This window comes from Bufo bufo, chromosome 8 (assembly GCF_905171765.1).
Source record: "Bufo bufo chromosome 8, aBufBuf1.1, whole genome shotgun sequence".
In the NCBI taxonomy this organism is placed as follows: Eukaryota; Metazoa; Chordata; class Amphibia; order Anura; family Bufonidae; genus Bufo; species Bufo bufo.
In genome coordinates, this window is record NC_053396.1 from 158,442,356 (window position 1) to 158,728,360 (window position 286,005).

General features: G+C 44.7%; 3 protein-coding genes, 1 long non-coding RNA gene and 1 other non-coding gene across 5 annotated transcripts; 3 read left to right on the forward strand and 2 right to left on the reverse strand.

Annotated features, from left to right (window-relative positions):
- Window positions 1-32,835: 32,835 nt before the first annotated feature.
- LOC120977856 (transmembrane 9 superfamily member 2-like) lies at window positions 32,836-100,087 on the reverse strand. The gene is made up of 17 exons (XM_040406003.1): window positions 99,854-100,087; window positions 94,556-94,623; window positions 92,652-92,745; window positions 91,954-92,075; window positions 69,252-69,381; window positions 66,763-66,890; window positions 64,066-64,174; window positions 62,916-62,995; window positions 60,512-60,620; window positions 59,112-59,244; window positions 55,650-55,769; window positions 54,238-54,295; window positions 51,888-52,047; window positions 47,800-47,951; window positions 44,411-44,522; window positions 40,289-40,460; window positions 32,836-33,621 (listed from the first exon to the last, which is right to left on the reverse strand). Exons 1-17 carry the CDS (start codon window positions 99,995-99,997, stop codon window positions 33,554-33,556), a joined length of 1,959 nt encoding a protein of 652 aa, XP_040261937.1. The 5' UTR covers window positions 99,998-100,087; the 3' UTR covers window positions 32,836-33,553.
- An 11,553-nt stretch (window positions 100,088-111,640) lies between these two features.
- LOC120977858 lies at window positions 111,641-113,729 on the forward strand. The gene is made up of 2 exons (XR_005773981.1): window positions 111,641-112,474; window positions 112,538-113,729. It is a non-coding gene; the product is annotated as an uncharacterized LOC120977858 (long non-coding RNA).
- Window positions 113,730-113,869: 140 nt separating this feature from the next.
- LOC120977857 (transmembrane 9 superfamily member 2-like) lies at window positions 113,870-236,189 on the reverse strand. Its single transcript, XM_040406004.1, has 17 exons — window positions 235,965-236,189; window positions 192,225-192,292; window positions 190,803-190,896; window positions 190,223-190,344; window positions 186,957-187,086; window positions 162,062-162,189; window positions 155,719-155,827; window positions 154,026-154,105; window positions 151,593-151,701; window positions 150,268-150,400; window positions 146,146-146,265; window positions 144,610-144,667; window positions 143,263-143,422; window positions 141,533-141,684; window positions 138,152-138,263; window positions 136,166-136,337; window positions 113,870-114,644 (listed from the first exon to the last, which is right to left on the reverse strand). Exons 1-17 carry the CDS (start codon window positions 236,106-236,108, stop codon window positions 114,499-114,501), a joined length of 2,037 nt encoding a protein of 678 aa, XP_040261938.1. The 5' UTR covers window positions 236,109-236,189; the 3' UTR covers window positions 113,870-114,498.
- Window positions 236,190-255,370: 19,181 nt separating this feature from the next.
- RBMX (RNA binding motif protein X-linked) lies at window positions 255,371-266,096 on the forward strand. The gene is made up of 9 exons (XM_040442115.1): window positions 255,371-255,492; window positions 259,733-259,849; window positions 260,039-260,145; window positions 261,964-262,087; window positions 264,007-264,126; window positions 264,552-264,675; window positions 264,755-264,880; window positions 264,964-265,049; window positions 265,492-266,096. The coding sequence occupies exons 2-9, from the start codon at window positions 259,741-259,743 to the stop codon at window positions 265,797-265,799; spliced, it is 1,104 nt and encodes a 367-aa protein (XP_040298049.1). The 5' UTR covers window positions 255,371-255,492; window positions 259,733-259,740; the 3' UTR covers window positions 265,800-266,096.
- On the forward strand, window positions 259,892-259,965 carry LOC120978331. The gene has a single exon (XR_005774081.1). It is a non-coding gene; the product is annotated as a small nucleolar RNA SNORD61 (small nucleolar RNA).
- Window positions 266,097-286,005: the final 19,909 nt, after the last annotated feature.

A 286,005-nucleotide genomic window follows, 5' to 3' on the forward strand; every position in this document is an offset into this window, starting at 1 on the left:
CCTCTTGAAATCGTGGCAATCGACCACGTGAAACTGGAACACAGCAGATCCGGGTACATCTATGCTATGACAATCATAGACCACTATACCAAGTTCGTTGTGGCTGTACCTGTAAAGGACTTAACTGCAAAAACTACAGCTGCTGCCATGTGGAAGAGCTTCTTTCTGCCGTATGGGTGTCCTGACAAGATACTCACCGATCAGGGATCTGCATTCAAATCTCTGTTATTCTATGAACTTTGTGCCTTGTACAACTGCAAAAAACTGAGGACCACCGCATACCACCCTCAGGAGAATGGACTGTGCGAAAAAATTAACCAGACACTGATCAACATTCTCAAGGCTGTGCCGCCTCACAAGCGGGCCGAATGGCCGTTACTTCTCCCTGAACTAGTGTACCTGTACAACAATACAATTCATTGCTCCACTGGGTACACTCCATACTACCTCATGTTCGGGAGACATGGCCGTCTACCTGCAGATCTTGCCCTCAACGTCCCTGTGTTGGACTCTGAACCACTCCTTCCCCAATCTGAGTGGGTCAAAGAGCATCAGAAGCGCCTGGAGGACGCCAAAGAAATAGTGGACTTTAAGATAGAGAAGGCCCAACAAAAACAAAAACAGGACTTTGATACGCATGCACATACTGAGCCCTTACAGCCTGGAGACCAGGTCTGGCTAAAAAGCAATCACCCAGTAAGCAAGCTGGATAGTCGCTGGGAGCGTGAACCATATACAATAGTGGCCATTCCCTCATCAGAGGTCTACGAAATCCAGGGAGAGGATAAAGGTACTCAGCGAGTCCATCGTAACAGGCTCAAGAAATGCCTACAGGAACCTGTTCAAGAGCAGCCAAGAGCAGAGGAAGCATCACCCGAGCTGCCATTGTCTTCAGAAAGTAAGACTCCAACAGAGTTGCCTTCCATACTTGACCCCCTTCAGTGGTTACGCCAGCCTCAAATTCGAGTCCTAATGCCAGTTGCTGAGTTTACTCCAAGTCAGACAGCTGATCCTCCTTCACAAGTCCCAGACTCTACCTCCGCTCCCAGAGACTCTGAATTGTCCTTGCAGAGATCTCAACGGACCACTAAAAGGTCAGCCGCTTGCGCGTTATAGGAACTTTCAGCAGCAGCAGCGACCAAGACGAAGACTTCCAGCACTTCCTGTAAGAGACCACTTGCTGTGAGGAGAACCATCCATTAGACTATAGGAGCCAAGCCAAGGACACATTTTTACTGGTAAGGAACATTGCCACCGGTTTATTGTTTACATTTTTGGCCTTCTAACCTTTTTGTGCCTGGATTTAATGGACTCCATCTATCAGCCAAGCTATACCTCATGTTGGATTACAAATGATTTTAGATTTTTGTGTGTTTTTCCTACTTGTTATAAGTTATGCAACGTTACAAGCCTGCACCCAACGAAAGGGCTCAAACGTGTACCTGAGCTCTTTGTGACTTATACTGTTCTAATCTTGCACTAATTTTGCCTAATTGTTTACAGGTTGAGCAACGTTCAAGTACTTATGCCCATTGTATGGACTCTTTTACAGATGCCGCAATGTGACCTTTATGTACTTTTTGTGAGACTGCACTAACTTTTGCCTTTAGCTAGTTCAGTAGCGCCTTGCTTCTGTGTGCCTTGATTTACAGCTCTGTTCTCTTTATACAGACTTCCTCTGCGGACACTTTATACTAATGGCCTACATCTGGAGTCATATATCCCGGGTAAACAGGTAGGACAATGGTAAGTCCCAGGCAGGTCCAGAAACTACAAGGGTAACCCTGCTGCTCCGGGAATGGCTAGGGGAATAATATACTCCTCCTTCCTGTTTGTTATATGTGCCAGGATTGTTAATGGTACTACTACACCCCCATCCTGGTGTGTCTTCCAGGAGTTTCATGGGATTATCATACCCTCCTCCTGTGACTGCCAGAAGTGCATGGAGAAGCTGATACCTCCCCTTCTGTGCCTTTGCCTAAGGTGTAGGCCTCTCCCCCCTGTGGAGGTGTGGACTGTTCCCACATTCTTCAGCATGGGAGGAGAAGGAAGTTAGGTCAGTTAGGTCAGTGTACGGCATACATATTAGGACATCCTCAGACATCATCCACAACTCCCTCCTGGAGTTTAGGCTGAGGGATGACAACCGATGTCTGACCCCTGATGGATGAGAGCTGACACCTGATGGCTGATGGAGTTTGGGCTTAGAGCTGATGGAGGAGGTATTTTTTGACTGATGTCTGAGGGACGAGGGAGTTTTGGATGAGGGAGGAGGGAGTTTTGGCTGACGTTTGAGGTAGGAGGGAGTTTGGGCTGACGAAGGAGGGAGTTTAGTCTGACGGAGGAGGGAGTTTGGTCTGAGGGAGGAGGACTGATTGAGTTTTGCCCGACGGAGGATGAAGTTTTGCCTGACGGAGGAGGGAGTTGTGGATGATGTCTGAGGATGTCCTAATATGTATGCCGTATCAGTGTGCCAGCCACCCCTGTTGGGGAAGACTATGTGATAGCCTTCAGGAGTCCCCCTGTATAGGGAAGAAAGCCAGGACCAAGTCTGAGACTTGATCACATACCCAGACTGAGCCCTGCAGCCTCAGCTGGATGACAAGAAAGCAGACAATCCCCAGAGTTCCAGGATGAAAGCATTCCCTCAGAGCCTATCTGTGAGTAAAGTCCAGAGACCTAGGAGAAGCCATTCCTCCTCAGCTAGTCAGTCCCCACAAAGAAGAAGACAAAAGAGAAGTGCAGAATCTAAATTCCTGCCACAGCTACTAAGCAGACATCTTTTCTGCAAGCTCCAGATTTATAGTGCAGAAGATTTATTCCTGCCAACCATTGCTGAAAACCTGCTGGGACCAAAGACCAAAGCTGTATTCTGTTTGGATGAAAGGTATCTTCAGTAAAGAAAAGTTTGAACTTCATCTAAAGGTCTGGACATCAATTTCTGCTGCAAAATTCCTCTTTTACTCCTACTATCACTACACTCAATTTATTGCAAGTGAGCCAGGAGCCAGGAGTCCAGCTGTACCCAGGTAGGAGACACCGTTGACACAATTATCACCACCTATAGAGACATTATAGGCCAACACACCACTCAGGCATTCCTAACCTGAGACGTGCGTTATAACACCTTGGGATAGTACCCTGTGCACGCAGCAATTGGCGTCACAAACAAAATATAAACTATTATCCACCCATATCCTGACCCACTGCATAAGTGGCGTCAGTGTACCTGTTCCTGGTCACAGCACCAGGCTGGTGTCTTCTTCAACTTTGTAGATCTAAGCAGGTACACCAATCCAAATCTTGGAAATGTAGAATCTAGACACCAAAAGTTAAGGAGCAGAATGACTAAGACTGGTGTATATACATGTGTCAGTCTTAGAAAAAAGTTTGGTGGTAACCACTACTTAAAGGTGTTTTCCAGGCTCCTGATATTAATGACCTAACATTACGACGGGTCATTAATATCTGATCAATGAGGGTCCAACACCCCGCACCTCCACAGATCTGCTGTACCCTGCAGCACTTCAGTGGAAGCTTAACTGCAGTAACCCGGCACAGCCACTACACTCTTAACGGTGCTGTGCTTCCTGCTGCTTTTGAAGTGGTAGCTTCAGCGCCAGAGGCTGCCAGGAACAGCTGATCGGTGGGGGTGGGGGGTGTCGGACCCTCAATAATCGGATATTAATGACCTATCCTGAGGAGTCTGCAAGACCCCTTTAATCAATTTGTCCCATCATGGACTGTTTTTGCGCCACAAACCAAAATCTACAGCATCCATGTTACGGAGTAGATTTCAGTTACAATTTACTCCAGTTTTCTGGCATAAATTATGATGTGTGTCTGGCCAAGGAAGCCTCAACTCTTCTACTAATCCTGCATCCATTTCTTTTATAATAGTCGTGTGAGCAGCATAAAATCCCAAAAAGTTGCACATTTTTGCACAAAATGCTGTTTGCACAAACGTGTGCCTTTTTGCATGCCGTACAGTATGGAAAAAAATTCCCCCATTAATATAATAGTCATAGTAACACAACAGTACTATCATATATAAGGCTGGGGCTATATGGCGTCATTCGGATGAACACAAGTGTAAAGCCGAATGCACATGGCCGTGCTTCACAGCCGTGAGCGGTCCGTGGTAACCCGGCCTGGATTCCTGCTGAGAGCAGGAGCGCACGGCGTCATTGGTTGCTATGACGCCGTGCGCTTTATGCCGCCGCTGCACTACATCGTGTGATCTATACGAGTTTATTACTGTAGTGCAGCAGCCGCATGAAGCGCACAGCGTCATAGCAACCAATGACGCCGTATGCTCCTGCTCTCAGCAGGAATCCAGGCCGGGTTACCACGGACTGCTCACGGCTGTGAAACACGGCGTGTGCATTCGGCTTAAAGTGTCTGACTTTTTGCCATTTATGACAAGGTCATTCACATCTTTCTTTCCTATAGGCAAACACGGAGGTCATGATGCAGTGATCCCAACCTTGTTCAGTTGCTAACACAATTAGGCCCCATGCACACGACCATATTTTTGGTCCGCATCCATTCCACATTTTTTGCAGATGGATGCGGACCCATTCATTTCCATGGGACGGCAAAACATGTGGACACTGTGCCATATGTCCGTTCTGCACAAAAGATAGAACGTGTCCTATTTTGTCTGTTCTGAAGACAAGGGTAGGACATTTGTACAGGAGTTTGAAAAAAAAATGCACTCGGTAGAAATCTTTATTTTGCAGATCCACAATTTGCGGACCACAAAACACATATGGCCGTGTGCTTGAGGCCTTAACTACAGCCTTGCCTTAGGGCTCGTTCACACGACCGTATGTCTTTTTCAGTGTTTTGCGGGCCGTTTTTCACGGATCCGTTGTTCCGTTTTTTGTTTCCGTTGTGTTTCCGTTTCTGTTCTGTTTTTCCGTTCCGTTTTTCCATATGGTATATACAGTATACAGTAATTACATAGAAAAAATTGGGCTGGGCATAAAATTTTCAATAGATATTTCCGCAAAAACGGAATGGATGCGGAAGACATACGGATGCATTTCTGCATGTGTTCCGGTTTTTTTGCGGACCCATTGAATTGAATGGAGCCACGGAACATGATTTGCGGGCAATAATAGTACATGTTCTATCTTTCAACGGAACGGAAAAATGGAAATACGGAAACGGAATGCATACGTAGTACATTCCGTTTTTTTTGCGGAACCATTAAAATAACGTATACGGAACGCAAAAAACGGCCCATATAAGGAACGCAAGAACTTATTATTACGGAGGAATTATGCCATATGCCCAAAAATAATATTCTATGCTCTCATATGGTTTTCAGTCACACAGTCAAACCCTATCTAACTAAGGCCTCATGCACACGAACGTTTTTTTTTTCAATTTATGTTCCGTTTTTTGCATTCCGTATACGATCATTTCAATGGATCCGCAAAAAAAACAGAAGGTACTCTGTATGCCTTTCGTTTCTGTATTTCCGTTTTTCCATTCCGTCCAAAGATAGAACATGTCCTATTATTGTCCGCATAAGGCCTCTTGTACACGGCCGTATGGCTTTTTCAGTATTTGTGGTCCGCAAATTACGGAACGGAAACGGAAAAAAAAACGTTTGTGTACAAGAAGCCTAATGGCCAAGGATAGTATTGTTCTATCAGGGGCCAGCTGTTCCGTTCTGCAAAAAACGGAATGCACACAGACGTCATCCGGGTTTTTGGAGATACGTTTTTTGCGGACCGCAAAATTCTGAAAAAGCCATACAGTCATGTGCAAGAGGCCTAATGAAGATGACCGAAAGAGATGGAGGTTTTCAAGTCGCACAGAGCATAAATGCGCTTGTCCTTTTTTGGTCTTTGATTGGACCTTAAAGAAGACCTGCCACCTCTCCTGACATGTCTGTTTTACTAAACAGTTGTATTCTCCATAATATAAAAATTCTGCAGTATCCTTTCTAAAAGAGCTCTGTGTTGTTCTGTTCCTTTGTTATTCCTACTATAAGGCTACATGCACACGACCGTATGTGTTTTGCGGTCCGCAAATTGCAGATCTGCAAAAAAAAAAAGAGGATGGCATCCGTATGCCATCCGTTTTTTTTTTTTTGTGGATCCATTGTAACAATGCCTAAAACGGACAAGAATAGGAGATGTTCTATTTTTTTAGCGGGGCTACGGAACGGACATACTGATGCGGACAGCACATGGTGTGCTGTCCGCATTTTTAGTGGACCCATTGAAATGAATGGGTCCGCATCCTATTTGCAAAAAAAACAGACCGGACACGGAAACAAACAATGTTCGTGTGCATGTAGCCTAAGGCCTCAACACGGCCCTGATTCCTGTTAAGAGCAGGAGCGCACGGCGTCATTGGTTGCTATGACGCCGTGCGCTTCATGCCGCCGCCGTGCGCTCCTGCTCTCAACAGGATCCAGGCCATGTTACCACGGACCACTCTCCGCCGCGGAACACGGCCGTGTGCATGAGTCCTAACTTTATAAATTGCCACCTGGGAGCTACAATTTGAGGGGTATCACTGCACACTCTCATGTCCAATTAGTGCTGACAATCAAACTGTGTATGGGCCTTACACAGGCGAAATGTATTCACCCAGTTGGCAATTTATTTATACATTTCTAGGAGGAATAACAGGAATGGCACAAAATAGTGTCAAAGGAAAAGATGCTCTATTCTTTAAAAGGGTTTTCCAGCTGTTTAACCCCTTCCTGATAGCAATTGTTCATTTTTGCGTTTTCATTTTTTACTACCTGCCTGCTTGGAGCCATAACATTTTTATTTTTCCATTCTCATAATCGTATGAGGACTTGTTTTTTGCAAAGCAAGCTTTACTTTCTAATGACACCATTTAATATTGCATGCAATGTAAATTCCACCACAACTTTATGGGTTTTATTTTTACAGTGTTCACTATGCGGTAAAATTGACTAAAATTGCTCTTCATTCTCTGGGTCATTACAATTATTGCAATTAAAAAAACTTTGTAAAAAATATTTTTTTTCTTTTCCTCACCATATTCTGACCCCAATGACTTTTTTATAGTTAATTCTATGGGGCTGTCAAGGAGGCTCATTTTTTGAAGGGTAGTTTTTATTGATACCATTTATCGGGGTGTGTATGACTTTTATTTTAGCGTGATAAAAAAAAATCAAAAGCGTCCATTTAGATTTTTTCTCATTATGTCACTCACCGTCTGAGATACTTTTTAAAATATTTTTATAGTACAGGCGTTTTCGGATGCAGTGATACCTATTATGTTTATTTTTTTTTATTGTTATTTTGATTTGGCGGAAAGGGGGGTAATTTTAGGGGTTATTTTTACCTTTTTTTTTTATTTTATTTCCTTTTTTAGGCCCCCAAGTGGACCCCAACATGATTGCAATTTGTATAAAGTAATGGATTTAAGCCATTACTATATACAAAGATCGGTATATTACAAATAAGTGCTGCCACCTGCAGGCCTGAATTTTAATATACAAGTGATAGTCGTAGAAGCCTAGTACAGGCTCTGGCTCAATTAATCAGTTAATATTGATGACAGCTGCTTGTGAAGAGTTAATTTGTTAGAGGAGGAGGATACAGCTGCTTGTAAAGGGTTAATCTGTTAGAGGAGGAGGGCACAGCTTTATATAAAGGGTTAATCTGTTAGAGGAGGAGGGCACAGCTTTATATAAAGGGTTAAGTTGCTAGAGGAGAAGGACACCGTTTCTTGTAAAGGGTTAATCTATTAGAGCAGGTGAAAAAGCCGACACCCAGTTGCTATGGCATTTGCGCCACTCTGGAGCAGGTGCCATCTTTAAATACCTGACATCCACTATACTACTACAGTGTATGTCGGGAAGGAGTTGATGTTGATGACCTATCCTCAAGATACATCATCAATATCAGTGATGGGATGCATTGGTGGGATGCCGACACCGAGCAACCACTCCGATAAACTGCTTTAGGAGGACGGGGACCTCAGTGCCAAGTTTACCAAGCACAGCATCATCCATTGTATAGTGGCCATACTTGGTATTGCAGCTCAGACCTATTCATTTGAAAGAAAATGAGCTGCGCCTAGACCATGTGATCAATGAATGTGACCGGCCTAAGAAGTGGTTGCAGCAGTCACCATAGAGCCGTGGTCTCTTTATACAGCCAATCGGCGAGGCTGTGGGGAGTCAAACCCTCACCGATCTGATATTGATTACCTATGCTGAGGATAGACATAAAGGAGGAGGTCATATCTGTTTGTGAAGGGTTGATCTGTTCGAGGAAGAGGACAAAGCTGCTTGTAAAGGGTTAATCTGTTAGAGAAGGAGGATATGGCTGCTTGTGAAGGGTTAATCTGTTAGAGGAGAACACAGCTGCTTAAGAATATGTCTGTGAAGGTTCTCATTTATCCAGGTCATGGTATATCTGTAAAGAATAAATCAAGGCAATGCTTAAGAATAGTTAATCTTCTAGAGGAGGACACAGCTGATTGTGCAGGGTTAATATGTTAGATTAGTACAAAGCTGCTTGTAAAGGGTTAATCTTTTAGAGGAGGAGGAAACAATATCAAAATATCGGACAACACCTTTAAAGAGAACATATTGGTTCTGAGAACGCAAAATGCAACATTGGATTCAATTATAAGACATTTCTCAAATACATACCATTAGCAAATCAGATGATTGTAAAGGGTTAATCTGTTAGAGAAGGAGGACACAGCTGCTTGTAAAGGGTTAATCTGTTAGAGGAGGAGGAGAACACAGCTGCTTGTAAAGGGTTAATCTGTTAGAGGAGGAGGACACAGCTGCTTGTAAAGGGTTAATCTGTTAGAGGAGGAGGACATCTGCTTGTAAAGGGTTAATCTGCTAGAGGAAGAGGACACAGTTTATTGTAAAGGATTAATCTGTTAGGGAAGGGGGACACAGCTGCTTCTAAAGGGTTAATCTGTTAGAGGAGGACACAGTTTTTTTTAAAGTGTTAATCTGTTAGGGAAGGAGGACACAGCTGCTTCTAAAGGGTTAATCTGTTAAGGAAGGAGGACACAGCTTTTTGTAAAGGGTTAATCTGAGTCTCTGAATCCATATGTACAGTTTTGTGGCTACTGCTCTCAGCCTCCTCCTGCTGTTGCATAATACACAGGTATCCATCTTATATAGTGTCATGACAATGCGTATAAGCAATGTCCCCTCATGCCCATGTCGTTTGGCACGGTAGAGTTGCAGCTGGACATGGCACCGGCACAGTCCATTTCAGGACCTTTAACGCTGATCTCAACAATATTTACACAGCAGGCAGGGCCAACTGTTGGAATGCACAAGGCACAGTACTTAGAATATTACGAGCAGTCCACTTACAGCTTCCTTTTGGTGTGCCAAATTTGAGTATAGGTATATCAATTGTGCTTCCCTGCCACAGGGGTCCACTTTGCCTCTGTAAGACCTGTATATGATGTCACAGTCTACCTGCCGTTTCCCAATTCCACTTCCAGGAGGAGTGTCGATGACACCCAGCAGTTGAGTCCCATAGTGCCAGCTTCTTCCAATTGCTGCTGTGGCGCACAGATTCTCTGGCTTTTGAGACTGGGCACAAACATAATTAATAGTCCACACTTTGGAGGGAAGGCTGTCCCTTAGGCTAGGGCTATGCTACAACTTTCTGTAGCCTGACTGATTTTAAGTATTGAGTGACAGCTGCAGTTAAAGCGTTTTAATGCGTTTTGCACACGCGTGATAAAAAAGTTAATGTGGTACCCAGACCCGAACCCGGCCTTCTTCACTGAAGTTCGGGTTTGGGTTCGCTGTTCTGTAGATTTTATTATTTTCCATTATAACATGGTTATAATGGAAAATAAAAGCATTCTTTAATACAGAATGCTTAGTAAAATGTCCATTAAGGGTTAAAAAATAATAAAAAAAATTACCTCATCCACTCGATCGTGCAGCCATTATCGTCTTCTTTCTTCTTGCAGGACCTGCAAAGGGACCTGCGCTGATGTCATCGCGCTCACCACGTCACGCAGTGTGTCACGAATTGCTCCCGCGCGGAAAACTCGCCTGTGTGAAAGGGGCCTAAAGGAGATTTCCAGTTTACGTCAACATTCTTTAAAATAATCATTTATGAAGGCAACAGTAATTTTGTATTGTATTTTTTACCGCTTTTGCTCCTATCTCCAGTTCTGGGCTGTGGTCACATGATGTCACGGCAAGTGGGGATAAGAGGAATACTAAGTAAACAAACAGCAACAGGTAAATAGACTAGGCCCCAAAGCTAGGGAGGAAGGAATGGTAACCTCCTAACAATCCCTAAGCCTCTCCCTGACTGCTGACAGTATGAGCAAGTCCTGATGGTGAACGAACTCATACGCTGGAACCTAAGCCCTGCTGACACGGTAGAAAACTCTAACTTAGTGAGCGGGAAATGAGACAGCCGGTACCTTCCACCATGAAGGGACCAGCGTCTCCCTGAGACCTAGAAGCAACACACGCACAAAGGAGAAAACAGGAGGACTTAGCTTGAGATGAGTAGTAGGTAGAGGATCCACAAACAACCAGTATAGAACGCCAGAAGGAAAATATCAACCGCAAAGTTAGCAGTAAGAGGCGGACTTAAATAGAACCTCTAAAACAGCTAACGAGCAGAACCTGTGGAGAGGTAGGATCCTGCCCAAAACAACAAACAAAAAGGAAACACAGAAAGACCTGTCAGATAGACTCACGTGCTGCAAGTCTATCCGAACTTCTCAGATCTCTCACAGGGCAGGCAGTGACACATGACCATGTCCATGCAGCTCTTTACTTCCTGTGATGTTATGTCCATACAGGGGCAGTGATAGGGAAGTGTCTATGTAACTAGCTGGGTGGGAGGAACTATAAACTAGCTAGGTGTTGTTAGGGGAGGTACCATGGACATACACAGATTTCATAGGGCCCCCACCCAGTTTCCTATACGCATGTGACAATCACTTTCAGGCAACACAAAGTGCAATGCTTCTGATTTCTGACAAATTTCCTATTTAATTACGTGGAAGAAATTTTAATAAAAAGTGGAACAGGTACTTCATAAATATAGTGTTCATTTTGACCCCCTTATTTCTCAATGTATTCACATCAGACAACTGGCAAAAATACATTGATAAATCTGCTTAGCTTCTGTTTTACTGCAGCCACCACTAGAGGGCGCTCAGTGCATAGGAATTTATACAGTTACCATTCACTGGAAGCTGAAATAATCTCTTTGCATCGAGCTCCCCCTAGTGGCAGTTGCATGAAAATTGTGAAGAGAAAGAGGAAGTTCAGTGCCGGGCTCTCCCTCCTCCTGGGCCCCCATAGAAGTTGCATGGTCTGCCTCCATTGACTGGGCGGTTCTGGAGCTATGTCTCAGAACAGAGAAGTGCATTATGGGTTTATTCAGATACAGCAACAGGAAGTGCTACATACAGGATGTAACTACACTAGAGTAAATTGTTTAAATGGTGAAAATGGGTCAGGAAGTTCCAATTTGAGAAGAAAAAAAAACACAGGTAAGTTGTATATGAAGTAAGCAGCTACATAAGTATATCTGTCAAATGCCTTAGTAATCCCAGAAAACCCCTTTAAGAGTTCCCACAATAAGGTCTTCGTTCTCACAGTTTTTTTAGTTTTTTTTCCCCGATCACAGTGTAACTCCCTTCCAAATGTGTTGTCTTTTCAAACAGCTGATCAGTAGGATTGCCAGGTGTCAGACCCCCACTGATCAGATATTGATGTTCTATCCTCCTGAGCATAGCTCCTCAATATTAAACATCTGAATAACTCCTTTTAAGCAACAACTTAGAATGCACCCGCGATTTTCATCAAGTCAAGAAAGCCTTCATTTTTCCTTCTCCAGCATTGAATCTACAGGTATGTATTTTGAATTACATTATTGCTATATACACATTTCAATCAAGTGTTTAAGGGCCCTTTCACACTTGCGTTGTCCGGATCCGGCGTGTACTCCATTTGCCGGAATTACACGCCGGATCCGGAAAAACGCAAGTGAACTGAAAGCATTTGAAGAGGGATCCGTCTTAAAAATGCGTTCAGTGTTACTATGGCAGCCAGGACGCTATTAAAGTCCTGGTTGCCATAGTAGTAGTGGGGAGCGGGGGAGCAGTATACTTACAGTCCGTGCGGCTCCCGGGGTGCTCCAGAATGACGTCAGAGCGCCACATGCGCATGGATGACGTGATCCATGCGACACGTCATCCATGAGCGTGGGGCGCCCTGACGTCACTCTGGAGCGCCCGGGGAGCCGCACGGACGGTAAGTATACTGCTCCCCCGCTCCCCACTACACTTTACCATGGCTGCCAGGACTTTAGCGTCTTGGCAGCCATGGTAACCATTCAGAAAAAGCTAAACGTCGGATCCGGCAATGCGCCGAAACAACGTTTAGCTTAAGGCCAGATCCGGATTAATGCCTTTCAATGGGCATTAATTCCGGATCCGGCCTTGCGGCAAGTGTTCAGGATTTTTGGCCGGAGCAAAAAGCGCAGCATGCTGCGGTATTTTCTCCGGCCAAAAAATGTTCCGGTCCAAAACTGAAGACATCCTGATGCATCCTGAACGGATTTCTCTCCATTCAGAATGCATTAAGAAAAAACTGATCAGGATTCTTCCGGCATAGAGCCCCGACGACAGAACTCTATGCCGGAAGAAAAGAACGCAAGTGTGAGCCCTAAGCCCATCCGCTTTAATTAGAGCATAACATTTATTTATCCCACTTTTCCTTGTGTTCATTTGGAGGCCTGGGCCCCTGTAGAAGTGAATTTGTAGGATCCAATCTATAAGAGGTCGCCTTGACGGGGCAGTGTTAGAAGCAGCAGAGGACATCTGAATCTGGGTTTGGTTTTCGCTTAGCTTTGGCTGATTGATTAGGGTGGAGTTGCTGATGGTAGAGCCTTATTATATCCAGGCCATACTGGTTGTCAGGTATAGTGTTTGTCATCTCCATTTCCTCCAATATTCTATTATTCTGATTTTGCGTGTCTTTTGTGTGTCTTCTGAGATCTGTGGTTCCACAAAGTTCAGTATGTTGCTGTTTTTGGAATTAGTCTGTTGCTGTGCTGTTGTATTGTCCTGACTATTTGCTGGGTTGAATTCAGATAGGATCAGTTCAGTATTGCTCCATTTCTATTAACTCTCATTCATCCACTATCTACCTATCCCAAATATCTGCCATCCACTCCATTGCTGGATCATCTACTCCTTCCGTGACCCTCAGCATTCAGTTCCTGTCATCCAATGGTGAATTTCTTTAAGTTCTTGTCTTCTCCCAGCATTGATATGTGCTTAATTTTTGTGGTTTTTGTGACTGTCGGGATGCTGTGCAGTTCAGCTTTACTGTAAGTCCTGGGGGTATCTGAGTACCATGAGCTACAGTTAGGATATGGGAAAGGCGAATGCTATAGGTGAAGTAAAATTCTGCGGTCTTGTGCACAACCGCCTTTGTTACAGGCAGATAGGTTCATACACTTTGATCAAAATGTGAACTAAGAACCTCACATTTGTGTGTACAGTGAACATAGCAGTAATGCTATTCAAAATCCATAAACCCAGTGATTGCAGCAGGCTGTTTCATCTTGTGTTGGCTGCTATGTTGCAGCCATGGTGTATGTGCATCTGTGCATTTATTTCAGTTCATAGGAGGTGATGTGATGACTAACCGTCTTTTTTTGATCATCCCTGTGAATATACATACATTGCTCAAGTAGGCTAAGTGCAGATCTTAAAGGGGTTGTGTCCAACTCTAATGTCAGATATGCCCTATCCTATCTAGAGAGCGAGGCCCAGAAGTGAAGGAGCACCCACCATGCATACACGGCGTGATCTCCATTCATTTTTTGAGAGTTCCAAAAATAACTGACTGAGCACGCTTGGCTATTTTTGGAAGTCCCGTAGAAATGAATGCGGAGCGCACCACACAAGTGCTTCCACCACTTATTTCACCTCTTTGGAACTACCAGAAATACCTGAGCAGGCACTCAGCTATTTTCAGAACTCCCATAAAAATGAATGGAGGGTGGTCGTGCATGCACGGCTGCTCTCGGTTCACTTCGAGGGTCCTGTTCTGGAGATAGGAGCAGATCCTAGACGTGGGAACCAGTCCTACACCTATCTGACATTGGTAGCATATCCCATATTGTCGCAAGAGCAGTTTGTACACTGCCCTCGCCACTTTCGGAAAAGGGGACAAGGGGAAGGTGGGACCAGTGGGCCAGACACATTTATCTTCATTTCCCCCAAATTTTCTGGTGTAAATGAAGACCGAAATCTACAGCAGCTCTGAGCCAACGTTGTTTTCAGATTAGGCACATGGACTGCCAGAGGATGCACTTAACAAAAATCCAGGGACGGCAGAGGAAAATATATAAAAAGTGGCCCCGTCTTGTAGTTGGGTCCAAATTAATGGAAGGCAGGGCCAACACAAGTAGGCAGGGCCAGCAATACCATATTGCTGCACATAATACCACCCCAACAGTGCCAAATACCACAGTCCATCAGCACAAAATACATCCCCAAAAACTTCCACTGGCCAGCTGTGAGGAGGGCCCAGGCAGCCCCCTGGGCATCGGCCCACCGGGAAATTTCCCTGTAAGGTCTATGGCCACTCTGTCCCTGCATATGATGAGCCCCTGCGCCTCACCATAAATTTGGCGCATCCTCCGGCAGTGCAGGGGATATCCAGACCAGTCGGTCTATGATAAATTCCCTCCTATGTGTTTTTTTTTTAATTATGTAATAAATAAATGGGTGCAGTCCCTTTCAGCACTGTTGAACAGTATGTTTCTAACTGTATATAGAATGGTTTGATATGTCTTTCGCTGCCGTGTAACTGGCAACTTTTAATGATTTTATACTATTTTACATTTATTTAATCGCCTGATTGTGTTCCCATCTGTCCGGTGATGAGACCAGTGCAACACTGTGACACACTGACATTTACACGCGCTGTGTATTCAGCTTCCAACAAAATTATTCAGTCACTGGCCATCTTGCCAAAAGTGTAATGTTAATCTGTGTTCCTGGCAAATCAAACACAAATCAATCAATACTTTCCACATTACATCTGGAAAATATTTTTTGGCTTTCTTCCATTTTAATATCACGTGCCCTGTTTTCACATCTATGTCTCCACAAACACAATCTGATACAGATTTCCTCCACAGCCGGCAGAAGTAGAGGCGAAGAGATATCAGAAATGATTTTGTGGAGATTAAAATTAATATGTGTTCTAAACATGTAGCAAGACAAGCTGAAGATCAAGGAAGGTCATTGAAAAACCTCAAATTCTTCATGCGTGGTATAATAGACAAGCAGATAACAGGCAGCAAGCCTGATATACTCATATAGCTCCTCACCCATAAAAATTCCTGAAATTAAGGCCTCATGCACACGACCGTTGTTGTGTTCCGTGTCCGTTGTTCCGTTTTCCGTGATTTTCTGCGGACCCATTGACTTTTAATTGGTCCGTTGAAAACTCTGAAAATGCCCCGTTTGTCATCTACGTCCGTGATCCGTGTTTCCAGTCTGTCCAAAAAAATATGATCTGTCCTATTTTATTCACGGACAACGGTTCGCGAACCCATTCAAGTCAATGGGTCCGTGAAAAAACACGGAGGCACACAAGATTGTCATCCGCGTCCGTGTCCGTTTTTTTCCTATCATCTTCAAGGCAAACTTGACTTAGATTTTTTTTTCACTTTTCATGTCTGGTGATCCTCCAAAAATCAAGGAAGACACACGGAAACAAAAACTGAAACGGATCACAGAACAACGGAACCCCGTTTTGCGGACCGTGAAAAAATACTGTTGTGTGCATGAGGCCTAACATGTAGCACAGCTACAAACCCAACCTGAATGCCACACGTGGTGGATACATTTGTTTGTCCATTACTTACATAAGGGAGTCTTTGAAGGGTATTCCCGCCTGAAGCATTTGCCACTTATGCACTGGACAGGTAATAAATGCTAGATCGGTAGATGTTCTACCACTGGGGCTCCCAATGATTGCCAAAACAGGGACCTTGGCCCCCCATTCCCCCAGCTTCAAGGCCACAGCTAGAAGTAGTTGGAAATGAATGAAGCAACAGTCGAGGATGCGCCCTGGTGATCCATTCAAAGTTGTTGGCGCTAAGTGTTGCCTGGCTATCTAACTTGTTGCTCGTGTGTACGTTCAGATAGAACGTACACGACATGTTCGCGACATGTTCCCTACTCAGTGGCAGACACGCAGCGTCACGACACATGTTTGCATATACATACACCTTATATATGCAACACACATAAATACACTATAAACATGGTACACATACATACATACATACACCATATACACACATACCACCCAACTTTTAAAAAGCCTAAGTAGCTAAACTATGGAAAGGAAGTGCTCATCTCCAGCTGCCGCTGAAATTTTAACAACCGGATCTGGAGAACCAGAAGGAACTGGCTGAATACCATGTGTGCTTTAAATACTCCATCTGAGAATATTTTAAGAAAGAATTTTCCAACCACTGTCCTCCGTCTGGAATGTAAGAACCAGCCAGTAGCTCTGGAAACTGTATCAAAGTTCCAAATTGTTAGCATGATTGTGGACCTCTCGAGCAGTGGCTTATTATTGTCACGTGATGGAGGGCTTATTACTGGCAGGTGATGGGGGGCTTATTACTGGCACGTGATGGGGGGCTTATTACTGGCACGTGATGGGGGGCTTATTACTGGCACGTGATGGAGGGCTTATTACTGGCACGTGATGGGGGGCTTATTACTGGCACGTGATGGGGGGCTTATTACTGGCACGTGATGGGGGCTTATTACTGGCACGTGATGGGGGGCTTATTACTGGCACGTGATGGGGGGCTTATTACTGGCATGTGATGGGGGGCTTATTACTGGCACGTGATGGGGGGCTTATTACTGGCACGTGATGGGGGCTTATTACTGGCACATGATGGGGGGCTTATTACTGGCACATGATGGGAGGCTTATTACTGGCACATGATGGGGGGCTTTTTACTGGCACATGATGGGGGCTTATTACTGGCACATGATGGGGGCTCTTGTTACTGGAACATTGGGGGGGCTCTTATTACTGGCACGTGATGGGGGGCTGGGCTCTTATTACTGGCACATTGGGGGGCTCTTGTTACTGGCACGTAATGGGGGCTCTTGTTACTGGCACGTGATGGGGTGGCACTTATTACTGGCACGTTATTGGGGGCACTTATTACTGGCACGTTATTGGGGGCACTTATTACTGGCACATTATTGGTGGGCACTATAGGGGCATCTACTGAGGCCATAAAGAAGGGTAATTTTATATGGGGGGCTCTGTACAGTAGCATTTTATACTGGACACATTATGGTGGGTACTATGGGGAAGGGAGAGAGGAGTACTACGCATATCATATTTATAATTTATTTTGCCTTAAAAACACAAATAATATATAGTGTTGATCGAGCATGCTCGGCCGAACAACAGTTCGGCTCGAGCATCTAGATCAGTGATGGCGAACCTATGGCACGGGTGCCAGAAGCGGCAATCAGAGCCCTCTCTGTGGGCACCCGCACCCTGGAGAAAGTCTATGGTGTACCAATATGCCTTAGAATTTGCCTGCCATTCAATAGTGCAGGACATGCTATGAACAGCACAGGCAGCACATTGAATGTAGGCAGGTTATTATAGCTAAATGATAAAGTACATGGAAGATATATGATATTGGTGTTCAGTTTAAATTGCTGTGTTGGCACTTTGCGATAAATAAGTGGGTTTTGGGTTGCAGTTTGGGCACTCTGTCTCTAAGAGGTTCACCATCACTGATCTAGATGCTTGGTACATGGCGGTATTCGGCAGAATACCGCATGTGCTCCAACGCCATGCTCGAGTCTCCTCCCTGCACGTTTCTTAGCTGCTACACAGCCAATAAACTTGCAGGTAAGTACCACCCTCACTGTAATGCCATAGCCATGTTGGTTACTGGCATTACAGTGATTGGCTGGCCAGAACAAGTCATTGGGTGCTATATAGCACCCGATGACGCGTGTTCGGCTCAGTCTTAGTCAGGGAGAGCCGTGCTGAGGAAGGGACAGACAGTGTAGGGAGTGATTATAGGAATATTTTTATTAGAAAAACTTTTCAGAGACCCAAAAGTCCTTTTAAGGACTATTGTGTGTGGCAGCAGCAATATATATTTTTAGCGCAACCTACACTAAATAGCTAAAACTTTACAGACCCAAAAGTCCTTTTAAGGACTATTGTGTGTGGCAGCAATATCTATTTTTAGGGCATCCTAAATAGTGTGCAATAGTTAGGCCGCTGCAGACAGCGACATTAGCTGCGCCACATCTCCTGTGTAAAGTGTGTGCATTCAAAAAATATCTGACATCCAGTGTACTTTTTCCGTAGACGGTGTCCGCTGCGGACAATGACATTAGCTGCGCCACATCTACTGTGTAAAGTGTGCGCATCCAAAAAATATCTGTGACATCCAGTGTACTTTTTCCGTAGACGGTGTCTGCTGAGGACAGTGACATTACCAGTGCCACATCTCCAGTGTAACATGTGCGCATCCCAAAAATATCTGTGACATCCAGTGTGCTTTTTCTGTAGATGGTGTCTGCTGCGGACAGTAACATTACCAGCGCCACATCTGCAGTGTAACGTGTGCGCTGAAAATTTTTGGTCTGGGTCCAAAAAATGTAAAAGAAATGTAAAAATTAAAAAAAAAACATTTATCACTGATTAAAAATGAAAAAAATAAAATTCCCTAGACATGTTTGATATCACCGCGTCCGTAACGACCTGATCTATAAAATGGTCATGTTACTCTACCTGCACGGTGAACGGCATAAAAAAATAAAAAACTATGATGAAATTTTGCCCACCTTACTTCCCAAAAAAGGTAATAAAAGTGATCAAAAAAGTCGTATGTACGCCAAAATAGTACTAATCAAACAGTCACCTCATCCCGCAAAAAATGAGACCCTACCTAAGATAATCGCCTAAAAACTGAAAAAACTATGGCTCTCAGAATATGAAGACACTAAAACATGATTTTTTTTTTTTGTTTCAAATATGAAATAAAAAAAGGTGTAAAAAAATATATATATTTTTGTCACCTTACATCGCAAAAAGTGCAATAGCAAGCGATCAAAAAGTCATACGCACCCCAAAATAGTGCCAATCAAACAGTCATCTCATCCCGCAAAAATCATTCCCTACCCAAGATATTTGCCCAAAAACTGAAAAAACTATGGCTCTCAGACTATGGAGACACTAAAACATGATTTTTTTTTGTTTCAAAAATGAAATCATTGTGTAAAACTTACATAAATAAAAAAAATAGTATACATATTAGGTATCGCCGCATCCGTGACAACCTGCTCTATAAAAATATTACATGATCTAAGCTGTCAGATGAATGTTGAAAATAACAAAAAATAAAAACGGTGCCAAAACAGCTATTTCTTGTTACCTTGCCTCACAAAAAGTGTAATATAGAGCAACCAAAAATCATATGTACCCTAAACTACAGGGAGTGCAGAATTATTGGGCAAATGAGTATTTTGACCACATCATCCTCTTTATGCATGTTGTCTTACTCCAAGCTGTATAGGCTCGAAAGCCTACTACCAATTAAGCATATTAGGTGATGTGCATCTCTGTAATGAGAAGGGGTGTGGTCTAATGACATCAACACCCTATATTAGGTGTGCATAATTATTAGGCAACGTCCTTTCCTTTGGCAAAATGGGTCAAAAGAAGGACTTGACAGGCTCAGAAAAGTCAAAAATAGTGAGATATCTTGCAGAGGGATGCAGCACTCTTAAAATTGCAAAGCTTCTGAAGCGTGATCATCGAACAATCAAGCGTTTCATTCAAAATAGTCAACAGGGTCGCAAGAAGCGTGTGGAAAAACCAAGGCGCAAAATAACTGCCCATGAACTGAGAAAAGTCAAGCGTGCAGCTGCCAAGATGCCACTTGCCACCAGTTTGGCCATATTTCAGAGCTGCAACATCACTGGAGTGCCCAAAAGCACAAGGTGTGCAATACTCAGAGACATGGCCAAGGTAAGAAAGGCTGAAAGACGACTACCACTGAACAAGACACACAAGCTGAAACGTCAAGACTGGGCCAAGAAATATCTCAAGACTGATTTTTCTAAGGTTTTATGGACTGATGAAATGAGAGTGAGTCTTGATGGGCCAGATGGATGGGCCCGTGGCTGGATTAGTAAAGGGCAGAGAGCTCCAGTCCGACTCAGACGCCAGCAAGGTGGAGGTGGAGTACTGGTTTGGGCTGGTATCATCAAAGATGAGCTTGTGGGGCCTTTTTGGGTTGAGGATGGAGTCAAGCTCAACTCCCAGTCCTACTGCCAGTTTCTGGAAGACACTTTCTTCAAGCAGTGGTACAGGAAGAAGTCTGCATCCTTCAAGAAAAACATGATTTTCATGCAGGACAATGCTCCATCACACGCGTCCAAGTACTCCACAGCGTGGCTGGCAAGAAAGGGTATAAAAGAAGAAAATCTAATGACATGGCCTGCTTGTTCACCTGATCTGAACCCCATTGAGAACCTGTGGTCCATCATCAAATGTGAGATTTACAAGGAGGGAAAACAGTACACCGCTCTGAACAGTGTCTGGGAGGCTGTGGTTGCTGCTGCACGCAATGTTGATGGTGAACAGATCAAAACACTGACAGAATCCATGGATGGCAGGCTTTTGAGTGTCCTTGCAAAGAAAGGTGGCTATATTGGTCACTGATTTGTTTTTGTTTTGTTTTTGAATGTCAGAAATGTATATTTGTGAATGTTGAGATGTTATATTGGTTTCACTGGTAAAAATAAATAATTGAAATGGGTATATATTTGTTTTTTGTTAAGTTGCCTAATAATTATGCACAGTAATAGTCACCTGCACACACAGATATCCCCCTAAAATAGCTAAAACTAAAAACAAACTAATAACTACTTCCAAAATTATTCAGCTTTGATATTAATGAGTTTTTTGGGTTCATTGAGAGCATGGTTGTTGTTCAATAATAAAATTAATCCTCAAAAATACAACTTGCCTAATAATTCTGCACTCCCTGTAGTACCAACAATACTGCCACCCTATCCCGTAGTTTCTAAAATGGGGTCACTTTTTTGGAGTTTCTACTCTAGGGGTGCATCAGGGGGGCTTCAAATGGGACATGGTGTCAAAAAACCAGTCCAGCAAAATCTGTCTTCCAAAACCGTATGGCATTCCTTTCCTTCTGCACGCTGCCGTGGGCCCGTACAGCGGTTTACAACCACATATGGGGTGTTTCTGTAAACTACAGAATCAGCGCCATAAATATTGAGTTTTGTTTGGCTGTTAACCCTTGCTTCGTGACTGGAAAAAAATTATTAAAATGGAAAATCTGCCAAAAAAGTGAAATTTTGAAATTGTATCTCTATTTTCCATTAAATCTTGTGGAACACCTAAAGGGTTAACAAAGTTTGTAAAATCCGTTTTGAATACCTTGAGGGGTGTAGTTTCTTAGATAGGGTCACTTTTATGGAGTTTCTACTCTAGGGGTGCATCAGGGGGGCTTTAAATGGGACATGGTGTCAAAAAAAAACAGTCCAGCAAAATCTGCCTTCCAAAAACCATACGGCGCACCTTTCCCTCTACGCCCTACTGTGTGCTTGTACAGTAGTTTACGGCCACATATGGGGTGTTTCTGCAAACTACAGAATCAGGGCAATAAATATAGCATTTTGTTTGGCTGTTAACCCTTGCTTTGTTACTGGAAAAAATTGATTAAAATGGAAAATTTGCCCAAAAAATCTAAATTCTGAAATTCTATCATCATTTGCCATTAACTCTTGTGCAACACCTAAAGGGTTAACGACGTTTGTAAAATCTGTTTTGAATACTTGAGGGGTGTAGTTTCTAGAATAGGGTCATTTTTGGGTGATTTCTATTATGTAAGCCTCACAAAGTGACTTCAGACCTGAACTGGTCTCTAAAAAGTGGGTTTTTGAAAATTTCTGAAAACTTTCAAGCTTTGCTTCTAAACTTCTAAGCCTTGTAACATGCCCCAAAAATAAGATATCATTCCCAAATTGATCCAAACATGAAGTAGACATATGGGGAATGTAAAGTAATAACTATTTTTGTAGGTATTACTATGTATTATAGAAGTAGAGAAATTGAAACTTGGAAATTTGCAATTTTTTACAATATGTGATGAAAAAACAATCTCAGAACGGCCTGGATAAGTCAAAGTGTTTTAAAGTTATCACCACTTAAAGTGACACTGGTCAGATTTGCAAAAAATGGCCTGGTCCTTCAAGGTGAAATAAGGCTGTATCCCAAAGGGGTTGATCTTCCTGATGTAAACTGGAACACCAAAATAGCTAGTTTTGCCAGGAGTACTGATATTCTAAATTCCCTACTGGGATTATCTCTACAGCAAGTAGTTGAGGAGACAACCCGGAAGGAGGCCATTTTAGATTTTGTATTCACAAATGGGAATTTGGTATCTGATATTACTGTAGGGGAAAGCTTGGGATCTAGTGATCACCAGTCAGTGTGGTTTACTATAAGGGCGTGCCGCACATAGGACTGTAGCGGTGAACCGCTACACTCACTCAAAGTGTAACAAGAACAAAGTTAAGGTACGGACATGCGCCTTTTTTAGAAGAAACCAGGCAGTACACACCCAGCTGCACAAAAAACTAGGATGACACAGACTTGATAAAGGGGCCGTCGAGACCCCGAAATGCGTTGTCTCAAAATAAACTTTTATTGCATCCTGTACCGGGTCGTGGTAATGCGCCTTATGATCGTCTACCAGCTTGATAACTCCACAGTGACAAACTAAGATACGTTTTCCAATATATACCCGAGTGGCGACTTGGCCTTTGTCCCAAGGGGCTTCTTGACGCATCTGGCAGCACCGACCTGCACCTTTTATACTTCACAGCTCACCTGCAATGCGGTTGCACTTAACTTCGGTGCAACCATAACAGGTGAGTCTATCGCATCCACCAGCTCTTTGAAGGAAGCTGTTGTACCTCGATTTACTTACCCTACGAGCGCCTTTCTCACCCTTTGGCCGTTACCTTACTAGAAATCCATGGGGTCAGGGAACAGGGTATGCGACAGAGACTGGCCATAGTTTAGGTTTATGCAGCTTAATTAAATTGAACCCTAAAGAAATATTTAAATTGCGACAGTGTGAAAACTGTATATACGTAAACGGACGATTTAGGGTTAATGCTAAATTTCTCATTAATGCACAAAGGTAGATTGCTGCTTACCTTGTGTCTTGTAGTAAATCACATATATGCTGGTTTAATAAAATGTAACAATTCATTCCAACAGTGTAGAAACTGAATATACATAAACAGACGACTGAGGCTTGACGGTAAATTTCTAATTTCACCTTAACCTTTAGGATACCGGAGGTGTTTTTGTCTTTGCATTTTCATTTTTCTTCCCCATCATCCTTTAGCCATAACCTTTTTTTATATTTCTGTTCACATAGCTGTATGAGGACTTATTTTTTGTAGGACAAGTTGTATTTTCTAATGCCACCAGTAATTACGGCATACAATATAGTGGGCATAGGTAAAAAAAAACAACAAATGGGGTGGAATTTGAAGAAAAAAAAAAAAAAAAAAAAAAAAAAAAAAAAAGGGTTTTGTTCCCACGGCATTCAGTTTGTGTCAAAACTGACCACGCCTTTCCTTCTCTGGGTCAGTACGATTACAACAAACCCTAGATGTAGGTTTGTTTTATGTCTAAATAGTGCAAAAATATATATATATTTTTTTACATCACCATATTCTGACCCCCAAAACTTTTTATAGTTATATCTACTGAGCTGTGTGGGGCTCATTTTTTTGTGGGACAATCTGTAGTTTTTATTGATACCATTTTGGAGTGTGTGTGACTTTTTGGTCACTTTTTATTACAATTTTTTGGGTAAGAGAAGCAATAAAAAAAATGTCAAATTGGCCTTTTTGACCCTTTTTTCCGTTTCGCCGTTCACTAGATTGGAAAAACATTTTTATATTTTAATAGTACGGGCGTTTTTGGTCGAGGGGATACCCATGATGGTTATATTTTTTGTTTTTTAGGTATTTATTTTTTATTATACGGAAAGGGGGCGGGTTTAAACATATATTTTTTAATTTTTTATATATTTAAACATTTTTTTTTTGTAAGGATGTTAAAGCTCATATTTGAGCATAATTTTGAACAATCATGGATTTTTAAAATGCATTTATTACTGACTATTGCTCATTTCTTATGTTAGCCTGCCACCGAGGCTGAGCGCATTAAAACCAATTATCGGCATCATCGACCTCAGAGGATGCCAGTAAGAAACCCGGAAGCGCAAGCTTGACTGCATGAAAACTTTATGTACGTAAACTGATGATTGAGGCTTGATGCTCAATTTTTCGTTACTACACACAGGTAGATTGCCGCTATATCTCATGTCTTGTAGTAATCATACAGGGGGGAAACTAGATGTGAATAGAACACGAATTCCAGCTCTTCACAATATAAAAGCTTCTTTATTCAACTTCCTTAAGATCAGACATCAAAAAAGTAGGACAGTACGTTGTGACGCGTTTTGGGCTGTTACATCTTAGCCCTTCATCAAGACAAATAAACAAACCTAAGAAGAAACCTCACCCACTTGATTGGATAATTTCCATCACCTAGAGCAGATGCCAGGTGGCCATGGAATGATGGTCATTAAGGAAAATAATTCCAATCAGGTGGGGTGGAATCCTTCCCCAAAGAAAAATAAATCATTTATATTGTAAGGTTAAGTCATGTTTCCTATTCAATCGCTTGGGTATACATGTTCCAAGGGGGGAAACTAAGTATTTGATACACTGGCGATTTTGCAAGTTTTCCCACCTACAAAGAATGGAGAGGTCTGTAATTTTTAGCATAGGTACACTTTAACTGTGATAGACAGAATCTAAAAAAAAATTAAAAAAATCCAGAAAATCACATTCCATGATTTTTTAAATAATAAAATTTGCATTTTATTACATGAAATAAGCATTTGATCCCCTATCAACCAGCAAGCATTCTGGCTCTAACAGACCTTTTAGTTTAGGCTGGGATGGGCTACAGGACAATAGGCAACTGTTGGCGCAATTATTAGAAAATGGAAGAAACAGAAGATGACTGTCAATCTTCCTCAGGCTGATGCTTCATGCAAGATCTCACCTCATGGGGTAAGGATGATTCTGAGAAAGGTCAGGAATCAGCCCAGAACTACACGGGAGGACCTGAAGAGAGCTGGGACCACATTCTCAAAGATTACCGTTAGTAACACACTATGCAGTCATGGATTAAAATCCTGCAGGGCACGCAAGGTCCCCCTGTTCACACCAGCACATGTCCAGGCCCATTTGAAGTTCACCAATGATGATCTGGATGATCCGGAGGAGGCATGGGAGTAGGTCATGTGGTCGGATGAAACCAAAATAGAACTATTTGGTATAAACTCCATTCGCTGTGTTTGGAGGAAGAAGGATAAGCACAACCCCTAGAACACAGTCCCAACCGTGAAACATGGGGGTGGAAAGATTATACTTTGGGGGTGCTTTTCTGTAGGACAGGACAACTGCACCGTATTGAAGGGGGGATGGATGGGGCCCATGTATAGTGAGATTTTGGCCAATAACCTCCTTCCCACAGTAAGAGAAAGGAAGATGGGTCTTGGTTGGGTCTTCCAGCATGACAATGACCTGAAACACAGAGCCAGAGTAACTAAGGAGTGGCTCCGTAAGAAGCTTTTTAAGGTCCTGGAGTGGTCCTATCCAGTCTCCAGCCCTGAACCCAATCGAAAATCTTTGGAGGGAGCTGAAACTCAATCTAGCCCAGTGACTGACACAAAACCTGAAAGATCTGGAGAAGCTCTGTATGGAGGAGTGGGTCAAATCCCTGCTGCAGTGTGTGCAAACTTGGTCAAGAACTACAGGAAACGTCTGACCTCTGTAATTGCAAACAAAGGTTTCTGTACGAAATATTAAGTTCTGTTTTTCTATTGTATCAAATACTTATTTCATCCAATAAAAAGCAAATTAACCATTTAAAAATCATACAATGTAATTTTCTGGATTTTTTTTTATTTATTCTCTCTCTCACAGTTGAAATGTACCTACGATAAAAATAACAGACCTCTCCATTCTAGGTGGGAAAACTTGCAAAAGAAATAGTGTTCTGCCAGGGCACCTCTCTTCCTGCTGCAGCATTGATTAGAGTTCGTCTGCCGTCCGAAAAATAGCAAAGTTCGGACCAAACCCGGTTCATCTTTAAATTCCGCCACAGTGTTTTGTTTTTATGGCGTTCACTAAGTGCTAAAAATGACATGATGCCCTTATTGTGCAAGACAGTACAATTATGATATCAAATTTATAGTTTTTATTACATTTTACTACTTAAAGGGGTTATCAGAGTTATTTTTTTTGTTCTTTCTATGTTCCTAACTAAGCAAATGTAACAGCTTTCCAATTAACTCACTTTATCTCCAGTTGCTGGTTTCTCAGATTTCACTGAGGGTCACATGACCTGTGATGTCAGCTTCTCTCCCTGCTCTGATAAAGGTCGTTTACAAGCCTGTAAACGAGACGTCACTGTGCTGGCCACGCCCCCCCCCCCCCCTTCACTGTCGTCTGCTCTGTTCTAGTATTCTTAACCCCTTCAGCTGCACATACTGGCTAGCTGCAGCAATGACAATTCTGGGCACAGGATCTGACAGACTAGAGAGAGCATTGTACAAGAAGGTAGGGGGAAGATCCTGTTTGTATTAGAGGCGCTTTATAGAGGCGGCGCTCTACAGCCAGAGCCATCAGCTGCAACTGTGCGCCGCAAATTGGTAACGTTAAAACCATGAAACATAGAAAAGGACAATTGCATGTGAATCAGCACCAGTAATTCATTTCAGATTCTTTGATATAATACATATTGCTGTGCAGTGATACTACTTGCTCATCTAATGCACAGAAGTAATGATAATAATTGCGAGAACACACAAGATCAATTCTCCATAAGAAAAAGGAGTCTAAAGCTATCTAATCACAGCACGGAGGAACAACCTAAAGTGCAAACTCTAGTCTTAAAGGAACACGGACATGTCATTTCTATCGTTCAACCCCGCTGCTCCCATGGCTTTGGTAAGTAGAATCCACCTTGCTTCCCTTTGCAGGAGCAGACGGTGCCGATCCCCTCCCCTAGGGATGGGTCGGACTTGTTCCACTCCGCGGACAACGCGGACGACCACCATGGGCTGTTCTGATATGGTCAATCAGACAGGGACATCCTCTACCTGAACGGATAGAACTGACATGCTCACGTATTCGTTCAAAGAGAGGACGGATTGTTTTGCCTATATAAAAACTCTTGCATTTGCAAAAGACAACATAAACATCATAAGGTGTGCGACATGTGATGAAATCTCGCACTATGTGCTTAACTCCTCCTATCTGTAACCACTTGCTACATGCATTTAGTGCACAAAAAGAACAGTGCCCACACTTATGGTTCCCTTTTGGTTTCTTACTCGTAAGCCAGGTCTCCCCCTGAGATTTACGGAGGACACTGTTGACCAGCTTATCTTTGAGAGTGGGGCACTTTCTGAACGTGACTAAAGGCCGCTGACTAGAAACATTGTTCAAAGCTGGATCCCCTTTCAAGAAATCCCAGTTCTCATTAATGACCCGCCTAATAACGTCTGCAGCGGGGCTATATTTGAACGCAAAGGCGAAGTGCGATTATTGTCCCTCTCCACCAGCAAAACCCAAAGAAACCCACAAATCGACAAGACGGAGACGTCAAGTCTCTTGGCGGCAGTAGAAGAAGAAAAAAAAGAAGAAGTTCCGAACACGTGTGTCATGGACATAGTGGTGAATCTCACGGGACTAGAACTGCCCCCGGGCTGCATCCCACTCCTCAACCGAGGGCTGGGATTCAGCCTAGCTAAGCAGTTCTGCCCAGTCGATTTTGAAATCGATTTATTCCTATCAGTCCGCAAACTATTTTTGAAAAAAATGTTCTCCGAATCCCCTCCCAGTGATGTGCCACCGTTGCCGGGAGAGATCCCAGCGACAATCACGGGAACTGAGTTCCATCTGAAAGGTCGTTTTAATGAGGAGGAGATTGAATGTATACAGTTTCTGGCCAACAGAGGCAGAGGAGACATCCTGCAGCAGTTATCAGGTGGACAGATATGTAGGCGGTGTCAGGTACACCTTCCTTCCTCCCATGCCGGCCAGCTCAGCGATAGACCTGTTCCACAAACGGGTATTGAGGGAGATACGTGCGCTGATTTATCCAGCAGCACCTCCTAACATTACTGGAGAAGAGTATCAGGCCCTTTTGTGGTTGAAACAACAGGAAAATATTATCGTCAAGCCGGCCGACAAGGGAGGGAACTTGGTCCTGATGACCAGGGAATACTATATGGAGGAGGCAGGTAGGCAATTGGAGGATGTCAGTGTATCATAGGTTGAAAAGTGACCCTATTCCAGGGATCACCTAGAGACTTTGCGCACTTGTAGAGAAGTACATAGTGGCTGGCTTCCTGCCGAGGGGCATGGCCAGCAGGCTCATTCCTGCTTACCCAAAAATCCCTGTGTGGTACTTTGTGCCGAAAATCCACAAGTCACTGACCCGACCCCCAGGTCGCCCTATAGTCGCCGGGATCGGATCAGTGACAGAACCACTTTCTGGCTATGTGGACTGGCTCCTCAGGCCACTCCTTGTGGGTACTCCGACATATCTCAAGGACACGGGGGACTTTCTCCGGGCACTTAAGTTTTTTGAGTGGCGGAGGGAGTTCAGCCTCGTGTCCTGGGACGTCGAGAGTCTTTATACCAGGATTTCTCATGATTTAGGACTCCGGGCCATTAACCTTGTACTCAGCAGGAGTAACAAGGAAGCAATGTTTAACAACTTCATTCTTGAAGCACTGGATGCAGTCCTAACCAGCAATGTATTCCAATTTGATGGTCAGTGGTACCGCAATGGGTACGCCAGTGTCGTGCACATTTGCGAACCTGTACCTGGCCGTATTCGAAGAGACCTATGTATTTTCGGTGGGTAACCCTTTCTGCGGTTCATACGTTTATTTTTACGCTATGTCGATGACATTTTTCTGGTCTGGTCGGGCAGCGAGGAGTCATGCCATGATTTTGTGGATTATCTTAATTCGCGCAACAGAATGAACATGCGATTCACCGTTAATTTTGGGGGTGAGTCGCTGGACTTTCTGGATGTGCGCGTCACAGTAAGGGATGGTGTAGTACACACCACGGGCTTTTGCAAACCCACTGTGACTAACTCGCTGCTCCACCAGGCCAGTTTTGACCCACCGTCGGTGAAAGGTTCTGTCCCATACAGACAATTTGTCCGTCTGCGGAGGATCAATAACACAGACGCCGGATTTTACAGACAAGCGCATGAGCTCAGCAGCCGGTTATTAGATCGGGGTTACCCACCGAGAGCAGTCTCAGCAGCCCTTCGCAGGGCAGCCAAACTTGACCGTGAAGCAATGCTGGTGGAGAGGGACAATAATCGCGCTTTGCCTTCGCGTTCAAATATAGCCCCGCTGCAGACGTTATTAGGCGGGTCATTAATGAGAACTGGGATTTCTTGAAAGGGGATCCAGCTTTGAACAATGTTTCTAGTCAGCGGCCTTTAGTCACGTTCAGAAAGTGCCCCACTCTCAAAGATAAGCTGGTCAACAGTGTCCTCTGTAAATCTCAGACGGGGGACCTGGCTTACGAATAAGAAACCAAGAGGGAGCCATAAGTGTGGGTACTGTTCTTTTTGTGCACTAAATGCATGTAGCAAGTGGTTACAGATAGGAGTTAAGCACATAGTGCGAGATTTCATCACTTGTCGCACACCTTATGTTGTTTATGTTGTCTTTTGCCCATGCAAGAGTTTTTATATAGGCAAAACAATCAGTCCTCTCTTTGAACGAATACGTGAGCATGTCAGTTCTATCCGTTCAGGTAGAGGATGTCCCTGTCTGATTGACCATATCAGAACAGCCTATGGTGGTCGTCCGCGTTGTCTTTCCTTTGCAGGAGTGGAACAAGTCCGACCCATCCCTAGGGAAGGGGATCAGCACCATCTGCTTCTGCAAAGGGAAGCAAGGTGGATTCTACTTACCAAAGCCATGGGAGCAGGGGGGTTGAACGATAGAAATGACATGTCCGTGTTCCTTTAAGACTAGAGTTTGCACTTTAGGTTGTTCCTCCGTGCTGTGATTAGATAGCTTTAGACTCCTTTTTCTTATGGAGAATTGATCTTGTGTGTTCTCAAAATTATTATCATTACTTCTGTGCATTAGATGAGCAAGTAGTATCACTGCACAGCAATATGTATTATATCAAAGACTCTGAAATGAATTACTGGTGCTGATTCACATGCAATTGTCCTTTTCTATGTTTCATGGTTTTAACGTTACCAATTTGCGGGGCACAGTTGCAGCTGATGGCTCCGGCTGTAGAGCACCGCCTCTATAAAGCGCAATGTTGCGCGATGACAATTACAGCGGCCAGAAGAAGCGCGATAGTATGCGTGAAACGGCCGTAGCCGCTACCACCTGCAACAGTGTGTCCGCCCCAGAACCCTGCTTGTTACCATCCTCAAGAGGATTGAATAAAGAATAACTGCTTTTCTACTTCGGTGAGTGCCGCATATTTCTTTTTTACCTTCTCTATATTGCTGCATTTGAACCAACTCTCTCCCTCATTGCTGAGCACCATATACGAAGGTTTTTAATATCGCATTGTTGGCGCATGGCCAGAAGCAGTGGCTGGATTGTTTTGCTGATATTGTAGCAGTGCCGCTGCACTCTGTTCTTGTATTTTACAATGGTACTTAACTTGACACAATGATAAAAACTGAAGATGACTGCTGAACACGGATTCCTTTGGTGCAGATTACATTTTGAAACAGATGTTTATAGAGCTTTGCTGGTACGCCCTACCTCCTGTGGGCTTTCCGGATAATATCGTCCAGCCCATCTTTTCACCCCCCACCAGGAGAATTATAGGGCTTGGGCTAGTGCGCTATGCTTACTGTAGGCTCTTAAACCTGAAATTGTCAGCCAGGCATAGCTACAGAACTAGTTCACCATGCAAGAATAGCCACCAAGGTAGAATGCCACCAAGACCGGAGCAGTAACTAGCACCAAAACATAGAAGCAATCAGCTACAGAGGAGAAGAGGCACAAGAAATTAGTCACCCCAGCCAGGCTTCTTACAGGTAAAGGCCAAAAATCAGTTTGTTTGTTTTTTCAGGCTGTCCAGGGCGAAAGGCAGCCAGCCGGCCATGGCAGGCAGGGACGCAAAGGCATTCAGCCAAGCAGGCGCAGACGCAAAGGCATTCGGTCAAGCAGGCACAAAGGCAAGAGGTATTCAACCAAGCAGGCACAAAGGAAAGAGGTATTCAACCAAGCAGGCACAAAGGCAAGAGGTATTCAACCAAGCAGGCAACGGCATTCAGCCAGGAAGGTTTAAGGTCAATCATCCAGGCCCCAAAGCCATGAGGCAGACATCCAGGCCCTGAAACCTAAAAGAGTATCAAATATTTAAACCTATCAACCATGCTAAAGGCAGCAAACCCAAACGGATTAAGGCTAACACCAGATTCATACCAACCACATAACACAAATATTCACTGTATAACCCAAGTTCAATCCATCATAAGGTGTTCCTTGTTTCACAGCCCGGAGACTGTATGCTCCCGACTCCTCTGTCCGGAGGACAGGAATCAACACTGAAAGAGGAAGTGGGTGTTCCCTTTTTAACTGCTCTGGGGTTTCCTGTCCACCTGTGGGGGCAGATCCATCTCTCTATGGTGCTGTCATGGGTGAAAAGTGGGGATCTTCCATCTAATGGCAGTAGAATTAAGATGTAAACTTGCATCTATTCTTCCCAGAAAGTGAGAGAAGTAGCCTGGCATAAAACACTCATGAATATTTTTTGTCTCCCTAAAGATAAATAGCAGCGTGAGGAGTACTCTCCAAGACCAGGCAGCGAAGCATAATTTTCACTTCAGTTATTGATGCTTTCGCTCTCATTGAGAGAAGTGTAATCCTGGGTGGGATAATCTAGTTATGGATGGAGAAATGGATTCTACATCTCACTTTCAGTTAAATATTGTGTGTGTAGGAGGGGTTTCTCTCCTCTTCTAGACTCATCTTTATTTCCGAGGCTTTTTAGAAAAAATATGAGTAGTGTGTTTAGGGTGACAGTTTTTGTTGTTGCAGTTTTTGAGCTATAGCCAAAAGTGGATAAAGCAAGAAGTAGACAGCCTTTCTTCATTCACTTTCCTTCCAAGACACTTATGGCTTTGCAACAGAAAACTGCAGCAAAAACTGGCCCAAAAAGTTGTTACACCACCCTAACGGGGTTTTCCAGGCCTCCGATACTGATGATCTATCCTCAGGATAGGTCATCAATATCCGATCTGATGAGTACACATAGTGTAGTGACTGTGCCAGGTTACTGGAGCTCAGCTCCCACTAAAGTACTTTCACCAATTATGAAAGCACTGCAAAGGGTAAAATGAGCATCTGTTTTGGCAGGGAGACACCAGACAGTCCATGGGAAACTAATATGACATCATCATGCTTGACCATGTAACATTTCATGGTGGTTTTTGAGGTAAATGGAGGAAACCACTGAAGTAGTCTGTATTATCTGGTAGGTTGACCACCATCCAAAAAGGTGATTTACAACTTGGCATGTCAAATCACCAAGACAAGAGTCATGTTGTACTTTCATAACAATTTAGAAAGCTTTGTGGTCTTAGTAATTTTATTGCACAAGATAAGACATAGGCAACAGATTGGAAAATACATGCCACATGTTTTGGTTTGTCATTCCTAGAAAACTCGGGGTCCCAGTACCTTACTTTCCACCAGGGGTTCCTGGAAGTATCACCACTTCTAGTACATACAGGCGAGACACTTTCTGGCAAACATTGAAATGCTCAGCAGCTAGTGGCGACTTGATAGAATAGGTTAACAATAAAATAATAAAATGAACAGATCTTATTAAATTAAAAACATCCCCAAACTCACAGTATGAGGAGAACATAAAGATGCTTTGTACAAATAATCCTGACATATTATAATGTCTGGAAGGCACAGGAGCAAAAATTATAGACTGCCTTAAAAGCATTGTGGGATATCAAACAACGTCATGGTCAGCCATGATTTTTATTACTGGTCATGGCCAAAAGAAAAACACACACACCAATCATTGCTGAATGAATCCATCAACAACATTCTGCGGCTCACACTTGTGTATTTACAGCAAACGGCGATGAAAAGGAAAAAAATAAAAAATAAAATACAATGTTGATGAGGAAGAGCACATGACGGAACGCTGTAAACAGTCTCCCAAAGAGCTTGTCTAAGTAAGTCTCTACATTGTGCCATCCCACAATATGCTCCAAGTCTTTAAAAAGGTAGTATCTTCTTAGTTATAGAGTCATATTCACTGCAGGTCTTGATTAATCCACTTTTACCACACTGTATATTTTCCTGACAAACCAGTAGCATGCAAAAAAGCCAATGGTGCCTAGAAAGGGGAGAAATGAATACATTTAATTCCAATCAGTGCAACAAACAATGACCTTTGCAAGCTGTAAAGGCTACAATGTATCCATGGTTACAGACTACAAACAAACCCCATGTGTAGTCAGATCCTACAGTAATGTCTTACTTCTAGGTATTTGCCCCTCTTCTACTATCTGTATGTTAACAAGCAATATTATAGTTGGACCACTTGATAAAACAGACAATTTTACGTTTCGCATCAGCCCTGTTTCCTGACAGATAGTACGTTCTTGCAAGCGGGGCCCTCACTCCTAGTGTTTTATTTGTATATTCGCCTATAATGTCCATTTTGATTTGTTCATGCACTCACTGAATTGTAAAGCACAGCGGAATATGGTGGCGCTATATAAAGATTATTATTACAGGAACAGACTACCATATTTTTGGCTTGATAAGGCGCATTTCCCCCCCAAAAAATGTGGGAAAATAGCAGTGCATCTTAAAAAGCAAAAATTATAGAAGCGTTCACTAGTAGACAGTAAGACCAGGGAGCAATGAATACTGTGCCCCTTGTGCTGGCTTTACTCACCGCTCCCTGGTCCTCAGCCTGCACCGTGGTCTGTTGTATTCTGACTGCGTACAGCATCAGGACATAGTGACTTGATGCTGTGCAATGTCAGCTCTGCAAAAAGAGCATGCTGAATCTCCAGAGTGGCCGTGCCATCCGGAGCACGAGAGGCAAGTATTTTTACTTTTTGGTCTGATCTGAGGTCTGACCAAAACTGGGCCGTCTTGTCTGAGATCTGATGAAAAGTATTATTTTTTTCTTATTTTCCTCCTCTAAAACCTTGGTGCATCTCATGGTCCACTGTGGTAAAGTGAAAAATACAGTACATTACTGTACAGTACAGTAGATTTCTTAGTGTGTCTGTGCCAAAATCTGTCTAAAAAGTGTCGGTTTCCACACTTTTCCTCCACCTTGAGAAGAAGTGGGGCTTTGTGGGAAAGGGGTGTGGCCTAATATGCACCACAATTCTGGCATATAAATGCATCTCAAAGTAAGCCAAGCAAAAGAAAGTTACAAAGTCAGAGAACAGTGTCTGTCCCTGTGATAAATCTGGGGCAACCATATTTAGGATTAGTAAATCGGGCCACAATGCTCATCTGTCACCATGGAGAAACACAGGTAGGAGGGGGCGTGATCACAAAATAAGATATTAATCAGGATTTAAAAAAAAAAAAAAAAAAAAAAAAAAAAAAAAAAGCATTGAAGCAATAAAAGCTGTGAGTGACCGTGGTTGTGCTATATGCTGCTCTTCTGTTATTCATCATGTAACTGTATGCAGAAATTATTTCCAGTAGCTTATATAGTGGCAACATATTTATAAGCGCTGTACAGAGATGGTCACCACTCATGGGGCGCACAATCTAATTTCCCTATCTCACACATACATCCTCGGGCCAACTTCTAGAAAGCCAATAAACAGCAAGGGAGGAAACCAGTGTATGGCAAGGAAATCTATTCAAATAGAACATACAATTTCAATGCAGATGATGACCTTTGACACATTCGCGGGTGTGCTACAGTGGGTAGAGACACACCTTATTGAATGATAACACTCAGCTGTCAATTCACTCATTTCCAGGAGGAATAACAGGAGAATGGCAAAACACCAAGTTCTAAGAAAAAACTGGCTCTTTTCTCATTGCTTTCGAGTTATTTGCACTGCCTGTATTTTGTAATATCTTAAACATACTATTTTGGTTTAAAAATGGAATGAGAGGCATCTTAAAATGAAAAGTACAAAAAACACCAAATGACATTGATAATTTTACTGTTTTTGTATTTTTTGCAACGAAAACTGCAAAAATCTTTTTTTTTTCTTCTTCAATTTCAAGCTGAAAGTGCCATTCTTTCATTCTTGTCACAAGCACGGCAATATATACTCAGCCTTCAAAAGGAAAACGAAAATTCCTTTAAAGTGCAGCATTTCAGTAAAAACCTGCAAATGCAGTAATCTACCCACATTTGCGGTAATAAAAAAGGGAAATTCTGTAAATGTTTCCCACTCAGTTTGAGACGCTGGCAGAATGAGCAGTAAATTAGCAGAGCTTAAGGTTGGATCTGTCTAAACATACATTAGGCAAGTGAAAACACACACGTGCAGACAACTGCCTCGCTGCATTTTCGGAACAGATTGGAATTAATTAATTTACATTTTTTTGTGCTCCAGAAGAAGACGGGCGGCAATTGTTTTACAGACGGCTACAGAGGCAAAATTAGCTTTTTATGCAAATATTTACTGTGCTTCCGAATAAGAACCAGTAGTCACAGCAACTGAAGCTATTTCACCAGCAGGCTTGCTTTTAGCTAAACACCTTGCTGTATAAACAGAGTGGATGATGGTGGGTATGAAAAAAGGAAATCTTCCCACTGGTGTCAATGACAGGCGCCCAGCAAAACAGAAAAGGCAAAAGAATACATAAAAAAAAACTCCCTCTGCACGAATCATTTTATATTTAGATAACTGTGGCTGAAATATTCTTAAAAGTATACTTTCACAGTTTATAACACCCATAACAACCTTGTCGTTTAAATTGATTTGTCACCCATAGTTAGGAGAGACATTTTGGGTTTCCTTGCTTGGGTTGCATAAGTGGCAGTAAGCCTTGTACCCAGGAGAGCTGTGGAAGGAATGGGGAGATTCCCGGCATCTGGGAGAGCTGTGGAAGGAATGGGGAGATTCCCGGCATCTGGGAGAGCTGTGGAAGGAATGGGGAGATTCCCGGCATCTGGGAGAGCTGTGGAAGGAATGGGGAGATTCCCGGCATCTGGGAGAGCTGTGGAAGGAATGGGGAGATTCCCGGCATCTGGGAGAGCTGTGGAAGGAATGGGGAGATGCCCGGCATTCAGGGGAGCTGTGGAAGTAATGGGGAGATGCCCGGCATTCAGGGGAGCTGTGGAAGGAATGGGGAGATGCCCGGCATTCAGGGGAGCTGTGGAAGTAATGGGGAGATGCCTGGCATTCAGGGGAGCTGTGGAAGGAATGGGGAGATGCCCGGCATTCAGGAGAGCTGTGGAAGGAATGGGGAGATGCCTGGCATTCAGGGGAGCTGTGGAAGGGATGGAGATATGCCCGGCATCTGGGAGAGCTGTGGAAGGCATGGAGATATGCCCGGCATCTGGGGGAGCTGTTGAAGTAATGGGGAGATGCCCGGCATTCAGGGGAGCTGTGGAAGGAATGGGGAGATGCCCGGTATTCAGGAGAGCTGTGGAAGGGATGGGGAGATGCCCGGCATTCAGGGGAGCTGTGGAAGGAATGGGGAGATGCCCGGCATTCAGGAGAGTTGTAGAATGCGTGGCGCATAACAGGTAGTATTTAGTGTTAGGACCAGTCTTACAGAGATCGCCTTGATATCCGGCAGACGGGCTCAAATAAGCATAGTATTAGCACTATAATATTTTTTGTGACTATGGCATTATTGTACTTTATCTGGTCTGCAGGGTGCTATTGCATAGTCTCTTTTTTTTCTCTATGTTTTCAGCCATGGCAGCGTGCACCTGCGCATTGGGATGTGCTGACTGATCCCCTTTTCTGTGCAGATTTACAGCACTGGAGATGTGGCACTCCTGATCAGCCTGTCTGCCCCATAGGATGATTCTAATTAGTCTCAGTATAAAGCTGTGGCCTGCTCTCACTACATTTATTGGAAGCCGCCTGGCACAAGGAAAGGTATGGAGTGGGCTCGGCATGCATGTTGGTACCTGCATCCCTTGTAAGTAATGGAGGCCATTATGGCACCAAAAATGGTAAAAGGAAGAGTGCACCCAGCATGCATGTGGATCCAACACTACTTGAACTTTATCGCGGCCATTATGGCGCATAACAGGTATTATTTAGTGTTAGGACCCATCTCACAGAGATCGCCTTGACGTTCGGCAGACGGGCTCAGATGGTTTTGTACAAAATGCATTTGCCAAGCATCTCACTTTATAAATAAGCGTAGCATTAGCACTATTAATATTTTTGTGTCTATGGCATTATTGTACTTTATCTTGTATGCAGAGTGCTGTTGCATTGTCTTTTTTTCTTCAATGTTTTTAGCCATGGCAGCGTGCATCTGCGCATTGGGATGTGCTGACTAACCCCCTTTTCTTTGCAGGAGAGCTGTAGAATGCATGGTGAGGTGGCACCCAGGAGAGCTATAGGGGGGCATGAGGAGATGGTCGACATCCAGGAGATCTGTGGAAGGACTGGGGAGATGTCCGGCATTCAGGAGAGCTGTGGAATGCATGGTGAGGTGCCAGGCACCCAGAAGAGCTAAGGGGGGTATGGGGAGATGATCGACATTCAGTAGAGCTGTGGAAGGAATAGGGAGAAGTCCGGCATCCAGGAGAGTAGTGAAAGGGGTAAGAGAATGCTGGGCACCTGGAAATGTTGTGGAAGGGCTAGCACCCTTTTTAATTAAGGAATGTACCGCTTTAAAAACATGAGAAAACCACAAACGAACACTGATGTTATCATGTAATCGATCAGAAGCATGACATGCAGGCAGAGCATGTAATTCTACAGCCCGCAGATTAAGAATCAGGAATCATGTTATTTAAAGGGATATTTCCCTTGCACGGCTGTCTGTCTCTATAGAAGGGTACAGTAATCTTTGTATTCAATGTGGTGGCCAGCATCGCTACTAATGCCCTCCACAGAAAACTCAATGATCAGTGCAGGGTAGGGTTTAGCGGTAAACCGGTGTCAACGACATACAGCGGTATTAAGAAAAAGCGATACCGCGGTATTTGGTGACGTCATAGGAGCGGTCATTTGCGTGCTGACCGCTCCTAAATCTGTGTCAGCCCGCCCCTGCATCGTGCATATGCGTACCGTACATATTACTTCCTACAGCAGCCGCCCCCGGCTCCTCCTCTCTCCCATATTCAAGTCTCCGCCGAGCACAGGAGTGAGGCGCGCAAAGTCAGTCAGCAGTCCGTGTCCAAGCGAAGGTGGGGGAAGAGGAGTGAGAGACCTTAACGGCCCAGGTGTCAGAAATAAAGGTTGTACTGTCTATGTCTTCTGCGGCCCTGTCTGCAAGCTGCACTGTACATGGTGATGGCACTTGATAAACTATAATGTCTCCCTGTTGCCCCCATACAGGAGCCACAAGAAGACAATACTGTATGGGGGCCACAAGACATTATACTGATGGCGGAGGGGTTACAAATTCTTGTCCCATACACTAGAATGTCTCCTTGTGGCTGCCAGCCCATATAGTATATAACGTCTCCTTGTGGCTGCCAGCCCATATAGTATATAACGTCTCCTTGTGGCTGCCAGCCCATATAGTATATAACGTCTCCTTGTGGCTGCCAGCCCATATAGTATATAACGTCTCCTTGTGGCTGCCAGCCCATATAGTATATAACGTCTCCTTGTGGCTGCCAGCCCATATAGTATATAACGTCTCCTTGTGGCTGCCAGCCCATATAGTATATAACGTCTCCTTGTGGCTGCCAGCCCATATAGTATATAACGTCTCCTTGTGGCTGCCAGCCCATATAGTATATAACGTCTCCTTGTGGCTGCCAGCCCATATAGTATATAACGTCTCCTTGTGGCTGCCAGCCCATATAGTATATAACGTCTCCTTGTGGCTGCCAGCCCATATAGTATATAACGTCTCCTTGTGGCTGCCAGCCCATATAGTATATAACGTCTCCTTGTGGCTGCCAGCCCATATAGTATATAACGTCTCCTTGTGGCTGCCAGCCCATATAGTATATAACGTCTCCTTGTGGCTGCCAGCCCATATAGTATATAACGTCTCCTTGTGGCTGCCAGCCCATATAGTATATAACGTCTCCTTGTGGCTGCCAGCCCATATAGTATATAACGTCTCCTTGTGGCTGCCAGCCCATATAGTATATAACGTCTCCTTGTGGCTGCCAGCCCATATAGTATATAACGTCTCCTTGTGGCTGCCAGCCCATATAGTATATAACGTCTCCTTGTGGCTGCCAGCCCATATAGTATATAACGTCTCCTTGTGGCTGCCAGCCCATATAGTATATAACGTCTCCTTGTGGCTGCCAGCCCATATAGTATACAACGTCTCCTTGTGGCTGCCCCATATAGTATATAACGTCTCCTTGTGGCTGCCCCATATAGTATATAACGTCTCCTTGCGGCTGCCCCCATACAGTATAATGTCTCCTTGCGGCTGCCCCCATACAGTATAATGTCTCCTTGCGGCTGCCCCCATACAGTATAACGTCTCCTTGCGGCTGCCCCCATACAGTATAACGTCTCCTTGCGGCTGCCCCCATACAGTATAACGTCTCCTTGTGGCCCCAAGTGTTTTTTTTATTCTAAATGGGTATTTATCGCGATATATATCGTTATCGCGATTAATTTCTTAACATAGTTATCATGGGACGATTTTTGATATCGCCCAACCCCCGGGCGTAGACAAGTAGTTTGCACCCTCTCGAAACTGCTGCCTACCAATTACTAGATCCCTCTGTAAAATTAACTACCCAGTGACAGTCGTGTCTACCAGTACAAACCCCAGATAAACAGAGACATATAGAGCACCTGAGGATAACACTGAATGTCCTTTGCACATATTTTATGAACCGGAAAAGTGAAATTAGACAAATAATCCTGGGAATTTTCCATATAATTGCTACTTACCCGTAAACAGGAAAAAAATTAAAACCATGATCATTGTGTACCCAAAGTACAAAATGGTGCTGGCAGCTCCTGTGATTTGAAGCTTAGAGAAGAAATAATGAACGGCATAGATGAAGAGGTAAACAGCAGTGAATCCGCTCGTTAGGAAGGACCGCCACCACCAATGATAATCCTGCAAGAAATGGAAAAAAACAGGAGTTCCAGAGACAATTTTCTGTTGTGTCCTTTCACATGTTTGTTAAAAAAATAAAAATAATAATCTGCCTATTCCAGGTGTACTGTTTAATATTACAAATCAATAAGAAAGGTCAGGAACTGAAACCTCATACATTTACAAAAAAAAAAAAAAAAAAAAAAAAGAGAAAACATTCCAGTAATGAGAACAGTATATTCTTATCCTAGAAAAACATCACCACATAAGGCCTCATGCACATGACCATATTTTGGGCAGCATCCGATCTGCATTTTTTGTGGATCAGATGTGGACAGATTCATTTCAGTGTGGCTGCAGAAAATGCAGACAACACAAGGTGTTGTGGCCTCACAGATGGTGTCCGTGTAAGTGTTCAGTAAATTAAGAACATAAATCTGGACTTGTAACTAGATCACTCAGTCAGCCAGAAAACCCCAGGAGCTGTTTCTGTGATGCAAATAGCCATCCAAGGATAACAGAAATAAAAAAACATCCATCATATAAATAAAAACACATAAGAAACTAACCTACATTTACAACAAAAGCAATTGGCTAAACGGATTAATAATAAAGCTATATAAATATTATTGGATAACAGATCAAAATAACGTCACAGTGGTCTGTAATACGGTATATGGGCTCTCTACCTCCTCTTTACTATATTACCCACACTGCTATGGTGGGATGTTTAAGGGGTTACCCTGCAAGTCTGTTACAGCGCATCCCCCTTATGTGATCTCTACCACATGCATGTACAGTCTGTCTAGCTCAGGCACCTGTACAGTGACTGAATTAAGAATGCATTAGGATAAAACTGATCAGTTTTTTCCAGTATTGAGCCCCTAGGACGGAACTCAATACCGGAAAAGTTTAACGCAAGTGTGAAAGTAACCTTAAGTTATTTAACATGTGTCTTCTGTCAGTGCTTCTTGGTGCTAAAACTCAGCCCTTTACAGCACATCCACCGTATGTGCTCTACATAAAACAGTATGCTTAATAACTCCCTGCCTGCCGCCGTTCTCCAAAATAAAGACTTTTAAAATATGCTAATGAGCCTCTAGGTGCTATTAGGGTGTTGCTTCGGCACCTACAGGCTCGGTCTACGCACCCTTTGGCATGCCCAGATCCAGTTGATTGACTTTAGAGTTCCTCAGTGTCCCGTAAATCCCGTGCCTGCGCCGTTCCCCAGGCTCGGACTGGCCCACAGGGGTACAGGGGAATCCCCCGGTGGGCCCCTGAGCAAGGTGGGCCCCTAGTCTACCATCCCCTGCACAAGTGGCACATAACACAGCAGACTTACTGCACTATATACATATATTCAATGTACAGCACCTCAACCAGCCTATGTTCATATTAAAAAAAACTTGTTAAATTATTAATTATATTCGAATGTATCCGTACGGTGGGACCCCAAAAACATTTTTACTGGTGGGCCCTAGGTACCCCAGTCCGACACTGGCCGTCCCGTTTAGTATTCGGTGCAGGCGCAGTGAGTGAAGGACGCGCTCCTGCTGCCGGCTTCCTCACTGTGCCGAATACTAAAAGGGACGGCGCAAGCGCAGGATTTATGGGACACTGAGGAAAACTCAAAAGTCAATCAACTGGACCTGGGCGTGCCAAAGGGTGTGTAGACGGAGCCTCTAGGTGCTGAAGCATATTTTAAAAGTCTATTTTAAGAGAACGGCGGCAGGCAGGGAGTTACAAAGCATACTGTTATGTACTGCTGACATTAGCACATCGCTAATGTCAGTTACATAACGTTATTTCTCATGACAGAAACCCTTTAAAGGGGTTCTCCACTTTTCCGCTATTGATGAATAATCCTTATGATAGGTCATCAACATCAGATTAGCGGGGGCCCGAATGCCGGCACCCCAGACAATCATCTGTATGAAGAGAACTAAGCGCTTGTACAAGTGCTGTGTTCTCTTCACTGTTTACCTGTTCATCGTCGACATTGCAGGGGTGAGCAGTATACAGCTCCTCTATCCCATTCACTTCAATGGTATGGATGCGTCAAATTTACTTGCCGATCTGATATTGATGACTAATGTTGTAGTGTTGAGCAAAGCAAGCTTCGGATGCTTCATCCGAAGTCGCCTTGTTCAAAACTTTGGAATAATACTGTACGGAGATTGGTACTGTATGGAGACTAGTACCTCGGAACCGAAGCAGAGTTCGGTTTCAAGTTTTAAAGATGAATCTCCGTACAGTATTATTCCGAAGTTTTGAGTGAAGTGACTTTTGGATGAAGCATCCAAAGCTTGCTTTGCTCAACACTACTAATGACCTATCCTGAGGATAGCTTCTGTAGAAATCAGTCGGCACATTGGTATAGTGGCGTGGTGCTCGCGTCTACGGGAGGCGTCCCTTGTAACGGCTGCAGTAAAGACCGGCATTCACTGATGGATTTTCAGCATGTGTATTGCCACAATAAAAAATTCATGTGACGCATTTCGGCTCAAGCATGAGCCTTCCTCAAACAAACATGCTCTTTGAGGAAGGCTCATGCTTGAACTGAAACGCGTCACATGAATATTACAATGTCTCAAATACAGGTCAGGAGGAACTAACTCTCCTTAGGGAGAGAGCAGCCTAATCAGTGTGAGGAGACTTATAGGCCATACATGCTCCTCTGGAATTCTGGGAGGGAAGGGATGCAAATGAGCACCTAACAAGCTCTGCCTCTAATGCCAGAGGCAGAACTTGTTAAGAGCTCATTTGCCTCCTTTCCCTCCCAGAATTCCAGAGGAGCATGTATGGCCTATAAGTCTCCTCACACTGATTAGGCTGCTCTCTCCCTAAGGAGAGTTAGTTCCTCCCTGACCCAGACACAGGCCTCTCACCTAGTTAAGCCAGTACTCTCTGCTCTGCACTGATGAGGGGCAAACACCCCGAAACAGCTACGTGCAGATGAGGTGCTGGCTTATTTAATATCCAAGTCATGTCTCAAGGCTTATTTTAAGAGCTGAACATTGACTTATAGGATAGCTGCCTTACATCTGGTGGCAATAGAGGCAGAGCTTGTTAAGAGCTCATTTGCATCCCTTCCCTTCAATAAATACACACATGCTGAAGATCCATCAGTGAATGTCAGACTTTAATGCAGCCTAGCCAGAGGATAAGTCATCAATATAGGAAAAGCAGAGAACCCTTTTAAATGTATCTGTAGGCCCCTATTCACCTGATGGAGTCCAAAAGTGTGTTCTATGCCTATACTGCCGCATATGTTAGAGCCTTCCACTGAAAGTGTACACCTCTGCTGGATGCTTCGAGTACTATGTACACAGAGCCTTACAACATCCTTGGTGGAGTGTTAACTGCTAGTGCAGGCATTGGTGGCTTCTTTGCTATTCGAAAAAGCTAACGAGCTGGCAAAGTGATATCCAAATCTTCTTGACCAGTGAGGAAAACCACGGAAGACAGATGTGGCAAATAGGGATGAGCAAAAGCTCTAGGGGGCCATATAAGAAGGCGAATAACCCTGTAAGGCTACGTCATCTGCGTTAGGGCATTCTGGTACTCTGTTCTGGCAAAAGAGCAGTGGCGTTTTTTTCCAGCATAGAGCTGGAATTCATTCTGGAAATCTGACAGTTCCCATTATAGTAAATAGGGACCTGGCGGTGTACCTGAATGCCTAAACACAGATGTGGACAAAATCTAACAAAATATTTTTAAATAGGAAGTTAAAATTAAAAAAAGTCAACATTCTGTGGAAATATAAAATTCTGAAAAAGTTATAAGGAAAATATGAAACCCCAAAATAATGGCTTAGTTAAAACTCAGTATATTTAGATGTGTGCAACTAATGGAGTCCAGGTATGAAAGTGATGGACCCATCATCCCTGGGACATAACGCGTAAGGCTAAATTTGGCTTTGGTCCACATTACGAATAAAAAATTACCACAGTTGAAAGTGGCATCAGTACCTCTGCGCATAGATGGAAGTAACAAAGCAAGATGGTAGCCTCTGAACAAGTTATCAGGAGTATAATGAAAACCAGAAACAGGAAACCGAACATATAGTACATTTGATGAGACCTACAAAACAAAATACACACTGTGAAAAACACACATAAGTACATCTAACACAGAACAATGCACGAGGCGCACATTCCTAACATGATGGGAGGCACACAGATCTATATAATGGAGCTATGCTGAATATTGTACTATGAAATACAGCAAATGATACGTGACACTTTTACTTTAAGGCTAGTTTCACACTAGCGTTAAAATCTTCCAGCAGGCCCCTACGGCAGAGAAACAGACTGCCGGAGTTCATCGTTTCTGGCTGGAGCCCATTGACTATGAAGGGACCCAGCCTGTTTCTATCATTAGTGCTGGGGTTTAGCTGGACCAAAAAAAAAAAAAAAAAAAAAACAGCTGCAAGCACCGTTTTTTGGCCCTCCGAATCCTGGCACTAATGCTGCAAATAGGCTGGATTCCATTATAGTCAATGGGCTCCGTCGGGGAAAGGTAGTATCCATCGAGGCCAGATACTATGAACTCCAGCAGGTTGTTCCACAACTGGAACATTCTATCGGAAGATTTTAGTGGAGGTTTGAAAGAAGCCTAAGAAGCGCTGCCTTAGAGGATTACAGCTGCATTTCATACAGATGCATTTCATACCTCGATTTAACTAGTCGGCACTAAATAGCTGGAGAAAAACAATAATTCACTAGAATTCAAACGGGCTGCATGAGAGCTCAATCTGATCCTGCTGTGCCTAACTGTGTGGATGAGGGAATGCGAGGCAGAACGATGACTGATCCTAGTATTTTCACAGTTATGCTGTAACACAAATACTATATTAAAGATCAGATATGCATGAATGGCTGTTTACTGTAGATAGGTGGCTATATTGTGCAGTTATGCGGCCACGCAGCACACAAGTCCTATAGTTGGGCTTAGGCAAGATTCACATCTGCGGTGAATTTATGTTTTTCTATTGTGGTAAAGGAACAGAAAAATGGAATCGAAGGATAAGGCATAGGCCGAGCACCAACACCGCCTAATGTCAGGTCCATCTGGTTCCCAGTATGGATTCCAGCATTCTGCAGTAGCATCCAGCTCTTTATTGTTCTTTTTGCTAAAACCCCCAGGGCAGAGGTGAGATTTATGGGTGTAGATTATATAAGATGCAGCTGTAGTCCCTGCTATCAACAGAGTGGGAAACAACATTGGCTATATCAGGGATAAAGAGCATTACTTGTCACATTCTAATTTGCGGTTATCCAAAATAATAGAATCACTCGCTGGGTAATAAACTTTGTCATCACATCTACCATTCATTATTCATAAAGTATTCACATATTTCAATTAACAGGGTAATCCCAGTGATGATATATACACTGCTCAAAAAAATAAAGGGAACACTTAAACAACACAATGTAACTCCAAGTCAATCACACTTCTGTGAAATCAAACTGTCCACTTAGGAAGCAACACTGAGTGACAATCAATTTCACATGCTGTTGTGCAAATGGGATAGACAACAGGTGGAGATTATAGGCAATTAGCAAGAAACCCCCAATAAAGGAGTGGTTCTGCAGGTGGTGACCTGACCACTTCTCAGTTCCTATGCTTCCTGGCTGATGTTTTGGTCACTTTTGAATGCTGCCGGTGCTTTCACTCTAGTGGTAGCATGAGACGGAGTCTACAACCCACACAAGTGGCTCAGGTAGTGCAGCTTATCCAGGATGGCACATAAATGCGAGCTGTGGCAAGAAGGTTTGCTGTGTCTGTCAGCGTAGTGTCCAGAGCATGGGGGCGCTACCAGGAGACAGGCCAGTACATCAGGAGACGTGGAGGAGGCCGTAGGAGGGCAACAACCCAGCAGCAGGACCGCTACCTCCGGCTTTGTGCAAGGAGGAACAGGAGGAGCACTGCCAGAGCCCTGCAAAATGACCTCCAGCAGGCCACAAATGTGCATGTGTCTGCTCAAACGGTCAGAAACAGACTCCATGAGGGTGATATGAGGGCCCGACGTCCACAGGTGGGGGTTGTGCTTACAGCCCAACACCGTACAGGACGTTTGGCATTTGCCAGAAAACACCAAGATTGGCAAATTCGCCACTGGCGCCCTGTGCTCTTCACAGATGAAAGCAGGTTCACACTGAGCACATGTGACAGGCGTGACAGAGTCTGGAGACGCCGTGGAGAACGTTCTGCTGCCTGCAACATCCTCCAACATGACCGGTTTGGCAATTTGGGTCAGTAATGGTGTGGGGTGGCATTTCTTTGGAGGGCCGCACAGCCCTCCATGTGCTCGCCAGAGGTAGCCTGACTGCCATTAGGTACCGAGATGAGATCCTCAGACCCCTTGTGAGACCATATGCTGGTGCGGTTGGCCCTGGGTTCCTCCTAATGCAAGACAATGCTAGACCTCATGTGGCTGGAGTGTGTCAGCAGTTCCTGCAAGACGAAGGCATTGATGCTATGGACTGGCCCGCCCGTTCCCCAGACCTGAATCCAATTGAGCACATCTGGGACATCATGTCTCGCTCTATCCACCAACGTCACGTTGCACCACAGACTGTCCAGGAGTTGGCAGATGCTTTAGTCCAGGTCTGGGAGGAGATCCCTCAGGAGACCGTCCGCCACCTCATCAGGAGCATGCACAGGCGTTGTAGGGAGGTCATACAGGCACGTGGAGGCCACACACACTACTGAGCCTCATTTTGACTTGTTTTAAGGACATTACATCAACGTTGGATCAGCCTGTAGTGTGTTTTTCCACTTTAATTTTGAGGGTGACTCCAAATCCAGACCTCCATGGGTTAAAAAATTTGATTTCCATTTTTTTTTTGTGTGATTTAGTTGTCAGCACATTCAACTATGTAAAGACCAAAGTATTTCAGAAGAATATTTAATTAATTCAGATCTAGGATGTCTTATTTTTGCGTGAGTGTATATATTATGTATATGCCATTAGTTTATGATCAGTGGAGCTCTGAGCCCCATCGATAATGAGATTGAAGGGGCTAAAGGTCTAATTCAGTGGTGCCCCCTTGACGTTTGTTTTTTCCTACAACAACTTGCAGAACTGTCCCATTTAGTTAAGTGGAGCTATGCAGTTCCCTGCACAACCAGCAACGATATGGAATCACTCTACAAGATGGGTTTACCCCTGTAAATGATTGGCAGCAACAGCTATATTCACTTCTGCCAATATCCATGGAAAACATTTTCCACAGATTTTCAGATGTTCAAAAATCTTATAATAATAAATAAAAAAATATATAACAAAAGATGCCGACTGAATTTGCTCTTTCAATTCAAGTGAAAATACAGAGAGCAGAGAGCAGACACTTACCAAATGCTGTTCAGAATGAAAAACAGCTGAATGAAAATGCATCCGAAAGGTAAAATGCCTCCCATGATAATACCTGGGAACGGTTTGGTAAAAAAGGACTGTGTGGGAACCTGACGAGGAATCTGATTTGTGCGAACGGGATGTTCAATTGCCTATAAAGACAAGTATGAAAATCAGGCTTTTATACTATAAAGCTGTTATAACTCTGTCTAAACATGGTCTCAGTACGCGAAAATAACTGCGATCATACAGATTGGTCACAAGGGTCATAACATAATGGCATATGGCATATATATATATATATATCCATTTCCTCAGGATAGATTGTCAGTATCTGATCAGTGGGTGTCCAACTCCCAGCATTGCCACTGATCAGCTGTTTGAAGAGGCCACCGCGCTCATAGGCCAGTGACGTCATGTTAATTCACTACATGGCCTACGTGCTGCTCAGCAATGTACTATACAATGTACAGTGCCAAGCATGGTATGCTGTGAGGAGGCCGCGGCACTCCTCTGAGCGCTGCAGCCCCTTCAAAGCTGATCGGCAGGGACACCTGAAGCCAGACACTCAATTAGATACTGATGGCCTATCCCGAGGACAGGTGATCACCATTGTACTCCCAGGGAACCCCTTTAACAGAGTTGTAGCATTTTCCTAACAAGTTTGGGTAAAACTACAGTAACTCCAGTTCTGATAAAGCTACATGTCTGTGAAGGTTCTCATTTATCCAGGTCATGGTATATCTGTAAAGAATAAATCAAGGCAACTGGACTTACTGTTTTCAAGAAATCTACAGTAGGACAAGTTGCCTTGATTTATTCTTTACAGATATGATAAAGCTACAGTTACTTGTCAGATCCTCTCCAGAGACAAAATACATAAAGCTCATCGCCAAGAGTGAACGGATAGAACTGTAGCTGCCAGTGTAGAAAACGTATGTAGAAGTCTTGCTTTAAGATGTACAAACGTCCTATGTATTTATATATCTTTTTATGAAGGGTATAAAAATGAAGAGAGAAGGAAAAGACGTGTAAATTAAATGACCTGCAAATGCACTGAGATCTCATCAGCAGAATACTGGCGGAAAATCATCATCACCATTAATCTGTCTATGGAGAAGAAGAAAAAACACACACACACACACACACACACACACACACAATGCAACAGCATTCTGCAAACCAAATAAAGTACAATAATGCCATAGTTAGTGAAAATAACGCTCATCTTGTAAATTTTAGATTCTTGGCGAATAGATTTTGCACAAAATTATTTGGCCCCGTCTGCCAAACGTCAAGGCAATCTCTGTAAGATGGAAACCTAACACTAAATATTACCCGTTATGTGCCATAACGTCCACCATAAAATTCAGGGAGTGCAGGTTCCACATGCATGCTGGGTCCACTCTGCTTTTTACCATTTTTGGGGCCATAACGGCCTCCATTAAATCCAAGTACCAACATGCATCCTGAGCCCACTCTATACCTCTCCTGGTGCCTGACAGCTTCCAATCAATGCAATGAGGGCAGGCTATGTGCACCTGCGCATTGGGATGTGCTGACTGACCCCCTTTTTTTGCAGTTTGTACTGGAGGTGTGGCTGACTCCATTAACTCTTGCACCCCTGACCAGCCTTTCTGCCCCATAGGCTGATTTCAATCAGTGTAAGTATAAAGCTGTAGCCTGCTCTCATTGCATTCATTGGAAGCCGCCTGGCACCAGGAGAGGTATAGAGGTGGGCTCATGATGCATGTTGGTACCTGCATTCCCTGGATTTAATGGAGGCCATTATGGCACCAAAAATGGTAAAAAGCAGAGTGGACCCAGCATGCATGTGGAACCTGCACTCCCTGAATTTTATTGTGGTCATTATGGCACATAAGTAGTATTAAGTGTTAGGTTCCCGTTTGGCAGACGGGTCCAAATAATTTTGTACAAAATGTATTTGCCAATAATCTCAAATTTACAAATTAAGCGTAGCATTAGCACCAAAATGTTTTCTATAAACTATGGCATTATTGCAATTTATTTGGTTTGCAGAGTGCTGGTGCATTTTTTTCTTCGCGTTTCTAGCCATGGCAGCGTGCACCTGCGCATTGGGATGTGCCGACTGATCCCCTTCTTTTGCAGTTATGTATGGAGAAGACACCTCCGTGATCTGACAGGGAAAGAACGGGAAACTTAAACTTCCACCAAATTTCCCTGTTCTAAAAGGAGAAATATTCCACTCAAAACTCTAAGAGCTTTTGAATATCTGGGAAAAGTTATTTCAGGAAATGAAGGGCACAATAGGTGACCCCACATATTAGATCAGCACTTACCATTTTAGATAACCATTAATCTGCCCCTAGTTGTTTACTTAATCGTGCAAAGATATGTCCCCAAGTATAGTTATATGCACTTAATATAGATGATACATGGTACAGGGCTCATATGGGGGTTAATACAGACACCTGCTACTGCAGGCAACCAGTTGCGATCTTTAAAAAGGTTGTACAAGATTAGAAAGACAAAGCTACCTCCTTCACCCTGACATAGGTCCGAAATGTCAAAAAAGGAAACTGTGTCGAGTCGCTCGTCAGGGTGAATACTCAATGTCCTACCAGGGCAGACTAAGGGCTTGGGGTCCTTTGTGGCATTTTTTATATTTATAATTGTACTTTCTACTAGTTTGGGGCCAAAATTATTATTATTTTAAAAGATCTGAAAAATGTCAACAGTTTTTCCTCTACAGCTTTCACCTTCAGTGGAGCTGCAGGCTGTTGCTGCCTGCTCGACAGTGAACCCCTCACTGAGCTGCTACAACAGCGGGATCTGTAGTTCTTATCTGTACTTTCCTAACGGCTCACAAACACTGATAGATAAATGCTTATCAGTTTGCTAAGAATTTAGCTTAAACGACTGCTTATGAGCTGTTAGGAGTTCAGAGATAAGGGCTACAGATCAAGCCATCAGAGCTGCTCTGGCGGATTCAATGAGAAGGAGAAAGCAACAGTCTGCAGATGCAGATACACTGGAAGTGAAAGCTGTAGAGGAAAAACAGTAAGTTTTCTGTATCCTGTTGATAAGGCCTCATGCACACAACCGTATTTTGCGGTCTGCAAAAAAATACGGACGACGTCCGTGTGCTTTCCATGTTTTGCGGAACGGAACAGCTGGCCCCTAATAGAACAGTTCTATCCTTGTCCGTAATGCAGACAATAATAGGATATGTTCAATTTTTTTTGCGGAACGGAAATACGGACATATGGAAACAAAATGCACACAAAGTAACTTCGTTTTTTTTTTTGCATACCCATTAAAATTAATGGTTCTGTATACGGTCCGCAAAAAAACAAACAAAAAAACGGAACGGACACGGAATGAAAATACTTTCATGTGCATGAGCCCTAATACTCTCGAAATCTTGCCCGTTGTAGAACCTACGCCATATTTCATTTGGGGAGATTCATTTTTCATCTCAGTCACACAAGTCTCAGGTGTTTATTCTCAGACACCATTGACTTCAGGACAACATCTGTCTATGGAGATAAACACAAAAAAGTCTATGGCCTAACCACATAGAGGACAGTGGTGTACAGGCAATACTTGCGGAAATCTGAACACAGCTATATTGTTTAACTGGTATAAAAAAAGTACGTTTTAATTGAGATCCACTGACACGCCGTGGAAGGTTGTGTGTAATACTGCAGTTCAGTCCCAGGAGCGGAGCTACAATGCCAGTAACAACCCATTGGCAGATGTGGCGCAGTTTCAGAAAGAAAGTAGCCATGCTTTTCCAATCCTGTGCAACCCCTTTAAAGTTGTGCAGCGGGGGAGGCAAGGTTCTCTCTTCTAACGCACTGTCACTTTGCCTTCTTAGTAGGCAGGAAAATATAAGGAAAAAGCCCCAAGCCAGTTATACTGCTTAGAAGAAATAAATGTAATAGTAGTTTGTCCTTGAAAGAATGGCATTAAGACGGTACAAATTAACCTTTGTCCTAATTGGGAATCATCACCAAGCACTTGCACAAGATTCAATCACATGGAAAATGAGCCGCTTTCTGGTTTGTTTCACCATGCAGACCTATAACAGACTGTAAACTTACTCTCTCTTTGAATCCAAAATATGCTCCCAGGAATGTTAGTGGGACAGAGATACCAAACCACATAGCCAGGATAGCCACCAGTGTCCCAAATGGAATAGCAGCTGAAGAGCCTTTTGCCCACAAAATGACATTCATGATGAAGAAATCAGAAAAAATTATTCTGTAAAAAAAGGAAAAAAAAAAGAAAGAATTGACTTTAACCATTCATCCCTTCACAGCATTCAGTGCGATCTATTAATGCAATATCACTATAGCAGATACACATTAAAAGGATTAGATCCTCATGGCAACCACAGTCCATGGGTACTGTTAGGAAACTGACTCTGATGTCCATAATTCCCTTTCTCAGGACTCCCCTCACCCCTTCAATGAACCAGAACAGAGAGTGAATCTACAGGAGCAGCTTTGGCGGACTCACCACCTATGTATTATATGGATGGTCATTTATCTGAAAGGCTGCCATGTAATACTACCTTTTCCCAGCTACGGCACCAGAAATGACTGGCTGGCTGTGGGTTCTCCTCGTACAATCAGAGCTGGATCCTCAGTGCTGCACGTCTTTATTTTACTCACATATAGCGCTGACATATTCTGCAGTGCTTTACAGACACACCACTACTTGCCCTCTCCAATGGAGCTCACAATCTAAGTTCCTAATCAGTATGTCTTTGGAAAGTGGGAGGAAACCCATGCAAAACAGGGGGGGGGAGGGGGGGGGGGGGAGAGAACATACAGACTCCATGCATGTTGTCCATGGTCAGATTTGAATGAGCAATTTTACTGCCCAAGTCTGACCAGACAACATCTGCGTTTCAGCTGATTTTACCATCATTAAAATTTTACGTTTACTTAAAAGGGTTTTGAAAGATTTTATCCCCTGGATAGGTAATCACAACCTGATTGTGGGGGTCTGACACCCGCTGATCAGTTGTTTGAGAAGGTACTGGCGCTCCTGTGAGCGCCATAGCCTTCTCCATGCTCACCCTGATTCACGTCTATGGGGCTGAGCTGCGCCTAGGCCATGTGATCAATGAAAGGGTCATCAATGGGTCTACGGAAAGCTGTGAGAAGGCTGCGGCGAAACTGCGAGTGCCGATGCCTTCTCAAACAGCTAATTGGCGGGGGTCCCGGGTGTCGGATCCCCACCAATCAGAAACTTATGGCCTACCTAGAGGATCAGTCATCAGTATTTAATTGGATTGCTGGAGGTCCGAGTGCTGAGGCCCCCACTGATCGCTTGAAAGAGGAGCTCGCAATGATCTCTCTCTTCTTGTTGCTGGAAACAGAATGACAGCCTTTCCATTGAGCCCATCTCCTGCAAAGAGGAGAGATGGCCTGATACGCAAGCACTACTTTCTCCTCAATCTAGCGATTGGTGGGTCCACCTACGATCAAAACCTTTGATGTGTCATTATGTTTCAGAAGTTTTATTCCCTTTAGGGGTGCATTGACACAGGTGCTGTTAAAAAGACATGGAAAAAATGGCGTTCCTGTGATTCGGCATGGTTCTGCAATGCAGTACTTGGAAAAGAAATGCGTTTCCCCTGTAAAAACTCTGAGGCAAATTACACATGTGGCTTTTCATATATTAAAGGGTTTCTACCACCACATTTTCACCTATTTAGCTGTCAGACACTAGCAATCTGCTAGTGTCTGCTCTACCTAACCATGCTATTGTAATCCCTTTCTGTGCAGCAGTTACCCTAAAAAACGTAGTTTTATTGCTATGCTAATGAGCCTCTAGGTGCTATGGGGGCGTCTTTTCAGCACCTAGAGGCTCCGTCCACTCACCATTTCTGCCGCCCAGCGCGCTCCAGCCCGCCCCTCTCCTCTAGATTGACAGACTACTTCTCTGCATCTCGGCCGAATTCTCGCGCCTGCGCCGTGTGCTTCTGTATTCGGCGCAGGCGCAGTGACTGTCTCCCTGCGCCAGCATCTTTACTGCGCCGATTACGGCGCAGGGAGCAGTCCAAAAGTCACTGCGCCTGTGCCGAATACAGAAGCACACGGCGCAGGCGCGAGTGGGCTGTCAATCTAGAGGAGCTGGGCGGGCTGGAGCGCGCTGGGCGGCGGAAATAGTGAGTGGACGGAGCCTCTACGTGCTGAAAAGACGCCCCCATAGCACCTAGAGGCTCATTAGCATAGCAATAAAACTAAGTTTTTTAGGGTAACCGCTGCAGAGAAAGGGATTATAATAGCATGGTTAGGTAGAGCAGACACTAGCAGATCGCTAGTGTTTGACAGCTAAATAGGTGAAAATGTGGTGGTAGAAACCCTTTAACTGCACCTCAACTGCTATATGTGAATACTGCTTTATGCAAAAACTAGAAAAAACACAGAAACAACTTACCCAGGACACAAAAGTGCTGTCAGTAGCACATTGGATTTCCATCTCTCTCCGCCAAATGCTGAAAAACGTAAATTTACAATAACTGAGAAGCTGAATATTAATAACTTATCATATGCAGTACTGTAAGTACCCTTAGAGGAACATGCTATTCCATGAGACTTGCTGGCGGACTCAACAAAAACGTGGTGCCTACATGATAGTGTGCAAGCTGGGAAAAAATAAGGATTGTGAAAGTATTTTTAAAGGGATTTGTCACCAAGTTAAAGGGGTTGTCCGGGTTCAGAGCTGAACCCGGACATACCCATATTTTCACCCAGGCAGCCCCTCTGATGTTCACATCGGAGCATCTCATGCGCTCCCTCCCTTGCCCTGTGCTAGATCGCACAGGGCAATGGCTCTTTTGTTTACAATAAAACACTGTCGGACGGAGGCTTCCGCCCAGCAGTGTGTTGGGTGACGTCACCGGCTCTGATGAGTGTGCTTTAGCCCTGCCCTAGCCATTTTACTGGCTAGGGCAGCGCTAAAGCCTGCCCATCAGTGCCGGTGACGTCACCGGGATTCCTGCCAGCCCCATTGAGAGCCCCGGTACGTCACCGGAACTCCTGAAAATGCCTTTGCCTTCGTGATTTAGCGCAGGGCAAAGGAGAGAATCGGAGCATGAACTGCTCCGATGCTCAACGCAGGAAGGCTGCCTGGGTGAAAATGGAGGTATGTCCGGGTTCAGCTCTGAACCCAGACAACCCCTTTAAGCTGTCCTGCCTGGTGACCAATTCCCTTTAGGCCAGATTCACATTTGCGCTTTGAACTCCAGCAGTCTGTTCCAGGGGAGGAACAGATTGATGGAACTCACTGCATCCCAAAAACGCACGCAGCATTTTTTTGTCCAGCCAAAAGCCAGCATATATACCGGAAAGCGTCTGGATCCCCGCCAGATCCCATTACAGTGAATGGGGATTTGGCGGTGCATGGTAGCATCCGGCTATGTTGAATACGGTGAACTCCGGCAGTCTGTTCCTCCGCCGGAACACGATGCCAGAGATCAAAGCGCATATGTGAACCCGGCTTTCAACTCCCTGATTCTTTGCTGCAGGACAGGTTTCTTGCCGTCATATCTCCTTAATCCCTGCTAAAACAGTTACAAGACCTTAGCCTGAACAAACGTATATATGGCGAAGATAAGTGGTACAGTATAGTCTCCAACCGTTTCTGCCATGGTCAGACTAAGTAGGAGAGGATTGCCTAGAGACGGACAAAAGTGAAATGTTTTACATCAATATAGTTACACAAAAGACATGTTAACAACAGTAAATTAACATCTAGACATAACCCGCACTCTATGAACCCAACACTGATGCTCCCTGCATACGCTGTGAAAGGTATTCGTTCACGCAGTCATATAGAAGGTCACTTACTCTTATACATCCGGGCAGATACGTAACCAGCAGGGGTTCCCAACAAGACCCATAACACAACAGCACATGTCATCAATGCCCCTCTGTTAGCGGGTGAGAGAAATCCAAGACAGGCCAGGACTTGAGAGAAAACACATGAGCGCGGTTATTACAGTTTCATCACAGTGGAATAATCATAAAATGACTGCACTTCTAGAGCATCTTTTCTAGAACTCTGTAAGGTACCATTCTTCTGTTATTATTCCTAAAATAAATGGACAATTTAGGAGTTGGGGTTGGCCCTGCACAGACTGACACTGTCCAATCAATGCCGACGGTTCCCGACTGTGCAGGGACCCACTCCTTTGATAAGGGGAATAGTAACACTCAGTTGTCAATGTACTCGCATACTTCCAGAAGGAATAGCACAATGGAATACTAAAGGAGAAATGCTCCAGAATTGTTACTTCATGAGTAATAGAATAATTTACTCAAAGACATAACCAGAGAGGTGACAGGTCCTCTTTAACAGAGCCCTGCAAACAAGCACAGCTATACTTCCCTCTTTGGCAGCGGAGGAGGCTGGGTGATCATGGAATCACTGCTAAACAGTGGGTGCAGGAAGCAGAGAGCAGGGCGTCTCAACGCCTCATCCCGATTAGTAGGAGTTTGTTAACACTAGCATCAAACCTTCCATTTGAAATAAACTGTCCCACATTTACTAATGAGAGGGCAGCTATATTTTGGTGTAAATTGCACCAAAATGTGGCACAATTTGAAGCATCCAGGTTTGGAGATATTATCGGCAGCTAGCCCAACAAGGGCTGTGGCTTCATTGAAAGGGAGCTTGGCCTAACAAGCAACATTTAGCAATGAAATTGTGCAATAAGTCGGCGTTAAATCCTGCCTCAGACTAATCCAATCAATAGGTGGTATGAAGTTATACAGAAGTGTCTAGCCATGCAGCAAATTTATCATCCAGCCTGAGCCACTGTGATAAATGTGTAGGTCTTCTAGACAGCCTAAGTTTACGCCATCAGTAGGATTACTGAATCTGCCCATCTGTTATTTTATGTTAATAAAAAAATGCAAAATCTGCCAAATATGTATTTACATGACTATTGTGGCGTTAAAAAGCTGCAAATTATGACGCATGCCATATTTGCGCCATAATTTTCGACTGTGAGCTTCTTGCCACTTTTCTAAAAAGGAAAAAAGGGGCAAGGCTTAGTGGGAGGGGCAGAGCCTACCACAGCCCGTTGGATTTACCACAACTGATGCCAGAAACTGGTGTAAGTTATAGCTTAAGTCTGCTTTAGCTGTTCATATTTTTAGATTGGTAGCAGTGACATGGGACTGGTCTTGTTTGAAAGCTGGCATTCCAGGATTTCATACAAGACCAGGATCAAAGCATTAGCAATATATCAGCAGGAGATATCGCTGTTAGAAATTGAGTTGTAATAAACACTGTAAAACCTGCCTTTACTTTCAGCTGCATTTACTGTATCCGGATTTCTAACAGCGATATCTTCCCAGGTAGTGAATATAATGCTCTGATTCTGGTATTGTTTGAAAGCTTGAAATGCCCTCTCTAGCTGCTACCTATCCAGAAATATAAGCACATAAAACAATTCCCCCCCTAAATTCACTCTGGGGACGGAGTGGGGGCAGGGAAATTGGGGAGCTGAAGGCCTGCAGGAGGAAATAAAAAAAAAGTTAAATATAATTTTCATTATTGTACCAACCTACAACTATTCCCGCAAAATAAAAATAAAATAATGGTGGAAAATGTTACTGATCTGGTAAGGCAAAAATTATAATCTCACTAAGGGGTAAAATGCAATTGTGTCTCCTGAGTTTTGCAGCAACAAGATTTACTTCAGACACATTAAAAATCTACAATAACGGCCTGTCCGAAGTGTGGAAGTGATGAAGCTGACCTATTACACATGATGTGGTCATGCTCATCACTGACATCCTATTGGAAAGCAATATTACATTTGGTGAACAAGGTATACAGTACCAAGTTTAAGTTGGATCCAAAATTATGCGTATTAGGCTTGTTACCAGAAAATAATTTACAGTCTGTTATAATTACTGGGATAGGAAGAATGCTATATCAAGCTAGGGAAACATTGGCAGCAAAGTGGATCCAGCCCATACCTCCTGATATATCAGAATATGTTGCTAGATTAAATATTGTGATTCGTCTAGAAAGAGGAGTATATCAAAAAAGGAAGTGTCTGTCCAAATTCGAAGCAATCTGGGGCAGCTGGATTGATAGTTCTGGGTGCTGTAGTTCTTGGCTGGCGCTTACAAGGACTTTTTCTATGACAAGGTGAATGCAGTGAGGATGGATGATATATAGAATACTGGATGGTAGCAGGTGTGTGGTGCATATATAGAAGCTTGAGGGTGAGTGGGTTACCTCGAATTGGAATATGGCTGTATGGGAAGATTGGTAATGGACTGTGATGTTATATGAAGTATCGCTGATTGGAATTAGATGATGGAGGATGGTCTATTTAGGACTAATGTGGTGCCGACACCCCGGGAGGGATGATAAAGGAGGGTGCTATAAATGTGTCCTGCCTTAAAGGGATTGGGGGGGGGGGGGGGGGGGGGGGGGGGGGGGGGGGGGGGGGGGGGGGGGGGGGGGGGGGGGGGGGGGGGGGGTATGGGTATATTTGTTTAGGATGGATAGTTGTACTCACATTGAAAATTTTTTTGATACCCGAGTTTCTATGTGGATTTATGCCGTGGCTTATGTAGATATGTGTAAAGTAATGTATATATTATATATTATATATGTCAGATAATGCATACATCTGCGGTCTACAAAATATTATGTTAATGTGATAAAATATGACTGAAAACTGTTAATAAAGAAACATCTGATTTTAAAAAAAAATCTACAATAAAAATGACATTTTTGGGAGGTTTTATTTCAATTTTAATGTGACTGTTAGAAGGTTAAAGGGGTTTTCCAGGGATTTTTCAATCTTATCGATGGCACCCTTGACTATCAGCTGTTTGAGGAAGCCACAGCTTACCAACCACAGTGCTGTCCATTTGCTAGCAACTGTGCATGGTATCGCAGCTTGATACCATTAACTTAAATGGGACTAAGCTTTGCCCAGACCGATGAATGTGATGTTATATGGCCTGGGGTCAGGAAGAGGGCTGCTGCATCTTTAAACAGCTGATTGGCTTGGGTGCCGAATATCAGACCTTCGTCGTTCTGATATTGATGACCTATCCTGAGCCTAGGCCATCAATATGAAAATCCTGGAAAACCGCTTTAATAAATTAGGAGCATCTGACTCCAGTGCTCAGGGCATAAAGACTGGTGTAGAGGAACACTAGTCTTGATAAATCTCTGCCAGTAAGATGGACACCAGCAGGAATCAATGAAAGCACAATAAAACACCAGAATTCAGTTTATAAACCAGCTTTAGTTCTGGCCAGATGTAAGATACTCACATAATGTAATAAATATCATAATGAAAATCTGTGTTCCTTGCCCCAGAAAGACGGACAGAAGCATTCCCTTCTTTGGTGGTCTAAATATGTCACCGTGCACCAACTTCCAACCAAATTCCTCCTGGGCATCTTCCTGTAGAAATGCAATGATTTGAATCAATAATGGGGAACATGCAAGCAAGACCGCTAACTGCACAAAATGCAAACTGTGATATAACAATAAAACAGCTTCTAAGCTCCCCAGCTTCTAAGTAAAAAAAAAAAAAAAAAAAAAAAAAAAAAAGGAGGACACCAATTTTTTGGTCCCCTGACAAACACTTTTCCTCTATACAAGCGCTTGTCTATCTCCAACAGTTCCATAAAGCTGTATTGAGCGGTAGCACTTATGAGTCAACGCGCTCCATACAAATGGTGAAACATGTGGACCCTATGATGCCTTAGGGCTCATGCCCACAAACGTAAGGGCTCCTTGCCCGTGCTGCGGACAGCAAATTGCACGGGCACCAACCGTGGGGCAGCCACATGCGGATCGCAGACCTATTCACTTGAATGGTGTCCGCTATTCGCATCAGTCTGCACTGCAAAAAAGTTCCGATCCGTGCTTCCGCACTACATCTCCGGGTTTGCACACCCATTCAATACGGCCACGGCGGGGCAACGGCCGTGTGCATGAGCCCTTAGGGGAAGTGTTTGCCATGGACAACCGCTTTAAAGTCTCCTATCTATATGGCCTGTCAAGAATTCATGGATGGTTGGCAACCTTGGGCAAAACACAGGTAATAAAAGAAAATTCAACTGTCCCCTGATTTATTCATGTGCTGCTATATGGCGCTGTGCGATGGATCTTCTCTCTCCTAGATGTTATGCTTCTGTGGGAAAGAATCGTCGAAATGCAACAGCTGATGGCTTTTTTGAACCTTCAGATGAAATTGCAAGTATGAGGAACAGCAGAGCCCTGCAGAAGTCTATGGTAGAACTTGGAGGTGGTACAGAGGTTTGTTTTCTTGACGCTTTATACTGGTTACATCTTACTGGTGCAAACCAAATAAAGCTGAAGCAGAAATACATGAGTATACAGCAGCAGCCTGTTCAGTTGAAAGCTTAAGTAAAATGATTGTTTATGAGAAACTAGCAATTCTGCTTTGCATTATGCAAATAGTCCTTGGTGCAATGGACATGTCAGCTGCTCTGTGTTTTTTTTTCTTTTTTTTTAAAGAAAGTTTGATGTGAGGGCTGTCAGAACAGTGAAAGCAGCAGAGGTTATTAATACTTCTTTTATTTCAAGTCTTTTGTAAAAATTATTACCCACCGGACAAACGTCAGGCTAAAACCGATTACTAAAGAACCAAGCAACTGGTGATATCTACAGCTGCACACCATGCAGGACACAGGATACTCACTGACGAATCGATTTGGTTGTATCGAGCAATATCCTTGTGGAGGGTTCGCAACATAATCATTGCCACCATACCGGAGAGGAAGAGGACAATTACCAGCGAGTTCATGATACTAATAAAAGGGTAGGGGGGGAAAAAAGAGCAAAGATGGTAAAACTAGCAAATAAAGAGACTCCTTTCACAGTGATGAAATCCACATACAACATCTACACTATTTAATGACCTCCTATTTTAAACGAAAGGTCCTGTGAAACCAAATGAAAAAAAATATTGCCTATTGGCTAATAGCTCATAAGAATGCGGTGGGACCCTAGTTATACTGTATTCACAGTCTAGCGGTTTCCCCCCATTCTCTGCACATCGTTCTCATTCCCAAACTAATGATGTATAGCCACTTATGTGTACAGGGATATACGTCAATGGTTGTCAATTACTGGTAAAGGCGGCGAGGCCAGTGCTAGACTCATGAATACACCTATTAAAAGGACACAATCATCGCTACTTGCTCAGTAACTGAATCTAGTCAATAGTTCTGGGTTATAAGCCACTTTAGGAGGAGAAGAGAACGACGGATCTTTAGCACATTTAGAAGCTCTGGCCAGACACAATAGGTCATCAGTGGGATGCTACAACATGTCTACAGTAGGGTTGGGCAATATCAAAAATATTCCCACGGTTATTTGGAAACAGCGATATCGCCATTTCTTAATACCGCGGTACATCGTTGACACCGTTTTACCGCTCAACCCTAGTCTACAGACATTTCGAGCAGCAGTGGCGCACAAATCATCAGGAGCAGTTCATCCTTACTGCAGAGCTGAGTGCAGAATATCTAGGTCACCACATAGAGCTGTGTGGGATATTGGGGGACACCGCAGAGCTGAGTGCTGGATATTGGTGTCCCTCAATATCCCACACTTCAGCTCTGCTATGTGGTGACCTGGATAATCTACACTCAGCTCTGCGGTAAGAATGAACTGCTCCTGATGACTTGCGCGCGCGCACTCAGGGATAGGGAGATCTGATGGAACATTTTGCGCTGGAAAATCTACCAACCCCTAAGTGCGCATGCGTGGTGTACGGTTTCAAGCATGAAGTCCTTCTCCCGCACACACCCTCCTCCAGCTGATTCCTGTGCGGTCGCGTCACTTCCGGTATAGCGTTATGCCAAGGTATAGCAATCTGGCAGAACACCAGCTATTTGATTCCGGCACCCGTCTCCTGTATTTGTATTAACAGGTCAGTTATCTTCATTGGTGGCGCAGTGGCCACAGCCCCTCCCGTCTGTCCTCTTAGTGGCGGCGGTGGCAGCAGCACGGGGGGGGGGGGGGAGGAAGAGACTCCTTCTCCAGTGCGCTGCTGAGAAGAACATCGGCGGCGGGGTAGAGAACTATCATCTCCTGTGCCCCGCCGCTGTATTCAACTACAGAGCTGCGGGTCTAGTGGCATATGGCGACAAGACTAAAAAGTATTTTCGCCATTTGTAAATTCTAAGTTGCACTGGCGACCATTTTGGACGCCATCTGGAGCGCTGCATCGTGCTCAAGCACATGTGATATTTCGGCTGAGCATAGCGATGCTCGAGCCGAGCTGGTGTTCGGCCGAGCATGCTCGCCCAACACTAATAAATACCCATTATATATTTTCATGTGTAGCAAATTAATAGAAGTGCAATGCTGTTTTCTTAATCTGCAAGTTTAGCTGGAGGTTTAATCAAGGCCGCTCACAATGTGATCTGAGATTATATACCTGTAGATTTATAGATCAATAACCCATGTTGTCTACATTGACAAGTGCCTAGAAAACAGGCGAGTCCAGTGATTCAATGTCAGGACACAGAACATAAGGAGGATATTCAGTAGCCCAATATTAATGAGGTTGTCTTACTTCAGCATTTATCATGTAGAGAAAGTTAATACAAGGCACTTACTAATGTATTGTGATTGTCCATGTTGCCTCCTACACATTATTTTCATGGTTACAACCACCCTGCAATCCAGCAGCGGTGGTCGTGCTTGCACACTATAAAAAGTTGAGACCGTGAGAGCAAACACAGTCCGGTGCTTTTTCAAATTATGTGTGCGAGCGCGGCCACAGCTGATGTATTGCAGGGGGTGATCATAACCCCTGGAAATGAGCAGTGTATAATGGGATAGAAAAATGAAGTCAGCAAAGGAGGCAATATGGACAATTACAATACATTATTAAGGCCCTTGTGTTAACTTTCTTTACATAAATGTTATTTGCTGAAGTGAAACAACCCCTTTAATATCACACATGGCTCATATGTACACCATCCTTTAGAGGGAAGAGGTACAACTTATAAAAATAATACTGTAAAACAATGATTCGTGTCAGTAAACGGCTTCCAGCACAGAAAATGTCATGTTTTCTGCCTCATTCTTACCTGAACCACTGAATATTTGTGTGTGGCATGGATTCCAATATATAATCCCAACGAGAAGCCCATTTAATAGCATTGTTTTCCTAAATATAAAAGAAAATATGCATATATTTAACCCCTTGAAAGGACCATTAAAGCTAGAAATGATTGTAAAATGTAAAACAAGAAATATAGATGGGGTCCCCCACCCCCACCATTTTGAAGCACTCTGATCACATTCCTTATCCTCTCTAAAAGGGGAAAGGTTCTTATGGTAGAATAACACCTTTAATTATTTTTCACCCTACTGTAGAGAGGGAAGGCTCCTGCTCCAGCCAGTTGTCCTCTAGTCAGACACAGGACAATGAGGAGGGGGGCATGGCTGATCTTCTGGGACAGACTGCCAAGCTTCCTTTATATATTTATCGGGTTTAAATGTAATATGTGACAAAACAAGAACAAGGGGGAGAGTAAGAGGAAGTGCTCTTTATTGAGCATTTTCTGTGTTTAGTGTTCCTGGCACCACTGACAGTTTTCATCCTGCCCTCTAAGAGTCATAACTACATGAGGGGTTGATTTTCGTTGGAACAATTTTTTTTTAATGGTACACCTGGGAACCACACCGATTCCGAGAATGAATGACCCTCACCATAGGCTTAACTGGTTTCAATCTTCCCAGCATAGTGGCTCATCTGGCTTTTCACTTGAAAGTCCATACCGTAAGGCCCTATGCACATGACCGTATGCATTTTGCGATCCATGAATCCGCAAAACACCGACATCAGCGGTGTGCATGCCGACATTTTCTTTTTCCCCTTCTATAAAAATTTCATATTCTTGTCCGCAAAACGGACTACAGCACAGACATACGGTGTTCTGTGTGCAGTCTGCATTTTCAGCAGCCCCGTTGAAATGAACGGGTCCGCATCTGATCCGCATAAAATGCAGATTAGATGTGGTCAAAAATACGGTTGTGTCCAAGAGTGTTAACAGTCATAGATTCACTTTTATGTCAGGTTAGTTATGTGAGGCAATTTATAACTGGCAAAATCTATCTACAGATCAATATATTAGATAGAAGGACAGTTATATATTAGATAGATCAACAGATTAATAGATTAGCTAATTAGGCAGATGTACATATAGATTGATATATTAGACAGTATAGCTTTACCTGAAACGACACAGAGTAGGAGTATGTGACTTTCAGCTTGCTTGTGAGTTCTTTGGGGATCTCCATTGGGGGGCCTTCACATTTTTGCTCATCACCATTGAGTTTATAACTAGGAATGATATACAGTTTATATATAATACTGTCCATCCATTTTTTTGTATAATTCAAGCTCAAGAGAAGTTTTACAAATAATGCTGAGGCTAAGATTACACCAAGCACCAGTGGTAAAAATTCACTAAAAAGGGGATGCCTGAGAAAATAAAAAAAAGTCTTGGACAATCCCTGCAATAGCCTAAAATAAATTTAATAAAAATAATTTAATATATATTTATTATTTTCAGCCCAATTCTCCTGCCAATGCTTGTTTACATCGGGAACGTGCCAATCACTATCCTCAGTGGTCTAGTACTGCGGACACTGATCGGTGGCAGCAGTGATATTCTAAGCATGTCAGGAAGGGATCGGCAGGGATGCCAAGAGTCGGACCCCCACGATCAGATACTGATCCAAAGATTAGGTCAATAGTTAAAGGGAGTCTCATCTCATTTTCACCAATATAACTAACACTGCCCATAGAAGATTGCAAACGCTTTCCAAGCATACCTGTGTGTACTGTGTGTCTGTATTCCATGTCCAGGAAAAGCACTTGTAGGGCTCGTTCACACGACCGTATGTCTTTTTCAGTGTTTTGCGGGCAGTTTTTCCCGGATCCATTTTTTTCTTCAGTAGTGTTTCCGGTTCAGTTCTTCCATATGGCATATACAGTAATTACATAGAAAAACTGGGCTGGGCATAACATTTTCAATAGATGGTTCCGCAAAAACGGAATGGATACAAAAGACATACGGAGTACATTCTTTTTTGCGGACCCATTGCCTTGAATGGAGCCACGGAACGTGATTTGGAAATAATAGGACATGTTCTATCTTTGAACGGAATGGAAAAAACGGAAATGGAATGCATACGGAGTACATTCCGTTTTTTTTTGTGAAACCATTGAAATTAATGGTTCCGTATATGGACCGTATACGGAGCGCAAAACACGTTCTGCTGAAAAACAGCTCCCAAGTACCCAGCTGAAAGCGAAAGTAAAAACAAACAGCTTTCACTCCTGACTATTTCTAACGGCTATATCTTCTGATATAGTGGATATAATGCTGTGATTCTGGTATCGTTTGAAAGGTTGGAATGCCAGATTTCAAACAAGGCCAGGCCCATATTTCTAGCTGGTACCAATCAAGATATGAGCAGCTAAAGCAGCCCTCCCCCTCTTCAATCTGGTTTGCTTTGGGCACTTAGGAGCCGTTTTCCAGCAGAATAGGCTACATGCACACAACCGTCTGTGTGCCTTCCGCAATCTGCGGAACGGAAGGCACATTGTAGACATGCCTATTCTTGTCCGCAAAACGGACAACATTTTTTTTTTTGCGGGGCAACGGAACGGAGCAACGGATGCGGACAGCACACGGAGGGCTGCCCGCATCTTTTGCGGGCCCACTAAAGTGAATGGGTACGCACCCGAGCCGCAAAAACTGCGGCTCAGATGCGGACCCGAACTACGGTCGTGGGCATGAGGCCTAAAAGTGCTTTTCCTGGACATGGAATAAAGGCACAAAGTGCACACAGGTATGCTTGGGATGTGTCTGGAATCTTTTGTGGTACAGTGCTCTTAGGTGAAAAAGAGGTGACAGACTCCCTTTTTTTATTCCCAGATAAGCCCCTTTACATGGATAGCGGAGCAGAGTAACAGTTGTAGAGATCTGATTAGAATACAAACATGCCCACTCATCCATGCTCACAATCTCTATCACAGATTGTCATTTCTAACAGGATATATAGTGAATGCCTGCTTCATTCATAAAGTGGGAGGAGCAGGCACGTGACGTATCGAATGATATTACGCTGCCGCCGCCCGCCCTGCCTACAGAGTTTCAAGTGAGTACCGTACTACATGGATTTCTCTATGCTGCAGAGGATTACTATAGTTTAAAACAGGGCCCATGCCTACACGTTACCTATTAATACTACAGTGAGCGGGGCCCGGTGTAATAGAATACAGTGACTGCACCGGGCCCCGCTGCCATTACAACACCAGATGCCGGCCCCCACCCCCTGTACTGGGGGTCATTCACTATTTTACACACAGACACTTATGGGGGGGGGGGGGGGGGGTAATCTGAGGATGACTTACAGTGCCATCCACAGATCTCCCCCCCCCCCCCTAACGGTGCCATCCACAGATCCCCCCCCCCCCCCATAACAGTGCCATCCACAGATCCCCCCCCCCCCCATAACAGTGCCATCCACAGATCCCCCCCCCCATAACAGTGCCATCCACAGATCCCCCCCCCCCAATACAGTGCCATCCACAGATCCCCCCCCCCAATACAGTGCCATCCACAGATCCCCCCCCCATAACAGTGCCATCCACAGATCCCCCCCCCCCCCCATAACAGTGCCATCCACAGATCCCCCTCCCCCATAACAGTGTCATCCACAGACCACCATTAGCTCAAAATCCACCAAAAGCACACCTTTTGGCAAAAATTTTTTTTTATTATTTCCCCCCCTATAAAACCTAGGTGCGTCTTATGGGCCGGTGCGTCTTATAGGGCGAAAAATACGGTATATACAGTAAGAAATAGGAACAATAATGAAGACTGCAGAACCACAAAAAGACAGAGCCAGGACAAATACCTTTTTGGTTCAAGCCTTGCTGTAACCAGTCGAGCGCCATCCCAATTTTCATCTTTACCACTGTGGTATGTGATTATTATATCGACGTGATTGAACAGGTAAAGGGTATCTTTCTTGTTAAATTCAGACTGGAAAAAATAAAAAAATTAATTTACATTTTTTCCACATCAAAAGGAAAAAAAACTAAAGTGAAATGCATGTTGTTTACTTGCGTGGTATGGGTGGAGCAGTAACATTTCAGTGAATGTAAAGCTTATAAGACTGGCATGCTGCCAAGTTCAATGCCAGTGCACAATACTGGACAAGGTCAGCTGTGGTAAAACCAGCTAAATCAACAGAAGACCAGCTCTGCTAAAGCTTCAGAACTGTTCTGAGTGTAAAGGGCCCTTTAGATGGGCTGAGAATTAAACAGATCATCACTAATGAGCATTTATAGTTCGAGGTGTAAGGGAGCCTTCACACGCAGCAGATTTTGTGGCAGAAAATTCTGCGACTGAAAAATTAGTTCCGGTTATTTGAATGGGGCAGCAAGCACATGAATTTCTGCAAGCCCAATTAAGGTGAATGGAACTGATTTTCAGTCGCAGAATTTTCTGCCACAAAAATCTGCCGAGTGTGAAGGCAACCTAAATGTACCGCTGAACCTGAGAAACACTCGTTCATCGGGTAATCGGGATCGTTAATGCAGCACAGACATCCTTGTCAGATGGTGCTGTGCAAACACAATCTGCTGCCAGGAAACAGTAATTCTGTCGGAGGATGAGCGATGGCATTAGCTATAGCTTCTCCCCATACTCTGGAGGAGATCGGGTGTGTGAATGCAATCAGCTGATTGTCGGGAAGGAACGCTTCCTTCTGGACTTTCTGCTTCTACATCGTCCCGTGTAAAGGGACCTTTAGTGTTATTCACAACAACCAGATTATCAGACCATGTTCAGTTCTGTGAAATTCGAGGGGCAACTGTTTAACTATTTTATGCAAGAGGTCCCATATAAGCTTTTAAAGCCCACAAAAAAACTACATATTTAGAGACTAGTAAAATATATTCCTTTAATCCTGCATGAATGAGATCTAAGAATAAAAAATAAAATGTCTCCCAAAACCTCATCCTCAGTAAGGCCTCCTGCACACGAATGTTTACGCTCCGTTTTTTGCATTCCGTATACGGACCGTACACTGAACCATTCATTTCAATAAATCCGCAAAAAAAAAAAAACGAAGGTACCCCGAATGCCTTCCGTTCAAACATAGAACATGTCCTATTATTGCCCGCACATCATGTTCCGTGGCTCCATTCAAGTCAACGGGTCCGCAAAAAAAACGGAATGCCTCTGTATGTCTTCCATACCCGTTCTGTTTTTGAGGAACCATCTATTGAAAATTTAATGCCCAGCCCAATTTTTTTATGTAGTCCATTATTGTATGCTTCCATTTTCAATCCGCAAAAAACTGATCACAAACAGAAATCAAAAAACAGAAAAACCGAACAGAAACAGTACTGAAACAAAAATGGACCACAAAACCTATTACGGTCGTGTGCAGGAGGCCTAACGCTGTGTATAAATCCTGCCGGAGTTTATTTTATTTTTTTTCTAACCCTGACAACTCCTTTCCAGACGCTCTGTTAGATCACATGTAAGTCAGGAGGAATAGCTGCTGGTGAAGGAGCGCTCAGCTAAAAGCTAAGGTGTATGGACAGCATTACATCCTGAAGCAATGATTATTCCAGCATTTACATTACATAATGTCAGGGTCTAGCGATGAGCGAACCCAAACTTTACAGATTCGGTGTTTGGGTGGAGTAGGAATTATGTTATAACAGAATTCATAGAATGCAAAACGGAAGCGTTTGAGACATTCCATTTTGATCCGTCTTAATTGAAGTCTATGGCCAAGCATAACGGATCCGTCTGCTTTCAGTTATGCGGGACAGAAAATAAAGTCCTGCATAACGGAAACCCAACGGATCTGTTATGCTTGGCCACAGACTTCAATTAAGACGGATCAAAACGGAATGTCTCTTAAACGCTTCCGTTTTGCATTCTATGAATTCTGTTGTATCTCGTTATAACGTAATCCCTACACCACCTGAAACCCAAACCTGTAAAAGTTCTCCTCATACGTCAGACACATTTTTACATGCACATAAATAATAGTTACTGAGGGACATTCATCAGGACTGGCATTCCCATACACCAGTCTTGATCCTCTGTGCACCGGAATCAAATGCACTTCATTTTATAATTAGGTGCATCTCTGGCACTCCGTGCGAGAAAATGAAGTCTAGTATACTTCAGCTATAACGGACGCCAGTTTCTCACTTAAATGATAGTAAATCCCCTCCGTGTAAGCCTATCCCCTTTTCTCACCACTTTGGACACATGGCAGAGGTTACAAAGTCCCAAATTATGGCACACATCGCATACACCACAATTTTGCCCCACAATTGTGTCATGACCTCTTTTTAAGTGTCACTCACTATATCTTACATTGATAACACAGGCATCTTTCACTCTCCCATCTGAGGTGACTGAACATCCTACTGAAAATCCAGGGCTGCAGTATTTCTGGCCATCCTCCACAACATAACACCAGGTCACCGGCATGTTATCTATAATCCTATTGAAGAACATAGAGTAAAAGGTCAGTCGACTCAGCTTCACACTACAGAATAACTGTGGATACAGATCATGAAGAAGCCCTATCCAAGGCACCTGTCAGAAGTATGCACTGCAATAGCTTCATTAATGCCAGTGTGTCCATAGGGTCTTCACCATGGTCTACATGAGCTACAATGTTTAGATTGTAAAATACAGTATAATAGGATGAAAGGAAGGCATCAGAGCAAGATTTTTTCCCCCCCTTTAACCAGTACAAGACAGAGCCATTTACCCCCTTCCTGACGGGTACATTTTCTGTTTTTCAGGACATGTGTCTGAAAGTTATAACTTTTCTTTTTAGCTTGGTTACACAAATTTTTGCATCTTTTTTTTCAGTGATACATGGGGCTTTATTTATGATATTTTTTATGTTAGTATTATTTTGTTTTTATTTTTTATAACCAGGAAAATGTTTATATTTTTGTTATTAGCACAAAGTGAACCTTACAGGGGGCAGAGTGTAAAGTACAAAAAAAAAAAACCTCCATCACATGTCACATCACAGCTTCAAGCCCCAGCCCTGGTGACCATAATCCATACTTCCCACATATTTAAATGACCTTTATGGAAAGGGAACATTTAAAAAAAAAAAAATTATATTATTAATGATTTCTCCTGCAACAGAGGCTGATATATTAGCATAGAAGCCCCAGTTACAGAGGGAATATAGCCCCTAGAGAAGTGAGATGAGGCCTAATAACTGCACTGCAGAGCTGATCTGGGCCTGCTAAAACCCAGCAGCTCATGCAGACTCCCAGCCATCACATGACCACTGGGACAGGAGCAGGAAGATGCATGGCTGCTTCCTGATCTCTATACACAGTGCTCATTGTATAATTAAAAAAAAAAAAGAAGGGGAGTTATCACTATGAAATGTATACCCAATGCCTGGCTTCTGAAAAATCTGGGACTGCTCCCTATTATTCATAAAATCATCAAGTATTTTCCCAATTATAACTTGGGGTAGGCAGCTATGCTTCAATTATAGCATTTACAGTTCCATTTACAACAGTTAAAATGTAATATGAGACATACTCTGTGTAGACGGATATTTTTTATAATATATATATTATAAGTAGGGATGAGCAAACTTCTGGTTATCTTATAATTCAGTTATGGATTCCGCTACCACAGACCCTAAAAAACGTATGGTCCGTGGTAACGGAATTCTTAGATAACCCGAACATTGTACGCCAAACTTGAAAACAGAAGTTCGCTCAACACTAATTATAAGACATACTCTGGAGTGTCAGATGTTGTGGAATCAGATAATATATATATATGAAACACTCTGTGGAGTCAGATTCTGAAGTAATACCCGTCCCATGTTGCTAATCCTACATATATACAGTGGATATAAAAAGTTTACACACCCATTAAAATGTCAGGTTTCTGTGATGTAAAAAAATAAATAAAATTATAAATAAATAATAAATAATATATATATATATATATATATATATATATATATATTTTACACACACACACACACATATATATATATATATACACATACACACACACACACACTCACCTAAAGAATTATTAGGAACACCCGTTCCAATTTCTCATTAATGCAATTATCTAGTCAACCAATCACATGGCAGTTGCTTCAATGCATTTAGGGGTGTGGTCCTGGTCAAGACAATCTCCTGAACTCCAAACTGAATGTCAGAATGGGAAAGAAAGGTGATTTAAGCAATTTTGAGCGTGGCATGGTTGTTGGTGCCAGATGGGCCGGTCTGAGTATTTCCCAATCTGCTCAGTTACTGGGATTTTCACGCACAACCATTTCTAGGGTTTACAAAGAATGGTGTGAAAAGGGAAAAACATCCAGTATGCGGCAGTCCTGTGGGCAAAAATGCCTTGTGGATGCTAGAGGTCAGAGGAGAATGGGCCGACTGATTCAAGCTGATAGAAAAGCAACGTTGACTGAAATAACCACTCGTTACAACCGAGATATGCAGCAAAGCATTTGTGAAGCCACAACACGCACAACCTTGAGGCGGATGGGCTACAACAGCAGAAGACCCCACCGGGTACCACTCATCTCCACTACAAATAGGAAAAAGAGGCTACAATTTGCACGAGCTCACCAAAATTGGACTGTTGAAGACTGGAAAAATGTTGCCTGGTCTGATGAGTCTCGATTTCTGTTGAGACATTCAAATGGTAGAGCCGAATTTGGCGTAAACAGAATGAGAAGATGTATCCATCCTCTGATGGCTACTGCCAGCAGGATAATGCACCATGTCACAAAGCTCGAATCATTTCAAATTGGTTTCTTGAACATGACAATGAGTTCACTGTACTAAGGGCTCTTTCACACTTGCGTTGTCCGGATCCGGCGTGTACTCCATTTGCCAGAACTACACGCCGGATCCGGAAAAACACAAGTGAACTGAAAGCATTTGAAGACGGATCCGTCTTCAAAATGCGTTCAGTGTTACTATGGCAGCCAGGACGCTATTAAAGTCCTGGTTGCCGTAGTAGTAGTGGGGAGCGGGGGAGCAGTATACTTACAGTCCGTGCGGCTCCCGGGGCGCTCCAGAATGACGTCAGAGCGCCCCATGCGCATGGATGACGTGATCCATGCGATCACGTCATCCATGCGCGTGGGGCGCCCTGACGTCACTCTGGAGCGCCCCGGGAGCCGCACGGACGGTAAGTATACTGCTCCCCCGCTCCCCACTACACTTTACCATGGCTGCCAGGACTTTAGCGTCTTGGCAGCCATGGTAACCATTCAGAAAAAGCTAAACGTCGGATCCGGCAATGCGCCGAAACGACGTTTAGCTTAAGGGGCATTAATTCCGGATGCGGCCTTGCGGCAAGTGTTCAGGATTTTTGGCCGGAGCAAAAAGGACAGCATGCTGCGGTATGTTTATGTCAAAGGTTCTATCCAGCAGCCAGGAATTAAACCTACGCCAGGTCCTAGAATAGAGACGGAAACTGTAGAAGGTCTTCTTCCTGACTGGAGAGTCGAGATGACTGGGTCTGACAGACCCCTCTGCTTTAGGATCCACCACTCAGGATCCATGCTGTGAGATGGAGTCTCCCCACCTCGGGAGACCAAAGGGGACCCTGCTGGAGCAGATCTGGTCTGGATGGAAGCGGAAGAGGGGGAGCTATCACAAGGGACTCTAGCAGGAGGGTACCAGTTCCTCTTGGACCAAGCTGGAGCCACCAGAATCACTTTCCCTATCTTCTTGAGAACCGCTTGGATAAGGGGAAATGGGGGAAAGGCATAAGCCAGGTTCCAATGCCAGTCCTGCCCTAGGGCATCCAGGCCTGTGGGGAAATCTCCCCTGTTCAGGGAAAAGAACAAGGGGACCTGTTTTCCCTGGTAGCGAACAGGTCCAGTTCTGGGCTGTCATCTCGAACGCAGCCTTGTGGAGCTCCCACTCCCCTGGGTCTACTCTCCTTCTACTCAAGAAATCTGCCTGGACATTGTCCACTCCTCTCAGGTGTACATCTGTGATGGAAAGGACTGTCTTTTCTGCCAAGGAAAATATCTCCTTGGAGAGATTCTGAAGATGAGGGCGACACGTCCCACCCTGATGCCTTATGAAGGAGACTGCTGTTGTATTGTCAGAGTAAATCCTGGGATGTTTCCCGAATAGCTAACCCCGAAGGGACCTTAGCTGCTGGTCTAAGGGTACTGGGATTATGGCTCCCAGAGACCACAAATCCAAGACCCCCTTCTCTAACTGGGCTGACTCTGCCGGGAAGGAGAAGGTTGTGACCTGAAAATTGATAGGGAAGGGAACTTAAAAACTATTTTTTAACCTTTCCGTACTACTTGCAGAGCCTAAGGGTTTGAGGTCACACTGCCCTCAAGTTGAGTATAAAATGTTCCCCTTTACCCCCTTTTGGGTAACTCCAACGCCCTGCTTTTCCTTTTCCAGCAGAATTTCTGGAAGGACGTTTGTTGCCGCAAAAGGACTGGGTCTTCCTAGGAGTTCTTTCAACAGGAAACCCCTTCTTTTTATCTGCAGCATCTTCCAAAATCTTGTCCAGCTCTGGCCCGAACACCAAGGGAACATTAAAGGGAATTGAGCAAAGTCTATTTTTTGACAAGGTGTCCCCCAACCAAGGCTTAAGCCAAAGTGCACGGCGGACAGAGTTGGACAAGGATGAGAATCTGGCGGCAAACCTCACAGATTCTGCGGAGGCATTAGCCAGAAAACTTGTGGCCATTTTAAGGAGGGGAAAGGACTCTAAGATCTTATGCCTAGGAGTACCCTTTCTAAGATGGTCCCCAAACAAACATTGACCTTGCAACAGAAGTGGCTGCCACATTAGTTTTAATGGAAATATTCCCGTTCTCCCATAGTTTCTTAAGTAACCCCTCTGACCTACGATCCATGGGGTCCTTAAGTTGAGAGGCATCCCCAAAGGGAATGGATGTACGTTTGCATACTTTAGCGATTTTATCCCAGATTTTTGCATCTTCAGGACTGAATGAAAGTCTATTCCTGAATTCTCTAGGGACCAAGAACCTTCTATTAACGTCCGCCAACTCATCCATGATGAGTTCTTTCAGATTTGGGTTTACCGGAAAAACTTTACGCTTCCTGGCTCTCAAACATCTGGTCCTGAATTGAGCGAGGTTGTACCTCTTCAATGTCCATGGTATTACGGACGGCAGACAAAAGGGAGTCTATATTAACAGAATCAAAATAGTATTTTACTACTGATTCTGAGTCACATTCAGCCCTTTCCCCTTCCTCGCATACTATGTCTGAGGAACCACCGACAGCCACAGGGGTGTCATCAGCATCAGAGGACGATTCAGCTGAGATTCTAGGGCGCTTAGCGCAGGGCTCGACAAATCCCAGGCGCCAGGTCGCCATGGCGACCAGGAATTTAGTCCTGGCGCTTGGGTATTTGTCAGCCCGTTTTCAAAGGTGCCCGGGCGATGGGTGAGGAGCTGCCGTTCTGTCCGGAGGCAGCACCGTTTGAAACAGCTCCGTCACAGCACACAATAGCAGAGACGCTGGCAGCAGGGAGGGGAGGGGCTCGGGAGGAGTGTAATCTGATCCTAGAGTGGAAGCTGCTTCTGCCAGCCCCTCCCCTCCCCGCCCACCAACCAATCAGAGCTGAGGCAAGGCAAGCACTAGCAGCTCTGAGCCGTCTGTACAGGGAGTTAGAATAGAAATGAATCGAATGAGTCACAAGTTAAAAGAATCTAAAGATCCTACAGTTAGTGACTCATTCGATTCATTGAGTTAGGCTACTTTCACACTAGCGTTTTTCTTTTCCGGCGCTGAGTTCCGTCCTAGGGGCTCAAATCCGGAAAAGAACTGATCAGTTTTATCCCCATGCATTCTGAATGGAGAGTCAGTCCTTCAGGATGCATCAGGATGTCTTCAGTTCAGTCTTTTTGACTGATCAGGCTTTTCAGAAAAACGTAGCATGCAGTATTTTTACCTCCGGCCAAAAAGCCTGAACACTTTGACTGAACGCCTGATCAGGCCTTTTTCCCATTGACTTGCATTAACGCCGGATCTGGCACTGTGTGTTCAGTCAAAACGGATCCGGCTTTTGCATGTTAAGCCCGAAAAATGTGAAAAAAAAGTTAAAGTCCATAAATGGCGGATCCGTTTTTTCCAATGCATTTTTTCATTGTGATCAAAATCCTGATCAGGATTCAAATGTAATCCGTTTTCACACGTTTTTCCGGATCCGGCGGGCAGTTCCGGTGTCGGAATTGAACGCCGGATTAAAACAACGCTAGTGTGAAAGTAGCCTTAAAAGAACAGTCAGTCAGACTCTAGAACAGGTTACACTGAGGCTGTGGCTGATGCTTTTGCAGCAGTGATGTGACAGTGACAGGACACAGTTCAGATTACAGTGTGAATTAACCCTTTAGGATCAAATTGGCTTCTCAAGGAGATCTATAATTAAAGGCATCCCCCCTTCTGTCTCATTCAGTAGCTATAGAACTAAGGGTACTTTCACACTTGCGGCAGGATGGATCTGGCAGGCTGTTCACCCTGTCGGATCCGTCCTTCCGCTGTTTCGCCGGACCGCAGCTCTGTCCCCATTGACTATAATGGGGGCAGAGCTCTGGCGCAGTGCATGGTAAAAGTCCTGCATGTCCAACTTTTTAGTCCGGCGGCCTCTCACCGCGAACTGCCATGCTGCGCCGGAGCTCCACCCCCGTCCCCATTATAGTCAATAGGGTCCGGGGACGGAGCGGCGGTATATGTAACATGGTATACAGCATTATTGGGGGGGCTCTATGGAGAAGTGGGGGGGGGGGGGGCACGATGGGGGCACCTACTGGGGGCTTTATGACGTGGCTCCGCCTGGCTCCTAACTTTTTTAGCTGGCTCCTAGATTCCAAATTTGTCAAGCCCTGGCTTAGCGGGAGCAGCGCTAGGGCACGGTTCAGCAAGGGAAAGTTTTTCGGCCATAGAAGAGCGAATCTCTTCCCTAATCATGGACCTAATGTCCTGCATCATAGCTGACCATTCCTCCCCAACTACAGTCCCTATACAGGTGTTACAGATAGGGCGCCTATATGAGTTAGGTAAGGGAATACAGCACATAGAACAAAACCTGGGTGGCCTCCTATCTCCCCCCCCCCCCCCCCGAAGGTCCTTGACCCCCTGAAAATAAGAAGGGACAGAGAGAACCTTGTAAGAAAACAGTGATGGGAAGTGGAATGGGTGGATATACCACCTTACTCACTGTTACAGATGTCTTCCAGGCTTCTGCAGGGTCGGCACGATCCACTTCTATGGTGCCTGTAGTTGAGAGAGCGTGGAGCAAACACAGACTGGAGAGGCGTTCCACGTGTGGAAAGGAATCCCTCTACTACAGCACCGCCCTCTGCTGTAATTGCAACCACCTGCCTTACAATTAGCTTCATTCATGCCGGCTGCTACAGCAAGCTGCAAACAGCGCTCCAAGCCCAGCCGGCCACGTGACACGGCTGCATAAGCAAAGAGCCCGAACTGGTTCGGGGAAGTCAGACCCAGGACAGGGGACTCCCAAATGGTGAGAGTACTGGCCTGGGGGGGGTTAACGCCAGGAGCAAGGAGACCACAGGAGGTCCGATCGACCAGCCCCCTTCATCCGTGCATCCTCTCATCCTGTAGGAACAGGAAAACACTGGGGTGTGTAAGGGGAGGGGCCCTTTTAAACCTCTCTGTTTCCTGTCCCTAGAGCGACAAGGGGAGCAACCTCCATTTTGGTGCCGTCATGAAGGGGGATGCCGTGGAATAGAAAAATAAAATAATATGGTTGCATAAGTGTGCACACCCTTAAACTAATACTTTGCTGAAGCACCTTTTGATTTTATTACAGCACTCAGTCTTTTTGGGTATGAGTCTATCAGCATGGCACATTTTGACTTGGCAAGATTTGCCCACTCTTCTTTGCAAAAACACTCCAAATCTGTCAGATTGCGAGGGCATCTCCTGTGCACAGCCCTCATCAGATCACCCCACAGATTTTCAATCGGATTCAGGTCTGGGCTCTGGCTGGGCCATTCCAAAACTTTAATCTTCTTCTGGTGAAGCCATTCCTTTGTTGATTTGGATGCATGCTTTGGGTCGTTGTCATGCTGAAAGATGAAGTTCCTCTTCACGTTCAGCTTTCTAGCAGAAGCCTGAAGGTTTTGTGCCAATATTGACTGGTATTTGGAACTGTTCATAATTCCCTCTAGCTTAACTAAGGCCCCAGTTCCAGCTGAAGAAAAACAGCCCCTTAGCATGATGCTGCCACCACCATGCTTCACTGTGGGTATGGTGTTCTTTTGGTGATGGGCAGTGTTGTTTTGGCGCCAAACATATCTTTTGGAATTATGGCCAAAAAGTTCAACCTTGGTTTCATTAGACCATAACACCTTTTCCCACATGCTTTTGGAAGACTTCAGATGTGTTTTTGCAAAATGTAGCCTGGCTTGGATGTTTTTCTTCGTAAGAAAAAGGCTTTCGTCTTGCCACTCTACTCCATAGCCCAGACATATGAAGAATACGGGAGATTGTTGTCACATGTACCACACAGCCAGTACTTGCCAGATATTCTTGCAGCTCCTTTAATGTTGCTGTAGACGTCTTGGTAGCCTCCCAGAACTGTTTTCTTCTAGTCTTTTCGTCAATTTTGGAGGGACATCCAGTTCTTGGTAATGTCACTGCTGTGCATTATTTTCTCCACTTGATGACTCCACTTTCTCTGGGATGCGACTAAGAAAATTTCAGGAAAGATCAACTAGAGCAGCTGAACTTTATTTGGGGTTAATCAGAGGCACTTTAAATGATGACAGGTGTATGCTGACTCCTATTTAACATGATTTCCACTTCACCACCATGATTGCCCAGAGAGATTGACCCCTGACCTCTCTAGGGGCAGGAACAGAGATAGGTTTAAAAGGACCCCTCCCACCACCATTCACCAGTGTGTTCCTGCCCCTATAGCGGCCAGGACAGAGAAAAGTCCTCTCTGGCTTCAGGGAGGTGAAGTGGACCTAGTTTTTTATTTTTAAAGTTACCTGGGTGACTGCATCGGCGGTCCTTGTGGCCTCCCTTACGGGTCCATCATCCAGGAAAGCGTCCCCTGCTCTCCGGCGGACTAGTTCCAAAGCTGGCAGGGTGACGCCGGGGTCACGCTCCCTACGGAGGGAAGCCTGCCCTGAGCTGCCGCAGGTCGCCTACCTTCCTGTGGGGGAGCCGACCGGAAGGACGTTCTGCGCAGTCGCGCGCGTCTGACGTCACTTCCGGGTTGCCGGCGAAACCCAGAAGTAGACGGGGCCTCTACAATAAAATGCTCCCAGCACTCTTCCCCGCTGCGCTCTCTGCATCGCTCGCTGACCGGACATGTCGGACCAGGAGAAGGAGAAAGAGCCGCAGCAAAAGGAGCCGCAGCTGAAAAAGCAGACCGCTTCAGAGCGCCCCTGCGTGAAAAGCCCACCTGGGCAGCCGTCAGCTTCACAGATGGCAGGGGGGGGGGGGGGGGGGGGGGTGTATGTATGTGTGCGCACCCTAGTGTATTCACTGTTTCCCTCCCCCTGGGGGTCTGCGGGTATACTGCATCTAAGTTATGCTCCTATACCTGATTGGCATAAATTAATGGACTGCCTCTCTCACTTTAGGCCAAACTATCTTTAAAAAAGTCAAAGAAGACCGCCAGATGCATCCAGTGCTCCGTCCGGCTTCCTGATGACTATACAAAAAAACAAAAAAAAAAAAACAACTTTGCATAGATTGCATCGCCAAATTAGTGAGAGAGGAACAGCCCTCAATTATGCAGGAGTTTAGATCCATGATTCAGGAAGAGGTTAAGTCTTCCCTGGCCTCCCTCCGTGAGGATATCCGGGGGTCTCACCCACCTAAACGGCCCAGGATGGCGAATATTTCTGACTCCGAGGATTTAGAGGACGATGCCTCATCCTCTAAAAAAAAAAAAAAAAAAAAAAAAGAGGACGACGATGACCCCCTATCTGAGGGTGAGATCATCGAGGACACTAAGATATTTTTATTTACCTCCAGTGAAATGAGTGACCTTTTAAAGGCCGTCAGGGATACCATGGGGGTGGAGGATATCCAGCGACCCCATACGGTTCAGGAGGAGATGTTTGGTGGATTGAAGATCAAACGCTACAGGGTCTTCCCCATAAATGAAAACATTAAGGAAATGGTGATGGATGAATGGGCCCATCCTGAAAAGAAACTGGGAATTTCCAAGGAGTTCAGGAACCGCCTTGTGTTTGACCCGTCAGATTCTAAGATTTTTGACGAGGTTCCTAGAATTGACATCCAGGTGGCCAAGGTCAATAAAAAAAAAAACTCACTTCCATTTGAGGATTCCTGTCAGTTAAGGGACACTATGGAAAGGAAAGCTGACAGTTTATTAAAAAAAGTCTTGGGAGGCAGCCATGTTTAGCGTCAAGACAAACATAGCTGCTACTTCAGTCGCCAGGTCTATGTACCTATGGCTGAATGAATTAAAAAGTCATCTAGTTAACAAGACATCTAGGGACCAGATACTCGATACTATTCCCCTACTAAAATCCGCCACGGGTTTTCTAGCGGACGCCTCTGCAGAGACAATTAGGTTCTCAGCCAAGGACGCCGCTTTGTCCAATGCTGCCCGACGGGCACTTTGGATGAAATCGGGGTCGGGCGACATCTCTTCCAAGATGAAATTATGTTCTATAGCCTTCTCAGGGGAATACGTGTTTGGTCCTGTACTGGACAGGATCCTTGAGAAGGCTACAGATAAAAAGAAAGGGTTCCCTGAAGAGAAGACCGCTAAAAGGAAAACTTCCTTTCGTAGTCAATTTTCCCAAAATAGCTCCTTTCGTGGTAGGGGTAAATCCGGACGTTGGAGTTACCCAAAAGGGGGAGGGGTAGAGGTTTCCTCCTTAATCCCCAAAACAAGGGAGGTGAGAAGCAGTGATGCCAGGATGGGGGGGGGGGGGGAGACTATCCCAGTTTTTTGCTCAGTGGCAACAGACTTCTCCCAGCCTCTGGGCTCAAAATCTTGTCAGAAACGGTTACAGGATAGTTATCTTCCCCCCTCCAAATGTGTTTCTGATTTCTCACCACCCATCTCCTTGTCAGCACAGCCAGATCTGGAGGGAGGTTCAGAATCTCCGGGACTTGGGAGTGGCGATTCCTGTTCCCGAGCTTCAACTGGGGCAGGGTTTCTACTCCAGCCTTTTCTTAGTAAAGAAACCGGGGGGTTCCTTCCGTATGATCATAAACCTCAAGAGGCTAAACAAATTTGTTACCTACAAAAAATTCAAGATGGAATCTCTAAATTCCACCATTCCTTTAATTCAAAAAGATGCGTCCCTCTGTACAATCGACTTACTATCATGTCCCTATTCACTTCCAGTCTCAAAGGTTCCAGCGGTTTGCAATAAGGGATCACAGAGGGTCTGTTCACCACTTCCAGTTCGTGGCTCTCCCCTTCGGGCTGGCCTCAGCCCCAAGGATTTTCACGAAGCTGGTCGTAGAGATGGTCGCCTCCCTGAGGTCTCAGGGTGTGACGGTCGTTCCTTACCTAGACCACTTTCTACTGATTTCCAACTTGGTAGATCAGTCTATAGCAGACCGAGACATCTTCTGCTCCCTTTTGACATCTCTGGGGTGGGTGATAAACCTAAAAAAGTCATCTCTAGTTCCAAATACCAAGGTAAAATTCCTGGGGGTTCTGTTAGATTCGGAAAAACTAACAACCTTTCTTCCAGCAGAAAGAATTCAGAACCTGCAGTCAGCTATCAGGGCCTTCCTGGGACGTTGATCCTTCTCGTGCAGAGAAGCGATGAGTCTCTTAGGTCAGATGACAGCCTGCATAGTAGCAGTCCCTTGGTGCCAGGCCCATTACAGAGCCCTTCAGTCCTGGCTTTTAAAGGAAGTGGGACAAAAATCTATCCTCTTTGGACAGGAAAATCCTGATCCCGGGCCACATAAAATCCTCAGTACGGTGGTGGCTTCAAACAAAAAACTTAACGAAGGGCATGGTCTGATTCAGAACCCCAGGAGTGCTTATTCATACCGACGCCAGCGTAAAGGGGTGGGGCGCAAAAATTTCTTCCGATCTCTACCAGGGAGACTGGCCTCAAAAGTATTGCAGCTCAGTCTTCAAACTACAGGGAGCTCAGGGCAGTTTGGGAGACAATACAGGTAGCCGCTCCAAAATTAAGAAACCAACATACAGTGGGGGAAATAATTATTTGACCCCTCACTGATTTTGTAAGTTTGTCCAATGACAAAGAAATGAAAAGTCTCAGAACAGTATCATTTCAATGGTAGGTTTATTGTAACAGTGGCAGATAGCACATCAAAAGGAAAATCGAAAAAATAACTTTAAATAAAAGATAGCAACTGATTTGCATTTCATTGAGGGAAATAAGTATTTGAACCCTCTAACAAAAAAAGACTTAATACTTGGTGGAAAAACCCTTGTTTGCAAGCACAGAGGTCAAACGTTTCTTGTAATTGATGACCAAGTTTGCGCACATTTTAGGTGGAATGTTGGTCCACTCCTCTTTGCAGATCATCTCTAAATCCCTAAGGTTTCGAGGCTGTCTCTGTGCAACTCTGAGCTTGAGCTCCCTCCATAGGTTTTCGATTGGATTAAGGTCCGGAGACTGACTAGGCCACTCCATGACCTTAATGTGCTTCTTCTTGAGCCACTCCTTTGTTGCCTTTGCTGTATGTTTTGGGTCATTGTCGTGCTGGAACACCCATCCACGACCCATTTTCAGTTTCCTGGCAGAGGGAAGGAGGTTGTCGCTCAGGATTTCACGATACATGGCTCCGTCCATTTTCCCGTTTATGCGAATAAGTTGTCCTGTGCCCTTAGCAGAAAAACACCCCCAAAGCAAAATGTTTCCACCCCCATGCTTGACGGTGGGGACGGTGTTTTGGGGGTCATAGGCAGCATTTTTCTTCCTCCAAACACAGCGAGTTGAGTTAATGCCAAAGAGCTCTATTTTGGTCTCATCAGACCACAGCACCTTCTCCCAGTCACTCTCTGAATCATTCAGGTGTTCATTGGCAAACTTCAGACGGGCCTGCACATGTGCCTTCCTGAGCAGGGGGACCTTGCGAGCCCTGCAGGATTTTAATCCATTGCGGTGTAATGTGTTTCCAATGGTTTTCTTGGTGACTGTGGTCCCTGCTAATTTGAGGTCATTAACTAACTCCTCCCGTGTAGTTCTAGGATGCTTTTTCACCTTTCTCAGAACCATTGACACCCCACGAGGTGAGATCTTGCGTGGAGCCCCAGAGCGAGGTCGATTGATGGTCATTTTGTGCTCCTTCCATTTTCGAACAATCGCACCAACAGTTGTCACCTTCTCTCCCAGCTTCTTGCTAATGGTTTTGTAGCCCATTCCAGCCTTGTGCAGGTCTACAATTTTGTCTCTGACATCCTTGGACAGCTCTTTGGTCTTTCCCATGTTGGAGAGTTTGGAGTCTGCTTGATTGATTGATTCTGTGGACAGGTGTCTTTTATACAGGTGACTAGTTAAGACAGGTGTCCTTAATGAGGGTGACTAATTGAGTAGAAGTGTCTAACCACTCTGTGGGAGCCAGAACTCTTAATGGTTGGTAGGGGTTCAAATACTTATTTCACTCAATGAAATGCAAATCAGTTGCTATCTTTTATTTAAAGTTATTTTTTCGATTTTCCTTTTGATGTGCTATCTGCCACTGTTACAATAAACCTACCATTGAAATGATACTGTTCTGAGACTTTTCATTTCTTTGTCATTGGACAAACTTACAAAATCAGTGAGGGGTCAAATAATTATTTCCCCCACTGTATAAAAGGTCTATTCAGACAATGTAACGACCGTGTCCTACCTCAAACATCAGGGGGGCACACGGTCTCAGAAACTAGAAGGTCTGTCCAAAAAAAATCTTCCTCTGGGGGGAAAAGAATGTAAAGTCGATATCTGCAATTCATTTAAAAGGAAGCCTAAACTGTGCAGCGGACTTTCTCAGCAGGACTACCATAGACCAGGGGGAATGGTCTTTAAACAGAGACGTCTTCAATCAGATTGTCCAGAGGTGGGGCCTCCCTCTGGTAGACCTATTTGCTACAAGAATAAACGCAAAAGTATAAAACCTTTTGCTCCCTAAACCCAAGGGACAGGCCCCTAGCGATCAACGCCTTCTCCCTACACTGGAACATTGCATATGCCTTCCCTCCGTTCCCATTAATCCCAAAAGTTCTCCAGAAAATCATCAGGGATAGAGCCAGAGTAATCTTGGTCACTCCGTACTGGCCCAAGAGGAGCTGGTTCTCGGTTCTAACCAAACTCTCCTCTCAGGAAGCTTTTATTCTCCCAAAGAGGAAGGATATCCTGATCCAGGGGCCGGTTCTCCATCCCCATCCGGAAATCTTCAGTCTCTCGGCTTGGATCCTGAGTCCAACCTTCTAAGACGTCTCTCTGAGGGGGTTATCTGTACCTTGAAGGCCAGCAGAAAGAAGGTGACAAACGCCATTTTAAAATCTGGAAAAAGTTCTGTACCTGGTCAGGCGACGAAGCCCCAGACCAAACCAGACCGAATATACTGAAGATTTTGGATTTCCTGCAGAAGGGCCTAGAGTCTGGGTTAAGTCCTTCTACCCTTAGAGTCCAGGTCTCAGCACTTAGTGCATATTTCGATTCCGAATTAGCCAGCCATAGATGGATCCAAAGATTCCTGAGATCTGCAGCCAGACTAAGACCTTCTCTCAAATCAAAAGGTACCTACCTGGGACTTAAACACTGTCCTTAACGGACTCACAGGTCCGCCTTACGAACCCTTGGACTCAAGTTCTCTGAAGCATCTTTCCCAGAAGGCGGCTTTTCTTATTGCTATAACATCAGCAAAAAGATTGAGCGAGATCCAAGCATTGTCAATAAGACAACCATACCTCACAATACAGGACGACCGTGTCACCTTGAGGCTAGACCCGACGTTTTTACCAAAAGTAGTAACTGACTTCCATAGGAACCAGGAGATCATTCTTCCCTCCTTCTGTGAAAACCCTAAGAATTCTGGAGAAGAACGTTTCCATACCCTGGACGTTAAACGAACAGTACTAAAATACTTAGAGGTCCCTAGAGACCTGAGGAAAGCGGACAACTTACTAGTGCTCTTTTGTGGTAAAAATAAGGGGAAGGCAGCTTCCAGATCTACCATTGCCCGATGGGTAAAACAGACTATTACAGACTGCTACAAGATCGAAGGCATCAGTTGTCCAGAGGTCATTCGGGCTCACTCTACAAGAGCCATGTCGGCCTCTTTTGTTGAAAGAGCAGGAGCTTCCCTAGATCAAATATGCCGGGCTGCAACCTGGTCTAGTGTAAATACCTTTCAATAAACATTACAGACTTGACTTATCCAGGTCCTCAGACCTGGCTTTTGGTCGCAAGGTCCTACAGGCCGTTGCCCCACCCCAAGACGTATATAATTTGTTATGTCTCTCTGGGTGGTGAAGTGGAAAGCCGGAATTAGACTTGCCGGTAATTCATTTTCCACTAATCCACCATGACGGCATGATATCCCACCCCAAAAATACATTTTACTCCAAAATTTGGTATGACTTAATACGAAAAAAAAAAACAAAAAAAAAACACTTTGTGGTTTCACTTGTTAACCGGTGATTGTGGCACTATAATCTGGAACTCACTGGTGAATGGTGGTGGGAGGGGTCCTTTTAAACCCATCTCTGTTCCTGCCCCTACAGAGGTCAGTCTAATTCCGGCTTTTGAATGCGATTGCTTAATTCTGAACACAGCTACATCCCCAGTCATAAGAGGGTGTGCACACTTATGCAACCACATTATTTTAGTTTTTTTCTTCCCTCTACCTAAAAGATTTCAGTTAGTTTTTTAATTGAGTGGTACAGTTTATAGGTCACATTAACCACCTCAGCCCCCAGTGCTTAAACACCCTGAAAGACCAGGCCACTTTTTACACTTCTGACCTACACTACTTTCACCGTTTATTGCTCGGTCATGCAACTTACCACCCAAATGAATTTTACCTCCTTTTCTTCTCACTAATAGAGCTTTCATTTGGTGGTATTTCATTGCTGCTGACATTTTTACTTTTTTGTTATTAATCGAAATTTAACGATTTTTTTGCAAAAAAATGACATTTTTCACTTTCAGTTGTAAAATTTTGCAAAAAAAAACGACATCCAAATAGAAATTTTGCTCTAAATTTATAGTTCTACATGTCTTTGATAAAAAAAAAAATGTTTGGGTAAAAAAAAAATGGTTTGGGTAAAAGTTATAGCGTTTACAAACTATGGTACAAAAATGTGAATTTCCGCTTTTTGAAGCAGCTCTGACTTTCTGAGCACCTGTCATGTTTCCTGAGGTTCTACAATGCCCAGACAGTACAAACACCCCACAAATGACCCCATTTCGGAAAGTACACACCCTAAGGTATTCGCTGATGGGCATAGTGAGTTCATAGAACTTTTTATTTTTTGTCACAAGTTAGCGGAAAATGATGATTTTTTTTTTTTTTTTTTTTTTTCTTACAAAGTCTCATATTCCACTAACTTGTGACAAAAAATAAAAACTTCTATGAACTCACTATGCCCATAACGAAATACCTTGGGGTCTCTTCTTTCCAAAATGGGGTCACTTGTGGGGTAGTTATACTGCCCTGGCATTCTAGGGGCCCAAATGTGTGGTAAGGAGTTTGAAATCAAATTCTGAAAAAAATGACCAGTCAAATCCGAAAGGTGCTCTTTGGAATATGGGCCCCTTTGCCCACCTAGGCTGCAAAAAAGTGTCACACATCTGGTATCTCCGTACTCAGGAGAAGGTGGGGAATGTGTTTTGGGGTGTCATTTTATATATACCCATGCTGGGTGAGAGAAATATCTTGGCAAAAGACAACTTTTCCCATTTTTTTATACAAAGTTGGCATTTCACCAAGATATTTATCTCACCCAGCATGGGTATATATAAAATGACACCCCAAAACACATTCCCCACCTTCTCCTGAGTACGGAGATACCAGATGTGTGACACTTTTTTGCAGCCTAGGTGGGCAAAGGGGCCCATATTCCAAAGAGCACCTTTCGGATTTGACAGGTCATTTTTTTCAGAATTTGATTTCAAACTCCTTACCACACATTTGGGCCCCTAGAATGCCAGGGCAGTATAACTACCCCACAAGTGACCCCATTTTGGAAAGAAGACACCCCAAGGTATTCGCTGATGGGCATAGTGAGTTCATGGAAATTTTTATTTTTTGTCACAAGTTAGTGGAATATGAGACTTTGTATGAAAAAAAAATAAAAAATAAAAATCATCATTTTCCACTAACTTGTGACAAAAAATAAAAAATTCTAGGAACTTGCCATGCCCCTCACGGAATACCTTGGGGTGTCTTCTTTCCAAAATGGGGTCACTTGTGGGGTAGTTATACTGCCCTGGCATTCTAGGGGCCCAAATGTGTGGTAAGGAGTTTGAAATCAAATTCTGAAAAAAATGACCTGTCAAATCCGAAAGGTGCTCTTTGGAATATGGGCCCCTTTGCCCACCTAGGCTGCAAAAAAGTGTCACACATCTGGTATCTCCGTACTCAGGAGAAGGTGGGGAATGTGTTTTGGGGTGTCATTTTACATATACCCATGCTGGGTGAGAGAAATATCTTGGCAAAAGACAACTTTTCCCATTTTTTTATACAAAGTTGGCATTTGACCAAGATATTTATCTCACCCAGCATGGGTATATGTAAAAAGACACCCCAAAACACATTCCTCAACTTCTCCTGAGTACGGGGATACCAGATGTGTGACACTTTTTTGCAGCCTAGGTGGGCAAAGGGGCCCACATTCCAAAGAGCACCTTTTGGATTTCATAGGTCATTTTTTACTGAATTTGATTTCAAACTCCTTACCACACATTTGGGCCCCTAGAATGCCAGGGCAGTATAACTACCCCACAAGTGACCCCATTTTGGAAAGAAGAGACCCCAAGGTATTCGCTGATAGGCATAGTGAGTTCATGGAAATTTTTATTTTTTGTCACAAGTTAGTGGAATATGAGACTTTGTATGAAAAAAAAAAAAAAAAAAAAAATCATCATTTTCCACTAACTTGTGACAAAAAATAAAAAATTCTAGGAACTTGCCATGCCCCTCACGGAATACCTTGGGGTGTCTTCTTTCCAAAATGGGGTCACTTGTGGGGTAGTTATACTGCCCTGGCATTTTCCAGGGGCCCTAATGTCTGGTAAGTAGGTAAATGACCTGTGAAATCCGAAAGGTGCTCTTTGGAATGTGGGCCCCTTTGCCCACCTAGGCTGCAAAAAAGTGTCACACATCTGGTATCTCCGTACTCAGGAGAAGGTGGGGAATGTGTTTTGGGGTGTCTTTTTACATATACCCATGCTGGGTGAGAGAAATATCTTGGCAAAAGACAACTTTTCCCATTTTTTTTATACAAAGTTGGCATTTGACCAAGATATTTATCTCACCCAGCATGGGTATATGTAAAATGACACCCCAAAACATATTCCCCAACTTCTGCTGAATACGGAGATACCACATGTGTGACACTTTTTTGCAGCCTAGGTGGGCAAAGGTGCCCAAATTCCTTTTAGGAGGGCATTTTTAGACATTTGGATACCAGACTTCTTCTCACGCTTTGGGGCCCCTAAAATGCCAGGGCAGTATAAATACCCCACATGTGACCCCATTTTGGAAAGAAGACACCCCAAGGTATTCAATGAGGGGCATGGCGAGTTCATTGAAAAAAAAAAAATTTGGCACAAGTTAGCGGAAATTGATTTTTTTGATTTTGTTCTCACAAAGTCTCCCTTTCCGCTAACTTGGGACAAAAATTTCAATCTTTCATGGACTCAATATGCCCCTCAGCGAATACCTTGGGGTGTCTTCTTTCCAAAATGGTGTTATTTGTGGGGTGTTTGTACTGCCCTGGCATTTGAGGGTCTCCGCAATCATTACATGTATGCCCAGCATTAGGAGTTTCTGCTATTCTCCTTATATTGAGCATACGGGTAATGAGATTTTTTTTTTCCGTTCAGCCTCTGGGCTGAAAGAAAAAAATGAACGGCACAGATTTCTTCATTCGCATCGATCAATGTGGATGAAAAAATCTCTGCCAAAAAAAGAAAAAGGAGGGGAAAGGCGTCTGCCAGGACATAGGAGCTCCGCCCAACATCCATACCCACTTCAGCTCGTATGCCCTGGCAAACCAGATTTCTCCATTCACATCAATCGATGTGGATGAATAAATCATTGCCGGGATTTTTTTTTTTATATATACAAAGTGTTTGCCAAAGTATATGAACACCGCCACCTCCTCAGCTCATATGCCTCGGCAAACGTATCTTTTACTGCAGAGGAGAAATCTCGTCTTGCAGCGCCGCATACACCGACTTGCGTGTAATCTGACAGCAGCGCAATGCTTCTGTCCGAATGCACATCAGTGCTGCAGCTGGTCGATCGGTTGGTCCACCTGAAAGGTAAAAAAAACAAAACAAAAAAGAAAAAACCAGGCCGCAAAGCAATAACTTTATTAACTGTTGAACAGAACATAGAAACTTTTTTTAAACTTTTTTAACTGAACATTTAACTTTTTTACTTACCGGTATTTTTTTTTTTGTTTAGTTTTTTTTACCTTTTATAGAACAAACCTCTCCTTCCCCATGGGACAATGTGCAAAGCGCAAATCGCCCAAAGATGTGGCGAAGTACATTATGCACTTTATCCCAGGTGAAAGGAGAGGTTTGCAGCAGCTGTGAGTGAATGGGCCCTAATAGCCCTGTGTGCCTGTCCTGGTGAGATGTGATCCCTATGCTAAGTGTACCTGTGTGTGGTACTTCCGGAAACACTCTCCATAGCATAGGGCAGGGTGGTCAGCACAGTCAGGACAGAAATAGCGGGTGTCACGCCTTATTCCACTCCTGCTACAGACACGACATCTTTTTCGGGGTGACGGTTGGGTTGAGGTACCAGGAACGACACTGGGGAAATGTCGCTCGTGTAGACGGCTAACTACACTGGTGGATGGGGCCACGGAACCTCCTGGGTAAAGGAGGTTCTCGATGATCTCTTCCTGGAATTTGAGGAAGGATCCTGTTCTCCCAGCCTTACTGTAGAGAACAAAACTATTGTAGAGCGCCAATTGAATTAAATATACAGACACCTTCTTATACCAGCGTCTGGTTCTGCGGGAAACTAAATACGGAGACAACATCTGGTCATTGAAGTCCACCCCTCCCATGAGCGCATTATAGTCGTGGACACAGAGGGGCTTTTCAATGACACGGGTTGCTCGCTCAATTTGGATTGTCGTGTCTGCGTGAATGGAGGAGAGCATGTAAACGTCACGCTTGTCTCTCCATTTCACCGCGAGCAGTTCTTCGTTACACAAGGCAGCCCTCTGCCCCCTTGCAAGACGGGTGGTTACAAGCCGTTGGGGGAAGCCCACGCGACTAGTTCGCATGGTGCCACAGGCGCAAATCCGTTCTAGAAACAAATGCCTAAAGAGGGCCACACTTGTGTAGAAATTGTCCACATAAAGATGGTACCCCTTGCCGAATAAGGGTGACACCAAGTCCCAGACTGTCTTCCCACTGCTCCCCAGGTAGTCAGGGCAACCGACCGGCTCCAGGGTCTGATCTTTTCCCTCATAGATCCGAAATTTGTGGGTATAGCCTGTGGCCCTTTCACAGAGCTTATACAATTTGACCCCATACCGGGCACGCTTGCTTGGGATGTATTGTTTGAAGCCAAGGCGCCCGGTAAAATGTATTAGGGACTCGTCTACGCAGATGTTTTGCTCAGGGGTATACAAATCTGCAAATTTCAGGTTGAAATGGTCTATGAGGGGCCGAATTTTGTGGAGCCGGTCAAAAGCAGGGTGGCCTCTGGGACGGGAGGTGGTATTGTCGCTAAAATGCAGAAAACGTAGGATGGTCTCAAATCGTGTCCTGGACATAGCAGCAGAGAACATGGGCATGTGATGAATTGGGTGCGTTGACCAATATGACCGCAATTCATGCTTTTTTGTCAGGCCCATGTTGAGGAGAAGGCCCAAAAAAATTTTAAGCTCGGAAACTTGGACTGGTTTCCACCGGAAAGGCTGGGCATAATAGCTTCCCGGGTTAGCGGTTATAAATTGTGTGGCATACTGGTTGGTCTCTGCCACGACTAAGTCCAAGAGCTCCGCAGTCAAGAACAGCTCAAAAAATCCCAGGGCCGAACCGATTTGAGCCGTCTCAACCCGAACTCCAGACTGGGCGGTGAAAGGGGGAACTACTGGTGCGGCTGAAGTTGGTGACTGCCAATCAGGATTTGCCAGCACCTCAGGGACTCTAGGGGCTCTACGGGCCCGTCTGTGCGGTGGCTGCGACGGGGTAACTATTGCACGTGCCACCGTACCAGCTTCAACTGCCCTTCTGGTGCTCGCTACTTCACCAGGTTGTACGGCAGTGCTGGTACTAGGTCCAGGAAGGGCTGCGCTGCTGGTGTATGCCTCACCACGTGATCCGGCAGCGACAGCCCCACTCTGCTGCTCTTGAAGCGGATCCTGCGTAACCTGTGGTCTAGCGACATGGGGCCGGGTACGCCTGGTGCTGCCAGGGACCTCCACCTCCTCGTCCGAACTTTGGGTCAGAGAGCCACTGCTTTCCACAGGTTCATATTCGCTAGATTCGTCAGATGAGGGTTCCCACTCCTCATCCGACTGGGTCAGAATCCTGTAGGCCTCTTCAGAAGAATACCCCCTGTTTGACATTTTGGACTACTAAATTTAGGGGTATTCCCTGAGACTACCCAAGAAAAAAAGCAAACCTGTCTTACAAAGGGGAGGCTAGCGAAGTACCGGAGGCTGCTGCGGTTGATAAAAAATATCAAAACTGATTTTTTTATCGCCGCAGTGCGTGTAAAATGAATGTGCAGTGATCAAAAAATAATAATTTTTTGTCACTGCGGTGGGGCGGGCGTGGGTGAACGCACGTGTGGGCGACCGATCAGGCCTGATCGGGCAAACACTGCGTTTTGGGTGGAGGGCGAGCTAAGGTGACACTAATACTATTATAGATCTGACCGTGATCAGTTTTGATCACTTACAGATACTATAAAAGTACAAATGCTGATTAGCGATACGCTAAACAGCGAATAAAAGTGACTGCGGTGCGGTGGGGTGGGCGCTAACTGACGCTAACTACCTAACCAAGGGGCCTAAACTATCCCTAAAACCTAACAGCCAATACCAGTGAAAAAAAAAAAGTGACAGTTTACACTGATCACTTTTTTTCCTTTCACTAGTGATTGACAGGGGCGATCAAAGGGGTGATCAAAGGGTTAATTGGGGTGCAGGTGGGTGATCTGGGGCTAAGGTGTAGTGTTTGGTGTACTCACAGTTCAGTCTGCTCCTGTGCTGGATCCAACCGACGAAAAGGACCAGCACAGGAGCAGACAAGCCATATAACAGATCATATTTACTAATATGATCTGTTATATGACTTTGGATTGGATTTTTTGAAAATCGCCAGCCTGCCAGCCAATGATCGTTGCTGGCAGGCTGGTGACGAACTTGTTCTTTGAATTTTGCCGGCCCGCGATGCGCATGCGCGGGCCGGCTTGGAGCGAAATCTCGCGTCTCGCGAGATGACGCGTATATGCGTGACTCTGCGCAGCGCTGCCACCTCCGGAACGCAATCCTGCGTTAGGCGGTCCGGAGGTGGTTAAAGGTGGAAAAATTTCTGAAATGATTTATCTTGGTCTCATTTTTTTACATCACAGAAACCTGACATTTTAACAGGGGTGTGTAGACTTTTTATATTCACTGTATAGGATACAAGGAGTGTAGGGGGCTGATGAGATATGACTGCAGGATCACACGGCTGGTTTGTTGCATGTTACCATGGAGACACAAATTTGTATATGAGCTGCACACAAAGCAAAAAGGATATTTACAATGAAGAATGCTCTTTTTATTTGTACTGGTGCAATTTTAAAAAAATGGTTGTGAAGGTGCACACAGCGTATATGCGGAAGAGTAAAATATTTCTACTCACCAGTGATGCTGATAATTAAGCTGTATTCCTTTTTTAATGAAATCAAGACGATCCATATTAGTCTTAGAGTCATAATCCTTATGGCAGACTACCTTACAGGTCTCATTCTTGTTAAATGTAAACTGAAATGACAATATTTCCAATGTACAGTTACAAAACTGAAAAAGGAATTCATTCAGATTCTGCGTAAAGCGAGGACGATTACTATTGTGACAAAAAACCAAGGGGCACATTTATTAAGTCTGATGTTTTAGACACCGGTTTTAATAACCCCTACATCTGCAGGTGGATTGTAGAAGCTATGTAGAGGCACAGGCCTCTACATAGCTTCAGCACATCCAGGGCCAACTCTAAATGTAAACCAGCTTCTTTGCTGTTTTACACATGTAGACCATTTTCTACGCCTAAACCAGGTGTAGAAAATGATGAACGAGAAAGGCCTGCCAACCTGTCCCCTTCCCTGTCACGGCAACTTTTTTAAGACCTGGCATAAGCGGGCAAGAAGTTGCAGATTCTGTTGCACCATGGCATGCGACAGAAGCTGCAACAGATATACGCCATAAAAGTGGTGTATATCTGGTCATAAATGACCCCCTAATTGTTTCATCTCCTTTGTCCGGGGGTCTATCACTACAACTGTGATCACTGCTACTTTACACTGCACTGAAGTATTTTACTTGGCACAACACAGTACAAACCTTGTACGGGGACGATGCAATTCTTTCGCCGAAAAGCACTTGGCCAAGATTTTCTAAAGGATGCTTCTCATCTTTATCCGTGCAGAAGTCAAAGCTGTAGTGGTGAGAATGAAAGGGTTATTACACAGAATCTGAACCGTTACAAGCATGAAAGCAGTTGGGTGTTTGATTCTCAGATCTGATCACCAAAGAAATGTACTATCGTAAATGAAGAGGGTCTAAGGGTCCTTTTAGACGGCCTGATGCAAGGCCGTAACAAGCGTTAATTGATGATGTTGATTGGCACTTGTTTACACAGTCTTTACACTGTATGAGGGAGGAATGATCATTACAAGAATCATTTCTCCTCCATAAACTTTACATTATGCCGGTGGCATATCTCCTGTTTTCATGGGGAGATGTGCTGACAACCAACATGCATGTTTATGATGAAATAACAGATCCGATTGGTGGGGCGTTTAGGTGAGCCATTGATCGGACAAACGTACCTTAATCTAATATTACGCACGTGTAAAAAGCCTACGGTTGTAAAGATAATGGGGGTCATTTATGAAGATTTATGGAGTAAAAATGTCTGAAGACCCCTTTTTACGACTTTTTGAATGCAAGTTTGACAATATTTTTGTGTTGTGTTCGACATAGGAGTGTAGAGGGTGTGCCGGGCCTTTGGCCCGGAAAAATTTACCAACATTTACGCCTCACACCAAAACAAACATAATAGATACACAGCTCATGAACGGTCAGTGTGTACTCCCTGATGAACTCTGTATAGGACATATTGCACTGGGCACTTTGTTCTGAAGTATTTGTTGTAGAAATGTGACTTCTCCCTTCCAAATGTAATTTGGTTTACTTGTAGGAAAGGCTTGCACTATGCAATTTTAGGTATCTTTCCAATCCCTTATTATGGTGAGGATGGGCACTACACATTAGTACTATTCCTTAATGGGTCTTTTCTTTGATATATGACATATCCATTGTGGTTCGTTTTCTCTGCTGTATATGTAGGCCGCTGCTACTGGATTTTAAATGTTACCTGATATGTAATTAATAAAATATTTATTTAGATTGATCATGTGCTGTGTATCTATTATGTTGGTTTTGGTGTGGGGAATCTAATTTAGCTGTGCACAGCCATTACCTTGTTTGGAGCTAGTGTATCTTTGGGGGAGGTAAGGCTACTTTCACACTGGTGTTTTGGTTTCAGTTTGTGAGATCAGTTCAGTCTCCATTCTGCTTTGGAGGCGGACACCAGAACACTGCTTGCAGCGTTTTGGTGTCCGTCTGACGAAACTAAGCCAAACGGATCTGTTCTGACACACAATGTAAGTCAATGAGGACGGATCCGTTTTCACTGACACAATATGGCACAATAGAATACAGATCCGTCCTCCATTGACTTTCAATGGTGTTCAAGACGGATCCCTCATGGCTATGTTACAGATAATACAAACGGATCCGTTCTGAACGGACGCAGACGGTTATATTATCTGAACGGATCCGTTTTGTCTGACACAATCTGGCACAATAGAAAACTGATCCGTATTGGCTATGTTAAAGATAATACAAACGGATCCGTTCTGAGCGGATGCAGACGGTTAGATTATCTGAACGGATCCATCTGTGCAGATCCATGACGGATCCACACCAAACGCGAGTGTGAAAGTAGCCTAACATTTACATCTGCAAACACCAGGGGCTGGTGTAGATTTTCTTCCAGGCGGACGGACTACTGCGCCTGTCTAATTTATGACAAGGCGCACGCCTCAGCATCTTTCACCAGCAAAGGCAGCACAAAATAGGAGTAAAAGACAGTCAGAAAAAGCTGGTCTTGGTAAATGACCCCCGCTCTGTGGGTACTGAATACTGTGCACAAGGGACATGGGATAATGAGATGTACTTACGCATCATACTCATATGGAAGAACAGACTCAATAGAGTCCAGACGGTTTACAAACAGCTCAATCTGAGACTAAATGAGAGGAAAAAAAAAGATGTAAAAATACATAAACCAAATAATAATTCTTTCACAAACACAAACTAGCTGATCACAGCTCTTCAGTAAATGCAAAACAGCCCAACCATGAGCTGATCACGTGGATCCGTCTTCTCTAAGCCCTGGTAGACGAGTCGGGGGAAGCCGCTTCTTTGCGGTAGAAACGTAGTAAGTATTGCATATTGACCATCCTAATGAATGGCTGACCACATGATAAATGAGGGGTCAGAGTGCTACTGCTCTTCTAGGACGCAGAGAGAAGTTTCCGGCGACGACTGAAGCATCTGGAGATTCAAATGTCATCCTGGTAACACCTGCACGGACCACCAGTCAGAGCCACTGTTTCCTGCAGCTCTGTCTGCCCTTCCACGTGCCCTTTATTCTGTCATTCTATATACAATTTGATAATAGCTGGATTTACTAAAGCCATCTTTAATAACTCCGGACGAGACCAAAGACAACACGTGCTTGGGGTTTGGATGCTCCCGATGAGCTCTGTCTGGGTAATTCACGTTTTTCCTTCTCCGAGAGCAGCGAATTTATGGTTGTGCTGTTAAGCCACACTCATTTCTGTAATAAACCCGTATACTGGTGACCTACTAATGTACGCAGCACACATGCCTGACCTGCTTACACATTAATAGTGGTACAAGCTATCCTCTGAACTGTGCCTTCATGATGTAAGGACACGGCATAAGATCAGCGTGAAGGAAGGTACTTAAGTAGGAAACTGACTTCAATAGGACATTAATTCCCATTATACAGAATATTCTGGGCTCAAAGCCAAGGAGAAACCGATGCTCAGCGCCCCTTGAGAGGAGAACCTAGAACAGTAACCCGCACCAACTCCATCACCTAGTATTGTCAACTCTCACCATCCCAACCTACTAACGTACACGTTACCGTGGTGTCCAGTTTTTCTGATATTGATGACCTATTCTCAGAACAGATCACCAATATCAGATTGGCAGGGAGCCGACTCCTGTACCCTGCTGATCAGATGCTTAAAGGGGCCGCAGAGACGGTACAAGTGCTGCTTCCGGTATACGGCGTGCCACCTCACAGACAATCAATAGTCCAACACGTACTGCTGAGCCCCGTGCCGTATAAGTCACTTCTGCAGTTGTAAACCGAAACCGAGGAGCAGACCAGCAGCACTGGACACCGCGGGGGATGGAATGGCGAGTATATGATTATACCTCAGTAAGGGGACTGGAGAGATTTTCCTCATGCACACAGCACCCGCAGAACACAGATCCCGGCTGTGAGCACACCGCCTTTTATTTCCCGCATCTAGAGAAAAATCGCGTCCTTTTTTGCGGGGCCCCTGAACGGACCTACTTACGCTCCCATTGAGATGAATGGGTCTGCAAAAAACACGGATCGGGTGCAGACTGAAACAGCCGTGTGAATGAGGCCAAACTCAGACAAGCCCTTTACCTGAACCTCGATCACCGCAGAATTTGGGTCGTGCATTAGTAATATAAACCATTATATTAAGGTTGCATCAGGTCTTAGGGCAAAACACGGATGCCGCCCGTGTGCCTTCCGCAATTTGCGGAACGGAACAGGAAGCCCATTATAGAAATACCTATTCTTGTCCAAAAAACGGACAAGAATAGGACATGCCTCATCATTTTTGTGGGGCCACGGAACGGAGCAACGGATGCGGACAGCATATGGAGTGCTGTCCGCATCTTTTGCAGCCCCATTGATGCAGCTCGGATGTGGACCAAAAACCACGGTCGTGTGAATGAGCCCTTAGTGTGAGCTCTACATCACTTATTATATAATATCACGGCCTTCCTGGAGGTCATGTCACCGTCTGTGGCCACTGTCACTTCCTAAGCTCTAGAGACACTGACGCCCGCGGACGGACTCACAGATTATTCACACAGCAGCATTTTTCTTCGGTGCACTATCCATTTTTTTAAAGTACAGTGCTCTCTCAGGAAACAATATATTTCACATCCAATGGTGTTTTCTGAGAAGCTCCAGAACTACACAGCTCCATCCATTGTGTAGTGGACGGAGCTGGAAACCCTGAGGTGATGGGAGCAACGCTGCAGTTACAAGCACTGTCCACTGCACGCCGGGTGGCGCTGTAGAGTACCAGCAGTGGAGGCGACAGGCGTCACACAACAATCCGATGTTGATGGATATTGAGGAGCTGAGCAGATTAGTTTTATGTGAAAAGATTCCACATAACTTGCAATTTATCCATCAAAAAGGGTTGTCCGCCTTATCTTTATCTATGATCTATCCTCGGGATAGGTCATCATATCAGATCAGTGGGGGCCCGACACACGGCACCCCCGATCATCAGCTGTCATACGAGCACTGCCTTCTCTCCACTCTTTACCTGCTCGCCGTCACAACCGCAGCAGCAAGCAGATGTAATTACAAATAGATGTCCCCATTCACTTCTATGGGACGGCTGCGTCGTAGTACCCATGAATGGATTGGAGCCGTCCCATTGAAGTGAACGAAGACGCCATAGTTGTAATTACACTGCTCACCGTTGTGGACGTGACAGCGAGCGGGTAAACAGTGAAGAGAAGGCGGCGATCATACAAGCGCTGCTTTCTCTTCAAACAGCTGATCTGTGGGGATGCTGGGCCCCCACTAATATGATATTGATGAGGATAGGTCAACAACAGGAAAAAGCTGACGAACCATTTAAAGGGGTTGTCTCACTTCAGCAAATGGCATTTATCATGTAAAAAAATTGGCTCCGATGAGCCGAAGTTAATACATTGCGAAGTCTCGCGAGATTTCATGTAATAACTTCGGAAATTAACTTTTACTGTAAAAAAAAACCTCGATACCGAACTCTGATTCGGTTCCAAAGTACCACTTAGAGCTGAACACGGGTTCTGTATCAAGGTATTTACAGTAAAAGTTCATTCCCGAAGTTATTACATGAAATCTCATGAGACTTCGCAATGTATTAACTACGGCTCCCGCTCTGTACAGTATTAAAACAAAGTTTTAAGGCAATGGACTTCGGATGAAGCATCCGAAGTCAATTCGCTCAACCCTAGTCGTAACCATAGAAACAAGCAGTGTATACTGTGATAGAAAAATTCATCCAGCCAGCAAAGGAGGCAATAACATGGACAATCACAGTACATTAGCAAGTGTTAAAGGGTTTCTATCACTTCGTATGACATAATTAGCTGTCAGACACTAGCGATCCGCTAGTGTCTGCTCTGGCCAACCATCCTAATATAACAGCTTTTGGGGCAGCCGTTTTGCTAAAAAAATAACTTTTATAAATATGCTAATGAGCCTCTAGGTGCTATGTGGGCGTCATTAGCACCTAGAGGCTCCGTCTACCTTCATACACAGCCACCGCCCAGCGCATCCCTCCAGCCCGCCCATCTCCTGCTGAATGCGATCCTCCCTGTGACGCAACGGACGAATTCTCGCTCATGCGCCGTGCGCGGCTGTATTCGGCGCATGCGCAGTGAATGTCTGACCGCTTCCCTGCTCAGACATCTCCACTGCGCCTGCGCCGATGACGTCATAGTGCTCCAAGGAACAGGCGCAGTGGAGATGTCTGAGCAGGGAAGCGGTCAGACATTCTCTGCGCATGCGCCGAATACAGCCGCGCACGGCGCATGCGCGAGAATTCGTCCGTTGCGTCACACGGAGGATCGCATTCAGCAGGAGATGGGCGGGCTGGAGGGATGCGCTGGGCGGTGGCTGTGTATGAAGGTAGACGGAGCCTCTAGGTGCTAATGACGCCCACATAGCACCTAGAGGCTCATTAGCATATTTATAAAAGTTATTTTTTTAGCAAAACGGCTGCCCAAAAAGCTCTTATATTAGGATGGTTGGCCAGAGCAGACACTAGCGGATCGCTAGTGTCTGAGAGCTAATTATGTCATACGAAGTGATAGAAACCCTTTAACTTTCTCTACACAATACATGCCACTTGCTGAAGTGAGACAACCCCTTTAAACACCATGTTTAACGTGATCGGTTCCCTTTAAATGGGTTTTCCAGGTGTTTAATACTGATGACCTATCCTCACAGCGCCGAACATTGTATAACGGCTGTGACTTCGGATTCCAGCTTCAAAGGGGCTGAGCTGCAGTTAGGTCATGTGACCAAATGACCGTGACATCACTGGCCAAGTAAGAGCGTGAGTGACGCAGTCTCTTCAAACAGCTGATCGGTGGGGGCGCGGGAGTTAAACCTCAATATTAAATACACGGAAAACCCCTTTAATGTCCTGAAATATCACTTCTCCACTGGGACAATTTTATTTATTTTTTTACTGGGCAGAATGGGTGAAATAAAAGAATCGTTACTCATCTCACTGACATCCCTTCATCTACACTTCCTGTTCAAGTCCTGACATACAGGAAATGCCTGCTGGACTGCTGAGTGGACATCTGATAACATTTCCTGTGTCAGAATGAGGCAGTGAAGAGCTGTAAGCCCCAGAATGACACTGAAGTGAGTGAGGCTTGAGATTTATTTAATTATATATTTTTAACCCGCGTGACCCCTTTTCTAAGAAGTTTTGTCCTCCACAGAACCCCTTTTAAGTTTTCCGTCAAGGGGTTATCCAAGAGTGAATAACCCCTACACGCCATATTGACAATACTTACCTGGTCCCGGATCGCCTGCAGAAATGGACATCTGCCGAGGGAGTGGGTGCAGCCAACAGCAGGCCGCGACGGCGATTTGCCCCCCACCCGACGTCACACCATCGCAGCCTGAAATTGGCTGCACCCCCTCTCCGTCTGCATATGTCGAGTTCTGCGGGCAGGGTGTGGAGTGATCCGGTAGGAAACCGGCACCCGGGACCAGGTAAGTATTAGCAATATGGCAGGTCTGGGCATTACATTATCACTTTTGGATCACCCGGTTTAAAGGGAACCTGTCAGAATGCTTCCTCACAGATCGCAGTGTGATGGCCGTCAGTACCAGCAGAGAGAAGGGTCTGATGAGGCTCGGTTCCCACAGGTGATAGAGGCAGCGAGTCTCTGCGGACAGTCACCTCACTATGTATGCCGCCCCATGTGAGGCCAGGTGACCACTCTCCAGCAGAAGGACTCTGTGATAGGGAGCAGCCCCTCCACGCCCCCGGTGCACTGCCTCTGACTAGCTGTCAGCTGCTCCCCTCTGAGGTAAATCCAGGACGCGGCCTCACCACCGTGTACCTGGGCGCCGCCCCCCTCCCCGCACTCACCTTGCAGTTCTCCTTCTCTTTTCCCTCTTCACAGAAACTTACAGGAGCCAGACCCGGAAGATAAAACGCCGAGCACCAGCCTGTACACAGCAGAAGCACGAGCGCTGCCGGTAACCGGCGCTTCTGCCCCGACAACACCGCCATCCTGCTCTTACCGGGAACCGTGCACACAGGAAGACAGCAGTTACCCCCGTAACGCCGCGTCGCTGCTAGGTGTTCGGCTCTACGCGCAGCTTGACGTCATGACGTAACGTGCGCGTAAACGTCTCACTTCCCGAGTGCGCGCTCCTGGCGCCACAGGTTATGTACAGTAGGAGGCCTCCTCAGCGGTGGCGGGACGTTCACTCCGCTTCTCCTCACTGCTCAACTGTCTAGGTCCAGTCTAGACTGATTTTTTTTTTTAGGTTTTCCAATTTTTTTTTTTAACAATTGTCACAGCAGGAGGCAGCAACATGTCTCTATAGGCCCTGATTAGTGTTGAGCGAACTTGTGTTTAAAGTTCGGCCGCCGCGTCTAAAGTTCGCGTTATCGAAGTATCCCGTTATGGATTCTAAATTCCGTTATGGTCCGTGGTAGCAGAATCCATAACGGGATACTTCGATAACCCGAACTTTAGACACTGAACTTAAAAATAAGTTTGCTCAACACTAGCCCTGATTTATCAAAACGAACAGGAAAACTGCCTTAGGGCTCTTTCACACCTGCGTTCTTGTCTTCCGGCATAGAGTTCCGTCGTCGGGGCTCTATGCCGGAAGAATCCTGATCAGGATTATCCTAATGCATTCTGAATGGAGAGTAATCCGTTCAGGATGCATCAGGATGTCTTCAGTTCCGGTACGGAACGTTTGTTGGCCGGAGAAAATACCGCAGCATGCTGCGCTTTTTGCTCCGGCCAAAAATCCGGAACACTTGCCGCAAGGCCGGATCCGGAATTAATGCCCATTGGAAGGCATTGATCCGGATCCGGCCTTAAGCTAAACGTCGTTTCGGCGCATTGCCGGAGCCGACATTTAGCTTTTTCAGAGTGGTTACCATGGCTGCCGGGACGCTAAAGTCCTGACAGCCATGGTAAGTGTAGTGGGGAGCGGGGGAGCAGTGTACTTACCGTCCGTGCGGCTCCCCGGGCGCTCCAGAGTGACGTCAGGGCGCCCCAAGCGCATGGATCACGTGATCCATGTGATCACGTCATCCATGCGCATGGGGCGCTCTGACGTCATTCTGGAGCGCCCCGGGAGCCGCACGGACTGTAAGTATACCGCTCCCCCGCTCCCCGCTCCTACTATGGCAACCAGGACCTTAATAGCGTCCTGGGTGCCATAGTAACACTGAAAGCATTTGGAAGACGGTTCCGTCTTCAAATGCTTTCAGTACACTTGCGTTTTTCCGGATCCGGCAGGCACCTCCGGCAACGGAAGTGCATGCCGGATCCCAACAACGCAAGTGTGAAAGAGGCCTTAGTTGCCCATAGCAACCAATCAGAGCTCACCTTTCATTTTTTCCAGAAGACTAAGGGTCCATTCACACATCCGTATGTGTTTTGCGGACCGCACATCGCCGGCACTATAATAGAAAATGCCTAATCTTGTCCGCAATTGTGGACAAGAATAGGACATGTTATATTTTTTTCGGGAACGGAATTGCGGACCCGGAAGTGCGGGTCGTGTGGCCCCATAGAAATGAACGTGTCCGCAATTCCGTTTCTCGCCCATATTCATTGGGGGACACAGAGACCGTGGATATAGCTATGTCCTCTAGGAGGCGTTGACACTAGTAAAAGCTGTTAGCTCCTCCCCCGGCAGCTATACCCCCCCAGCCTGGAGAGAGAGCTTCAGTTTTAACTTAGTGTCAGCAGGAGGCAAGACCTCCCTGCCTTATGCAGGGCGGCTTACTTAGCAGATTCTTCTTTTTCCTTTTTCCCTTTTAGGTTTGGGAAACAGTCGCCCAGCCTCTCTGTTATCCCGGGGAGCGAGGCCGGTGTCGGAGTCCCTCACCGCTCTACCTCCCCACAGAAACAAAAGGAGGATCCAGGGCAGCCCAGCTCCCCTGCTTCCCGCCAGCCAAGGGGTCACCTAGGTCCGCCAAGGAGAAGACCCTCCCGCCATACCAGACTCCTGCCACACCGGTGCCAGCAGCTGAGGAGGCGACCCTGCTGGAAAAGGTGAACTTGTGGTCCACTTAGGGAGGGTGAAGAGAAGAGGATGAAGATGAGGTGAGTACACGGGACTAGGTAAGTACGGTTAACCCTCTTCCCCCTACCTCCCTCTTTGGCATATCAAGGGTTAACAGGCACAAGGCTGCCAGGGGACTTTATTTATCTTAGACAACAAGAACCCTAAGACAGTCCCTCTCACTCCCCCTCTAGGCCCACGGCTATACCGGCTTATAGGGGGTTAATAACCATGGCCTCTGGGGAATCACTGATTCACTCAGCGAAAAGAGAGGAGCGCAGGTGACTCCCGCTCCCCACCACCATATTCCACCCCTTTCGGGAGCGGGCGCCAAGCACGCCGCTCCGAAAGGGTTAATGCCGCCACAGATGATACCGCAAGCATTTTTATAACATGGGGGACTCCAGCTGCCGGGGTGTCTACCTATGCCCGACTCCGGTTTCCGGCAGCAGTGTCTGTTTCCCTTCTGGGGGCGGGCACCTCCGGCCAGTGGGGGCAATTCATGCTCCGCTCCAGGTCCCGCTTCCCCGGCCGTCCGGCAGTGTATGAAACTTAGGCCCCGGCTCTGCGGCACCTGCGCAATCCTACTAGGTCGCAACTTCATCCCCTGGTGTGAGGGGGGCCGGCGAGCTGGTGCGAATTCTTCCCGCCTAGCTGTTCCCCTCCCCAGAAGCCAGCTGAGCATCCGCCCTGGTCTTCTAGGCACTTAACCCTTCCTGGCCAGCCACTTCTTTTAGGCCGGCGCCGGGTTGTCAAGGGGTTAGAAGGCAGTGCAGTGGCTTGATATTCAAGAATTAACCCTTCATACCGCTTATCTCAGTTGTATTAAAAAAAAAAAAGAGAGAGAGCATTTAATACGGGCCCTGTCCCGGTCACAGGAGGACTTCTCATAGTTCCAATCCGCCCTACTCGGCCGCTTGGTTGATAATTCTGCATGCACGTGCGCAATACAGTGAAGGACCCCTGGAGGATTCCCAATACGCCCTCCGGGGCCGTTTGGCTGACAATCCTCCACCTGCGCAATCAAAGGAGGACCTCTGACATTCCCAATCCACTCTCCTGAGTCGTTTGGTTGATAATTTTCCCTGCGTAATCCAGTGCAGTACCTCTGGAAGTCTCAATCCACCCTTCTGGGTCTTGTGGTTGATAATTCTCCACCTGCGCAATTCAATAAAGGACCTCTGTCCATCCCAATCCACCCTCCAGGGTCGTTTGGTTGATAGTTCTCCCTGTGTAATTGTCACGGCTGAGGATGGGGGAAACCCTCAGCCGTGAGGAGCCAGGTGTTGAAGTAGCTACTCGGCCATGAAGCCACAGGACAGGGAGCAGGTCACCTCCTACAGCGTCCCTACCCTGACCCTAACTCCTAACCTGCATGGGCCGACCTTTAACGTAGGAGGGCCCATGCGCCGGAACCTCGGAGCCCTATCTTACCCTCCGCAGATCCCTGAGCTAGGAGCTGGGTAAGGCAACCTACTCCTCCTTGACACGGAGGAGCAGGAGCCTCAATGGCCAAGCTGTTGGGAAAAGGGGGACAAAAACAGCAATACGGAAATGGCAGGTGAACAGACATTCACCAACCTGCCACAGCCCTGCTGACTGGATCCCTAAACCAGTGTTTCCCAACCAGTGTGCCTCCAGCTGTTGCAAAACTACAACTCCCAGCATGCCCGGACAGCTTTTGGCTGTGCGGGCATGCTGGGAGTTGTAGTTTTGCAACAGCTGGAGGCACACTGGTTGGGAAACACTGCGCTAAACAGACAGGGATCCAGAACCGTTATGCTGCACAAACACATATGAAAATCCCAACAGACAAACTTGCTACAACACACACATAAAGACATAGGCAAACATAAAACTATACTATGAACTGTAAACTCAAACTTAAACTATGACCACAGTGGTGGCTCTCACTGGCAGATGGACAAACACAGGAGGCTGCTATCAGCAAGCATGCTGAAGCAACCTACTGAGCTCTGCAAGAGAGAGGGTCTTTATAGGCCCAAGTGGCCACACCCAAGGATTGGACACACCCAGTGACATCACACACACACTGGGAAGGAAGTTAACCCTTCCAATAACACAGAAGGGAAAACAAACATACATAAAGGGAAAGTGCACACAAAACATAATACACAGTGCACACAACACACACACTTAACAATAGGGTTGCTAGGTGTGACCGCATGCCAGGGCAGCAAGCTACCTAGCGACGCTCAGGCTGCTCTGCTGCTAAAAACAACACTGGTTGTCCGCGGCAACCACAAGTGAGGCCACAGACAAGCGGCCCTCACCCGTGGTTGAATGCCCATACAAAACCGCAGACAACCGCATGCGGTAAAGGAGTCACGGTCATGGGCATGGCCGTGACAGTAATGCAGTGGAGTACCTCTGGAAGTCACAATCCACCCTCCAGGGTCGTTTGGTTGATAATTCTCCCTGCGTAATCTAGTGGAGTACCTCTGTCCATCCCAACCCACCCTCCAGGGTCGTTTGGTTGATAATGCACCGCCTGCGCAATCCGGTAGAGGGACCTCGAGAAGTTCCCATTCCACCCCCTCTGTAGTTTGGTTGGCAAGTCCGCAACTGCCAGGGGCGAGATTCTGAGGGGTAGACCTACGCGCAAGCGGACCACAGCAGGACATCTTTTCTCCTTGAATAGCTCCGCATCCCTACCCTCCCTCCCCGGAGAGGGTCAGTCCGAGGGGGAAATCACTGATTCAAACCCTGACATGAATCCGAAGCAATCTCCCAAGATTACGTCCACGGTGGCCAGCAGTACTTGTCATATGCATTGCCCCCTTCCATAGGCGGAGTAATTGCAATACAGTACTTGCCTTATACATTCTCCCCTGCCATAGGTGGACTAAGTGCAATAACACTGGTTTCAGTGCCGGGCGTATACATTTCCCCTTCCGTAGGTGGCGGAATTGCATCTCCACTGGGTTCAGTACCTGCCATATGCATTAGCCCCTTCCTTAGGTGACGCGATTACATTATCACTGGTTACAATGTGTGCTGTATGCATTACCCCCCCCCTTACTTAGGTGCAATAATTGCACTCCCACTGGGTACAGGACTCCCCATATGCACTAGTTTCCGCCGTGGGAATTAACCCCCCCATCATAGGTGGAGTATTTCCCTACCACTGGCTTAACTACTTGCCGTATGCATTCCACCTTCCATAGGTAGGGTAATTGCACTACCATTGCATATGGTCCCGACTGTCGCGCTATCCCTTTCCATAGACGGAGTGTTGCACTTCACCGTGCTTCCTGTTGCATTACCCCCTTCCACAAGTGATCCACTAGCGGGGAATAACTAAACATCTTGGGATGCTGCAATTCAACTACGCCATGGCTCTTGGTGCCTTAGCTTATTTTACAAGGGAGCGTGGCAGCAGTTGGTACCCATGGTTGCCGGTACTCTTACTCTAGTGGTATATAGGTGCTGCCAGTAGATACGGTGGCTATTCCTTCTTTTATTTTGGCGCTGGTTTTGGACATGCTTGTAACATCCTCTGTCTTCTCAAGGGATTTGCCTAGCATCACTTATGTGTCCTAGAGACCCCCCCCACCCCCAATCTCCATGGGCCTCCACCATTCCAGTCGGTCATGATATTGTCCGCATCAATGCGTAGTGCGTACACCATTGCACATATATGGTGAGTACGTTCCAGCGAGTCGAGTGTGTCACTGCTTCTGTATTCTCTATCCACCACTCCTCCTTCTCTGGGAAAGTGGTTATGCTGGCACTCTAGTTTAGCTACCACAGCGTGTTCCCCTACACAGGTGCAGCTTTTTCGCTAATGCTCGAGTTCGTGGTCGCTGCAGTGGGGCGTCCCCCTCAGGTATGGGTCCTACCTTGGTGCTAGCTTTATCTGTTGCTCCTGTTCAGTGCCCTTCCAGGTAGAGTTTTTAAAGGGGTTGTCCGGGTTCAGAGCTGAACCCGGACATACCTCCATTTTCACCCCGGCAGCCCCCCTGACATGAGCATCGGAGCAGTTCATGCTCCGATGCTCTCCTTTGCCCTGCGCTAAATTGCACAGGGCAAAGGCATTTTTTGGAGTTCCGGTGACGTACCGAAGCTCTCCATGGGGCTGACAGGAACCTCGGTGACGTCACCTGCACTGATGGGCGGGATTTAGCTCTGCCCTAGCCAGTAAAATGGCTAGGGCAGAGCTAAAGCCCGCCTCTCAGAGCCGGTGACGTCACCGAACACACTGCCGGGCGGAAGTTACCGCCGACAGTGTGTTATTGTAAACAAAAGAGCCCGTGCCCTGCGCGATTTAGCGCAGGGCACAGGAGCGCATCGGAGCATGAGATGCTCCGATGCTAGGCTCAGGGATGCTGCCGGGGTGAAAATAAGGGTATGTCCGGGTTCAGCTCTGAACCCAGACAACCCCTTTAAGTTAGCTCTAACTTAACTGGGGCAGTATAGTACGTGGCTGCTACGGATAGTCTCAGGTCCCCCCTCAGTTTTGCGCTGACAGGGCAAGCGCTGGCTACTACTGTGGGAGTAGTATTTGCGTTACCATTGCATACTTCGGTCCTTATTGCACAGCTCATTCGTCAGGTGGTGGACTCTTCTAGCACTGAATTTGGTGGCCTCTGCGGGTGGCCCCTCCTCTGCTGCGGTATGGGGCTAGCAATACAGTATGACTCCCCTTGCCTGGCTTCCTCCTCAGGCAGAGTTTTTTTGCGCAGCCACTTAATCCTTGGCTACTTTTGTATAGCGCCGGTCTCAGATGGGGAATGGGCTTTAGACCTAGCCTATTCTTCTCCGGTCTTTTTCCTCCTCTGGCTCATGGTTCATAGCCACCCCACAAGCCTTGGTAGCTCCTATGTTACTACCTTTTCCTCATCTGCTTTGCACGGAGTATTTGGTTTTTTTGGCGCTCCGGTCGTGACTGGTGGGCTGTGGCGCCCACCACATCCCTCCTTCTCCAGGGAATCCTTCCATTGGTCCTGGGTGTGCTAGCGGTATCGCACGACAGATTCCCACCTTTCTCTCCCGAGTAAGAGATCTGATTCTGGAAGCATGCGGCGTGGACGCCCTGATATCTCCTTGACAGGAGTTCTCCCTCCTGACGTGTTTTCCCCCTCCTACCCAGGGTTCTACAGAAGATCAGGATGGAGGGCATTCCGACAATCTGAATTGCTCCAGATTGGCCCAGTCACGCATGGTACGCTGACCTCGTTCTTCTAGGAGACGTCCCTCGGTCACTGCCACTCCGAGACGACCTTCTTTCTCAGGGACCGGTCTTCCCTCAGCATTTAAGATATCTTCGTTTGACGGCGTGGCCATTGAAACCGCCATTCTAACGCGCAGTGTTTTCGGCGTCCGCACTATGATTCAGGCCAGGAAGCCTGAGTCATCCAGGATCTATTACAGGACCTGGAGGTCCTTCCTGGGTTCTGTGAAACCCGAAATATTCCACTTCGTTTTTCTCTCCCCACGGTCCTGTCCTTCTTCAATCAGGGTTGGACCTTGGTCTGGTCCTTAGTTCTTTGAAGGGTCAGGTGTCGGCGCTTTCTATCCTTTTCCAGCGCCCTCTGTAAGGACTTTTCTTCAGGGAGTGGCACGTACGGTTCCTCCGTACCGTCCTCCTTTTACCGCATTGGGATCTGAATTTAGTCCTCTCAGCGCTCCAGGCTTCCCCCCTTGAGCCCTTGCAAGGGATTTCTCTCCGACTCCTGTCCTGGAAGGTAGTTTTTCTGGTCGCTATCACTTCCATCAGACGGGTGTCAGAATTGGCGGTGCTCTCTTGCAGAAAACCTGTCACGGCTGAGGATGGGGAAAACCCTCAGCCGTGCGGTATCAGCAGATGGAGTCGCTGCAAGGCCAGGACAGAGAATTAGGGAGCTGGTCACCTCCTACACATCCCTAACTCTGACCCTGTCTCCTATTCGTATGAGCCAACCCTGAAGGTAGGAGGGCTCATACTCCGGAACCTGATATTCCTGCTCGCCCTCAGGGTGGCCCTGGACTTGGAGCAGGGTAAGACGACCCGTTCCTCCTAGACACGGAGGAACAGGAGTCTCACTGACCAAGATACATAGAAAGGGGAAACATAAACAGACATATGGCAATGACAGGTAAGTGAGACTAGTTCCACACTTACCCAGACACACAACCTGGAACCCATGTGCAAGTGCTGCTATCCACAACCAACATAAAGGACACAGCACACAACAGACATCACACGGGAACCCAGTAAACCATATGCTGCAATAACAGATAAACCATAAACTAACACCAGACATAACGTTTATGACAACCAGGGAGGCCCTCACTGGCAGATGGTAAATAAGCAGGAGGATGTCTCCAGCAAGCATGGCTGAAGCACCCTCTCTGACTACTGCCTTCCACTGAGGCTTTATAGGGCCAAGTAGCCACACCAACAGTCAGACACACCCAGTGCACACACACACTAGGAAGGAAGTTAACCCTTCCAACACCAGGGAAGGGAAAACAACAACTTAAGGGGGAAGTGCACACAACACATATAACATCCCGTGCACACCGATAAAAGGTACACCTATAAAGAGAGGTTGCCAGGTGCAACCACATGCCTACTGCAGCAAGCTGCCTACCACCGCTCAGGCTGCTCTGCTGCCACATACACAATGTTGCCAGCGGCAACCACAGGTGAGGCAACATACTATAGCCCTCACCTGTGATTGACAACAACACCAAGACCGCAGGCAACTGCATGCGGTGACAGGAGTCACGACCTTGACTATGGCCGTGACAAAACCCTTCCTGGTTATTCATAGGGACAGAGTGGTTCTCCGGCCCGTCCCTTCCTTTCGTCCGAAGGTGATCACTGCATTCCATTTTAACGAGGAAATTGTCCTTCCCTCACTGTGTCCCTTTCCTTTACACCCTAAGGAAAAGGAGTTTCACCATTTGGATGTTGTCAGAGCTCTGAAGATCTATTTAGCAGCCTCCGGTCCCTTCCGCAGTACGGCCCCGCTTTTTGTCATTCCGGAGGGTCCTCGCAAGGGATTGGCGGCCTCGAAGGTGGCAATCGCACGTTGGATTCGGGCTGCAATTGCGGAGGCTTACCGAGCCCGGGGCAGGGTTCCGCCTTTAGGTGTCATGGCTCACTCCACCAGAGCGGTGGGCGCATCTTGGGCTCGGAGGAATTGAGCTTCGGCTGTACAGCTGTGTAAGGCGGCTACTTGGTCCTCCTTACACACATTCACAAAATTTTACCAGGTGCATACTTATGCCTCGGCGGACGCTGCCTTGGGCCGCATGGTCTTTCAGGCGGCAGTTTCTTAAATGCCTGCAGGGATGCTTGCTTCCATGGGTCTGTGGTTTTCCCTCCCTGTGGACTGCTTTTGGACGTCCCACGGTTCCTGTGTCCCCCAATGAATATGGGCGAGAAAAGGAGATTCTTGTATAACTTACCAGTAAAATCTCTTTCTCGCTCTTCATTGGGGGACACAGCACCCATCCAGTATTGTTGTTCGACCATAGTTGCGGCAGTGCTGGTTAGAACCCCATTTTGTTGGTGTTCCATGTTTTTTCGTTGGTTAACTTGCCTCTCCTACTGCTTGTACACAAACTGAAGCTCTCTCTCCAGGCTGGAGGGGGTATAGCTGCCGTGGGAGGGGCTAACAGCTTTTACTAGTGTCAACGCCTCCTAGAGGACATAGCTATACCCACGGTTCCTGTGTCCCCCAATGAAGAGCGAGAAAGAGATTTTACTGGTAAGTTATACAAAAATCTCAGTTTAACATTTACAAAAAACGTATGCCATACGGTTCCATTGTATAAAATAAAAAAAGTTGTTTTTTTTTTTACCAGACTCTGCAGGATACAAGAACGTGGTGTGCTGTGTTTTTGTTTTTTATTTTTTTTCTAACGTATACGTCAAAGGCATAAAACGTGATGTGAACCCACCCTAAGAAATAAAAAAGGGAGCTCTGATTGGTTGCTATGGGCAACTAAGTTTTTCTGTTAGTTTTAATAAATGAAGAGCTAAATGTCCTGCAGCCCCTCCTCTCTGATCACATGACTGTCCCCTCAATGCCACATGACCGTTGGCGATGTGAGAAAGTGAACGCCGTATCATCTTTCTTCGCATCACTTTGTTGAGACCTCGATATAAGTTCTTTTTTTAAAGTCTACAGAGCTGTGTGGGGGCTCGTTTTTTGCAGGACGATCTGTAGTCTTTATTGATACCATCTTGGAGTATGTGTGAATTTTTTAACACTTTTTGTTAAAATCTTTTGTGGGACATGATGCAACCAAAAAACAAAAAATTGGCCATTTTGACTTTGCCATATGAGATAAATATTTTTATAGTTTAATAGTAAAGGCATTTTGAGACAAGTTGATGCGTAAGAATTATTCTAGGGAAATGGGGGATTTGAGTTTTTATATTTTTGAAAACTTTTTTATTTATTTTTTACACTTTTTAATAGTTCCCCTAGAGAACATGAACTAGCGATAATTTTATTCACATCGCTATTTGAGGGCTTATTTTTTGAGGGACAAGTTTTATTTTTTTTATGACATGATGTCCTTATTCTGCACTCAGTATTATTATGGAGGCGGCCATCTTACCTGAGCTGTTCTAACAGCATTTAGAAAGCATTTAGAGTATGGGGCAGCCTCATGGTCCATAGACACAATGGTCTGGAGGGGACCCTATTCAGTTCTATAGGAGAGTTTTCGAGGCATGCTCTGTTATCTGTGCAGAGATCATTGTACAAGGAAAGAAGATATTAGCTCTGCCAATCACCTATTGTGAATGGTGGATCCAGTCTTATCTATACACAGAGGTGATATCATTACAGGCAGGATTAGAATGACAGATAAGCAGATAACTGCAGTAAAGGGATCTAAAGTGGCGTCTATTAGGCTTAGTGGCCAGTGCGAAAACTGCAGGAATTTATGGTTTTTGTTTAAATATAGATATTGAAAAGGAAAATTAAAAATAACATAAAAAAAATGTTAAACATAAAAACATGATTTAAACAATAGGTAATTTTTCTATTGAGATGAGCAAATTTCCCCTTATGAAATTCGTTCACACTTCGTTTGGTGGTAAAAAGTGAATTGCGTTATGGATTCAGTTACCACGGACCATAACACAATTCTATAATGGAATGCCTTTAGAGGAATTCCTTTATTCATTCCGTCATAAAAGAAGTCTATGGGCTGCAAAACGGATACATCCCGTTTCCGTTATGCAGGAGAGGACTCCCCTACATAACGGAAACGGGACGGATCCGTTATGCAGCCCATAGACTTCTATCATGACGGAATGCCTCTACAGGCATTCAGTCATAGAATTGCGTTATGGTCCATGGTAACGGAATCCATAACGCAATTCATCTTTCACCAGTTAAGGAAGCGTGAACGAATTTCATAAGTGGAAATTCGCTCATCTCTACACTGCACCAATGACGTAGTTACATTGTGGACACTTGTAAGAATTAATATATGAATTGAGTTTCAAATGAGATTGACTGAACACATTCAGAATATTTTTACTCACTGATCCCCAAATCCAGAGCTCTGATCACTTCAAGAATTTGGAATAAATAGCATGGGACAGTAATCCCTATTATTATTATGCATCTTCCAGTCTTCTAATAGACCATTTTTTGTTGGATGTCCTACAGAGAGTACAGAGCCTGTTATGCATTATGCAGACTCATTCTTCATATAATATGTACAGTGTTTAGTCAAAGTATTCACCCCTGTATTTTTCCTGTTTTGTGGTATTACAACCCCCTATGTGCAATGTCACATGATAAGAGTATAAATACATCTGTTCTGAAAGGCCACTGAGTCTGCAGAACTTCTGTGTTCCTTGGTAACTATGATTCTGTGCAGATGCTGAACAGCAACTGGACACGTACGAGAGATGCATAGATACAAGCAGCAGAATCCTCTGTATGTGCACATGTCCTGGACCTTTCCATATGCTGTTCAGTGCCTGTGAAAAATTGCAGGTACCCAGTAACAGCACAAGGAAACGGCACTTCCATACTGCAGCCCATGGACGTATGGCACGAGAGTATGTTTGTTCAATTGATACCAGGGCAACTGGAAGACTATGCATTCATGTATGCTTGCATGGAGTATACATGCATTTTAAGAAATGCCATGGGAAACTGAAAAGCAAAAGAAAACATGTTTGGAGGCCACCAAATGCAGCGAGCACCTGAGGAGCCGGTCCAGAGATTAGGAGTGGTAGTGGCTCTGATGAGATGTGTCAGTGTACTCCCTCGGGTCATTGCTCCCTGAGGATCGGTGCAGCGGAAAGGTAGTTTGAAGAATCAGGCCAGAAGTAAAAGGATAACAGTCTCTCTTTACTTAGTGCAAAATATAACTTGTAGTACATTCAGCAGTAGTAGGTACAAAGTGCAGTTTCTATCACCAGGTGATGAGGTATGGTGGCTGGTAACATGGCAATTAAATGGCACTTGTGGATATAGGTGTCCATAGGGGGATACAGGCCTGGTGTTAGACTGTCCTGAAACAGTTCTAGGTGATGGGTGTCTGAACTATAGTCCCTCACCTTCAGCAGGGTCTTTAAACCTGTGGTTCTGCTGATCACTCTGCTGTCTAGGCACACTGAAGTTCTTTAAAAGCAGTGTTCTTGACTCTTCCTGTAGTAAAGGTCTCACAGGAGAACTGGTTACAATCTCTCGGAGAAGGTGCTTTAGCATGTGCTTCCTATCTCCTCTCTATCTGGACTCGAACTCCCCCTCCCAGCAGGAAGCAGGACCAGCCCACTCCCACCAAGAGGGGTGGAAAAGGGTGGTGAGCCCTGTTCCTGCCAACCATACTCATTCTCTGGAGTACAAAGCAGAAACAGAATATAACATTACAAATCATAAGAAAATTGCAGATACCCTGGAACAAACCACATGTAGCAGACTCCCCAAACACATACAAGAAGGGCCTCTGGTTAGATGAGACTAAAAATGAACTTTCAATTGGCCATCATGGGAAATGCTGTGTGTGGTGTAAACCTAACAGTTCCTGTAACCCCAAGGTAGTTTATCATAATATCATGCTATGGGAATGCTTTTCATCTGCAGGGACTGGAAAACTGGACTGAAGGAAATATGGATTACAGTAAATACAGGACAATTCATGAAGAAGACTTGTTTCAGTCTGCCAGCGATTTAGGGTAGAGGTTCACCTTCTAGGCAAATGTCTTGGACTGGCCTTGTCAAAGCCTAGACCACAATCCAATTGAGAATCTGTCATGACTTGAAGACTTGGACACAGCTCATCTAACTTGCAGGATATGGAGCAGTTTTGCGTGAACAATGGGAAAAAAGAGATGTCTAGTGCTTTTACTATAGTCTGGAGTCAAGGGTTTGGCTCATCAATTGCACTGCCCTATCTGTCACTGAATATGCAAAGGGAAATCTGTCACCTCTGTTTCAAGTTGACCCGGAAAGCAACATTTTGATGCAGCTCTGGCTGCAAATGGAGTGACTGAAACATATGATCAGTCTGCAATATAATACTAATTTTCAACACAGCCAAAAGCATAGCTCCATTCCAAGTATAGTGGCTATGCTCTCCAGTTATGGTTGTACTGTGTTATCGTTATCTTTCCAATCACTAAAAGAAAGGGAGGTGCATCTATCTTAGTGGTCAGACACCAGACAATCCATGGAAATGATATTTGACATCATCACACTCAGCCATGTAACATTGAATGGTGGCTTTTGAGGTAAATGACACGATATCCAAGAGCTGCTTTGCATCATTTCGATCCGTGGTGGGCAACCAGTCAAGTGGAAGGTCTCTATGATGTGGGGTAGGTTGACCCCCATTGAAAAAAAGGCGATTTACAACTTGGCATGTCAAATCGCCAAGACAAAAGTCAGGTTGTACTTTCATAGGGCAGTTTAGAAAGCTTTGTGGTCTTCGTTTTAGTTGCATAAGACATGACATGGGCAGCAGATTGGAAAATACATGCTACATGTTCTGGTTTGTCATAACTAGAAAACTCAAGGTCCCAGTACCTTGCTTTCCACCAGAGCTTCTTGGAAGATTCACCATTTCAAGTACATACAGGGAAGACGCTTTCTGACCAATACAATAAAAAACTAACATTAAAAATGCTCAGCAGCTACTTGATAGAATAGGTTTAAATAACAAAAATAAAATGAACAGATCTTATGTTAAAAAACATTTCCCCAAACTCACAGTATGAGGAGAACATAAAGATGCTTTCTACAAATAATCCTGACATATTAGAATGTCTGGAAGGAACATGAGCAAAAATTATAGACTGCCTTAAAAGCATTGTGGGATATCAAACAACGTCATGGTCAGCTATGACTTATTACTGGTCAGTGACATTCTGCGGTTCACACTTGGGTATTTACTACAAATGGTGATTAAAACACATGACAGAACACTGTAAAGTCCCCCTAGAGCCCATCTACAGTAAGTCTCTACACGGTGCCATCCCACAATATGCTGCTATTCCAAGTCTTTGAACGGTACAGTCTTCTCATTCATGGAGTCATCCGTTGTGACTGCATCAAATTCATTGCAAATCTTCACAGCCTCTACCTTGCTGTACATCTTCCTGACAAACCAGTAGCATGCAAAAAAACCATTGGTGCCTAGAAAGGGAGAAAATACATTTCTGTTATTTCCAATCATTACAACAAACAATGACCATTGCAAACTGCAAAAAACTACAATGTGTCCATGGTTACAGACTACAAACAAACCCCTTGTGTAGTCAGATCCTACAGTTAATGCCTTACTCCCAGCTATTTGTCTCTCTTCTATGTTAAGCAAGCAAAGGGATGAAAATGAAGTGACACATGAATATGGCTGGACCATTTGAAACTATTTGACCTTGTGCATCACCTCCTATTTCCTTCTAGATTGCAAGCTCTTGCGAGTAGGACCCTCACTCTTCATCTCATTTGTATATTAGCCTGTAATCCTGCAATGTCTATTTTGATTTGTACTTGCACCTTCTGAATTGTAAAGCGCTGTGGAATGTGGTGGCGCTAAAGAAATAAAGATTATAATAGGAATAGACTACATAGGCCCAGATTTTTCTAACGTGTGTGTGTGACAAAAAATCTGTCTAGAAAAGTGTTGGTCTCCATTTTCTCCCACCTGACACGCTTTATAAGAGACAGGGCTTAGTGGAAATGGAGTTTGATCCTATATGTGCCACTTTGCACTCAAATTGCACCACAATTCTGGCATAAATATGTCTCAAAGTAAGCCAACTGTTAGTTGGTACAGCGTTTGAGAAAAGTGTCTATGCCTGCACCACATTTACCATCCGGCCTGAGCCCCTATGATAACTCTGGGGTGGGTCTAGATAGCTGGTCTAACCTTACAACATCTACAGGATCAGTAAATCTGGGCCACACAGGGAAGATTTATCATTAAATTAAACCAGTTTTCTAGCGTTAAAAATTAGCAAACGGCATTTTTGTGACTTTCAACATTTGCGCAAAATATTTTTTTTGTGCTTCTTCGCCCCTTTTGCAACTTTCCAGAGAAGGAGGCAGGGCAGGACCAGTAGCGCCACCACATTTATCTTTTATTCCTGTTTTCTGATGTGAAGAAACTGTCACAACCAGACAGCTGAGAAGCTCTGACAGAAGCCTTTCAGAACCTCCTCCTTGAGTTTTCTTTGTTTTGGTTTTCAGTTCCTCATCTCGTTAGTCTCTCTCAGCTGTCATGTAGTTGGACTGATTGCATCCCTTAAAATTCCTCCCCATAATGCATTAGTGTGCGGCTTATACAACTTCCTGGAGTGTGTGTGCATGCTGTTCCTATTTCCCAGTCTTCTACAAGATAAGTGCTGTACATTCATTTGTGATTTTCTGTTTGCTGGATCCCAGATGACCCTGACTCCCTCCGTGTCTAGTGTAGGGAGCCGGTGGTCATGTCCCCTCACTATTGTAGGGTGTTCAGGCATTATATAGTCGAGGTACGGGGATATGCGATTATCCACCTTTGGGGTGTTCGCATAGGCTGAGCAGTCAGGGAGAGTGCCAGGTCTCATGCAGGGGTCTCCCTTTTGTTCCTTAGTTTTGGATCCAGTGAGTCATAGATTCTTTTGCATTGTCTTGTTTCCTGTACACCTTCCGTGACATTATAAGCCGCCAAAACCGTCTCAAGCATGGATCCGGTTTCACTTTTGGCTGAACGCTTCCAGGGTCTTTCATTGGAGGTAGCTGATCTCCGTAAGACTTTTTCTCCATTTCAAGTGACCGGTTCAGCTTGCGTTCATGGAGTTTGTTCTGAGCCTAAGATCTCGCTCCCGGATACGTTCTCCGGGGGTAGTGAGAATTTTGTGCGTTTTAGAGAGGCTTGCAAACTCCATTTTCGCCTTCTTCCCCATTCCTCTGGTGATGAGGAACGGAGGGTGGGGATCATTATATCGCTGCTCAGGGGTAACGCTCAGTCCTGGGTCAGATATATTATGATCCGGATCGTATTTCTCTGGCTGAGTCTAGACTACGTCTGTTATGCCAGGGTAAACAATCCGCAGAGATATACTGCTCAGAATTTCGGAGATGGGCAGCTGATACTGGTTGGAATGATGCTGCACTCCGAAGTCAATTTTGCCATGGTCTTTCAGAGGGATTGAAAGATGCATTTGCCTTTCATGAGAGGCCTATCTCCTTGGACTCTGCTATGTCTCAGGCCTTTCGTATTGACAGGCATCTTAGAGAGAGAGGAGAGATCTCTCCTTCCTGTCATACTCAGTCCCGGGACAGTGCAGCGGTCTCATTCTGTGCGCAGGGGTCTCAGTCGCTGTCAGCCCCTTCTGAGCAGGAGCCCATGCAGCTGGGGTTAATTGCCTCTGACAATAGAAGATTCAGCCCGCATGGGAGGGTTTGTTTTTGTTGTGGAGGTATAAATCAATTGGCAAATGTTTGTCCCTCTAGGAGATTCAGGCAGTTTTCTGGGAGTAATAAAGAAACAAAAAGGAAAAAAATCTTTTAAAAATGTTCCGTCTGTTACTATTGGCAGGGTTGAGGTGGAAATTGAAGGTTTTCCGTTTGCTTGTAGTTCCCGTTTTGTCCTGCCTGCTAGGGTGGCGCTAGAGAGCAAGAGCATTTTTTGTGAGATTTTTGTGGATAGTGGAGCAGCTGTCAATCTCATTGATAATCAATTTGCAATAACTCATGGTTTCCAGGTATGCACTTTGGGAAAGGATATTCCTGTTTTTGCTATTGATTCCGCTCCACTTTCTCAGAAATCGTTAAAGGGCATAGTTCACAATATCCGTTTGATTGTGAGTGATACTCATGTTGAGGATGTGTCATGTTTCGTCCTAAACGGGTTGCCTACTCCTCTAGTGTTGGGGCTACCCTGGCTCACTAAACATAACCCCACCACTGATTGGCAAGCGAGGCAAATAAATGGTTGGAGTGACTTTTGCAGAGAGAATTGCCTCACGACATCTGCTTCTGCAGGTGGTGTGGGTGCGGACTTGTCTCAGGGTTCCTCTCCTGCCAAATGGCGACCGTGTGCCTTTTTCTCGAAGAAACTCTCCTCCGCAGAGAGAAATTACGATGTGGGAGATAGGGAATTGTTGGCCATCAAGTTGGCTTTTGAGGAATGGCGCCATTGGCTAGAGGGAGCCAGACACCCTATCACAGTGTTTACTGACCATAAAAATCTGGCCTACTTGGAGTCAGCCAAGCGTCTGAACCCGAGACAGGCCAGATGGTCTTTGTTCTTTTCAAGGTTTAATTTTGCTGTCACGTTCCGCCCTGGGGTTAAGAATGTGAAGGCAGATGCCCTGTCACGTTGTTTTCCGGGAGGTGGGAATTTTGAAGACCCGGGTCCCATTTTGGCTGAAGGTGTGGTGGTCTCTGCTCTTTTTCCTGAATTGGAGGCAGAGGTGCAGGCAGCCCAGTCGGAGGCTCCTGATCTTTGTCCTCCTGGGAGGTTGTTTGTGCCTCTCTCTTTAAGACACAAGATTTTTAAGGAACACCACGATACGGTCCTTGCTGGGCACCTGGGGGCAAGAGCCACACTGGATCTCATCGCTCGGAGATTCTGGTGGCCTGCACTTCGTAAGTCGGTTGAGGGTTTTGTGGCAGCCTGCGAGACTTGCGCTCGTGCCAAAGTCCCTCATTCACGGCCATCAGGTCCTCTCCTTCCCTTACCCATTCCTTCCCGTCCTTGGACACATCTGTCCATGGACTTCATAACGGACCTGCCTCGTTCCTCGGGGAAGACTGTGATTCTGGTGGTGGTGGACCGTTTTAGCAAAATGGTGCATTTCATCCCTTTTCCTGGTTTGCCCAATGCTAAGACGCTGGCGCAGGCATTTATTGATCACATTGTCAAATTGCATGGTATTCCTTCAGACATAGTCTCTGATAGGGGCATGCAGTTTGTTTCCAGATTCTGGAAGGCTTTCTGTTCTAGCTTGGGGGTTCGGTTGTCATTCTCTTCTGCTTTCCACCCGCAGTCGAATGGCCAGACAGAGCGCGTCAATCAGAATCTGGAGACATATCTGCGCTGTTTTGTGGCGGAGAATCAGGAGGATTGGTGTTCTTTTTTGTCCCTTGCTGAGTTAGCTTTAAATAACCGTCGTCAGGAGTCCTCTGATAAGTCACCATTTTTTGGTGCATATGGGTTTCATCCGCAGTTTGGGACTTTCTCGGGAGAGTGGTCTTCTGGTTTACCTGATGAGGACAGATTCTCCTCGTCTTTGTCATCTATTTGGCAAAAGATTCAGGATAATCTAAAAAGCATGAGTGAGAGATATAAGCGTGTGGCAGATAAGAGACGTGTGCCTGGTCCGGACCTGAATGTTGGTGATCTGGTGTGGTTGTCTACCAAGAATATCAAATTGAAGGTTCCCTCCTGGAAGTTGGGTCCTAGGTTTATTGGGCCTTACAAGATCCTGTCTGTCATCAATCCTGTTGCCTACCGTCTTGATCTTCCTCAGACTTGGAAGATCCATAATGTTTTTCATAAGTCCTTATTGAAACCTTATGTTAAACCCATTGTACCCTCGCCTTTGCCTCCTCCTCCGATTATGGTTGATGGGAATCTTGAATTTCAGGTCTCTAGGATTGTGGATTCTCGTCTTGTCCGCGGTTCTCTCCAGTACCTCGTTCATTGGGAGGGTTATGGTCCTGAGGAGAGGATGTGGGTCCCAGTGACGGACATTAAGGCCACTCGTCTCATCAGGGCTTTCCATAGGTCCCATCCTGAGAAGGTGGGCTCTGAGTGTCCGGAGTCCACTCGTAGAGGGAGGGGTACTGTCACAACCAGACAGCTGAGAAGCTCTGACAGAAGCCTTTCAGAACCTCCTCCTTGAGTTTCCTTTGTTTTGGTTTTCAGTTCCTCATCTCGTTAGTCTCTCTCAGCTGTCATGTAGTTGGACTGATTGCATCCCTTTAAATTCCTCCCCATAATGCATTAGTGTGCGGCTTATACAACTTCCTGGAGTGTGTGTGCATTCCTATTTCCCAGTCTTCTACAAGATAAGTGCTGTACATTCATTTGTGATTTTCTGTTTGCTGGATCCCAGATGACCCTGACTCCCTCCGTGTCTAGTGTAGGGAGCCGGTGGTCGTGTCCCCTCACTATTGTAGGGTGTTCAGGTATTATATAGTCTAAGTACGGGGATATGCGATCATCCACCTTTGGGGTGTTCGCATAGGCTGAGCAGTCAGGGAGAGTGCCAGGTCTCATGCAGGGGTCTCCCTTTTGTTCCTTAGTTTTGGATCCAGTGAGTCATAGATTCTTTTGCATTGTCTTGTTTCCTGTACACCTTCCGTGACAGAAACACAAATCTACACTAGCCAAGGGCTTATGTGAATATCAGCATGGACTGCCAGATGCCGCTACTCATTTACGATGAGGCATATGCGCCTGATTATCATAGCTCGGCGGTGTACACTGGTCTATAATAAATCTGCCCCACAGTGTTTTTTTGGAACCGTGGAGAAACACAGATATGCAGGGGTGATGTGGACATAAAACAATAAGGTATTTTTAATCAACAATGTTAGAGAAAAAATTACTGCTTCATTTTTTTTTATTGCAAATGCGGTGAAGCAATAAAAAGCTGTGAGTGACAGTGACTGTGTCTTATTGTAGTCACACCTCAATTTAAAGCTTCAGTAAAGGGAGGACCCGTCAGTCATGTCTGTTTCAGTAACTAACTATATTCTCCGTGAAATAACGCTGAGCATCTTTTCTCCAACCACTGTGTTGTGCTGCTCCTCTGTTATTCATCATGTAAATGTACACACAAATTATTTCCTGCTATTTACATAGTGCCAACACATTCATAAGCGCTGTATAGAGCTGGTCACCACTCAAGACCCTGATCCCAATAGGGCCAATTTTTAGAAGCCAATTAACATCAAGGGAGGAAACGAGTGTATTGCCAGGAAATCTATTCAAACACGAGGAGAATATAACATTTCCATGGTGATTTAGTCTTTCGGACACATTCGGATATGTGCAAGAGTGTGTAGGGACACATCTTATTGAATGGTAACTTGTAGCTACCAATTCACTCATTTCCAGGAGGAATAAGAGGAATAGCCACACACCAAGTCCAAAGGTGCATTTAGACGGGTTGAGGAGCAGCTGATGGTCGAGAAGGAGGCGTTCCTTCCCAAGAGTCAGCAGCTCGTTAAGTGGAGGTGAAGAGCTGCATTTACATGCAGCAGTCACACGTCCTCATACAGCTGCATTGTTTCTGGGCCGCAGATCGCCGTGTAGACTGTACGATCTGCTGGCCAGAAACCATAATTTAGGTGCCTGCACTAATGATCATTTCACTTGATGAACGAGCGGTTCGGTGATCGGCACATACAAGATAACAGCAGTGCATGTCTACTGTAAGATCTTGAACATACTGTTTAAAAATGGAATGAGAGGAATCTAAAATGGAAAAGGACAAAAGAAAAGACCAAATGTCCTTGATAGAAAACAAACCGGAAAAACTAAATTCTTCTTCTTAAGTTTCAAGCTGAAAGTTCCATTCTTTCATTCTCCACACAAGCACGGCAATATATACTCAGCCTTAAAAAGCTAAAAGGAAAATTCTTTAAGTGCAGCGTTTCAGTAAAAACCTGCAAAAGCGGTAATCTACCCACATTTGCGGTAATAAAAAGGGAAATTCTGTAAATGTTTCCCACTCAGTTTGAGACGCTGGCAGAGTGAGCAGTAAATTAGCAGAGCTTAAGGTTGGATCTGTCTAAACATACATTAGGCAAGTGAAAACACACACGTGCAGACAACTGCCTCGCTGCATTTTCGGAGCAGATTGTAATTAATTAATTTACATTTTTTCCCCGTGAAATGTGCTTGTGCTCCAGAAGACGGGCGGCAATTGTTTTACAGGCAGCTACAGAGACAAAATTGGCTTCGTATGCAAATATTTACTGTGCTTCCGAATAAGAACCAGTAGTCACAGCAACTGAAGCTATTTCACCAGCGGGCTTGCTTTTAGCTAAACACCTTGCTGTATAAACAGAGTGGATGATGGTGGGTATGAAAAAAGGAAATCTTCCCACTGGTGTCAATGACAGGCGCCCAGCGAAACAGAAAAGGCAAAAGAATACATAAAAAAAAATTCCCCCTGCACGAATCATTTTATATTTAGATAACTGTGGCAGAAATATTCTTAAAAGTATACTTTCACAGTTTATAACAACTTCGCTGTTCCTATTGATTTGACTGTCACCAATAGCCAGGAGAGCTTTGGAAGGAATGGAGAGATGCCCGGCATTCAGGAGAGCTGTGGAAGGAATGGGGAGATGCCCGGCATCCAGGAGAGCTGTGGAAGGCATGGAGAGCTGTGGAAGGAATGGGGAGATGCCCGGCATCCAGGAGATCTGTGGAAGGCATGGAGAGATGCCCGGCATTCAGGAGAGCTGTGGAAGGAATGGGGAGATGCCCGGCATCCAGGGGAGCTGTTGAAGGAATGGGAGATGCCCTGCATCTAGGAGAGCGGTGGAAGGAATGGGGAGATGCCCGGCATCTAGGAGAGCGGTGGAAGAAATGGGGAGATGCCCGGCATCTAGGAGAGCGGTGGAAGGAATGGGGAGATGCCCGGCATCTAGGAGAGCGGTGGAAGGAATGGGGAGATGCCCGGCATCTAGGAGAGCTGTGGAAGGAATGGGAGATGCCCGGCATCCAGGAGATCTGTGGAAGGAATGGGGAGATGCCCGGCATCCAGGAGAGCCGTGGAAGGAATGGGGAGATGCCCGGCATCCAGGAGAGCTGTGGAAGGAATGGGGAGATGCCCGGCATCCAGGAGAGCTGTGGAAGGAATGGGGAGATACCCGGCATCCAGGAGAGCTGTGGAAGGAATGGGAGATGCCCGGCATCCAGGAAAGCTATGGAAGGAATGGAAAGATCATGCCCGGCATCAGGGAGAGCTGTTAAGGGGGTAAGTAGATGCTGGGCACCTGGGAAGACTGTGGAAGTAAAACTAACTCTGATGTTATCATATACTCAATCTGAAGCACGTCCTGTGCTGGCTAAGCATGTACTTCTACAGCCCGCAGAGATAGGGCTCATTCAGGTGACTGTGTTTTGTGGTCTGCAAATTGCGGATTAACAAAACAGGCATACCATCTGCGTGCGCACTGCATTTTGCGGAACACACATGGCCAGCCCTATTATTGTTCACAATTGCAGACAAGAATAGGACATGCTCTGTCTTTTTTGAGGGGCTGCGGAAAAGAAGTACAGATGCACAACACACGTTGCACTGTCTGCATCTTTTGTGGCCCCGTTGAAACGAATGAGTCCATGGATACATAAATACGGTTGTGTGAATGAGCCATAAGAATCATGAAACCTCTTATTTAAAGGGATATTTCTCTTGCTTGGCTGTCTCCCCAAGTCCTATAGAAGAGTAAAGAAATTTTGCATTCGTTCTCCACTTTAATGTGGTGGCCAGCATCGCTACTAATCCCCTCCAGCAGAAATCTCAATGATCAGTGCAGGAAGTATGCAAGTAATTTCCACCAGCTCCCAACTGCTGCCTACTAATTACTGGATCCCTCTAAGATTAAAGAGGACCTCTCACCACTCCTGACATGCCTGCTTTAATAGCTTCATGCATTCCCCATGTACTAACAATTCTGGAGCATCTATTCTTACGGCTCTATGTTGTGTCATTCCCTTATTATTTCTACTAGAAGTTATAAATGAATTGCTATTAGCCTTCAGTAAGGGTACAGAGGGGAAGTAACCAGTTGGGGGCGTGTCACTGCACAGACTGAAAATAGCAGCACTGATTGGATAGAGTGAGTCTCTGCAGGTACACCCCCCCAATTGGTTACCTCCCTCTGTACCCTTACTGAAGGCTAATAGCAATTCATTAATAACTTCTAGTAGAAATAATAAAGGAATGGCACAACATAGAGCCGTAAGAATAGATACTCCATTATTGCTATTACATGGGGAATGTATAAAGCTATTAACCCCCTTAAGAACCTGCTCTGTACAGATGTCCATGACTTAAGGACCTGTGATCGGGAGGTAATTGCTATAAGGAAAGCAGTTTTGAAGGAAAGCAATTTAATTGAACAACTCTCCAATGGCTCAAATGGGGAACACATAAGGTTGTTGAGAACTAAATTTAAGTCCCAGGTTGGGCTGCGGGATCTTAGCGTGGGTCTAAGTCTGCGGGCAGCTCGTATGAATCATTTGACCCATCTATGGTCTGCCAGGTCGGCGTCAAAGAAGGCGCTTAATGCCGAAATCGGAACTTTTAAGGTGGATGGAGAGAGGCCCATGTCCAGACCTTTCTGTAGAAATTCCAGAATTTTCTGGATATTAGGCCCTACAAAATTTGGATTCTCTTCACCCGACCATGAACAGAACCTTTTCCAGATCTTCAGGTATATCGCAGACGTTACTTTTTTTCTGGAACATCTCAGGGTGGCTATAACTTTGTCTGACAGACCCTGAGACTTTAAGAGGGAGACCTCAGGATCCAAGCCGTGAGCTTCAGGAACTCCGGATGAGGATGCAGCAAAGGACCCTGGTATAGGATGTCCCCTCTGAGTGGGAGTCTCACTGGTTCGTCTATTGCTAGTTTTAATAGAGGAGCGAACCAACTTCTCTTCGGCCAGAACGGTGCGATCAATATTACTGTGGTTCTCCCCTCCTGAATCTTCTGAATGACCCTCGGGATGAGAGGCAACGGAGGGAATGCATACCCTAGATCCCAGCACCAATTTAGGGAGAAGGCATCTATTCTCCAGGGATGATCTCCTGCATTTAGGGAGCAGAATGTTTGTACTTTCGTATTTCTCCTTGATGCGAACAGGTCTATTGTAGGAAGCCCCCATCTCTGGGTTAGCATATTGAAGACCTCTGGATTCAGTGCCCACTCTGTATGATCTACCACTTGTCTGCTCAAAAAGTCAGCTTCTAGATTCTGGGACCCCTTCAGGTGCATTGCTGAGATGGATTTTAGTTCTTTCTCTGCAAAGGAGAAAATTTCCTCTGAGATACTCTGGAGTTTCCTTGATCGAGTATCTCCCTGATGTTTCAAGTAGGAGACCACGGTCACATTGTCCGATAGGACTTTCACATGCTGATTTCTTATCAACTGTCTGGCGGAGAGTAGAGCTTCTCTTACCGCATACAGCTCCCTGAAATTTGAGGATTGGGCAGATATCAGATGCTTCCACGTTCCCTGGAAATAGGCTCTGTCGATTTTTGCTCCCCAACCGGATTGGCTGGCATCCGTGAAGATGGTAATTGAAGGCGATTTGATCCATGGGACTCCCTGGGAAAGATTCTTCTCCTTCATCCACCATGAGAGAGATCTCTTTACTGATCCTGGAATTGGAAGCTTGGAGTCCAGAGAGCCCTTCTTGTTCCAGTGGGACAATAGCCAGTTCTGTATCACTCGACAGTGAGCCTGTGCCCACTCGACAGAAGGTATACAGGAGGTTAGGAGGCCGAGTAGGCTCATTGCTTCCCTCACTGAACATCCTTTCCGGCGTTGGAAGTGCCTCACCTTGTTTATCAGGGACTGGATCTTGCTCTGTGGAAGGAAGGTTGACTGAGTTACGGAGTCTAGAGTAACTCCCAGGAACCTCACCTTCTCGGATGGAACCAACATTGACTTGGATTCGTTCACTATCCATCCTAGTTGAGACAGGCGGGACAGAAATATTTCCAAGTCCGATAGCAGGAGTTCTTTTGAGTCTGCTATAATTAGAAAGTCGTCCAGATATGGCACTATATTTAACCCCTCCTGTCTGAGTGGGGCTATCATCTCTATCACTAACTTGGTGAAAAGCCTTGGAGCGGCTGAAATCCCGAAGGGTAGTGCTAAAAAATTGGAAATGACGAATCCGATTGGAAGGATCTAGGATAGCAAATCTTAGAAACCTCTGGTGATCTGGGTGAACGGGGACGTGCAGATAGGCGTCCTTCAGGTCGACCGAGCACATAAATGCCCCTAGCTTTATCAATGGTACTATGGATCTGAGAGACTCCCATCTTGAACTTCCTGTAAAGAATAAACTTGTTCAGTTGTTTCAAGTTTATGATGGTCCGGAAGTCTCCTTCCTTTTTCCTTACTAAGAATAGGGTTGAATAGTACCCTCGACCTCTTTGAGACGCGGGAACTGGGATTACTGCACCCTTCTTCACCAAGTCCTGGACTCCTTGGAAAATATTTAGGTTGGAGAATCTGGTAGGCATCTTTGTGACGACGAATCTTGGAGGGGGGAGAGAGGTGAATTCGATCCTGTAACCTTGCCGAATGATATCCAAGGCCCAAGGATTTCTTGATGTTAGAGACCATGGACCCAGGAAATCCTTCAGTCTCCCCCCTACAATGGCGTCATTGTTTGTCCTCGAATTTGGATTGGGGCTTGAGAAGGAAGCCTCTTCCTCTACCCCCTTTGGGATAAGACCAGCCACCTGACTTGCCTTTCCCTCTAACAGTCTTGTTTTGTCCACCGTAAGGCCGAAAGGACTGGTTCTTTCTAAAGGACCTTTCCTCAGGGAATCCCTTCTTCTTGTCGGCCGCTTTCTCAAGAATCTCGTCTAGGACCGGCCCGAATACATATTCTCCTGAAAAGGGGATAGATATTAACTTTTGTTTAGAAACTCTATCTCCCGACCAAGATTTCATCCACAAAGCCCGACGAGCCGCATTGGAGAGCCCTGCCTCCTTAGCACAGAATCTAATAGACTCAGCCGATGCATCTGCCAGGAACCCCGTAGCTGATTTAAGTAGCGGGATGGACTGCAAGATTTCTTCCCTGGAGGTCTTACTGCTTAGGTGGTTCTCAAGCTCTCCTAACCATATGTACATAGACCTGGCGACAGACGTTGCTGCGATGTTGGTCTTGATGTTAAACATGGAGGCCTCCCAAGCTTTCCTTAAAAGGGCATCTGCCTTCCGCTCCATAGCGTCTTTCAATTGGGCGGCATCCTCAAACGGCAGGGCAGTTTTTTTGTTAACCTTCGCCACCTGCACATCTATTTTAGGGGTCTCGTCGAACAACTTAGACTGAGAGGGGTCGAACAATAGTCGATTTTTAAATTCTTTGGAAATCCCCAATCGTTTTCTGGTTCCGACCATTCCTCCAGAATCATTTGTCTAATGTGTTCGTTTATGGGGAAGACCTTGGATTTTTTCACCTTGAGTCCCCCGAACATTTCGTCCTGAATGGATAAGGACCTAGGGGTTTCTTTAATCCCCATTGTTGTTCTGACTGCCTTTAATAAGTCACTCATCTCTTCTGAGGAAAAATAAAATTTGTTATTATTTTCGTATATTTCTCCTTCAGAGAGAGAGAGATCATCCTCCCACTGCATGGAAGTGGAGGCTTTATCATCGGCATCCTCGGATCCAGAGGTAATGATCCTAGAACGCGGACGCTTGCGAGAGGGCTCGTCCTGGGGATCAGACTGAGCAACTCTAGCGGCCCTGATTTCTTCCTGAACCACAGATCTGATATTCTCCATAAGGGACGATTGTTCCTGCTGGACCACATCAGAAATACATGCTTTACACAGCTTCTTTCCATATCCATCAGGCAGTCTTTTAGCACAAGAGATGCAGCGAGGAGGTTTTTTAAACTTTTTTTGCGCCTCTTTAGCCTGAAATAGATATGGAATAGAGGCATCAGAAATTGGCCTAGTAAAAATACAGTGCTATAAGAAAGCGGACCCCCAGAGGGATACTTACAGGAGGCAGAGAGGGGGCATCAAGCTCCATAACAGTTTGTATCTCAGGACCTGACATATTCTCAAGCAAAGCAATTGCAGTACTCACAGACCTCAGATCAGCGTTCCTATGGCCGTCCCGCCTTTTATTCAAACTGCTCAGCCTCCTGCGCTTTACTTCCGGGTTGCGTCACATGACCGAACCCGGAAGTGACGTCACTGACGTCGGCGTGCGCACACGCCGGCCGCACCGGCCCGACCCACAGGGGAGGAGGAGATTGCGGCCCGGGAGCAGGCTCCAGACCAGCCGGAACGAGTCCTCCCGATATCCTCCAGCCCAGCATAAGCACGTGGCCGCCGGCGGACTGGGGGAGCTCCGATGAGCTTCAGGTAACCAGGAGACCGTCCTCGGACCCTCCTGGAGACGCAGAAAAATAAAAATAAAAAACAAAGGAGACGATTTCCTATCTTCATCTCCCTGCCGACCGCAGGGAGACTCTTCTCTGACCCTGGCCACAATGGGGACAGGAACACTGAGGTGTGGTGGTGGGAGGGGGCAATTTAACCTCTTCTCTGTTTCCTGCCCCCACAGAGGTCATGGGTCAATCTCCTTGTGGCCGTCATGGTGATGATATGGGAAATCTGCCTTCCAAAAAACATTTCTCGTTATCATTGGGGGACACAGGACCGTGGGTAAAGCTTGCTGCTGCCACTAGGAGGCGACACTAGGCTAGAACTGTTAACTCCTCCCCTGCAGGCTATACCCCCTCCAACCAGGAGAGAGCATATCAGTTTTAGCTTAGTGTCCGTAGGAGGCAGACCTCCCTGCCTTAAAGGGTTTCTATCATCAGAAATTCTGTTATGTAGCTGACTGACATTAGCGATGTGCTAATGTCAGCAGTACATAACAGTGTGCTTAATACTTTTGTCCCTGCCGCCGTTCTCCTAAAAAAAAAAAAACCACTTGTAAAATATGCTAATGAGCCTCTAGGTGCTATGAGGGCATTGATTCAGCACCTAGAGCCTCGGTTTACTAACCATTTATCCCGCCCAGGTCCTCCGTTTAGCCCGCCCCGATCCTCTTGAGTGACGTCAGAGTTAGCTGGATCGCTGAAGAAATCCCGCGCCTGCGCCGTCCACTTCTGTATTCGCATGCGCCGACTACGTCACAATGAGGAAGCTGGCATCAGGAGCGCGTCCTCATAACACCTGGAGGCTCATTAGCATATTTTAAAAGCATGTTTTTCAGGAGAACGGCGGCAGGGACAAAAGTATAAAGAACACTGTTATGCACTGCTGATATTAGCACATCGCCAGGGTGGCTTCTTAGTTTGATTTTTATTTTTCCCTTTTAGGTTTGGGAAACAGTCACCCAGCCTCTCTGTTATCCCGGGGAGCAAGGCCGTTGTCTGATTCCCTCACCGCTCTAACTCCCCACAGAAGCAAAACGAGGATCCAGGGCAGCACAGCTCCCCTGCTTCCCGCCAGCCAAAGGGTCACCTAAGGCCGCCAGAATACAAGACCCTCCCGCCATTCCAGACTCCTGCCACTCCGGTGCCAGCTGCTGAGGAGGTGAACCTGCTGGAAGAAGTGACCCTGCGGGTCCACTTAGGGAGGGTGAAGAGAAGAGGATGAAGATGGGGTGAGTAAACCGGAGGAGGCAAGTATCCCCCCCTGGACCCCCCTTCCCCTGCACATCCACCCAATACAAGGGTCCCATCCCATAATAAGGGCAGCAAGGTTGGTGGCACTTACGGGGTTAACTAGGCACTGAGTCGGCTGGTTATCATTGGCAGCAGTATTCCCTCCCATGCAGCAAATCAGGGGTTAACGGGGCCCATACTTGGCGGGCAGCATCGCACCGCCATCAGGATCCAGGACGAACCCCCAGCGAAGTGCGCATGCACACTTCGCTCAACGAAGCCGCTGCCAGGAGTCCGCGGCGCATCAGGCTGAGCCTAGTGCGCAGGCGCGGATCTAGCAGAGGGACGGGAGGATTGCGGAGGCGGGGCTGAGGTGAGGAAGGCGGCGCTGGGCACCAGACGGCAAGGGGTGCGGGCGGGCACCCTGGGTTAACGTAAAACCCCTTGGGCACCTTAGGTAGGTGAGTGACAGCTTATAAAAAAACAGTTTTTTGGGCTAATAGAGCCACAAGCAGGTTTAATAAGGGCAGTTTAGGATTCATGTTATTAGTACGGACCTGGCCATATGTTTAGCTTATAGGGCTCAAATCTCATGACAGAATCCCTTTAAATTCGAGGCCGAGGCCTCTACAGGAAGTAGGCCGCAAAAAAAAACAAAACTGAAAGGAGGGCTTACGATGCCCGAGACACGGGGGCGGAGCCCCTTTTTCCCACGCTTGGTCGGCCATCTCCTCCGCAGGCTCAGTGTCGAAATGGTCCTCTCCACCGAAGGTGGACCCTCCCGTCGCCTGTCTGGCCAAACATACCGCCATTCCGGTGGCTGACGGCTCATCCCTTCAAGACCCAGTAGACCGCCGCATGGCATCCTTCTCCAAGTCTCTTTTTGCGGCAAGCGGTTCGGCACGTCGCCCCATATTTGCTTCAGCCTGGGTAACTAAAGCGGTGTGGGAGTGGCACTTCTGAGGCCACGGGAGGAAAGAGTACTCTCCTCCCACAAGGGAGGTCCAATCGCTCCTTCCGCACTAACGCGGGGCCAGCAGAAAAAGCCTTTCTTCCGTACTCAGCCAGCCTGGTGGCAGCGAGCAAAGCCCCCTCGTTCTTCTGTCAAAACGCAGTCCTCAGCATGAAGGGGCGCCCCCATCCTCGTGGGGGGGGGGGGTCTTCTCTTCCTGTTTCAGGAGGTCTGGCGGACCCACATATCAGACGCGTGGGTTCTACAAGATCAAATTTTCTTCGGTCCCTCCAGAACACATTTTTCTTTCTCGTCAACCCACAGATCCGGCCCGGGCAGAAGCCTTTTCTCTGGCCATCAAAATGCCCTTCACTCGGGGAGTAATCTCCCCAGTTCCCCCGTTGGAACAATTCACAGGTTATTACTCAAACCTGTTTGTGGTTCCAAAGAAGGAAGGGTCAAGTTCGCCCGGTCTTCGACCTTAAGTTTCTGAACCGGTTCCTCCAGACTCAACATTTTAGGATGGAGTCCCTTCGCTCTGCGATTGCTTCTCTGGACCGATGCGAATTTCTTTCCTCAATAGACATCCAGGACACGTACTTACACATCCCCATTGCCCCGACGCATCAGCGGTTTCTCCGCTATGCCATAGGCTCCCTTCATTACCAGTTCGTCGCCCTTCCCTTTGGTTTGGCGTCGCGAGTCTTCACAAAAGTACTCGCTCCCCTCCTTGCCTTCCTTCGTTCCAGGGGTCTCACATTGGTTCCTTACCTAGACCACGTTCAAAACAAGGAGAGTCTGCGAATCACTCTGGATACCCTGACTCGCTTTGGGTGGCTGGTAAACTTCCACAAGTCTTCGATTCGTCCCGCCAGATAGATCACCTTCCTTGGAATGATTCTCTACATGGAAGCGGCTCGTGTCCGCCTCCCTCTGGACAAGCGTCTAGACCTCCTGCGGTCGATCCGCCTTCTTCTCCAGCACAAACGTCCCTCGATTCGCAGTTGCATGCAAGTCCTGGGGTTAATGGTAGCCTCCTTCGGAGGTGATCCCGTTCGCGCAATTTCACTCCTGCTCCTTCCAGCGGTCAATTTTATCATCTTAGGACAAGTCTCCGGACTCCCTGGACCATCACATAGACTTGTCCCCGGTGGTGCGTTCGGCCCTCAGCTGGTGGCTACTGACCCCAACGCTACTGTCCGGGAAGTCCTTCCTCCCGGTTTCGTGGATGGTCATCACCACCGATGCCAGTCTCCAGGGGTGGGGCGGAGTTTTCCCACGTCAAACAGTTCAGGGCGTATGGTCTCTATCGGAATCCAAACTGCCCATCAACATCCTGGAACTCCGGGCCATTCACCTGTCCCTCCTTCATTGGACTCCCCCTCCTGAGAGGCCCGCCGATCAGAATCCAGTCGGACAACGCCACGGCTGTGGCATATATAAATCACCAGGGCGGAACCCGCAGTCAAGCGGTGATGGAGGAGTCGGACAAGATCCTACGATGGGCAGAGAAACATGTGCCAGCTCTTTCAGCAGTCTTTATCCCGGGAGTGGAGAATTGGACAGCGGATTACCTCAGTCGGGTGACCGTGGACCCGGGGGAGTGGTCTCTGCATCCGGAGGTATTTGAGGCCATCTGTCTCTGTTGGGGTCGACCGGATGTGGACTTTATGGCTTCCAGGCTCAACCACAAACTTCCAGTCTTCTTCTCACGCACAAGGGACTACAAGGCATACTCCATAGACGCGTTGGTAGTGCCATGGGACGGGTTCGCCCTGCTGTATGCATTCCCTCCCATTCCTCTCCTACCCTGGCTCTTGCGCAGAATCCGGACGGAGGGCATCCAGATTATACTCATCGCACCAGATTGGCCCCGTCGAGCGTGGTAATCCTTCTTCTGGGGGACGTACCGTGGCCCCTCCCGCTCAGGGCCGATCTCCTCTCTCAGGGCCCTGTCTTCTACCAGAATTTACAGTCACTTCGTTTGACGGCGTGGCTGTTGAGACCGCCATTCTGAAGAAGCGAGGATTCCCCGACGAGGTGATCAGCACCATGATCAGAGCCAGGAAGTCGGCATTGTCCAAGATTTATTATAGGACTTGGCTTTCTTTCCTGCGGTTTTGCGAGGAACATAACCTTCCCCCTATGTGGTTCTCGCTGCCCACTGTTCTTTCCTTCCTGCAAGCAGGACTTCGGTCAAGTCTCTGAGCTGTTGATTTTTTTCCAGCGCCCCTTGGCCTTGAAGGGTCCGGTTAAGACCTTCTTTCAGGGGGTGGCTCACACCGCCCCCCGTATCGTCATCCGGCCCCCGCGTGGGACTTCGTACTGGGGGCACTACAATCGGCCCCCTTCGAGCCTCTCCACTCAGCGTCGCCCTCTTTGCTCTCCGGAAGGTAACATTTCTAGTGGCCATCACGTCCATTAGGCGGGTTTCGGAATTAGCAGCGCTTTCTTGTAAGGAGCCCTTTCTAATTCTGCACCAGGACAAGGCGGTGCTTCTCCCGATACCTTCTTTTCAGTCGAAGGTAGTCGCGGCCTTTCATCTTAACGAAGATATTGTTCTCCCTTCGTTTTGCCCTTCTACATCACATCCTCGAGAGCGTGCTCTCCATTGGCTTGACGTGGTGCGGGCACTGAAGATTTATTTATCTGTCACCAGCTCCTTCCGGCGTACAGACGCCTTGTTAGTCATTCCTGAAGGCCCTCGCAAGGGCTTGGCGGCCTCCAAGGTGACTATCGCTAGGTGGATTCGTTCGACCATCACCAAGGCGTACCGCTTCCGGGACAAGGTTCCGCCCCTCAGCGTCACGGCTCATTCAACCAGGGCGGTTGAGCGCTTCTTGGGCTTGCTGTCACTGGGCTTCGGCTCCCCAACTGTGCAAGGCGGCGACTTGGTCCTCCTTGCACACGTTCACCAAGTTCTACCAGGTGCACTCTTTCGCATCGGCGGATGCTGCCTTGGGCCGCAAGGTCTTGCAGGCGGCAGTGTCCTGAGCTTCTATGAGGGCGTTTTTTCCATGGGTGTGGGCTCTTCCCTCCCCATGGACTGCTTTGGGACATCCAACGGTCCTGTGTCCCCCAATGATAACTAGCGAGAAAACAACATTTTTGTGGACTCACCTGTAAAATCTCTCTCTCTGAGTTTTCATTGGGGGACACAGCACCCACCCAGTATGGATATTTCCTTGTGACGCTAATGTTTAGTGATTGGTTGCCAGGTGCGTCCTCAGTTTCGTTCGGAACACTGGCGTTTGTTGCATATTTTTATTCTTCTCGTTTCGGTTTCTTTCTCCTACTCCTACTGCTTGGGCACAAACTGATATGCTCTCTCCTGGCTGGAGGGGGTATAGCCTGCAGGGGAGGAGTTAACAGTTCTAGCCTAGAGTCGCCTCCTAGTGGCAGCAGCAAGCTATACCCACGGTCCGGTGTCCCCCAATGATAACGCAGCGAGAAAGATTTTACAGGCGAGTCCACAAAAATCTTGTTACAGCGTTCCTTTCCTTCTGCGCAATACCGTGTGCACATACAGCAGTTTACAACCACATATGGGGTGTTTCTGTAAACTACAGAATCAGGGCAATAAATATTGTTTTGTTTGGCTTTTAACCCTTGCTGTGTAACTGGAAAAAATGGATTAAAATGGAAAATCTGCGAAAAAAGTGACATTCTGAAATGCCATATCTATTTTCTATTAATTCTTGTGGAACACCTAAAGGGTTAACAAAGTTTGTAAAATCAGTTTTGAATACCTTGAGGGGTGTAGTTTCTAAAATGGGGTCATTTCTGGGTGGTTTTATATCGGAACACCAGGGAGGAGACATTAGCTTTTCTCCCTGGGCGTTCCTTCTCCTTGGCTGTAGCGCTGTCCAATCGCAGCGCAGAGCGTCACAGCCAGGGAGAAGGAACGCCCAGGGAGAAAAGCTGATGTCTCCTCCCTGGTGTTCTGATAGTAGTAATAAGCATACAGCACGGGAGGCGGTAATGGGGGCCAGGAGGGCGAACGGAGCAGCGCGCAGATATAATAGTAAGTGCAGGGAGATCCCTGGGCGCCGCTCTACATGTCCTGCTACTTAGTTAACAAAGTCCGGACCCATGAAAGGTCCTCTTTAAAACAGGCGTGTCAGGAGAGGTGACAGGTCCTCTTTAACTACCCAGCGACAGCCATGTCTACCACTATAGACCCTAGATACAGAGACATATTGCACAAAGGCTATCCTCTAGGGTGTTGTAGGTAAAAGAAAAAAGGAGTTAGGTGAATGGACGTGGAATAAGAAAAATGGGAGGGGGAATGGGGTGGGAGGCGCCAAGGGATGGAAGTGGTAGACCGTGGAAGAAGAAACGTAAGGCAGCTCCCCAAACCGTAAAAATCAGTACACACCAGTGAACTGTGGATTTGATAGGGTGAAAGAAAACAAGAAGAAGGACGGTAAGCAGTGCTATTCCAGGGATTTCCTGGGAGCACCGAGGGGGCGCCACAAAGCCAGAGAGTTTACAAAGTTCTAAATATGATATAAACTATAAAGAAAGACGGATATGTAAAACAGTTTAAAAAGTTGCGCATGCGGCTATCTAACACTCCCGCTCTATTAGAGACAGCACAACCCCCCCCTCCCCCCCCCAGAGAAGCCCAAAAATATCACCGGGACCGCACACCAAACTCTCTTAGGGTATTCTATACAATTTCCTCCCCTAGGTGTGAAATATATCCAATTTAAGACTACGGTAAGTTCTCTCCCATGCGTCCCACCCTGGAACGCATAAAACCCCACCCCCGACACTATATTTCAAATTGATTTTATTAATCACATAAGCTGAGGCTACTTTCACACGAGCGTTCGGGTGTCCGCTCGTGCGCTCCGTTTGAAGGGGCTCACGAGCGGCCCCGAACGCATCCGTCTGGCCCTAATGCATTCTCAGTGGAGGCGGATCCACTGAGAATGCATCCGCCTCCCAGCGCTCAGCCTCCGCTCCGCTCAGTGAGCGGACACCTGAACGCTGCTTGCAGCGTTCGGGTGTCCGCCTGGCCGTGCGGAGGCGAGCGGATCCGTCCAGACTTATAATGGAAGTCAATGGGGACAGATCCGCTTGAAGATGACACCATATGGCGGATCCGTTCCCCATTGACTTTCAATGTAAAGTCTGAACGGATCCGCTCAGGCTACTTTCTGACTTAGAAAATTTTCTAAGTAATAATGCAGACGGATCCGTTCTGAACGGATGCAAACGTCTGCATTATCGGAGCGGATCCGTCTGATGAAACATCAGACGGATCCGCTCCGAACGCTCGTGTGAAAGTAGCCTGATTCATTCTTTGTGGAGTACCAGGAAGTGGGGTCAGATAGGGCCGACCCCTTCTAACCACCTGACTGTTAACCATGTGCTTCTGTTCTCCTATATAAAGTTTGTCACACCAGCTTTTTATTCATGCTCTTGATAAAAGGATGTTTATCCCAGCGTCGAGCTTTTCAATCAGAAATAAAGACTTCTACTATATCCAGGAACCCCAATGTTATCCTTTGGGGACCTAGAAGCCATTCTAACGAACTAAAGGCGACCTCGGCAGGGGAGGTGCAAGTATTGGTGTATTGAGTTTATCCTTTACTTTCCTCCCCGGTAAAGTAAGTCCTTTACCATTGCAATTGTACATAAATTTTATCCATCAGCAGGCACAATTGTGACAAAATATGGCACCAAGGCTGATGTGTATGTGTTTTTGTATACAATTTTTATAATTGCTTTTTTAACTGTTTTACATATCCATCTTTGTTTATAGTTTATATCATATTTAGAACTTTGCAAACTCTCTGGCTTTGTGGAGCCCCCTCGGTGCTCCCAGGAAATCCCTGGAATAGCACTACTTACCATCCTTCTTTTTTCGTTCACCCTCTTGGGTGGTGAAAAAGTTTAAGTGGTTGTCCGCTTTTGTAATATTGATGACCTATCCTAAGAATAGGTCATCATTATCAGATTGGCAGGGGCCAGATGGCCAGCACCCCCACCGGTCAGCACTTTGAAAACAACGCAGTGCTGGTATAGGGTGTGTTCTCCTTCCTGCTTACCATTGACTGCAGCAAGCAGGTGAAATTACAGCTTCGCCATGCCCATTCACTTCAATAGACGGCTCCTTACTATTCAAGTTAATGCGACTGTGGAGTTGTAATTACACCTGCTCGCTGCTGCAATGTCAACTGATATTGATGACCTATGCTGAGGATACGTTATCAATATTACAAACGTGGACAACTCCTTTAACATCCTTTTTTGCAACTAACACCAGGTGATAACACTGACTGTCCTTTGCACATATTTTATGAACCGGAACAGTGAAATTAGACAAATAGTAACAGGAATTTTCCGTATAATTGCTACTTACCTGTAAACAGAAAAAAAATTAAAACCATGATCATTGTGTACCCAAAGTACAAAATGGTGCTGGCAGCTCCTGTGATTTGAAGCTTAGAGAAGAAATAATGAACGGCATAGATGAAGACGTAAACAGCAGTGAATCCGCTCGTTAGGAAGGACCGCCACCACCAACGATAATCCTGCAAGAAATGGAACAATTTTCAATGAGACAATTTTCTGTTGTGTTCTTTTACAGGTTTGTCAGCCAGAAAGCCCCGGGAGCTGTTTTTGTGATGCAAATAGCCATCCAAAGGTAACAGAAAAAAAATAAAAAAATGCATCATATAAGAAGAAAAAACTAAAAAAAAAAAACTAACATGAGGTATAAACCTAAACTGCAACAAAAATTTACTGGCGGAAGCGAATAATAAAGCTGTAGAAATATTATTGGATGAGAAAAAAAAAATCTAAATAACGTCACAGTGGTCTGTAATACGGTATATGGGCTCTCTACCTCCTCTTTACTATATTACCCACACTGCTGTGGTGAGATTTTTAAGGGGTTACCCTGCAAGTCTGTTACAGCGCATCCACCTTATGTGATCTCTACCACATCCATGTACAGTCTGTGTACACCAGAGGCCTACTTTAACCTATACGCCAGGAAACCTCCTGGGATATATGTTAAATGTATTTGTGGGCCCCTATTCACCTGATGTAGGCCTGAAGTAGGTCCTCTGCCTATATGGTCACATTTGTTGTCAGAGCCTTCCATCGGAGGTGTCTGGCTCTGCTGGACGTTTTGAATACTGTTACACAGAGCATTACAGCCCCCTTGTTGGACTGTTAGCTGGTGCAGGCATTGGTGGCTTCTTCTTTGATAGTCAAAGAAGCCACAGAGTTGGCAAAGTTATATCCAAAGCTTCCTGGAGCAGTGAGGGACATCACGCTGAATAACCCTGTAAGGCTACATCATCTGTGTCAAGCCATTTTTATACTCTGTTCTGGCAGAGGAGCAGTGGTATTTTCATGCCAGAAACCTGATGGATCCCGTTATAGTGATTAGGGACCTGGTGGTGTTCGGCTATGATGCATACGGCAATTCCAATCATTTGCTCCTATGCCGGAACACAGTACCGGAGGGTCCTTATGCAGATGTGGATTAAAGGGTTTCTATCACTTCGTTTCACCTATTTAGCTTTCAGACACTAGCGATCCGCTAGTGTCTGCTTTATCTAACCATCCTAATATAAGAGCTTATTGTCCTGCCGTTTAGCTAAAAAAATAACTTATATAGATATGCAAATGAGCCTCTAGGTGCTATGGGGGCGTGATTAGCACCTAGAGGCTCCGTCTACCTTAACAAACTGCCGCCGCCCAGCGCGTCCCTCCAGCCCGCCCATCTCCTCCGGAATGCGATGCTCCTCGTATTCGGCGCATGCGCAGTGAATGTCTGATCGCTTCCCTGCTCAGACATCTCCACTGCGCCTGCGCGGATGACGTCATAGTGCTCCGAGGAACAGGCGCAGTGGAGATGTCTGAGCAGGGAAGCGATCAGACATTCACTGCGCATGCGCCGAATACGAGGAGCATCGCATTCCGGAGGAGATGGGCGGGCTGGAGGGACGCGCTGGGCGGCGGCAGTTTGTTAAGGTAGACGGAGCCTCTAGGTGCTAATCACGCCCCCATAGCACCTAGAGGCTCATTTGCATATCTATATAAGTTATTTTTTTAGCTAAACGGCAGGACAATAAGCTCTTATATTAGGATGGTTAGATAAAGCAGACACTAGCGGATCGCTAGTGTCTGAAAGCTAAATAGGTGAAACGAAGTGATAGAAACCCTTTAAGCCTAAAACAAAACATTTTTTAACTGGGGAGTCTAATTTTAAAAAAAAAGTTTATATTGGCACGTTCAGTGAAAATACAAAATGCTGAAACAGTTATAAGGAAAAAGACGGCAACACCCAGATTTGTAATCAAATCCCCAAATAAGTTAGAAGTGGTATCAGTACCTCTCTGCATAGATGGAAGTAACAAAGCAAGATGGTAGCCTCTGAACAAGTTATCAGGAGTATAATGAAAACCAGAAACTGGAAACCGAACACGTAGTACATTTGATGAAACCTACAAAACAAAATACACACTGTGAAAAGCACACATAAGTCTAACACAGAACAATCCACGAGGCACACAGTCTATATAATGGAGCTATGCTGAATATTGTACTATGAAATACAGCAAAGGACACAGGCATGAAACTTTTATTTAAAGAATCTAGCGCTGCCTTAGAGGATTACAGCTGCATTTCATACGGATGAAAAAGGAAACCTCGATTTAACTAGTCGGCACTAAATAGCTGGAGAAAAAATAATTCACTAGAATTCAAACGGGCTCAATCTGATCCTGCTGTGCCTAACTGTGTGGATGAGGGAATGCGAGGCAGAACGATGACTGATCCTAGTATTTTCACAGTTATGCTGTAACACAAATACTATATTAAAGATCAGATATGCATGAATGGCTGTTTACTGTAGATAGGTGGCTATATTGTGCAGTTATGCGGCCACGCAGCACACAAGTCCTATAGTTGGGCTTAGGCAAGATTCACATCTGCGGTGAATTTATGTTTTTCTATTGTGGCATAGGAACAGAAAAATGGAATCGAAGGATAAGGCATAGGCCGAGCACCAACACCGCCTAATGTCAGGTCCATCTGGTTCCCAGTATGGATTCCAGCATTCTGCGGTAGCATGCAGCTCTTTATTGTTCTTTTTGCTAGAACCCCCAGGGCAGAGGTGAGATTTATGGGTGCTAGATGATATAAGATGCAGGATAAGCCCTCACTTTGCAGCTGTAGCCCCTGCTATCAATAGATATAATGCTGTCAGTGTTATCCAATACACTCCAGAACTGTAAGGGTTACATAGCATCATAAATCAATATAATGCTATGCGACCCCTTGCAGTGCTGGAAGTTCAGGCCGGGTGTCAAGCTGCGAGTCCTCAGCGTGACACCCGCTCATCTAAAAAGGGGCCAAAATCAGAAATATACAGCATTACATGAAACATTCTAATTAATGATATTTATCTAACATAATAGAATTCCTCACTGAGTTAATTAACTTTTTTATTCCATCTACCACTCATTTCACAAAGTACTCACATATATCAATTAAAGGGGCATTACCATGTTGTAAAGTGATGTTATATCTCTAGGATATGCCACTGTTTTATGATCAGTGGAGTGCTGATCTTTGGGACCTGCATCGATGATGAGAATGAAGGGGATGCAGTTCTAATTCCGTGGTGTCCGGTGTTCCCTCTAAGATGTGCGGGTGAGCGACCGCGCAACAAATTATTGGGCCCCAGCTCACAAGTTTAATAAGTCCGCTCAGCGCCCGCTCACCCTGCTTGCAAAATGCCCACACACTTGCCCACACCATTGATGAGTTCTTCCAAACTTCATCCTTCTGTGTGCGTGGTAAGAGGGGCGCTGCCTACCACATATTCCCTTGCTACTGCTGCCTCCTCCTCCCCCTTTTTCTGACCGAAGAGGAGGAGCAGCAGTGCACAGGGAGAGGTAACGTGGAGGCGGTGTTGCCATCTTAGAAGTTAGACTCCGTCCTGAGACTGAGCATGCTGCACCTGCTACATAAGTATGCTGGGGACAGACCTGGAGGGCATGCTGCTGCAGAACACAAGGGGTGAAACCACTGGCAGGAACACACCATCCCATCCTAGTGATAGGAACACACCATCCCAGTGAGACTGCCAGTGATTTCACCCATTGTGTTCTGCAGCAGCATGCCCTCCACCTATTCTTATGTACAGCCTATACCTATACAGATCTACACCTATGTACAGCCTATACCTATACATATCTACACCTATGTACAGCCTATACCTATACAGATCTACACCTATGTATAGCCTATAATACAGCCTGCACCCATGTATAGGCTGCACCCAGGTGTAGAATGTATGTATATAGGTATAGGCTGTATATATGTATATAGGTATAGGCTGTATATAGGTATAGGCTGTATATAGGTATATCTTGCTATCTATCCATCCATCCCACAGGGGTTATATTGTCCAGCATGGTGTAACCTCCATACATTTGCTGAATAGTATACATTATAATCCCTGTACCATGCTATACTATATACATTATTATCCATACACCATGCCGTTCAATATACAGTATAACACCTACACTGTGGGGTTATGTTGTATATTGTACAGCATGGTGTATGGATTATACTGTATATTTTACTGTATGGTGTGTATTATAATATATTGTACAGCATGGTGGAGGGGTTATAATGTATACTGTACAGCATGGTGCAGGGATTATAATGTACATTATACGGCATTGTGTAGGGATTATACTGTATATTGTACAGCATGGTGTAGAGATTATAATGTATATTACACAGCATGGTGGAGGGGTTATTGTATAGCATGGTTTATGAAATATACTATATATTGTACGGCATGGTGCAGAGATTATAATGTATTCTGTACAGCATGGTGTAGAGATTATACTGTATTGTATGAGATGGTGCAGGGGTTACACTGTATGCTCTTTAATGTGACAATTATCTTAGGTTTTCCTATCACCCACCTTTGATGGCGCTGTGCCCAGCTCTGAGCCGACCCCGCTCAGCAGCTACCAAGGCTTAGAGGGAACACTGGTGGTCTCCCCTTCATCTATATTCACTACAGCGCCCCCTGTACATGCAAGGAGCTGCATCACAGTCCCACTGATTAGGGACTGCGTAAGAGGCCTAGGTCAGGATTCGGACCGCCTTAAACGTGAGGAGTCTTATAGGCCATACATGCTCCTCTGGAATTCTGGGAACAAAGTAAGCAAATAAATTCTTAGCAAGCTCTGCATCTAATGCTACCAGATGTAAGGCATTGCCTAGCTCCTCACACTGTTTAAGGTGCTCTCCATTGTATTCCCTAAATCCTGACCTAGGCCTCTCACCCAGTTAAGTCTGTACTCTCTGCTCTGCACTGATGACGGGCAATCATCCCGAAACAGCTGTCTGCAGAAGGAGATGTTGGATTAATTATTATCCAAGTCATGTCTCTAGGCCTGTTTAAAAGGTCGAACATTGATGTATAGGACAGCTATCTTATATCTGGTAGCATTAGAGGCAGAGCTCGTTAGGAGCTCATTAGCATATCTGTAGCATAGCTTTATTCACTTCTGCCAATAGCCAAGGAAAACATTTGCCACCAATTCTCAGGTGTCCAAAGACCTATAAAAGCAAGTAGTGGAGTGAAGAACCGCACTCAATCAATTGTCTCTGGTGCCAATCAAGGACTGCAAGCAGTGTCCAAAGACCTATAAAAGACAATGATTGAATTTGTGCAGACACTTACCAAATGCTGTTGAGAATGAAAAACAGCTGAATGAAAATGCATCCGAAAGGTAAAATGCCTCCCATGATAATACCTGAGAACGGATTGGCAAAAAAGGACTGTGTGGGAACCTGACGAGGAATCGGATTTGTGCGAACGGGATGTTCAATTGCCTATAAAGACAAGTATGAAAATCAGGCTTTTATACTATAAGCTGTTAAAGGGGTATTCCGGTTAGATTAAGTCATCCGCTATCCACAGGATCCCTGCAGTAGGACCCTGATAACTATTAGATCAGTGGGGGTCCTACTTCTGGGACCCCCACCGATCAGGAGAACAGGGGCCCATGTGCAGGAGTGCGTCCTCTCTCATTCGGAGATAGTGGCTCGATGTACGCGCATCTGCGACTGGCTTCTCCATTCATTTCAGGGGGGCTGCAGGGGGTACGGGGCCTCCGTTCTTGTGATCGGTGGGGGTTCTGGCAGTAGGACCCCACCAATCTAATAGTTATCCCCTATCCAGAAGATTGGTGTACAGACAATACTTGCTGACATTTCACCACACTTATATTTTAACTGATTTAATTAAAGTTAAGTTTCAATTCAGATCCAGTGACACGCTGTAAAAAATTGTGTGTAATACTGCAGCCTAGTCCTAAGAGAGGATCTACAATTCCAGGCACATCCCCTGGACAGATGTGGCACAGTTTCAGAAATAAAAAAAAGCCATGTTTTTATAATCCTGTGCAACCCCTTTAAGTTGTATATTGGGAAGAAGCACAGATCTCCCTACAGCTTTTTGCTTCTTTAACCCCTGCCCGCATAGTGCTGTACATGTACGGCGCTGGATGGGTCTTTAAAGATGGTGCGCACTGACAACATCATTTTAGACAGCAGAGACCTGGGACCAATATAGGCAGTTGACAAAAACATAATTTCAAACATTTAACCCCTCAGATGCCATGGTCAAATAGCTAAAAAAAAAGAAAAAACAAAAGCGCATGCTCTAGGACCTGCAACAGCTCCCGCTAGCAGGGAACTGGATAGTGTGTGCGGCAGCCTTGGTCCTCCCGAATGGATCCGAGGCTGCCGAAGATAGGTTCGTCTGGTGACCCTGCCAGTATTAAAACGCAAGAAAAACTTTACAAATGTGGTATATTTGTAATCATAATGACCTGGAGAATGAAGGTAACAGTTCAGTTTTAATGCACAGGGAACTCTGTAAAAATAAAGACCCATAATACTGGGGCGGAATTGCATTTCTTTTCCAATTCCACCCAATTTGGATTTTATTCTCAAGTTCCTTCTACATCGTGAGCAATATTAAACGGTGCCATTATAAAGCACAACTTGTCCCACAAAAAAACAAGCCTGTGAATGGAATCATGTAAGAGTCATGGCAGGGAGTGAAAAATGAAAAACGCAAAAACGCAAAACCCACCGGGAGTGAAGGGGTCAATAAGTATATTAGGAAAAAAATACTGCTTGGAACATTTAATACTAGTTATTCTTTAAGAAGAAAAATTGATCACTAAGTGGCATCGGTAGTCTGCATATGGTCTATATCACCAAGATCTACGCTCATCACCCAGTACATGAACAGCGCACTTTGGAAGCACCGCCAAAGCCGTTGTCCTGATTGGGAATCATCACCAAGCACTTGCACAAGAGTTAATCACATCACATGGAAAATGAGCCGATAGCTTTCTGGTTTGTTTCACCATGCAGACCTATAACAGACTGTAAACTTACTCTCTGTTTAGATCCGAAATATGTTCCCAGGAATGTTAGTGGGACAGAGATACCAAACCACATAGCCAGGATAGCCACCAGTGTCCCAAGTGGAATAGTCGCTGAAGAGCCTTTTGTCAACAAAATGACATTCATGATAATGAAATCAGCAAAAATTATCCTGAAAACAAAAAAGGAAGAAGATTGACTTGTAACCATTCAACCCTTCACAGCATTCAGCCAAAGTGATCTTTTCATACAACAGATACACATTAAAAGGATAGGATTCTAATGACCGCCAACCCCTGTCCATATGTACTGTTAGAGAATATGGACATCACACAGTTTGTTTCTTACTCGGGACCCTCCCCCCCCAACCCCCTTCAATGAGCCAGAACACAGAGTCACTCAGCTCCCGTTTTGGTGGACTCAAGCCACCCATGTATTATATGGACGGCCATGTACCTGAACGGCTGTCATGTAATACTACATTTTCTCAGCTATTGCAGGAGAAATTACTAGGGATGAGCGAATCGACTTCGGATGAAACATCCGAAGTCGATTCGCATAAAACTTTGTTTCAGTACTTCAATAGTATTAGAATGTATTGGCTCCGATGAGCGGAAGTCTGGCAAGACTTCGCATAATAACTTCAGATATTGATTTATACTGTAAAAAACATTTCCCAAACTCGGGTTCGGTTCCAAGGACCCCTCGGAACCGAACCAGAGTTTGGGAAATGTTTTTTTACAGTATAAATCAATTTCTGAAGTTATTATGCAGAGTCTCGCGAGACTTCGCGAAGTAATAACTTCGGCACATCGGAGCCAATACATTCTAAGGCTACATGCACACGACCGCTGTTTTAGTCCGCATCCGAGCAGCTGTTTTTGCGGCTTGGATGCGGAACCATTCACTTCAATGGGGCCCGCAAAAGATGCGGACAGCGGTAGTCCGGAGGCACGCGTGCACTAGCGGCAGCACGCCCTTATCTTATGGTGGACTTCACTTCCCCCCATACCTAAAGACCGGCATGGTAGAGGAGTAGGCATGCTACTTTCTCCAGAGTGCACGTTTCAGGTCATTCCCCCTGTACCCTCTCTCACATTCCCCTCTTTTGAAATCCAGAGGATAGGCCATCAATATCAAATTCATGGAGAACCCCTTTAAAAAAACGGCGTTCCTGTGATTTGGCATGGTTTTGCATGCAGTACCTGTAAAATAAATGTTTCACCTGTAGAAACTCTGAGACCAATTACTGCATGACAAGGCCACATGTGGTTTTTCAGATATTTTAACTGCACATCATATGTGAATACTGCTTTATGCTAGCACTACAAAAATCAGAAAAGCAAAGAAACAACTTACCCAGGACACAAAAGTGCTGTCAGTAGCGCATTTGATAGCCATCCCTCTCCACCAAATGCTGAAAAATTTAAATGTACAAAAACTGAGAAGCTGAATATAAATAACTTATCACAGAGTAACGGAGTACCCTTAAAGGAACATGCTACTCCATGAGACACCAAACATGTAATGCCTACATGATGGTACCCAGACAGGGGAAAAGCAGGATTGGGAAAGTAGTAGGGATATTTGTCAGCAGGTTAAGCCAGCGGTCCCCAACCGCCGGGCTGTGGCCGGACGATTGTTTGCCGGGCCGCGGCAAAAGGGCCCATTGCCGACATCGCAATTGCGCCACAGTAATAGCAAATTACATATCTGCAGCAGCAGCGCTTCACTTACCGCTGCCTGCTGCAGACTAACAGCGGGTTGGTCCCGCCCCCATCAGCACCGCGGTGGAAGAGAGGAGAGGAGGGCTCCGTGACTCAGTCGCTCACTTCAGGCAGATACGCCTCCTCCAGCACAGAAGCCGAAGCTGCAGTGCTTTATCCCCGCCAGCGCCGATGTGCCTGCCCCCAGTCTTCTCAGTGCCCGCCCCAGTCTTCTCAGTGCCTGCCCCCAGTCTTCTCAGTGCCCGCCCCAGTCTTCTCAGTGCCTGCCCCCAGTCTTCTCAGTGCCCGCCCCCAGTCTTCTCAGTGCCCGCCCCCAGTCTTCTCAGTGCCCGCCCCCAGTCTTCTCAGTGCCCGCCCCCAGTCTAAGAACTAAGAAAGCAGCAAGAAGGAGGACTAGCAGCAGCCAAAGCTCCATCAACAGTAAATTTTAATGAATGTTGAGGGGCAGCAGGGCAGGGTAGTGGGATGTGCGAGTGAGGCACTGAGGCCAGCAGCAGCCATTTTAGTCAGATTACAGCCATTCTGCAGTTTTGGCTCTAATCTGACTGAAATGGCTGCTGCTGGCCTCAATCTCTCTCTCTGCCTGCTCTGCCTCTTTTTTCACAGGTGCCCAGCCTAGCACAAAGTGTGTTTGACCCTCAAAACCGTGTATTATATTAAATCGCACATCAAGTGTTTCAATATCAAAATGGTGGATTATTATTACTCCTTCTCTTCACAGGTGCCCAGCCCACCAAGTTTTTGAACCTCAAAAAGCCCCGCCCTAGAACCCCCCCACCTCACCCACTCCCTGGGAAAATGGTCTTGCATAAAACTGGTCCTTGGGGAAAAAAAGGTTGGGGACCACTGGGTTAAGCTGCCTTATCTGGCGACTGATTCCCTTTACACTTCCTGATACTTTGTTGCAGGACATATTTCCTGCAGTCAAATATCCTTTGTCCTTGCTCAGTTCAGTCTGAGCATACATATGTATGGAGAAGATAAGTGGCATTACTGCCACAGTCAGGCTAAGTAGGAGCGGATTGCCTCGAGACTGGAAAAAGTGAAATGTCCAATATGAATATAGTCACACAAAAGACATGTTAACAACAATAAATGAACTAATAGACATAACCCGCACTCGCTGTGAAAGGTATTAGTTCACGCAGTGATATAGAAGGTCACTTACTCTTATACATCCGGGCAGATACGTAACCAGCAGGGGTTCCCAACAAGACCCATAACACAACAGCACATGTCATCAATGCCCCTCTGTTAGCAGGTGAGAGAAATCCAAGACAGGCCAGGACTTGAGAGAAAACACATGAGCGCGGTTATTACAGTTTCATCACAGTGGAATAATCCTAAAATGACTGCACTTCTAGAGCATCTTTTCTAGAACTCTGTAAGGTACCATTCTTCTGTTGTTTCCCATATGTCTACTTTATGTTGGCATCATTTTATAAATGTTTTTTTTTTGGGGGGGGGGGGGGGGGTTTGTATGTTAGATGGAATACAATTTTAGATGCAATTTTTTGACTTTTTATTTTTTTTTAATTTCCAGAACCCGCTTTTTTAAAGGACCAGTTCAGGTATGAAGACACTTGATTGGGCTTACATAATAGAAACAACCCACAAGTGACCCCATTTTAAGATACTACACCCCTCAAGTTATTCAAATATGATTTGACAAACTTTGTTAACCCTTTCAGTGTTCCACAAGAAATAAAGGAACATGGAGGAGAAATTTCAAAATTCCACTTCTTTTTAATCCATATTTTCCTGTAACACAGCAAGGATTAACAGCAAAACAAACTCAATATTTGTTATCCTGATTCTGCAGTTTACGGAAACTGCTGTATGGGTGCACAGCAGGGCACAAAAGGGAAGGAGCAACATAGGGATTTTGGAGGGCAGATTTTGCTGCGATAATTTTAAGAGCTATGTCACATTTGAAGACCCCTTGATACACCCTTACAGTAGAAAGTCCGAAAAAGTGACCCCAATTTGGAAACTACAGGATAAGGTGACAGTTTTATTGGTACTGTTTTGGGGTTTGGGGTTTTTGTGGGGCAAGGCAACCAAAAAATGGCTGTTCTGCCACAATTTTAATTTTAGTTTTTTTTTACGGCTTTCACCTAACAGGACAGTTCATGTGTTATTTGTAAAGAGCAGGTTGTTACAGACGCGACGGTGCCAAATATGTCTATTTTTATGTTTTTTCTTAGTTTAACTTAATAAAGCATTTTTGGAAAAAATAAATGTTTTTGTGTCTGCATTTTCTAAAAGCCATTTTTTTTTCTGCCGATCGTCTGTTTAGGGGCACTTTTTTTTGTGGGAAAAGTTGACATTTTTATTGGTACCATTTTTGGGTACACTGACAAAAAAAAAAGTGATATTTTTATAGAGCCACCCATAACAGATGCAGCAATATCTAATGTGTCTATTTTTATTAGTTTTGTTTTGCTTATCAAAAAAAATAAAAAATCGCTTAAAAAGGGAAAGGGTCTCTTTTTCTTTTGTTTTTAGAAAAACTTTTTCACTTTTTATTTTTGTTCCAGTTCAACATTTCAGGGTCTTATGCTGTATTGTACTACACTGAAACTGTCAGTTTCACACTGGCTGGGCTAGGTCTTACAGGCTTCTGTGCATGGTAAACCCTGAGGTTGCCCTGGCAGACTTCATGGAGCTGATGCAGAGGGAGCCACCTCCCTCTGTGATCCTCTTATATGCCGTGGTCAGCATTGATCGTGGCATATAAGGGGTTAATTTGCCGGCATCAGCTTTTACAGCAATACCAGCACATACAGGAGGAGCCTGGCTGTCAGTCACAGCCAGGCTCCTGCACTAATTAGGTACACACAGCTACAGTGCCCGCCCCACCCATCATGACGTACTAGTATGTCAAAGGTCCACAAATCACTTGCGCCCGTGACGTACTAGTACGTCAAGGGTTGTGAAGGGTTTAACAGAGCTCTGTACAAAAACTGAAATCAGTATTAGGAGTTTCCCCTCCCCTATATGCAGTTATACAAAGTGGCCCAGGAAAAAGTAGCCCGTCTCTAACATCTCCAAATCAAACTGCCTAATAGTAAATCAGTCTTAGTTGTCCAAAGCAACCAATCAGAGCTCAGCTTCAAATTCCTACAGGGCTCTGAAAAAATGAAAGCTGAGCACTGATTGGTTACTATGGACAACTAAGACAGATTTACTATTAGGCAGTTTGATTTGGAGATATAGGAGGTGGGCTACTTTTTCATGGGCCTCCCTGTATTTGCCTGTTTGGCAGCAGAAGAGTCTTGGCGATCAAAAAAATCACTGCTAAACAGTGGATGAAGGAAGCGGAGAGGGAAGGGCACATGATGAATGTTGACACTAGCATCAAACCTCCATTTCTAACAGACTGGCCCACATTTACTAATGGGAGGGCACCTAGGTGGTGTAAATGACACCAAAATGTGGCACATAGAAGGGGTTTGTGTTCGAGGGAGCGCATCGAGTCCCCGCGCTGCTGTGGCGGGGACTCTGTCTCAGAAGGCAGCCCAATGCCGTGCAGAGGCTACCCAATGCCTTGCACGGCATCGAGAACTGCCTTCTACAGGAGCCGAGGAGATCCAGCCTCAGGCTGGGTCTCCTAGGCAACCTGTTTGTGTACTACTCACTGTAGTACACGAACAGGCAATGTATTACAATACAAAATTATTGTAATGCATTGCAGAGGGGCTCAGACCCCCAAAAGTGATCAGAAAAAAAGTAAAGAAAAAAAAAATCTGTTAATAAAATTCATAAAGTAATAAAATTAATAAAGTAAAAAAAGAAAAAAAAAGCCCCTTTCTCCTTATTTTATAATAAAAAACTGAAAGAAAACCGCATATTAGGTATCGCCGCGTCCGTAATGACCGGCTCTATAAATATATCGCATGATCCACCCTGTCTGATAAATACCATAAAAAATAAAAACGGTGTAAAAAAAAAAAAAAAAACATTTTTGTCACCTTACATCACAAAAAGTGCAACATCACCTAACAGTCACCTCATCCCGCCAAAAATGAGCCCCTACCTAAGCCAATTGCCCAAAATATAAAAAAAAACTATGGCTCAGAATATGGAGACACTAAAACATCATTTTTTTTTGTTTCAAAAAAGCTGGTATTGTGTAAAACTTAGTGGGGGGTTGAGTCAGCACAACCTGCCTGCAGGTGCAGATCACTATGGCGAAATACATATACAAACGGAAAATGCAAATGTGATCGCACACTGCATCCAGCACTCTGCCCTCCATGCTGGATGAGACATTGGTTTATATTTTGGCCAAAGCATAGTAAGCCACTCACCGCGTCAAGGTCGTCTCAATTGAGTGGCTTACTATGCTTTGGCCAAAATATAAACCAATGTCTCATCCAGCATGGAGGGCAGAGTGCTGGATGCAGTGTGCGATCACATTTGCATTTTCCGATTGTGTAAAACTTAGGTAAATAAAAAAAAGTATACATATTAGGTATCGCCGCGTCCGTAAGAACCTGCTCTATAAAAAAAAAATCACATGACCTAACCCCTCAGGGGAACACCGTAAAAAAAAAAGGAGTAAAAACTGCCATTTATGGCACCTTACATCACAAAAAGTGTAATAGCAAGAGATCAAAAAAATCATACCCAGCCCAAACTAGTGCCAATCAAACCGTCATCTCATCCCGCAAAAATCATCCCTTACCCAAGATAATCGCCCAAAAGTTATTCACACATAAAGTGACACTGGTCAGATTTGCAAAAAATGGCCTGGTCCTTAAGGTGAAAAGGAGCCCGTTCCATAAGGGGTTAAAGACATAAATATAAAGCCCCATTTAGACAACCGTATTTCTGGTCCGCATCTGATCCACATTTTTTGCCATTGGATGCGGACCCATTCATTTCAATGGGTCCGCAAAAAATGTGGACAGCACACTGTATGCTGTCAGCATCTGCAAGTCTGTTCTGAGGCCCTGCAAAAAAATGGAACATGTCCTATCCTTGTCTGTTTTGCGGACAAGAATAGGCATTGTTACAATGGATCCGCAAAAAAAAACTGATGCAACACGGATGTCACCCGTATTTTTTGCGGAACCCAAAATACATACAGTCGTGTCAATGCACCCTAAAGAAAACGGAAGAAACAATAACTGACAAACCCGAGGACAACTGCTGCCAATTATGTAAGGTATGCATGCACATGGTTAGAGTCCAGTAACTGGCAGGGCAATTATGGGAAACAGTGATTAAGATTTTTAATTTTTTTTATACCAGTGGTAGTTCTGGCCAGACGTATGATACTCACATAATGTGCCGAATATCATGATGGAAATCTGTGTTCCTTGCCCCAGAAAGACGGCCAGCAGCATTCCCTTGTATGGTGGTCTAAATATGTCACCATGAACCGCCTTCCAGCCACATTCCTCCTGGGCAGCTTTCTGTGGAAATGCAACAAGTTCAATCAATAATGGGGTAAACACAAGCAAGACTGCTAAAATCACAAAATCACACAAAATGTTCACTGTGATATAACAATAATTATGACCACTACAAAAGCCCTTCAGCTTTATAAAAAAAAATTCAAAAAAATCATAAGCACCATTTCTTACTTTCTTGTTAAAAGGCGATTTTCCATAAATAAAAAAAAAATAAAAAAAAGTTTTCTCTTATACAAGTACTTAGCTCAGTCCCATAAAGCTGAATGGAGCAGCAGAGCACACGTGTGACCATCGTACCATGCCAACAGGAGAACCTGGGCCCCTATGATGTGAATAGGGGATAAACGTTTTCCAAGGGACAACCTTTTTAAAGCCTTCTATCTATATGGACTTTTATGGATGGTTGGCAACCATGTGCACAACACTAGCAAAATGGAAAATTTAACTGTAACCTGATTTATTCATGTGCTGTGTGATGGATTTAACCCCTCAGATGCGGTGATGAAATGTGATCTGAAAAGGTAAAAAAATAAAAAAATGACGCGAGCACTTCCTGGGCAGGAATGCCTCCCCTCGCTGAGATTGGGGAAGGCGTTCCTTAGAAGTAATAGGCCAATGCAGGTGGCAGCACTGCATTACAATATACAGGTTTTTATATTCTGTAATAGATAAAATTCCATTACTGAATACAAATAGCAATCTAATGATGGCATGCTATATTATAAAAAAAATAAAAAATAAAAATAATATGAAAATCCTAGGCATCGCTGCATCTGAAAAGGTCTATACTATTAAAATATAAAAACATTTCTCCCAGACAGCGAACAGTGTAACAGGGGGGGGGGGAATTACCAATTCGCTATTTTTTCGTCACCTCACCAAAAACATTGAATAAAGAGTGATCAAAAAGTCATACATACCCAAAATGGTATCAATAAAAACTACAGATCGTCCCACAAAAATGTGCTCTCCTATCTGCACATCCCAATTGCTCTTGCACATCAGCTTTTCCTCCTCTTCGTGGTGCAGCAGCACAGGTTGAGTGATGAGTCTTATTTTTTTTTAACCCATTTCAAGCCTTTTGTAAAAAATATTACCCACTGGACAGACATCAGGCTAAAACCGATTACTAAAGAACCAAGCAACTGGTGATATCAACAGCTGCACAACATGCAGGACGCAGGATACTCACTGAAGAATCGATTTGGTTGTGTTTGGCAATATCCTTGTGAAGTGTTCGAAACATAATCATTGCCACCATACCGGAGAGGAAGAGGACAATTACCAGCGAGTTTATGATACTAATAAAAAAGGGAGGAGGGGGGGACAAAGATGGTAAATAAACTACCAACTTAAGAGATGCATCATTTCACTGTGATGAAATACACATAAAACATCTGTACTATTTAAAGTAGCAGTCCCACAAAGTTTTTTATTCTCTGGCCAGTTAGAAAGGTACATGATGTACACTGTAGTAAATGTAATCTTCTTACCAGTGTCTGTATTTGTGAGTTATCCCCTCCATTCTGATCCTCAGCTGCGTCATGTTACTGCCACTCAGACTTTCCAAATAACACAGCATCCTATGTATGGACAGGAAGACAGTTTCTCTATGTATTCCTGTGTGAGCCCCTATGTCAGTCTCAGGAATGAATAGAGAAGTAATTGACTTCCTGTCCTGTGTCAGTTTGAGAGGCTAAGTGTTGGAGGATCAGAAAGGAGGTTACAACTCACAAATACAATCACTGGTAAGACAATGACCTTCACTTCAATTTATATCATGCACCTTTCTAACAGGTAAGAGCAAAAATATTTTATGGGAGTGCTACTTTAACCCTTTGGCGACAGGTGACATCTGCTCTAAAAAAAAAAAAAAAAAAAACGGGGCGAGTGCTATAGCTTCCGGATAGACACAGGGCTAATGTCTGCGATTAGCAATATGCCGCTCGTGGACATTTAACCTCTCAGGTGACATGGTCAAATGGGACCACAGCATGTGAAAAGGTATAAAATCTGGAAGCGTGTACTATCCAGGCAGGAACGCCTGCCCCTGGCTGAGACTGGGGAAGGTGTTCCACTGCAGCAATGATCCAGAGCCTGTAAGAGGCTTCTAGGCCTATTACTAGTATATTCCAATTCTGGCATGAAGGTGGCATGAAGTAAGAAGTAAAAAAAATAAATAATCAAATCACCCCCTCTTCCCAAAAGCAAAATAAATAAACTATCCAAAAACATAATAAACAGCATAGGCATTGCCACTCATACCATTAAAATATAAAAAAATAAAAATAAAAAGTATCCCATGTGGTGAATGGCGTACCAGAAAAAAATAAAAAAATAAAAAAACGATATGGCTGATTTACCATTTTTCATCACTTCACCTCCCCCCAAAAATGTAATCAAAAGTAATCAAAAAGTCATACACACCCAAAATGCTAATCCAGTCTATCTTTATGCCATGTACAAGTTCAGAGTTTTACTCCAAAAATGTGCCAAAACTTTGGCGCATATTGGCACATTAAAGGGGATGTGCAAGAATGGGGAGGTTTGCATAACCCCCTCACTTGGCCGGACCTGTAAAGGGAAGCCTACTTACCGTTTCCCGGCGCTGGCGCCCCACCCCCTGCCGGCCTGCAATGCTTCGATGTGCTTGCTCCCTTAGGGCTCATGCACACGACAGTATTTTGCATTCAGTATACTGGACGTTTTTTTGAGTTCAGTATGTGGTACATATACTGAACCATTCATTTCAATGGTTCAGCAAAAAATACTGAAGTGTCTCCGTGTGCATTCCGTTTCAGTATTTCCGTACCGTGAAAAGATAGAACATGTCCTATTCTTGTCCGCAAATCCCGGTGCTTGGCTCCATTCAAGTCAATGGGTCCGCAAAAAAAACGGAACACATACGGAAATGCATCCGTATGTCTTCCGTATCCGTTCCGTTTTTGCTGAACCATCTATTGAAAATGTTATGCCCAGCCCAATTTTTTCTATGTAATTACTGTATACTGTATATGGCATGCAGAAAAACGGAATGGAAAAACGGAAAGGAAACTGAAACACAATGGAAACAAAAAACGGAACAACGGAGCGGGGAGCCAGCACCAAGAAGCAGGTAAGTAAGCTTCCCTTTAAAGGTCCGGCCAAGTGGGGGCCTGCCAAACATGCATATCTCACCAGTTCTATTAACCTAACTTGTTTCGCAGAGCTGAATCTGCATGGAAGAGCTAGGACGGTAACAGCCAGCCAAAAGTTATAGACGGCCATCTATGTGTAACAGACTACAGGTATAGTAATAATTAAATACTGTATGATAATTACCCATTATATATTTTCATGAATATCAAATTAATAGAATTTACAAGTGTAAATTGCTGTTTTCTTAATCTGCAAGTCTACCTGGAGGTTTATTCAAGGCCGCTCACAATGTGATCTGACCGATTATATACCTGTAGATTTATAGCTCAATAACCCATCCATGTTGTCTGCAAGTGCCTAAAAACGGGTGAGTCCAGTGATTCAATGTCAGGAACATGAGGACATTCAGTAGCCTTTTTATTAAATAAATAAAAAATACCGTACTATGGGTTCCAGCCCAGAAAATGTAATTCTGCCTCTTTCTTACCTGAACCACTGAATATTTGCGTGTGGCATGGATTCCAATATATAATCCCAACGGGAAGCCCATTTAATAGCATTGTTTTCCTAAATATAAAAGAAAGAAATACATATATTTAACCCCTTGAAAGGACCATTAAACCTAGAAATGTAAAATGTAAACAAGAATTATAGCTGCCCCTCCCCCACTGTCAGTCTGCAGCACTCCGATTGCTCCTAAAAGGTAAAAAAATAAATAAAAATAGTCTTGTAAAAAGGGATTAATCTCCTGCTAATTCTTCCATCTTCTGCTGGTGGTTACCTGAGGGGATGGGGCAAAGCTAAAAGGACAGGGCTTAAAGGGGGTTGTCTCACCATAAAAATGATCCCCATCTCACTGAGGGGTCTGACCACTGGGACCCCCATCGATCACAATAATAAAGGTGCCAGAGTCCCTAGAGTGAATGCAGCAATGGTCACACGTGTGCTACAGCTTCATCCAACTCTATAGGACAGCTGAAGAGAAACATAGGGCAGCTCCAGCAGTCCCATAGAGCTGAATGGAGCAGCAGCGCGCGTGTGTGACCAGCACCCCGTTCTTGTGATCGGTGAGAGTTAGGGTTGGGCGATATAAAAAATATTCCGATAATGATATTAAGAAATTTATCACGATAACTACATATATTGAGATAAATACCCATCCAACGAGGAGACATTATACTGTATGGGGCGGCAGTCCACAAGGAGACATAATAGTGTATGGGGCCACAAGGAGATATTATACTGTATGGGAGCCACATGGTGATATACTGTATGGGGTAGATGGGGCCAAGGTGACATACTGTATGGTGCGGGCCACAAGGTGACATACTGTATGGTGCAGGCTACAATGAGGCGTTTTACTGTATGGGGGCCACAAGGTGACATTATACTGTATGGGGCCCACAAGGTGACACTATGCTGTATGGGGCGGGCCATAAGGAGGCGTTCTACTGTATGGGGGCAACGGGGAGACAATATACTATATGGGACTCATTGCAGGTACCGTATATTCCCTATCTCCTGCTATTGGGTAGATATCAAGTGCCTCTGATGAGCGGGCCTAGACAGGGAGAGTATCACCTTTATTCATCAGTACCGAGTACTATCTTTTACATCCTGCTCCGCTGTCACACTTCTCCCTTCTGGGACAATCAGAGGCCAGGACCAGGTGAACTCCCTGAGAGAGACTGGCTCACTGTTTTTGCCTCTCGCTGATGTTGGACGCCTGGCTCGTGCACGCGGCTGTTCCGTTGGGGGGGGGGTAATGGAGAAACAGGAGCGAGGAGGAAACGCCCGCTGCGGGAACTAACTAGGTTTCCATTTGGGAGAATGTTTTTAGGCGAAGAAGAAAAAAAAGTCCTGGGTGCAAGACTTTTCTCTCCGCTAGTGTTGACAAACTCTGTGACGGAGGCCCCGAACACAGATGTGAACACAGTCTTAGGATGGTTTTAATTTTCTCAGCATAGTGGCACACCTGGCTATTCACTTCAAAGTCCCTACTGTAACAGTAATACAGTCACTTCCATTTCAAGGTAGTTATGCAAGTCAATTTATAACATGCACATTCTATCTATCCATCTACACATATTATATACAGATGTTATCAATAGATTAGAAAGATGGACATTTAGATCAATATATTACATAGATAGACAGATAGATAGACAGTATAGCTTTACCTGAAACGACACAGAGTAGGAGTATGTGACTTTCAGCTTGCTTGTGAGTTCTTTGGGGATCTCCATTGGGGGGCCTTCACATTTTGGCTCATCATCATTGTGTTTATAACTAGGAATGATATACAGTTTATAAATAATACTGTCCATCCATTTCTTTATATAATTAAAGCTCAAACTAAGATTATATCCACCACCGGTGGTAAAAATTCCCTATAAAAAGAGGATTTGGGGGTACTGTCGCTCCTTGGGGAGAGCACCTTAATCAGCATGAGCAGACTTATAGGCCATACTGTCTTATTTATTATCCAAGTCATGTCTCAAGGCCTATTTAGGCTACTTTCACACCAGCGTTTTTTTTCTGGATCCGTCATGGATCAGCAAAAACACTCCCGTCATGATAATACAACCGTCTGCATCTGTTATGAATGGATCCGGTTGTATTATCTTTAACATAGCAATGGCGAATCAGTCTCTAAAACCACTGTAAGTCAATGGGGGACGGATCAGTTTTCTTTTGTGTCAGAGAAAACGGATCCATAACCATTGACTTACATTGCGAGTCATGACAGATCCGACTTGATCAGTTTCCCAGGACGCACTCAGAAACGCTGCTTGCGTATTACCCCGCTATTGAGATCCTATGACGGATCTCAATATCGGAAAGGGAAAGCGCAGATGTTAAAGTAGCCTTAAAGGGTCGAACATTGACTTATAGGATAGCTGCCTTACATCTGGAGGCATTAGAACCAGAGCTTGTTAAAGGGGTTGTGACATACCCCCATTTTCACCCAGGCAGCCCCCCTGACTTGAGCATCGGAGCATGAACTGCGCAGGGCAAAGGCACTTTTGTTTACAATAACACACTGCCCGGCGGAGGCTTCCACCGAGCAATGTGTTCGGTGACATCACCGGCTCTGATGGGCGGGCTTTAGTGCTGCCCTAGCCGTTTTACTGGCTACAGCAGAGCTAAAGCCCACCCATCAGTGGCGGTGAGGTCACCGGGCTCCCTGAGCAGCTGGAAGAAGAGGCTTCAGCGCTCCTGCAAGGGACTCGGTACGTCACTGAGTCTAAAAGTTCACTTCCGTAAAATAATTTCCTATAAGAAAAACGGGCCTTCAGAAACATGTGGAAAAGGTAGGACATGTATGTATGTTATATGTATGTCTGTCTTGTACTAATGGAACAAAGTCCTCAATCCCGGACAACCCCTTTAAGAGCTCATTTGCAATCCTTTCCTACTAAAAAAAGAGAAAATAAAAAGAGTCTCGGACAAACTCTGCAATAGCCTAAAATAAAAAAAAATAAAAACATCTTATTTTCAGCCCTTTCTTCAGTGCCATTCTCTTCAGTGTTGGTCTGTTTCTCCTGTGGTCTAATACTGAGGACACCGATTGGCTTCAGCAGTGACATTCTGTAAATGTCAGGGAGGCCAAGAAAGGGACCCCCATGATCAGATACTGATGACCAATCCTGAGGTCATTAAAGGGTTTTTCCGGTAAAATATTTTTTTTCATCAAGTATCCGCTGCATGGCCCTAAAAACATAAGATTCATATTTACCTGTTCCACTCTGCTATCTCCATTTTCTGGTCTCCGCACTGTATACATAACATTGACAAACCATGGTCACATGCACCACCCCAGCCAAAGATTGGCTTCAGGGGTGACGTGCTGCTTGGGGCCACATCCCTGCTGAAGCCAGTCATTGACTGGAGCGGTGCATGTGACCATGCCCATAGTCAATTGGATGTAAACAGTGTGGGGACCACAAGATTGAGAGAGCAAGGGCAATGCAGAGGACCAGAGCAGCATGGAGCAGGAAAGTATGAATCTTCTGTTTCAGGACCATGCTGTGGGCACCAGCATCTCCTCTGGCTCACTGTCCACGTTTGACCCAGTCACAGAAGAAGTCTCCAGGCTCCCCTCTTCTTCTCGTCCTATCATATGCACTTCTGACCCCATTATCTCACATCTACTCAAGTCTCTCTCTCTCTCTGGCTGTCACCACTCACCTAATAAAAATCTTCAATCTCTCTCTCTATCCTGGTATCTTCCCCTCCTCTTTCAAACATTCTATCATTATCCCATTATTTAAAAAAAACCTTCTTGACCCATTCTGCACAACTAACTACAGACCAGTCTACAATGTTCCCTTCATCTCTAAACTCCTGGAGTGTATGGTCTACTCTCGCCTCATCCTCCATCTCTCTGCTCACTCTCTCCTTGATCCATTACAATCTGATTTCCGCACCCTACATCCTACAAAAACTGCCCTCAGCAAAGTTACAAATGACAGCAAAATGCAACAGTAACTACTCACTGATCTTTCTCCTTGACCTCTCTGCAGCTTTTAACACTGTAGACCACCATCTCCTACTTATCGTGCACCAATCTATCAGCCTAAAGGACACTGCCCTTACCTGGTTTTATTCCTGTCTCTATGACCACTCTTTAACCACCTCAGCTCCCCTAGCTTAAACACCCTTAATGACCAGGCCACTTTTTACACTTCTGACCTACACTACTTTCACCGTTTATTGCTCGGTCATGCAACTTACCACCCAAATGAATTTTACCTCCTTTTCTTCTTACTAATAGAGCTTTCATTTAGTGGTATTTCATTGCTGCTGACATTTTTACTTTTTTTGTTATTAATCTAAATTTAACGATTTTTTTGCAAAAAAATGACATTTTTCACTTTCAGTTGTAAAATTTTGCAAAAAAAACGACATCCATATATAAATTTTTCTCTAAATTTATTGTTCTACATGTCTTTGATAAAAAAAAATGTTTGGGTAAAAAAAAAAATGGTTTGGGTAAAAGTTATAGCGTTTACAAACTATGGTACAAAAATGTGAATTTCCGCTTTTTGAAGCAGCTCTGACTTTCTGAGCACCTGTCATGTTTCCTGAGGTTCTACAATGCCCAGACAGTAGAAAAACCCCACAAATGACCCCATTTCGGAAAGTAGACACCCTAAGGTATTCGCTGATGGGCATAGCGAGTTCATAGAACTTTTTATTTTTTGTCACAAGTTAGCGGAAAATGATGATTTTTCTTTTTTCCTTACAAAGTCTCATATTCCACTAACTTGTGACAAAAAATAAAAACTTCCATGAACTCACTATGCCCATCACGAAATACCTTGGGGTGTCTGCTTTCCAAAATGGGGTCACTTGTGGGGTAGTTATACTGCCCTGGCATTTTAGGGGCCCAAATGCGTGCGAAGTAGTTTGAAATCAAAATCTGTAAAAAAATGGCCGGTGAAATCCGAAAGGTGCTCTTTGGAATGTGGGCCCCTTTGCCCACCTAGGCACCGGCCATTTTTTACAGATTTTGATTTCAAACCACTTATCACACATTCGGCACCTAAAATGCCAGGGCAGTATAACTACCCCACAAGTGACCCCATTTTGGAAAGAAGACACCCCAAGGTATTTCGTGATGGGCATAGTGAGTTCATGGAAGTTTTTATTTTTTGTCACAAGTTAGTGGAATATGAGACTTGTAAGAAAAAAAAAATAATAATAATAATAAATCATCATTTTCCGCTAACTTGTGACAAAAAATAAAAAATTCTAGGAACTCGCCATGCCCCTCACGGAATACCTTGGGGTGTCTTCTTTCCAAAATGGGGTCACTTGTGGGGTAGTTATACTGCCCTGGCATTTTAGGGGCCCTAATGTGTGGTAAGTAGGTAAATGATCTGTGAAATCCGAAAGGTGCTCTTTGGAATGTGGGCCCCTTTGCCCACCTAGGCTGCAAAAAAGTGTCACACATGTGGTATCGCCGTATTCAGGAGAAGTTGGGCAATGTGTTTTGGGGTGTCTTTTTACATATACTCATGCTGGGTGAGAGAAATATCTCGGCAAAAGACAACTTTTCCAATTTTTTATACAAAGTTGGCATTTGACCAAAATATTTATCTCACCCAGCATGGGTATATGTAAAATGAAACCCCAAAATACATTGCCCAACTTCTCCTGAGTACGGCGATACCAGATGTGTGACACTTTTCTACAGCCTAGATGCGCAAAGGGGCCCACATTCCTTTTAGGAGGGCATTTTTAGACATTTGGATACCAGACTTCTTCTCACGCTTTAGGGCCCCTAAAATGCCAGGGCAGTATAAATACCCCACATGTGACCCCATTTTGGAAAGAAGACACCCCAAGATATTCAATGAGGGGCATGGCGAGTTCATAGAAATTTTTTTTTTTTGGCACAAGTTAGCGGAAATTGATTTATTTATTTTTTCTCACAAAGTCTCCCTTTCCGCTAACTTGGGACAAAAATTTCAATCTTTCATGGACTCAATATGCCCCTCAGCTTTAAGTCCCAGACAAGACCTTGCTCAGCTGAGTGTAACAATTGTATAGACCTCATTAGAATACATACATACATGAATACTCGGACATACACACACTATATCAATGATCACACATGAGCTTCTCTTACAGATTCTGACAGGATATATACACTGCATTTTCTTTTTGTTTTTTTGCATAGACACCACTGCAGATCTGACCCCTTCATAAATCAATGGGGTCTGTTGAGTGTCGGTGGCATTTGTTTTCCAACAAATAAGGCACTGGTGTGTGTGATAAACAGAATCCACGATGCAGATGTGAACAGAGTTTTAAGATTGTATTATAATGGCCGATGGTCAGCCAGATCATCGCTATTGAGCATTCCTATAAGTGCTTATTAGCGACGATCTGGCTGTGTAATACAGCCCTAAAAGTGCTGCTGATTACCTGATGAACAAGCCAACACTCGTACATCGGGCTATCAAGATTTTTAAAGGGGTTGTCCAGGTTCACAGCTGAACCCGGACATAACCATAATCTCACCTAGGCAGCCCCCCTGACTTGAGCATCGGAGCAGTTTATGCTCCGATGCTCTCCATTTTCCTGCACAGGATCGCGCAGGGCAAGGGCTCTTTTATTAACTATAGCACACTGCCGGGCGGAGGCTTCCGCCCGGCAGTGTGTTCGGCGACGTCACCGGCTCTGATGGGGGGGGGTCTTTAGCCCTGCTCGAATTAGCGAAAGGCAAAGGAAAGCATCGGAGCATGCTTTTGTCAGGGGGGGGGCGGCTGCCTGTGTGAAATTCTAAGTATGTCCGGGTTCAGCTCTGAACCCGGACAACCCCTTTAAGCATGCTTAAAGGGGTTCTGCACTTTGTTATAACCGATGATCTATCCTCTGTATAGATCATAAGCATCTGATCGGTGGGGGTCCGACACCCGGGACCCCCGCCGATCAGCTGTTTGACGCCACGACTAGTATCACTGGCCTGGGCGGGGCTAAGCTCCATTCAAGTGAACAGAGCTTAGCCCCGCCTAGGCCAGTTGATATAAGTCGTGACGTCACTGGGCCTGCGGTAAACAGTGAGAAGGCCACGGCACTGCTGGAGCGCCGCTGCCTTCTCAAACAGCTGATCGGCGGGGGTCCCGGGTGTCAGACTCCCGACGATCACATGCTGATGATCTATCCAGAAGATAGATCGTCAGTTAAAACAAAGTGCAGAACCCCTTTAAAAATTATTGTTTGCCAGCGGTAGATCGTGCTGTCTAATCACACTCCGCTGCCAGCAAACAACGAGTCAGTATGGGGAAGAGCGATGGCATTAGCGATCACTGCTCCCAATACAGTGGAGGAGATTGCTGTTTGTAATAGCAGTGGTCCCCTTCACTAATGAGCAGGCAATTGCCGGGAGGGAACGCTTCCTTCCAAACAATCGTCTGCAGAATCTGCTGGTGTAATACAGCCATTAGGTTTTGGGACACAATTTAAAATTAGGACCATCCCTGCATTCCAACAGTCAAAGCATGGCTCCAAACTTTCTCCCTATAGTGACTTCAGAGCAGGGCTTACATATATACAGCCATCTGTTGTACTTTCCTGCTGGTGGTACAGAAATGCCAGAGGGAAGCCAATGTTTTTTTGTTTTAAGGGATAGTTTCTGGGAACCGGTACATCAGCTCTAACGCCAGAGGTCTCCCTTTCACTCAACAGAAATATGTTGCATGCAGGGTTTTCTATCCAGCTATGAACTAGGGACCAGTGCACAAAGAAAAATATCATAAGTTGTGCCTGGCTCAGGCATAAAACTATTGGCCAGACACAACTGATATGTGAACCCAGCCCTCGCTCCATCTCAAGGCCTGACCTCCTTAGAGCAACCTAATTACCTGCCTCAGGGAACAATATAAAATTAAAAAATTGAAAAAATAAATTTATAAAATGACTGAAAATTATACAAAAGGACACACACAGTAACGAATAATAATATTAATAAACTGAAAAACAACCACAAAAATGCAGAGCCAGGACAAATACCTTTTTGGTTCAAGGCTTGCTGAAACCAGTCGAGCGCCATCCCAGTTTTCATCTTTACCACTGTGGTATGTGATTATTATATCGACGTGATTGAACAGGTAAAAGGTATCTTTCTTGTTAAATTCAGACTGAAAAAAACGGAAAAAAAATAAAAAATAAAACATTTTTTCCACATCAAAGTAAAAAGGGGGGAAAAAAACTAAAGTGAAATGCATATGTTTACTTGCGTGGTATGGGTAGAGCAGTAACATTTCAGTGAATGTAAAGCTTATAAGACTGGCATGCTGCCAAGTTCAATGCCAGTGCACAATACTGGACAAGGTCAGCTGTGGTAAAACCAGCTAAATCAACAGAAGACCAGCTCTGCTAAAGCTTCAGAACTGTTCTGAGAGTTAGGGCTCATGCACACGACCGTATGTACTTTGCGGTCCGCAATAAACTGATCTGCAAAAATTACGGACGACGTCAGTGTGCATTCCATATTTTGCGGAACGGAACAGCTGGCCCCTAATAGAACAGTACTATCCTTGTCCGTAATGCAGACAATAATAGGACATGTTCTATTTTTTTGCGGAACAGAAATACGGAAACGGAATGCACAGGTAGTAACTTCAGGTTTTTTTGCGGACCCATTGAAATGAATGGTTCAGTAAACGGTCCCCAAAAAAATGCAATGGACACGGAAAGAAAATACGTTGGTGTGAATGAGCCCTTAGTGTTGTCTTTTACACGTAGAAACTAGAACAATATATTCCTTTAATCCTGCATGAATGAGATCTGAAAAAAATAAATGCCCCCAAAACCTGGTCTTCAATAAAGCTGTGTATAAATCCAGGCAGTTTTTTTAAAGGAGTTGTTTTAGGCTACATTCACATGAATGGGATAAACGACCAATAGATGTCTATAGGGCTATTCACGTGGCTTTTTTTTTTTTTTTTAACCACTTCACATCCGGGCCATTTCCCCTTTCCTGACAGCCATTTTTTGCCAATCTGACATGTGTCACTTTATGTGGTAATAGCTTTAAAACGCTTTTATGTATCCAGGCCATTCTGAGATTGTTTTCTCGTCACATATTTACTTCATGACAGTGGTAAAATTGAGTCAAAAAATTCTCAATTTTTATAATAGATAGTAATAACTATGTTTTTAGGTATTACTATTACATTCCCCATATGTCTTACTTCATATTTGGATCATTTTGTGAATGTCATTTTATTTTTTGGGGACGTTAGAAGGCTTAGAAGCAAATCTTGAAATTTTTCAGAAAATTTCCAAAACCCACTTTTTAACCACTTACCGCTAAGCTAACGCCGAAAGGCGTCATCTCTGCGGCTCTCCCAGGCTACGCTAACGCCGATTGGCGTCATCTCGCGTGAGCCGAGATTTCCTGTGAACGCGCGCACACAGGAGCGCGCGTTCACAGGAACGCATAGTGCACAAGTTCATCTTCAGCCTGCCGGCCGCGATCGTTGGCTGGCAGGCTGTAGATTTTTGAATCGACGAATGAAATGGTTATATCAGACGCTATTTTGAAAATAGGATCTGATATAACTGCTGCCTGGTCCTCTGGTGTACCCTTTCGCTTGGATCGACCACCACAGGCAGCTCAGTAAGTAGCACCAAACACCACACTACACATTAGATATTACCCTGTCATTTATTAACCCCTTATTTAGCACCTGATCGCCCATATTAGACTCCCTGATCACCCCCTTGTCCACCCCCCTGTCATTGATCACCCCCCCTGTAAGGGTCCCTCATCCCTGCCAGGTAGTTAGCTACTTGCTAGGTAGTTTAGCGCCCACCGCACCGCACCACAGTCACCGATTAGTCGCTGATTAGCGTCATCGCTGTTGCTAATCAGCACTAGTACTATATAGTATCTGTAAGTGATCAATACTGATCGCAATCAGATCTATATCAGTACATTAGGGTCACCTTAGGTTCTACAAAAAACGCAGTGTTCGCCCGATCAGGCCTGATCTTGTGCGCACACTTGCGTTCAGTCCGCCCTGCCGCAGTGACAGAATTTTTTTTTTTCTGATCACTGCAAAAACACCGTAAAATCGCTGCGCCGCTATAAAGATCACTTTTGAGCTTTTTGGATCTTTATTAGCGGTCGCAGCTTTACTTCGCAAGCACTCCTTTTTGCTAGGTAGGTTTGCTCTTTTTCCTGGGTAGTCTCAGAGGAATACCCCCTAAATTTAGTGAACCCAAAATGTCAAACAAGGGGTATTCCGCTGAAGAGGCCTACAGGATTCTGGCCGTGATGGATGAAAGCGATGGGGACGCCTCATCCGCTGAATCCAGTGGTTCAGAATATGAACCTGTAGACAGCAGTGGCACTCTAACCGCTAGTGAGGATGACGAGGTAGAGGTCCCTGCTACGGCCAGACGTACCCGATCCCATGTAAGAGTTCTGCCTACCCTGCATGATTATCCTCATTTGCAGCAGAGTGGTGCTAGCGCTGATCTTGTTTATGGTGCGGCATACACCAGCAGCGCAGCACATCCTGGACCTTCTACCAGCACTGCCGTATTCCCTGGTGAAGTGGCGAGCACCAGAAGGGCAGTTCCAGCTGGTACATTGGCACGTGCAATAACTCCCCTGTCACAGCCACCGCGTTCACAGGCCCGTAGAACCCTTAGTCTCCCAGAGATGCTGGCAAATCCCAATTGGCACTCCCCTGCTTCCGCCGCACCCGTATTGCCCCCTTTCACCGCCCAGTCTGGCGTTCGCGTGGAGACGGCTCATTTAGGATCGGCCCTTCAGTGTTTTGAGCTGTTCTTCACCGCGGATCTCTATGACCTAGTTGTGGCAGAAACCAACCGCTACGCCACACAGTTTATTACCGCCAATCCGGAAAGCTTCTATGCCCAGCCTTTCCGGTGGAAACCAGTCACCGTTTCCGAGTTTAAAAATTTTTTGGACCTTCTCCTCAGCATGGGTCTAACAAAAAAAAATGTATTGCGGTCATATTGGTCTAAAGACCCAATACATTTCATGCCCATGTTCTCTGCTGCAATGTCTAGGGCACGTTTTGAGGCCATCATGTGCTTTATGCATTTTACGGACAACAGCACCTGTCATCCAAGAGGCCACCCTGCTTATGACCGGCTCCATAAAATTCGGCCCCTCATAGACCATTTGTCATCCAGATTTGCAGATGCGTATACCCCTAATCAAAACATCTGCATAGACGAGTCCCTAGTACATTTTACCGGGCGCCTTGGCATAAAACAGTACATCCCCAGCAAGCGCGCCCGTTATGGGGTCAAACTGTATAAGCTCTGTGAAAGGGCCACAGGCTATACATATCGTTTTAGGGTCTATGAGGGAAAAGACTCAAAACTGGAGCTGGTCGGATGTCCTGACTACCTGGGGAGCAGTGGCAAGATTGTCTGGGACTTGGTGTCACCCTTACTCCACAAGGGGTACCACTTATAAGTGGACAATTTTTACTCAAGCGTGGCCCTCTTTCGGCAGTTACATCTAGTCGGAATTCAATACTGTGGCACCGCGCGACCGCCGGGGCTTCCCCCAACGGCTCGTTAGTACCCGACTTGCACGGGGGGAGAGGGCTGCCTTGTGTGACCAAGAACTGCTCGCGGTGAAGTGGAGGGACAAGAGGGACGTTTACCTTCTGTCCACCAGTCACGCAGACACGACTGTCCAAATTGAACGGGCAACTGGAGTCATTGTGAAACCCCTCTCTGTCCACGACTATAACCTTCACATGGGAGGGGTGGACTTCAATGACCAGATGTTGGCTCCCTATTTAGTTTCCCGACGCACCAGACGCTGGTATAAAAAGGTGTCTGTTTATTTAATTCAATTGGCGATGTATAATAGTTTTGTTCTCTACAGTAAGGCTGGGAGAACAGGATCCTTCCTAAAATTCCAGGAAGAGATCATTTCGGAACTCCTGTATCCAGGAGGGTCCGAGTCCCAAGGCCCTGATGTAGTGAGCCGGCTACATGGCAGACACTTCCTGTCTGTCTATCCTGGTACCCCAACTCAACGTTCCCCAAGAAAAAGATGTCGTGTCTGCAGCAGGGGTGGAATAAGGCGTGACACCACATTTTTTGTCCTGACTGTCCTGACCAGCCTGCCCTATGCATAGGGGAGTGTTTCCGCAAGTTCCACACTCAGGTACACTATTAGTGTAGGGATTGCATCTCACAGGACAGGCACACAGGGGTCTTAGGGCCCGTTCACACAGAGCTGCCACAAACCTCTCCTTTCACCTGGGACAAAGTGCATAATGTACTTCGCCACATCTCTGGGCGATTTGCGCTTTGCACATTGTCCCATGGGGAAGGAGAGGTTTGTCCTACAAAAGGTAAAAAAAATAAAAATCAGCGGTAAGCAAAAAAGTTATTGTTCTGTTTCAAAAGTTTATAAAAGTTAATGTTCTCTAAAGTTAATGTTAATAAATTTATTGCGTTGCGGCCTGTTTTTTTTTTGTTTGTTTTTTACCTTCTAGGTGGACCAAGCGATCAAGCAGCTGCAGCACTGATGTGCATTCTGACAGAAGCATTGCGCTGCTGTCAGATTACACAAAAGTCGGTGTATGCGGCGCTGCAAGACGAGATTTCTCCTCTGCAGTAAAAGATACGTTTGCCGAGGCTTATGAGCTGAGGAGGCGGCGGTGTTTATATGCTTTGGCAAACACTTTGTATATATAAAAAAAAAATTAAAATCCCGGCAATGATTTATTCATCCACATCGATTGATGTGAATGGATAAATCTGGTTTGCCAGGGCATACGAGCTAAGTGGGTATGGATGTTGGGCGGAGCTCCTATGTCCTGGCAGACGCCTTTCCCCTCCTTTTTCTTTTTGGCAGAGATTTTTTCATCCACATTGATCGATGCGAATGAAGAAATCTGTGCCGTTCATTTTTTCTTTCAGCCCAGAGGCTGAACGGAAAAAAAAAATCTCATTACCCGTATGCTCAATATAAGGAGAATAGCAGAAACTCCTAATGCTGGCCATACATGTAATGACAGCGGAGACCCTCAAATGCCAGGGCAGTACAAACACCCCACAAATGACCCCATTTTGGAAAGAAGACACCCCAAGGTATTCGCTGAGGGGCATATTGAGTCCAGGAAAGATTGAAATTTTTGTCCCAAGTTAGCGGAATGGGAGACTTTGTGAGAAAAAACAAAAAAAATCAATTTCCGCTAACTTGTGCCAAAAAAAAAAAAAAATTCTTTGAACTCGCCATGCCCCTCATTGAATACCTTGGGGTGTCTTCTTTCCAAAATGGGGTCACATGTGGGGTATTTATACTGCCCTGGCATTTTAGGGGCCCTAAAGCGTGCGAAGAAGTCTGGGATCCAAATGTCTAAAAATGTCCTCCTAAAAGAAATGTGGGCCCCTTTGCGTATCTAGGTTGCAAAAAAGTGTCACACATGTGGTATCGCCGTACTCAGGAGAAGTTGGGGAATGTGTTTTGGGGTGTCATTTTACATATACCCATGCTGGGTGAGATAAATATCTTGGTCAAATGCCAACTTTGTATAAAAAAAATTGGAAAAGTTGTCTTTTGCCGAGATATTTCTCTCACCCAGCATGGGTATATGTAAAATGACACCCCAAAACACATTGCCCAACTTCTCCTGAGTACGGAGATACCACATGTGTGACACTTTTTTGCAGCCTAGGTGGGCAAAGGGGCCCACATTCCAAAGAGCACCTTTTGGATTTCACCGGTTATTTTTTACAGATTTTGATTTGAAACTACTTTGCACGCATTTGGGCCCCTAAAAGGCCAGGGCAGTATAACTACCCCACAAGTGACCCCATTTTGGAAAGAAGAAACCCCAAGGTATTCCGTGAGGGGCATGGCGAGTTCCTAGAATTTTTTATTTTTTGTCACAAGTTAGCGGAAAATGATGTTTTGTTTTTTTTTGTTCTTTTTTTCTTACAAAGTCTCATATTCCACTAACTTGTGACAAAAAATAAAAACTTCCATGAACTCACTATGCCCATCATGAAATACCTTGGGGTGTCTTCTTTCCAAAATGGGGTCACTTGTGGGGTAGTTATACTGCCCTGGCATTTTAGGGGCCCAAATGCGTGGTAAGGAGTTTGAAATCAAAATGTGTAAAAAATGGCCTGTGAAATCCAAAAGGTGCTCTTTGGAATGTGGGCCCCTTTGCCCACCTAGGCTGCAAAAAAGTGTCACACATGTGGTATCGCCGTACTCAGGAGTAGTTGGGCAATGTGTTTTGGGGTGTCATTTTACATATACCCATGCTGGGTGAGATAAATATCTTGGTCAAATGCCAACTTTGTATAAAAAAAATGGGAAAAGTTGTCTTTTGCCGAGATATTTCTCTCACCCAGCATGGGTATATGTAAAATGACACCCCAAAACACATTGCCCAACTTCTCCTGAGTACGGAGATACCACATGTGTGACACTTTTTTGCAGCCTAGGTGGGCAAAGGGGCCCACATTCCAAAGAGCACCTTTTGGATTTCACAGGTCATTTTTTACAGATTTTGATTTGAAACTACTTCGCACGCATTTGGGCCCCTAAAAGGCCAGGGCAGTATAACTACCTCACAAGTGACCCCATTTTGGAAAGAAGACACCCCCAGGTATTTCGTGATGGGCATAGTGAGTTCATGGAAGTTTTTATTTTTTGTCACAAGTTAGTGGAATATGAGACTTTGTAAGAAATAAAAAAAAAAAAATAAAAATCATCATTTTCCTCTAACTTGTGACAAAAAATAAAAAATTCTAGGAACTCACTATGCCCATCAGCGAATACCTTAGGGTGTCTACTTTCCGAAATGGGGTTATTTGTTGGGTTTTTCTACTGTCTGGCCATTGTAGAACCTCAGGAAACATGACAGGTGCTCAGAAAGTCAGAGCTGCTTCAAAAAGCGGAAATTCACATTTTTGTACCATAGTTTGTAAACGCTATAATTATATAATTAAATATAAAACGCTTTTACCCACACCATTTTTTTTTTACCCAAACATTTTTTTTTTATCAAAGACATGTAGAACAATAAATTTAGAGAAAAATTTATATATGGATGTCGTTTTTTTTGCAAAGTTTTACAACTGAGTGAAAAATTTCATTTTTTTGCAAAAAAATCGTAAAATTTCGATTAATAACAAAAAAAGTAAAAATGTCAGCAGCAATGAAATACCACCAAATGAAAGCTCTATTAGTGAGAAGAAAAGGAGGTAAAATTCATTTGGGTAGTAAGTTGCATGACCGAGCAATAAACCGCTAAAGTTGTGGAGTGCCGATTTGTAAAAAAGGGCCTGGTCTTTAGGGGGGTATAAACCTGTGGTCCTTAAGTGGTTAAGGACCAGTTCAGGTCTGAAGTCACTTTGTGAGGCTTACATAATAGAAACCACCCAAAACCCCATTTTAGAAACTACACCCCTCAAGGTATTCAAAACTGATTTTACAAACTTTGTTTACCCTTTAGGTGTTCCACAAGAATTTATGGGAAATGGAGATGAAATTTCACTTTTTTTGGCAGATTTTCCATTTTAATCATTTTTTTCCCCTAACAAAGCAAGAGTTAACAGCCAAACAAAACTCAATATTTATTGCCGTGATTCTTTAGTTTACAGAAACACCCCATATGTGGTTGTAAACTGCTGGATGGCAACACGGCAGGGCGCAGAAGGAAAGGAACACCATATGGTTTTTGGAAGGCAGATTTTGCTGGACTGTTTTTTTTACACCATGTCACATTTGAAGCCCCCCTGATGCACCCCTAGAGTAGAAACTCCAAAAAAGTGACCCCATTTTGGAAACTACGGGATAAGGTGGCAGTTTTGTTGGTACTATTTTAGGGTACATATGATTTTTGGTTGCTCTATATTACACTTTGTGTGTTTTGGCAGTTTTATTTTTGTCATTTACAATGTTCTTCTGACAGGTTCGATTATGTGATATTTTTATACAGCAGGTTCTTACGGACGCGGCGATACCCAATATCTATACTTTATTTTTATTTAAGTTTTACACAATAATATTTTTTAAACAAAAAAAAAATCATTTTAGTGTCTACATAGTTTGAGAGACGTAGTTTTTAAATTTTCTGCTCGATTGTCTTAGGTCGGGTATTATTTTTGTGGGATGAGATTACGGTTTGATTGGTACTATTTTGGGGTCCATATGACTTTTTGATCGCTTGCTATTACACTTTTTGTGATGAAGGGGAAAAAAATGGCTATTTTGACAGTTTTTTTTTTTTTTTTTTACGGTGTTCATGGTCATGTGATATTTTTATAGGGCAGGTTCTTACAGACGCAGCGATACCTAATATGTATACTTTTTTATTTACTTAAGTTTTACACAATAACAGCATTTTTTTAAACCAAAAAAATGATATTTTAGTGTCTCCATATCCTGAGAGCCATTGTCTTAGGTAGGGTCTCATTTTTTGCAGGATGAGGCGACTGTTAGATTGGTACTATTTTGGGGGGCATACGCCTTTTTGATTTCTTGGTGTTGCACTTTTAGTGAAGTAAGGTGACAAAAAAAGTGTTTTTTTTTTAACCTCCTCAGGACCGCCGTACGCAGGATTGCGTCTTTGCGGCGGTCCTGTTGTTCTGGGTGGACGCGCCGGTGCGTCCTCTCGCGAGACGCGAGATTTCGTGCATTGCCGGCCCGCGCATGCGCATCGCGGGCCGGCAAAAGTTAAAGAAGTATTTCGTCACCAGCCTGCCAGCCACGATCATTGGCTGGCAGGCTGTCGATTTTCAAAAAATCAAATCAGAAGCCAGATAACAGATCATATTAGTAAATATGATCTGTTATATGGCTTCTCTGCTTCTCTGCTGGTCCTTTTCGTCGGTTGGATCCAGCAGAGAAGCAGAGATCACTGTGAGTACCCACCAACACTACACCTTAGCCCCTGATCACCTTCCATCACCCCCATCATCCTAATTAACCCCTTGATCGCCCCCTGTCAATCACTTAGTGAAAGACAAAAAGTGATCAGTGTAAACTGTCACTTTTTTTTTTCACTAGTATTGGCTGTTAGGTTTTAGGGATAGTTTAGGCTCCTTGGTTAGGTAGTTAGCGTCAGTTAGCGCCCAGCCCACCGCACCGCAGTCACTTTTATTCGCTGTTTAGCGTATCGCTAATCAGCATTTGTACTTTTATAGTATCTGTAAGTGATCAAAACTGATCACGGTCAGATCTATAATAGTATTAGTGTCACCTTAGTTCGCCCTCCACTCAAAACGCAGTGTTTGCCCGATCAGGCCTGATCGGTCGCCCACACGTGCGTTCACCCACGCCCGCCCCACCGCAGTGACAAAAAAAAATTTGTTTTTTGATCACTGCACATTCACTTTACACGCACTGCGGCGATAAAAAAATCAGTTTTGATATTTTTTATCAACCGCAGCGGCCTCCGGTACTTCGCTAGCCTCCCCTTTGTAAGACAGGCTTGCTTTTTTTCTTGGGTAGTCTCAGGGAATACCCCTAAATTTAGTAGTCCAAAATGTCAAACAGGGGGTATTCTTCTGAAGAGGCCTACAGGATTCTGACCCAGTCGGATGAGGAGTGGGAACCCTCATCTGACGAATCTAGCGGGTCAGAATATGAACCTGTGGAAAGCAGTGGCTCTCTGACCCAAAGTTCGGACGAGGAGGTGGAGGTCCCTGGCAGCACCAGGCGTACCCGGCCCCGTGTCGCTAGACCACAGGTTATGCAGGATCCGCTTCAAGAGCAGCAGAGTGGGGCTGTTGCTGCCGGATCACGTGGTGAGGCATACACCAGCAGCGCAGCCCTTCCTGGACCTAGTACCAGCACTGCCGTACAACATGGTGACGTGGCGAGCACCAGAAGGGCAGTTGAAGCTGGTACGGTGGCACGTGCACTAGTTACCCCGTCGCAGCCACCGCGCAGACAGGCCCGTAGAGCCCCTAGAATCCCTGAGGTGCTGGCAAACCCTGATTGGCAGTCACCAACTTCAGCCGCACCTGTAGTTCCCCCTTTCACCGCCCAGTCTGGAGTTCGGGTTGAGACGGCTCAAATCGGTTCGGCCCTGGGATTTTTTGAGCTGTTCTTGACTGCGGAGCTCTTGGACTTAGTCGTGGCAGAGACAAACCGGTATGCCACACAATTTATATCCGCCAACCCGGGAAGCTCTTATGCCCAGTCTTTCCGGTGGAAACCAGTCCAAGTTTCCGAACTTAAAATTTTTCTGGGCCTTCTCCTCAACATGGGTCTAACTAAAAAGCATGAATTGCGGTCATATTGGTCCACGAACCCGATTCATCACATGCCCATGTTCTCTGCTGCTATGTCCAGGACACGATTTGAGACCATCCTGCGTTTCCTGCACTTTAGCGACAACACCACCTCCCGTCCCAGAGGCCACCCAGCTTTTGACCGGCTCCACAAAATTCGGCCCCTCATAGACCATTTCAACCAGAAATTTGCAGATTTGTATACCCCCGAGCAAAACATCTGCGTAGACGAGTCCCTAATACATTTTACCGGGCGCCTTGGCTTCAAACAATACATCCCAAGCAAGCGTGCCCGGTATGGGGTCAAATTGTATAAGCTCTGTGAAAGGGCCACAGGCTATACCCACAAATTTCGGATCTATGAGGGAAAAGATCAGACCCTGGAGCCGGTCGGTTGCCCTGACTACCTGGGGAGCAGTGGGAAGACAGTCTGGGACTTGGTGTCACCCTTATTCGGCAAGGGGTACCATCTTTATGTGGACAATTTTTACACAAGTGTGGCCCTCTTTAGGCATTTGTTTCTAGAACGGATTTGCGCCTGTGGAACCGCGCGAACTAGTCGCGTGGGCTTCCCCCAACGGCTTGTAACCACCTGTCTTGCAAGGGGGGAGAGGGCTGCCTTGTGTAACGAAGAACTGCTCGCGGTGAAATGGAGAGACAAGCGTGACGTTTACATGCTCTCCTCCATTCACGCAGACACGACAATCCAAATTGAAAGGGCAACCCGTGTCATTGAAAAGCCCCTCTCAGTCCACGACTATAATGCGCTCATGGGAGGGGTGGACTTCAATGACCAGATGTTGGCTCCCTATTTAGTTTCCCGCAGAACCAGACGCTGGTATAAGAAGGTGTCTGTATATTTAATTCAATTGGCTGCCTATAATAGTTTTGTTCTCTACAGTAAGGCTGGGAGAACAGGATCCTTCCTCAAATTCCAGGAAGAGATCATCGAGAACCTCATTTATCCGGGAGGTTCCGTGGCCCCATCCACCAGTGTAGTTAGCCGTCTACACGAGCGACATTTCCCCAGTGTCGTTGCTGGTACCTCAACCCAACCGCCACCCCGAAAAAAATGTCGTGTCTGTAGCAGGAGTGGAATAAGGCGTGACACCCGCTATTTCTGTCCTGACTGTCCGGACCACCCTGCCCTATGCTATGGTGAGTGTTTCCGGAAGTACCACACACAGGTACACCTAGCATAGGGATCACATCTCACCAGGACAGGCACACAGGGCTATTAGGGCCCTTTCTCTCACAGCTGCTGCAAACCTCTCCTTTCACCTGGGATAAAGTGCATAACGTACTTCGCCACATCTTTGGGCGATTTGCGCTTTGCACATTGTCCCATGGGGAAGGAGAGGTTTGTTCTATAAAAGTAAAAAAAACTAAACAAAAAAAAAATTACCGGTAAGTAAAAAAGTTAAAAAAGTTAAAAAAAGTTAATATGTTCTGTTCTAAAGTTAATAAAGTTATTGCTTTGCGGCCTGGTTTTTTCTTTTTTGTTTTGTTTTTTTTACCTTCCAGGTGGACCAACCGATCGACTAGCTGCAGCACTGATGTGCATTCGGACAGAAGCATTGCGCTGCTGTCAGATTACACGCAAGTCGGTGTATGCGGCGCTGCAAGACGAGATTTCTCCTCTGCAGTAAAAGATACGTTTGCCGAGGCATATGAGCTGAGGAGGTGGCGGTGTTCATATACTTTGGCAAACACTTTGTATATATAAAAAAAAAAATCCCGGCAATGATTTATTCATCCACATCGATTGATGTGAATGGAGAAATCTGGTTTGCCAGGGCATACGAGCTGAAGTGGGTATGGATGTTGGGCGGAGCTCCTATGTCCTGGCAGACGCCTTTCCCCTCCTTTTTCTTTTTTTGGCAGAGATTTTTTCATCCACATTGATCGATGCGAATGAAGAAATCTGTGCCGTTCATTTTTTTCTTTCAGCCCAGAGGCTGAACGGAAAAAAAAAATCTCATTACCCGTATGCTCAATATAAGGAGAATAGCAGAAACTCCTAATGCTGGGCATACATGTAATGATTGCGGAGACCCTCAAATGCCAGGGCAGTACAAACACCCCACAAATAACACCATTTTGGAAAGAAGACACCCCAAGGTATTCGCTGAGGGGCATATTGAGTCCATGAAAGATTGAAATTTTTGTCCCAAGTTAGCGGAAAGGGAGACTTTGTGAGAACAAAATCAAAAAAATCAATTTCCGCTAACTTGTGCCAAAAATTTTTTTTTTCAATGAACTCACCATGCCCCTCATTGAATACCTTGGGGTGTCTTCTTTCCAAAATGGGGTCACATGTGGGGTATTTATACTGCCCTGGCATTTTAGGGGCCCCAAAGCGTGAGAAGAAGTCTGGTATCCAAATGTCTAAAAATGCCCTCCTAAAAGGAATTTGGGCCCCTTTGCCCACCTAGGCTGCAAAAAAGTGTCACACATCTGGTATCTCTGTATTCAGGAGAAGTTGAGGAATGTGTTTTGGGGTGTCTTTTTACATATACCCATGCTGGGTGAGATAAATATCTTGGTCAAATGCCAACTTTGTATAGAAAAATGGGAAAAGTTGTCTTTTGCCAAGATATTTCTCTCACCCAGCATGGGTATATGTAAAATGACACCACAAAACACATTCCCCACCTTCTCCTGAGTACGGAGATACCAGATGTGTGACACTTTTTTGCAGCCTAGGTGGGCAAAGGGGCCCACATTCCAAAGAGCACCTTTCGGATTTCACAGGTCATTTACCTACTTACCACACATTAGGGCCCCTGGAAAATGCCAGGGCAGTATAACTACCCCACAAGTGACCCCATTTTGGAAAGAAGACACCCCAAGGTATTCCGTGAGGGGCATGGCAAGTTCCTAGAATTTTTTATTTTTTGTCACAAGTTAGTGGAAAATGATGATTTTTTTTTGATTTTTTTTTCATACAAAGTCTCATATTCCACTAACTTGTGACAAAAAATAAAAACTTCCATGAACTCACTATGCCCATCAGCGAATACCTTGGGGTCTCTTCTTTCCAAAATGGGGTCACTTGTGGGGTAGTTATACTGCCCTGGCATTCTAGGGGCCCAAATGTGTGGTAAGGAGTTTGAAATCAAATTCTGTAAAAAATGACCTGTGAAATCCGAAAGGTGCTCTTTGGAATATGGGCCCCTTTGCCCACCTAGGCTGCAAAAAAGTGTCACACATCTGGTATCTCCGTACTCAGGAGAAGGTGGGGAATGTGTTTTGGGGTGTCATTTTATATATACCCATGCTGGGTGAGAGAAATATCTTGGCAAAAGACAACTTTTCCCATTTTTTTATACAAAGTTGGCATTTGACCAAGATATTTATCTCACCCAGCATGGGTATATGTAAAAAGACACCCCAAAACACATTCCTCAACTTCTCCTGAATACAGAGATACCAGATGTGTGACACTTTTTTGCAGCCTAGGTGGGCAAAGGGGCCCATATTCCAAAGAGCACCTTTCGGATTTCACAGGTCATTTTTTATTGAATTTGATTTCAAACTCCTTACCACACATTTGGGCCCCTAGAATGCCAGGGCAGTATAACTACCCCACAAGTGACCCCATTTTGGAAAGAAGAGACCCCAAGGTATTCGCTGATGGGCATAGTGAGTTCATGGAAGGTTTTATTTTTTGTCACAAGTTAGTGGAATATGAGACTTTGTATGAAAAAAAAAAAAAAAAAAATCATAATTTTCCACTAACTTGTGACAAAAAATAAAAAATTCTAGGAACTCGCCATGCCCCTCACGAAATACCTTGGGGTGTCTTCTTTCCAAAATGGGGTCACTTGTGGGGTAGTTATACTGCCCTGGTATTCTAGGGGCCCAAATGTGTGGTAAGGAGTTTGAAATCAAATTCTGTAAAAAATGACCTGTGAAATCCGAAAGGTGCTCTTTGGAATATGGGCCCCTTTGCCCACCTAGGCTGCAAAAAAGTGTCACACATCTGGTATCTCTGTATTCAGGAGAAGTTGAGGAATGTGTTTTGGGGTGTCTTTTTACATATACCCATGCTGGGTGAGATAAATATCTTGGTCAAATGCCAACTTTGTATAATAAAATGGGAAAAGTTGTCTTTTGCCAAGATATTTCTCTCACCCAGCATGGGTATATATAAAATGACACCCCAAAACACATTCCCCACCTTCTCCTGAGTACGGAGATACCAGATGTGTGACACTTTTTTGCAGCCTAGGTGGGCAAAGGGGCCCATATTACAAAGAGCACGTTTCGGATTTCACAGGTCATTTTTTACAGAATTTGATTTCAAACTCCTTACCACACATTTGGGCCCCTAGAATGCCAGGGCAGTATAACTACCCCACAAGTGACCCCATTTTGGAAAGAAGAGACCCCAAGGTATTGGCTGATGGGCATAGTGAGTTCATAGAACTTTTTATTTTTTGTCACAAGTTAGTGGAATATGAGACTTTGTAAGAAAAGAAAAAAAATAAATAAAAATCATCATTTTCCGCTAACTTGTGACAAAAAATAAAAAGTTCTATGAACTCACTATGCCCATCAGCGAATACCTTAGGGTGTGTACTTTCCGAAATGGGGTCATTTGTGGGGTGTTTGTACTGTCTGGGCATTGTAGAACCTCAGGAAACATGACAGGTGCTCAGAAAGTCAGAGCTGCTTCAAAAAGCGGAAATTCACATTTTTGTACCATAGTTTGTAAACGCTATAACTTTTACCCAAACCATTTTTTTTTTACCCAAACATTTTTTTTTTATCAAAGACATGTAGAACAATAAATTTAGAGCAAAATTTATATATGGATCTCGTTTTTTTTTGCAAAATTTTACAACTGAAAGTGAAAAATGTCATTTTTTTGCAAAAAAATCGTTAAATTTCGATTAATAACAAAAAAAGTAAAAATGTCAGCAGCAATGAAATACCACCAAATGAAAGCTCTATTAGTGAGAAGAAAAGGAGGTAAAATTCATTTGGGTGGTAAGTTGCATGACCGAGCAATAAACGGTGAAAGTAGTGTAGGTCAGAAGTGTAAAAAGTGGCCTGGTCTTTCAGGGTGTTTAAGCACTGGGGGCTGAGGTGGTTAAGCAAAGTTTTAATTTTATTTTTTTGACGATGTTAACCTGAGGGGTTAGGTCATGTGGTATTTTTATAGTGCAGGTTGTTACGAACGCGCGATACCTAATCTGTATACTTTCTTTTATTTAAGTTTTACATATCATTTTTGAAACAAAAAAAATATATCATGTTTTAGTGTCTCCAAAGTCTGAGAGTCATAGTTTTTTTTTATTTTTTGGGGCGATTGTCTTAGGTAGGGTCTCATTTTTTGCGGGATCAGATGACGGTTTGATTGGCACTATTTTGGGGTGCATATGACTTTTTAATTGCTTGCTTTTACAATTTTTGTGATGTAAGGTAACAAAAAAATGGCTTTTTTGTGGCAGTTTCAATTTTTTTTTTTTTTTTTTTTTACGGCATTCACCTGAAGGGTGAGGACACATGTGTTAGGGGAATCTGGGGGGTGGAGTGCCCTCGCCAACCACTTGCCACTTTTAGCTCCGTATTCATAAAGACCATACTTGACTTTGTCTCGAATGCACAAGGATTTTTGATCTAATATCTGCCATATTTAGTGACGTAGGGAGGAAATGTATGCCTTGAGTTGGTCAGAAGGGAATGTCTTGTTCATAATCATCTTGTGGTCTAAGTTTTTGAGACGTGTGGAGAATTTATATGAGCGTTCTTTTTTAAGTCTAGCTCCATGGGACTGGAACAATCCTCCAAGTATGTATTTGAGAGCTTCCTATTTCATGGGCGGGGCAGAAGTATGTGATTGGTGGTCTTTGATTAAATTTGTGATGGACTTTCGAATGTCATTTAACTTCCACCAGGTGTATGAAAGCGGGCGTGTGGGACAGTTGGACAATAGGCCATACATCGGGGCATGGTCTGACCATAGGAAGTTGTCCATGGAGCATCGGGGAGCTGAATCTAGGAGTTTGTGAGAGACAAATAAGTAATCAAGTCTCCCATAGCTATTGTGTGCCAGACTAGACAGGGTTCCTATCCATAACGGTGACATCGCGGGAAGGGGAGACACATGAGGGAAGAGACAGAAACCAAGTGGAGAGGGCAAGAACATAGCTTTCATGAGGAGCGATATGAGTTGATGGAGAGGAGAAGAGAAAAAAGAAAGAAAGAAAAAAAAAAAAAAAAAAGAAAGAGAGAAAGAGAGAGAGAGAGAGAGAGAGAGAGAGAGAGAGAGAGAGAGAGAGAGAGAGAGAGAGAGATTATATCGAGAGAGAGAGAGAGAGAGCGAGCAGATTAGGTCAGCTCAGTGCTATCCTAAATGGTGACTTCAGTCACAGTCAGCACTATGTGCTGTGTTCTCTACTTGAGGGTGGGAGAAGCCAAGGGCCAAAAGGCAACCCTACTAGTCTCCAATAGTGATAAACGTCTAACGCTAAACGATTCAGGACAAATATAACACGTCCTATACAGTACCATGAGAGCAGATTCTACTTAACATGGCAGCCTTAGATATCCATCTGTATACAAGTGAACAGAATAGAGGAAGACAAAAAGCCAGGAAGATGACAATTGCAGTCATTTGTGTTCTCCATCTGCCGGTGTCTGCGGTCATCTGGGAGATCTCCGTTGCTTAGGAGGCGATGTCTGCCACCTGTCGAGTTGTGGCATGGAATAGATTGGTCTTGCTCTGGGCCAGTCAGGGAGCTCCAAGGGTGGAAGATCAATAGGTGTTCAGTAGTCTTGGCAAGTCCACTAAGGATTTGAAAACCGCCGTTTTCCCACCTTTCTTAGCGAACAGTTTAAACGGGAATCCCCATCTATAGATTATGTTGTTGTCCCTAAGAATGGCAAGAAGGCGTTTCAGCGCTTTGCGTAGCATCAAGGTGCGTCTTGCAAGATGTGGTAGAACGAGGAGTTCCTTATTTTCAAAAAGGATTGCCTCTGAGTTTCTTGCAGCTTTAAGAATGGCTTCCTTGTCTTTATAAAAATGGATTCTGCATATGATGTCGCGTGGGTGGGATGGCTCATCCAACTTTGGGCCCAAGGCCCTATGTATTCGGCCAATCTCAATAGGTTGCTCACGTGCTCTGTTCAATATTTTACCGAAGAAGTCCTGTGCCCAGGCTTCCAGGTCCTGTGGAAGTATTTTTTCAGGGAGCCCTCTTATGCGGAGGTTGTTCCTTCGATTTCTATTTTCCATATATTCCAAGTGGGATAAAATGTCCTGTATTTGTTCTGTATGGTCATTTAGGACTTGATGATGTGAGTCCAGAGTTGTGAGGATCTGTTCCTGTAAGCCTTCTATCTCCTCCACCCTCTGCCCTACGTGTTTAATATCTTAGTGTAAGGCCGCGATGTCTTGTTTGCAAGAGTTTTCCAACCTCACGAATAGGGCATCAATTTCTGATTTTGTGGGAAGAGCTTTGAGGTGCAGCTTCCGGTCCCAATCAGGATTTGGGTCATCTGATGTTGTGGATTTTACTGACCTGGGGTTCCTGCCGGGGATCATCCTTGATGGGAAGAGAAGCCTGGTGATGTCTCCACGTGCCTGGAAAAGGCAGGAGTGGCTGAGGTTGCCGAGCCGGGGCCCACCGCCGCCGCATATGAGACCGGTGATGCAGGGGAAGGCGTCTCTCTTTGTGGCTGTGTCCCATGTTTATTGGTGGGAGCCTGCTGGGTACGGGCGGGGAGTGGTGCTCCGGACGCTGCCGCCTCCATCTTTGTGCGCACGTCGGCCTCCGCGGCCTAGACTACCAGCTGTGTCCTGTACGCTGGGAAAGAGTTGGAGATTTTCGGGAGCCCGGGACTCGTGCTGCGTACTCAGCCATTAGCAAGCTCCGCCCCTCTGACTCACTACTTTTAAAGGAGTCTGTCACCTACCTGACCAGTTTCAAACAGGTGACACAAAGACATGACACAGATGTTACCCGTGTTTAGTTCTTCAGATGCTTCAAATCACCCAAAAAGTCGTTTTTATCATATGCTAATGAGCCGTCGCAAGTGCCCAGGGGAGGAGAGTTTTCTGAAAGTGACCAAGTTCCCCCACCTCACTCGCGCCTAACTCCGGCCCTCAGTAAGCTCAGGCCAGCCCTGTGGCTCTGTGACATATTTCCCTATAGGCTGTTCACGCATCACTGCCGGGCCCGGACATGCGCAGTGTTCTGCCCACTGCACCAGTTACTGGCGTAAAATTGGCACATGCGCACTGCATATCTCTGTGCCTCTGACCACAGTGGGCAGAACAGTGCGCATGCCCGGGCCCGGCAGTGATGCGAGAACAGCCTATAGGGAAATATGATGTCACAGAGCCACAGGGCTGGCCTGAGCATACTGAGGGGCGGAGTCAGGCGCGAGTGAGGCGGGGGAACTTGGGCATTTTCAGAAAACTCTCCGCCCCTGGGCACTTGCGACGGCTCATTAGCATATGATAAAAACTACTTTTTGGGCGATTTGAAGCATCTGAAGAACTAAACACGGGTAACATCTGTGTCATGTCTTTGTGCCCCACTGAACAATGTCACCTGTTTGAAACCGGTCAGGTAGGTGACAGACTCCCTTTAAGATGGATAGTGATACCTCCTAAAATAGTTATTACTTAACAGTCCCCATATGTCTACTTATGTTGGCATCATTTTGTAAACGTCATTTTATTGTTAGGACGTTAGAAGGCTTTAAATTTTAGAAGCAATTTTGAAATTTTTTAAGAAAATTTCCAAACCCACTGTTTTAACTAATTCAGTTATGAAGTCATTTTGTGGGGCTTACATAGTAGAAATCCCCCATAACTGAACGCATTTTAAAACCTCCTTCCTTCATATTATTCAAAAATTATTTAACAAACTTTGTTAACCCTTTAGGTGTTCCATAATAAATCAAAAGCAAAATGGAGGTGAACTTTCAAAATGTCACTTTTTTTTTACAGATTTTCAGTTTTTATCAATTTTATCCTATAAAGCAGCAAGTGTTAACAGCCAAACAAAACTCAATGGGTGTCATTTATCAAACTGGTGTAAAGTAGAACTGGCTTAGTTGCCCATAGCAACCAATCAAATTCCACCTTTTATTTTGGACAGCTCATTTGGAAAAGGAAATCTGATTGGTTGCTATGAGCAACTACTAAGCCAGTTCTATTTTACACCAGTTTAAATGACCCCCAATACTTATTACCCTGAAACACCCCATATGTAGTCGTAAACTGCTGTATGGTCGCACAGCAGGGCGCAGAAGGGAAGGAGCGCCATATGGATTTTGGAGGCCAGATCTCAATGGGATCATTTTAAGTTGCCATGTCACATTTGAGGTAGGGATCGACCGATATTGATTTTTTAGAGCCGATACCGATAATCTGTGAACTCTCATGCCGATAGCCGATAATTTATACCGATATTCTGTGAGTTTTTATTTTTGAAAAAAAAAAAATTTCCTACACAAATTTGCTGAAAATAAATATGTTTATTGTTAACGTATAGTTAGTTTTTTTTGTAAATCTTTCTTTTTAATTTATACTTAATATTTTGGTGTTTTTTTTACTAACTTTTCGCCCCCTTAGGGACTAGAACCCTTGTCCTATTCACCCTGAGCTCTATCAGGGTGAATAGGACCTCACACTGTTCCCTGCTGCTCTGTGCTTTGTGCACACAGCAGCAGGGAGCTGAACATGGCAGCCAGGGCTTCAATAGCATCCTGGCTGCCATGGTAACCGATCAGAGCCCCAGGTTTACACTGCTGGGGATCCGATGGGAACTGCCACTGAGGAGGAGGGGAGAGGGGACCCTGTGGCCACTGCCACCAATGATTTATACTGGGAGGCTTGGGTGGGGGGGCACACTGCGCCACCAATGTTTTTAATACTGGGGTGGGGTAGGGGCGCACTGCGCCACCAATGAAGATAACTCTCTCATTAATTCATATACAGGAGGCTGGAGCTGGCTGCAGAATCACATGGCCGGCTCCCCACCTCTATGAGCGGTAGCTGTGATCCGCGGCAGTTAACCCCTCAGGTGCGGCACCTGAGGGGTTAACTACCGCAGATCGCAGCTACTTGTCATAAAGGTCGGGAGCCGGCTATGTGATTCTGCAGCCAGCTCCAGCCTCCTGTATATGAACTAATGAGAGAGTTATCTTCATTGGTGGCGCAGTGGCCACAGCCCCTCCCCTGCTCTTGTCCTCCCTCCTCTCATTGATGGCAGAAGCACAGGGGGGAGGGAGACACTGCTTCCTTCTCCCCTGTGCTGCTGAGGGGACACGGATCGCTCCGTGTTCCCGATTTGTTATCGGAATATCGGCAAAATAGATGCCGATAACTTTCAAAATCCTGAATATCGGCCGATAATAAAATCGGTAAAAAACGATAATCGGTTGATCACTAATTTGAAGACCCCCTGATGAACCCCTACAGTAGAAAGTCCCAAAATGCAACCACATTTTGGAAACTACGGGATAAGGTGACAGCTTTATTGGTACTATTTTTGATCACTTGATATTACGCTTTTTGTGAGGCAATGTAACCATAAAATGGCTGTTCTGGCACTGTTTTTATTTTCTGTTTTTTACTATGTTCTCCTGAAAGGATAGATCATGTGTTATTTTTGTAGAGCAGGTGGATACGGAAGCAACAATACCAAACATGCCTATCTTTTCCTTTTTTGTTTTTCATAAACCATTTTTGGAAAGAAAAACAAACAAACATGTTTTTGTGTCTTCATTTTCTGAAAGCCACATTTCTTCTATTTTTCTGCCGATCGTCTTGTGTAGGGGCTCATTTTTTGCTGGAAGAGCTGACGTTTTTATTGGTATCATTGGGTACATATAATTTTTTTGATCATTCAATATTACACTTTTCCGGCACAGTTTATTTTTTATTTTTTTAAACAGCGTTTACCTGACATTTTTATAGAGCCAGATGTTATCAATACGGTGATACACATATTAGCTATTTATTTTTTATTTTTGGGGGGGCTGGATCTCTTAGGCTTCCATAGCTGGCAGGCTCCGAATACTGTGTAAGGCATTGGGGCTGCCATAGCAACCATCGGCCCCCTGTCACCGCCGAAAGAAGCCCTTTAAAAGGGAAGGTCCCCCCGATTTTGGACTATTATCTACAGTAATACATGAGTAGTGCTGTAGATAGTCCAGATCATTTATTTATTTATTTTTACCAGCTGCCACCTATTACCCCGCTGTCAGCGGTCAAAGCTGCATTAAAAGACACAGGCCGGACTGCTGTGCTGAGAAGACTCGTTCTGACAATGTATTTCAATGCAGCTCTGGATGCTCAAAGCAGGCGAACTCTGGGGGGGGTTAGTCTAGTAGGAAAAATAGTGATCTGGAGTAGCATGCACTAGCTGTTTGGGCTCTTGTGTGGAGCAGATTTACACTGCATATTTCCAGGTGTGTAGAGTTAAAGCGAACCTTTCACCTCATTTTCACTTGTTAAACTAGCCACAGTACCTTATAGATTATATTGAATGTGTTGTTATCCATGTTAGTGCCGCTTTCCTGCGCTTTTTATTCATAAAAAAACCGTCTTATAAAGTTCTGATTTCTGCTCCAACAGTCAGGCAACAAGTCAAGGGGGTAGCCCTTCCCTCTCCTCTGGCCGTACCTCCCCTGCCCTAACGCCGCCTCTATGCTTTGTGATTGACAGCCGGCTCAGTCGCCGGGACGGCGCTTCTGAATCCTGCGCATGCGCCGTCCTCCTCATTCGCCGCGCGATCCCGTCTTTCTGGCAGACAGAAGCGCGACCATGTAACAGGATCGCGCATGCGCCGTACGCGATGCCTGCTTCTCCCTCCCGTGCGCGCGCTCCACTATCTTCAGGCTCCAAGTGCCCCACGTGATCACTGTAGACTTGCCGCAGATTGCAAGCCAGTGATCATCGTGAGCCCCAGAAAGACGGGATCGCGCGGCGAATGAGGAGGACGGCGCATGCGCAGGATTCAGAAGCGCCGTCCCGGCGACTGAGCCGGCTGTCAATCACAAAGCATAGAGGCGGCGTTAGGGCAGGGGAGGTACGGCCAGAGGAGAGGGAAGGGCTACCCCCTTGACTTGTTGCCTGACTGTTGGAGCAGAAATCAGAACTTTATAAGACGGTTTTTTTATGAATAAAAAGCGCAGGAAAGCGGCACTAACATGGATAACAACACATTCAATATAATCTATAAGGTACTGTGGCTAGTTTAACAAGTGAAAATGAGGTGAAAGGTTCGCTTTAAGCAGGCAGCAGAGAGGGCAGTGCCATGTTTTTTTACCATGCAAAAGATTGCTTTATTATACAGAAAATGCATGGACGGAGGCTTCCGCACTGCAGCCTGTTTATAATAAATCCTACCCCAGTGGCTACACATAAGCACAAGGCCACCGTTCATGTATTTAGGTTACAGACCGTAGTAATTTATAGTAGGGGGTACAATGGGGGTCATGTACAACTAGATATATGCCAATTGCTACCGTATATCTGTCGCAGATTCGGGCGCAAAGGGGAATTGCAGCTGAATCTGCCACTTTCTCCCCATCCACGCCACGTACGCCAGTTCTCAAAAAAGGGGGGCGTGGTGTGGGAAGGGGGCCAGCCATTTGGTCTCATTTATCATTTTCTACGCCCATTTTAGGCATAGAAAATTATCTAAATCTACGCCGGCTGTGGATGTGCCTAAGTTATCTAGAAGCTGGTGCCTCTACATAACTTAGGCGCCTCAAGCACTTTATTAAAAACCGGCGTCTAAAACGCTGATTCTAATAAATGACTCCAAATATTCACAGACCTTACTTAGTGGTTGGAACGCTGGAATAAATTTCCTCGCAAATCAATCTATGAAAGAAGCCTAGTCCCCTATTGGCCGAGCATGCATGTGTATAGGCGTCAGGAGGAATAGCTGGTGGTGAAGGAGCGCTCAGCTAACAGCTAATGCTGTATGGCCAGCATTACATCCTGAAGCAATGATTATCCCAGCATTTCCATTTCAGATGACTTGTATCACATATACAGGTCCTTCTCAAAAAATTAGCATATTGTGATAAAGTTCATTATTTTCTGTAATGTACTGATAAACATTAGACTTTCATATATTTTAGATTCATTACACACAACTGAAGTAGTTCAAGCCTTTTCTTGTTTTAATATTGATGATTTTGGCATACAGCTCATGAAAACCCAAAATTCCTATCTCAAAAAATTTGCATATTTCATCCGACCAATAAAAGAAAAGTGTTTTTAATACAAAAAAAGTCAACCTTCAAATAATTAAGTTCAGTTATGCACTCAATACTTGGTCAGGAATCCTTTTGCAGAAATGACTGCTTCAATGCGGCGTGGCATGGAGGCAATCGGCCTGTGGCACTGCTGAGGTGTTATGGAGGCCCAGGATGCTTCGATAGCGGCCTTAAGCTCATCCAGAGTGTTGGGTCTTGCGTCTCTCAACTTTCTTTTCCCAATATCCCACAGATTCTCTATGGGGTTCAGGTCAGGAGAGTTGGCAGGCCAATTGAGCACAGTAATACCATGGTCAGTAAACCATTTACCAGTGGTTTTGCCAGGTCGTGCTGAAAAATGAAATCTTCATCTCCATAAAGCTTTTCAGCAGATGGAAGCATGAAGTGCTCCAAAATCTCCTGATAGCTAGCTGCATTGACCCTGCCCTTGATAAAACACAGTGGACCATCACTGACTGTGGGTACTTGACACTGGACTTCAGGCATTTTGGCATTTCCCTCTCCCCAGTCTTCCTCCAGACTCTGGCACCTTGATTTCCGAATGACATGCAAAATTAGCTTTCATCCGAAAAAAGTACTTTGGACCACTGAGCAACAGTCCAGTGCTGCTTCTCTGTAGCCCAGGTCAGGCGCTTCTGCCGCTGTTTCTGGTTCAAAAGTGGCTTGACCTGGGGAATGCGGCACCTGTAGCCCATTTCCTGCACACGCCTGTACACGGTGGCTCTGGATGTTTCTACTCCAGACTCAGTCCACTGCTTCCGCAGGTCCCCCAAGGTCTGGAATCGGTCCTTCTCCACAATCTTCCTCAGGGTCCGGTCACCTCTTCTCGTTGTGCAGTGTTTTCTGCCACACTTTTTGCTTCCCACAGACTTCCCACTGAGGTGCCTTGATACAGCACTCTGGGAACAGCCTATTCGTTCAGAAATTTCTTTCTGTGTCTTACCCTCTTGCTTGAGGGTGTCAATGATGGCCTTCTGGACAGCAGTCAGGTCGGCAGTCTTACCCATGATTGCGGTTTTGAGCAATGAACCAGGCTGGGAGTTTTTAAAAGCCTCAGGAATCTTTTGCAGGTGTTTAGAGTTAATTAGTTGATTCAGATGATTAGGTTAATAGCTCGTTTAGAGAACCTTTTCATGATATGCTAATTTTTTGAGATAGGAATTTTGGGTTTTCATGAGCTGTATGCCAAAATCATCAATATTAAAACAAGAAAAGGCTTGTACTACTTCAGTTGTGTGTAATGAATCTAAAATATATGAAAGTCTAATGTTTATCAGTACATTACAGAAAATAATGAACTTTATCACAATATGCTAATTTTTTGAGAAGGACCTGTAATGTCAGACACATTCTTCCATGCACATGAATAATAGTCACTATATCTTACATTGATAACACAGGCATCTTTCACTCTCCCATCGGAGGTGATTGAACATCCTACTGGAAATCCAGGGCTGCAGTATTTATGGCCATCCTCCACATCATAACACCAGGTCACCGGCATGTTATCTATAATCCTATTGAAGAACAAAGAGTAAAAGGTCAGTCGGCTCAGCTTCACACTACAGAACAACTGTGGCTATAGGACATGGACATACTCTGTGGAGTTGGATATTATCTAATATATAAAGCTGAGTGTATGAGTGTATGTCCGCTAAAGGAATCCGCACCGTCGCATTTACAATCACCAAATTTGGCACACAGGTACATCAGGTGTCCGTGAAGGTTTTAGACCAGGTCTCAGCTCTATAGCACGTGCCGTTCCGGAGATATTCCCAAAAATGCATTAGCCAACAGAAGCCTGGTCCCTTAATACCAAATGAAAGCTCGCAGGCCCTTAGTCTCCACATACACACAGTTTTACACCAGGTTTCCATAACAACCCAGCCATTTTTCTTCACTGCTGTAAGTCACCTTTAAAAGGGGCAGGACGTTGTGGATGACACTGTTAAGGGAGCGGAGTGCTGTGGAGGTCACAGTTAAGGGGGCAGATAGGGTGGCCATTCAGGCCACCCTCAAAGACGGACTTAAAAACCCCGACCCCAGGCCCCACTAAGCCACGCCCCGACTTGTTAGGCCACGTCCCCTCGTACTCCGCAGCCGATGGGGATTGAATAAAATGAAGGTGAAAATCAACTTCTGTCAGCTGCAGGGGTGGGAGGGAGGGTGACTTTCTCCTTGCAGCTCACGCTCAGACAGCACAGTGCTGCTGTCTGAGAGTGAGCTGTTCAAAAGGACATCCCTGTGTCCATCCAGTCCCTGCGCCAGACGGAGGAAAGTGAGTCTGAAAGACGGACTGTCCGGCCTAAAACCGGACCTCTGGCCACCCTAGGGGCAGGCTGCTGTGGAGGTCACAGTTAAGGTGACGGTCCGCTATGGAGGTCAGTGTTAAGGGGCAGATTGCTGTAGAGGCCACTGTTAAGGGGACGGGGTGTTGTGGAAATCACTGTTCAGGAGATGGGGTACTGTGGAGGTCAGTAATAAAGGGGCGGCAGCTGTGGAGGTCAGTGTTAAGGGACGGGGTGCTGTAGAGGTCACATTTTAAGGGAACGGAGCTCTGTGGAGGACACTTAAGGGGGCGGGTTATTGTGGAAATCAATATTAACGAGATGGGGTACTGTGGAGATCACTAATTAAGGGGCGGCCGCTGTGGAGGTTACTGTTAAAGGGGAGAGCGCTGTGGATGTTACTGTTAAAAAGGTGGGCTGCTGTGGGGGTAACTGTTAAAGAGGTGGGGTACTGTAGATGTCACAGTTATAGTGGATACTGTTGATATCTTTTTAACGACACACACAAACATTAAATGAAATAGATGAAATATACCCGTGCGAAGCCGGGTCCTTCTGCTAGTATTATATATATAATAAGACATACTCTGTGGAGTCGGATATTATTATTTTATATATAAGGCGTTTCTCTGTGAAGTCGGAGATTATTATATTATATAGAAGGCATACTCTGTGGCGAGTCAGATTATGAAGTAATACACTATTAACATCCACCGTTCCTTGATTAGTAATCCTACATACAGTTGTGTTCAAAATAATAGCAGTCAGACATCACTAACCTGATCAATCACTGTTTTTGGTAGAAATTATATTTGTACATGGCAAATAATTTACTAGCAGGTGTAGCAGAATAATAGAAACCCAACAGTCATGATATGCATGCTGCTGATTCGGTGTAATTCAATCACTTATTGAAAAAGGCATGTTCAAAATAATAGCAGTGTGGAGTTGATTGGAGAGGGGAAAACATATAAAGAAGTGCAGAAAATGATAGGCTGCTCAGCTAAACTGATCGCAAAGACGTGGAAGAAAGCAAAAAACTACCATTCGAATGGATAGAAGAATAGCCAAAATGGCAAGGACTCAGCCAACAATCAGCTCCAGGAAGATCAGAGAAGGTCTAAAGTTACCGGTGAGTACTATTACAATTAGAAGACGCCTATGGGAAGCCAAGCTATCTGCAAGAAGCCCCCGCAAAGTCTCACTGTTGAAAAAAACACATGTGCTGAAGAGGTTACAATTTGCCAGAGAGCACATTGACCGGCCTAAAGAGACATTTTGTGGACTGAAGAAAGTAAGATTGTTCTTTTTGGGTCTAGTGGCCGGAGACAGTTTGTCAGATGACCCCCAAACACTGAAGTCAGCCAAAGTACACTGTGAAGACAGTGAAGCATGGTGGTGCAAGCATCATGAAATGGGGATGTTTCTCATACTAGGGTGTTGGGCCTATTTATCGCAGACCAGGGATCATGGATCAGTTTGAATACATCAGAATACTGGAAGAGGTCATGCTGCCTTATGCTGAAGAGGAAATGGGTGTTCCAACAGGACAACGACCCCAAACACACCAGTAAATGTGCAACATCTTGCTTCCAGACCAACAAGATTGACGTTATGAAGTGGCCGCCCAATCCCCGGATCTAAATCCAATAGAAAACTTGTGGGGTGACATCAAAAATGCAGTTTCTGAATCAAAACCAAGAAATAGAGAAGAACTGTGGAATGTAGTCCAATCATCCTGGGCTGGAATACCTGCTCACAGGGGCCAGAAGGTGGTTGACTCCATTGTCGGGTACAACACAGATGTCCAGCAGTTCTCAGAAACAGCGGTTATACAACTAAATATTAAGTGATTAAAAGGAAAGCAAAATCTTCAAACATTTTTCAGTTTATACAGTGAATGTTTGAGTTTGTAAAGAAGAATACAAACACTGCTATTAATATTCACTTTTCTTAAAAAAAAAAAATTGAGGAACAACACAAATTTGATATATTTTTCTTCATGTTTTGATTTGGAATAGAATGTGTAGTGTTCCCAATGCATTTGTGTAGGGACATAAAAGCTATTAGAAGGATTCTGAGCTTTACTCACATTTTTAAAACACTGCTATTATTTTGAACACAACTGTACATATAGGATACAAGGACTGTAAGAGACAGATGGGGTATGACTGCAGGATCACACGGCTTGTTTGTAGCCTGTTACCATGGAGATGCATACGTTTATATAGGACCTGCACACACAAAGCAAAAGGATGTTTACAATGAAGAATTTTTGCTCTTTTTATTTGTACTGGTGCAATTAAAAGTTGGTTGTGAATGTGCACACAGCTTATATACGGATGAGTAAAATATTCCAACTCACCAGTGATGCTGATAATTGAGCTGTATTCCTTTTTTAATGAACTCCAGACGATCGAAATTAGTTTTAGGGTCATATTCCTTTTGGCAGACTAACTTACAGGTTTCACTCTTGTTAAATGTAAACTGAAATGACAATATTTCCAAAGTAGTTAAAAAACTGCAGCAAATTTATTCAGATTCTGCTGAAAGCGGTTTCATCTCCCTTGTCCAGAGGTCTATCACTACAGCTGCGACCTCTGCTACCTTACACTGCACCAGGGACTGATTGGCCATAGACCTTACAGGGATAATTTCCCAGTGGGCCTCCTCACTCATCCTCACGGCCGGCCAGTGGAAGTTTTTGGGGATGTATTTTGTGCTGCAGGCAGTATTTTGTGATGGACTGTGGTATTTGGCTCTGTTGGGGTGGTATAATGTGCCACAATATGGTATTGCTGGCCCTGCCTACTTGTGTTGCCCCCCTCCCCCTCAACTTGGACCGAACAGGGCCACTTTTAGTAATTTTTCCAAGGCCACTTTAAGTTCCCAGTCTGCCCCTGCACTGCACTGAAGTATTTTACTTGGCACAACACAGTACAAACCTTGTACGGGGACGATGCAATTCGCTCACCAAAAAGCACTTGGCCAAGATTTTCTAAAGGATGCTTCTCATTGAAATCCGTGCAGAAGTCAAAGCTGTAGTGGTGAGAATGAAAGGGTTATTACACAGAATCTGAACCGTTAGAAGCATGAAAGCAGTTGTGTGTTTGAATCTCAGATCCGATCACCAAAGAAATGTACTATCGTAAATGAAGATTATTGTAAGGGTCCTTTTAGACGGCCCGATGCAAGGCCGTAACAAGCGTTAATCGGCGATAAATCATGCTGATCGGCACTCGTTTTTAAGTCTTTACACTGAATGAGGGAGGAATGATCATTACAAGAATCATTTCTCCTCCATAAACTTTACATTATGCCGGTGGCATATCTCCTGTTTTCATGGGGAGATGTGCTGACAACCAACATGCATGTTTATGATGAAATAACAGATCTGATTGGTGGGGCGTTTAGGTGAGCCATTGATCAGACAGACAAACAAACACTCCTTAAAGGGCCAGTGTCACCTGGATTTTACTTACTGCGCTAACAACATCTCTACATTAGTCTCCACGATTTACATTAAAATATACTAGTATTCCTGCCCTGTGTCTTACTTGGTCTATAAAATCGGTTTATTAATATGTAAAGTACCTCAATAAGGAGCCCAAGGGGACGTCCCTCCTGGCATCGGCCTCACAGAACTCATTGCGCATGCGCCAGCTGCACAAACATTACGTCAGCGCTGAGCAGTGAATAAATTAGCAGTGGGGCGGTGCTGGGCCCCGAAGAAATGGGAGCGGCTGGGCTTCAACTGCCGGAGGGACGTCCCCTTGAGCTCCTTATTGAGGTACTTTACATATTAATAAAACCGATTTTATAGACCAAGTAAAAGACACAGGGCAGGAATACTAGTATATTTTAATGTAAATAGTGGCGAATAATGTGGTGATGTTATTAGCTCAGTAAGTAAAATCCAGGTGACAGTGTCCCTTTAAGCCGATATTCTGCATGTATAAAAGGGTTACAAAGACTATTGGTGTCATCTACTAAGAGCGCCATGCCACTTTTTTGCATAAAAAAAGTTGTAAGACTTTGTTTTGCGACTTTTCAAATGCCTGTGCGAAAAGAGCGTTTTTGCACCGCATTTGACACTTGGGTCAGACCCTTCGGTCTCAACATATCTACCATCTTTTAAGCATGGAAACCATTGTAAAAAAGAGGAGCAAAAGCTACTCCAGTCAAAGGCTGGTCTAGTTTTTCCTCCAGGTGCACAGATTGCCGGAGGTGCACCTAAAAAATGACGAGACGGGAGGGGAAACAAAGAAAAGCGTAAAACGTCAGTCTTGCTAAATGACCCCCAATGATTTTGTGATGTCCTTTTTCAATACCTAAACAGAGAATAAGGGATAATGAGATGTACTTACGCATCATAGTTATATGGTAGAAGAGACTGAACAGAGTCCAGTCGGTTTACAAACAGCTCCATCTGAGACTAAATGAGAAAAAATAAAAATAATGTAAAGATACGTAAACCAAATAATTATTATTTCTAAGACACAAACTAACTGGACACAGCTCCTCAGTAACTGAAAAAAGCCCGACCATAAGGTGATCACATGGATCAGTCTTCTCTAAGTCCTGGTAATCCAGTTCTGGACATTTTTTTTAAAAAATTTTGCAGTAAAAACATAGGGCCAAATTAATTAAGACCCGCGTTTTACAGCGCCATGTTTATTGTAATGCAGAAAAATCAGGGAGGAAGCTCAGGAGTGAGTATTACAGAGGTGAAACACCGTGTCTGAACCACAGCAGGTCCTTTTCTGGTCCATTTTTGTGGATGAATTAGACTTACCGGTAATTCGGTTTCCATGAGATCACCATGACAAGGAGACTAACCCCTGACCTCTGTAGGGGCAGGAACAGAGAAAGGTTAAATACCCCCTCCCACCACCATACACCAGTGTTTCCACTGGTGGTGGTGGTGGTGATTAATAACATAGTGACAATAAAAATATAGGTTCAGGAAGTATTATTTCATACCAACAAAGAACCTCCATAGAGAAAAAATAAGAAAATGGAAGGTATTAACGTGCCGTCATGGTGATCTCATGGAAACCGAATTACCGGTAAGTCTAATTCAGATTTTCCATATCACCATGACAAGGAGATATACAAAATTATAGCATTAAGGGGGGCTACTGCCCGGAGGACCTTGCGTCCAAAAGACAATTCTGAAGTACTGGAAAAATCTAACAGATAGTGTTTTATGAAAGTATGCATACTGGACCAGGTTGACGCTCTGCAAATTTCTTCCAGAGAGGCTCCTGCATTCTCCGCTTGGGGTAAGGACATAGCCCTGTTGGAGTGACCTTTTAAGTTATGAGGACAAGAAAAAATGGTGCTTTTTATCCCCCTAGCAATAGAGGATCTGGAAACTTTCTGACCTTTATTTTTCCCTGAGAACTGAATAAGGAGACTATCAGACATTCTGAAACTCTTAGTAGACCAAGTACTTCATAACCGTACGTCTAACATCGAGTGTATGAAAAGAAGATTCCTTCCTATTTTTAGGGTTAAGAAAGGAGGATAATTTCCTGATCTCTATAAAAATTTGACACTACTTTAGGAAGGAACCCCGGGTCCAGTCTAATTACTATTCTACAGTCAGGTCCATAAATATTGGGACAGACACAATTCTAAAATGTTTTGGCTCTATACACCACAACAATGGATTTGAAATGAAACAAACAAGATGTGCTTTAACTGTAGACTGTCAGCTTTAATTTGAGGTTATTTACATCCAAATCAGGTGAACGGTGTAGGAATTACAACAGTTTGCATATGTGCCTCCCACTTGTTAAGGAGCCAAAAGTAATAGGACATAATAATCATAAATCAAACTTTGGAGTCACTTACAGCCTGAAGTCTGGAATGCATAGACATCACCAGATGCTGGGTTTCATCCATGGTGATGCTCTGCCAGGACTCTACTGCAACTGTCTTCAGTTCCTGCTTGTTCTTGGGGCATTTTCCCTTCAGTTTTGTCTTCAGCAAGTGAAATGCATGCTCAATCGGATTCAGGTCAGGCCATTGCACAACATTCCACTTCTTTCCCTTAAGAAACTCTTTGGTTGCTTTTGCAGTATGCTTTGGGTCATTGTCCATCTGCACTGTGAAGCGCCGTCCAATGAGTTCTGAAGCATTTGGCTGAATATGAGCAGATAATATTGCCCAAAACACTTCAGAATTCATCCTGCTGCTTTTGTCAGCAGTCACATCATCAATAAATACAAGAAAACCAGTTCCATTGGCAGCCATACATGCCCACGCCATGACACTACCACCACCATGCTTTACTGATGAGGTGGTATGCTTAGGATCATGAGCAGTTCCTTTCCTTCTACATACTCTTCTCTTCCCATTACTCTGGTACAAGTTGATCTTGTCTTATCTGTCCATAGGATGTTGTTCCAGAAATGTGAAGTTTGACAAACTCTAATCTGGCCTTCCTGTTTTTGAGGCTCATCAATGGTTTACGTCTTGTGGTGAACCCTCTGTATTCACTCTGGTGAAGTCTTCTCTTGATTGTTGACTTTGACACACATACACCTACCTCCTGCAGAGTGTTCTTGATCTGGCCAACTCTTCGGTCATCCACCACAGTTGTTTACCGTGGTCTTCCGGGTCTTTTGGTGTTGCCGAGCCCACCGGTGCGTTCCTTCTTTTTAAGAATATTCCAAACAGTTGTTTTGGCTACGCCTAATGTTTTTGCTATCTCTCTGATGGGTTTGTTTTGTTTTTTCAGCCCAATGATGGCTTGCTTCACTGATAGTGACAGCTCTTTGGATCTCATCTTGAGAGTTGACAGCAACAAATTCCAAATGCAAATAGCACACTTGAAATGAACTCTGGACCTTTTATCTGCCCATTGTAATTGGGATAATGAGAGAACAACACACACCTGGCCATGGAACAGCTGAGAAGCCAATTGTCCCATTACTTTTGGTTCCTTAACAAGTGGGAGGCACATATGCAAACGGTTGTAATTCCTACACCGTTCACCTGATTTGGATGTAAATACCCTCAAATTAAAGCTGACAGTTTGCAGTTAAAGCACATCTTGTTCATTTCAAATCCATTGTGGTGTTGTATAGAGCCAAAAATGTTAGAATTGTGTCGATGTCCCAATATTTATGGACCTGACTATCTTCTAAAATCCTAAGATAAGGCTCCCTGATAGAATGGCCTCAATTTCACCCAGCCTCCTTGCAGACGTGATAGCTATTAGAAAGGCTGTTTTGAAAGATAGAAATTTGATTGAACACTCATCCAGAGGTTCAAACGGACTCATTGTTAGACCATTTAGAACTGTGTTAGGCCCCTTTCACACGAGCGTGACGGATTAGGTCCGGATGTGTTGTGATGAATCGGGATGTGGTAGTAAGCGTCTTTCAAATCCACTGTACCCATCAAAGCATTTTTTTTTTATCAAGGGGATTATGGACCCTAGGTATTCCATTCTGAACTTCCTGTAAGATACGTACTTATTGAGGAATTTTAGGTTTATTACTGTACAAAAGGAACCTTCTTTCTTTTCCACTAGAAAAAGACTGGAATGGAATCCCGGGCCTTGATCTGGAAACTGGACCTGAACGACGTCTCCTAGTTTCACTAGTTCCTGGACCCCCTGCCAGATGCCGTTCTGAGCTCTTACGGACTCTAGAATTGTCACCAAAAATCTTTCCGGGGGGGAACGAAGAAAATTCTATTTTGTAGCCAATTCTGACTGACTATCTCCCGGGCCCAGGGATTCAAGGTTATCTTTTCCCAGGATGAAAGAACATTCTTTAGTCTCCCTCCTACTCTGGTATCATTGCTTATCTCTGGATTTATTCTGGGGATTAAGGAGAAGCCCTTTTCCTCTACCCCCTTTTTGGTAACTCCAACGCCCTGATTTCCCTTTCCTCCTATAGGATTTATCCTGGCCCGAGATGGAACAAAAGGGAAATTTCCTCCTATATGGTCTATCTTCTGGAAAGCCCTTTTTCTTATCTGACGCTTTTTCCAGAATTTTATCTAAAAATGGGCCAAATACATATTCTCCTGAAAAAGGGATAGAGCATAACTTCATCTTTGAAGTTTTGTTCCCTGACCATGATTTCATTCAAAGGGCTTGACGGGCTGCGTTGGATAGTCCTGCATCTTTGGCTGAAAACCTGACCGATTCGGCAGAAGCATCTGCCAAAAAGGCCGTTGCTGATTTAAGCAGAGGAATGGAATTTTTTTTTTTGTTCATTTTGGCCACTTGAATGTCTATTTTAGGGATTTTGTCAAATATTTTTGACTCTGCAGGATCAAACAACAGATGGCCCTGGAAATCCCTAGACACCCCTAGTCTCTTCTCAGGGTCTGACCATTCCTCTAGGAAAGGGATGGGCAAACTACAGCTCTCCAGCTGTTGTAAAACTACAAATCCCTTCAAGCCCAGCTGTAGGCTGATAGCTAAAGGGCAGACTGGGCATACTGGGATTTGTAGTTTTACAACAGCTGGAGAGCAGCAGTTTGCCCATCCCTGCTCTAGGATCATGTCTCGGATATTCTAGTTTATGGGAAACATTTTGGCTCGTTTAACCCTTAAACCACCAAACATCTCCTCCTGGATGGAATGTGCTTTTTGAACCTCTTCCACCACCACTGCTTTTAAAAAAGGTCAGACATTTCATCCGCCGAAAAATAGAAATTTTTACTTCCTTCCGAAATCTCTCCATCCGAAAGGGGATGTTCCTTATCCCACTGTTTGGAGGAAGAGGCATCATCCCCCAAACATTCCAAGTCAGAGGAAGAAGGCGCTATTAATTTTTGCCATTTAGGTGGTAGCGGTCCCGGGGTAGCCTCAGACATATGGGACAAAGAAGATTTAATTTCCTCCTGTATCATGGATCTGAACTCGTCCATTAGTGAGGGATGCTCCTCACATACAATATTTGCAATACAGTCCTTGCAGAATTTTTTTTTTAGGATACATATCCGGCAATTTCTTGTAACAAGATATACATTTTGCTGTATTTTAGGCTTCTTCTGTGCCTCTTTAATTACCTATGAGGCGAGAACAGATATATATATATATATATATATATGCGACCAGGTGAAAAATCACCACTGTGGACAACAAACCAGAGAGGGGAAGACAATATTCCCTCTCACCTCGAATGAGGGTGATCCGCCTATGTCTCATTGGTGTGCATATGGGTAAAGATAATCCCCGCAGGGAACTTACAGGAGGCAGAGAGGGAGCATCGAGCTCTCTGGGCGAATGTGGCTCAGGACCCGACATACTGACCACCAGACCTCAGATCAGTCCTGACTCGTGGCTCCCTGCTTTATTCCGGAATCTGGAACGCCACACGTCGCCTCCTGGGTCACTTCCTAAATGAGACTGGAAGTGACGATGTTTCAGAGCACTTTATGTGCCGGGCGCTCACTTCCAGCTTAGCCCACCAGGGGCAAGGAGGAGGACGCCGCCCCGGATCAACCAGAGCGAGCCCTCCCGACTCTCCCCTGCTCAGCATTAGTACCAGACCGCCGGCGAGCAGGGGAACATCGCGGATCAGATAAGTGCCACGCAGCCCATGACACATACAATAAAAAATAATAAAATCTTCATCCTTCATGTCCCTGACGCACAGGGAGACCTTTCTCTGCCCTGGCTTTTGTAGAGACAGAAAACACTGGTGTATGGTGATGGGAGGGGGTATTAAACCTTTCTCTGTTCCTGCCCCTACAGAGGTCCAGGGTCAATCTCCTTGTCATGCCGTCATGGTGATGATATGGAAATAGCCCTTTTTATTGATTGGAGTGAGAGGAAAAATAAACACAGAAAGCAAATGGAAGCGATCAGGTTTTCACAGTTCTGTTTATGGTGATGACAACTTGGTCACGGTGTGTGAATAAGCTCCTACACTGAGTGACAAGAAACTAGCTGATACTTCCTTGTGACTCAGCATAGGAGCTTCGTCACATGAAGAATGTGAAGACATGGACGCTTACATTGACATCTATGGGAAGAAACAACAATCACACAGCTTGAAAGGCGTTACAAAGGGCGGGATCTGGATGTCAATACACATCGATCAAAGGGGTTGGCCCATCATAGACAATGGGGGCATATCGCTAGTATATGCCCCCATTGTCTGATAGGTGCGGGTCCCATCTCTGCAACAGAACGGGCAAAGGTGGTGGAGGGTGCACTGCGCAAGTGCAGCCGCCCTCCATTCATTGCTATAGGGCTGCTGAAAATAGCCAAGCACTGGCTCGGCTATCATAAAAATTAATGGGAGCAGTAGCCGAGCGGCAGGGCTGTGGAGTCGGTAGATAAATGCTCCTCAGTTTTTGGTACTTCCGACTCCCCAACTCTGACTCCTCTGTATTTAATATGCAAATGTATTTTATACATTCCTTGAAGGAAAGAAAGGCAACATACATGTCATTACCACAGAACTACTGGCTAGGAAGCTGCTGCCTTCTCCTTTGTGTGCTGATCTTCTGCTGAAGATAGGGCAGTGGGAGGACCCAGGAAGGGGAAGGGGCATTTATTTTAAAACATGATTTTCCTTGTAGAATCCCATAGTCATGTTTAAAGTTCAAGCTAACAATCTGAGTTTACAAGTTTTTATAGCCTTAGCTGAATGACAGCAGTTTTTCAAATGGTTTACAGCTTCAGTCTTGAACTATTGACTATCCATTCCCTTCACTTATACAAGTGTCTAGTCCTGCAAAAAACATATTTACTTAATCCGTTATCAGTGAGAGGCTAGGTTAACCATGAGCGTTGCGTTCCCTCTAACAGCGGAACACAACACAATGGAAAGTATAAGTATTGCCGCTCCTTAACTGTGCGTTGCGTGCCATATAGTGAAGCATATGAAAAGCATGCTTCTTCATGGTCACTTAACGTGTTCGTTTTGCGGTAACGTGACGCACTGCATGCATTGGCCTTTATTCTTACAGTAGAGAAGTACCGTATTTTTCACAAAAGTGGGGGAAAATTAGCAGTGCGTCTTATGGGGCGAATGCTGCGACCGTCCGATAAATAGGCTGAGAGGGAGGAGGGTCTGGGGGCCGGCATCTGTTTCTGTAATGGCAGCGGGGCCCGATGCAGTCACTGTATTCTACTACACCTCACGCCCTCGCCAATCAGCTATTTCAGAGAAACTCCGGAACATCACATTGTGTAGTGGACGAAGCAGAGCTACTCAAACAGACGATCGGTGGACGTGACGATCTGAATTGGTGGCCATCATTATAGTCGTGAAATACCCCTTGTCCATCAGACTAGGGCCTCATGCACGGGCAACATCCATGCAGCGGGCCGGACCCATTCAACTTGAATGGGTCCGTGGTCTGTCTGCACCGCCAAAAAATATGACATGTCATATTTGTTTGCGTTGGGGAACAACGGAAAGAAACACCACAGAAGCACTCCGTGGTGCTTCTGGTGTTCCGTTCCGTGACTCCGTTCCGCATCTCTGGAATTGCGGACCCATTCAAGTGAAAGGGGGCTTGACAAATTTCCTTGGAATCTAGGAGCCAGCTAAAAAAGTTAGGAGCATTTTTTTTACCTTATAAAGCCTTATTTTTAGCGACAAAAATAAGATCTCTTAAATTAACATATACAGTGGCAGTGTACAGAACCGCACACACATACAGTGGCAGTGTACAGAACCGCACACACATACAGTGGCAGTGTACAGAACCGCACACACATACAGTGGCAGTGTACAGAACCGCACACACATACAGTGGCAGTGTACAGAACCGCACACACATACAGTGGCAGTGTACAGAACCGCACACACATACAGTGGCAGTGTACAGAGTAGATTTGTTGCGATACCAAATTTTTTATTTGTTTTCGATACCATAAAAAAGTATTGCAATACTCGATATGCAAAAAAAAAAAAAAAAGCCACGTGCATTCCGCATTTTAAAAAAAATGGCGAATCGCGCAGTTTTCTTTTTTTTTTCTGTTCCGGCGTTCACCGCATAGATTTTTTTTATATTTTAATAGTTTGGACCAGGGTGGATAAAAATCAATGATTTAAAAAAAAAAATCAAAATAGCTGATTTTTTTTATTTAAATCGGATTTTTTTTTATATAAAATGCTTTTTGAGGAAAATACACTGCTCAAAAAAATAAAGGGAACACTTAAACAACACAATGTAACTCCAAGTCAATCACACTTCTGTGAAATCAAACTGTCCACATAGGAAGCAACACTGAGTGACAATCAATTTCACATGCTGTTGTGCAAATGGGATAGAAAACAGGTGGAAATTATAGGCAATTAGCAAGACACCCCCAATAAAGGAGTGGTTCTGCAGGTGGTGACCACAGACCATTTCTCAGTTCCTATGCTTCCTGGCTGATGTTTTGGTCACTTTTGAATGCTGGCGGTGCTTTCACTCTAGTGGTAGCATGAGACGGAGTCTACAACCCACACAAGTGGCTCAGGTAGTGCAGCTTATCCAGGATGGCACATCAATGCGAGCTGTGGCAAGAAGGTTTGCTGTGTCTGTCAGCGTAGTGTCCAGAGCATGGAGGCGCTACCAGGAGACAGGCCAGTACATCAGGAGACGTGGAGGAGGCCGTAGGAGGGCAACAACCCAGCAGCAGGACCGCTACCTCCGCCTTTGTGCAAGGAGGAACAGGAAGAGCACTGCCAGAGCCCTGCAAAATGACCTCCAGCAGGCCACAAATGTGCATGTGTCTGCTCAAACGGTCAGAAACAGACTCCATGAGGGTGATATGAGGGCCCGACGTCCACAGGTGGGGGTTGTGCTTACAGCCCAACACCGTGCAGGACGTTTGGCATTTGCCAGAGAACACCAAGATTGGCAAATTCGCCACTGGCGCCCTCTGCTCTTGACAGATGAAAGCAGGTTCACACTGAGCACATGTGACAGAGTCTTGAGACGCCGTGGAGAACGTTCTGCTGCCTGCAACATCCTCCAGCATGACCGGTTTGGCATTGGGTCAGTAATGGTGTGGGGTGGCATTTCTTTGGAGGGCCGTAAAGCCCTCCATGTGCTCGCCAAAGGTAGCCTGACTGCCATTAGGTACCGAGATGAGATCCTCAGACTCCTTGTGAGACCATATGCTGGTGCGGTTGGCCCTGGGTTCCTCCTAATGCAAGACAATGCTAGACCTCATGTGGCTGGAGTGTGTCAGCAGTTCCTGCAAGACGAAGGCATCGATGCTATGGACTTGCCCGTCCGTTCCCCAGACCTGAATCCAATTGAGCACATCTGGGACATCATGTCTCGCTCTATCCACCAACGTCACGTTGCACCACAGACTGTCCAGGAGTTGGCAGATGCTTTAGTCCAGGTCTGGGAAGAGATCCCTCAGGAGACCGTCCGCCACCTCATCAGGAGCATGCACAGGCGTTGTAGGGAGGTCATATAGGCACGTGGAGGCCACACACACTACTGAGCCTCATTTTGACTTGTTTTAAGGACATTACATCAAAGTTGGATCAGCCTGTAGTGTGTTTTTCCACTTTAATTTTGAGGGCGACTCCAAATCCAGACCTCCATGGGTTGAAAAATTTGATTTCCATTTTTTTTATTTTTGTGTGATTTTTTTGTTAGCACATTCAACTATGTAAAGAACAAAGTATTTCAGAAGAAAATTTAATTAATTCAGATCTAGAATGTGTTATTTTTGTGTTCCCTTTATTTTTTTGATCAGTGTATATTGCAGAAGGCCTCGATGGTAAGGTGTGTCTTTTTACTGATGACACAAAGATTTGTAACAGGGTTGGTGTTCCTGGAGAGATACAACAAATGGAAAAGGATTTAGGAAAACTAGAGGAATGGTCAAAAATCTGGCAACTAAAATGTAATGTTGATAAGTGCAAGATAATGCACCTGGGGCGTAAAAACCCAAGAGCAGAATATAAAATCAGTGATACAGTCCTAACCTCAGTATCTGAGGAAAGGTATTTAGGGGTCATTATTTCAGAAGACTTAAAGGTAAGCAGACAATGTCATAGAGCAGCAGGAAATGCTAGCAGAATGCTTGGGTGTATAGGGAGAGGAATTACCAGTAGAAAAAGGGAGGCACTCATGCCGCTCTACAGAGCACTAGTGAGACCTCATTTGGAGTATTGTGCTCAGTACTGGAGACCATATCTCCAGAAGGATATTGATACTTTGGAGAGAGTTCAGAGAAGAGCTACTAAACTGGTACATGGATTGCAGGATAAAACTTACCAGGAAAGATTAAAGGACCTTAACATGTATAGCTTGGAAGAAAGACGAGACAGAGGGGATATGATAGAAACTTTTAAATACATAAAGGGAATCAACAAGGTAAAAGAGGAGAGAATATTTAAAAGAAGAAAAACTGCTACAAGAGGACATAGTTTTAAATTAGAGGGGCAAAGGTTTAAAAGTAATATCAGGAAGTATTACTTTACTGAGAGAGTAGTGGATGCATGGAATAGCCTTCCTTCAGAAGTGGTAGCTATAAATACAGTGAAGGAGTTTAACTCATGCATGGGATAGGCATAAGGCCATCCTTCATATAAGATAGGGCCATAGTATTCAGTATATTGGGCAGACTAGATGGGCTGAATGGTTCTTATCTGCCGACACATTCTATGTTTCTATATGTGTAATTTTTTTGGTAAATAAATTCCATTAATCCATTCACAATGTCATGCTCTTCCAGAGGTTTTTGTAAGATTATTGGGCAGTTTCTCTGCCTACTTGGGCAGTTTCTCTGCCTACAAGATATTATCACAGATGCTTGGTTTACTTTTGCAGTTCTCAAAACTGAATTTGACTCAGCAGAGATCACATGCCTCTTCTTCTCAGCAAAAATGTTATAACATGAACAGAGTTGAGAAAAATACCTTAATCCTAACTTCTACAAACCTATGAATGCAGAATCAACCTAATCAAACTAATATGAAAAGTTGTTTAAATCTTCATCTACTTGCATATTATAAGTTATACCAGCAAGAATTAGTCTTTATGTAGAAAACTATGATTTAAATCAAGCCTTACTGACTAGTGATTTAAATCGTGATTTAAATCATTTTGAATTAAATCAAATCCACCCTGGTTTGGACTTTTCTGACGTGGCAATATGCGATATGTTTATTTATTTATTGTTTATATATTTTATATGTGAAATTGGTAAAGGGGGTGATTTACACTTAAAGGGAGTCTGTCACCTCCATATGGCCATATACAGTGCTTACATGGCTCTGTAGCACACCTATACAGGATTGTAACGGTACCTTTGTTCTTTTCTTTAGACTTGCACCAGCAGGAAAAACGAAGTTTAACCCCTTAAGGACTTAGGGCGTACCGGTACGCCCTATTTCCCGAATCCTTAAGGACTCAGGGCGTATCGGTACGTCCTAAGTTTAAAATCGAGATTGCGGAGCTGCGGGGGTTAATCCGAACAGAACGCCCCCCCCCCCGTATCGGCGATCGTCGCAAACCGCAGGTCAATTCAGACCTGCGGTTTGCTGCGCTTTCTGCAGTTTCGGATCAGAAACTTTAGTGTGCCTAAAATATCGATTTTGCACCCCCCTGCACCCCTGCATGATTTTTTTTGCCGGCGGGTGGTGCAGGGGGGGGGGGGGTTGTGGTCGGTGGGGGTGGTGCGGCAGGCGGGATCGCGATCCCCCGCCCGCCTCCTCTTGAAAATTTGTTGGTGGCCAGTGGGTATACCAGGGTGTCAGCACATTGCCGTTTAACCATTTCCATACCGCGGTCCGTACGGAACGCTGTATGGAAAAAGTTAACAGTAGGAGGGAGCTCCCTCCCTTTCCCATCGGGGGGCTGCTGTGCCTTTGCAGCCCCCCGATGGAGAGGGAGAGAGCCCCCAGACCTCCCCCTCCTTACCCTTCCCCGTCTGCGAAGTTGTGGCCACAACTGAGCAGACGGGGAAGGTTCCCATGGCAACAGGACGCCTTCTCAGGCATCCTGCTGTCCATGGTGCTGAACAGATCTGTGCTAAAGGCATGATCTGTTCAGAAAAGTAAGTAAAATACAGTACAAAACACTATATAGTGTCCTTTACTGTATTATGCAGACATCAGACCCACTGGATCTTCAAGAACCAAGTGGGTCTGGGTCAAAAAAAAAGTTTAAAAAAAGTAACAAAAAAGTAAAAAAAAAAAATCAAAAAACACATTTATCACTGATTAAAAATTAAAAAAATAAAAATTCCCTACACATGTTTGGTATCGCCGCATCCGTAACGACCTGATCTATAAAACGGTCATGTTACTTTCCCCGCACGGTGAACGCCATAAAAATAAAAAAATAAAAAAACTATGAGGAAATTGAAATTTTGCCCAACTTACTTCCCAAAAAAGGTAATAAAAGTGATCAAAAAAGTTGCATGTATGCCAAAATAGTACCAATCAAACCATCATCTCATCTCATCCCACAAAAATCATACCCTACCCAAGATAATCGCCCAAAAACTGAAAAAACTATGGCTCTTAGGGTCCATTCACACGTCCGTTGTTTCTTTCCTGATCTGTTCCGTTTTTTGCGGAACAGATCTGGACCAGTTCTGCACCCATTCATTTTCAATGGATCCTGAAAAAAAAAAAAATCAGACATTTTTTTCAGGACCTATTGAAAATGAATGGGTACAGAATTGGTCCAGATCTGTTCCGCAAAAAACGGAACAGATCCGGAAAGAAACAACGGACGTGTGAATGGACCCTTAGACTATGGAAACACTAAAACATGATTTTTTTTTGTTTCAAAAATGAAATCATTGTGTAAAACTTAAAAAAAAGTATACATATTAGGTATCGCCGCGTCCGTATCGACCGGCTCTATAAAAATATCACATGACCTAACCCCTTAGGTGTAATAGCAAGCGATCAAAAAGTCATATGCACCCCAAAATAGTGCCAATCAAACCGTCATCTCATCCCGCAAAAATCATACCCTACCAAAGATAATCGCCCAAAAACTGAAAAAACTATGGCTCTTAGACTATGGAGACACTAAAACATTTTTATTGTTTTAAAAATGAAATCATTGTGTAAAACTTACATAAATAAAAAAAATTGTATACATATTAGGTATCGCTACGTCTGTGACAACCTGCTCTATAAAATTACCACATGATCTAACCTGTCAGATGAATGTTGTAAATAACAAAAAAAAAAAACGTGCCAAAAAAGCTATTTCTTGTTACCTTGACGCACAAAAAAGTGTAATATAGAGCAACCAAAAATCATATGTACCCTAAACTAGTACCAACAAAACTGCCACCCTATCCTGTAGTTTCTAAAATGGGGTCACTTTTTTTGGAGTTTCTACTCTAGGGGTGCATCAGGGGGGCATGGTGTCAAAAAAAAACAGTCCAGCAAAATCTGCCTTCCAAAAACCGTATGGCATTCCTTTCCTTCTGCGCCCTGCCGTGTGCCCGTAAATGGGACATGGTGTCAAAAAACCAGTCCAGCAAAATCTGGCTTCCAAAAACCATACGGCGCACGTTTCTCTCTACGCCCTACTGTGTGCCCGTACAGTAGTTTACGGCCACATATGGGGTGTTTCTGTAAACGGCAGAGTCAGGGCAATAAAGATATTCTTGTTTGGCTGTTAACCCTTGCTTTGTTAGTGGAAAAAATGGGTTAAAATGGAAAATTAGGCAAAAAAATGAAATTCTCAAATTTCATCCCCATTTGCCAATAACTCTTGTGCAACACCTAAAGGGTTAACGAAGTTTGTAAAATCTGTTTTGAATACCTTGAGGGGTGTAGTTTATAGAATGGGGTCATTTTTGGGCGGTTTCTATTATGTAAGCCTCGCAAAGTGACTTCAGACCTGTAGTGGTCCCTAAAAATTGGGTTTTTGTAAATTTCTGAAAAATTTCAAGATTTGCTTCTAAACTTCTAAGCCTTGTAACATCCCCAAAAAATAAAATATCATTCCCAAAATAATTCAAACATGAAGTAGACATATGGGGAATGTAAAGTCATCACAATTTTTGGGGTATTACTATGTATTACAGAAGTAGAGAAACTGAAACTTTGAAATTTGCTAATTTTTCCAAATCTTTGGTAAATTAGGTATTTTTTTATGCAAAAAAAAAAAAAAATTTTTGACTTCATTTTACCAGTGTCATGAAGTAGAATATGTGACGAAAAAATCTCAGAATGGCCTGGATAAGTCAAAGTGTTTTAAAGTTATCAGCACTTAAAGTGACACTGGTCAGAATTGCAAAAAATGGCCAAGTCCTTAAGGTGAAATAGGGCTGAGTCCTTAAGGGGTTAATTCATATGCAAATGAGCACTCGCAAGTGACCAGGGGCGGCGTTCAGTGTGTAAGTGCCCAGGCTGCTCTGCCTTCTTTTCACTTTACTCCTCCCCAGCCTTTGCCCGCCCTCCAAGTCTCTTGCCTCATCGATAGGTCCGGAGGGCGAGCAAAGGCAGAGGCTGGGGAGGAGTAAAGTGAAAAGAAGGCAGAGCAGCCTGGGCACTTACACACTGAATGCCGCCCCTGGGCATTTGCGAGTGCTCATTTGCATATGAATTAAACTTCGTTTTTTCCTGCTGGTGCAAGTCTAAAGAAAAGAACAAAGGTACCGTTACAATCCTGTATAGGTGTGCTACAGAGCCATGTAAGCACTGTATATGGCCATATGAAGGTGACAGACTCCCTTTAATATTTTGGTGGGTTTTTTGAACTTTTTTTTTTTTACACTTTTTATTTAACCACCTCCGGACCGCCGAACGCAGCGACGCGTCCTGGGAGGTGGTTGATTCATTCCTCCTGGACGCGCCGGCGCGTCCTCTCGCGAGACGCGAGATTTCCTGTAAACGCGCGTTCACAGGAACGGAAGGTAAGAGAGTGGATCTCCAGCCTGCCAGCGGCGATCGTTCGCTGGCAGGCTGGAGATGTGATTTTTTTTAACCCCTAACAGGTATATTAGACGCTGTTTTGATAACAGCGTCTAATATACCTGCTACCTGGTCCTCTGGTGGTCCCCTTTGTTTGGATCGACCACCAGAGGACACAGGTAGCTCAGTAATATGTTGCACCAAGCACCACTACACTACACCCCCCCCCCCTGTCACTTATTAACCCCTTATTCACCCTTGATCACCCCTGATCACCCCATATAGACTCCCTGATCACCCCCCTGTCATTGATCACCCCCCTGTAAAGCTTCATACAGACGTCCGCATGATTTTTACGGATCCACTGATAGATGGATCGGATCCGCAAAACGCATACGGACGTCTGAATGGAGCCTTACAGGGGCGTGATCAATGACTGTGGTGATCACCCCATATAGACTCCCTGATCACCCCCCTGTCATTGATTACCCCCCCTGTCATTGATCACCCCCCTGTCATTGATCACCCCCCCCCCCCTGTCAGGCTGCATTCAGATGTCCGTATGATTTTTACGGATCCACGGATACATGGATCGGATCCGCAAAACACATACGGACATCTGAATGGAGCCTTATAGGGGGGTGATCACCCCATATAGACTCCCTGATTACCCCCCCGTCATTGATCACCCCCCCGTCATTGATCACCCCCCCGTCAGGCTCCATTCAGACATTTTTTTGGCCCAAGTTAGCGGAAATTATTATTTTTTTCTTACAAAGTCTCATATTCCACTAACTTGTGTCAAAAAATTAAATCTCACATGAACTCACCATACCCCTCACGGAATCCAAATGCGTAAAAATTTTTAGACATTTATATTCCAGACTTCTTCTCACGCTTTAGGGCCCCTAGAATGCCAGGGCAGTATAAATACCCCACATGTGACCCCATTTCGGAAAGAAGACACCCAAAGGTATTCACTGATGGGCATAGTGAGTTCATAGAACTTTTTATTTTTTGTCACAAGTTAGTGGAATATGAGACTTTGTAAGAAAAAAAAAAAAATCAGCAATTTCCGCTAACTTGTGCCAAAAAAAAAAAAATTCTATGAACTCGCCATGCCCCTCATTGAATACCTTGGGGTGTCTTCTTTCCAAAATGGGGTCACATGTGGGGTATTTATACTGCCCTGGCATTCTAGGGGCCCTAAAGCATGAGAAGAAGTCTGGGATCCAAATGTCTAAAAATGCCCTCATAAAAGGAATGTGGTCCCCTTTGCGCATCTAGGCTGCAAAAAAGTGTCACACATGTGGTATCGCCGTACTCAGGAGAAGTTGGGGAAATGTGTTTTGGGGTGTCATTTTACATATACCCATGCTGGGTGAGAGAAATATCTTGGTCAAATGCCAACTTTGTATAAAAAAAATGGGAAAAGTTGTCTTTTGCCAAGATATTTCTCTCACCCAGCATGGGTATATGCAAAATGACACCCCAAAACACATTCCCCAACTTCCCCTGAGTACGGCGATACCACATGTGTGGCACTTTTTGCAGCCTAGGTGGGCAAAGGGGCCCACATTCCAAAGAGCACCTTTCGGATTTCACAGGTCATTTACCTACTTACCACACATTAGGGCCCCTGGAAAATGCCAGGGCAGTATAACTACCCCACAATTGACCCCATTTTGGAAAGAAGACACCCCAAGGTATTCCGTGAGGGGCATGGCGAGTTCCTAGAATTTTTTATTTTTTGTCACAAGTTAGTGGAAAATGAGACTTTGTAAGGAAAAAAAAATAATAAAAATCATCATTTTCCACTAAGTCTCATATTCCACTAACGTGTGACAAAAAATAAAAACTTCCATGAACTCACTATGCCATTCAGCGAATACCTTGGGGTGTCTTCTTTCCAAAATGGGGTCACTTGTGGGGTAGTTATACTGCCCTGGCATTCTAGGGGCCCAAATGTGTGGTAAGGAGTTTGAAATCAAATTCTGTCATTTTACATATACCCATGCTGGGTGAGAGAAATATCTTGGCAAAAGACAACTTTTCCCATTTTTTTATACAAAGTTGGCATTTGACCAAGATATTTATCTCACCCAGCATGGGTATATGTAAAATGACACCCCAAAACACATTCCCCAACTTCTCCTGAATACGGAGATACCACATGTGTGACACTTTTTTGCAGCCCAGGTGGGAAGGGGGGCCCACATTCCAAAGAGCACCTTTCGGATTTCACTGGCCATTTTTTACAGAATTTGATTTCAAACTCCTTACCACACATTTGGGCCCCTAGAATGCCAGGGCAGTATAACTACCCCACAAGTGACCCCATTTTGGAAAGAAGACACCCAAAGGTATTCACTGATGGGCATAGTGAGTTCATAGAACTTTTTATTTTTTGTCACAAGTTAGTGGAATATGAGACTTTGTAAGAAAAAAAAAAAATCAGCATTTTCCGCTAACTTGTGACAAAAAATAAAAAGTTCTATGAACTCACTATGCCCATCAGCGAATACCTCAGCGAATACCTTAGGGTGTCTACTTTCCGAAATGGGGTCATTTGTGTTTGTACTGTCTGGCCATTGTAGAACCTCAGGAAACATGACAGGTGCTCAGAAAGTCAGAGCTGCTTCAAATTCACATTTTTGTACCATAGTTTGTAAACGCTATAACTTTTACCCAAACCATTTTTTTTTTTACCCAAACATTTTTTTTTTATCAAAGACATGTAGAACAATAAATTTAGAGAAAAATTTATATATGGATGTCGTAATTTTTGCAAAATTTTACAACTGAAAGTGAAAAATGTCATTTTTTTGCAAAAAAAATCGTTAAATTTCGATTAATAACAAAAAAAGTAAAAATGTCATCAGCAATGAAATACCACCAAATGAAAGCTCTATTAGAGAGAAGAAAAGGAGGTAAAATTCATTTGGGTGGTAAGTTGCATGACCGAGCAATAAACGGTGAAAGTAGTGTAGTGCAGAAGTGTAAAAAGTGGCCTGGTCTTTCAGGGTGTTTAAGCCATAGGGGCTGAGGTGGTTAATAACTATTTCCCCCCTTAGGGGCCAGAACCTGGGAACTTTTCATCCCTTGTCCTATTCACCCTGATAGAGCTCTATCAGGGTGAATAGGACCCCACACTGTCCCTGCTGCTCTGTGCTCTGTGCACAGGGCAGCAGGGAGCTGACTATGGCAGCCAGGGCTTCAGTAGCGTCCTGGCTGCCATCGTAACCGATCGGAGCCCCAGGATTGCACAGCTGGGGCTCCGATCAGAAGCTGCCACTGCACCACCAATGAAGATGGGTGGAGGGGACCCTGTGGCCACTGCCACTAATGATTTTAATTCTGGAGGGGTTGAGAGGGGTGGGAGCACTGTGCCACCAATGATTTTAATGGGGTGGGGGGGGAAACACTGAGCCACCAATGATAATTAACCCTTAATACAGGAGGCGGGTACTAACAGCAGATCAGCGGCAGTTAACCTCTCAGGTGCCGCACCTGAGGGGTTAACTGCCGCTGATCGCAGCTCCCTGTCAGAGGCAGGGTGCCGGCTATGTGATTCTGCTGCCGGCACCTGCATCCTGTATTATTATGTGTTAAAGACGTGGGTCCAGAATTTAAGTAGCAGGCTACACAGAGCGGCGCCCAGAGATCAGAGATGTCCCAGCACTTACTATTATTCCTGGGCGCCGCTCCGTTCGCCCGCCGTGCCCCATTACTGGCTCCTGCTCCATATGTTAATTACTATCGGAGCAATGGGGAGGAGACATCAGCTTCTCTCCTGGGCATTCCTTCTCCCTGCACTGCGATTAGACAGCGCTACAGCCAGGGAGAAGGAACGCCCACTAGAGAAGCTGAGGTCTCTAGCCACAAGCATCATCCAGTGAGCGGGCGGGGCGGATCCGGGTAACTTCTTCCCTGCCAGACTGTCCGAGAAGTCCACGTAGAGGCGGCGAAGTACCATGAGCGCCCCGGATTACTGGGAGCGCAGCCATGTGAGGGCAAATACCCAGGCGCCAGGACAAAATTCCTGAACGCCATGGCGACCTGGGATTTGTCAAGCCCTGTTCTAAAAGGTTTTATTTGTTCTTAAAGGAAACCCGTCAGTATGTTCATAGTCCGCCCCCGATGTCCTCACCTCCAGATGATGACAGACATGCTTCTTTCCTATACACAGCAGGAAATAAACCTACCAGTCGTTGTCCGGCAGCGGACTCCTCTCCCTTGCAGCGCTGGTGCAAGCTGCAGCATTCAAGTGTCTGTACACTGACAGTACTGACTGCCATCACGGATAATCAGCGGGTCTGTCGCTGCACTATGCTGCATAATACTGGTGACAGGTTCTCTTTAAGGGTCCATTCACACGTCCGCAAAAGGGTCCGCACCCGTTCCGCAATTTTGCGGAACAGGTGCGGACCCATTCATTCTCTATGGGCCCGGACGTGAAGCGGAGCGCGGCCCCGAACTTCCGGGTTTCAGCCCCGAACTTCCGGTCCGCAGCTCCGCAAAAGATAGAACATGTCCTATTCTTGTTCGCAGCTGCGGACAAGAATAGGCATTTCTATAGCGGGTGCCGGCCAGGTGTGTTGCGGATCCGCAACACACCACGAACGTGTGAATGGACCCTAAAGGGACACTGACAAGCCCTATAAACATATTTAGATATTCCTATGCAGTCATAGGTCTTTTAAAGTGTATTCCAATCATATAAGAGTACCCCCTGTCCGCATTTCAAAACCATGTAAAATCAACTTTAAAGAGGACCTTTCACCTGAAAATGAAAGTTAAACTAAAAACATAGCGTTACTTACATGCCCCTGGTATTGCTTATTCATTCATTCATTTTTCAATCTGTGCCCCCGTTTGTCCGCGATGCCCCCCTGAATATTTGCCGCCTTGTATGCTAATGAGCAATTCGGCTCAACTGGGCGGGCCTTCAAAAGTTCTCCTGGGCGTGTCATTCTTCTCCCTGGCACGGAGCGCATCCAATCGGCGAGCTCCGCTCTTAGCCAGGGAGAAGACGCTCCAGTTCTCGCGAGATGGCGCCGGCTCCAGATGGATGAAATCGCTCCAGTTCTCGCGAATCTCGCGAGAACTGGAGCGTCTTCTCCCTGGCTAAGAGCGGAGCGCGCTGATGGGATGCGCTCCGTGCCAGAGAGAAGAATAACACGCCCAGGAGAACTTTTAAAGGCCCGCCCAGTTGAGCCGAATGGCTCATTAGCATACAAGTCGGCAAATATTCCGGGGGGCAGCGCTGACAATCGGGAGCACAGATTGAAAAAATTTATGAATGAATAAGCAATACCGGGGGCATGTAAGTAACGCTATGTCTTTAGTTTAACTTTCGTTTTCAGGTGAAAGGTCCTCTTTAAATTCATATGTCAATCACTTTCCTTTGTGCCCAAGGGGCGGCTTTTCTCATACCTTTATGCCCAGCCGCACCCCAACTGTCGTTTCCTAGTGCCGCCCAGCTCATTATTATTCACTGCGCTGGGCGGCTTTTACAGTCCCCGATCATGCCCAATTAAAACGTATGGCCATTGGCCTCACTTGTACCTTCTGCGCTGGATTGGAGTGCCTGTGAGGAGAGAGCCGGCACACGCGCAGAAGGTACAAGTGAGGCCGATGCCCATACGTTTCAATTCGGCATGCACAGGATCTAACAGGATCGGAGACTGTAAAAGCCGCCCGGCGCAGTAAATAATAATGAGCTAGGCGGCACTAGGAAACGACAATCAGGGCGCGGCTGGGCACAAAGGTATGAGAAAAACCGCCCCTTGGGCACAAAGGAAGGTGATTGACATATGAATATAAAGTTGATTTTACATGGTTTGAAATGCGGACAGGGGATACACTTATGATTGGAATACACTTTAACCTCCTCAGGACCGCGTCCTGGCGGCGGCCCTGCTCTTCTGGGTGGACGCATATACGCGTCCTCTCGCGATGGCCGAGATTTCCTGTGAACGCGCGCACACAGGCGCGCGCGCTCACAGGAACGGAAGGTAAGCGAGTGGATCTGCAGCCTGCCAGCGGCGATCGTTCGCTGGCAGGCTGGAGATGCGATTTTTTTTAACCCCTAACAGGTATATTAGACGCTGTTTTGATAACAGCGTCTAATATACCTGCTACCTGGTCCTCTGGTGGTCCCCTTTGTTTGGATCGACCACCAGAGGACACAGGCAGCTCAGTAATATGTTGCACCAAGCACCACAACACTACACCCCCCCCATGTCACTTATTAACCCCTTATTCACCCTTGATCACCCTTGATCACCCCTGATCACCCTATATAGACTCCCTGATCACCCCCCTGTCATTGATCACCCCCCTGTAAGGCTCCATTCCGAGGTCCGTATGAATTTTACGGATCCACTGATAGATGGATCGGATCCGTAAAAATCATACGAACGTCTGAATGGAGCCTTACAGGGGAGTGATCAATGACGGAGGTGATCACCCCATATAGACTCCCTGATCACCTCCCTGTAAGGCTGCATTCAGATGTCCGTATGATTTTTACGGATCCACTGATACATGGATCGGATCCGCAAAACACATAGGGACATCTGAATGGAGCCTTATAAGGGGGTGATCAATGACAGGGGGGTGATCACCCCATACAGACTCCCTGATCACCCCCCTGTCATTGATCACCCCCCTGTCATTGATCACCCCCCTGTCATTGATCACCCCCCTGTCATTGATCACCCCCCTGTCATTGATCACCCCCCTATAAGGCTCCATTCAGATGTCCGTATGTGTTTTGCGGATCCGATCCATGTATCAGTGGATCCGTACAAATCATACGGACATCTGAATGCAGCCTTACAGGGGGGTGATCAATGACAGGGGGGTGATCAGGGAGTCTGTATGGGGTGATCACCACAGTCATTGATCACCCCCCTGTCATTGATCACCCCCCTTATAAGGCTCCATTCAGACATTTTTTTGGCCCAAGTTAGCGGAAATTATTATTTTTTTTCTTACAAAGTCTCATATTCCACTAACTTGTGTCAAAAAATAAAATCTCACATGAACTCACCATACCCCTCACGGAATCCAAATGCGTAAAAATTTTTAGACATTTATATTCCAGACTTCTTCTCACGCTTTAGGGCCCCTAGAATGCCAGGGCAGTATAAATACCCCACATGTGACCCCATTTCGGAAAGAAGACACCCCAAGGTATTCCGTGAGGGGCATATTGAGTCCATGAAAGATTGAAATTTTTGTCCCAAGTTAGCGGAAAGGGAGACTGTGAGAAAAAAAAAAAAAAAAAAATCTATTTCCGCTAACTTGTGCCAAAAAAAAAAAAATTCTATGAACTCGCCATGTCCCTCATTGAATACCTTGGGGTGTCTTCTTTCCAAAATGGGGTCACGTGTGGGGTATTTATACTGCCCTGGCATTCTAGGGGCCCTAAAGTGTGAGAAGTCTGGGATCCAAATGTCTAAAAATGCCCTCATAAAATGAATGTGGGCCCCTTTGCGCATCTAGGCTGCAAATAAGTGTCACACATGTGGTATCGCCGTATTCAGGAGAAGTTGGGCAATGTGTTTTGGGGTGTCATTTTACATATACCCATGCTGGGTGAGATAAATAGCTTGGTCAAATGCCAACTTTGTATAAAAAATTGGAAAAGATGTATTTTGCCGAGATATTTCTCTCACCCAGCATGAGTATATGTAAAAAGACACCCCAAAACACATTGCCCAACTTCTCCTGAATACGGCGATACCACATGTGTGACACTTTTTTGCAGCCTAGGTGGGCAAAGGGGCCCACATTCCAAAGAGCATCTTTAGGATTTCACAGGTCATTTACCTACTTACCACACATTAGGGCCCCTGGAAAATGCCAGGGCAGTATAACTACCCCACAAGTGACCCCATTTTGGAAAGAAGACACCCCAAGGTATTCGCTGATGGGCATAGTGAGTTCATGGAAGTTTTTATTTTTTGTCACAAGTTAGTGGAATATGAGACTTTGTAAGAAAAAAAAAAAAAAAATCATCATTTTCCACTAACTTGTGACAAAAAATAAAAAGTTCTATGAACTCACTGTGCCCATCAGCGAATACCTTAGGGTGTCTACTTTCCGAAATGGGGTCATTTGTGGGGTGTTTGTACTGTCTGGGCATTGTAGAACCTCAGGAAACATGACAGGTGCTCAGAAAGTCAGAGCTGCTTCAAAAAGCGGAAATTCACATTTTTGTACCATAGTTTGTAAACGCTATAACTTTTACCCAAACCATTTTTTTTTTACCCAAACATTTTTTTTTTATCAAAGACATGTAGAACAATAAATTTAGAGAAAAATTTATATATGGATGTCGTTTTTTTTGCAAAATTTTACACCTGAAAGTGAAAAATGTTATTTTTTTGCAAAAAAATCGTTAAATTTCGATTAATAACAAAAAAAGTAAAAATGTCAGCAGCAATGAAATACCACCAAATGAAAGCTCTATTAGGGCTCTTTCACACCTGCGTTATTGTCTTCCGGCATAGAGTTCCGTCGTCGGGGCTCTATGCCGGAAGAATCCTGATCAGTTTTATCCTAATGCATTCTGAATGGAGAGTAATCCGTTCAGGATGCATCAGGATGTCTTCAATTCCGGTACGGAACGTTTGTTGGCCGGAGAAAATACCGCAGCATGCTGCGCTTTTTGCTCCGGCCAAAAATCCGGAACACTTGCCGCAAGGCCGGATCCGGAATTAATGCCCATTGGAAGGCATTGATCCGGATCCGGCCTTAAGCTAAACGTCGTTTCGGCGCATTGCCGGAGCCGACATTTAGCTTTTTCAGAGTGGTTACCATGGCTGCCGGGACGCTAAAGTCCTGGCAGCCATGGTAAAGTGTAGTGGGGAGCGGGGAGCAGTGTACTTACCGTCCGTGCGGCTCCCCGGGCGCTCCAGAGTGACGTCAGGGCGCCCCAAGCGCATGGATCACGTGATCGCATGGATCACGTCATCCATGCGCATGGGGCGCTCTGACGTCATTCTGGAGCGCCCCGGGAGCCGCACGGACTGTAAGTATACCGCTCCCCCGCTCCCCACTACTACTATGGCAACCAGGACTTTAATAGCGTCCTGGGTGCCATAGTAACACTGAAAGCATTTGGAAGACGGTTCCGTCTTCAAATGCTTTCAGTACACTTGCGTTTTTCCGGATCCGGAGTGTAATTCCGGCAAGTGGAGTACATGCCGGATCCGGACAACGCAAGTGTGAAAGAGCCCTTAGTGAGAAGAAAAGGAGGTAAAATTCATTTGGGTGGTAAGTTGCATGACCGAGCAATAAACGGTGAAAGTAGTGTAGGTCAGAAGTGTAAAAAGTGGCCTGGTCTTTAAGGGTGTTTAAGCTATCTAAATATGTTCATAGGGCTTGTCAGTGTCTCTTTAACCCCTTTAGGACACAGCCTTATTTCACCTTAAGAACCAGGCCATTTTTTGCAAATCTGACCAGTGTCACTTTAAGTGGTGATAACTTTAAAACGCTTTGACTTATCCAGGCCATTCTGAGATTGTTTTTTCGTCACATATTGTACTTCATGACATTGGTAAAATTAAGTAAAAATTTTTTATTTTTCTTTATAAAAAAATACCAAATTTATCAAACATTTTGAAAAATTAGCAAATTTCCAAGTTTCAATTTCTCTACTTCTATAATACATAGTCTACTTCATGTTTGGATCATTTTGGGAATGATATTTTATTTTTTGGGGATGTTACAAGGCTTAGAAGCAAATCTTGAAGTTTTTCAGAAATTTTCAAAAAAAACAATTTTTAGGTACCAGTTCAGGTCTGAAGTCACTTTGCGACGCTTACATAATAGAAACCACCCAAAAATGACCCCATTCTAGAAACTACACCCCTCAAGGTATTCAAAACTGATTTTACAAACTTTGTTAACCCTTTAGGTGTTGCACAAGAGTTATTGGCAAATGGGGATGAAATTTGAGAATTTCATTTTTTTGCCAAATTTTCCATTTTAACTTGTTTTTTTCCACTAACAAAGCAAGGGTTAACAGCCAAACAAGACTGTATCTTTATTGCCCTGACTCTGCCGTTTACAGAAACACCCCATATGTGGTCGTAAAACTACTGTACGGCCACACAGTATGGCTTAGAGCAGGGGTGGGCAATTATTTTTTCGATGGGGCCACATGAGAAACTGAAAATATTTTGGAGGGCCGGGCCAAAAGGCTAAACTCAATACTGCATAAAATCACCGCGTCCTGGCACAGGCAGGCGTGATGACATCATCATGCCTGCCTGCGCTGGGATTTCACTACCAAATAGACCTCAGGCCTGTAGCCTATGACAAGTCTTGTCGCCATCTGCAAATTTTAAGGCGCATTGGCGACCATTTTGGTCGCCATCTGGAGCGCTGTATTGCATCAGTGACATGAACACTCTCCACATAGAATGTTATATTACATCAGTGACATCACCGCTCTCCACATATAAGTGATATTTTACATCAGTGACATCACCGCTCTCCACATATAATGTTATATTACATCAGTGACATCACCGCTGTCCACATATAGGCGATATATTACATCAGTGACATCACCGCTCTCCACATATATGTGATGAGCGGTGATGTCACTGATGTAATGTATTACTTACCAGTATATGTGGACAGCAGTGATGTCACTGATGTAATATATTACTTATGTGTGGAGAGTGGTGATGTCACTGATGTAATATATCACTTATAAGTAATATATTACATCTGTGACATCACCGCTCTCCACATATAAGAGGCATATTACATCAGTGACGTCATCCCTTGGCGCTGGGGTGCGCAGCCAGGGCCGGCCTTAGGTGTTCAGGCGCCCTGTGTGAGCTAACCTTGTGGTAGTGTTACCTGCAGTCCTATGTAAAACCACAGATAACACTAGTGCTAAATAATGTAGTAGTGTTACCTGCAGTCCTATGTAAAACCACAGATAACACTAGTGTAGATCATGTGGAAGTGTTACCTTCGTCCTTAGTGTGCCTCCCTGTGTCTATCGCACAGACTCCATGCTGGCGCTGCCTCCTCTTCCATCTTCTTCCCCGCACAGAACGTTCTGAAGCAGCTGCGTCAAGACATAGGAACACTGTGGGCAAGGTGATACACACAGGGAGAGACATACACACAGGGACGGGGACACACACAAAGGGACAGACACACTCACACACACACAAAGGGACGGACACACACAAAGGGACAGACACACACGGACGGACACACACAGGGACGGGGACACACACACAAAGGGACAAACACACACACACAGGGATGGACACACACACACACACACAAAGGGACAAACACACACACACAGGGATAGACACACACACACAGGGACGGACACACACACACACACACACACAAAGGGACAGACACACACACACAGGGACGGACACACACACACTGGCACACTCAACATCAGCAGCAAGTCCAACCCTTAATGACCCCCACAAGCCCTGGGGGGGGGGGGGGGTGATGTAGTAACAGGCAGGAAAGCACACACTGTCCCCCTGTCCTATATGAGCCCCCCCCACCCCCACCAAATACCTGTAAGTTCTGTTAGTTGCTTGGCTTTGGCTGTGGCTGCTGGCTGGGGCTCCGCCTCCTTCCTCTTTCTGCCTGTGCGGCAGCTGCATCACGCTCCAGCAGCCACTGGTCTGCTCTGTTAAAGAGACAGGCAGGCCAGGCAGCAGAGCGGAGCGCAGAGCGGCCGCGGGCCCCGCCCCCTCCTCACTCCGGACAGTGACTCCGTGCTGTTACAGGGCCGGCGGCGGCAACAAAAATGCCGGGGGCCGGATTAAAAGGTCCGCCGGGCCGTATACGGCCCGCGGGCCGTAGTTTGCCCAGGTCTGGCTTAGAGGGAAAGGTGTGCCATATGATTTTTGGAAGGCAGATTTTGCTGACTGAATTATTTACACCATGTCCCATTTGAAGCCCCCTGATGCACCCCTAGAGTAGAAACTCCCTAAAAGTGACCCCATCTAGGAAACTACACCCCTCAAGGTATTCAAAACTGATTTTACAAACGTCGTTAACCCTTTAGGTGTTGCACAAGATTTAGGTCTGTTTCTCACAAGGACGAGTCCATTGCGGGAATCATGCTCTGTGTGTCAGTGTGATCCTCCGCTCCGGACTTGCAGGAGCGCACGGCATTATCATGATTTATAATGCTATGTGTCTCTGCATGGCCTTTGATTGTATCGAGTGGGAGTATATATGGGCAGTTTTGAAAAGGGTTGGCATAGGGGAGAGATTTATTAGATGGATTCAACTTATATATTCCAATCCGAGGTCTAGGGTGATGGTGGATGGGAGCTTGTCCCTGCCTTTTGCCCTCTATCAGGGCACTAGGCAGGGATGCCCTCTCTCCCCACTACTATTTGCTATTGCAATAGAGCCCTTGGCATGTATAATAAGAAATTATAGGGAGTGTAAAGGTTTTCAATACGTGGAAGGAGACGAAAAATTATTAATGTACGCTGATGATATTTTATTATTTATGCACAACACTGGGGATCAGTTTAACCACCTCTGGACCGCCTTACGCAGATTCGCGTTCCGGAGGTGGCAGCGCTGCGCACAATCACGCATATACGCGTCATCTCGCGAGACACGAGATTTCGCTCCAAGCCGGCCCGCGCATGCGCATCGCAGGCCGGCAAAATTAAAAGAAGTATTTCGTCACCAGCCTGCCAGCAACGATCATTGGCTGGCAGGCTGGCGATTTTCAAAAAATCCAATCCAAAGTCATATAACAGATCATATTAGTAAATATGATCTGTTATATGGCTTGTCTGCTCCTCTGCTGGTCCTTTTCGTCGGTTGGATCCAGCAGAGGAGCAGACTGAACTGTGAGTACACCAAACAGCACACCTTAGCCCCAGATCACCCCCCTGCACCCCAATTAACCCTTTGATCACCCCTTTGATCGCCCCTGTCAATCACTAGTGAAAGGAAAAAAAGTGATCAGTGTAAACTGTCACTTTTTTTTTTTTCACTAGTATTGGCTAGGTTTTAGGGATAGTTTAGGCCCCTTGGTTAGGTAGTTTAGCGTGAGTTAGCGCCCAGCCCACCGCACCGCAGTCACTTATTCGCTGTTTAGCGTATCGCTAATCAGCATTTGTACTTTTATAGTATCTGTAAGTGATCAAAACTGATCACGGTCAGATCTATAATAGTATTAGTGTCACCTTAGCTCGCCCTCCACCCAAAACGCAGTGTTTGCCCGATCAGGCCTGATCGGTCGCCCACACGTGCGTTCACCCACGCCCACCCCACCGACAAAAAATATATTTTTTTTTGATCACTGCACATTCATTTTACACGCACTGCGGCGATAAAAAAATCAGTTTTGATATTTTTTATCAACCGCAGCGGCCTCCGGTACTTCGCTAGCCTCCCCTTTGTAAGACAGGCTTGCTTTTTTTCTTGGGTAGTCTCAGGGAATATCCCTAAATTTAGTAGCCCAAAATGTCAAACAGGGGGTATTCTTCTGAAGAGGCCTACAGGATTCTGACCCAGTCGGATGAGGAGTGGGAACCCTCATCTGACGAATCTAGCGGGTCAGAATATGAACCTGTAGAAAGCAGTGGCTCTCTGACCCAAAGTTCGGACGAGGAGGTTGAGGTCCCTGGCAGCACCAGGCGTACCCGGCCCCGTTTCGCTAGACCACAGGTTGTGCAGGATCCGCTTCAAGAGCAGCAGAGTGGGGCTGTCGCTGCCGGATCACGTGGTGAGGCATACACCAGCAGCGCAGCCCTCCCTGGACCTAGTACCAGCACTGCCGTACAACATGGTGACGTGGCGAGCACCAGAAGGGCAGTTGAAGCTGGTACGGTGGCACGTGCAGTAGTTACCCCGTCGCAGCCACCGCACAGACAGGCCCGTAGAGCCCCTAGAATCCCTGAGGTGCTGGCAAACCCTGATTGGCAGTCACCAACTTCAGCCGCACCTGTAGTTCCCCCTTTCACCGCCCAGTCTGGAGTTCGGGTTGAGACGGCTCAAATCGGTTCGGCCCTGGGATTCTTTGAGCTGTTCTTGACTGCGGAGCTCTTGGACTTAGTCGTGGCAGAGACAAACCGGTATGCCACACAATTTATATCCGCCAACCCGGGAAGCTTTTATGCCCAGCCTTTCCGGTGGAAACCAGTCCAAGTTTCCGAACTTAAATTTTTTTTGGGCCTTCTCCTCAACATGGGTCTGACAAAAAAGCATGAATTGCGGTCATATTGGTCCACGAACCAGATTCATCACATGCCCATGTTCTCTGCTGCTATGTCCAGGGCACGATTTGAGGCCATCCTCCGTTTCCTGCATTTTAGCGACAACACCACCTCCCGTCCCAGAGGCCACCCAGCTTTTGACCGGCTCCACAAAATTCGGCCCCTCATAGACCATTTCAACCAGAAATTTGCAGATTTGTATACCCCCGAGCAAAACATCTGCGTAGACGAGTCCCTAATACATTTTACCGGGCGCCTTGGCTTCAAACAATACATCCCAAGCAAGCGTGCCCGGTATGGGGTCAAATTGTATAAGCTCTGTGAAAGGGCCACAGGCTATACCCACAAATTTCGGATCTATGAGGGAAAAGATCAGACCCTGGAGCCGGTCGGTTGCCCTGACTACCTGGGGAGCAGTGGGAAGACAGTCTGGGACTTGGTGTCACCCTTATTCGGCAAGGGGTACTATCTTTATGTGGACAATTTTTACACAAGTGTGGCCCTCTTTAGGCATTTGTTTCTAGAACGGATTTGCGCCTGTGGCACCGCGCGAACTAGTCGCGTGGGCTTCCCCCAACGGCTTGTAACCACCCGTCTTGCAAGGGGGGAGAGGGCTGCCTTGTGTAACGAAGAACTGCTCGCGGTGAAATGGAGAGACAAGCGTGACGTTTACATGCTCTCCTCCATTCACGCAGACACGACAATCCAAATTGAGCGAGCAACCCGTGTCATTGAAAAGCCCCTCTCAGTCCACGACTATAATTTGCTCATGGGAGGGGTGGACTTCAATGACCAGATGTTGTCTCCGTATTTAGTTTCCCGCAGAACCAGACGCTGGTATAAGAAGGTGTCTGTATATTTAATTCAATTGGCGCTGTATAATAGTTTTGTTCTCTACAGTAAGGCTGGGAGAACAGGATCCTTCCTCAAATTCCAGGAAGAGATCATCGAGAACCTCCTATATCCAGGAGGTTCCGTGGCCCCATCCACCAGTGTAGTTAGCCGTCTACACGAGCGACATTTCCCCAGTGTCGTTCCTGGTACCTCAACCCAACCGTCACCCCGAAAAAGATGTCGTGTCTGTAGCAGGAGTGGAATAAGGCGTGACACCCGCTATTTCTGTCCTGACTGTCCTGACCACCCTGCCCTATGCTTTGGTGAGTGTTTCCGGAAGTACCACACACAGGTACACCTAGCATAGGGATTGCATCTCACAGGACAGGCACACAGGGCTATTAGGGCCCTTTTACTCACAGCTGCTGCAAACCTCTCCTTTCACCTGGGATAAAGTGCATAACGTACTTTGCCACATCTTTGGGCGATTTGCGCTTTGCACATTGTCCCATGGGGAAGGAGAGGTTTGTTCTATAAAGGTAAAAAAAACTAAACAAAAAAAAAAATTACCGGTAAGTAAAAAAGTTAAAAAAAAGTTAATATGTTCTGTTCTAAAGTTAATAAAGTTATTGCGTTGCGGCCTGGTTTTTTCTTTTTTGTTTTGTTTTTTTTACCTTCCAGGTGGACCAACCGATCGACTAGCTGCAGCACTGATGTGCATTCGGACAGAAGCATTGCGCTGCTGTCAGATTACACGCAAGTCGGTGTATGCGGCGCTGCAAGACGAGATTTCTCCTCTGCAGTAAAAGATACGTTTGCCGAGGCTTATGAGCTGAGGAGGTGGCGGTGTTCATATACTTTGGCAAACACTTTGTATATATAAAAAAAAAAATCCCGGCAATGATTTATTCATCCACATCGATTGATGTGAATGGAGAAATCTGGTTTGCCAGGGCATACGAGCTAAGTGGGTATGGATGTTGGGCGGAGCTCCTATGTCCTGGCAGACGCCTTTCCCCTCCTTTTTCTTTTTTTGGCAGAGATTTTTTCATCCACATTGATCGATGCGAATGAAGAAATCTGTGCCGTTCATTTTTTTCTTTCAGCCCAGAGGCTGAACGGAAAAAAAAAAATCTCATTACCTGTATGCTCAATATAAGGAGAATAGCAGAAACTCCTAATGCTGGGCATACATGTAATGATTGTGGAGACCCTCAAATGCCAGGGCAGTACAAACACCCCACAAATAACACCATTTTGGAAAGAAGACACCCCAAGGTATTCGCTGAGGGGCATATTGAGTCCATGAAAGATTGAAATTTTTGTCCCAAGTTAGCGGAAAGGGAGACTTTGTGAGAACAAAATCAAAAAAATCAATTTCCGCTAACTTGTGCCAAAAATTTTTTTTTTCTATGAACTCGCCATGCCCCTCATTGAATACCTTGGGGTGTCTTCTTTCCAAAATGGGGTCACATGTGGGGTATTTATACTGCCCTGGCATTTTAGGGGCCCCAAAGCGTGAGAAGAAGTCTGGTATCCAAATGTCTAAAAATGCCCTCCTAAAAGGAATTTGGGCACCTTTGCCCACCTAGGCTGCAAAAAAGTGTCACACATGTGGTATCTCCGTATTCAGGAGAAGTTGGGGAATATGTTTTGGGGTGTCATTTTACATATACCCATGCTGGGTGAGATAAATATCTTGGTCAAATGCCAACTTTGAATAAAAAAAAATGGGAAAAGTTGTCTTTTGCCAAAATATTTCTCTCACCCAGCATGGGTATATGTAAAATGACACCACAAAACACATTCCCCAACTTCTCCTGAATACGGCGATACCACATGTGTGACACTTTTTTGCAGCCTAGGTGGGCAAAGGGGCCCACATTCCAAAGAGCACCTTTCGGATTTCACAGGTCATTTACCTACTTACCACACATTAGGGCCCCTGGAAAATGCCAGGGCAGTATAACTACCCCACAAGTGACCCCATTTTGGAAAGAAGACACCCCAAGGTATTCCGTGAGGGGCATGGCGAGTTCCTAGAATTTTTTATTTTTTGTCACAAGTTAGTGGAAAATGATGATTTCTTTTTTTTTTTTTTTTCATACAAAGTCTCATATTCCACTAACTTGTGACAAAAAATAAAAACTTCCATGAACTCACTATGCCCATCAGCGAATACCTTGGGGTCTCTTCTTTCCAAAATGGGGTCACTTGTGGGGTAGTTATACTGCCCTGGCATTCTAGGGGCCCAAATGTGTGGTAAGGAGTTGGAAATCAAATTCTGTAAAAACTGACCAGTGAAATCCGAAAGGTGCTCTTTGGAATATGGGCCCCTTTGCCCACCTAGGCTGCAAAAAAGTGTCACACATGTGGTATCTCCGTATTCAGGAGAAGTTGGGGAATATGTTTTGGGGTGTCATTTTACATATACCCATGCTGGGTGAGATAAATATCTTGGTCAAATGCCAACTTTGAATAAAAAAATGGGAAAAGTTGTCTTTTGCCAAAATATTTCTCTCACCCAGCATGGGTATATGTAAAATGACACCACAAAAAGACATTCCCCAACTTCTCCTGAATACGGCGATACCACATGTGTGACACTTTTTTGCAGCCTAGGTGGGCAAAGGGGCCCACATTCCAAAGAGCACCTTTCGGATTTCACAGGTCATTTACCTACTTACCACACATTAGGGCCCCTGGAAAATGCCAGGGCAGTATAACTACCCCACAAGTGACCCCATTTTGGAAAGAAGACACCCCAAGGTATTCCGTGAGGGGCATGGCGAGTTCCTAGAATTTTTTATTTTTTGTCACAAGTTAGTGGAAAATGATGATTTCTTTTTTTTTTTTTTTCATACAAAGTCTCATATTCCACTAACTTGTGACAAAAAATAAAAACTTCCATGAACTCACTATGCCCATCAGCGAATACCTTGGGGTCTCTTCTTTCCAAAATGGGGTCACTTGTGGGGTAGTTATACTGCCCTGGCATTCTAGGGGCCCAAATGTGTGGTAAGGAGTTTGAAATCAAATTCTGTAAAAACTGACCAGTGAAATCCGAAAGGTGCTCTTTGGAATATGGGCCCCTTTGCCCACCTAGGCTGCAAAAAAGTGTCACACATCTGGTATCTCTGTATTCAGGAGAAGTTGAGGAATGTGTTTTGGGGTATCTTTTTACATATACCCGTGCTGGGTGAGATAAATATCTTGGTCAAATGCCAACTTTGTATAAAAAAAATGGGAAAAGTTGTCTTTTGCCAAGCTATTTCTCTCACCCAGCATGGGTATATGTAAAATGACACCCCAAAACACATTCCCCAACTTCTCCTGAGTACGGAGATACCAGATGTGTGACACTTTTTTGCAGCCTAGGTGGGCAAAGGGGCCCATATTACAAAGAGCACCTTTCGGATTTCACTGGTCAGTTTTTACAGAATTTGATTTCAAACTCCTTACCACACATTTGGGCCCCTAGAATGCCAGGGCAGTATAACTACCCCACAAGTGACCCCATTTTGGAAAGAAGAGACCCCAAGGTATTTTGTGATGGGCATAGTGAGTTCATAGAACTTTTTATTTTTTGTCACAAGTTAGTGGAATATGAGACTTTGTAAGAAAAAAAAAAAAATCATCATTTTCCGCTAACTTGTGACAAAAAATAAAAAGTTCTATGAACTCACTATGCCCATCAGCGAATACCTTAGGGTGTGTACTTTCCGAAATGGGGTCATTTGTGGGGTGTTTGTACTGTCTGGGCATTGTAGAACCTCAGGAAACATGACAGGTGCTCAGAAAGTCAGAGCTGCTTCAAAAAGCTGAAATTCACATTTTTGTACCATAGTTTGTAAACGCTATAACTTTTACCCAAACCATTTTTTTTTTACCCAAACATTTTTTTTTATCAAAGACATGTAGAACAAGAAATTTAGAGCAAAATTTATATATGGATCTCGTTTTTTTTGCAAAATTTTACAACTGAAAGTGAAAAATGTCATTTTTTTGCAAAAAAATCGTTAAATTTCGATTAATAACAAAAAAAGTAAAAATGTCAGCAGCAATGAAATACCACCAAATGAAAGCTCTATTAGTGAGAAGAAAAGGAGGTAAAATTCATTTGGGTGGTAAGTTGCATGACCGAGCAATAAACGGTGAAAGTAGTGTAGGTCAGAAGTGTAAAAAGTGGCCTGGTCTTTCAGGGTGTTTAAGCACTGGGGCTGAGGTGGTTAATAGAGTGATAGATAAGTTCGTTTTTTTTTCTGGTTTAAATATTAATTGGGGTAAATCCCATATGATGTTATTAGGGAAGGGGCAATCAAGGGTGCATGTGCTTGAGAAACACGAGAGTTTTAAATATTTAGGTATACAAATCTCCGGAAATATAGAAGAATATGAAAAGTTAAATGTACTCCCCTTAATAAAAGAACTTAGAACTAAAATATAGGCTGTGAGCTGTGCGCTGCGATTGGCCAGCGCTGCAGCCTAGGAGAAGGAGACGCCCACAGGACAAGGGCAGACTCCGCCTACTATAACTTAGTGAGTGAAGATACCGGAGGACATAACGGGAGAATGGAGCAGCGCCCAGGGGTAATAGTAAGTGCAGTGAGATACCCGGGCGCCGCTCTATATGGCAGCATACTTAGTTCACAATGTTTTTCAAGGTGAAAGGTCCTCTTTAAAGGTTATTTGCAGTACACACCGATTTGGAAAAATATGAATTTAAAAGAATTGCAAACAATTAAGTTTTATATAGACTGGGATAAAAAGGGAATGAAATATCTAGGTCAAGTATTTGAGGAAGATAAATTGAAGGATTTTCACACCTTGGTCAGGGAGTTTGGGATCCCACAAAAGGATATCTATAAAATATTTTCAGCTCAAAAATGCTATGAAGACATCGGTGCATTTAGATAAATATAGAAAGGAACAATCAGATAGAATAGATAAATGTATCAATGGAGGAGAAAAAGAGGAACAACGGCAAAAAGATATGGGATTTTGATGGAAGGGGAAAAAAAACTGATTACAATACTTGCCAGAGGAAAATGGGAAAAAGACCTTCTGTCTTTTACGGAAGAAAAATGGAATGATGCTCTTAGAAGTTATACTACGGTCTCGGAAAGGGGCTCACATAAGATCTCTCAGTTTTTTTATAGTGCATAGGCTACATCGATCTCCTTGGGTGCTAAAGAGAATGGGTGTGAGAACTTCTGATAAGTGCCCAAAATGTAGGGGAGAGAAGGAGGATCTTATACACTGTTTTTGGAGATGCCCCAAACTTTTTAGGCATTGGAAAGAAATTGCAGAGATTATATTAGTATTTCTGGGTGTTCAAGTTTTTGAAGACCCAGTAGTTTGTATATTAGGGGCAACTGAACATCTTAAAGGGCTTCTGTCACCCCACTAAAGTGATTTTTTTTTTTTGGGCTAGTTAAATTAGTTATATAGCGATATCTGAAAATATAATAGTGTTCCTTACTTTGATCCAGCAGTTTAGTCAAAAAACGAAGTTTTATCCTATGCAAATTCGGTCTCTACCAGCAAGTAGGGCGTCTACTTGCTGGTAGCTGCTGCAGAAATCCGCCCCCTCCTCTTGTTGATTGACAGGGCCAGCCGGGATCTCCTCCTCCGGCCAGCCCTGTCGCCGTTTAAAAAATCGCGCGCCCGTGTTGAATCTGCGCAGGCGCTCTGAGATGAGGAGGCTCGTCTCCTCAGAGCTCCCTCAGTGCGCCTGCGCCGATGACATCATCGAAATAGAAGACGTCATCGGCGCAGGCGCACTGAGGGAGTTCTGAGGAAACGAGCCTCCTCATCTCAGAGCGCCTGCGCAGATTCAACACGGGCGCGCGATTTTTGAAACGCCGACAGGGCTGGCCGGAGGAGGAGATCCCGGCTGGCCCTGTCAATCAACAAGAGGAGGGGGCGGATTTCTGCAGCAGCTACCAGCAAGTAGACGCCCTACTTGCTGGTAGAGACCGAATTTGCATAGGATAAAACTTCGTTTTTTGACTAAACTGCTGGATCAAAGTAAGGAACACTATTATATTTTCAGATATCGCTATATAACTAATTTAACTAGCCCAAAAAAAAAAAAATCACTTTAGTGGGGTGACAGAAACCCTTTAAGCTAAATAAAGAGATCCGATTGGTTTTAGGTAAAGTACTATTTCAAGCTAGACTTCTTATACTTAGGAAATGTGCAAATGGAGATCCCCCTACAGTGGGACAGTGGCAAGAAGCAGTTGCTATTTTGATTAAAGTGGAACGGGTGTCTGAGAGATATAGTGAGAGAACGGAAAAAATTGCTGAAATATGGAAAAAAATTGTTAAACTAGGGCCGGATGTTTGTGGTTTTTTTTATGTCTCTCTCTCTCTCTAAAGGGTGGAAGGTGGGTAGTCGAGGTAAAATGTTTTTATATTCATTGGTGTAATATGGATTTTTCTGATTTTGTATATGTTCTTATATAATTGAAATAAAAAAGATAAACGAAAAAAAAGAAAAATAAATAAACCCTTTAGGTGTTCCACAAGAGTTATTGGCAAATGGAGAGGAAATTTCAGAATTTCAATTCTTTGGCAAATTTTCAATTTTAATAAATTTTTTCCAGTAACAAAGCAAGGGTTAACAGCCCAACAAAACTCAATATTTATTGCCCTGATTCTGTAGTTTACAGAAACACCCCATATGTGGTCGTAAACTGCTGTACGGGCAGACGGCAGGGCGCAGAAGGAAAGGAATGCCATACGGTTTTGGAAGGCAGATTTTGCTGGACTGTTTTTTTTGACACCATGTCACATTTGAAGCCCCCCTGATGCACCCCTAGAGTAGAAACTCCAAAAAGTGACCCCATTCTAGAAACTACGGGATAGGGTGGAAGTTTTGTTGGTACTAGTTTAGGGTACATATGATTTTTGGTTGCTCTATATTACACTTTTTGTGAGGCTAGGTAACAAGAAATAGCTGATGTGGCACCGTTTTTATTATTTGTTATTTACAACATTCATCTGACAGGTTAGATCATGTGGTATTTTTATAGACCAGGTTGTCACGGACATGGCGATACCTAATATGTATACTTTTTTTTTATTTATTTAAGTTTTACACAATGATTTCATTTTTGAAGCAAAAAAAATTATGTTTTAGTGTTTCCAAATTCTGAGCCATAGTTTTTTTATTTTTTTGGGCGATTGTCTCAGGTAGGGGCTCATTTTTTGCAGGATGAGATGACGGTTAGATTGGTACTATTTTGGTGGGCAAACGTCTTTTTGATCGCTTGCTATTGTACTTTTTGTGATGTAAGGTGACAAAAGAATGGTTTATTTAGCACAGTTTTTATTTTTATTTTTTTACGGTGTTCATCTGAGGGGTTAGGTCATGTGATATGTTTATAGAGCCGGTCGATACGGACGCGGCGATACCTAATATGTATACTTTTTTTTTACCAATTTTTTTCACTTTATTTGGGGAAAATGAAGTTTTTGTTTATTTTTACCTGAAACAATTCTTTCAACTTTTTTTTTTCAACTCTTTTTTTTGACCCACTTTTGGGCGTCTAATCCCTTTACAATGCATTCCAATACTTCTGTATTGGAATGCATTGTCTGTATGAGTAATACAGCGAGTATTACTCATACAGCTTCCTGCCTGTGAGGTCCAGGGGGCTGAATCTCACAGGCTCTTCACCGGAAGGCAGCGCGATGCCTTCCTTAACCACTTAAGGACCACAGGTTTATACCCCCCTAAAGACCAGGCCCTTTTTTACAAATCGGCACTCCACAACTTTAGCGGTTTATTGCTCGGTCATGCAACTTACCACCCAAATGAATTTTACCTCCTTTTCTTCTCACTAATAGAGCTTTCATTTGGTGGTATTTCATTGCTGCTGACATTTTTACTTTTTTTGTTATTAATCGAAATTTAAAATTTTTTTTGCAAAAAAATGAAATTTTTCACTTTCAGTTGTAAAATTTTGCAAAAAAAACGACATCCATATATAAATTTTGCTCTAAATTTATTGTTCTACATGTCTTTGATAAAAAAAAAATGTTTGGGTAAAAAAAAAAAATGGTTTGGGTAAAAGTTATAGCGTTTACAAACTATGGTACAAAAATGTGAATTTCCGCTTTTTGAAGCAGCTCTGACTTTCTGAGCACCTGTCATGTTTCCTGAGGTTCTACAATGCCCAGACAGTACAAACACCCCACAAATGACCCCATTTCGGAAAGTAGACACCCTAAGGTATTCGCTGATGGGCATAGTGAGTTCATAGAACTTTTTATTTTTTGTCACAAGTTAGCGGAAAATGATTTTATTTTATTTTATTTTTATTTTTTTCTTACAAAGTCTCATATTCCACTAACTTGCAGTATAAAGACCAGCACTCCGTAATTCCAATGATGAAAAAAAGTTTTCCTTTTATTCGTCACCCATGTGTGACGCGCGTTTCGACACTAGTTTGTGTCTTTATCAAAGTACAGGTGATAACAGCTCATCGTAATTTACAAATGGCATCATTATATACAATTCAAATAACCCGCCTCTTGACCACGTAGGCAGTCACATGGCGAGGGGCGGGCTGAACCGTCCCCGGCCATGTGACCAGTCACGTGGCCAGTGCGTCATACTGCTAAGCAACCCAACCAAACAAACTAATCAAGAGTGGAGTGCGGTAAGATAAGTATCTAATCCATATGTTATTATTTTATCGAGGCAATTTTTGATCCCTTACACATCTCATATATATACTCCATGGATAACGATACATTATAATTAAAACATCACCCCCTCATACAAGAACGGATATATGGTCACGGAGACAATGATGTCAGTCACACGATACATCATATGACATAGCACCGTTGTCTCAATTACAAAAAATGTTATGAAAAGAATATCACATATCACAGGAAATAGGTTGTACTGCAGTATTCAAAAAGATTCATGTCAGGTTCAAACATATGTAGAGAACCGCGGTATCAATATTTGATTACAAAACAATAGCATGCATAGATACAAAATGACAGACCACAATTATCTGTCACACACATATAGGATCAGAGAAAACAATTAAGTGAATATTCCTTATTTAAGCCTTTGGGCGCAAGCGTCTCAAGTCGATGGATCCAATATGCTTCACGCTGGTGGAGCATCTGGATCCGATTTCCTCCACGTCGAGGTAAGGTCACTTCTTCTAGAATTTGAAAACGCAATTGTGAGATGCGGTGATTTTTTTCTTTAAAATGTTGGGGAATAGGTAGCAAAATATTTTCTTTCCTAATTGTGGACTTATGTTTTGCTACCCGGTCCTTCATACGCATTGTCGTCTCTCCAACATAGCACAACCCACAGGGACATTTAAGTAAATAAATCACAAAGTTGCTGTCACATGTGAAGTGACCCCGAATGGGGATTTGCTGTCCTGTCTGTGGGTGTGCTATGTTGGAGCCTTTAATCACATTGGAGCAGTGAACACAGTTAAGACAGGGAAATGTTCCCTTCCTAACTGTAGAGAAAGTGAGCTGTCGCTGAGGCATCCTGTCACTCCCTATATCTGCTCGGACAATCATGTCCCTAATATTTTTATTTCGCTTGAAACACATCATGGGGCGGTCCCTAAATTCCTGTATCTCAGGATATGATTTTTGTAAGATGTTCCAGTGTTTATAGATGACAGCCTTAACTCGGATGTCGTGTGACTGACATCATTGTCTCCGTGACCATATATCCGTTCTTGTATGAGGGGGTGATGTTTTAATTATAATGTATCGTTATCCATGGAGTATATATATGAGATGTGTAAGGGATCAAAAATTGCCTCGATAAAATAATAACATATGGATTAGATACTTATCTTACCGCACTCCACTCTTGATTAGTTTGTTTGGTTGGGTTGCTTAGCAGTATGACGCACTGGCCACGTGACTGGTCACATGGCCAGGGACGGTTCAGCCCGCCCCTCGCCATGTGACTGCCTACGTGGTCAAGAGGCGGGTTATTTGAATTGTATATAATGATGCCATTTGTAAATTACGATGAGCTGTTATCACCTGTACTTTGATAAAGACACAAACTAGTGTCGAAACGCGCGTCACACATGGGTGACGAATAAAAGGAAAACTTTTTTTCATCATTGGAATTACGGAGTGCTGGTCTTTATACTGCAAATATTCAGGTATCTACCTCTTGACCGCGCACCTGGACCGCGACTGATGCGCAGTGCCGCCCATTCATTTATCTCATTGATATTCCACTAACTTGTGACAAAAAATAAAAGCTTCCATGAACTCACTATGCCCATCAGCGAATACCTTGGGATGTCTTCTTTCCAAAATGGGGTCACTTGTGGGGTAGTTATACTGCCCTGGCATTCTAGGGGCCCAAATGTGTGGTAAGGAGTTTGAAATCAAATTCTGTAAAAAATGACCAGTAAAATCCGAAAGGTGCTCTTTGGAATATGGGCCCCTTTGCCCACCTAGGCTGCAAAAAAGTGTCACACATGTGGTATCTCCGTATTCAGGAGAAGGTGGGGAATGTGTTTTGGGGTGTCATTTTACATAAACCCATGCTGGGTGAGAGAAATATCTTGGCAAAAGACAACTTTGTATAAAAAAATGGGAAAAGTTGTCTTTTGCCAATATATTTCTCTCACCCAGCATGGGAATATGTAAAATGACACCCCAAAACACATTCCCCAACTTCTCCTGAATACGGAGATACCACATGTGTGACACTTTTTTGCAGCCTAGGTGGGCAAAGGGGCCCATATTCCAAAGAGCACCTTTCGGATTTCACTGGTCATTTTTTACAGAATTTGATTTCAAACTCCTTACCACACATTTGGGCCCCTAGAATGCCAGGGCAGTATAACTACCCCACAAGTGACCCCATTTTGGAAAGAAGACACCCCAAGGTATTCGCTGATGGGCATAGTGAGTTCATGAAGTTTTTATTTTTTGTCACAAGTTAGTGGAATATGAGACTTTGTAAGAAAAAAAAAAAAAAAAAAATCATAATTTTCCACTAACTTGTGACAAAAAATATAAAATTCTAGGAACTCGCCATGCCCCTCATGGAATACCTTGGGGTGTCTCCTTTTCAAAATGGGGTCACTTGTGGGGTAGTTATACTGCCCTGGCATTTTCCAGGGGCCCTAATGTGTGGTAAGTAGGTAAATGACCAGTGAAATCCTAAAGGTGCTCTTTGGAATATGGGCCCCTTTGCCCACCTAGGCTGCAAAAAAGTGTCACACATGTGGTATCGCCGTATTCAGGAGAAGTTGGGGAATGTGTTTTGGGGTGTCATTTTACATATACCCATGCTGGGTGAGAGAAATATCTTGGCAAAAGACAACTTTTCCCATTTTTTTATACAAAGTTGGCATTTGACCAAGATATTTCTCTCACCCAGCATGGGTATATGTAAAATGACACCCCAAAACACATTCCCCAACTTCTCCTGAGTACGGCGATACCAGATGTGTGACACTTTTTTTGCAGCCTAGATGCGCAAAGGTGCCCAAATTCCTTTTAGGAGGGCATTTTTAGACATTTGGATACCAGACTTCTTCTCACGCTTTGGGGCCCCTAGAATGCCAGGGCAGTATAAATACCCCACATGTGACCCCATTTTGGAAAGAAGACACCCCAAGGTATTCAATGAGGGGCATGGCGAGTTCATAGAATTTTTATTTTTTTTGACACAAGTTAGCGGAAATTGATATTTTTTTTATTTTTTTCTCACATAGTCTCCCTTTCCGCTAACTTGGGACAAAAATTTCAATCTTTCATGGACTCAATATGCCCCTCACGGAATACCTGGGGGTGTCTTCTTTCCGAAATGGGGTCACATGTGGGGTTTTTATACTGCCCTGGCATTCTAGGGGCCCTAAAGCGTGAGAAGAAGTCTGGAATATAAATGTCTAAAAAATTTTACGCATTTGGATTCCGTGAGGGGTATGGTGAGTTCATGTGAGATTTAATTTTTTGACACAAGTTAGTGGAATATGAGACTTTGTAAGAAAAAAATAATAATTTCCGCTAACTTGGGCCAAAAAAATGTCTGAATGGAGCCTTACAGAGGGGTGATCAATGACAGGGGGGTGATCAATGACAGGGGGGGTGATCAATGACAGGGGGGGTGATCAATGACAGGGGGGGTGATCAATGACAGGGGGGGTGATCAATGACAGGGGGGGGTGATCAATGACAGGGGGGGGGTGATCAATGACAGGGGGGGTGATCAATGACAGGGGGGGGGTGATCAATGACAGGGGGGGGGTGATCAATGACAGGGGGGGGGGTGATCAATGACAGGGGGGGGTGATCAATGACAGGGGGGGGTGATCAGGGAGTCTATATGGGGGGATCAGGGGTGATCAGGGGCTAATAAGGGGTTAATAAGTGACGGGGGGGTGTAGTGTAGTGTAGTGTAGTGGTGCTTGGTGCTACTTTACTGAGCTACCTGTGTCCTCTGGTGGTCGATCCAAACAAAGGGGACCACCAGAGGACCAGGTAGCAGGTATATTAGACGCTGTTATCATAACAGCGTCTAATATACCTGTTAGGGGTTAAAAAAAATCACATCTCCAGCCTGCCAGCGAACGATCGCCGCTGGCAGGCTGGAGATCATCTCTCTTACCTTCCGTTCCTGTGAGCGCGCGCGCCTGTGTGCGCGCGTTCACAGGAAATCTCGGCTCACGCGAGATGACGCCAATCGGCGTTAGTGTGACCTGGGAGCGCCGCAGAGATGACGCCTTTCGGCGTTAGTGTGACGGTAAGTGGTTAAGCATCGCGCTGCCTTCCATGCCATCGAGTCCCCCCTACAGCCGCATGGGGACCCGATGGCACTGCCGCAAACCGCAGGTCTGAATTGACCTGCGGTTTGCGGCGATCGCCGAAACGGGGGGGGGGGGCAGACACCAGGATTTGAGCAGGCACCGGGATCCGATCATCGCCCGCCGGTGATTGGAAATACATATGACATAACGGTACGTCATGTGACCTGAAGAGGTTAGAACGGATGAACTTTTTATATTAATAAAACCGATTTTATAGACCAAGTAAAAGACACAGGGCAGGAATACTAATATATTTTAATGTAAATCTTGGAGACTGATGTGGTGATGTTTTTAGCTCAGTAAGTAAAGTGTCCCTTTAAGCGATTGGGTCGGTATTCTACCTGCAAAAAACGCAGACCAAAACAACGCTTGTGTGCATAAGGCTTAAAGGGTTTCTGTCACCCTGCAAAACTATTTATTTTTTTTTGGGCTAGTTAGATTGCTCATAGTGCGATATAGCAGAATATAATGGTATTACTTATTTTCATGCGGCCGATTCTTTATAAAACGAACTTTTATAATATGTTAATGAGGGCTCTACCAGCAAGTAGGGCGTCTACTTGCTGGTAGCTGCTGCAGAAATCCGCCCCCTCGCCGTGTTGATTGACAGGGCCAGCCGTGATCTCCTCCTCCGGCCGGCCCTGTCAGTAATTCAAAAATCGCGCGCCTCGCGTCATTCGGCGCAGGCGCTCTGAGATGAGGAGGCTCGTATCCTCAGCACTCCCTCAGTGCGCCTGCGCCGATGACATCACCGAAAGAGAAGACGTCATCGGCGCAGGCGCACTGAGGGAGTGCTGAGGATACGAGCCTCCTCATCTCAGAGCGCCTGCGCCGAATGACGCGAGGCGCGCGATTTTTGAATTACTGACAGGGCCGGCCGGAGGAGGAGATCCCGGCTGGCCCTGTCAATCAACACGGCGAGGGGGCGGATTTCTGCAGCAGCTACCAGCAAGTAGACGCCCTACTTGCTGGTAGAGCCCTCATTTACATATTATAAAAGTTCGTTTTATAAAGAATCGGCCGCATGAAAGTAAGTAATACCATTATATTCTGCTATATCGCGCTATGAGGAATCTAAGTAGCCCAAAAAAAAAAAAATGAGTTTTGCAGGGTGACAGAAAAGAGTTACAAGGGGGCAGCACTGAGGGGAAGCACAGCAGCCACATAGCTTCAGAGCTGGGGAACAAGGAAGAGCAGACGTAGACAGCAGGAGATGAGGGTGGAGAGATGGGAAAACCCCTTTAAATGTCGGTCTTTTGGACCTGGGTGGGATGCATGAGCACGGAGTAACTGCTGCCGGCCACCAGCCTCTGACTAGCTGTCAGCTGCTCCCTCCCCGCACTCACCTTGCAGTTCACTTTCTCTTTTCCCTCTTCACAGAAACTTACAGGAGCCAGACCCGGAAGATAAAACGCCGAGCACCAGCCTGTACACAGCAGAAGCACGAGCGCTGCCGGTAACCGGCGCTTCTGCCCCGACAACACCGCCATCCTGCTCTTACCGGGAACCGTGCACACAGGAAGAGGATGACGGCGCCGCCGCTAGGTGATTTCGCAATCCGCGCGGCATGACGTCATTGGGTCCACGTTCATGACGTCATTGGGTGCTGCGCGAGGCGTTACGTTCCGTATAGGACCACCCCTGCTGTGATGGTTTAGGGTCGCTCCCTCCTCAAGGACTCTCTGCAGCAGGGGCTTGTAGCAGGAGACTACTTCTCTTTACCTCCACAGTCCACTCTCTACGTCCAGTCTACATCTTCAGTTAATAAAATGACTACACAGATAGGGCAGATTTTTTTTTTCAAATTGGGGTTTTCCAAGTTTTGGGGTTACAAAGAGCAGCAGGAGGCTGTTTGAACTAAACCCAAAAAAATTCTCATGCACCAATCATATAAGTGCATGAATGTCACGTGACTGCTGAGGCGATGGTCATGTGACATTTAGGCTGTAAAGACATTATTTCTGGTGGCGTTTTTTACAATTATTATTATTATTTTTTTTCAAATAGAGCATGCTGAGGCACAGATGCCAACAGTCCGGAAAGTGAGGAGACAGTCCTTGCAAATTCAGGCTGTCCTGAGACAAAAATAGGTGGGGCTGAGGTAAAACTCACCCATATATGGGCGGTCCCACTAGATCTGGGGTGGAGGTATGAATGTTGAAGCGATGGTGTTTTTTCAGGCCTTTTCACCACTTGTGGCTGGAAACAAAGAGGGAGATTTATCAGACTGGTGTAAAGTAGAGCTGTGAAAAATGAAAGGTGGAATCTGATTGGTTGCTATGGGCGACTAAGCCAGTTCTACTTTACACCAGTTTGATAAATCTCCCCCAAAGTTTAATAAAAAAAAAAAAAAACATGCAAATTTATGGCTTTGCTTTAATTAAAGAAAAAAAAAACGTGGCCCAGATTCATGTGTATAGGAGCTCTTAAAGGGATATTCTGATTGTAACAAGTTATGCCCTATCCACAAGATAGGAGATAAGGATCAGATCGGTGGGACTCTGACTGCTGGGGACCCCCGAAATAAATGGAGCTGCAGGTCAGACACGTGCACTACCGCTCCATTCATCTTTATAGGACTGCCGGTCCCCCACCGACCTAATAGTTATCCCCCTGTCCCGTTTTCCCTAGAAACTAACCACCGTTCAGTACCACATCTGCCGGGCAGCCCAGCATGTTTGTCCATCAAGAACCATGGCACCTCCAAAACAACAGGATGCCATGGCTCTGCTTTGCTTGCGCTTCACCCAGCACAATGCCACATCACCCTCCCAGAACCTCGAAACCTCCACTGTTTGGTTATTAATAGGGATGAGCGAATCGACTTCGGATGAAACATCCAAAGTCAAATCGCATAAAACTTCGTTCTAATACTGTACGGAGCGAGCGACCCGTACTGTATTAGAATGTATTGGCTCCGATGAGCCAAAGTTATTACTTCGCGAGACTTCGCGCAATAACTTCATAAATCAATTTCTACTGTAAAAAAAAAACATTTCCTGAACTCGGGTTCGGTTCCAAGGTACCACTTGGAACCGAACCCAAGTTCGGGAATTTTTTTTTACAATAGAAATTGATTTATGAAGTTATTACGCGAAGTCTCGCAAAGTAATAACTTTGGCTCATCGGAGCCAATACATTCTAAGGCCTCATGCACACGACAGTATTTTTTCACGGTCCGCAAAACGGGGTTCCGTTGTTCCGTGATCCGTGTCCGTTTTTTTTGCCGTGTGTCTTCCTTGATTTTTGGAGGATCACCAGACAAGAAAAGTGAAAAGAAAAACTAAGTCAAGTTTGCCTTGAAAATTATAGGAAAAAAACGGACACGGATCACGGACGCGGATGACAATCTTGTGTGCCTCCGTGTTTTTTCACGGACCCATTGACTTGAATGGGTCCGCGAACCGTTGTCCATCAAAAAAATAGGACAGGTCATATTTTTTTGACGGACTGGAAACACGGATCACGGACGCCGATGACAAACGGTGCATTTTCCGAGTTTTCCACGGACCCATTGAAAGTCAATGGGTCCGCAGAAAATCACGGAACAACGGACACGGATGCACACAACGGTCGTGTGCATGAGGCCTAATACTGTATGGAGATCCTGTAAAAGTTTATTCTTTAAAACCCTGTGTGTATTTACCCCACTGTAGGGAAAAAATCAAGCTTCCGGGGGGGTGAATTTAACACTGGGGTAAATAATATAATTAAAATGGAGGGTTAAATGTGTAAATGTACTTAAAAAAAATACATCTCTCTCAATAGTTATATAGCTACTGAATGAGACAGAAGAAGGGATGCCTTTAACATATACAGTACAGACCAAAAGTTTGGTCACACCTTCTCATTCAAAGAGTTTTCTTTATTTTCATGACTATAAAAATTGTAGATTCACACTGAAGGCATCAAAACTATGAATTAACACATGTGGAATTATATACATAACAAACAAGTGTGAAACAACTGAAAATATGTCATATTCTAGGTTCTTCAAAGTAGCCACCTTTTGCTTTGATTACTGCTTTGCACACTCTTGGCATTCTCTTGATGAGCTTCAAGAGGTAGTCCCCTGAAATGGTTTTCCCTTCACAGGTGTGCCCTGTCAGGTTTAATAAGTGGGATTTCTTGCCTTATAAATGGGGTTGGGACCATCAGTTGCGTTGAGGAGAAGTCAGGTGGATACACAGCTGATAGTCCTACTGTGGACTTGTGTATGTTGGTGAGACCTCCATGAGGATGAAAGATCGCTTCTGTAAGCACAAATCCACAATCAGAAAGAAAAATCTATTACTTCCTATCCCGTATCATTTTGAGAGACACCGACATGCCATTTCCCAATTGCGCTTCCAGATAATAGAACACGTATCACTACCCCGGAGAGGAGGAGACAGGTTTAAAATACTTAAAAAACGAGAAGCTTACTGGATCCACCGCCTGCAAACCCTAGAACCTAAGGGGTTAAATCGTGACTTTGATTTGAATAGTTTCCTCTAAGATATAGTCTGTAGTTACCCTTTCAACATGTTCCCTTTTTTCTTTCTTCCACAGAGAACTTGATGCATTCCAAAAATCTGTGTCATTTAGTGTCTGATCAGGGCGTAAATTCACCATTTAGCATATAGTGTTCAATATCCTATGTTTTGTACCATTATAATAATGTATTGTATGCTGCAGCACTGTAAAGTATGGTGTATTTATGACCTTTGTATCTGCGCATTCACTGCAGTTTGTAGCTTTTAGCATTTTTACACCATTGTAACAATGTGCAGCAAAAAATAGCACTGTAAAGCATGGTGTTTAGCACTGTAAAGTATTATATAGTATTACGCAAGCTTACCATCTAGCATGGAATATTTTACATTCATTATTTTGTAACATTCTGTACCTACAATAGAATGCTTAGCATGTTACAGCAGTGTAAAGCATGGTGCCTTATGAATTTATGATATAGTTTTTGTTAGCCTTTTCTTTGCAGCCTGCAGCCTCTAGCATTATACACCACTATAACTATGTGCAGCAATATTTAGCACTATACAACATGGTGCCCTGACAACTAATGACATTTCTTTGCAAAAATCCTATTTCTGTATTGTTGTGCCCTTTGTTTACGACGTTGCTATGGTTACCTACGTCATTTCCGGCTCCATCGCGGGCTGCTTGTAATGATTATGTTTGACAAAGGCTCACAGTAGCCGAAACGCGTCACTTACCACTTGTATGTGACCATTAAAATTATTTGAAAATCTTAACTAAAGCGAGTGCCGGTCCTCTCTATACCAGTATCTGTGGATCTTCCCTGGACACGCGCACCGCATCGCTGACAGCGGAGTGCCGCCTGTATCTTCCTTGGATCAGTTCTACTGAATAGACAGAATTTGTATTATGGCAAGAAAAAAGCAGCTAAGTAAAGAAAAACGAGTGGCCATCATTACTTTAAGAAATGAAGGTCAGTCAGTCAGCCGAAAAATTGGGAAAACTTTGAAAGTAAGGGCTTATTTGACCATGAAGAAGAGTGATGGGGTGCTGCGCCAGATGACCTGGCCTCCACAGTCACCGGACCTGAACCCAATCGAGATGGTTTGGGGTGAGCTGGACCGCAGAGTGTAGGCAAAAGAGCCAACAAGTGCTAAGCATCTCTGGGAACTCCTTCAAGACTGTTGGAAGGCCATTTCAGGGGACTACCTCTTGAAGCTCATCAAGAGAATGCCAAGAGTGTGCAAAGCCTGGTCATCAGCCTCAGTGTAAACTGTTCTAGTGACTCTGACTCACGGTTCTTTTAACTCAAAGAATCGAATGAGTCTCTAAGGTTGGCGGATCCGTTTTTTCCAATGCATTTTTTTGTCATTGTGATCAAAATCCTGATCAGGATTCAAATGTAATCCGTTTTCACACGTTTTTCCGGATCCGGCGGGCAGTTCCGGTGTCAGAATTGAACGCTGGATTAAAACAACGCTAGTGTGAAAGTAGCCTAACCTGTAGACTCATTGGATTCTTAGACTCCCTCCTGTACAGTGTGTGACTCAGAGATGCTTGCCTGAGCTCTGATTGGTTGCAGGCCGGGGTGGGCGGAGAGGGGAGGGGCTGGCTTCCACTCTAGGATCAGATTACGCTCCTCCCTGCTGCCAGCGTCTCTCGGCTCTGCTATGTTTCACACGGATCAGCTCAGTCAGAGGAATCGACTCCTCCAGGTTCAGTGAACTGAATCCATTCAAAAGAACGATTCGTTCATGAACCGGACATCACTAGAGTAAACCTTTCCGGGATATATTGTTTCACATGCGGGCGTCAGGGAGCCGCTATCTAATAGCGGGAGACTCCCTGAACGTCCGGGAGACTTGAGATCCCTGATAGCAAAGAGTTAAAGTGAAGACATAGCTTGGTTAGTGTATAATCCTGATGTACGTTGGTTAATAAAATAGAGGTCCTTAAATGGGTTGCCTCACTTTAGCAAATGGCATTTATCTTGTAGAGAAAGTTCATACAAAGCACTTACTGATGCATTGAGATTGTCCATATTGCTTCCTTTGCTGGCTGGATTCATTTTTCGAATGAGGACAGAGATAATGAGAGAGTTTGGGGATCACCTATATTTAACCAAAGCTACACTAGAAAAGTGATCCAAAATTAATGTGAATAAATAAAACGTAACTTTTAATACTATTATCTATAAAACAGATAGCCCTTAAGATAAATCAAAAAAATGAAAATAAAGCAATAAACATATAGTAACACAAAAACATAGTGGTAGGAACATAGGTGCATGGCGGCACACAAAAATTAAACCATTTGTCCTACCAATTTGTTGGTGGGTTCCGTGGGGCATCCATAATCCCATGAGAATAACAAAACACTGTCCCTGTGGTAGATGAGTATGGGATAAATTGTCCCTGAAATGACCCTGCAGTACGGGTGCTATGCTGGCCCTGATATCCTAACCACAGGGCGACCCCGTCCGGAACCTTTTCCTGAATAATCTGACCCTAGTTGGCCCTATCCTATCCTTACCCTACATGCACGTTTCGCTTTTAGATGAGGAAAAAAGACTCATCAGGGGAAACATATAGGTACCGGGCATAAACAAAAAGTATATGGATAGGTACTAGTGAGCAACCATGTGGGTATTGATATATAAATCTCACACCGGTACGCTCAATTAAAAGCAGAACCTAACCTAAGATATGGCCTAAGTTCACATAAAAGAAATGGTTGGAGAGAGGGTGGCCATAGGTGAAAGCCCCGCTCCTCCATCAGCAGGGATTTAGTGCAAGCCGCGGGCGGTCTCAAAATGAGGCCTGGCTCTGATTAACTTTTATTAACTCTTTCTGGGAGTTAGATGAGAAAAAACAGCAATACTGCCACTGAGTTTTTACATTACAAATTTTACAGCGTTCATTTTTCGGTATAAATAACAAGATATCTTTATTCTCTGGGTCAGTACAATTACAATGATACCAAATAAATATAGCTTATTACGTTTTACTACTTTTGTGCAATAAAACCCGTTTTAAAAGGAAAAAAATATTTTTGCATCGCTGCTTATCAAGACCCATAACTTTTTTATTTTTCTTTCTATATTGTGTGAGGGCTTAATTTTTGCATCATGACTTGTAGTTTTCATTAGAATCATTTTGGGGTACGGTAAATTATGCTTTTTGATTGCTTGTTATTAAGTTTTTTCAGTGGCGACTACCGTATATACTCGAGTATAAGACGAGTTTTTTGGCACATATTTTTGTGCTCAAAAAGCCCCCTCGTCTTATACTTGAGTCTAGGTCTGTATTATGGCAACTTACATTTCCATAATACAGACCATGACATGTTGGGGGCCGGAGAAGCTGTTACTTACCTTTACAGCTGCTTCGGTCAGCTCCCAGCACGTCCGCGCGGCACCTCTGTTAAGCTCTCAGTGTAAATCTCGCGAGACACGCGGGCAGAGAAGACAGCGCTTTGTATGAGGACAGCAGTGATGGTGATGACTGCGAACTCAGTGATGATGACAATGTCTACGCTGATAACCTCACACCAGCTACAGTTGAAGCTCTGTTTGGACATACAGACGATGAGGAATCCAGTTTTGAAGGATTTTAACTCTTTTAGCTGTTTTAGCTTTAGTTGGTTTTTGTACTGTTAAAGTTATTGTTGATACCATATTGTTTTTCTTTGAAATAAATATTCAAAAACCTTTAACCTACTGATGCCTCAATTAATGTAATTTTATTGGTATCTATTTTTATTTTTGAAATTTACCAGTAGCTGCTGCATTTCCCACCCTAGTCTTATACTCGAGTCAATAATTTTTCAAATTTTTTTAGGGTAAAATTAGGGGCCTCGGCTTATATTCGGGTCGGCTTATACTCGAGTATATACGGTAAGTATAAATTAGCAATTCTGCCAAGGGGAGATAGGGAGATAGGGGATCATTTAAATAATATTTGTGTCGTGTGGGTTGTTACAGACACGGCGATACCAAACATGCGGGGGAGATTTTATTTTTGAATTTTTTTTCATTGTATTTTCAATGGAAATCGTATTTATTTTTTATAGAATTTTTTTAAATTTAATAAATGTTGTTTTTTTTATTTATTTTACCACTTAATAGTCCGACAAGGGGACTATAACAGGCAGTCTTTTGAATGCTTTATAGTGCATTGCATTTTAGTGTCAGTGCTATACTAACATTGACCAGTAGGATGTGCCAGAGAGGCGCAGCCTGCTGGAAAAGACCATGGCTGGCTTGGGAGCCCCCGCAAATGTGATCACAGGGAGACAGAGGGAGTCACTGCTTACATGCGGCTGGCACCATTGCCCGCGGCATATAATGAATTAAAGAGCCTGGATCGGCACTCCTGCCTGTAAAACGTTAACCAGACTGATCCGTTATGCGGCCCATAGACTTCTTAAAGGCATTCCGTCATAGAATTCTGTTATGGCCCGTGGTAACGGAATCCATATCGGAATTGTAAAAAAAAAACGAACCCCGAAGTATAACATGTAAAACACAAGTTCGCTCATCCATAGTCATTATGTAATGGTAGGCTTTCGAAAGTAGATAATATTTGCATTAGTGAGGGAGCTTTGCATTGTAGCTAGCTGCTTCTGCTGCTGGGCTTGTGTGGTGCAGTTATGATTGATTGGCTGCCTGCTTGTTCAGCCGTGTCTGGATGGCTGTCGCCTTGTGCGGCCGCGTCTGGATGGCTTACGGCTTGTGTGGCCACGTCTGGATGGCTGGCGCCTTGTGTGGCTGCGTCTGGATGGCTGGCACCTTGTGTGGCCGCGTCTGGATGGCTGGCGCCTTGTGCGGCCGCGTCTGGATGGCGGGCGCCTTGTGTGGTCGCATCTGGATGGCTGGCACCTTGTGCAGCCGTGTCTGGATGGCTGATGCCTTGTGCGGCCACGTCTGGATGGTTAGTGCTTTTTGCGGACGTATCTGGATGGCGGCAACTGTGTTTGGATGACTGTACCTGGGCTCTGAGTGGGTGTGTACATGATATGCCGTGTCTGGATGGCGTCTACCTTGATGACTATGCATGCATGCATGGCAAACTAATTCTGTGGCTATGCCTGGTTGACAATTTCAAGTTTATTGGCCTACAAATAGCATAGCGCCCCAGCAAAGACCTATAATGCTCCTGGTGGGAAGTGAAAAGAGGGGCTGGACGATATTGTCTGGAAGGCCCACAGGAGGTGTGGCATACCAGCAAAACCCTATAAGCCTTCTGGTTGGGAGTGCAAATATGGGCTGGACTATATTGTTGGATGGCTTACAAGACATAAAGCGCATTAACAAAGCCCTATAAGGCTCGTAGTTGGCAGTAAGAAGATGGGCTGGACTATATAGACTGGGGGGCCTACAGGAGGTATGGCGCACCAGCCAAAACCTATAAATACTTGCCGCCAATCTCGAAGTCCCAGGAAGTCCCTGGAGAGTCGGCGGTTGTTTGCTGGTTTCCTTCGTGTGGTACTTCCGGGGGTATAGACCCTTTAAGGACTAAAGGGTCCAAGCGGCTCTTTAGACCTCTTGCAGCAGATCCGTGAGCACCTCCAGGGGATGGATGCCACAGCAAAATTCCATCATGCTTGCCAGATTGCGAGGAAAATTGGAGATTTTGGCGTCTAAAGTACTTCTGGTACACATAACCGAAAGAAAAGAGGAAGGCCTCCAGCTAGTGGCGTAGCTAGAAATGACTGGGCCCCACAGCAAATTTTTTAATGGGGGGCCCCCCTCCCCCAGTAATTTTTTCGCAACCCCTTCCTTTCATGCTGCACCCATTCCTGTGGCTAGTAAAGATCGCTCTCTCAGACCAGGCCCAGCAGCTGTTCCATCCGTTTTCTACACTGTCTATACTGTTACTGTATCTAATTTAATTGAGTAATACTGTTGAGGGGGCCTGACCAAATCTTTTAGCCCTTCTCCTCCTGGATGGGCCCCTTCTGGGTCAGGGCCCCAAAGAAGCCGCTTCCCCTGCTTCCCCTATAGTTACGCCCCTGCCTCCAGCAGATCTTAGATCTACGCATCTGTTTTACAATGTAATCTGCACCAGAGGATCATAGGAATGAATGGCGAAATGTTCAAAACTAGAATGGGAGCTGACAAAAGCTAGAGTGTGAGCTGAAAAATCAGGACATGATTTCTAAACTGCCACCACTCCCTCATTTTCAAGCCTACCCACACAAATCTTATATCAAAACGTTCAGTTATCCCTGCTGCCACTAAACATGTCCACGGCTAAGCCATAGTCCTGATATGACCATTTGTTTGCAACTCACGCCGCCCATTGATATTCATTGAAACTCCACTCTAGCCACCTCAAATTTGAAGGGCAATTTCTAAACTGCGACTGTGCCTTCATTTTTAATATTTCAGAGACAATGCATATGCATCAAAATGTAGGTCTGGGTCTTATGATTCTCACAATATAAAGCTCTTCGCTGTAGGATTTATATTTTTTTTAATTACAACGGTTTGAAGATGGCAACCGCCAGTGAAGTGAGCAAGTTGGAGCAGTTTGTTTTTAACTGCTCTTCTCTGCCCTTGCTGTAGAGTGAGTTGCCATAGGAACCCAGGTGTGTGAGCAGCCAGCAGAGTGACAAAAGCTAGAGTGTGAGCTGAAAAATCAGGACATGATTTCTAAACTGCCACCACTCCCTCATTTTCAAGCCCACCTACACAAATCGGCTGCTAATGTTTTTATAAATGTATGTTTTAATGTAACTGTGAAGCACTTTGGGCAACAACATTGCAATTAAATGTGCTATATAAATAAATAAAAGTTGAAATGCATTTCTCACTCTATCAAGCTTGCCATGTGCACTTTTTAAATTTGATCAATCAATTGGTTAGTGCAGTGATACCCAACCTACGGCCCGCGAAGCCGTGTCATGCAGCCCGCGCAGTGACAGGACTTTATCAGCGCAGGGCGTTCTGCGAACGGCACAGGCAGCAAAGCAATGCTGCCTGTGCCTGCAATCTCCCCGCCCAGCCCCGCCTCCTAGCTAATTTATTCACTGCACTTGCCTCTGTGAAATTGAAGAGAAGCGCCGTAATCTCGCACAGGCGCACTGGCAGAGGCATCGAAGTGCGCATGCACCGTCTTCCTGGGCTCTGCCAGTGTGCCTGTGTGAGATTGCGGCGCTTCTCTTCAATTTCACAGAGGCAAGTGCAGTGAATAAATTAGCTAGGAAGCGGCTCTGGGTGGGGGGGATAACTGTGGATGACACTGGGGGGGGTATCTGTGGACGACACTGAGGGGGGAAATCTGTGGACGACACTGAGGGGGGATATCTGTGGACGACACTGAGGGGGGATATCTGTGGACGACACTGAGGGGGATATCTGTGGACGACACTGAGGGGGGATATCTGTGGACGACACTGAGGGGGGATATCTGGGGACGACACTGAGGGGGGATATCTGTGGACGACACTGAGGGGGGATATCTGTGGACGACACTGAGGGGGGATATCTGTGGACGACACTGAGGGGGGATATCTGTGGACGACACTGAGGAGGGATATCTGTGGACGACACTGAGGGGGATATCTGTGGACGACACTGAAGGGGGGATCTGTGGACGACACTGAAGGGGGGATCTGTGGACGACACTGAAGGGGGGATCTGTGGACGACACTGAAGGGGGGGATCTGTGGACGACACTGTAGGGGGGATCTGTGGATGACACGGAAGGGGGGGATCTGTGGACGACACTGAAGGGGGGGATCTGTGGATGACACTGAAGGGGGGGATCTGTGGACGACACTGAAGGGGGATCTAGGGAGGGGTGTGGGGATGTTGGGGTGGGAGGTCCTGGAGGGGTGTTTGGGTGGGAGGTCCGGGAGGGGGGGTGGCATACTTTTTTTGCTATGGGGCCCAGTAATTTCTAGCTACGCCCCTGATTGGGAAGATTGGGCGGGCACTGCCGTAGGAGAAGCCGGCGGGAGATGAAAGGAGGAGGGGCCAGCTCCTGGTGGTGCCGTGTCGGGCACACGGCGCAAGCATGACGGTGGAGGATCTGACTGAAGCCTAAATACCAGACATCAAGGTAGACCTGCAGAAGAAGGTGACAGCGCAGTATGTGATGTATACATGTGTGTAATGTATGTAGTGCAGTGTGTGATCATCACATACTGCACTACATACATTACACACATGTATACATCACATGCCCCCTCACAGTAATAATGCCAAGATATGTGCCCTCTTCACAGACGTAATGCTCACACATGCCCCCTCACAGTAGTTATGCCCAGATATGTGCCCCCTCACAGTAGTTATGCCCAGATATGTGCCTCCTCACAGTAGTTATGCCCAGATATGTGCCCTCTTCACAGTAGTAATGCTCACTCGTGCCCCCTCACAGTAGTTATGCCCTGATATGTGCCCTCCTCAAAGTAGTTATACCCTGATATGTGCCCTCCTCACAGTAGTTATGCCCAGATATGTGCCCCCTCACAGTAGTTATGCCAGATATGTGCCCTCTTCACAGTAGTAATGCTCACACGTGCCCCCTCACAGCGTTTGCATTTCTTTCTGGCAAAGTTACCTGGTTCCGGCCCGTGAAATTTATACCAAGTCTAGTGCGGCCCTCAGACGAAAAATGGTTGGGCACCACTGGGTTAGTGTAATGTTTACTATCTTTACTCACTCCAAACACTCCACACAGTTACTCTGCCCACTCCATAAAGTTACTCTGCCCAGTCCAACCTTTCCACAGTTACTCCAGCCACTCCAACCACAAAACAGTTACTCAAGCCACTCCACCCAGTTACTCCACCCACTCCAGTTGTAGACTACTGGTGGAGGCAAGAACACTTCACACAATTTCCCCAGAAATTGTAGCTTTTCTAGTTATTATTTTTATAAGCACTTGATGAGAAACTCATATGGGATTTCTTTTATAAGATTATGCTTGGTTTAAAGAGATTATGTCACCTCTTTTTACCTGGTAAGGAGCCCAAGGGGCTGCAGTAACTGTTCTGGAGCCCAGCCACGTCCCCCTGTGAAGGAGCCCAGCACCGCCTGTATCCAGGAATCTCTTCCTTGCTCACAAAGTCAGATTGCCGTAATCTCGCGATGCGCGAGCTCGCACATGTGCAGTTCCTTCCCTGAGGCTGATGCCAGCACAGGGAAGGAACACTATGCCGGCACTGCGCCTCGTGAGATTACAGCGATCTGACTTTGTGAGCAAGGAGGAGATTTCCGGATACAGGCGGTGCTGGGCTCCTACACAGGGGGACGTGGCTGGGCTCCAGAACGGTTAGTGCAGCCCCTTGGGCTCCTTACCAGGCTGATTTACATATATATAAAATTATTTTTTACACTCAATAAAAGCACACAGCCCTATAGGACAGGCATATTGCGGACATGCTAGCGGCGATCTAGCCGTGCATGTCCGCATCTCTATAGGGTAAAAAGAGGTGACAGATTCCCTTTAAAGTCTAATGTCTAGTTTTAAAAGTTCCTAGGTTTTAGGGTGTTTCTTGATCTGACTATTTTAGTTCAGACCTCTTCTTAGCTTTGGGTTTCCTCTACTTACTTCTGGAATACCTATCAAGTGCTTATTCCTCTGCTATTTGGTCTCTCTATGGTGCTGCCATACGTAAAGGTTGATTTTCCTGAACCCACATGACAGTAGCCCTCGAAGTCCCTCCCTGGCGCTTGTGGTTGATGAGAATTGTTTCTGTCTTTCATATTTAAAAAAAAAAATGGAAGAAAGAAGAAGTTATGAGAATTGTATTTGCACAGCTCCTACTGATCTACTCTGGAATCAACACTGAAGGAGGAAGTGGGTGTTCCATTTTTAATTGCTCTGAGGCTTCCTGTCCAACTGTGGTGCTGTCATGGGTTCAGGAAAATCAAATTACTGGTAAGTGTAATTGTCAGTTTCTAATTGCGCATTTTGGTGCAGATTAGATGCGGTTTTGCCGCAGATCTTAGTCTTCTATTGAAAAGGATCAAATCCGCAGCCAAAACTGCAAACAATGGACACGCAATTTTTTTGCAAATCCGCAGTGCAGGTCAATTTCTGCACAGAAACAACCTGCAAAGTGTACGTGATATTAGTGTAATGTAACCTGCACGCAACGCAAATTCTGTGCAGTTTTTCTGCACTGATATTTATGTAGAAATGCCACAGTGTAATATAGTACCAGCAAAGTGAATGAGATTTGACAAATCTCATGTACACTTTGCTTTTTACTTCTGTGCGGATTTTAAACTCTGCAGCCAATGGCAGGCGGTGACGGGGACGAGCCTTCCTAATGTCACCTGTGACACTAGGGAGGCTAGTCAACGTCACCACCTGCCATTGACTGATCCCCCCCCACCACCACCACCAGAGGTTTTCATCCGTGCACGAAAAAAAGCAGCTGCGGTCGTGTGGGGAGCGGCGCAGGGAGTGGGGAGTGGCACGGGGAGCCAGGTAAGTAGAATCATTCTGAGGGGCCCGGCATATGGGAGAGCACACTGCACGGTCACGTGATCGGAGTAGGTGGAACGCTGCATATGCGGAACACAGGAGGCGCCCGTGTGGAACGCATCACCATCTTCCAGTAGCGTTACTGGAAGACTTGTTTCTCTTCAGCGATGCAGTGACTAGTACACTCCGTGGCGTAATTGGTTAGGGGAGGTTCTTTCTTTGGCGACCCTATTTAAACACCATGTACACCACCTATCCTCAGGATGTAAGGCCCCTTTCACACGAGCGAGTATTCCACGCGGGTGCAATGCGTGATGCAAACGCATTGCGCCCGCACGGAATCTGGACCCATTCATTTCAATGGGGCTGTGTACAAACTGGATTCCAAAAAAGTTGGGACACTAAACAAATTGTGAATAAAAACTGAATGCAATGATGTGGAGATGGCAAATGTCAATATTTTATTTGTAATAGAACGTAGATGACAGATCAAACGTTTAATCCGAGTAAATGTATCATTTTAAAGGAAAAATACATTGATTCCAATTTTCACGGTGTCAACAAATCCCAAAAAAGTTGGGACAAGTAGCAATAAGAGGCTGGAAAAAGTAAATTTGAGCATAACGAAGAGCTGGAAGACCAATTAACACTAATTAGGTCAATTGGCAACATGATTGGGTATAAAAAGAGCTTCTCAGAGTGGCAGTGTCTCTCAGAAGCCAAGATGGGTAGAGGATCACCAATTCCCACAATGTTGCGCAGAAAGATAGTGGAGCAATATCAGAAAGGTGTTACCCAGCGAAAAATTGCAAAGACTTTGCATCTATCATCATCAACTGTGCATAACATCATCCGAAGATTCAGAGAATCTGGAACAATCTCTGTGCGTAAGGGTCAAGGCCGTAAAACCATACTGGATGCCCGTGATCTCCGGGCCCTTAAACGACACTGCACCACAAACAGGAATGCTACTGTAAAGGAAATCACAGAATGGGATCAGGAATACTTCCAGAAACCATTGTCAGTGAACACAATCCACCGTGCCATCCGCCGTTGCCAGCTGAAACTCTACAGTGCAAAGAAGAAGCCATTTCTAAGCAAGATCCACAAGCTCAGGCGTTTTCACTGGGCCAGGGATCATTTAAAATGGAGTGTGGCAAAATGGAAGACTGTTCTGTGGTCAGACGAGTCACGATTCAAAGTTCTTTTTGGAAATCTGGGACGCTATGTCATCCGGACCAAAGAGGACAAGGACAACCCAAGTTGTTATCAACGCTCAGTTCAGAAGCCTGCATCTCTGATGGTATGGGGTTGCATGAGTGCGTGTGGCATGGGCAGCTTGCATGTCTGGAAAGGCACCATCAATGCAGAAAAATATATTCAGGTTCTAGAACAACATATGCTCCCATCCAGACGTCATCTCTTTCAGGGAGGACCCAGCATTTTTCAACAAGATAATGCCAGACCACATTCTGCATCAATCACAACATCATGGCTGCGTAGGAGAAGGATCCGGGTACTGAAATGGCCAGTCTGCAGTCCAGATCTTTCACCTATAGAGAACATTTGGCGCATCAAAAAGAGGAAGGTGCAACAAAGAAGGCCCAAGACGATTGAACAGTTAGAGGCCTGTATTAGACAAGAATGGGAGAGCATTCCTATTTCTAAACTTGAGAAACTGGTCTCCCCGGTCCCCAGACGTCTGTTGAGTGTTGTAAGAAGAAGGGGAGATGCCACACAGTGGTGAAAATGGCCTTGTCCCAACTTTTTTGGGATTTGTTGACACCATGAAATTCTGATTCAACATATTTTTCCCTTAAAATGGTACATTTTCTCAGTTTAAACTTTTGTTCCGTGATTTATGTTCTATTCTGAATAAAATATTAGAAGTTGGCACCTCCACATCATTGCATTCAGTTTTTATTCACGATTTGTATAGTGTCCCAACTTTTTTGGAATCCGGTTTGTACATGAGCGTTGGTTTTCACGCATCACTTGTGAAAGTCTGAGTGAAAATCGCAGCATGTTATATATTCTGAGATTTTCCCGCAATGCTGGACCCATAGAAGTGAATGGGGCTGCGTGACGATCGCATCGCATCCGCAAGCAAGTGCAGATGCGATGCGTTTTTCACGGATGGTTGTGAAGAGATGCTGTTTGTATACCTTCAGTTTTTTTATCACGAGCGTGAAAAACACATTAAATCGCATTGAAAAACTGAACACGATCGCATACAAAAACTTAATGTCCTTGCTTGCGAAATTGCGCATTTTCCCACTGAACGCATTCGCAACGCATCCGGACCTAATCCGCATCTTCTATCCATCAGAAATCCCTTAGACTGCTGTGCTCTACCACCTAAGTGACACGTGACTGGTCTGCTGTGACCTATTCTATTTAAAGGGAGTCTGTCACCTCTTTTTCACCAATATAACGAAGAGTACTGCCCCATAGAAGATTGCAGACTCATTCCAGACATACCTGTGTGCACTTTGTGCCTTTATTCCATGTCCAGGAAAAGCACTCTCAGGGTCGTACAGCATTACCAATCAGTATAATGCTGTGCAATCCTGTCAGAGGAGGGGAGGCGAGGACGGGACCTCACACAGACACACACTGCAAGTTTATAGCACTCAACCTCTCGGCATGTTTGCCGTGCTGCCGCCGCATCTCCCGCCCGTCCCCATTATAGTTAATGGGGCCGTAGTGAACTTCCGGAGGCACACATGGGCTAGCGTTTGTATGGATCCGGCAGGCTGTTGCTCAGCGCAAGTTTGAAAGTAGCCTAAGCTATAATGGTAGGTATATACTGGCTTTATACTGTTAGTATACATAATGCTGTCAGACTAAGGCCTCATGCACACGACCATTGTGTGCACCCGTGGCCGCTGTTCCGTTTTCCGTGATTTTCTGCGGACCTATTGACTTTCAATGGGTCCGTTGAAAACTCAGAAAATGCACCGTTTGTCATCCGCCTCCGTGATCCGTGTATTCTGTCCGTCAAAAAAATAGGACATGTCCTATTTTTTTGACGGACAACGGTTCATGGACCCATTCAAGTCAATGGGTTCGTGAAAAAACACGGATGCACACAAGATTGGCATCCGTGTCCGTGATCCGTAGGCTACTTTCATACAGACGGATCCGAAGATCCGTCTACATAAAAGCTTTTTCAGAGCTGAGTTTTCACTTCGTGAAAACTCAAATCCGACAGTATATTCTAACACAGAGGCGTTACCATAGTGATGGGGACGCTTTTAGTTAGAATATACTACGAACTGTGTACATGACTGCCCCCTGCTGCCTGGCAGCACCCGATATCTTACAGGGGGCTGTGATCCGCACAATTAACCCCTCAGGTGCCGCACCTGAAGGGGTTAATTGTGCGTATCATAGCCCCCTGTAAGAGATCAGGGGCTACAAGGCAGCAGGGGGCAGACCCCCCTCCCTCCCCAGTTTTAATTTCATTGGTGACCAGTGCGGCCCCCTCCCTCTATTGTATTAATATCATTGGTGGCCAGTGCGGCCCCCCCCCCGCCCCCCCTTTATTGTATTATCATTGGTAGCCAGTGTGCGGCCCCTCCCTCCCTCTATTGTATTATCATTGGTGGCCAGTGTGCGCCCCCCCCCCCCGGCCCCCCCTCTATTGTATTAATATTATTGGTGGCCAGTGTGCGGCCTCCCCTCTCCGCCGATCATTGGTGGCAGCAGAGAGTTCCGATTGGAGTCCCAGTTTAATCGCTGGGGCTCCGATCGGTAACCATGGCAACCAGAGCGCTAATGCAGTCCTGGTTGCCATGGTTACTTAGCAATATTAGAAGCATCATACTTACCTGCTGCGCTGTCTGTGACCGGCCGGGAGCTCCTCCTACTGGTAAGTGAGAGATCATTAAGCAATGCGCCGCACAGACCTGTCACTTACCAGTAGGAGGAGCTCCCGGCCGGTCACAGACAGCGCAGCAGGTAAGTATGATGCTTCTAATATTGCTAAGTAACCATGGCAACCAGGACTGCAGTAGCGTCCTGGTTGTTATGGTTACCGATCGGAGCCCCAGCGATTAAACTGGGACTCCGATCGGAACTCTCCGCTGCCACCAATGATCGGGGAGGGGGGGGGAGGCCGCACACTGGCCACCAATGATATTAATACAATAGAGGGGGGCGCACACTGGCCACCAATGATAATACAATAGAGGGAGGGGGGCCGGGGGGCCGCACACTGGCCACCAATGATAATAAAATAGAGGGAGGGAGGGGGGCTGCACACTGGCCACCAATGATATTCAAACTGGGGAGGGAGGGGGTCTGCCCCCTGCTGCCTGGCAGCCCCTGATCTCTTACAGAGGGCTATGATACGCACAATTAACCCCTTCAGGTGCGGCACCTGAGGGGTTAATTGTGCTAATCAAAGCTCCCTGTAAGAGATCGAGTGCTGCCAGGCAGCAGTTATGTACACAGTTCGTAGTATATTCTAACTAGAAGCGTCCCCATCACTATGGGAACGCCTCTGTGTTAGAATATACTGTCGGATCTGAGTTTCACGATGTAACTCAAATCCGATGGTATATTCTAACATAGAGGCGTTCCCATGGTGATGGGGACGCTTCAAGTTAAAATATACCATCGGATTGGAGAAAACTCTGATCCTATGGTATATTAACTCCTGACTTTACATTGAAAGTCAATGGGGGACGGATCCGTTTGCAATTGCACCATATTTTGTCAACGTCAAACGGATCCGTCCACATTGACTTGCATTGTAAGTCAGGACGGATCCGTTTGGCTCCGCACGGCCAGGCGGACACCAAAACGACTTTTTTTTCATGTCCGTGGATCCTCCAAAAATCAAGGAAGACCCACGGACGAAAAAACAGTCATGGATCACGGAAAAACGGGACCCCGTTTTGCGGACCGTGAAAAAATATGGTCGTGTGCATGAGGCCTAAAGCAGAGGCTGCATCGGCCTCTGAGAATCATACTGTGCGCAGGCGCGATGTGATCCCGGACAGTGAGGGTGCCGGGCGCATGCGCTGAAGATGAGCCGGAGGCCGATGCCCATAGGATTGTATTGGGCATGCGCCGGATCTTGCGTCGGGGACACTAGTAGCCGCCCAGCGAAGTGAATATTGATGAGCTGGGCGGCGCTTCAAACGGCAGTTGGGGCGAGGCTGGCTGGGTGCAAGTGGAGATGAAATGCCGCCCCTTGGGCAGATTGAACACGATTCAAGCAGGTTATAAAACTTCATTTTACTGTATTTATAAGGTGGACAGGGGGTATACTTAGATGATTCTAATACACTTTATAAGACCTGTACTGTCATATATATATACCTAAATATGCTTATTGGGCCTGTCAGTGTCCCTTTAAACACCAACCTCACATTTTGCAACCACATTTTTATTTTGGGAAAACCCTCACATTGATAACCCACAATATCACACCCAGTGATCCACCTCAGTCTACAAGGGCCATGGTCTGTTGGATAATACATATCCACACTGTCACACTACCTCATCTCTACTGCATCAAAAATATATAACTATATCCTTAGGGATACAGCACGAAATTAAAACCTTCCTGCAGCCCTGATTGTATAATTACAGGGAAAGAGACTCTCCAGTAATAACATGGTGTGTGGAGCATTTGCTATGTAAGCAATTGCCCAGCGTAAGTCACAGGCCAGTAAGGCGGCAAGGCGCGACTACATCCGCCAATCACTTGCGGCGTTCAGGCCCCTCCCCGGCACATTCTCCCTCTAGGCAGCGCTAACCAATCCCGGCGCTGAACGCCAATCACGTGACTCTACTACGTGACCTTCTTCCATTCGACTCCCCGAACATCCGGGCACTGGAGCCTCGTTTTGCCGTGGTGACGTCATACCTATTTAAAGCGCTCACGCTCTTTTGTCTGCGCTCATTTGGTTTGCAGAGCGGTGTGAGGGAGACTAACTCGTCGGTAAGTGGCCGGCTGCGGCCTAGTGTAGCGCTGTTGGTTTTGTTTTTTTATGGGTATGCACGGAGCGTGTCTGCAGGTCTCGAGTCGGGGGAGGTGGCGGCAGCAGCCCTCGCCGGGGCAGGAGTGCGGACGCGAGCTTGCGAGCCGCCATTTTGTGAGGAAGCGTGGTGACCGTTTTAGACGCCCCGCTTCGTCCTGTGAGGCCCGGGGGTATCGCTAATTAGAACGTTAGTGAGGTTTTGTATTGGCCTTTGTCGCGTCTGCTGCCGATATGCGGGCTATTGGTCGTGGCGGCCATCTTGGCTCCAGCGCCATTTTCTTGTGGTAACTACGCTCCGCCTTTGGGCCTGTTCCCGCCGCCCGGGCAGCAGTAGCCGCTCTGCGCCGCCATTTTGCGGCTGGGTGTAGACCTCTCACACACCTGTTAGGCGGGAGGTTATGTCCGTGGCTCCTAACGGCTGGGGTTTATAGGCGTCATCTTCTACATGTATAGTAAATGCAGGCTCGGGTCACGTGACCTACCCTTAGCGTTAACCCCTACCTTTCACGTAGACACGGCGAGGATGTGCCCCATAGTCCCTGCACCATTTTAGGCAATGATGTTTCCTGTGTGGTGACATTCCGCCTCCTCCCTAAGTCCCCAGGTGAATATGGCGGCTGCTTATCTCTGCCCTGTGGAAAGAACACGTGGGTTTTCTTTTCTGCCATACATTTTTGGTGCTTTTTCGTTTTTATTGGCTTGGGGAGAGTGATCAGTGCCTTTTGGACCCCCAGGTAGTACTTACATCTATGGATGGTGGTCTGCACGGTCAAGCTGATGTGAAGGGGTTGTGCACTTTTGGGTCAGACCCCCCCTGGCACTACTTGCTAAGGTAGAACCGCCTTGGGTCTGCAGCACTATGGTCTCGCATGTGATGGGTCCTGTTTCTCCGTCCAGAGCAGGCACATTAGGGTGTTTCATTTTGTAATGGAAAAATAAAATGTACAAATTTTACGGTCTTGGCTCACGCCCTGAGTCTGTGATGTAAAAGATATTTACAATAACAGATAATTACTTTTATTGGGAAAACTAAAAATCACAAACTACAAAAAATAAAAATTAGACACTAATATTAATAGGTAGTATGATAGGCAAATGTGTTATATTAAACTTTGAACGATGCAATCCCTTCTATCGTTAGTTTGGTGACAACTTTTTTTTGATGCTCGACTACTACCCTCAACAAGAATAGTTTTAGTTCCCTGACCGATCTGTTAAACATTCAGAGCAGTTCCTCTTTCTGCGGAATCGCTGACCACCGGCGTTCACATGGCTTCTTAGAGAATCGCTGTTGTGTCACGTCGCGGATCTCAAAGAACGTCTTTTATTAGTAACAAAATCGCTCAGGTCTTTTCCTTCAAAAACCTAGTTTTTTTTTTACCCTCGTTTCATTTCCTTTTTTCTTTGCAGGCTTGGTTTCTAAATCTTTACTACAAGAAAGTGAGACTAGCACATTCGTATACATCGTCCCAGGTGCATATCCATCAAGCAGACATGGTTGCACAGCTTTAGGCCTCATGCATACGACCGTATTGTTTCCGTGTCGATCCTTTTTTTTTTTTTTGCGGATAGAATGCAGACCCATGCATTTCAATGGGTCTGCAAAAAACGCAGACAGCACACCAGTATGTCCGTTCAGTTGCTCTGCAAAAAAAATAGTGCATGTCCTATTTTTTTTCTAGTTTGCGACAAGGATAGGCATTATTACAATGTATCCGCAAAAAAAACGGTGCCATACGAAACGCCGTTTTTTTTTTTTTTTTGCGGACCTCAAAACACATACGGTCGTGTGCATGTAGCCTTACACATACAGACAATGGAGCTGAGAAATGGGGATAATTCTAATGAAAGTGGTATTATACCTACTATAAATGGACAAATGAAAGCTCTTAGCGCACATTTTGATGCCTGGTAGATGGGCCCGACAAGTTTGATCAAAATGTGCGCTAAGCGCTTTCATTTGTCCATTTATAGTAGGTATAATACCACTTTCATTAGAATTATCCCCATTTCTCAGCTCCATTGTAAAGTTGTGCAGCCATTTTTTTATCAACCAGGTTTCTAAATTTTTAGTCATATTTTCCTTAACAGCCTGAGTAATGTGTTCATCCAAAAAAGCCAATCCTACATTAAGTGATCAACGCGTGCAACCCCTAAATATTATATTTGGCATATATATCTTTTGCATCACTGAGACTTGGGGCATAAGCAAAATCATATGAAAATCACATCTTTGGAAAAATGAAACTCCCTAAGGCACATACACTGACACTCGGCTGATTGTCTATGGGACTGCTGGGCACTTCGCGGTCTTACAGTCCCCTAGAGGATGGATCAGCGGGGCACATGCTTGATCTGCTTCATTAGGATGAGGGGGTTGGGGCCTCTGGGTCTGATTGCTGCAGTTGTCATCCATCTTTTGGCAAGGGGGGAATAAAATGTGCACAACCTAATCTAACATCTGGGATTTAACATTCAAACATTGAACTAATCTATGTAAAGGTTAAAGGGATTATATGGGAATTGATACCTATCATGATGGTTCCTCAATTTCCCATCGGTGGGTGTCTGAGTCCTGACACCCCCACCTTGTTCTGAGACCTCCAGGTGCAGGTTGGCTGTGTATAGGGAGGCTCCATTTCCTGCTGCATAAAACAGTGTCTGATAATGGCTGGTGCGGGCGGTCACTGGCATCTGCCTCCTGCATTACTACTAGCGCACGGAAGGCTGGATCCGGCTGCAAGTGCAGATTTTTTTTCATTAAACTTTCTACATACTTTTATAAACAAGCTGCATGTTAATGGAGGCTCTACAACCCATGGACACATTTCTAACATAAACTGCTGCGCACATTGGATAACCCCTTTTAAGGCTTTTCATCTCTGGAACCCTTCTGTGTGCAAAACAGGTGACCTCCTCCCCCTCCCCTCTCCACTCACTTCTGAGTTATGGGAACAGCTGAGCATGCTTACTCAGCTGTCTCCTATACAGTGATTGAGCGGTGTGCGGCCACATCTCATTCTGCGTCCATGTGTGGATCCAGCATATGGGCCTCAAAATTCCGTAATTTGTAACTCCACTTTAGAGTTTTTCCAGTTTCAACCTCCATTTTTATCTAGGGCTAGTGGTGTACATAAGTTGTAGGTGCTCATTTGCTCCCCTCTGTTCCATTCCAGTCCCCCGATGTGTAAACCTTTAGACTGCCATGTTTGCTTTAGTGACCTCCCCTAAGGGCTCTTTCACACTTGCGTTCTTGTCTTCCGGCATAGAGTTCCGTCGTCGGGGCTCTATGCCGGAAGAATCCTGATCAGGATTATCCTAATGCATTCTGAATGGAGAGAAATCCGTTCAGGATGCATCAGGATGTCTTCAGTTCCGGAACGGAACGTTTTTTGGCCGGAGAAAATACCGCAGCATGCTGCGCTTTTTGCTCCGGCCAAAAATCCGGAACACTTGCCGCAAGGCAGGATCCGGAATTAATGCCCATTGAAAGGCATTGATCCGGATCCGGCCTTAAGCTAAACGTCGTTTCGGCGCATTGCCGGAGCCGACATTTAGCTTTTTCAGAGTGGTTACCATGGCTGCCGGGACGCTAAAGTCCTGGCAGCCATGGTAAAGTGTAGTGGGGAGCGGGGAGCAGTGTACTTACCGTCCGTGCGGCTCCCCGGGCGCTCCAGAGTGACGTCAGGGCGCCCCAAGCGCATGGATCATGTGATCACATGGATCACGTCATCCATGCGCATGGGGCGCTCTGACGTCATTCTGGAGCGCCCGGGGAGCCGCACGGACTGTAAGTATACCGCTCCCCCGCTCCCCACTCCTACTATGGCAACCAGGACTTTAATAGCGTCCTGGGTGCCATAGTAACACTGAACGCATTTGGAAGACGGTTCCGTCTTCAAATGCTTTCAGTACACTTGCGTTTTTCCGGATCCGGCGTGTAATTCCGGCAAGTGGAGTACACGCCGGATCCGGACAACGCAAGTGTGAAAGAGGCCTAAGTGGCACAATGCTGAGACATGCAGAATTGCACATGACCCCTGTGACCAGGACTACATGAGAAAATAGCAAATCCTGGTATAGGATTGATTGGGTATTGAAAGTTCCATACCCGGTGCAACCCTAGTGTGATGTTGACATCTATTTATCATAATGTTTTATGGAAATCAGTTATGCTTATGGTCTTGTATCATATTTTAGGTTGGAAAATGTTTGAGGCGGATCGCCCCGGTAAACTCTTCATCGGTGGTTTGAACACCGAGACCACGGAGAAGGCATTGGAAGGCATATTTGGGAAATATGGGCGCATTGTTGAAGGTAAGTGCTGGTCTCAAGAGCCACATCCAAGAAAATGAGAAAGCTGTGATGAATTTTTGGCATTGATCAAAGTATGAGCTGATAAAGCCTCTTGTCCTCTAAGAAGTTCTGAGCGTCTCTGTATCTAAGATGTATAAATGATTTACTTTTTTTTTTAAAAACTATACTAAATGGAGCTTTCTTTGCCAGTTCTTCTGATGAAAGATCGGGAAACAAACAAGTCCAGAGGTTTTGCATTTGTCACATTTGAGAGCCCTGCAGATGCCAAGGATGCAGCAAGGGAATTGAACGGAAAGGTATGATGACTTATTCATCTGAAAAAAAGTTCAGAAAGAATTGCCAGTAGTCTGCAGCTGATCGGTGGTTCTGTTCCCAGCACCCCTAGCTAGCAGATGATTTTACCTAAGGCAGCCTGTCAGATGAAGATATCCATGACCTGCTGAAGTGTCAGACAGTTTTATCCATTGTGGCTTGGAGATCCCCTCTGTCCATACGCTCTAAAGCATAAGAGGGTTTGTCTTCATGAAACAACCTGCATAATGGAGTAGCAAATGCAGGAGTTTTTTTGGAGCTAGCCCTTCCACTGGTTAAGGGGCAGCTGTCAGCAGATTTGTACCTTTTTGAAAGTGGCTGACCTGTTATGTGCCTGCATTGCTAAGAAAAATGTTTATATGCAAATTAGTCTCTAGGTGTAATGGCATTGCCCCTAAAGGCTCTGCTCTCTGCAACTGCTGCACCCTCCACTTTGACAGGGCCAGGTGTGGTGATGCTCTAGATGTAAAGGCAACACCCCCATTGCTCCTACAGGCTAATTTGCATATATTAAAGCATCATTTTTCTCAGTAATGTGTGAACATGGGGCCAACATGGATGTCTTCACCTGCTAAGTGCTCATGTAACAGGTCAGCCAGCTTCATGGGTACAAATCTGCTGACACACCCTTTAAGTTATGTGGTCTTGACTCTCTATGCAATGACCATTTTTCTGTATTGTTCCAACTCCCCTGTCTGTGCCGTGCCCCCACCCCCCGCAATGACCAAACTTAAAGGAGTTGATATGCAGCATTTAAAAATGAATGCCTTCCTTCTGTTCCAGCACTGGTCTGCTGACTGACTGGGACCTGAAGAATTGCTGTTGCTTAGACTTTTCTTTGAAGGGCCTCTGTCACCCCACTAAACAGTTTTTTTTTATTTTTTGTTACTTATAATGCCTATAATACGATTTATGCATACATACTGTCATTAATCATTTTCGTTCAGCAGATTCTGTTAAAAACTTACTATTAAAATATGCAAATTACCTTGCTACCAGCAAGTCGGGCGGCTACTTGCTGGTAGCAGCTGCATCCTCCTATCCTAAAGACTCCCCCCTCCGCATGCTGATTGACAGGGCCAGCGGACGGGATCTTTCTCTGCTGGCCCTGTTTGCATTCAAAATCTGGTGCCTGCACCGTACCTGTCTTCAGTCGGCGCAGGCACACTGAGAGGCGGACGCTCCATCCTCAATGCGCCTGCGCCGATGTCACATCTACACCCGGCGCAGGCACATTGAGGAAGGAGCGAGCGTCCTCTCAGTGCGCCTGCGCCGACTGAAGACAGGTACGGCGCAGGCGCGAGATCTTGTTGGCAGACAGGGCCAGCAGAGAAAGATCCCGTCCGCTGGCCCTGTCAATCAGCATGCGGAGGGGGCGTCTTTAGGATAGGAGGATGCGGCTGCTACCAGCAAGTAGCCGCCCTACTTGCTGGTATCAAGGTAATTTGCATATTTTAAAAGTACGTTTTTAACAGAATCTACTGAACGAAAATGATTAATGACAGTATGTATGCATAAATCGTATTATAGGCATAAGTAACCAAAAAAAAAACTTTAGTGGGGTGACAGAAGCCCTTTAAGCCATAGAACACATGCTAGTTGAAAAACGAACAATGGCAAATGCATGCATGTGTCTGCGTTTCATATTTCCAAATTTTTCAGCTGACATCTAGCAATGGTGTTAATGTAAATGCACCACGACCTCAAATGTCCTTACTGTGGGTTATTGTCTTGCGGTTTGTTTGGTACTTGCTAGCACTTGGAAGTGAAAGTCAGCATTTGCACCAATTTCTAATTTTCAGGCTTTGGATGGAAAGCCAATCAAAGTTGAACAAGCCATTAAGCCTTCTTTTGGAGCAGACAGTAGGAGAGGACCACCTCCACCTAAACGAGGACCACCCAGAGGTCTTAGAGGATCAAGAGGAGGTAAAACTAACAATACACTAAAGGGCCTGTCGCCTCGATGCAGTGCAATCTGAAGGCAGCATGTTACAGAGCTGAAGCTCAGCAGATTGTAGTTTTGTGGGAAAAGATTCAGTCTTGTCACTTCTGTCTATGCTCGCAGCAGCTCTTAATTACAGCTGTCAGTGACAAGACAATTTAGATTAGCACATCCCAAAGTCACAGGTTCTAGTCAAAATTTTCTTTAGTATGTTGACACATAGATTGAGCACATACTGCCCTGAACATGTAGGCCCAGGAGAGGCAGTTCTTTTAGTGTTAGTACCCATATGCAGAAGCCATCTTGATGCCAGTAGATGGGCGGAAACGCATTTTTGATAAAAAATGTGCACAAAGAGCTTTGTCTAGTACCACTTTAATCCAGAATAATCCCGAATCCCTAGTTCTATTGTCTGCATGTGTAATGGTGTGCTGCCATGTTTTTTTTAGCTCAGTATACACAATACATTAAATCACTGATGCTTCCCCCTTGTACAACTGAGGTTATAAACAGCATTCCACACTTGTAGATTTCATCCTAATTCTGTTGACTGCATTAGTAATATGCAATACCGGACACAAAGCGGCTAAATTATGTGGTGCTCTAATTCTAGACATTGCTAAAAGACTGTCTAAGTGAAGCATTAGTTTGAGCTACCTGACCTGTTCATGTTAAATGGGTTGTTCAGCCTTGGAGATAACCCCTTGGATCATGGCCTGTGCCCTTTAAAGGGGTATTCTTGGATCTTTTTACTAATAGGTGGGGGTCTGACGCAAAGTACCTCTGCCAGTCCACTGAATGAAAAGGCAGTGGTGGTCGCAGTAGCGCTGCAGCCTTTCTGCTTATTCCCAGGCAGAGTGGTATCACGTGGCCTAGGAGCAGCTCGGCCCCATTTGAGTGAATGAGGCTGAGCTGCAATAGTGAGCAGTCAATAAACAATGTACGGTGCTGTGCTTGGTGAGCTGAGAGAAGGCAGCGGTGCTCACAGGAACACTGCTGTCTTCTTAAAACAACTGACTGGTGGGGAACCCAGGTGTCGGACCCCCCCCCCCCCCCCCCACTGATCAGATACTAAGGATCTATCCTGGATAAATAATCTGTATCAAAATCCCAGAAAACCACTTGAGAGAAACCCATAATTCCGCTAAGGTTTTGGGGGTTTTGACATCATGGTTTTTACTGTGCAGAAAACCTTTTTAACATATACTACCACTTGCTTACCAGCAGTCCTGCTGCTCCATACTTTGCCACTTCTGGTCCCTGTAGGATCAGGAAGCAGCTACGGCTACTTTCACTCTGCTGTTTCTGGGTCCGCCTGTGAGATCCGTTTCCATGCTCTCACAAGCGGCCCAAGACGGATCAGTTCAGCCCCAATGCATTCTGAATGGATGCGGATCCGTTCAGAATTCATCAGTTTGCCTCCATTCCGCTCTGGAGGCGGACCCCAAAACGCTTTGTCCGTCTGACGAAACTGAGCCAAACGGATCCGCCCTGACTTACAATGTAAGTCAATGAGGACGGATCCGTTTTTACTGACACAATATGGTGCAATTGAAAACGGATCCGCCTCCCATTGACTTTCAATGTAAGTCAAAACGGATGCGTTTGCATTATCATGAACAAAAATAAATTATTTTTTTTTTGTTCATGGTAATGCAAACGGATCCGTTCTGAACAGATACCAGACGGATCCGCACATAAACGCAGGTGTGAAAGTGGCCTTAGACCTATGATTGCTGCAGCCAGTCACACAAGTGGCATAGGTTAGGACCCAGGGGTTGTTGACTCCAAGGCTGGAGAACTGACACCTTTAAGCTGGCTGAGTGAGCTGTAATCTTTATGGGGCATGCTTCAAAATGGCTAGGTTGCTTGCAGAGATGATGAGAATTTCTATTTTGTGTAGGTGGTTCATCGAGGGGACAGATGTCACTAAAAAGAGGGCCACCACCCAGAAGTGGAGGTCCACCTCCAAAGAGGTCTGCACCATCTGGCCCTGTTCGCAGCAGTGGCATGGGTGGAAGAGGTAATTCTATTTTTCTTTGCTTGACTTTCCTGTATATTGGTATTGCATTACTATATAGTGTGCCTAAACTTCTGAAATTTGTTAACTATTCTAAAATGCCATATCTTTGTCATACATTATATTTCCCCTTTTAATTACAATGTCCACTAGAAGGTCAGGCGTCTATAGCAGTCTGGAATCCCTATAGGCATTCCACTGTAGTGTAGACATGGAAGCCACAGTGAGTGCTGTAAGCAGACATATTGCTGCTCTCGTCTGCCATCTTGCTAAAGCCTGGCATCGCACTCTGCATGGATTCTAAAGCTATGGACACCTGAACTAAAAAATTGTATTTTAGATTAGTTCATAAATTTCTCCAAATGGTTAGGCGCACTTTCAAAGGAATGTTCACCTCTTACTTTACGGAGTATTTGTTCTGTCTGCAGCTCCCCTATCACGTGAAAGGGATGGATATGGAGGACCCCCTCGCAGAGAACCTATGCCATCTCGAAGAGATGTGTACTTGTCGCCAAGAGATGATGGCTATGGTGGAAAAGACAGATACGACAGGTAGTTTTTCAAGTTTTTGATTACTTGTGCTGGTAATTGATTATATCTTGCATATCAGCTGATGAATCTTGCTGTTCAGTTACTCTGGCAGGGATTATGGCAGTTCCAGGGACTCCAGAGATTATGCACCACCTCCAAGAGATTATGCCTACCGGGACTATGGCCACTCAAGTTCTCGTGATGACTATGGCTCCAGAGGCTATGGGTATGTCTTTGTATGTATGAATATTCATACTTCTGTTCTCAACTGTTAGACACTGTAAAAATCATTTATTTATTTTTATCTAGTGATCGTGATGGATATGGGAGCCGTGATAGAGACTATTCGGATCATCCTAGTGGTGGTTCATACAGGGACTCGTATGAGCCTTACGGTAAGGTTTCATTTTGAAAATTGCTCTGTTTTTCAGGCTACATATTTGCCCCATGCTGAAGATAAAACTAAAAACAAAAAGAAATACTAGTCTATTTCGGGGCAGACAAATTATACACTCCCATACATGGAATGCTAATCCCTACAGCAAGATTAAAAAAAAGTGAAGCAAATACAAATCCATGGATATCATGTGGCAGAATCTGCAATCTAAGCTGCTGCTCTGGAGATCTGTACCCAAACAAGATGATTTTGAGTGTGCCTTTACTTTATTCAACCTTGTAGGTTATAGAATTCTAATTCAATCCTGTTCAATAGAATTTTCTGAACAAGGCAGTCAGTACCAAAACTACTAAAATACAAGCAAACATAAATAAGCTGCAAATTGCAATGTGATATGTAACTTATAGTATTGCCCTGTTGCCTGACCATTGACCCTGCAGGTAACTCACGTAGTGCCCCACCTGCAAGAGGGCCCCCTCCATCATATGGTGGAAGCAGTCGCTATGATGATTACAGCAGCAGCCGGGATGGATATGGAGGCAGAGACAGTTACTCAAGCAGCAGAAATGATATCTACTCAAGTGGACGTGACAGAGTTGGCAGACAGGATCGTGGCATGCCACCGTCAATTGATAGAGGCTATCCACCTCCACGTGATTCATACAGCAGCTCAAGTCGGGGTGTGCCCCGTGGTGGTGGCAGAGGCGGAAGCAGATCTGATAGAGGAGGTGGCAGAAGCAGATACTAAAGTGCAAGACCTAAAACATGGACCAAAGACATTTTCATAAACGACAGTGGCATGTGCTCTGCCTTTACCACCAGCGGACTTCTTAAAGGAGTTCGCTTTTGTTTTTAATTTATCTTTACTTTTTTTACCTGTAAGTTTTTTTTTTTTCTCCTCCCATGAATCTAGTGTTCATTTCAGAACGTTGAAATGCTTAAACTTCACATTTTGTTAACCTTTCTCTGAAATGTACAATGTGTAGTGTAAGTTGTGTATTAGTGTTGTAACCTTTTCAAAAAGTAAAGTTTCAGTGAAACGCCACTTCTCAGCCACATCTTATTTCATAATGGTTCCCCCATACGTGAGCACACACAAGTTGCAATGGAAACTACAAAATAAGAAATTATGCACCTTGTCTATATAATTGCAAATGAGTGTGCCGCTGACACGACAAACCTGAATCTCCAAGTATGTCAAATGGGTATATAAAGGATCTTAAAATGTAAGCACCCTAAACCCGGATAATGCATACCCAGCTTGCCAACAATTGTCAAACCAAATGGACTCCTTTCACACCCACTCCAATGAGTTTGACACATGGTTCGCAAATAGTCCATTCCAAAGAAGCTTCCAAACATATGTACTTTTACTGTTTCAATGTGTTTGCAAATCTGTAGTGTCACTTTTAAAGGATTGACTCTAAAGGCTAATGAAGAACCAAATGATGTCTCTCCTCAAAGAACATGAGAGCCTAAAACAAGTGAATCTTTCAAGTGTAAACCACCATATTCCCGAGAAACTGCTGAGGGTAAGCAAAGACAACAAATTATTGTTTTCAGTCTAAGTCAAACATGCGCTGCATATGTCTCATGGTACTGAGTTCTTTACATTATGGAAAGTAAACCTGGAAAGGCACTGCTGGATAACTAAATACAAACCATATTATGCTTGGATTAAAATAACTCAGTTTGGCAATGGATCCCAACTTTTCAGTAGGTGAGGTTTCACTTAAGCTAATGATTAGAAGTGAAATGCTCTGGCTTTGACTCTAGCCCTGGAAGTTCAAACAAAAGCACACTTATAGACTTATTTGAAAAATAAAAAAAAGTAAACCAAAAAGCAGCTTATTGCCACATGTAAATGTTTTGACACCAACTCTGACATTTCCAACTTGAATGTACTGGAGATCTACAAAAAAAACTAAATCATGCAGTGCACAATGGAAACTACGTTTTTAAGTCATCCCAATGTTCCTTTCCAATGAAACGGCTCCTGGATGTCACTGACGGTGACAACTGCACATTGGGATAGGTGATGGGATTAGGGGCTGTGACCTTCCTATGGATCCTTAAAATTATTTTGTTGCAGGTTGAACATTCCAGAGCGTTGGGTTATATGGACAGACCTCTTGCAACCCCAGGAAACACAAGGTATGACTTTCAGCAGAGGTTCGATCTACTAAAAAGTTTACTTGCTACTGGAGATGAACAGACTTGTAGAGGTGTAAAAGGGATTGTCCTGCCATTTATATTGACGACCGATCGTCGGGGTAGGTCAGTATCTGATCGGTGAGGTTCTGACACAATCGCTCCATGTGAGCACTGCTTTCTGGTTATTGCACTTCAGTCTCCGGTAGATTGGTGGCGTAGCATAATTGCAAGTTACTCACTCCATTAAGATGAACAGTGAGGACTTGTTACACTGCATTTCAGAGACTGCATTGTAATGAAGAGGCAGTAGCGCTCGCATGGAGCGTTGCCTCTTCAAACCGCTCCTCAACCGGGGTGTGCTATGCCAGGAGTTGGTAAACTCAAGGGGGCACAGGCAGGAGCAATAAAGTGTGCCTGCCCATACTCAGTCTGTACTCTGCTGAGTTGTCAGCTGTGTACATAGAACTGAGATTCAAGTGCACAGGGAATTGTGTGCTTTAGGGAGGTAAAAGTATAATAAAAATACAATTATATTGGAACTTTTATCAGGGCATTAGGGACATCCTAAAACTTTACACAAAGGTTGAATTAAAGAATAACTAATCCTGATGCTGACCCCTTCCAGCTGAAACAGCCGAAGATGTGCAAAATAAGAATCGGATTAAATGTAGTTTCTAGATTCCATTTTATTGCAGTGCCTAATAAAGCAGGCGCATAATCCCTTATATTTTTTCAGTAGAAAAGTCTGTTCCATACAGTCTGTTTTTATGAAATCTGCTGTGTTGGAATATCCTATTCTCTGGCATTCCCCATTGCTTTGTGCATTCATTACCAAGGACTTTATCTGATCCAGTCTAACATAGCAAAGACCCAGAAGGAGAAGACAGACCACACATCAAATAAAATATGAAACTTTATTAAGCACCACAAGGTTGAATTACTGTATACAATAGACATCCTATGGAGGACAAATGTACATCCTTAAAGAGGACCTTTCACCAGAATAAAACATCTAAACTGACTATACAGACATGTAGCGCGGCGCCCAGGGATCTCCCTGCACTTACTGTTATTCCCGGGCGCCTCTCCGGTTATAGGCTCCGGTATCTTCATAGTTAGAACCTGACGGCATCTTTCTCCTATGCTGTAGTGCTGGCCAATCGCAGCGCTCAGCTCATAGCCTGAGAAAGACGGCGTCAGGTTCCCCTGGGTGGAGCCTAACTATGAAGATACCGGAGCCTATACCGGGAGAATGGAGCAGCGCCCAGGGATAACAGTAAGTGCAGGGGGATCCCTGGGTGCTGCTCTACATGTCTGTATGCTTAGTTTAGATGTTTTATTCTGGTGAAAGTGTGAAAATTAGTCCAAAATAAGGACAAAGTGTACCCAGACACTAGAGTAAGCTAATTCACTGTAATCAGACATTGCATCCAATGCAAAATATAAAGCGACTAGCTATAGCATAGTGTTCAGCCTTTAAAATGCACACGTGACTGTCTACAATTATTGCTAGTGAACCAGCTTCCTCAGGGATCTCCAACTCTGACCCAGTTCAAGCACAGAGCTGTAATATGGCCATATGCATAAGCCCCTAGATGTGCTTATTTGTGTCTGATCACAGGAGTTGGACACTTAATTGCATGTTAATATATATATTTTAATTAGTGACTGGTCAAATCTTAAGATAGAGACTATGGTAACATTTTAAGGCTTATAATTAGCCTACTGGAAAACAATTGATGTAAAGTGGATGTGCTGTGTGCTATCTCAAACAGCAAGGTCATAGAGATGAGCAAATTTAATATTTTGAAATTCGTTTATACTTCGTTTGGTTAAAGGTGAATTGTGTTATGGATTTCGTTTACCACTGACCATAATGCCATTCTATGACTGAATGCCTTTAGAGGCATTCCATTCATTTCATCTAAAGGCATTCCATCATAGAATTGAATTATGGCCCATGGTAACTGAATCCATAACTCAGTTCGCCTTTAACCAACAAACTAAGTGTGAACGAATTTCATAAGCGGAAATTCACTTATCTCTAGTCATGAATAAGGATTCAGTTACCTGAAACATGTAAACCCGACTGGTTCATGCTTTTGTTATAGATTTTGAGGACATGCATAAAATTGTATAAGTTTTGTATGTCACTGAAGTAGGGCAATTTGTAGCTTTGTCTGCAGTGTATTGTCATAGTGATGTGATTGTGGTCAGTTGGGAATAGCTGACATGTCTGTATCCTAAGTGGCAAGCCCCCACCACCACTTCTACCTGTTCAGATAACTACGTATTCAATATCTGGCTTAATCTTCTACAGAACCTGGAATCATTATCTGTTTTAATCCACTTTGCAGATGTTCCAGAGGAAATGGCATCCTTTCAGTCCGAATGAAATCGGTTGTCGGCAAGCTTTGGCTGGATGTAGGTGTGGTAACAATTGTGTGGGGATACTGAGTAAGTGGTCTCCCCACTATGTAAAGGGATCTCGCTGTGGGCAGCATAAAGTAGTGACAGAAATGCTGATCTCGGCTGTGTCATTTATAAGCTAAAAGTGGTTTCTGAGAACCAGCATAATCATTGCAGCCCAGGCCTTGAAAAGAGTCAAATCTACTTTAGAAGAGTCCTGGTTATTCCTCATCTCCTGCTCTCTCGCCCATCTGCTGATGATTGGCAGTTCTCTCCTAGAGAGAAAGGGAGAAAACTAGGTAGACTGTGGGTCATCAGCAGGTGGGCGGGAGAGCAGGACTCTTCGGTGGCCTGGACTCTTTTCCAGGCCCAGTCTGCAATGATTGTGATGGTTCTCAGCAACCACTTTTAACTTAGAAATGACAGACCAGTGAAATCAACTCGCCTGTCTCTACTTTATTCTGCCGTTAGTAAGGACAACAAAGTTGATGACCGGTTCCCTTTAAGAATTGACTTTTTTTTTTATGGCTAGTGTTATCTTGACTGTAGTGTACACAAGTTCTTTTGATTCAGTATCTTTAAAAGGGTTGTCCCTTCAGCAAATGGCATTTATTATGTAGAGGAGCACCTTACCTTTTCCCTGGCTGCGAGCACATCCAATCAGAGCGCCCCACTCTTAGCCAGGGAGAAGGAGCAAGTTCTCGTGAGAATCGCAGATCCTTCTCCCATGAGAACTTGAGCACCTTCTCCCAGGGAGAAGATAACCGCACCCAGGAGAAATAAAGTCCACGCCTAGTATAACAGTCATCTCATTAGCATATGAGGTGCCAAACTATACTGGGACCACAATGGGGGGTGTGACGGTATCATCCGTGTCACCGTCTAGTATTACCTTCTCCCCTTGAAATAGCACCGCCAAGTAATCCACAGAGCAATAGATCGCTATTATCGCTGGTATCGCCAAAAAAGTCTATACATTAGCCCAAGCTGAATGCTAGAAATACTTTACTGGAAGGCTTCACCTTTAAAAATATAATTGCTTTTATCCCCTGCTCCCATGCAAGGGAGACACCCACAACAAACCTACATTAACCCATAACAAAAAGGTTACAACCCACATAGACACCATGGTAACATAATCAACACAGGCAGGAGAATACACATTGCCCTCTGTCCTGAGACAATCGAATTACAACTCTGTTGTCTCCAGGACAGAGGACAATCGCCAATACACAGACAATGGAACAGACATCACTTACTCAAACATACAATGTCCCACCCTTTACAATACACATAGACATTTAACACATCCCAAAATGACACGAATTAGACCAGGAATTCAAAAGTTAGTACAAGTCTCTTTGGCCTGGCTGTACTCATGGCTTTTCTGCACAAAACCGGTGCATACAACATGGGACCATAATCGCATGGTAAGAGGCTGGCAAGTAGTCCTCCAAGCACTCGTGGCAACCTCAAAAGAGGAGTTTGTCACAGGAGGTTCTTTAGAAAAAAAGGCAATAAATCAGTGGGGGGCTGCACTATAAGGTAGGAGAACTAGATTAAGGATATTCAGTCCTCTAACACCTTAACTGGCAAATGTGCCAATGGGGGCAGTTTAACCTGATATGCTGCAGATTGTGGTGACTGAGGTGTATAAGCGGTACAGAGGGAGTTGACTGCCTCTAACAAACACCCCACAAATGAAATTGTAAGATTTGATATCACTGCACTCCCCAATTATCATGTAATTTATCCCATAGTAAAGAGTGCCTTTTGCTTACACTCCACCAAAAAATGTAATAAAAAAAATCAGTTATACCCCAAACTGATAACAATGAAGCATAGGTCTTAAATTTTAATGGAAAAGGTTGGGGCCTAAGGTGCACAATTTTTTGACAGTTTGGAAATTAAATTCTGAAGGCTAAGCCAACTAATTGGTGTAAATTTAGGCAAGTGTCTACCATAGTACATGCTGAGAAGTCTGGTGCATGGTTACTGTTCCCTCAGTTCGGCCGAGGGAACAGTTTCATCGTCGGCCTGAGTTCTGCAAGTGGAGACCAAGTATGAGTAGGGATGAGCGAAGCGACTTCGGATGAAATATCTGAAGTAGATTTGCATAAAACTTAGTTTCAATACTGTATGGAGAAAGCGCTCCATACAGTATTACATTGTATTGGCTCTGATGAGCAGAAGTTATTACTTTGCAAAGTCTCGCAAGACTTCACATAATTTGATTTCTACTGTAAAATCTTTTACTGAACTCTGATTCGGTTCTAAGTAGCGCCTTGGAACCGAACCCGTGTTTGGGGAAATGTTTTTACAGTAGAAATCAATTAAATTATCACATCCCTAGAAATAAGTTTTTTTTTATTGATGAGACAAATATAATTTTTTTTTTGTTGCTGAAGGATAACATGAAATAAAATAACATGCAATTTATCAATAAACTTATTTCTCTGAACTTGGTTGGCATGTGTTTGTGTTTTTTTTTAACCTGTGCTACAAGTGAGGATATTAAATGGGTTTTCTGAGGTTTAACTGACATTCTCTGGATAGGTTATTAGTAAGAGAAGGTGCTGGTGCCTGCAGTAGTGCTGCTGCCTTAGGTCACCAAGCACAGTGCCATACACTGTATAGTGGCTGTGCTTGGCATTACAGTTCAGCCCTATTCCCTTTAATGGGGTTGGACCATGTGACCAATGAACGTGTCACAGCCTAAGAAAAGCTGCAAGGTGTACAACAGCCCTATTGAGTGCCAGTGCCTTCTCAAACGACTGATTGGTGGGGGTCTGAAGCCTAGGACCCTCTGCCAATCATGCTGATGGCCTAAGTTGGATTGAAAGAAATTGGACATATAAAGGAAGGATTTGTCGTCTTTCCTGGTGGATCCACTTCTGGCTTTTGCCGAAAATCCTACGGGCAGATTACCTCAAACTGCATACAAAAAACTGGCCATATACTCAATGTACATGATTACCCTTATATAATGGTTTCCTGCTGTAGGCTGGGTATTTAACCCCTTCCTGACAGCACCATACTAAAATCATCATAGATTTCAATGCAAGTGCATTTGAGTCTATGATGGCAATCTAATGATTGCATGTTCTAGTTCCCTATGGGAACTATAATACAGTGTTAAAAAAAAAAATCAAATCCCCCCTTTTCCTAAAATAAAAACTTAATGCACATCATGGGTGTTGTAATGTGTGAAAATGCCCCTAGTATAACATACATTCCCCATACAGCAAAATGGGGGGGAAAAGCAGCAATTTTTTTTTCTCCCAAAAATGTATGATCAAACTCATACGCACCCCAGAAGGGTATCAATGAAAAGTTCATGTTGCTCTGTTTATCAAGCCTATCTTCATATAACCTTGCCACTGGCTGGGTGAGCCAGTTAGACTTAGAGCACCTTGCATGATATTAGATGGGGAGCTTCTACACAATCCATTGTTACATTTGCGCCTGCAAAACCATACTGCCATCTGAATGGGGCCTAATAGAAAAATAAATCGCTGTGTCCTGTAGATGCTTATGGCTTAATTGAAACTTGGTTTATAAGCACTTTTATTTGGATCCTGTAGATCTGTGGTAGGTAAACTCCTATTATATGGACACTTGAGATATGAAAGAGTTTAGCACTACTGCCACTGGAGGTCATAGGTTCAAACTGTCAATCGCAGACATGTTTTGTTTCTCTTTCCACTAGATACTCTTCAAAAACATGAGTTCACAGCTGTGATCTTTCCAATCTGCATTTTTTTTTTTTTGGTGGAACAGGCGGGCTGTATCTGTTAGACATTAGGTATTCCTAGACAACACCTTAAAATTATATAATAAAACTGAAAGCTCCTTGCTGTCACGTTTTTGTGATTGTGACTAAATGAAAATAAAAATCCTGCAGACAAATGTGTGAATGGAGTAAGACAGCATAACTGATGTTAAAGGTGGTTATCCAACCCCCCCCCCCCCCCCCCCCCCCCAAAAGAATGCCCAGGTCCTTCATACCGGTTGTACTTACCCTGGCACCTGCATTGCTTCTGATGGTTGCCACTGCATCTCCCTGTTAAAACATGGGGAGCAGGCTGGATTGGTGACCAACCTCCCTAGCATTGTGGGTGGCCTGCTATTGACTGCAACCCTGCCCAGCTGTCAGATGTTTTGAACCATGCAATGGGGAGATGCAGTGGTAACTTTGTGGGCATCAGGAGCGACGCAGGGTAAGTATAGGTGTTGGATAACCCCTTTAATGTTAGACCATGGTAATAACAGCAGAAGTGCTCTTTAGGAAATGTGTCACCAAAAACTATCTGCCAGTTTTATTTTTGGATTGTAGATTTTTTTAAAATATTTTCTGAATATGATTATGGCAGCAGCGACCATCTTCCCTAAGCTGTTCTGAACAGCATTTACAAAGCATTAAATTGCTTTATGTCCGCCTCCTTGATCCATAGACACAATGGTCAGGAGAGAACCTCATTGAGAACAGAACAATGGTAAACATTAATTTAAAGACATACCGTCCTGTGATGATTGCCCTTGAAATATGTATGAAATAGGGCAATAAGGACAGGGACTTGTGCGATAGAGTTCAGCAAAATATGTTGGCACTGTTATCATCGGGAAATGATACGTAAACAGCCTTTAGCATTATGTGCACACTGCTTTGATTTAGACACCATTCACAACTATAAAAAGGATATGATGTGACCATTTATTTCAGTGGGGCTGCAAAAAACGTGGACAGTGTGCTGTCCGTTCCCCAGCACTGCAAAAAATAAAAATGGGCATTGTTACAATGGTAAGGAACCTATATATAGCCCAGAATAAAGTCCAGGGCCCACCCCTAACTATATCATGAAAACCAACCAAAAGGAGTGGGTCAATTAAATATAAAACACTTATAATACTGAGGTAATAAAAAAAATGACAATTTTATTTGAGAATCACAACAAGACATAATTGGCTCAAAAGACAAATAGTACAGGTCACAATACATAAAGATATTAAAAACCAAGAGGACCGATGGTGGACTGCTGGTATATATTTATAAAGTGCAATAGTCCTGATTGGTCATTAGTAGAGAGGTATATTACACCAAACCACTATGCCTCCAAACTACATAATACAATAGAATCCCATATGCATATTTATACAACAGATACCAGAATTGGGGGTGAAGATAAACACCACAAAGGCTCACTGAGGCAATAGGGTAACTAGAAATGTAATAGGCACATAGAAAATACTGACCAACCAACTTATTATACCACACAGAAGCACCACGATCTGCTCCCCAATGCACGTTTTGCGTTTTCAAGGGGTACTGGCTAGTGTGGTGAGGATGGTCTCTTAAATAGGTGGAGTAGCTATACCGTGTTTGCTGATAGGTTAACATTAATTGCCTTCCTGATATTATTGGCTAGCCGGTCATCCATCCGTTTCAACTCACCTGGATTATATCTAACTGTGAATGCTCATTATATGGCGCCTGACACTCTCCCATGAACGCCACGCCCAGCCGTTCCGGAGGAGGAGAGTCATGCAATTTATGCGCGACGATCGTCATCCAGGAGCGGCGGGTGGGGTCCAAGCCTGGCGCATGCGCAGACCGTCGGGCGCACCGCAACCACCATGTTAGGTGAGGGCGTTTGGATTGGCGACTACTAGAAGTATAGACCATGGGATTATTTTACCAATTCTCGACCTCAATGCAATTAGAACATAGATCACCATCCCATGTATATATAGCACCACAATTAGACAAGTTTTAAATGCAAATTCAGATGTGTGGATGCAGCGCCCACAGAGCACGAAGTAAGCAAAAAAGCAGACAACAAAACGGGGGGACAGGACGAGACCTAAAGATAGGGGAGGGAAAGAGACATAATAAAACAGCCATATGTTATCTATCCTGCTTGAAGGGCGATGGTGTTCTAGAGGGAAAAACACCAATGTGGTATATGTGTGCATAATGCAAATACACTACATGCGCAACATGTAACACCAAGTTAAGATAACAATTATCTATGTGATAATACTCAATAATATAGTTTATGTGAATTACTATATCAATTGTCAAAGAGAAGAAAAAACTTGAAAAAAATGTTATAGCGTACACAAGGGTACATATATATACAGTACAGACCAAAAGTTTGGACACCTTTTCATTCAAACAGTTTTCTTTATTTTCATGACTATGAAGGCATCAAAACTATGAATTAACACATGTGGAATTATATACATAACAAACAAGTGTGAAACAACTGAAAATATGTCATATTCTAGGTTCTTCAAAGTAGCCACCTTTTGCTTTGATTACTGCTTTGCACACTCTTGGCATTCTCTTGATGAGCTTCAAGAGGTAGTCCCCTGAAATGGTCTTCCAACAGTCTTGAAGGAGTTCCCAGAGATGCTTAGCACTTGTTGGCCCTTTTGCCTTCACTCTGCGGTCCAGCTCACCCCAAACCATCTTGATTGGGTTCAGGTCCGGTGACTGTGGAGGCCAGGTCATCTGGCGCAGCACCCCATCACTCTCCTTCATGGTCAAATAGCCCTTACTTTCAATGTTTTCCCAATTTTTCGGCTGACTGACTGACCTTCATTTCTTAAAGTAATGATGGCCACTCGTTTTTCTTTACTTAGCTGCTTTTTTCTTGCCATAATACAAATTCTAACAGTCTATTCAGTAGGACTATCAGCTGTGTATCCACCTGACTTCTCCTCAACGCAACTGATGGTCCCAACCCAATTTATAAGGCAAGAAATCCCACTTATTAAACCTGACAGGGCACACCTGTGAAGTGAAAACCATTTCAGGGGACTACCTCTTGAAGCTCATCAAGAGAATGCCAAGAATGTGCAAAGCAGTAATCAAAGCAAAAGGTGGCTACTTTGAAGAACCTAGAATATGACATATTTTCAGTTGTTTCACACTTGTTTGTTATGTATATAATTCCACATGTGTGGATGCCATAGTTTTGATGCCTTCAGTGTGAATCTACAATTTTCATAGTCATGAAAATAAAGAAAACTCTTTGAATGAGAAGGTGTGTCCAAACTTTTGGTCTGTACTGTATATGATACTGTGAATAAGGAAATAATTGAATACCTGTGAAGAAAAATATACCAAATAAGTGATGAATCAATGAAAATGTCATAATAGACCAAATAATAAATAAAGTGCTTTTCTTTTCTTCCTTCTTTCCTACACATGACTATATGTATAATACTATGAAAAGAAGAAGAAAAGATATTTATTAATTAGATGCCTGTGAATTTTTTTTTTTGGATTACACCATATGAGTGATGAATAAGGAAAAAATATATCATAATAAACCAAAATCAAAAGTGAATAGCATCCATACAAATGAAATTCATCCAGCCAAAATTGCTACGGTGAAAGTATAGATACCAACTGTTCATAATTGCCCAATTATAAATATGCCACATGTTGACCATTATGTCTCCTCACCAACTAGTTATGGAACCTTGCCATCATATCTCCCCATCATCTAATTATGTGACCCATACAAATCTTCCCCGCCTTATATAGTCCCATAAAGAGACCCACTACATGCGCCTACCATAGATATTGATGCGCACACATGAGAGTTGATTAACCTTTCGCACGATCAATAGCTCATTCAAGACTCATACTCACACTACCATCATAATTACAATAAAAGAACCTGAACACAGCAAGGAGATTCAAGGAGGAGTCAATCACAGAAAGGAGGCAAAGGGTACCTTGTCATTGAGCCCATATGGTACTTGGGTCTGGAGTTTGATTATCCACTTACTTTCAACCTGTTCTAGACATCTAAAGAGGTCACCACCCCTAGAGCCAAGATTCACTCTGTCGATGCCACGGACCCTAAGGTCCTGCCATCGATTATTGTGTTTCAGGCGAAAGTGTCGCGCAACTGGTTTGAGTTTCACTATCCTGTCTCTATCATGATCACCAATTTTGGATGCAGTGCGTATATCACTTTGATGTTCCTGAATCCGTGTACGTAATTCACGTGTTGTCATGCCTATGTAGATTAATCCACATGGACATGTCGCATAGTATATAACCCCCGTGGTGCTACAGTTGATAAAATGTGCAATCTTATACACACTTTTTCCAGATGAATCACAAAAAGAGTCAGTCTTAATCATAGCCTTACAAATACTACAGTGCCCACAAGATATCGACCCCCACCTTGGTCCCCTAGCCTGGGACAAAAAGTCTTGAGATTTTGGTGGAACATAATGGCTAGATACCAGAATGTCATTAAGATTTTTACTGCCTCGGGCCACCAATGTGGGAGTGGAAGTGAGCACTGAGTCAAGAACATGATCAGTCTGCAAGATCGGCCAAAACTTCACAAAGGTTTTCCTGATGTTATTCCATTGTGCATTGTAGTCCGTAATCATGCAGACTGATCGTGACCTATCAAATGTACCGTCTGACACTTTCTCATGTTTAGGTGTAAGAAGGGTCTGCCGAGATGTATTTAAGGCCCGTTGATAACCCCGTTCAATGACCACAGGATGGTATCCTCTTTGTCTAAAACGTTGCCAAAGTAACATTGACTCCTCTTCAAAGTCCTCTGCTGTTGTACACAATCTTTTGGCTCTCAAAAACGGTCCAATTGGTATAGATCGTTTTTGATGTTGAGGATGAAACGAAGTGGCGTGGAGAAGTGCATTGACAGCAGTATCTTTGCGATTAACTCCAGTTAGCAGGGTGCCATTTACAGATGTCTTGATGTTGATATCCAGAAACGTCATTTAATGTTGAGATATGGTCTGTGTCAGCCTGATATTCCAATCATTCATATTAAGCTCTATCAAGAATGTATCCAATGCGGTCCTAGACCCCTGCCAAATAAACAGAATGTCATCTATAAAGCGCATCCAGGATATAACCTGACCATCTGCTTCATCCATTGCCTGTTGTACATACTCGCATTCCCAAAAGCCAAGGAATAAATTGGCGTAAAAGGGCGCACAGGTCGCCCCCATCGCCACTCCCCGCAGTTGTAAATAATAGCGGTCCTTAAAGAGAAAATGATTATGGGTCAAAACAATGCAACGTGTTGAATGCAAGTATAAAGCGACTCCACGTTGCATGTTACGAGATACATATCGCCTTCCATCTGGACACCTTCCAGACGTTTAAGCACATCGGTAGAGTCGCGCACATACGACGGTAAGCATTCGACACATGGCTTGAGGTAAAAGTCCAAAAAAAGACAAATGGGTTCACACAACCCCCCACACCCCGAAACTATTGGTCTACCCGGGGGTTTGGAGGGTGATTTGTGGACCTTTGGTAGTAGATATAATGTAGGGGTAATTGGATATTTCACCACCAAGCCATGAAAAACGGTCTTATTGATAGTCCCTGACTCAACTGCTGCCGTCAAGATCTGCCTGTATCTGCATCTGGAAACTACTAGTGGGATTGGATGTAAGTCTCCTATAACAAGCAGTATCACGCAATTGACGATGCGCCTCTGTTTCATCCATCTCCACAGGCCACACGACCACGTTTCCGCCCTTGTGAGCCGGTTTGAATACCACATTCTTCATTGCCCGTAGTTCTTTCAATGCCAGTCTTTGTGAATGGCTTAAATTGTCATATGGACGTTTTGCGGGAATAGAAAATAATTCCTTCACCACCATTTTTACAAAAGTCTCAATTGCTGGACTAAGTGACAAGGGCGGAAACGTGACCGACTGCGAGTAAATGCTGGAAATTTTGACTCACCTATCTCTTGTTCCATCAATAGGTCCTCTAGTATTCGAAGCGCCTCCAGTTCCTGCGGGGCTGTAAAGATATCATCAGAACACGATTTAGAATAATGTTTCCTGAAGACAAGCTTTCTGGCAAAAAGAAAAGTATCTTTAATTGCCGTAAAGTTGTCATAAAGGGACACAGGACTAAAAGAGAGTCCCAATGATAAAACCTCCAACTGAGATGTAGATAGTTGGATATTTGAGAGGTTAATTACCTTCAACTCCCCACTCCTAGAGTCCTCCAGATTGTTATATTTCCGTTTTATAGGTGTTCTGGATGGAGCTGCAGTGGGAACAACTGAAGACGGTCCTTGTACATGCTGAGAATAATTGCTCTGTGTAGACGTGACCGAACCTGAGGTGGACCAATCAGTATTGCGCTTAAAATGCCAGCGGAATACAGGTTGGTTTTGATAATCAGAGATGTCACGTTGAATTTTTTTTGCCTTCATCTCTTGGATCTCCTTATCCCAGCGTGCTTGATCATTATTCAGATCTTGTTCAAATTGTGTCATTACATCAGAGTCTCCTATTACCCGTAATTTCTCCTGCAACGGTGTAATAGATTTTTCGATATCATCCAGTTGTTTCTTCTCATAGCCAATCAATAATTCAATAAATGTCCGTGAACACAATTTACAAGCCTCTTCCCATCTTTGTTTAACCACCTCAGCCCCTATAGCTTAAACACCCTTAATGACCAGGCCACTTTTTACACTTCTGACCTACAGTACTTTCACCGTTTATTGCTCGGTCATGCAACTTACCACCCAAATGAATTTTACCTCCTTTTCTTCTCGCTAATAGAGCTTTCATTTGGTGGTATTTCATTGCTGCTGACATTTTTACTTTTTTTAATTTTTTGCAAAAAAATGACATTTTTCACTTTCAGATGTAAAATTTTGCAAAAAAAAACGACATCCATATATACATTTTTCTCTAAATTTATTGTTCTACATGTCTTTGATAAAAAAAAAATGTTTGGGTAAAAAAAAAATGGTTTGGGTAAAAGTTCTAGCGTTTACAAACTATGGTACAAAAATGTGAATTTCCGCTTTTTGAAGCAGCTCTGACTTTCTGAGCACCTGTCATGTTTCCTGAGGTTCTACAATGCCCAGACAGTACAAACACCCCACAAATGACCCCATTTCGGAAAGTAGACACCCTAAGGTATTCGCTGATGGGCATAGTGAGTTCATAGAACTTTTTATTTTTTGTCACAAGTTAGTGGAAAATGAGGATTTTTTTTTTTTCTTTTCTTACAAAGTCTCATATTCCACTAACTTGTGACAAAAAATAAAAACTTCCATGAATTCACTATGCCCATCAGCGAATACCTTGGGGTGTCTTCTTTCCAAAATAGGGTCACTTGTGGGGTAGTTATACTGCCCTGACATTCTAGGGGCCCAAATGTGTGGTAAGTAGTTTGAAATCAAAATGTGTAAAAAATGGCCGGTGAAATCCGAAAGGTGCTCTTTGGAATGTGAGCCCCTTTGCCCACCTAGGCTGCAAAAAAGTGTCACACATTTGGTATCTCCGTACTCAGGAGAAGTTGGGCAATGTGTTTTGGGGTGTCATTTTACATATACCCATGCTGGGTGAGATAAATATCTCGGTCAAATGCCAACTTTGTATAAAAAAATGGGAAAAGTTGTCTTTTGCCAAGATATTTCTCTCACCCAGCATGGGTATATGTAAAAAGACACCCCAAAACACATTGCCCAACTTCTCCTGAGTACGGGGATACCAGATGTGTGACACTTTTTTGCAGCCTAGGTGGGCAAAGGGGCCCACATTCCAAAGAGCACCTTTCGGATTTCACCGGCCATTTTTTACAGATTTTGATTTTAAACCACTTCTCACGCATTCGGCCCCTAAAATGCAAGGGCAGTATAACTACCCCACAAGTGACCCCATTTTGGAAAGAAGACACCCCAAGGTATTTCGTGATGGGCATAGTGAGTTCATGGAAGTTTTTATTTTTTGTCACAAGTTAGTGGAATATGAGACTTTGTAAGGAAAAAAAAATCATCATTTTCCGCTAACTTATGACAAAAAATATAAAATTCTAGGAACTCGCCATGCCCCTCACGGAATACCTTGGGGTGTCTTCTTTCCAAAATGGGGTCACTTGTGGGGTAGTTATACTGCCCTGGCATTCTAGGGGCCCTAATGTGTGGTAAGTAGGTAAATGACCTGTGAAATCCGAAAGGTGCTCTTTGGAATGTGGGCCCCTTTGCCCACCTAGGCTGCAAAAAAGTGTCACACATGTGGTATCGCCGTATTCAGGAGAAGTTGGGCAATGTGTTTTGGGGTGTCTTTTTACATATACTCATGCTGGGTAAGAGAATTATCTCGGCAAAAGACAACTTTTCCCATTTTTTATACAAAGTTGCCATTTGACCAAGATATTTATCTCACCCAGCATGGGTAAATGTAAAATGACACCCCAAAACACATTGCCTAACTTCTCCTGAGTACGGCGATACCAAATGTGTGACACTTTTTTGCAGCCTAGATGCGCAAAGGGGCCCACATTCCTTTTATGAGGGCATTTTTAGACATTTGGATCCCAGACTTCTTCTCACGCTTTAGGGCCCCTAGAATGCCAGGGCAGTATAAATACCCCACATGTGACCCCATTTTGGAAAGAAGACACCCCAAGGTATTCAATGAGGGGCATGGCGAGTTCATAGAAATTTTTGTTTTTTGGCACAAGTTAGCGGAAATTGATTATTTATTTTTTTTCTCACAAAGTCTCCCTTTCCGCTAACTTGGGACAAAAATTTCAATCTTTCATGGACTCAATATGCCCCTCACGGAATACCTTGGGGTGTCTTCTTTCCGAAATGGGGTCACATGTGGGGTATTTATACTGCCCTGGCATTCTAGGGGCCCTAAAGCGTGAGAAGAAGTCTGGAATATAAATGTCTAAAAAATTTTACGCATTTGGATTCCGTGAGGGGTATGGTGAGTTCATGTGAGATTTTATTTTTTGACACAAGTTAGTGGAATATGAGACTTTGTAAGAAAAAAAAAAAATAATTTCCGCTAACTTGGGCCAAAAAAATGTCTGAATGGAGCCTTAAAGGGGGGTGATCAATGACAGGGGGGTGATCAATGACAGGGGGGTGATCAGGGAGTCTATATGGGGTGATCACCCCCCTGTCATTGATCACCCCCCTGTAAGGCTCCATTCAGATGTCCGTATGTGTTTTGCGGATCCGATCCATGTATCAGTGGATCCGTAAAAATCATACGGACATCTGAATGCAGCCTTACAGGGGGGTGATCAATGACAGGGGGGTGATCAGGGAGTCTATATGGGGTGATCACCCCCCTGTAAGGCTCCATTCAGACGCCTGTATGTGTTTTGCGGATCCGATCCATGTATCCGTGGATCCGTAAAAAACATACGGACATCTGAATGCAGCCTTACAGGGGGGTGATCAATGACAGGGGGGTGATCAGGGAGTCTATATGGGGTGATCACACCCGTCATTGATCACCCCCCTGTAAGGCTCCATTCAGACGTCCGTATGCGTTTTGCGGATCCGATCCATGTATCAGTGGATCCGTAAAAATCATACGGACATCTGAATGGAGCCTTACAGGGGGGTGATCAATGACAGGGGGGTGATCAGGGAGTCTATATGGGGTGATCAGGGGTTCATAAGGGGTTAATAAGTGACGGGGGGGGGGGGGTGTAGTGTAGTGTGGTGCTTGGTACAACATATTACTGAGCTACCTGTGTCCTCTGGTGGTCGATCCAAACAAAGGGGACCACCAGAGGACCAGGTAGCAGTTATATTAGACGCTGTTATCAAAACAGCGTCTAATATACCTGTTAGGGGTTAAAAAAAATCACATCTCCAGCCTGCCAGCGAACGATCGCCGCTGGCAGCCTGGAGATCTACTCGCTTACCTTCCGATCCTGTGAACGCGCGCGCCAGGAAATCTCGCGTCTCGCGAGATGATGCGTAGATGCGTGACTGTGCGCAGGGCTGCCGCCTCCGGAACGCGACCCTTCGTTAGGCGGTCCGGAGGCGGTTAAGGACATCGTGCTTAAACGTCTGGAAGGTGTCCAGATGGAAGGCGATATGTATCTCGTAACATGCGACGTGGAGTCGCTTTATTGTTGGATTTTGTTTTGACCCATAATCATTTCCTCTTTAAGGACCGCTATTATTTACAACTTTGGGGAGTGGCGATGGGGGCGACCTGTGCGCCCTTTTACGCCAATTTATTCCTTGGCTTTTGGGAACGCGAGTATGTACAACAGGCAATGGATGAAGCAGATGGTCAGGTTATATCCTGGATGCGCTTTATAGATGACATTCTGTTTATTTGGCAGGGGTCTAGGACCGCATTGGATACATTCTTGATAGAGCTTAATATGAATGATTGGAATATCAGGCTGACACAGACCATATCTCAACATCAAATGACGTTTCTGGATATCAACATCAAGACATCTCTAAATGGCACCCTGCTAACTGGAGTTCATCGCAAAGATACTGCTGTCAATGCACTTCTCCACGCCACTTCGTTTCATCCTCAACATCAAAAACGATCTATACCAATTGGACCGTTTTTGAGAGCCAAAAGATTGTGTACAACAGCAGAGGACTTTGAAGAGGAGTCAATGTTACTTTGGCAACGTTTTAGACAAAGAGGATACCATCCTGTGGTCATTGAACGGGGTTATCAACGGGCCTTAAATACATCTCGGCAGACCCTTCTTACACCTAAACATGAGAAAGTGTCGGTACATTTAATAGGTCACGATCAGTCTGCATGATTACGGACTACAATGCACAATGGAATAACATCAGGAAAACCTTTGTGAAGTTTTGGCCGATCTTGCAGACTGATCATGTTCTTGACTCAGTGCTCACTTCCACTCCCACATTGGTGGCCCGAGGCAGTAAAAATCTTAATGACATTCTGGTATCTAGCCATTATGTTCCACCAAAATCTCAAGACTTTTTGTCCCAGGCTAGGGGACCAAGGTGGGGGTCGATATCTTGTGGGCACTGTAGTATTTGTAAGGCTATGATTAAGACTGACTCTTTTTGTGATTCATCTGGAAAAAGTGTGTATAAGATTGTACATTTTATCAACTGTAGCACCACGGGGGTTATATACTATGCGACATGTCCATGTGGATTAATCTACATAGGCATGACAACACGTGAATTACGTACACGGATTCAGGAACATCAAAGTGATATACGCACTGCATCCAAAATTGGTGATCATGACAGAGACAGGATAGTGAAACTCAAACCAGTTGCGCGACACTTTCGCCTGAAACACAATAATCGATGGCAGGACCTTAGGGTCCGTGGCATCGACAGAGTGAATCTTGGCTCTAGGGGTGGTGACCTCTTTAGATGTCTAGAACAGGTTGAAAGTAAGTGGATAATCAAACTCCAGACCCAAGTACCATATGGGCTCAATGACAAGGTACCCTTTGCCTCCTTTCTGTGATTGACTCCTCCTTGAATCTCCTTGCTGTGTTCAGGTTCTTTTATTGTAATTATGATGGTAGTGTGAGTATGAGTCTTGAATGAGCTATTGATCGTGCGAAAGGTTAATCAACTCTCATGTGTGCGCATCAATATCTATGGTAGGCGCATGTAGTGGGTCTCTTTATGGGACTATATAAGGCGGGGAAGATTTGTATGGGTCACATAATTAGATGATGGGGAGATATGATGGCAAGGTTCCATAACTAGTTGGTGAGGAGACATAATGGTCAACATGTGGCATATTTATAATTGGGCAATTATGAACAGTTGGTATCTATACTTTCACCGTAGCAATTTTGGCTGGATGAATTTCATTTGTATGGATGCTATTCACTTTTGATTTTGGTTTATTATGATATATTTTTTCCTTATTCATCACTCATATGGTGTAATCCCAAAAAAATAATTCACAGGCATCTAATTAATAAATATCTTTTCTTCTTCTTTTCATAGTATTATACATATAGTCATGTGTAGGAAAGAAGAAAAGAAAAACACTTTATTTATTATTTGGTCTATTATGACATTTTCATTGATTCATCACTTATTTGGTATATTTTTCTTCACAGGTATTCAATTATTTCCTTATTCACAGTATCATATATATACCCTTATGTGTACGCTATAACATTTTTTTCAAGTTTTTTTTCTTCTCTTTGACAATTGATATAGTAATTCACATAAACTATATTATTGAGTATTATCACATAGATAATTGTTATCTTAACTTGGTGTTACATGTTGCGCATGTAGTGTATTTGCATTATGCACACATATACCACATTGGTGTTTTTCCCTCTAGAACACCATCGCCCTTTAAGCAGGATAGATAACATATGGCTGTTTTATTATGTCTCTCTTTCCCTCCCCTATCTTTAGGTTTCCCTCCCCTATCTTTAGGTCTCGTCCTGTCCCCCCGCTTTGTTGTCTGCTTTTTTGCTTTCTTCGTGCTCTGTGGGCGCTGCATCCACACATCTGAATTTGCATTTAAAACTTGTCTAATTGTGGTGCTATATATACATGGGATGGTGATCTATGTTCTAATTGCATTGAGGTCGAGAATTGGTA

Bases quoted from the DNA above. Each gene is read 5' to 3' on its own strand.
- LOC120977856 (XM_040406003.1), bottom strand. From the start codon at position 99,997: ATGGCGGTGTTGTCGGGGCAGAAGCGCCGGTTACCGGCAGCGCTCGTG. The intron at 92,746-94,555 runs GTAAGTACATCT...TCACCACTACAG, and splicing joins CTTCCATATGAGTATGATGC to CTTTGACTTCTGCACGGATA. The intron at 64,175-66,762 runs GTATTTGTCCTG...TATCATTCCTAG, and splicing joins GCAAGGCTTGAACCAAAAAG to TTATAAACTCAATGGTGATG.
- LOC120977857 (XM_040406004.1), bottom strand. From the start codon at position 236,108: ATGGCGGTGTTGTCGGGGCAGAAGCGCCGGTTACCGGCAGCGCTCGTG. The intron at 154,106-155,718 runs GTAAAGCTATAC...TTTTATATTTAG, and splicing joins CCTACTCTGTGTCGTTTCAG to GAAAACAATGCTATTAAATG. The intron at 146,266-150,267 runs GTGAGTATCATA...TTTTCTCTCAAG, and splicing joins CATGATATTCGGCACATTAT to TCCTGGCCTGTCTTGGATTT.
- RBMX (XM_040442115.1), top strand. From the start codon at position 259,741: ATGTTTGAGGCGGATCGCCCCGGTAAACTCTTCATCGGTGGTTTGAAC. The intron at 259,850-260,038 runs GTAAGTGCTGGT...TTTCTTTGCCAG, and splicing joins ATATGGGCGCATTGTTGAAG to TTCTTCTGATGAAAGATCGG. The intron at 264,127-264,551 runs GTAATTCTATTT...TTCTGTCTGCAG, and splicing joins CAGTGGCATGGGTGGAAGAG to CTCCCCTATCACGTGAAAGG.